This window comes from Dermochelys coriacea, chromosome 11, assembly GCF_009764565.3.
Source record: "Dermochelys coriacea isolate rDerCor1 chromosome 11, rDerCor1.pri.v4, whole genome shotgun sequence".
In the NCBI taxonomy this organism is placed as follows: domain Eukaryota; kingdom Metazoa; phylum Chordata; order Testudines; family Dermochelyidae; genus Dermochelys; species Dermochelys coriacea.
Window position 1 is genome coordinate 61,032,832 of NC_050078.2, and position 232,248 is coordinate 61,265,079.

Here is a 232,248-nt window from a genome sequence, read left to right on the forward strand (position 1 = left end):
GACCACCGCCCCCTCCAGGTGGCCAGAGCCCCCGCATCTCCTCATATCACAATTACAGCTCTGCCAAACTGGTCTAATTAATCCCTCCACCATTCAATACAGCTACACCTTACACTGGAAACGCAGCTTGAGTGCATGCCAACAATCCCCAATGGCGATTGCCAGCTCCTGGGGGGCTGAGTTAAAGTTGTGTTGGCAAGTACCTTAACTCTCATTTCTTATTTTTCAGATATTTGAGTTTTGCGGAACTGGACATTCTAGAAGGGCACAAGATGCTGCTGGGCAACCTGAACTCTATGTTAACGCAGTTTTTTGTCAGTGAATATGTTAGTTAGGCTTTGGCATTAAAACTGTCTTGAGATGAATGGAGGCAGAACAACTGCGTAGAGCCACTGGGCCAAATCAGTAACTTGAGGGTGTAGGTGGTGTTGTTCTGCCGTCATTTGTCCCTGAGCATATACTCCCCATTCTCTGGTCTCTAGGAAGATTATATTAGTTTTTCTTCCTACTTCAAATACCCAGTAGCCACCTCCACTATTCTGTGACAATGTTCCATCTCACTGACATCTCTTAAATATATACATATTTTTTATTTGGCCTTAATAGTGCTACATACTTTAAAACCTATTACTTGTCCTCCATAGTATGCAAATAACATTGAAAATAACATGTTATCCTCGTATTTTTCAAGTCTTTTAACCCCTAAAGCAGCAGAAATCTCCAAAGCAAACCTAAGTCCTCTTCTCGGTAGGAATATACATGTAGAAGGAAGAGAGCCTGAGACATAAGCCCTTCCTACCACAACACATACAGCTGCTGACTACAGCCCCCTCACTGCATTTAAAGAGCTGTTTTCTAGCTTTACAATTACAGTACATTTATAACCAATAAGGGCCTATTCCTTGGACATTTACAACTCCCCTTGACTTCAGTGGGAGTTTTGGGTTAGCAAAAATGCAAAATGGGGTCCTATGTAATATATTACCCTTAAGTGATAGAATTATATCACACAATGGTTGTAAGTGTCACTCCAACATTTCCGGTTAGTCCAGTCTTTGTATATACACAAATGATGTGTGCCATTGCTGATATAATGATGAGACCAAGAGACGTACTACAGCTAGAACCTTGAATACAAACCTCTTCTAGTTTTGGAGATCCAGATTCAAATCCCTTAATCTAGACACATCTCTACAGTTTTGGCTGCTAGTTAGATCCAAAAATCAGAAGGGACCAATTTTCTATTCTGATTTACACAAGGCCAAAATATGGCAATATCCCGCAAGAACAGCTAAACTCACAGGATATTGATTGTTCCAGTTAGCAAAGCTCTCACAATACCAGTACTTTTTGGGGCTGAAACTCAGCAAAGGTGAAGAGATTGCAATACTGCAAATCTGACCCTACACCCAATTGAGACTATGTCTACACTACAGCCTATGTCAACAAAACTTATGTCGCTCAAGGGTGTAAATATTCTACCCCAAGTGACATTAGTTACACTGACATAAGCACTCATGTGCACAGAGCTATGTTGGCAGGAGAGCTTCTCCCACTGACACAGCTTCTGCCGCTCTCAGAGGTGGTGTGTTTACGCCAACGGGAGAGCTCTCTCCTGTAGGCATAGAGTGTCTTCACCAGATGAACTGCAGCAGCATAGTAAGTACAGACATATCCTTAGTCTCAGACTTCAAATCCTAGCCCAAATATAATCAGTATCCAAATACTGCCTTCTTGACACTTCTCTAGTAATAACCACTGCATTTCACATAAATATATTCGTGACCAGTAATGCAAGTGTTACACAAGAGTGTCATAAGAACAAAAGAACGGCCACACTTGGTCAGACCAAAGGTCCATCTAGCCCATTATCCTGTGTTCTGACAGTGGCCCATGCCAAGTGCCTCAGAGGGAATGAACAGAACAAGTAATCATCAAGTGATCCATTCCTGTCCTCATTCCCAGCTTCTGGCAAACAGAGGCTACGGACACCATCCCTGTCCATCCTGGCTAAGAGCCATTGATGGATCTATCCTCCATGAATATATCTAGTTCTTTTTTGAACCCTGTTATATTCTTGGCCTTCACAACATCCTCTGGCAAGGAGTTCCAGAGGTTGATTGCGCTGTGTGAAGAAATATTTCCCATTGTTTATTTTAAACCTGCTGCCTATTAATTTCATTTGGTGACCCCTAGTTCTTGTGTTATGAAAAGGAGTGAATAACACTTCCTTATTTACTTTCTCCACACCAATCATGATTTTATAGGCCTCAACCACATCCCCCCTTAGTCGTCTCTTTTCCACACTGAAAAGTCCCAGTTTTATTAATCTCTCCTCATACAGAAGCTGTTCCATACCCCTAATCCCTTTTTTTTTTTTTTCCCTTTTCTGAACCTTTTCCAATTCCAACACATCTTTTTTGAGATGGGGCGATCACATCTGCATGCAGTATTCACGATGTGGGCATACCATGGGTTTATATAGAAGCAATATGATATTTTCTGTCTTTTTATCTATCCCTTTCTTAATGATGTCCAATGTTCAGTTCACCTTTTTGACTGATGCTGCACATTGAGTGGATGTTTTCAGAGAATTATCCACAATGACTCCAAGATCTCTTTCTTGAGTGGTAACAACTAATTCAGACCCCATCATTTTATATGTATAGTTGGGATTATGTTTTCCAACATTACTTTGCATTTATCAACACTAAATTTCATCTGCCATTTTGTTACCTAGTCACCCAGTTTTGAGAGATCCTTTTGTAGCTCTTCGCAGTCTGCCTGAGATTTAATTATCTTGAGTAGTTTTGTATCAGTGGGTCAACCCACTGTGGTTCTACCGTGTATTAAGGAATTACAATGCATTTGCCTGGTTTGGTTTGTCTAACTGTTGAACTCCTTCAGAAGCAGCTACAATGTCCCTTTTCTGACCTGTGAAGGATCTTTCATACATTAAATCTTAGGCCCTTTCTAGTGTGGACATTCCTCCTAGAAATAAATAATTCTATAAACACATTCACATTATCTGCTGAGAGTGAGAATCTTATCAGTCTTGGAGAGAGATATAAATTGAAGCTGTTTAAAAAAGAAAAGATTCAGAATTTACTAAAAGCAGCTATGATTTCAGGCAGGAATTAATTAAGCCAGATGAAACACTTCTAATAGGATTTATGCTATCAGATCATTTAATTAGTTATGGCTTTTAGTTCATAATAACAAGTTTCTGTGAGGGTGAAAAAGAAATAATTGTTTTTTCACATGGCAATAATTTGGGTTTCACTAATTGACTCCTATTGTGAAAGCGTTGATTCCTGCTGTTTTCGAAAATGAAGGGTGGAAAAGTTCCAGCAAGAACTCAAATTCCAGAGGCAACTCTAGGAGTCCATTTCCCACAGCCGCCTATGTCTGTGATCTCGGCTTGATTTCAGTCCTATCAGTTCTCCTCTTTTGGCTGTATGCAGCACAGTGATATACTGGAGCTTAGCCATTTTGCAGTGCCAATGGACTTATTAAGAATTCTAATGCAGAACTGATGATATTCTCTAAATAATGTTGGCGGGATTGAAATATACATTTTCTACAGCAGAGGAAAGAAGAACAGATTTGGTATTTTGAACAGGAAACTTTTAGAAAAGAAAAATTCAGAAAACCAAACAGTCTCTGGGGATGAAGGTCTGAGACATTCCAAATTGAAAAAAGAGATTCAGTTTTTTTACCTAACTAGATTTAATTCAGAAGTTCTTGCCCAAGAACAGGGATGGAAATTGATTTTGTTTTTCCATCAGGGCCACGGTCCATATATTTATTAGTAATCGGGGTGCTGGAATTAGGCATGCTGGGGGTGCAGCAGCACCCCCTGGCTTGAAATGGTTTCCATCATATACAGGGTTTACAGTTTTGTTCAAAGGCTTTCAGCACCCCCCATTATAAAAATTGTTCTAACACCACTGCCAGTGATATAAAGACATGCCAGCGCTTTTATAAGTAGGGGTGGTGACCTTTTTATATCGATTACTAATTTGTCAGGTGTGTGATGTACTAAGCACCCAATTCAGCAGAAAGGCAAAGTCTTTCCCACTGGGTAGAAGATTATACAAAGCTGAGAAAGTGCAGAAAAAATATTTTTGCAGTTTTAAACTCCATAGAAGCCAGATTATTGATTTATACCCTAAATCATTATTGGCTTGAGTCACTGCTGTCAAAACTGTCATTACATTATTTAAGACCTGATCAGACATTAATGAAATCCATGGGAATGAGAACAGACCTTTTGATTGCAAAGTCTGTGAGGCAGGGACCTTGTCTTCATACTTGTATTTAAACCTTCAGGCGGAACGTTTGATCTATATAATGTGTTCCATACGACAAACTACATTATAAAAAAATGTTAAGGTTGAAAAATGTCAAGAGTCAGGAAGTGACAAAAATTCCCATATAACCTTAACTCTGCCCCTTCTGTGTAAGTATTACAATGCCATCTTTAATTATATGATCATATGTTGTAGAATATTTCTTGGACAGGAGCCATTTACTCAGTGCACAGGATAGACAGTTGCTCAAGGAATAAGGCAGCTGTTCAATATTTCTTTTAATACAAATTGTTCAGTATGTAGCCCATGCCTCAGTTACTGCAAACCACATAAACAATGCTTAGAATAAGGGAATTTTCCTATTCTTTATGGGCTTTTCTGTAGTGCTCATCGTCAATATGAATGCCTCACAAAAATTGATACATTTATTCCCACAACACCGCTATGATGTGAGGGAGTTTTACCCTCATTTCACAGAGAGAGATTAAGTGATTTACCTAACGCCAAATAGAAAGCCTGTGGAAGAGGCAGGAAAGCACCCATTCCTAGGACTGTTCTTCCAGGAGACTTCTGCCTTTATTCATACCACACAGCTTTTTCAATGAGTTGAGCAAGGGTGCTACAGACACAAGTCTCATTCATGACATGCCATAAAACTAGTACACTGAACAAGGCTGGGTTGCTCTGGACTCTACACAACCCTGCCATGGGTGAATTCTACCTTTTGCAGAGGGCCAGCCCAAAGCGTATGCATTACTTAGATCCTACTTCCTACTTCAGCCTTCAAAACAGGGCATAAGTGGGACTTAAGCAGTGCTTTTGCTGGTTTTCTGAATTTCATCCCTGAAAGAAGCAGAGGATTCAGCAGATAAACGTACACATTTGATCAAGTAATTAAAGGATTTGTGTGTATGCTCTGTGATTAAAAGGGAGCAGAGTTAAGGTTACACAGGCTTTTGTGAGGGCTTTTGAGTGCTTCATTTTGTAACTATAAAGTTCTCTTAATGTAGCTTTTTTGTTTAGAATTTCCTACTTTTTAAACAAAGAAATTCCACTATATTTAACTACATATTACACAGCACTAGAATGCTCTGTACTGCACATTATTGGCAACCAGTGAGGCAAGAACCCTTGCTTCAAGCCATACATATCTTTCTATATCACATGGAAGTAGGCCTCAGATTTTTCAGAGCCCTGCCTCCCTCCATATACATCCCCAGCTATTGTGTAGGAAGGAGGTAGGATTCCATATGTATCTTCAGCTATTTTGTCCATACACACTTTCATAGACCATTTGCACATTGCACTTTGTTAAGCACACATCCGCACATTCAACAGAACCTTAAGACAATCTCTCCAGTGGAAATTTTCACTCATTTTTAGGACCCTACCAAATTAACGTTCCATTTTGGTCAATTTCATGGTGATAGGATTTTAAAATAATAAATTTCACAATTTCAGATATTTAAATTTGAAATTTCATGGTGTTGTAACTGTAGGGGTCCTGACCCAAAAGGGAGTTGGGAGGAGGATTACAAGGTTATTGTAGGGGAGTCTCGGTATTGCCACCCTTACTTCTGTGCCGCAGCTGGCGGCGGCTCTGCCTCCAGAGCTGGTCAGACGGAGAGCAGTGGCGGCTGGCCAGGAGCCCAGCTCTGAACAACAGCAACAGTGCAGAAGTAAGGATGGCATGGGATGGTATTACTACCCTTCCTTCTATCCTGCTTTCTTCAGAGCTGAGCCCTCAGCCAGCAGGTGCGACTCTTTGGCCACCCAGCTCTGAAGGCAGCAGCACAGAAGTAAGTGTGGCATGGTATGAATTGCCACCTTTCCGCACTGCTCCTGGCGGAGCGCTGCCTTCAGAGTTGGGTGCCTGGCCAGCAGCCACTGCTCTCCGGCCACCCAGCTCTGAAAGCAGCACAGAAGTAAGGGTGGCAATATCATGACCCTCTTACAATAACTTTGCAACCCCCCTCACAACCTCTTTTTGGACCAGGATTCCCAGTTTGAGAAATGCTGGTCTCCCCCGTGAAATCTGTATAGTTTAGGGTAAAAGTACACAAAAGATCAGATTTCATGGTCCGTTGTGCATTTTTCATGGCCATGAATTTGGTAGGGCACTACTCATTTTCTATATGCATAGGCTCTCCCAACATTCCATAATCCAGTGTGCAAATATAAAGTATGTTTTCTGAACTCTTATAAAACTTAGGCAAATCAAATCTGATTTTCACTGGATCAATGAAAGGCACATCTACAACCCAGGGAATAGGACCCTTGCTGAATTCTGAGTTGTCATCACTTTCCCCTGCGGCCCTAGAGCTCATCAAAAAAGATCAATATTTTTTTCTCAGAAGAAAACCTGTATTCCTCTCCCTATACACACGCTCCTTCCATGCTTGAAAATGGTTCAAACGTTGTGATGAAACTTTCAGAAAAGAATAGCTCACTACCTCAAAAGCAAGTGCACCAAATTTAAAAAAACGTTATGGTCAAAACAGGTTAGTTTTTAAACTTCCAATACTTGCCATGAGCTCATCTCTCAGGGAGGACACACATCTTCAATATGTATGAAGAAATTTGGTTCACAAAGTTAGAAGTGACTAAAAACAACATACTTGTCACATGAATAACTTAATTCATTGCTGCTACTGCCAATTGTTTATAGCTTTTGAATTTCTTCCTCTAAAATATATTTTAAAATACATACAGGCTTTTCTGTGGCTCTCGGCACTGTAGTATCTAAACCGCTCTCATATATTAATGAGTTTATCCTCACAACTTGCCTGAGAGTTCAGGGAGCATTATCCTCATTTTATAGATTCATTATAATTATTATTACTACTATACTTAATGGTCTGTATTCCCACGTATCTAGAAGCCCCAATCACGGAATTGGACCCCATTGTCTTCAGCACTGTCCCCACATTGAACAAAAAGATAGTCCCTGCCCAAAGATTTTACAATCTAACTAAAGAGGGAATTGAGGCCACAGAGATTAAGTGGCTTCCTCAAAATCACATAGAATGTCTGTGGTTGAGCAGGGACTTGAACCCAGATTCCCAAGCCCCAGTTCAGTAATTTAGTCACAAGACGGTTCTTACTTTTTTCTTTCTTTCTAAGGTACCTATTGCCTTAGCATCTCAGAGCCAGAGAGCAATAATGAATACAAAGCATAACTTGTCCCAGAAGGGGTTTTCCTCCCTTCTTTCCGCATATTCAATGGAACATGTAGATTCATTTTATCTTTTAAGTGGGTGATGTTCCTAGGGAAAGGTTGTATGGAGAGGGTGGGGTTTATATTTAGCTCCAATCAAAACAGGTTTAGTTTCAGTCTTCTCTCCTCTGGCAGGGAGTTTCACAACAGGGGTCCCAATGCTGAAAATGCTTCGCCCTTTCACAGCCTGGGTTTTAAGTTTGATACCAGGTGTCTCCAGATGCATCATATCTGTGGAGTGCAACTGTCTCTGACAGTTGTGGAGGATGACACAGTCTCCAAGGCTGTGGACTAAGGCCTAGGAAAATAAGGGAAATATCCCATTTAAACTTCTAGTTAATTAGGCCGAAATAATTCTTCCCAGGGAAGCCTGGTGAAGGGAGTGTTAATTGCCATGATTATTAATCAGGGCTCCAGTATGAACCCCAAACACTAGAAAGTATAGAGAGTATGTCTGTGCCTCCAATAGAGGCTTTTTCAACTTCTATGCAACCTGTGAATCCCATTACATGAAGCCCTTGAAGTGGCTTAATGTGAACTTTTTATTCCCATTGTTCCCCAGTTCACATGTTGCGAAATTTCATCTTCCTGCTTCCTTTTTGTCAGGGGACAAGACTTTGACAATATGGATTTTATTGTGCACTCCCCTGCATCCCACTACTGCCCCTTGTCAATAGCAGAGAGGCCTGACACCACACAAGCTAAAAACAGGAAATGACTATTCACTAAACACAAAGGCTTATAGATTTGTGCCTAACAGATTATTTCTAAGGGGACTCTTTAGGTGCTGCCCTATATCTCTTACAGTAGAAAACCAGATACCTTCCAGTGTGCCCCATACAAATCAGTACATGCACTGTCTGGGGCAGGTGTATTATATAAAGATAGCCTCTTAATCTTCTCACATTCACAAGCACTATTTTTCATACCAGCTGCCTCTTAAACTCTCAGTTAAGATGGTGATTAGTGGTGGTGGTGGGGTGTCACAGTGGGAGCTTTCTTAAGAAGAAAAGGCTTTGATTGAGCCAATGAAAGCTGTTGCCAAGGAACCAGATGCTATGAACACACCACTCCAGCAGTGTAAGAATACAAACCATGTGAGTGCTGGACTGAGTGCATTTGGTGGTTGAGGCCTGAAAGATATCGTTAACTCTTTCAGTACCTGGCAGAGCTCACACAATGGATCAGGAAGGTGGTAGTCTGTTAGAAAAATGTGTGAAGTGCCCAAGCATTTGCCAGTATCTCCCTATTAGACCATACTGAGCCAAAAGAACAAAAAGGGAAAAACTTAACACCTCCAGTATCTGACTGACAGTGTTTAAAAAACAAAAATAAACCATACATGATTAGGCAACTTCTCTTCAAAACAACATTTAATTTTAAACAGATATAAATAGTAGAGGGAACAATCAAATAAATCTAGCGATAGCCCTATCCCATTTATAACCTTGTTTATGTAAAAGGTGTTCCACATTAGCTCTGATATTACAGTGTGTTCACAACTCAGTTCCCCTGCAAGAGGAATAGAATAGCTTGGAGTCAGCTTTTCCTAGATCTGGCTTGGTTTCCAACACAAATGTTACCAATCTGAATTTTTATCTGATCAGTTGCCAGTTTGTTTCTAAATTGGCTTTCCACTCTGATTACTAGACAATCCTGTACGATATTGATTGTATATTTTTCTTAATGTAAATTCCACAGTGCTCTGCTGCCTGCACAGTAAAACACAGCTGAAGGCTTTAATTAAAAATCATGCCTACCATATGTCAAACCATAAGTACTAATACTAAACTAACACGATGGTTCGGAAACCAAAGCTTTTTCAAACACAGGAGCCTTACTGCCCCATTTGGAAGCCGTTACATTTTGAAGACTGGATAGTTCGGAGTGTGGCAATGATTGGACACAGACATTTTCAAAGGGCACGGGCTTGATTGCATTATTGTCTCATCCTATTTCTTCAGCAGCACCAAAGGGCAGCAAAGATTCTGGACATCAGGAGCCACAGGAGAACTCCTTTGGTGCAGGGAGATCCTCAACCACAAAAAGGCAGCAGCTCTACTCAGTCCCCAGCATAAGGTGCCTGTGGCTTGGGGAAGAGGGGCATAAGCTATAGCCACATTATGCTCCCATCTGCTGGAAAGCCCCCCTCATGACCCTAGCCATCTGGATGTAAGTTAGAGTAGCCCTTGGACCACACTAACTTACTCCAGGGTTTCAGCATGACCTTGGTTGGCCCAAGAAAAAGGGCGCAAAACGAAAGTGGTTTAAAGTTCACTCCCATTCCTGCACCTAGCAGAGTTGGCAGGAACAGAGAATCAAGCCCTACACATTCACAACAGAAAACTCACCACTAGTAACTGACACTAAGCATCCCTCTTATTGGCAGTCTCATCAGAGAGACCAAGGAGTGCATGGGTATAATAATTTTGTTACCGTCTCACCCCTAGAAATTGGTGGGGAAACTTTCCCTGTGGTTGCCTGGGCTATTACCTATGTATGCAGTGTTGTTGTAGCCTTGTTGGTCCCAGGATATTAGAGAGACAAGGTGGGTGAAGTAATATCTTTTACTGGACCAACTTCTGTTGGTGGGAAAGACAAACTTTTGAGCTTATACAGAGCTCTTCTTTAGGTCTTCAGCGTATGCTTCGAGGAGAAAGTCTGGGATACACACCTTAACACACTGAAAAACCACCTTCACGAAACAAGAACACTCCACCAGAGAGGTAGATCATATTGTGCATTGGGCTACCCAAATACTCTGAGAGAACCTGCTTCATATACAAGGGGTAGGGGGGAAACAACAACTCTGCATGCACACCCCTAATTGTCATCTACCACCCCACACAGGAACCCCTACAGGGTATCCTTTAACAATTGCAACCCATACACAGCATGGGGACCACATCCTGAAAAAAATCTTTTTTGATCCCCATCTTCTGGCCTTCAAATAACTCCCCAACCTTGCCAAGCTCATCATCAGAAGCAAGATCCCCCAAAACCAGGACCTACCAACTCAAAGCAGCATCAAGCAGATATCTCTCCACTGATATGATGATCAATACCTCCCACAACACACCTTTCAAGATATATGGGTCCTACACATGCCTATGACATCATGTGGTATATCTCATCTAGTGTACTAAATGCTCCAGTAAAAATCTATGTGGGTGAAATGAGACAATCACTACACTGTCAAATGACCTCACACAGAAAAATGATAAAACACCATATCACCTGTGGATGAACACTTTCCACAAAACAATTACTCCCTATCTAATCTCTCAGTCCTCATTCTCTAAGGAAACCTGCACACCACCTTCAAAAGACGAGCCTGGCAACTTAAATTCATAACTGTGCTAGACACCAAAAATTATGGACTTAATAAAGACAAGGAGTACTTGTGGCACCTTAGAGACTAACAAATTTATTTGAGCATAAGCTTTTGTGAGCTACAGCTCACTTCATCGGATGCATACGGCTGCTACTCTGAAACCTGTTAATAAAGACACTGGATTTATGACTCATCACAACAATCTGTAACTCACTAATCCTCCTTTCTCCCACAACAGGCAGAGGTTTTAACTGACCACTTCACCTTGCATGGTTTCTTGAAACATGGTCTCCTTATCTGTTCCATCTTGCTGTTTGGCTGAGACACCTTTCCCAGACCTGAAGAAGAGCTCTTACTGTGCAAGCACGAAAACTTATTTCTTTCACCAACAAAATATTATTACCTCAACCACCTTGTCTTCCTAATATATCCTGGGACTAACACAGCTACAATAACACTGCAGCTTGCAATTCACTTGAAAGAAATAAAACTTGTTTAAAGAAACTAAAAGGTGGCTAACTCTGCAATAACCACAGTCTAGAGGGGAAAAATTGCACATAATTTGGGCAAAGAAAGAAATACATGGCATCATCCATTTTGTTGCTACAAGCCCTTCAAGACTAGAAATCCCACTCTCACTGGACTAAGAACAGAAGAACCCACAGGATTCAAGAAACTACACACATTGGTTCTGATTCTTTACTGCCTTACACTTTGTGAATGTGTGGTAATTTACACTAGTGTAAATGGGGGTAAAACACTACTCGATCAGCATGGTAGCATTTCACCCGTTTTGCATTGACTTTGTACAAGTCTAAATGTCTAAGTGAAGCATCAGGCCTATTCTCTTGAAGGTACTGAACATTAAACACAGAGGTCCAAAAACATCCCTGGTTTCACTCCCTTGAAGATGACTGAATTAGACTTGGGATGAATTTGGCCTCAACATCTTACACTCAAGCCATAAACCAAGAGGCAGTCAGTGTAGTGAATGAAGCAATAGTTTGTTATGCAAGAGGAGGGACCACAAAAAGGCATGTGTGGTTTCAAGAGTAGTAAATACTTCATCAGGGATAGCTAAACACACAAGAGTCAGCATTGCTTGTGAGTTTAGTGAGGCCTACAATATTAACTCTTAAAAAAAAGCGCGAGGAGTACTTGTGGAACCTTAGAGACTAACAAATTTATTTGGGCATAAGCTTTCGTGGGCTAAATCCACTTCATCAGTTGCATGCAGTATAAAATACAGTAGGAAGATATATATATACACAGAGATCATGAAAAAATGGGGGTTGCCATACCAACTCTAACAAGAATAATCAATTAAGGTGGGCTATTATCAGCAGGAGAAAAAACTTTTGTAGTGATAATCAGAATGGCCCATTTCAAACAGTTGACAAGGTGTCAGTAACAGTAGGGGAAAAATTAGCATGGGGAAATAGTTTCTAGTTTGTGCAATGACTTATCCACTCCCAGTCTTTATTCAAGCCTAATTTAATGGTGTCCAGTTTTCAAATTAATTCCAGTTCTACAGTTTCTCATTGGAGTCTGGTTTTGAAGTTTTTATTTTTAAGAATTGCGACTTTTAGGTCTGTAATTGAGTGTCCAGGGAGGTTGAAGTGTTATCCGACTGGTTTTTGAATGTTATAATTCTTGACGTCTGATTTGTGTCCATTTATTCTTTTGTGTAGAGACTGTCCGGTTTGGCCAATGTACATGGCAGAGGGGCATTGCTGGCACATGATGGCATATATCACATTGGTAGATGTGCAGGTGAACGAGGCCCTTATGGTGTGGCTGATGTGATTAGGTCCTATGATGATGTCCCTTGACTAGATATGTGGACAGAATTGGCAACGGGCTTTATGGCAAGGATAGGTTCCTGGGTTAGTGTTTTGTTGTGTGGTGTGTGGTTGCTGGTGAGTATTTGCTTCAGGTTTTCTGTAAGCAAGGACTGGCCTGTCTCCCAAGATCTGTGAGAGTGAGGGATCATCCGTCAGGATAGGTTGTAGATCCTTGATGATGCACTGGAGAGGTTTTAGTTGAGGGCTGAAGGTGACGGCTAGTGGCGTTCTGTTACTTTCTTTGTTAACATTCATCACACAGGGAAGCAGAATTCCCTTCACTTCCTATTAATAACTATTGCATGACCACATTGTACGTCTGTTGCAGGGATAGACCAGCCTTTTAAGCAGCGGTATATATAAAGCATATTGCAGTACTAAAAAGTACACTTTGCATTTATTTAGCACTTTTACATCCCAAAGGATTCCCAAGTGCTTTACTAGCTATAGGCCGAACCCTGAGGTCCTAATTCAGTTGCTCTTCTGTCCTGATTTTAAAAAGGTCCCTGTTGTAGTCAGTGGGAGTCACCTGGGTATGGTCTAACTAAATAGTGAGTAAAGACCTCAAGATTTGAGATATTATATGTATAAACACACACACATACATGTACAAGGATCGCTGCACCCATCCCTACTTCACATCATCTATATGGTGGAATATAACTGTTTTACAGTGTTTAAAATAGCTATGTAATCCTTGTTTTTAAATAAAGTGTTTAAAAAATAACAGTGAACAGCAACAGTGCACAACGTTTAGGTTAGGAAGTGAAGAATACCATATCTACTTGAATTTCAATCGGCAGAATATAATTATCCAAGTGAGAATTTGGCAGCATGTCTGAGCTAAGAACCGTCTCATAAAAAATCCATATGATCGTCAGTGATTACACGTGGTCCATATGTCATCCCAAAGTGAGCACAGTGACCCAGGAAGCCCTTTTCGCGCACTAGTTTAGCAGGGACTTGGAAGGAAAGTGGTGCCAATTACTGCATCAACACCACCATTTCTGGTAGTAGATCTCCAAAGGAGGCTTATATTTCATCAAGGGTATTTAGCTGCTGCTTTGTTTGTGAGCTCTGACAGAATCACAGGACAAGATGATATGGTTGCAGGCCACTAATCCAGCCTCAGGGCAGGTCTGCACCTAAAAAGCTGCAGCAGGAGACAGGAGAGATTCTCCTGTGGGCATTGTTAATCCACTGATTTGAGAGGCAGTAGCTATGTTGACCGAGGGTTAGGGCAGTATTGCTTGGGGGAAGGAGGAAATTTTCACATCCCCTAGCGTCGTAGTTATACCAAAGTAAGTTTGTAATGTGGAACTTGGCCCTAGGGTCACAAAGACATTAGAGATGCATTATGGTTATCAGGTCAGAGAGTGAGATGAAAGATTGAACATGGCTATCAACCTTCCACAATATTCTAATCTGCCCCAGGTCAAAGACTACAGACATATCACCCCAAATTACATATAATCACACATCAAAAATTATGTTAAAAGAGCATTAAGTTAGGAAAGTCAAGCTCTCAAAAGTTACCAAATGTCAGCATTAAGGTTCCTTGTGCAATCTTAATACGGCCGCCTTCTGGGTATGCAATGCCACAGGATGGAACTGCTCTGGGGATGAATCAAGGTTGTGCGGCAAAGGAGACTTATCTGCAGGACCTCTGCTTCGTTTGTTGCAGAAGTTGGAAAGTGTGTAGAGAATAAGGCAGGGATTGCAGGACAAGAAAGAATGGTCTCATGGATAAGGCAGTTGAATGCTGCCTTGGTGAATTGGATTCTATCCCTGCTTCTGCCATGGCATTCCTATGTGAAGCTAGGCAAGTCACTTACCGCATACTTTTCACAGGTTTCAGAGTAGCAGCCATGTTAGTCTGTATTCGCAAAAAGAAAAGGAGTACTTGTGGCACCTTAGAGACTAACAAATTTATTAGAGCATAAGCTTTCGTGAGCTACAGCTCACTTCATCGGATGCATTTGGTGGAAAATGCACCAAATGCATCCGATGAAGTGAGCTGTAGCTCACGAAAGCTTACACCAAATGCATCCGATGAAGTGAGCTGTAGCTCACGAAAGCTTATGCTCTAATAAATTTGTTAGTCTCTAAGGTGCCACAAGTACTCCTTTTCTTTATACTTTTCACAGATGGTCAGTAACTGTGTGTGTTTCTGAGTGCCTGACTTGAGGCCATAGGGGGCTGATTTGCAGAAGTGCTGAGCAATCACTGCTGCAAGTGAAGTCAAGAGCAGCTGTGATTTGAACATCAAAAGTGCTATATAATGCTAACTACTTTGAAAAATCAGGTCTTACGAGTCTCAAACTGGGCACCCAAAATCAGTGAATGCTTTTGACCTTAATCTCTGTGTGCCCCAGTTCCTCCTCTGTAAAATGGTGATAATGCTACCCCCTCATCTCACAGGGGTGTTGTGAAGCACTCACACACTATAGTGATGAGCCCCATAGAAAAGACCATGAGAACAATAAAAATTCTGCCTTCAGATCAGGGTTCCACAGTGTTCAGTAAATAAGGCCTGAGACCTCACACTGAGCAATAAGAAAACAAAATATTGCATAGCTTCTCATTAAGTGCGCACCATCCATTCTCTGAATTGTATAAGCCAGTGGTCCTGTGAAAAAAACAGCACGAGATCATGTAATTAAAAGACTGTATCATAACATATACATGCAAGGGGTTGGAATTAACATTGTACAGGCAACCTTAATTTTGTCATTTCTCAACTTTCGAGTGCTTGACTTTGCAACTTGAATAATGTTCTTTTCCTGTTCTTTTCAATGTTCTTTTTGCATACAATTTCCTAGGCTTGTAAAAAGGCAAACTGAAAAAAACAAAAATTCCATCATGTGGCATCATATTGACATCCACATGGGTAATCAGCAGAGTTGGAATCTTTAAATCCACTGCCCAGACCTCTGCCACTACAGTTAACAGGGTAACTGATAGCAGTAGTAGTTTGTCATCCTCTGTGGGGGCTGGTTAGAGGAAGCGACACTTTGCCAGTGGATATCACAGATATTTGCTGACAGCAGAGGAATTGTGAGACTCAGGAAGCTTGAGCTCCATTCCAGGCTCTGGAGGGGACTGTTCATTAGTGAGCACAGACACATATGCCCATTCCATGCAAGCTTCTGCCTCAACTATGGTGACCAGATAGCAAGTGTGAAAAATTGGGGCCCTTTTTTGTGTGTGTGGGTGTATATTAGACAAAGTGTCTAATATCGAGACCGTCCCAATAATATTGGGACGTCCGGTCACGCTAGCCTCAATCCATCCATTCTGTCCCTGTTCCAGTCCTGTCTCTTTCTCACCCTTGGCTCTCAGTTCCAGTCCTGTTCCCCTCACCTAATCAATTCCTCTCTCCAGTCCTCAGGCTTCTCATCCCATTCACCTCTCTTTGCTCACTTAGTTAGTCCCTCCCCTGCCCCCGCCGGCTTTTCATTCAGTCTGTCTCTCTCCCCCACCCTAGCCCACCTGTAGCCTCTCCCCCCAGCCACATTCACTATCCCCATGGACTTCCAATTCCAATCTCCCTCCTCGGTCTCCTCGTCCAGCCTCAGCGTCCTCTGCTGACTCCTTGTCCCACTCTCTCAATCCTCTCTCCACATCTGGCTCCTCATCTAATCTTTCTCCCCTCACTCACTGGCTCCTTCCCCCTGCCCCACAGGTTCTCAGTCCCAGACTCCTTCCCCTTCTAGTCCCAGTCTGCCCCTAGGCTCCTCACCTGATCTCAACTACAATTTTTCAAAGGCTACATTGGGCAGATTTTCACAAGAATTGCAAAAGGCACATCCCTGACACAAATGCCACTTTTCTGTCAAATTTGAAGTAACCATTCCAAAGCAACAGGCTCTAGAGACTCTCAAAGAACATTTTTCACTAGCCTCATTCTCTGAAACAGCTCAACTGTTTTGGCCGAAATTATAATGAATAAATAAATAAACAATCCAGCCAGGGGCAGAAATCCAGAGGGCAAACTTTCAGCCCAAATGGTTAGTTTGTGAAAGTTATAAGCAATGAAAACAGTCTCTTATAATGGAAAGTGGTGACCAACCTTCATAGGCAGCGCTATCAGGCCATGCGTCCTTTTTGAAAGATGCAACTTCATCCAGTTGGAATCAAGTGTGTCATTCTAAGTATAAAGAAAAGGAATACTTGTGGCACCTTAGAGACTAACAAATTTATTAGAGCATAAGCTTTCGTGAGCTACAGCTCACTTCATCGGATGCCTTGAGTACTGCAGATACATTAGCTTCAATGAAGGACAGGATAGTTGTTTTTTCCAAGCAAATCTCTTGGGAAAGTCATTATCTCAGTGAGATAGAGATACTCTGTTGTAAATTGAAAAGATACTCAGAGCTCTGTAGAGCTACAGATTGTGAATCTGCTACACCATTGCATTACTCTGAATTTCTATTGCTGTAACTTAATAGAGTTTAAATAAATGGAGTTACACTGGCATAAAACCGGTATAACACATTGGAAAATCCCATCTGTAATTTAAAAAAAATATTCCTTTAAGATTAAAGTGATCATCAATGTCTATTAGAAAAATTCTAAACACAAACACAAAGACTTTTGATACCAGAGGTTAGGTAAATATAGACCCCTCTTACTTCACTAATTGAATGTTATAAAGCACTTGGGAGAGCCATGGATGAAAACTGCTATAGAAGGACAAAGCAGGAAATTAATCACAAGGTTTGGATCTGAATTCACATACAGATTCTGATCCAAATCTGAATTTTCCCAACATATTTTGTGTCCTGAAGTATGGAACCACATCTGGATCTAGGACCAAAATTATCCCAAGTTTGGGAAGATTTGCATCTGGTGTTCCAGTGCAGACTTGTGTCTATTACCATTCTGCCATGGAATGGTCCACTTCTGCCTGTTCAGGAAAGCTGATCTTCTGTTTGAAGGCTTATTTGATTTTTACACTTTCTATTGCTGTTTGTATACTGTAAAGCTCTTTGAGCACATGTTGCATGAAAGGCACTATATAAAATGAAGGTGAAAGTAGAAGGGCAGTAGCCAGCTGTAAATCTATCTACATGGCAGTAGGGGGCACTTGTACAAGATTGATGCTGAAGTGCAGTTGACACAAAATACTGGTTTCAGGATGGATTGGATTATCCAGAGTACATGTCCCATTAGTACAAGCAGAAAATGTTTTTATCAAATGGTTACTCCCTTCCCTCTTGTTCTTCCTGAAAGCTCAAGGCAAATTAGGTAGTTTAGCAAGCAAGTTAAAGAAACAGAAACTTGCATCTGTATGAAAGATAAAGAAGTTAAGGGTTTGCGTGCGCACACACAAAGCATACAAATCACAAAGCAGGGAAAATGTCATCTCAGTTTTGATCGAAAGATTGGATTCTCAACCTGGGACCATGAACAGATCTGGGAGGCACACAACTCTTCTCTGTTTATGGCTAGTTGGGAGGTTGATCCTGAAAGCTTTTTCTGTTGTAATACGGGATCACTGTATGGAAAAGCTTGAGAACCAGAGATGTAGAGTCATCAGAGCCCTGCACAGATACAAGTATGGGGGTAATGAGCATTACACTAACCCAGGTATTGGTCTCTTTCAGCTCTAACAATTCTGTGTCTCTATTAACACCAGAGTTACAAATAATGGAGGTTTTGGGGTTGCTGGGAAGAAAAAATAAAGCAGCTGTTGGAAGGATAATGTCATTCCTTCAGCTAGGGGTGATTATTGCACGGCAGCACATCCTTGAAATCTGAGCCTGGCCCTTTGAATATCTCTGCTCTTTCACACTCTCTTGCTGGTTTAAGGAACTTAATTTCCTTTTGCTGCCATAGCGACAGACAAACAACCTCTGATCACAATAAAAAGGATGGTTGTGTTTCACAAATCCCTAGATGTACCAAAGCAACCAGAACAGAAGGAACAAGTGCACAGAACAGGCAGGAGAAAAGTAACTTGACTCCACTTAGAACTGTGAAGGAGACTGAGGACTCCGGAAACCCAGAGAGGCTTTTCTGCTATTCGGAGCTGCGCATTAAGGAAGAGCTGATCTATAAACTACCATATTTCATATCAAAGATCTTGTTTACAAAGCTCTCTTGCAGACTACTCTGACAATAAGTTTACAGTTTTAGAGGCAAGATGAAAGGTCACTAAGGAAAAATGCCCAATCTCTCCCTATTAAGCCGTGGCACTGGACAGGTGGTCAAAAAAAACCAGGAGAAATTGGAGGTGCACTTTGAACCAGAGGTGAGTCCTGGTTACAAAAGTGCAGCAAACAAACCATTATGGATTGTTCGGTAATTTTCTGTTCTGTGATTTTAACTAATATTGAAATAACTGTTATGGAGACAGAATTTTTTTCAATGATGTCTTATTTGTTATTGAAATTAAAATGCCTTAGTAACCTAAGAAGTATGCCTGCCTGCCTGCTGTAATTCAAACTGGAGAATCTTGAACCAGAATGCGTGGCAAGCAAGTTAAAGAAATAGACACTTGCACCTAGAGGTCCAGAGGCAAGAACCTAAATATAAAGAAATAGATTCTTCAGGGGACACCCTTATTGTTTGTTTTTGGTTTTTGTTGAATATTAGACCAATCGGTTACGAGGCACACACATCATTCCTGGGATCTGCACGGAGTTGTTGTTGTGCATCAGAATCACAGAGCTGAAGTTTACGGTGCTGCTTTTAAATAATATTTTGTTTATCTTATAGAAATTGCACAGTCCAGAGCAATTTTACAGCAGTTAAACTCATAGATTCACTTAGCTAAAAATATATACATAAGAGTCATAGTTAAACCAGTGAATTCTTATCACCGATCTTATGCCATAAATCATTTTATAGAATGGCATTTAGACTTAGAATTACCTTAGTGTGACCAACTACAAATCAGAGATATATTTTTTTAAGAAGTGCGGGTCAATCTAATCTATTCTCAGTTACACTGGGATAATTCCACTGAAAGCAGTTGAGTTACTCAAGGTTTACAACAGTGTAATGGAAATCAAAATCTGTCCCATATTCTCATCTCATTTACAACAGCACAATTCCATTGACATCAGTAGATTTGGGAGAATTGGCCTTGTTTGTATATTAAATCATCTTACTAGCATGGAGTAGCTGGGGCCTGCTATTTAAATTCTCAACACACACCATGGGAACCAAGGATAGTTATTAGTGAGAGTAATTATCATCATATCATGATATTTTATGTAGTTGAGAAGCAAACAATGGTACTGTAGCTTTAAGTCAAGAAGATCATGTGAATGCATTTATTAATAGAACAATTTGGAAACTTCTGGCTAATTTGAGATTGTCTAATGAATCTCACCCACCAGGTCAGTGTTTGTCCTAGGGAGACTGTTACATGGCTAAAAGAAAAGGAGTACTTGTGGCACCTTAGAGACTAACAAATTTATTAGAGCATAAGCTTTCGTGAGCTACAGCTCACTTCATCGGAAATGCATCCGATGAAGTGAGCTGTAGCTCACGAAAGCTTATGCTCTAATAAATTTGTTAGTCTCTAAGGTGCCACAAGTACTCCTTTTCTTTTTGCGAATACAGACTAACACGGCTGCTACTCTGAAACCTGTTACATGGCTATGTTCCATGTCTTTCTTCATGGTCCATGACCACCAATACATCAGAGCCCACTCTAAGTACCTCATTCAAAGAAATACCAAGTCTGTCTACCTTACTTACCTATGCTATTGCTAAGACACCCATCACAGTAGTATTTGAGTGCAGTGAACAGTATCTCAGGGTAAAAAGAGTAGGGTCTGAAGATTCCTCCAGAGTAGATTATCATACTCTTTATTATAAAATGTTCTGCATTGCCATCCAGCACACTGTAAAGACACAAAAAGTATTTGAGACAGAGCCCATTCTTGAAGAAAGCCTTGTCAGACCACCTTATAGTTACGGTGCACAGTACCACTCTGCTTTACAAACTGATCAATAAAGGCTTCTAAGAGTAACAGAAGATTAAAGGTTTCAGAGTAGCAGCCGTGTTAGTCTGTATTCGCAAAAAGAAAAGGAGTACTTGTGGCACCTTAGAGACTAACAAATTTATTAGAGCATAAGCTTTCCTGAGCTACAGCTCACTTCATCGGATGCATTTAAATGCATAATAATAATAATTATAATTATTATAATTATTATCTAATAAATTTGTTAGTCTCTAAGGTGCCACAAGAAGATTAAAGAGAGATTTTAAAAAAGAGGAAGCTGTTTGGGGTAGGAACAAGGTCTTCAGATCTGTTCACAGAGCACCCAACACAGTGGGGCCCTGATCCTGATTTGGGCCTCTGATGTTAGGCAATATTAATAATTATTATTATTTCTATTATGATAGCAATAATAGGCCCTAATCTGGGATCAGAACCCCATTGTGCTAGACATTAAGAATGCTAGACACACAAAATGCTAAAACAGTCCATGCCACAAAGAAATTATGTTATTATTTTAATGATAATACAGAAAGAGAAGGCATTAAGAACATAAATAGACAATGAATTGCAATTGTTTTTAATTATTAAAGAAATCTGGTAAATTAGTTTTTACATTTGAAAACCATTAATTTACTACTGGAAAAAAACTGATTTGGCATAACGAACTGCCCTCTCATCCTAATGGATTTGGAGGTCTGATCTAGTAAAATTAACATAGTTCACAATATGGTTTTAATCCAGACCCGCATTTTGGATAGTCTTTAAAAAATTGGATGGTATGTTATATTAAGGATCAATGTGAACACTGACTTTAGAATTTAAGATTAACAACTGACACCCATCATTTTTCTTAGCACAATAAGTACTCTGATATAAATTTCACTATTTAAGGTTTGTAAATATGCTAAGAAAAACTTTTTGTGCTGAATCATAGAAGTTAGAGATGAAAAAAAGAGTAGTTCATCCAGCCCACGCACCTTGTCAATACAGGATAGTCCCCTATAGTACATTTGATAGTGTTTGTGTCTAATCTGGTATGAAATATCTGAAGCAATGGATTACCATTGCTTGAGTCCATTCTACAGCCCAACAAATCTGTTGGTCATAAGAACATAGGAAAGGCCATACTGGGTCAGACCAAAGGTCCACCTAGGCCAGGATCCCGTCTTCCGACTGTGGCCAATGCCAGGTGCCTCAGAGGGAATGAACAGAACAGGTAATCATCAAGTGATCCATCCCCCGTTGCCCATTCCCAGCTTTTGGCAAACAAAGGCTAGGGAGTCCATCCCTGCCCAACCTGGTTAATAGCCATTGATGGACCTATCACCCATGAATTTATCTAGTTCTTTTTTGTTATAATCTGTTATAGTCTTGGCCTTCACAACATCCTCTGGAAAGAAGTTCCACAGGTTGACTGTGCGTTGAGTGAAGAAATACTTCCTTTTGTTTGTTTTAAACCTGCTGCCTATTAATTTCATTTGGTGACCCCTAGTTCTTGTGTTATGAGAAGGAGTAAATAACACTTCCTTATTTACTTTCTCCATGATTTTATAGACCTCTATCAAATCCCTTCTTAGTTGTCTCTTTTCCAAGCTGAAAAGTCCCAATCTTATTAAACTCTCTTCATACGGAAGCTGTTCCATACCCCTAATCATTTTTGTTGAGCTTTTCTGAACCTTTTCCAATTCCAATATATCTTTTTTGAGATGGGACAGCCACATTTGCACAAAGTATTCAAGATGTGGGCATACCATGGATTTATATAGAGGCAATATTATATTTTCTGTCTTATTATCTATTCCTTTCTTAATGATTCCCAACATTCTGTTAGGTTTTTTGATTGCCACTGCACATTGGGTGGATGTTTTCAGAGAACTATCCAAGATCGCTCTCTTGAGTGGTAAAAGCTAATTTAGACCCCATCATTTCATATGTATAGTTGGGATTATGTTTTCCAACATGCATTATCAACACTGAATTTCATCTGCCATTTTGTTGCCCAGTCACCCAGTTTTGAGAGATCCCTTTATAGCTCTTTGCAGTCTGCTTTGGAATTAATTATCTCAGTAGTTTTGTATCATCTGCAAATTTTGCCACCTCACTGTTTACCCCTTCTTCCAGATCATTTATGAATATGTTGAATAGTACTGATCCCAGTACAGACCCCTGGGGGACACCACTATTTACCTCTCTCCATTCTGAAAACTGACCATTTATTTCTACCTTTTGTTCCCTATCTTTTAACCAGTTACCAATCCATGAGAGGACTTTTCCTCTTATCTCATGACAGCTTACTTTGCTTAAAAGCCTTTGGTGAGGGACCTTGTCAAAGGGTTTCTGAAAATCTGAGTGCACTATATCTACTGGATCCCCCTTGTCCACATGTTTGTTGACCCCTCAAAGAATTCTAGTAGATTGGTGAGGCATGATTTCCCTTTACAAAAAACATGTTGACTCTTCCCCAACAAATTATGTTAACCTGTGTGTCTGACAATTCTGTTCTTTACCATAGTTTCAACCAGTTTGCCTGGTACTGAAGTCAGGCTTACTGGCTTGTAATTGCCAGGGTCTCCTCTAGAGGAGCCCTTTTAAAAAATTGGTGTCACATTAGCTATTCTCCAGTCATTTGGTACAAAAACTGATTTAAATAATAGGTTACAGATCACAATTAGTAGTTCTGCAATTTCACATTTGAATTATTTCAGAACTCTTGGGTGAATACCATCTGGTCCTGGTGACTTACTGTTTGATTTATCAATTTGTTCCAAAACCTCCTCTAATGACACCTCAATCTGGGACAGTTTCTCAGATCTGTCACCTAAATATTTGTCCTAAGATAAGTGTTATAAAATGTTCCCACACATTTCTAAATGGAAATTTCTATTAACTTTTCATCTACAAAAGACTGGGCTTTTGTCCTCGAATCCTCATACAGGCAGTGAGAAGTCAATGAAAGTGCTCACTAATGTCAGTGATAGTCCTGCCCCAGTAAAGCCTTGCCTATGCTTGTAGCAGTGTGTAGAGCATGTGTAGCTACACACGGCAGGAAAAGGCTCCAGCAGCAGGGTGATAGCAGACACTATCAGCGGACACTACGCTGCTACAAATAATGTGTAGATGTGGGAGGCTCTGCTTGGGCATGTAGAGAGCTGTGTAGGGTATATGTCCTGGGGGTTCAGGCACTCTATTCTACTCTACTTGTCTAAGCTATGACTCACTGTCTGCACTGCTATTTATACCCAAACTAGCTGGACGTGCAGTGTCTGTACGCTACACACCACCATAAGTGTATAGGTACCTTAAGAATAGAGTAAAGCCTTAGCAAACAATTCAGTGTTCACATTGGGTCAAATCCTAAATTCACTAAGTAAGGCCAGAGTGGTGTAAGCATATAAGCAAAGAATAATTTCCTGTGTATCTGGTAAGCCACATACTCTCAACCCCAGGCTGAGAAAGGTTACTCCCCCCCAAAGTCTATCCTATCTTTCGATTTTTTCTATGCTAGGATTATCTGAACTGGAAGTCTCATGAAGGTCATTGCCATGTCAACAGATTACTGAATGAGAAGCAGTTTATGAAGGGCTGCTGGGGTTTGTATCTTCCTAAAACCTACAGCACAAAAACTGGTGCGCTGGTTCTCTACTCTGAAGATTTAGCAGAGCCATCATGGAAACAAAGAGGAGGGAGGAGTGGCCAGCAAGGCCTCAGACACAGAAGGAATAAGCTACAGATTGAACTGCACACACTCCAAGATTTGACAAGAGCCATTTTGGCATATGGAGGCAGACAGGTAAGAGCACACAGGATGGTTCTTTCCCTTAAAATGCTAATCCTGCTCTTCTAGATTAACACCCTGGGATTCCGGGAGTCCTGATAATGTATTTTTTTACAGAAGAAAGCAAGCTCCTAATAGAATAAAACTGGATTCTGTATTCAAGCAAACACACAAGCAACATCTTGTTCTTCTCCTCTTCCCTTTAAGCACTCTCTGGTATATTTACATATGGGTTGCAATTTTACATGCTCCAGTTTTAGGGGCTTAAAAGGAGTTTAAGTGATCACTAGGCCTTGTGTGGGCCCTCTATACAGGGTGGATCTCACCCTTCTGTAACTCAATATGGAAGGCAGCGGTAGCCTTTTCCCTGCAGCCAACTTGGGGTGAAATCCTGGCTCCATTAAAGTCAACTGGAGTTTTGCCATTGGACTTCAATGGAGACAGGATTTCACTCCTGGGGTTGGTCCCAAACAGCCTTGGTCAGGGTCAAGTCTCCCCTGTTTACATAGAATTGGGAAAATTTTCATGCTAAAATGACATTTTTCATCTTTGACCTCAAAAAGAAAGTGTTGCTCATCTGTCAGCCAACCATTCTCATGCCATATGATCATAATAACATAAATTCTTATGTTTCCCAAGCTCTGGTATACAGCTCAAACTATTACATGGTATTATTTTTACTCTACTTGTGAACATCACTAAGCTCCACCCATACCAATAATATGATTCTTTCTATGTTGTAGTAACTAAAACCCTACTTCAAAGGGGAAAACATGGAGTGAGATTTTTAAGAAGACAAAGACATAGTATCTAACCACAACAAAACACATGATGGTGCGAGATACCATATAGTTGTTACTGCCACTTGTCTGGGAAGACTTGCATAACTTTATCTTGGCTCCACTGCTCATGAAGTAATTAGCTCATCCCAGATTTGTAGCAATTTTTTTTACAACATCCCTCATCACCACATATTCCATATATATATATTATATATACACATAATGATCTGTATGTGGAGAGATGTCTGTGTATGACAGTAGGTCCTCAAATTTAATTCACATCTGATGTATTACTTTGCTGATGACACAGCTTCCTAGTAAGTGAAAGTGAATATAAAATATCAGGGATCTTCACCCAACATCATGTAGTCTCAACTCGCTGTCAAATACATAAATATCATTTAATCATCATTATAAGAAGAGTCAGAGCTGACTAAATGTTTCAAGAGACAAGCCCATGCAGTGGTTGTTGCTGTCATATATTCTGCTATAAAGATCAGTGCCAGAGACTCAAAGTTTCATACATGGGGTTGGATTGTGCCCATGGGCACCCAAGGCATGGATAGTGAAGGCAAAAAGAGCCTGTCCTCCACAGCTGTGCCCTGGGTCAGGGACCGTCACTATCCTGGTCAGTGCACTCCTGGCATGAGACATGAATTATGACTCTATTACATGGTAGCCCACTTTATACATGCTGGGCCGGATCCTCAGCTGTGCCACAGCATCTGGTGTAGCTGTGAGGGTTCTGTGAAAATATGACTTTGTGCCACCTTTGTGGTTCCCTGATCCTGGGGTCACCAGAGGACTGCTCAGGCCCAGCATAACTTAATGCAGGTTGGGACTGCTGCAAGTTGCACTTGGCTGCCTATGGCCCCAAGGGGCCATTCTAGCAGCTGAAAACTGTTGGAGTGAAGGGGCACTCTAGCCATGGCCTCTTTTCCCTACCCATTCCCATTAAACCCTAGTCTGGCTCTATACCATCAGGGCCTTCCCCTCTAGTGAGAATCCTCAGGAGGCCTATTAAACTGGCTTTGCAGTCCCTTTCTGCTACTGGGTGCAAACGGGCTAGAGTGGGGCCAGAGATCTGGTTCACAGTGTCTTGATAGTTCACAATTCGTTTAATAAAGTGCAAGCAAGCTGCAGACGTGCATTTTTAAGGAGAGAGGAATGATGTTTGGTGGAGGCTTGTTGAATAGATTTTGGAAGGGTGCCCTGAGTGTCAGGGATGGTGGGGAGGAAGAAGAAGAGACAGCACCTTGCAGAGCCAGTTCTATACATTCTGACTACCATCAGTAATAACAGCACAGAATCCAGCCTTCACAATAGCTAGCACAAAGTTAGGCCTGATGTTAAGAAGTGTTGAGCGCTCATTTCTCCCTCGAAAGTCAATGGGAGCTGCAGGTATTCAGCACTTCTGAAAAATCAGGCTCTGATTAGAAAATATTTCCTGTGAAACCGCAGCAGAAGGCAGCATTTAATCCTTAGTTGGGAAATGAAATATTTATAAGAACTACTTCTCCATGAAGACTATGTCTCTGCATTTCCCTAATCAGTGTGTCAGACCCGGTCTCCTCAAGTTCTTCTTCTGATCCCTTTTCTCCATGATTTTCAGTCTACCCATAGATGTATTTAGTTTTGTTTTACAATAACTTGTACCTTTTAATAACATGAACATAGTGCTAATGGAAAGGTGGCAACTGGACAGCACTGAAAAACGTCATTCTCTGTAAAAAGAAAAGGAGTACTTGTGGCACCTTAGAGACTAACAAATTTATTTGAGCATAAACTTCATCCAATGAAGTAAGCTGTAGCTCACAAAAGCTTATGCTCAAATAAATTTGTTTGTCTCTAAGATGCCACAAGTACTCCTTTTCTTTTTGCGGATATAGACTAACATGGCTGCTACTCTGAAACCTGTTATTCTCTGTGTATCGACAAATCAAGCATATGTTGGTCAGTGGAGAAAGCTTCTTCACATGACTCCATTGCCACGAATATCCCTCAACATTGTTGTCAAGCAACCAACAGTAGGAGAAAGAGGGTTAAGGACAGGAGTCCTTGGAGCACTCACAAATCGAGAAACTCATTTTAAAATGAACATGAGTACTTGTGGCACCTTAGAGACTAACAAATTTATTTGAGCATAAGCTTTCGTGGGCTACAGCTCACTTCATCGGATGCATAGAATGGAACATATAGTAAGATACATATATATACATAGAGAGAAGGTGGAAGTTGCCATACAAACTATAAGAGGCTGATTAATTAAGATGAGCTATTATCAGCAGGAGAAAAAAACTTTTGTAGTGATAATTAAGATGGCCCATTTAGACAGTTGACAAGAAGGTGTCAGGATACGTAACTTAAGGAAATAGATTCAATATGGGTAATGACCCAGCCACTCCCAGGCTCTATTCAAACCCAAGTTAATGGTATCTAGTTTGCATATTAATTCAAGCTCAGCAGTTTCTCGTTGGAGTCTGTTTTTGAAGCTTTTCTGTTGCAAAATTGCCACCCTTAAGTCTTTTACTGAGTGTCCAAAGAGGTTAAAGTGTTCTCCTACCAGTTTTTGAATGTTATGATTCCTGATGTCAGATTTGTGTCCATTTATTCTTTTGCATAGAGACTGTCCGGTTTGGCTAATCTACATGGCAGAGGGGCATTACTGGCACATGATGGCATATATCACATTGGTAGATGTGCAGGTGAACGAGCCCCCTGATAGCATGGCTAATGTGATTAGGTCCTTTGATGGTGTCACTTGAATAAATATGTTCTGTAGTGACCTAGAATCCTACTTTCGACATCTCCGACTCAAAAAATATTTCCAACACACCTCTGAACAACATAATAACCCACAGAATCCTTCCTACCTACTCTAAAAAAGAAGGATTCTCCGTGGACTCCTCCTGAAGGTCAAAACAACAGGCTGGACTTCTACATAGATTGCTTCAATCGACATGCACAGGCTGAAATTGTGGAAAAGCAGCATCACTTGCCCCATAACCTCAGCCGTGCTGAACACAACACCATCAACAGCCTCAGGAACAACTTGGACATCATAATCAAAAAGGCTGATAAAGGAAGTGCTGTTGTCATCATGGATAAGTTGGAATATGAACAAGAGGCTGCTAGGCAGCTCTCTAACTCCACATTCTACAGGCCATTAGCCTCTGATCCCACTGAGGATTACCAAAAGAAACTACACCATCTCCTCAAGAAACTCCCTGAAAAAGCACAGGAACAGATCTGTGCAGACACATGCCTAGAACCCCAACCAGGGGTATTCTGTTTGCTACCCAAGATCCATAAACCTGGAAATCCTGGATGCCCCATCATCTCAGGCATCTGCACCCTAACAGCAGGATTGTCTGGCTATGTAGACTCTCTCCTCAGGCCCTATGCTACCAGCACTCCCAGCTATCTTCAAGACACCACTGACTTTCTGAGGAAACTACAATCCTTTGATGATCTTCCGGAAAATACCATCCTGGCCATTATGGATGTAGAAGCCCTCTACACCAACATTCCACACAAAGTTGGACAACAAGCCATCAGGAACAGTATCCCCGATAATGTCCCGGCAAACCTGGTGGCTGACCTTTGTGACTTTGTCCTCAACCCACAACTATTTCACATTTGGGGACAATATATACCTTCAAGTCAGTGGCACTGCTATGGATACCCGCATGGCCCCACAGTATGCCAACATTTTTATGGCTGACTTAGAACAATGCTTCCTTAGCTCTTGTCCCCTAATGCCCCTGCTCTACTTGCGCTACACTGATGACATCTTCATCATCTGGACCCATGGAAAAGAAGCCCTTGAGGAATTCCACCATGATTACAACAATTTCCATCCCACCATCAACCTCAGCCTTGACCAATCCACACAAGCAGTCCATTTCCTGGACACTACGGTGCTAATAAGCGATGGTCACATAAACACCACCCTGTACCGGAAACCTGCTGACCACTATACTTACCTACATGCCTCCAGCTTCCATCCAGGACACACCACACGATCCATTGTCTATAGCCAAGCTAAGATACAACCGCATTTGCTCCAATCCCTCAGACAGAGACAAACCCTACAAGATCTCTATCAAGCATTCTTACAACTACAATATCCACCTGCTGAAGTGAAGAAACAGATTGACAGAGCCAGAAGAGTACCCAGAAGTCACCTACTACAGGACCGGCCCAACAAAGAAAATAACAGAATACCACTAGCTGTCACCTTCAGCCCCCAACTAAAACCTCTCCAGCACATCATCAAAGATTTACAACCTATCCTGAAAAATGATCCCTCACTCTCACAGATCTTGGGAGACAGACCAATCCTCGCTTATAGACAGCCCCCCAACCTGAAGCAAATACTCTCCAGCAACCACACACCACCCAACAAAAACACTAACCCAGGAACCTATCCTTGCAACAAAGCCCGATGCCAACTCTGTCAACATATTTATTCAAGTGACACCATCATAAGACCTAATAACATTAACCACGCCATCAGGGGGCTCGTTCACCTGCACATCTACCAATATGATATATGCCATCATGTGCCAGTAATGCCCCTCTGCCACGTACATTGACCAAACCGGACAGTCTCTATGCAAAAGAATAAATGGACACAAATCTGACATCAGGAATCATAACATTCAAAAACCGGTAGGAGAACACTTTAACCTCTTTGGACACTCAGTAAAAGACTTAAGGGTGGCAATTTTGCAACAGAAAAGCTTCAAAAACAGACTCCAACGAGAAACTGCTGAGCTTGAATTAATATGCAAACTAGATACCATTAACTTGGGTTTGAATAGAGACTGGGAGTGGCTGGGTCATTACCCATATTGAATCTATTTCCTTAAGTTACGTATCCTGACACCTTTCTGTCAACTGTCTAAATGGGCCATCTTAATTATCACTACAAAAGTTTTCTTCTTCTGCTGATAATAGCTCATTTTAATTAATTATCCTCTTACAGTTTGTATGGCAACTTCCACCTTCTCTGTATGTATATATATATCTTCTTACTATATGTTCCATTCTATGCAGCCGATGAAGTAGGCTGTAACCCATGAAAGCTTATCCTCTAATAAATTGTTAGTCTCTAAGGTGCCACAAGTACTCCTGTTCTTTTTGCGGCTACTCTGAAACCTGCCATTTTAAAATGAGTGTGTATAGGCCATGCATGAGGGGCCAGAGCCTTGTCTTCAGCCTTTCTGTGCCTGCAGCCTACCCTCACCACTGATTATTGTTTGTATTAGGTAGCACCTAGAAGCCCCAACCAAAATCAGGGCCAGCTCTGCCAGGCGCTGTACAAACACAGACTGAGACAGTCTCTGCCCCCAAAAGCTTACAGTCTAAACAGTCAAGACAGAGAGAAAGGAAGTGTCATTGTCATTTTATACAGATGAGGAACAGATGGCCCAGAAAGGCCAAGTGGCTTGCCCAAGTTCACACAGGGAGTCAGTGGCAGAGCTGGGCATTAAACCCAGACCTCCTGAGTCCCAATTCAGTGTCTTAAGCACAAATCCAATCTTTCCTATCAGTGTGTAGCCAGAGTCACACCAGCAGTTCAGGAGAAAGCAGGAGGGAACTCACAGAAGTTCTAGTATCATTTGTGGCAACTCAGGTGCCTCTATTCCCAACAAAAACCAACCCAGGAATTCTCCCAAAATTCTGGGGAACCCATGGCCACTGGCTTTGTAGACCCCAACAAGCACCTCATGGCAGTTGTGGTGAGGACAGTCATGAACAGGAAAGATCACTGCCATTAACCTTCCAGCCAAGAGATGTTCAGGGTTAGAACAGCTAGAAACTTCTCTGTTGCAAAATTAAATCTGCAATTATTAGCCTTTCCATTTAAAGGATCTCCTGCTCCTGCTCCCCATCCTCTTCCACAAAAAAGTCATCGCCGTGGCTTGCAGGCTAGCTCTGGAGAGAGTAGTGTTTAGTGTTCACTCTTATTCCAAGCTTGAGCTCTCTGCTGCGTCTGTCAACAATTATGCAAATGATCTACTGTACACTAGGAACCGGACCAAGAACATTAATTCATTTCACACCCATAACTGAATAGCCATCAGTTAGTAGCAACTTTCAGTCACTATCTTTCTGATCCAGATTCAAACCAGCACCCTACATGTGGGGAGATCCAGATCCCATTTACCAGTATCATGACTACCATCCAGTCCCTATTACACTCCATTTTAAATATGGAGCTACCATAAATATACAACAAATGTGTGCAGCCATTCCAATGTTAATATAATTGTAATGTACAAATAAAGAAAGAAGTGAAGACTCCAAATTATTAATCACATTTTGCAAAAAATATTTAGTTGCTTCAATAGTTGCCTCATGGACATCTAGAGGGTTGTTTTTTTTTTTGACAAATCTTGCTTTATTAATTATCTGAATTGCAGTAGCATTTAGAGACCGTATTCCCATTGTAAAGGAATTGTACAAACACATGATAAAAAGACAGTCTCTGCCCCAACAAAGACTGTATGCTCTTATAATCTCATTTTATATAACATGTATTTACGAAATTGTTATTTTCATTATATGCAAGACATATACACATAGTCTCTAAAAAGCCAAATGCCAAAGCTTAATAACTTAAGTAAGTAAAACTTTAGGAGACACCTCAAATACTTCAGCTCTACTGCAGTAGCAAAGTGTAAACAATAAGAACAATTATTTAAACAATTTGTCTGATTTAAAATATTAAAATGATCTCAGAAACAAAGAATTCTGTACAAAATATGTTCAGAACCTGGGAAATAATCCCAAGTAATGACCCTCCCAACCCCAAATTTACAGTTAAAATATTAATCCAATTTCTCTGTTTATGATATGAGAATTTAATGTTAGATATAAGAGTGCATACTGATGACCCCAATTAAATATTTGGAAAAGTCCCAGGAAATTCAACCCATGCATATTCAGGAATGAACATTTTGCACACTCCTAATTATGGGACTGTTGTTTTTTTTTTTTAAATTACTTCAGTAGCAGCATTTTTGTCAGAAGAGCAGGCCTATCTTAGCTCCATCACATCAGAGTGAAGATATCCTTTAGCAAAAAGAAAAGGAGTACTTGTGGCACCTTAGAGACTAACAAATTTATTAGAGCATAAGCTTTCGTGAGCTACAGCTCACTTCATCGGATGTGAGCTGTAGCTCACGAAAGCTTATGCTCTAATAAATTTGTTAGTCTCTAAGGTGCCACAAGTACTCCTTTTCTTTTTGCGAATACAGACTAACACGGCTGCTACTCTGAAAGATATCCTTTAGGGATCAAAAGTGGCTCTTTAAAAGAGACAGCCTTCAATACATCTTCTGAACCAGCATCTGAACTAATGAGGAAGACCTCAGTCCAATCAAGGTAGCTCTTGCGTAATGCATCCAGCATTTTGGAATAGATTAAACTGGTTGTAATAGTCTGTGATATAGCTTTCCCTTTAAAAACCCTGGGATACCATTAATAAATATTGGCCGTCCCACAAGGAATCCACACTTCTGGAGTCAAGGCAAAACATCTTAAATGAAATCACTGCCTACTGTGTCATCATGATCTACATCAGTGAAACCAGGCATGACATTCAAAGATTAAAAGAAGAGAAAACGAATACTGCTGTGACCAAACACATGAAATCATGTGCTGACTGCTGCAAACAATTAGAACTGAGCAGAGATATTTTCAGGCGTTTGCAAATCATGTGGCCACAGGAGGTCCAAGGGTTGGGATCAACCCATCATGCTATCCTCAGCCATAACAAGGCACTAGTATTGAAACAGAGTTATGAACCATCCTAGTAGTGAAAATTGCTCATTTTCATAACCACCCTTGAGACAGATTTAATTTTTTTCTGTTGTAAATTAAGGAGCCAGCCAGCATCTTGTGGTTAATGCTTTGCTTTGTAATAGGGGAGACCTGAGTAAAAGCTCTCCATCACCAAACCTACAGGAGATAAGAACGGCATGCAGGCCACATGTTCAGTCCCTTTGAGGAAGGGGGCAGCTCATGTCAGTCTGCCACAACCCTTCTGGACAATATAGATATGGTGTTGAAGGAGACAGCACTATTGGACTCCAAAGGAAGGCCCATCCTACCCTCTTTATTCAGAAGGTAGATTACTAAAAAAGTAGAGTTTGGGAGCAGTGTTTTTGGGTGATGGGTGGTTAATAGTGGTCCTCAGAGCTCTAGGAGCACATGGAGAATTCCTGTGCAAACTGAATCAGGCAGAGCAGGGATTTAAACCTGAATCTCCCACATCCCAGGTGAGTGCCCTCAAGCATCACGTTACTGGCTATTTGGGGGTCTCCCAACTCACACATTTTCACACGTTTTGGTTTTGATGAACTGGCATTTTCCAACAAAAAACATTTAATCAAGACATTCTCAACCAACACTAACTATAACTAGGACCCTACCAAATTCACGGCCATGAAAAACAGGTCAGAGACCGTGAAATCTGGTCTCCCCTCTGTGAAACCTGGTCTTTTGTTTGCTTTTACCCTGTATTATACAGATTTCATGGAGGAGACCAGCATATCTCAAATTGGGGGTCCTGACCCAAAAGGGAATTACAGGGGGGCCACAAGGTTATTTTGGGGATTGCGGTATTGCCACCCTCCCTTCTGCGCTGCCTTCAGAGCTGGATGGCCAGAGAGTGGCAATACCATACCATGCCATCCTTACTTCTGCACTGCTGCTGGCGGCAGCTCTGCCTTCAGAGCTGGGCTCCTGGCCAGCAGCCACCGCTCTCAGTAGCAGTACAGAAGTAAGAGTAGCAATAGCACAACTTCCCCTACAATAATCTTGTGACCCCCCCCCATAACACACAACTCCTTTTTGGGTCAGGACCCCTATAATTACAACACTGTGAAATTTCAAAATGCTACAAATGAGGTTCTAGCCTGCAAATGCATGTAGTTTATTTACTCTGGAGGTAGAGATGTGCAGAGGAGCAGTTTCCAAAGGGGACTGTTAGACTTGTTTTTCTCTCTCTTTAATTGGAAACTTTTCCTGTGTTCAGTAACAGCTAAGGTTCACATTTTCAACAATTCATACACGCAGGTTCCTCAGTTTCCAGATGCCCAACACAGGACCTGATTTCAACTGGAGTTGTGGGTGAAGGTCAGACTCTAAGCATATCAAGAAGGGCCTTCAATCTGAGACACTCAAAATGAGTGGACACTTGAAAATTTATGCTTAAATATTTTATTAAGCGAGGCAACAGGGCGCTGTGTGAGTCTTCAATACAAAACAAGTCCTATTTGGAAAAAAAACTCTGGGTAGAAGAAATTTACTGAAGCCAGAAATGCCTACCCAAGTAGTCGATGAGAAAAGTGTAAACGGGGACCTCAGAGCAGAGTGATTACATACAGTAACTGGCTGTAGCACCAAAGAAAATGGACAAGTTTCAACATGCCTGCTGCTATTATGTGAAGCATGGTGGCAATTTTCATTAACAGGTCACTCTGTACATGCTAATAATTCAGCTCAATGGAATCTAAGTCCACTAGAAACTGAAGCTAACTGGCAAATTTTGCTATAGCACTATTAGATGTCAATTCTTCTGAATTAGAACCTAACCCTGCCTCCCTGAAGTTAATGAGAGTTTTAACATAACCTTTAAATGGGGGCAGGATCAAGGTTCTAGTTGTATCTCCCCTTTCTAGGCTCCTGCCACAGTTTTACAGTCTTCCAGGTCTAACAGACTGGTTCCTTGCAATTTAGGATTGTCAGGGGACACAAAGCTCTCGGGAGACATACAAACTTGTCATATCTCATCCTTCCAACACACAAAAATATTCCACATCTGTGGTGATGCTTTAGAGGAAGCGGAAGATTCCTGTATCCCATAGTTTGGGATAGTTACATTACATCTGCCACACCCATGAATAGCAGCAGCCTATTGTATTTTAATCCGTCCAAGTATCACCCTATATCCTGCGCTCTTACACTGCAGCTGTGGGCCCCCTCAGTCATTTCCCTCTCATGCTGTCCTTCCCCTCTCACCCTGCTCCCAACATTGCACTTGCCCTTTGTGGAATTATTATATTTTCTGTATTTACTTGCTTATTTTACTTTCCATTTCTTTCTTCCAATAGCAACAATGATTTTCTTATAAAATCCAAATACTCTATCTTCCCAATGGCTTAACGGGAAAGATACGTATCTGAGTATTTTTAATTTGCCCACCCTAGTGGCATCTGAATGGTAGATTTGTTAAAGCTTTAAAATAAGATTAGAAAACTGTGATTTAGATTACCTGAATGTAGATGATAAATCCATTAAATAATTATATTCTAAAATATATAAACGTGAGTGGAATCTAGCTTTATTTAAAGTCAATGGGAGTCTTGCCATTGACTTCAACGGGGCCAGGATTTCATCCTTAATGTTACTGAGATTAATACGTACAGTAGAACCTCAGAGTTACGAGCAGCTCAGGAATGGAGGTTGTTCATAACTCTGAAATGTTCGTAACTCTGAACAAGATGTTATGGTGGTTCTTTCAAAAGTTTAGAGCTGAACATTGACTTAATACAGCTTTGAAAATTTATTATGTAGAAGAAAAATGCTGCTTTCCCCCTTTTTTTTTAGGTTTCAGAGTAGCAGCCGTGTTAGTCTGTATTTGCAAAAAGAAAAGGAGTACTTGTGGCACCTTAGAGACTAACAAATTTATTAGAGCATAAGCTTTCGTGAGCTACAGCTCACTTCATCGGATGCATAGTAGTTTACATTTAACACAGTACTGTACTGTAATTGCTTTCTTTATTTTATTTGTCTCTGCTGCTGCCTGATTGCACACTTCTGCTTCCAAATGCGGTGTGTGGTTGACTGGTCAGTTCTTAACTCTGGTGTTCATAACTCCGAGGTTCTACCGTATCTATTATAGAACTGCTTTTCTCTCCCAAGTGTGTCACTGAGTTGCTCCTCTTTTTTCAGCACTTTCACTTGCACTCCTGCTGGCTGTGATGTGCAGGATTCAAGTCTTTCTAGCTGAAGAAGAGTGACAGGTCTCCCTTTGGTGGAATGTCTCAATGCTACTCCTAACTAGTCAGAAAAGTTTCTGTAGGGCAGTATGAAGAGCTCCTTCCCTGCCTAATCAGGGACTAAGTGTGAGGCCCCCTAGGGATTCTGTAGGCCTGCTATTCACAGTATCATGCCTGCAAGGCACAAAAAGTTCTCAGAATCATTTCCAGGGCATGTCAAGCATCACATTGCAGTGTGGTATCAAAACACCACAACACAATGTCATGATGTTTGAAAGCAACATAGCTACACTGAGCCATAGCACAAGGACACCAAGTCCCAGCATAACTTTACAAACATTATGAGAGTGGAGTTTATCCCATCTGACTAGTCTAGATAGGTGCACAACCTAACAAAAGAGAAATAAAAGAGAAAATTTAACCTGGGTTTCCCACATGGCAGCACATAGTACAGGTTGGTCTCTGGCCTAAACCCATCAAGACACTTTTAAACAGTCAGTATCTAATTCTATTAAACAGTGTGGTCTCATTTAAATTTAAACTAAGTCTACATTTTGGGACTTTAACAAAGGTATTTGTTTCAAACACTCTTACACTTTGATTTAACTAGATTTGATTGGAAAATAGTTCTTGAAGCCCAGTGAGATGGTTGCATTAATGATATGTAAACCCTGGCTAAATGTGCTCTTTCCTGCAAGTTTTGTACTATGGTGGGAGGACAAATTACCTGAAAAATTGCCTTAAAAAGAATATTGGCTGTGACTGTGCATTCAGCTGCTATGGGAATCAGAATAAAACTGAACTTAAATAAGCTAGAATAGCTTTGTATATGCATTTAAGTTTTTCATAGCTGTATTTGTTTTATTTTATTTTGCACTCAGGAAGCCAATTGTGGAACTGAAATTACCCCCAGAGCTACTCTCCTCTTGGTATTTTCATCAGCCAGCAACTGAAATACCATGAGAAGACCAGATCTCTCATTAATTCAGTTCCATAAATGGCTCTTTGCAACATTAACAAAGACCACAAAAAACACAAATAAATAGACATTAGGTTGGAAATGACATTTTAGGTATTTTCTAGTTTTGTGTAGATTGCAAATGTAGAAGAATAGCTTTTCTTGCAATATATTGGTATATGGCACTTGCACTTCCAGTCTCTAGTGAAACCAAGAAGTAGACAGCAGAGCTGGTTGGGAATTTGACAAAGCTTTCTCAAGTTCAGAATGAAATTTCTTGGAGAGGATAAGTAGAGAGAAAGAGGAAGACCTTTCCCCACGCCACATTAGCTGCTAGCCCAGTGGTTAGGTCACTCATCTGGGATGTCAGAGACCCAGGTTCCCTCCTCTGCCAGATTTGGAGCAGGGACTTGATCCTAGGTATTCCACATACCAAGCATGTGCCTTAACCACACCAGGGGATACAGTCAGTTTCTCTCTGACCCAATGAATAGTTAATTATTTTTTCAAAGTGGAACAGCAGCAACAGACAAGACTGAGGCCAGGTCTACACTACCCACTGGATTGGCGGGTAGCGATCGATCTATTGGGGGTTGATTTATCACATCTAGTCTAGACGCGATAAATCGATCCCTGAGTGCTCTCCCATCGACTCCTGTACTCCACCACCGCGAGAGGTACAAGCGAAGTCAACGGAGGAGCGGCAGCAGTCAACTCACCGCCGTGAAGATGCCACGGGAAGTAGATCTAAGTATGTCAACTTCAGCTACGCGATTCATGTAGCTGAAGTTGCGTATCTTAGATCAATCTCCACCACACACCCCTAGCATAAACCAGGCCTGAGAGAGAGAAAGACTGACTCTATGGGCTTGTCTCCATAACGGGGAGATCGATGCTGCTGCAATCAATATAGCAGGGGTTGATTTAACCGGTCTGGTGAAGACCCGCTAAATCGATGACAGAGTGCTTTCCAGTTGACCCCGGTACTCCACCTGTCTGAGAAGAATAAGGGAAGTCGATTGGAGAGTGTCTCCCATCGACGCAGCACAGTGAAGACACTGGGATAAGTCAACCTAAGCTACGTCAACTCCAGCTACGTTATTCATGTAACTGGAGTAGCATAACTTATGTCGACTTACCCTGGTAGTGAAGACAAGCCCTAATGCTCAGTGGTTAGGACACTTACCTGGTTCTTCCACATTTCACGTGAGTGTCATTTCTCCCACATTTCACGTGAGTGTCATTCACAGGAACAGAAACAGATTTCAAAACCTCAATAACTTTCATGAAACAAGTCTTATTTTCTGGCCCACTCTTGTAGAGAGCTCTGATAAAATTAGAAAGCATCAGAAAGCTAACTAAACTTTTTCAAGCTTCAGCATCCTGTCAGGGTTTGGATTTGGTTGGGAATTTCAGTTAAGGTCTAGATCAATTTTTATTTAATCCGCTCTCATTTTCCACATGGGTAGAGAGATTAAAAAAATAAATAAAAATCCATGGCCTGATCCTGCTCTCGATAAAATCAGTTGGAGCATAGCCATGAACATCAAAAGAATAAGATTAATTTCCTGATGTCGAGAGTATAACATTTATTTTCTTGACAGTTTATCTTTAGCCTTCACTGGTATTTAATTTAAACTGAAGATCTGAATTGTTCCCTTGGGTTTTTTTGGGGTAATTTTCAGACTTGCACTCCCAACCTGTTTGCTTTAAACTCACCATCATGTGATTTCCCCATCATAGTCTACTGTCTTGAGATGCCTTTTCTATTATGCCTGCAGGCAACTTCAGGGTTTTTTCCCCTGAGTTATTGATTAGAATCTGTTAACATCAATTCACTAGCTGCAAGGAGAAACAAAATTTAAAGCAACTGAAGTCTTGCCATGCATATTATTGCTGCAGAAGGATCAGAAAGGGACAGCTTGGCACCCACACCTCCATTTCCTGAAAAAGCCGGATAACCAGATTGACCGACAGATTCGCCCAGGCTATTCAGCCAAGAGGTACCTCTTCAGACTCTCTCAGACCTGGGATCCTAGCATTATATACAGGCTCCAGTGTGCAGGTCAGTAGAACCTGAAGTTAAGCAAGGTTAGTGCAAATATTTCTAAGATAACATTTGGGGGCCTGAATAAATTAAATTCATTGTGTGTTACAAGTAGAATTAAAAGACCAAGCTATTTCTTGCTGATAAACAGAAAGAATAGACTTCATCTCTAGATGCTGTGATGGGGCAAGGTCAGATGGCTATAGAAAAGTAGTGGGAGATAGATATATTACCTCCAGGCTAAACAAATCCCTGGTACCTGGATAAGTGAAATGGCAGCTGCTCCAGGTCAATTAAGACACCTGGGGCCAATTAAGAACTTTCCAGAAGGCAGGGAGAAGGCTAGGTTGATTGAGACACCTGAAGCCAATCAGGGGCTGGCAGAAACTAGTTAAAAGCCTCCCAGATAGTCAGGTGGATGTGCATGTCAGGAGCTGTGGGAGGAAGTTGCGCGGTTGGAGAGACAGAGTAGTACACACCATATCAGGCACAAGGAACGAGGCCCTGAGGTAAGGGTAAATTGGAGCTTGAAGAAGTGAGGGCTGCTGTGGGGGAAGTAGCCCAGGGAATTGTACATGTCATGTTTCTAAAAGGTCAGCTACCATAGCTGATACTATTAGGGTCCCTGGGCTGGAGCCTGGAGTAGAGGGTGGACCCGGGTTCCCCCCTCCCTTTTGCCCCCTGATTAATCACTGAGACTGGGAGACAACAGAGACTGTGCAAGGAAGGATAACTTCTCCTCACCTCCCTCGCTGGCTTATGATGAAAATGGCTCAGTAGACTGTGACCCTTGTCTCTAGAGAGAGAAGGGTTACGTGGAGGGTCACAGTGAGCCTCTGAGGCTAGCGAAATCCACCAGGAAACGCAGGACCCAGGGAGGCAAGGACAGAGCTTTGTCACAACTGGTGTCAGGAGTGGGACTTCGTTCACAGCGTGGCGGAAGAAAAAGGTTTTTTTTAAAAAAAAAGTGCACTGGGGTTTTGGATTTTTTTTTGGTTTGGTTTGTTTGTTTGCTTTGTACCACAACGGAGGAGGTGCTAAGAGCTCTGGTACAAGCCACGGCAGCCCAGCAGGAGGCCACCGGGGTTCAGGCAATGGCACAACAGGAGTCTATGTTGCTACAGCAGGAAACCAATCAATTATTAATGAGTCAGGTGACCCAAGATCGTGCCCTCTTGAGAGAGGTGGTGGACCAGCTGAAGAACCTCACCACCCAGGCCCAGGGGTCCAACAGGACGCGAACCATGAGGGCCACTGGTTGTCTGCCAGAGATGACATCAGGAGATGACATAGAGGCATATCTCCTCTCATTCGAAAGGACTGCTCAGCCTGAGGCGTGGCCCCAGGAGCAGTGGGCCAGCATTCTCGCCCCTTTTTTGTGTGGAGAGACCCAAAAGGCCTACTTTGACTTGTCTGCCACGGATGCCACTGACTATACCCGTCTGAAGGCAGAGATCCTAGCACGATCAGGGGTAACAGCAGCGGTAAGGGCCCAGAGGTTCCATGTGTGGAAATACCAGGAGAACAAACCCCCGAGGTTCCAGCTATTCAACCTTATACACCTCACGCAGAAGTGATTACAGCCTGAGGTGTGCAGGCCGGAGGAGATTTTGGAGACCCTGGTCATAGACCATTACATGCAGGGACTGCTGCCAGATCTCCGCAAATGGGTAGGCCAGAACAATCTATCCATGTACAATGAGATGATCATGCTGGTAGAAAGACAGATGACAGCCAGGGAACTGACCTGACTACCCAAGCAAGCACCTGACTCCAACTCTGGAAGGTTGGGCAGCCAAACCCCCAGGGAGTCCTAGGTGGAAGAAGGAGGAGGCCGAAAACCAGCAGGGACCCCAGAAGGAAGGGATTGGCCTGAGTGGGAGGAACCCCAGGGCTAAACTCCCTAACCCCCAGGATAGGGGAGTGATTAAAAGCAATTTTCGATATTATGCATTTGGGGAGTGGGGACACATAGCAGCACAGTGTCCCAGCACCGAGGAGCCTATGCAATGCAACTTGGGGAATTGGGAGGTCCCATGCTCCCTTATCCACCTTGTGGGGGACGCATTAGCCCCGCATGATTACACCAGGTCAGGGAGGATAAATGGAGCAGAGACTACAACGATTGTGGACTCTAGGAGTGCTATCATCCTCATATCAGATAAGCTGGTAAAAAGTAGTCAGCTGCTACAAGCCAAACGCAGCAGTGACGTGTGTGTATGGGGCCATGAGCCATTACCCACCATCCCAGTGGAGATAGAGGTTCAGGGAAACCCCATTGTGGTGACCATGGGTGTAGTTCCTAAACTCCCATATCCTATAGTCATTGGGAGGGACTATCCAGGGTTTGATAATTTACTCCTCCCGGAGAGGCTGGAGGGAGGTGAGGACCCTGAGGACAGCGACTTGTCACCGAGGGAATGTCAACCCCCAATGTTTGCTGAGATTTCTCAGGATCTGTTCTCAGCCCCCCAAAAGAAAAAAAAAAGAGAGGAAGGCCGCAAAGGCCTTAGGAATCCGGATCCTGACCCAGGACCAGAAGACCTCCCTAGTAGGCAGATGGACACGAGCAGCCAACAGAGAAACTTCCACCACAGAGGGTGAGCCAGAAGCTGCCCCCAGCCATGAGGGTGGTGAGCCGTTGAAAGAAGCAGAAGCCAGCCCCTGGGAGCTTGGAAAGGTTAGTCCTGGGAGAGAGACTTTTGGGCGGGACCAGGCAGAGGACCCCAGATATGATAACGCCAGGAAAGAGGTGGCCGAGATTGATGGGATACCCGTGGATGGGAAGGTCCAGGGTCCCAGACCTTACTTTATAGTGAGGAAAGATCTCCTGTACCATATAGTGCAAATGCAGGAGCAAGAGATACAACAACTTCTGGTGCCACGAAAACATCAAAAAGCCATATTGAGTTTCGCCCACATATTGAGTCACCTGTTTGGAGGACACCTGGGGTAGAGAAAACCCAGGCACAGATCCTGCAGAGGTTCTTCTGGCCAGGAGTACATGAAGATGTTCAGCGATACTGTACCTCTTGTCTGGAGTGTCAGTTACATAGCCCTTGCCCACACTTGGGCTCCTTTGATACCTCTTCCAATAATAGAGGTTCCTTTTGAACTGATAGCCATGGATCTTGTAGGGCCCCTAGAGAAGACAGCTCGGGGCCAGCAACATGTGGTTGTGTACTGGACTATGCAACCTGGTACCCAGAAGCTGTTCCCCTACGCAACACAGCTTCCAAGACAATAGCTAAGGAGCTAGTACAGATCTTTGCCTGCATTGGGCTACCCAAGGAGATATTGACTGATCAAGGGACACCTTTCGTGTCCAAGTTGATGAAAGATCTCTGTTCATTGCTCCATGTACAAGCCCTACGGACCTCTGTATACCACCCGCAAACAAATGGCCTGGTGGAAAGGTTCAATAGGACCCTCAAGGCCATGATTGGGAAACTGGTGAGGCGGGATTGGAAAGATTGGGATACCCTATTGCCTTACCTCATGTTTGCCATCTGGGAGGTTCCGCAAGCCTCCACAGGTTTCTCTCCATTCGAATTACTATATGGGCGCCACCCTCGGGGTATATTGGATATAGCCAGAGAAGCCTGGGAAGAGGAGCCAAATCCCGGAAGGAACATAGTTGAGCATGTACTGCAGATGAGAGATCGGATAGCCCGAGTTACACCCATTGTACGAGAACACTTGGAGAGAGCACAGGAGACCCAACAAACCCATTATAACCACCAAGCGAAGCTTCAACAGTTCCAACCAGGGGATCGGGTGATGGTACTGGTGCCCACAGCAGAAAGTAAACTGTTGGCCCAGTGGCAGGAACCCTACAAAGTAATCGAAGCCGTGGGAGAGGTGAACTATAAGGTGTGGGAGCCAGGCCGCTGGAAATCAGAGCAAATTTACCACATCAATCTTCTAAAATCTTGGCACAATCGAGAGGCATGCTTAGTCATGCAGGAGACCCTTCCCCAGGAGGATAACTTAAACGAGCAAGTGAGGATATCATCCGACTTGACGCTGATCCAAAAGATCGAGGCAGCCGACAGGATTAATCGCAACCGAGATGTGTTCTCTACAAAACCAGGGTGGACGACTGAAACCTATCACCATATCCACACGATCCCCAGAGCCAAAGTAACATTGAGACCCTACCGAATCCCAGCAGCCAAAAGAGAATAAATCAAGGCCGAAGTAAAGAAAATGTTAGAATTAGGGGTTATTAAAGAATCTTACAGTCCAGTCCAATTGTTCTAGTGCCTAAACCTGACGGTACCATGAGATTCTGCAATGACTTTCGCTGACTGAATGAAATATCCCAGTTTGATGCATATCCCATACCACGCATCGATGAACTGGGCCTTTTGGGCTACATGGGGTCCCAGCCACATTCCAGTACCTCATGGATAAGCTGCTGCGCCCCCATACTAGTTATGCAGCTGCATACCTAGATGATGTCATCATCCATACGCCAGACTGGGGAACTCACTTGGAGAAAGTTGAGGCAGTATTGCGCACCTTAAGGCGGGCTGGCCTCACTGCTAATCCCGCTAAATGCGCCATAGGGCTAGCAGACTAGGTACCTGGGATATATGATGGGAAGGGGCATGGTGAAGCCCCAAACGAATAAGCTAGAGGCAATTCAAAACTGGCCCCAGCCGACCCGAAAGAAGCAGGTCCACGCGTTCCTAGGCATGGTAGGCTACTACCGACGTTTTATTCCCCACTCCGCCACTAGGGCAAGTCCCCTAATGGACCTGGTGAAGGCCCGAGGTCCAGACATGGTAAAGTGGACCAATGCAGCAGAGGGGGCATTCATAGACCTTTGGATGGCCCTCTGTAATGACCCCGTACTCATAGCCCCGGACTTTAACAGGGAATTTATTTTACAAACAGACGCTTCCGAGGTGAGGTTTGGGGCAGTTCTGTCACAAATGGTGGGAGAAGAGGAACACCAGATCCTCTACCTAAGCAGAAAGCTTCTCCCAAGAGAACAGAAATACACAGTAGTTGAGAGAGAATGCTTTGCTGTCAAATGGGCTATGGAGACACTGCGTTATTACCTCTTAGGCTGGCGATTTACTCTTGTGATGGACCATGCATCCCTCCAGTGGATGCAGCGGAATAAGGAAAAAAATGCCAGGGTCACCAGGTGTTTCTTATCCCTCCAACCATTCCAGTTCCGGATACGGCACAGGACTGGATGCCACCATGGCAACGCTGATGGTCTGTCACGAGCATACTGCCTGGCATCCCAAGTTGCCCAACTCTATGGTGTTGAGCGGGGGAGGGGGGGATATGTGATGGGGCAAGGCCAGATGGCTATAGAAAAGTAGTGGGAGATGAATGCATCCGATGAAGTGAGCTGTAGCTCACGAAAGCTTATGCTCAAATAAATTTGTTAGTCTCTAAGGTGCCACAAGTACTCCTTTTCTTTTAGTGGGAGATAGATATATTAGCTCCGGGCTAAACAAATCCCTGGTACCAGGATAAGTGAAATGGCAGCTGCTCCAGGTCAATTAAGACACCTGGGGCCAATTAAGAACTTTCCAGAAGGCAGGGAGAAGGCTAGGTTGATTGGGACACCTGAAGCCAATCAGGGGCTGGCTGAAACTAGTTAAAAGCCTCCCAGTTAGTCAGGTGGGTGTGCATGTCAGGAGCTGTGGGAGGAAGTTGTGCTGTTGGAGAGGCTGAGTAGTACACACCATATCAGGCACAAGGAAGGAGGTCCTGAGGTAAGGGTGAAGTGGAGCTTGAGGAAGTGAGGGCTGCTGTGGGGGAAGTAGCCCAGGGAATTGTACGTGTCATGTTTCTAAAAGGTCAGCTACCATAGCTGATACTATTAGGGTCCCTGGGCTGGAGTCCAGAGTAGAGGGTGGGCCCGGGCTCACCCCCTCCCCTTTGCCCCCTGATTAATCACTGAGACTGGGAGACAACAGAGACTGTGCAAGGAAGGATAACTTCTCCTCACCTCCCTCGCTGGCTTATGATGAAAATGGCTCAGTAGACTGTGACCCTTGTCTCTAGAGAGAGAAGGGTTACGTGGAGGGTCACAGTGAGCCTCTGAGGCTAGCGAAATCCACCAGGAAACGTGGGACCCATGGAGGCAAGGACAGCGCTTTGTCACAATGCCTAATCCAATTTCCTTTGAAATCAATAGAAAGATGCATAGATTTCAACAAGAGTTGCACTGGATTCCCTTGTTATGTTTACTTAATGTTTATGAAAGCTACAGTACTGAATACTAGAATCTGATATGCTCATAATTTAAATACAAGTGAGATGTAACATGGAAAAGATCCATGTTCTGTACTTACTGATTTGGCGAGTTTGAGAAGGGAAACTCTGTCAAAACAGAGGTGGGCCCAAGCTGCAAGATCTGTATCTTGAGCCAGACCTAAACTTTCCCCAAATTTGGGGGTGTTGATTTAGTCCACTATAGCAACAGAGGACAATCACAAAGTTTGGATTTGGATCCAAATGTTACCAGACTTCAGGGGAGTTCAGCTCTGAGGTTTTGGTTTGGGTCAATCTCTAACCTTCAGCATCTTCCATAGATGAAGGTTTATTCATGGTCCATATGTATTTTTAATTCTTCAATCTGTACACAATTGAATAACCTGCAAACTACAGGTATAGTTTACAGTCTGAGCCAATATACTGTACTAGACACATTCCTGTCAATATCAGAACTGGTTGAAAAAAATTGTTTGAAAAATGGAAATAAAAACATGGCCTTATTTAACAAAATTGAAAATGAAAACGAGAAGGTGGGGGAGGGAAAGGAAAGCCAAATTGAAAACTGAAAAAATTAGAAGTTTCACAACCAAAATTGTTGAATAGACAGAAACTCATCCTTTTCAAAACCTGTGGAATAAAAATGGCTTCAAAATTTTTCAGTATTTCCCCTTCCCTCCATTTTTCAATTAGCCAATAGCCAATACATGTAACATTATCTCCTGTTCTATCCCAAGTAACATCTCTTTGCTTTGCAATATATGCTTTCCAGGATATATCAGGGACCCTTTATTACTTCAGGAGAATTCCCTAAACATACCAAATCACAGAATAGGACAACAGGACCTGTCAGCTGTACCCAAAAAATATCACCTCCTGCCTGTGTTCCCATCTTTCTGGGCTGAGCTAAGCCAACACATCCATCCAGGTATAGTAGCAGGTAATTATTTTTTAATAGAAAAAAATCCACCCTGGGTAAGATTAAATATTTGATTCAGTGTTTATGCCTGTAAGCAGATCATGTGCATAATAAAGTCTTCTTTGAAGGGATGTATTATTACTAAGTTATCATCTTATGAGATAGCTCTGAACAAGGAAAAATTTCATAGAAAAGGCGTACTTCAAAAATTAGTAAGGGAATGTTTGGGATTAGAACAAAACCTATTGAATCTTTCAGTGAGATCTCCAGATAAGATAAAAGAGTGAGTAAGCAGTGCAGCTAAGGGCAAGGAACAAGGACCTACATGTACAATCCTCTGTTAAAGTTAAAGGAGTTCTGCACTAATAGTTTACTTCCTTAGGTTTCTACTCTGTGCCATTATTCCTGCATCACATCCACAAACTTTGCAAACACAAGAACCCAACATTTCTCTACTTAGCACTTCCTTCATTTTACAGTACAAGTAGAAAAGCGCCGTGGTATTGCTCTTTCTTCCATAACAATGTCTCCAAGGTTATCTGTGATGCTGCTGGCACCACTCTGAGACATGACCAATGCCTCCAAAACTCATGTAGGTCTGATCCCAAGAGGCACTATAGTGCCCTCAACTCCCATTGCAGGCAATGGGGGCTGAGAACCTTAGCATATCACGGGAGGTGCTGAGAACATTTCAAGGGTAGCCCTGGACTCTGCCTCTCATGTACTGGCCCAGCCATTCCCTGGTTTGTGCACAATGGTCACGCTCAGTTCTGGAGCCCGGGCTGACAATTCCATAAATGTAAACATCTTTTTGTAAAAAGCGGATTTTTGAAGGGAATGTGGTGCTTCAAAAGGGTGCATGCACCAAGAACAGAGTGCTGCCTTTATCCACAGCAACAGCGTGAGCAGCAGCAGAGCAAGCTTCCACAAACCTGGCAGGGACATTTGGTTGTGTGGCTACTTGTCCACTGGGAACTGGACTACCAAGTCATTTTACATAGGTGACTGGACAGCCCTCAGACAGTAAGGACTCATCACTGAACGGTCCGGATTCAAACCCAGTGACCTAGGTGAAGAGCTCTGTATCCCATTGCCAGCCTTCCCAGCTCTCTGTGATTCATTGCTGCCTCTCCTTTGCCATGGCAGTTCCTGCTACTCCAGTACACATGCTCATACATCTATTTCCAAGTGGTGTCACCAGCCAAAAGCGTCTTTTCTCATGCACACTTGGGAAAGCAGCTGTGATCATTTCTCTGTGATGTGGACCGTGCCTCAGTTACCCACTGCCTTTGCAATAATCCCATCTGGAGGTCACAATCGGTGTGTTTACACTGCAGCTCAGGTAGACAGAGTAACCCTCCCAGCTCAGGTAGACAGATTCACACTAGCAGGGCTTGAGCTAGCACGCTAAAAATGGAGACATGGCTGCACCAGTGGAGGCTCAGGGCTAGGTACCCGAGCTAGACCCACGAGGTTGAACAGATCTGAGCTCGGGTGGCTAGCCCAAGCCTCTGCTGGTGCAGCAACACCCACACAGCTATTTGGAGCGTGCTAGCTCGACCCCTGCTAGCACAAGTCTGTCTACCAGGATGGGAGACATGCTCCCTGCTGCAGTGTAGACATACTGTACCTACTGACCTCTACATGGGGCTATCCATGAAGATCACTCAAGAACCACACAGCTGGTTCCAAATACAGCTAGCTGCCTGCCTCCCTGCCTGGGGAGGTTAGCTGCAGTGAGCGTATTATACCAAGAGCCATGCCCTGGCCTCTGCTCCAGAAATACAAAACATCTACATAGCTGCTGGTCCTGTACCATCTCTCTACCTAGTCCCCAGAACAGGAGGTATAAATGGGGCATCAATATACCTTGGTGATTCCTGATCGTCAAAGTGAACCCTTGGGGCTGTGGGCAGCTGGGCACAAGTTTGATACATCCCAGGATCTAGGCCCAGTTCTCCAATGACTGCACTGATTTCCTGTGTGTTTCCACTACAAAAGAAGGTCACTGTCAGAAGCCCCTATAGATCAATCAAATTCCCTCTCAAAAAAGTCACACAAGAGGTGGCTGGGAGAGAGTGGGAATTGTCACAGGTCCCCGTGCTGAGTTATCCTCTAATTGTTTCCCAGGGGTAGGCAGGAGTTCATTTAGCCCCCACAAACTGGGGGGATCTGCTGCAGGCCCTGTGGTTTCACTTTGCTTCCCAGTCCCCTGCTGGTTTCAGAGAAGCAGCCGTGTTAGTCTGTATTCACAAAAAGAAAAGGAGTACTTGTGGCACCTTAGAGACTAACAAATTTATTAGAGCATAAGCTTTCGTGAGCTACAGCTCACTTCATCGGATGCATTCAACTCTAGGCTTAGATAGTTACCGCTCCTGGAGCCTCCCTTTAATGAGGTGAGGTTTTCGCTACATGGTAAGAGTTCTCCTCAGAAAAGTTATACTGTACAGCCTCAGGCTGCATGAACTCTGAGTGGATTCCCCCTGGGGCTGGGGAAAGGAGAGAAATGGTGTGTTCCTTTCCCTTTCTGGTACAAGGATTTTGGAGCCATGAAGCCTGCTACATGGAAAGGGTGGGATGTACTGTTTTGACCCAGCTGCCTTCCCTTCTATGCAATAAAAGGCATATACACATGTGGATCCTTCCAGGCCAGCCTAGCCTAGAGCTTGAGCCCTGGCTATCAGAGAGATCTCCATATTCCTTATACACCAGCAGGAAAAGCAGAGACCATGAGATGCACTCTAACCGGCAGCCATTAGATTTGGACATCTAAGAAAGATTGTTCTTCAGCAGAAGGCTCTCAACCACGGATCCAGCAAAGTTAGAATAGTCATTTCAGGGCATGGTGTCAGATGCATTTTCTCTCAAGCTTTTGCTTTCAGGGGGGTGACTGTGGCATGTATACACAGTTTGTTGTGTGCGGAGTAATAATAAATAACACCACCCACCTTTCATATTGCACCAGTTCAGTTGCTTTCAGTCTGGTCAGTGCATTGTTTCAGTAATTTTGAATTTGCCCCCAAGGAGTATGTGAAGGAAGCATTAAGAATCTAAAACAAATTAAATATACTTCCAGTGCAGCCAAACTGCTTCAAGGACCTACATGAGCAAATCCAAAGCAGTGTGCACCTAGTCTGTTGGCTCCCTGAAAGCTATTACAATGTGCCAACAATTATGGAGCAACCAAAGCTACTCTGCTCTTTCTCCCCTGTGAGGCAGCAGGTGCCATTGGAGGGTGGGGGAAGGAGGGAAGGGCTACAGAGCACATGAAGAGGCAAGGAATAGTAAAGAGTCCCAGCGTTCCTGGCCACACGGCAGTTGCAGGGCAAGATGTGAGAAGACGTGAACCCCCAACTCCTCCACCGCAACAGACATGACTCAAACACATCAGTTTAAAAATTGCAGGGAGCAGCTCAGGGGACACATTTTCAATTCATAATAAAATGCACAGTTTTTTACCTAACACATTCATCCTCTGAAACCACAAGTGTCTCAGGGCACAGGTTGGCAGTGACTGCTTTAAAACGTTACTGAAAGATTTGTTAACTTTGCAGAAGACATATGTTGATGCAAACCCTGTGCTAATAAGAAAATTCCAACAGAATAAATCTACTGAACAGACCACAATGCTGCTGAAAAACTTGTTGCAAGCCAAGGGCATGCTGACCACAGAGCAGGCTTGGAGCATGCAGCTGTCAAAGTAGTAGTGGAAAGCCCATATAAAATATAGTACAGGGAAAATCCCCGTACAATGAACCTTTCCCACATCTGCCTGAGGCTTGAAAGTTAATTTCCATAGTAATTTCCTTTTCAACTTGATGTTGCTTTGCTCCTGGTTCAATGAATACCTCCCCTGTTTGGTACAGACTCTGCTAGGATACAGGATGTGAATTATTAATGCAGGTTGCATTCAAGTTACGTTTCAATCCTTTCTTCAGGATGCATAGTTTTAACTTCCAAAGCACTGGGAAACACCCTAAAGAAATCCAATCATTGAAGTGAACCCCCACTTTCTTGAATATAGTATCAATTATGAGACACATTGTGATTCACTTGTTCCCAGGTACATGGAAGAGCACACAAGGAGCTTTCTCCCCTTTTCATGCCCTGCAGAAGGGCCACTCACAATTGCTGTCCCTGAGCTCAGGTGGCCCTACCCTCCTCCATATCAGCCTGTTCCTAAAGGATAGTTCAACCTGCATTAATCACATGTCCCCAGGCCATTCAGGAAAGGAGCATGTCCCTGTGGCACAACCTGGCCCAGCTCTCCTGCTGGGGTGGTACAGCTCCCAATGTGGATCAATGGCTAAATGCCACAATTTTGCCCTAAATACGTTAGAACCTCTCTGAAGTGTAACAGTTCGCTTTGTGATCCAGTCCTGGCACACTGTCTTGCAGGCCAAAGTTACTCATTTCAGAAGGAGGCCGAGAACAGAGAAAACCTGGTGGAAGGAGACGAAGTAAAAACACATGGCCGGAGGAGAGCTCGAGTACCTGTTCGGGTTTCAGTGAGAAGACTGAGTCTAGAACTCAGACCTCCACCTGCAAAGGAGGCCACCTGGAACCAGAATGCAGCATGCGCAAGGGTCCCACAGGTACCATTTCTTCATTATCAAAGATGATCTCTGTCTTCATACAGATCAGAATCCCCTCAGTTCCCCTTGGGACTGGTGCTGGACTAGCAGGGTGGTTATTCTTACAGCAAAGTTTTGCTAGTATGAGCTCTGGCTTCATGCAACAGATACTAGTCATGTTGCTTAATGTACCACTGGAAGATACACATATACTATGGTGATGAGCCTGGTGTAAGAACCTACATACAAATGATAATACCTAAGGCCTTGTCAACACTGGCAAGTTTCTGCAAGTAAAGCAGCTTTCTGCGGTGTGATGCACACGCTGCCAAGCCACTTAGTGCACAGAAACTGCGCAGTTGCAGTGCTGGAAAAAAACCACCCCAGCAAGAGGCGCACAGCTTTCTGCGCCGGGGCTACAGCGCTGTGGTGCCAGTATAGACACCCTGGTCAATTACAACACTGCAGTTGGCCTCTGGGAGGTGTCCCACAATGCCTGTTCTCGCCTCTCTGCTCATTGGTTTGAACTCTACTGCCCTGCCCTCAGGTGACCAACTGTGAGCCCCATCCCTTAAATTCCTTAGGAATTTTGAAAGCCCCCTTCCTGTTTTCTCGGTGATGCATGCAGTGGTCTCAGCGCATCTTTCCAGGTGGCCGTGCCTGCTCCACGGACCAGTGATCCACCGCTTGGAGCAATGCTGAGTTGCTGGACCTCATCGGTATTTGGGGAGAGGAGGCTGTCCAGTCCCAGCTGCACTCCAGCCGTAGGAATTCTGATACCTATGGACAGATTTCACAATGCATGACAGAAAGAGGCCATGACCGGGACACATTGCAGTGCAGGGTCAAAGTGAAGGAGCTGTGGAACGCCTACCACAAGGCGTGGGAGGCAAACCGCTGCTCCGATGCTGTGCCCATGAGCTGCCAAATCTACAAAGAGCTGGACACGATACTCGGTGGCTACCCCACCTCCACCGTGAAAGTATCCACTTTAGATACTTCAGTGGCTCGCATGCCAGTTGGGAGTGGACCAAGCCAGGAGGAGGAAATCTTGGATGAGGATGTGGAGTGGGAGGTGGACCCAGAGGCAGGGGACGACTTGGAGGTCAGAGATGCATGCAGCCAGGAGCTCTTCTCTACCCCAGAGGAGGCTAGCCAGTCACAGCTGTCGGAGCTTGGTGAAGTGCAAACAGGAGAGGAGGCCCCTGGTAAGTGGCTTTGATTTTGGGAATTGCTGAACCGAGTTGTCGAGGGCAGAAGGGTTGCAGAAAGCAGGCTTGTGTCTATATCATGCATGTACCACCCATGCATGGTCTGAGCGGTGGAACAGGGTGTTGATTGACTCCTCACTTCACGGGAATCTGCCCCAGAGATCTCCATGAAACTCTCATGGAGATACTGGGAAATCCACTGCTGCAGCTTCCTTGGCAGTGGTGCTTTGTTTCTTGCCCCATTCTCGCGCCACTCTGCTGTCACTGGGGGGACCCATTGCTGCACACAAGTGAGCCGCATAAGGCCAGGGCACAAGCTGCAGTCTCGGAGAAGACCCTCCTTTGATTCTCTGCTCACCCTCAGCAGCGAGATATCTTCCATAATGAATGTGACCTGTAGAAAATGTGGGGACATGTGATTAAAAGCCCGCCCTGGCCACACACAGTGTTGGCTCTCCCCAAGAGCCACATGCCTATTATACAGTACAGTCGTGGAACACTGATTTCTCCTGCCTCTGCAGTTGCTCACCATTTTGGGGGTCTTGTGGCTCATATGTGCTTGCCTGGGGTCAGCCAGTTAGTGACAGGTGTGTGAGTAGTGGCTGTGTTCTAAATCACTGACTCAGTGGTCGGTGTGTTGCAAACAGTACTGCTTCGGTTGCATTTTGGCTTCACAGATATGACCTTGGGATCCCAGCCTCCCTCTTTGTTATTGCTAGCTGAACGGCTGCGCAGAATTAGAAAGCGGCCACAGAAGACTTTCTGTGTGAGGTCATGATGCACTCCATGGCCGAAAAACAAGAACTGAAGGAGGGTGGGACAGTGAGAAGAGAGACCGAAAGGAGAACGCAGCGTGCCAGAACGAAGCCACAGAGCGGCTCTTAAACATTATGGAGCGCCAAGAGGACATGCTTCCGGTGCTACTAGCACTGCAAACCAAGCAGCTGCACGCCCGCCCTCCCCTGCAGCCACTGTCGCAAAACTCTTTCCCATGCGCCCCCCCAGACACCACCAACACCCTCTTATCAACCTCCTGTCTCCAGTCCGTACCCATTGCATTCCACTCCTGCCTCGTCACAGTCCAGCCCTGCGGACACCCACTACCCACTGCACTCAACACCTGTCCCTCAGCAGTTTAGCCCTGCTGAAGTATAGTACCTGCTGCACTGTACTCCAAAGGACAAGGTTGCATATGATAGCTGGACATACACAAATCTTTAACCGTCCTGGGACCCCACCTCCTCCTGGGACCCTCCCTTCCCCCATTTCACACAGTGCTGATGTGTTTTTTTGTTTGTCTCTCTCCTCCGGTTGTTGTTTTTTAATAAAATAATTGTTTTGGTTTGAAAGCAACCTTTATTCCATTAATTGAAAGCAAACAGAGCTCTACAAAGCAACAGGCAATTTTCTTAAACTTTCACAGTGCATCATCGGCACCAATCACAATCACCTCCTAACATTACAATCACTGCACTCCTGAGCATAGCAACAAATATTAGTGGCTTTCAGCTTTAAATTCCTGCCTCAAGGCATCCCTGATCCTTATGGCCCCATGCTGCACCCCTCTAATAGTCCTGGTCTCAGGCTGTTCAAACTCAGGCTCCAGGCGCTGAGCCTCTGCGGTCCAGCCCTGAGTGAAGCTTTCACCTTTCCCTTCACAAATATTATGGAGCATACAGCACACGGCTATAAGCATAGGAATATTGTCATCGGCCAAGTCCAGCCTCCCATACAGGCAGCACCAGCAGGCCTTTAAACGGCCAAAAGCACACTCCACAGTCATTCTGCACTTGCTCAGCTTGTTGTTGAACCGTTTCTTGCTGCTGCAAGGTTCCCCATGCATGGCTTCATAAGCCACGGCATTAAGGGGTAGGCAGGATCTCCGAGGATCACAATGGGCATTTTGACTTCCCCTATGGTGATCTTCTGGACCGGGAAGAAAGTCCCTGCTTGCAGCTTCCTGAACAGGCCAGTGTTCCGAAAGATGCTTACATCATACACCTTTCCGGACCAGCCTGCGTTAATGTCCGTGAAATGCTCATGGTGATCCACAAGTGCCTGGAGAATCATAGAGAAATGTCCCTTCCGATTAACGTACTCAGTGGCTACGTGGTCTGGTGCCAGAATTGGAATATGCGTGCCATCAATCACCTCTTCCCCGCCGCAGTTAGGGAAGCCCATTTGGCACAGAGATTGCTGGGATGCGAAGCAATGCATCATGGGGCATTGGGACAGGACCCAGGATGCTCCACAACCCCTCTGCCTTCCCAGAACTTTTAGCAGCAGAAGAGGAAGAGATGCTAAAGTGCATCCCAGAGTGCAACGCTCCGAATACCACGTCAAGTGCCGCAAGTGTGAACACGCTATTGTGCAGGCAGCTGACAGTGTGAACACACAACAGCTGTTTCCTTTCAGTGCTCTGTGAGCAGCGCTGTAACTGCCAGTGATGTAACTCTGCCAGTGTAGACATACCCTTACTCTTCTATAACGCTTTTAGTCAGTAGATCTCAAAAGAGGACAGTATAATTAGCCCCAAACCATGCCTTAGCAGCACTGACTTAGCCCTTGTCTACACTAGCGGGGGGGATTGATCTAAATTATACAACTTCAGCGACGTGAATAATGTAGCTGAAGTCGACATACTTAGATCGACTTACTGTGGTGTCTTCACCACGGTGAGTAGACTGCTGCCGCTCCCCAGTTGACTCTGCCTGCACCTCTCGCGGCGATGGAGTACAGGAGTCAACGGGAGAGCGCTCGGGGGTTGATTTATCACGTCTAAACTAGATGCGATAAATCGACCCCCCACTGGATTGATTGCTGCCCGCCGATCCAGCGGGTAGTGTAGACATACCCTGAGTATACTGAACTGACCTAAAGAATAGAAGTGAAACTGTTATACTCTTAGCATTCCCTCTTTTCCTCAACACTGTATCTTTTTCAACGTCTGATTTAAGAATTGCTGAATAGACAATAAAAGATAAAATTTACGTACAAAGCAGGAGCTACCATGCAAACAGTCATAAATTAGTACATATTCAGAGAGACAGCAGAAGAGAAATACCCAGCAGCATTATATCCATTAGAAGTTCTCAATCTTTTGGGGCCCCAGTCCTGCACTGCTGAAGTCAGTGGGAATTTTGCGATTGATTTCAATTCAGGCACTCATAGTCCCTTGGACTATATGGTATATAAAAAAAACATACTAAAAGTAACGAAAAAGAAGTGGTTGTATATTTAAGCAGTTGATACCCTACATAGAATGAAACCTGTGACAACTGAGAAGAGAAAGACTTAGCATTATAAGTCAGGCTGAAATGGTATTCATGAATGTGGGCTTGTAAAAAATAGATGGTTGAAAATTTTCTGTTGAAAAATGGTTTTTGATAAAAAGTCTGCTTTCCAAAGAAAGTGTTGAGTTTTTGCATCAAAATTGAAGACATTTTTTAGTTTTCTGACAAAACTTTAAAATTTTCTGTGGAAAATTGACAAAAATGATTCCTCCCAACCCCCATTTTCATTGAAGTTACCTGCAGGGGAAAACCATTTTCTGTCCAGCTGTATTGTAAAGCCAGTCATTCTGCCATCTCCTAGGGCACAGAGGTAGAAGAGCACCAAGATGTGGAGCGTGCAATGGAGGGCCAATGGCACAGGGAAAAGCCACACCAGACAGAGAGTCAAGAGCACTGTGAAAAGCTGAACCAAACTGTCAAGAGCTCTGTTGGGAATGCCACTATTGATACTTCTCAGCTTTTGAGTGAGAGATCCTACATGACTTTCTATGGAGGCTATTTCCCCGGAAGAAAAAAGCCATACAGCAGTAAGAAATGCCCTTCCTTAACTTTATTTCTTGTCATAGTTTTGTTTGTAATGAATTTACTGGACTTCTGAAGAATGAGGGAAGTCCAATAAATTTTATGGGTACTGTTATAATAGTCACCTCTGGATTATGAGCACAACAAGAATCTCTAAGATTGCATTTTAATTAATGACTATGGTCGTGTGTTGCAGTGCTCATTGGGAAGAGGGCAAAGAGTTGTATGAAGAAACTTTCCTTCTCCTTATTACCATGGGTGCACGGACTGGTAAATTTATTCTTCCTCACGTCCTTGAATGGTTCAATGATAAAGTAAACACTGACTGATATCTGATGCCACTAATACATATTTAAATTTCATCCCCTTTTCATCTCATCTCCATTTTTCCCCCTCAGTTAAACAAGGACATCTGAATAAGCAGGATGGCAAAGAAGAAGGGCACCTTATTGAAACAGGTTTTTTCCCTCCTATTCAGTCTGCCATGGACTCAGAGCAAGGTGTGGTCAGGGTGGAACACAGAAAGGTCAGATTTTTAAAAACAAATACTGCAATTGTTATGATAACGTATGAAGTGGTCTCCTCTCAGGGTTCATAACATGAATATAGGTAATCTTGTGCACATATGAATTGCCATATTGGATCAGACGAGTAGCCCCTCTAATCCAGTATCCTGTGTCCTACAGTGCCAAGATCATTTGCTTTAGCGGAAGGTGCAAGAAACCCAGTAGTGGATAGTTATTGGCAGCCTGCCCCTGTGGAAAGTTCCTTCTTGAACACCAATAGTTAAAGATTGGCTTATGGGTTTCTATCCCCTCCAAAACACATTTATTTGTAAATGTTTATCTATTTAAGTTCCTGTCCCTTTCTGTAATTGTGAAAGTGGAGTTTTATCCATTTCAGTATATACAAAATAGTGAAAGTGAAGCTATAAAGGGAAACAAAGTGCTACTGCCCCCTTTGAACTGGAGGATGCAACAAAATGCTGGAGACGCTGAATACATGAATGTTCTTGAGGTCAGTCCTGAGGCTACTCTATACCACAGGGATAAGTGTGAAAGTAGCAGGTGATGAAACAAAAGACACTGAGGAAGTGAGGGGAAAAATACTTATGGCCACATCAGCACTACAAAGACAAGCATGGTTGTTCCTTGATGTGGTTACAACATTGTAACAGATTATATATCTAGGGTTATAGTTCTTGTTACCACATGATCAGGTACCATCCACAATACACATTTTAATCATGCTGTAACTGCATCAGGGGACAGCAACATGGCAACCAGGCCTCCTGAAACAACTATATTTATAGTGTAGTGAGATTCAAAATGGAGCAAGAGAGTGTCCAACAGGTAAAGAGGTAAGGAGCTGGGAGTCTGAAAGCCAAATGCTGGTACCCACCACAAAGCCTCAATAAATAGGACTGTGCCTGGAGAGACTGAATGCTCTTGTGTGTGTGCGCATGCATACATGCATGTGCCCCTCTGCAGGGAGGGTCTTGGGTATCCATGCATGCTACTTCTTCAGATGCCCCGGTTGGCTTTTTTAAAAATTAGATTGCTTGACATTTAAAAAAACAAAACATGGAGGCAAATCTTTCTCCCCTTAACCATGCCTGTCATCATATACTCATAAAAATGAGGCTATGTCTACACTTAAAACATGACACAGCTGCAGCTGCGCCACTGTAGTGTTTTAGTGCAGATGATTACTACAAGGATGGGAGGGGTTCTCCCATCGCTGTAAGTAATCCACCTCCCCAAGAGATGATAGCTAGATTGATGGAAGAATTATTCTGTTGACCTAGCTTTATTTGTACTGGGGGTTAGATCGGTTTAACTACATATCTGAGGGGTGTGGATTTTTTACATAGTTATGCCAGTGTAACTTTTCAATGTAGACCAGCCCTAAGTTAAAATCTGATCCAACTACCAATGGAGTCAAGAGAAAGATTTCTGTTAACTTCATTGTGTACGTGTATGTATGTTTTAGAAAAACAAGACTTTAAACAATTCAGAACCATCAAATTAAGCACCCTGGGCCTAATCCAGCTTCTTCTTCCACTGGGTTCTGGAGAAGTCCAAGGCTTTGATGCCGGTGGCCAGGACTGGGACAGAATTGGGGAGGGTCAATCAGCCCGTTCCATGGAAGATGCCCAGCAGAGCTGAGGAATGCAAGAGAATGGAAAAGTGAAACCAGCCTGGCTTTGTTGAGCTAGTAGGTTCTGCTTTAGCAAGCCTATAGAGTGAGGAATAAAAATATAAGTCAAAAATAATGGGAGTATTTGGAGTTTCTGACATTTAGGATTTATATTTTACAGCAGGCGCCAGAGACTTTGAAGTTCCCTTCAATCTCAGAAGAATTACCCAGAGCCCAAGTGCCCCACAGGAAACAATTTAAATCCAGTGATCCCCCAAAGGAGCTTCTGATCCTGCCTTTGCTTATTCAGTTACAAACCCAGCCCACGACCGAAGCAAAGAATCAAACAGGTACCATCAGCTCTAGATGAAAGATTCTCTGATCTATCTAAATTCAAGATATATGTAAGCTACACAATGATTAGATTGGGACTGCAGAAAAAGGGAACTCTCCCATCCTGGACTGCGTCATTTCCGTGTTAGTTCTCATGTTCTTGAAGATATTTAGAGCAGGGTTTATTTTAGATTCCACATGGTTTATATCCCAAAGATGAGTCAGAGCTCTGCACCTCAATATGGTGTAAAAGCAGCAAAATTTCTGCTAATATGGGCAAATTTCAGGAGATTCAGATCAGATAAAACACCCCCAAACTCAAATTGTTTTTCCAAAGCTTATTTGAAAAAGCCAAACATTTTTGGCATGAAAAAAGTGGGCTGGAGATTGATTGGTATTTTAATATCAGTTGAGGACAAGGAACATTGGATATGAAACAAAGACAGGTCACTAAATTGAGGCACAGGGAGGAATTGGCCAGGGTCCCAAATGCTGCACCTGATTTGCCCTAGATGGAGGAGATTGCAGCCTCTTTTATCTTGAACACAGAGGTGTGCCTCACGTAGACTGCAGGTCCTAACATGCAATGCACCATCTAGATTTGAGTGGCCTGTTTATCAGATCAAGATAGAGCACTGCATGCTGGGACCTGTAGTCTCTGAAGGCTACATCTCCTTATTAAAGATGAAGGTGGCCACAGGATGCATTGCAAACTTCACAGATCACATATGGCCCTTTCATGGTTTGTCTGCAGCATGACATACAGCCTGTGGGGGAAATCAAATTTGGAACCTGCACTGTACAAGCAACAAGGGCCAGGAATGCTAAAGACAGAGAACACTCTAATCTTAGGGAGTAGAGAAAGAAATTGCCTCAGATAAATACTGAAGCTCCCTTGCAAGATGCAAAGAGCAGTGCTGCTGGGTCCCAGAAATAACTGAGTCCACCATTTTCCACTGGAAAGAGTCACCACAGTGCAGACAGAGGAATGGGTAAAGTGAGGAAAGAGGACACATGGATCCTTTGATTTCTCCCTTCCAGGAAATAAAACAAGGGGCATGTAAGATCCTAAGTCTGACTTCATGTTCCATAACAGTCTTCAACTGGCAATGTCCTCTTTAAGGAAATGCCTGGAACTGTTACTCACATACTAAATAGCCCCTCTGACTTCAGTGGGACTGCTTGCAGGAGTAAGATTTCAGGACTGGTCTCTTAAAGAATTAATCTAAATATTAAATGGTCAGGATTACATTCCACCTTATATTTAGCTGTGACACTTTGAGTTAGTTTCCCAGACCTAAAGAAGAGCTCCATGTAAGCTCAAAAGCTTGTCTCTCTCACCAACGGAAGTTGGTCCAATAAAAGATATTACCTCATCCACCTTGTCTCTCTAATATCCTGGGACCAACACAGCTACAGCAACACTGCAAACAGGACGACATTGTCAGAAGCTTTGGAAAACCCGGCTTCCAATGACAAGTATTTTTTTAAAAATCAAAAAATTATAGAAATGTATGAAAAAGGTTTGTCTGAAGTTGCTAATGCGCGATAGCTATTTCTATGTTTATGTGCATTATAAATGGAAAGGAAGTTCAGCAGCTTTTCCATTTGTCATGTAAGGAAGCAGCTTTGAGCCGTGATCTTCCTCACCAAGGTGACTCTTGAACCACTGATGTCAGACTGGGCAGAATCAACAGACTTTGCAAATCCAGAACAAAGGGACAAGGGCAACACCACTTTCTGTACAGTATTATCAACCCACACTGATGTGCTACATGGATGGTTATATTTCAACATGACCAGAAACTAGAAACTGGGTGATGATATGGATTTGTTGGGGGTGGGGGGTGCTGATATTCCATCAGAGGCCTCTGCTTTCTGTAAGCAGGCAATCTGAAGACTTTCACATAAGACTATGCTGCCACTTATAACAGCAGTTATGCCTCTTTCCCAATTTTCTCCTTCTCTGGACACCTTTTCCCATTCTACTTCATTCTCTTCTTTCCCTCCCCTTTCCCCACTGTTCCATTCTCCCTCCACATTAGTGTTCTCTTCTTTTCCCCCACATTTCCCCTCCCTTCATCCTCTACCCATCTCTTTCTCTCACGTTTTTCATAATACTACTTCCATAGATTTTAGGGCCAGAAGAGATACTATGACCATCTAGACTGACCTCCTGCATAACACAAGCCATAGGATTTTGGTATCTCCCCACAGCTCCTCTTCCCCTGCCCTTTTCAGCATCATCACCCGGGGAGCACATATTTGCTCAAGCTGACGCAGCACTCTCAGAAGCAGCAATTCCTTTCTGTCTGGCTACTGATTTTATTCCCTCCACACAGAAGGAGCTTTGCTACAGCTCCAGCTCAACATGAACTAGGTGGGAAAATGGCCCATATGCTCCTGCTCTTTTACATATTTGCAAATGTTAAATAAAATGGGAAACCCAATAATCATGGTAAAAAAATTGTTGCAGTACTACACATAAAAATATTGCTACTGCAGTCAATAGATCTTCATGAAAGACCACATGGGTAAAACTAAACTGTATCCCAGAACAACTGCAGGAATGATTGGAGGTACACTATTTTATTCAAAAAAGCAGCATGCCAGTAACCATTTAGGGCCAAGTTCTGCCCTCAGATATATGCACATAACTCCCAGCAAAGTCACTGGTAGTTGCATAATTATACCAGTATCTGAGGGTAGAACAGAATGTAACATCAGTCCCACAAGTCTAGATTCTGGCTTCAGTGAGATACTCAGTACTGTGCACTAAACAGAAGTTGTTCAGAAAAGTTAAGAGAACCCATGTGTAGATCCCGGATATTGAATTCTATGAGAATATTCTCATCATGGAGGTGGACTCCACATTTCTTCAAGGCCAGGTGTTGACCAAAGAAGCTGTTACGCTCAGCTATCTAATGTGTTCCTGTTAGGAAAACTAATCTGGTTCACCCACCACTGTAGTTGCATTTCTCCCATTCCAGCATTGCACCAGTCTTTCTTGACATGAATAAGAGAGTTTAAAGATGCTGCTTGTGGCTGCTGTGTGTCCTGACTTCACCAAGTCTGATTTCACAATACAAGACAAACACAGGAAAACACAGAGGTTCAGAAACTTTTTTTCCTAATAAACTGGTGAAAGGAATGAATCTCATAGACTCATAGATATTAAGGTCAGAAGGGATCATTATGATCATCTAGTCTGACCCCCTGCACAATGCAGGCCACAGAATCTCACCCACCCACTCCTGCAATAAACCTCTCACCTATGTCTGAGCTATTGAAGTCCTCAAATCATGGTTTAAAGACTTCAAGGTGCAGAAAATCCTCCAGCAAGTGACCCATGCCCCATGCTGCAGAGAAAGGCGAAAAACCCCCAGGGCCTCTTCCAATCTGTCCTGGAGGAAAATTCCTTCCCAACCCCAAATATGGCGATCAGCTGAACCCTGAGCATGTGGGCAAGATTCACCAACCAGATACCCAGGAAAGAATTCTCTGTAGTAACTCAGATCCCACCCCATCTAACATCCCATCACAGGCCATTGGGCCTATTTACCATGAATAGTTAAAGATCAATTAATTGCCAAAATCATGTCATCCCACCATACCATCTCCTCCATAAATTTATTGAGTTTATTCTTGAAGCCAGATAGGTCTTTTGCCCCCACGGCTTCCCTTGGAAGGCTGTTCCAAAACTTCACTCCTCTGATGGTTAGAAACCTTTGTCTAATTTCAAGTCTAAACTTCCTGATGGCCATTTGTTCTTGTTTCCACATTGGTACTGAGCTTAAATAATTCCTCTCCCTCTCTGGTATTTATCCCTCTGATATATTTATAGACAGCAATCATATCTCCCCTCAGCCTTCTTTTGGTTAGGCTAAACAAGCCAAGCTCCTTGAGTCTCCTTTCATAAGACAGGTTTTCCATTCCTCGGATCATCCTAGTAGCCCTTCTCTGTACCTGTTCCAGTTTGAATTCATCCTTCTTGAACATGGGAGACCAGAACTGCACACAGTATTCCAGATGAGGTCTCAGCAGTGCCTTGTATTAACACTTCCTTATCTCTACAGGAAATACCTCGCCTGATGCCTCCCAAGACCACATTAGCTTTTTTCATGGCCATATCACATTGGCTGCTCATAGTCATCCTATGATCAACCAATACTCCAAGGTCCTTCTACTCCTCCATTACATCTAATTGATGCATCCCCATCTTATAACTAAAATTCTTGTTATTAATCCTTAAATGCATGACCCTACACTTCTCACTATTCAATTTCATCCTATTACTATTACTCCAGTTTACAAGGTCATCCAGATCCTCCTGTATGATATCCCGGTCCTTCTCTAAATTGGCAATACCTCCCAACTTTGTATCATCTGCAAACTTTATTAGCACACTCCCACTTTTTGTGCTGAGGTCAATAATAAAAAGATTAAATAAGATTGGTCCCAAAACTGATCCCTGAGGAACTCCACTGGTAATCTCCCTCCAGCCTGACAGTTCACCTTTCAGTATGACCTGCTGTAGTCTCCCCTTTAACCAATTCCTTATCCATCTTTCAATTTTCATATTGATCCACATCTTTTCCAATTTAACTAATAATTCCCCATGTGGCACCGTATCAAATGCCTTACTGAAATCTAGGTAAATTAGATCCACTGTGTTTCCTTTGTCTAAAAAATCTGTTACTTTCTCAAAGAAGGAAACCAGGTTGGTTTGGTATGACCTGTCTCTTGTAAAACATGTTGTATTTTGTCCCATTTACCATTGACCTCAATGTCCTTAATTACTTTCTCCTTCAAAAATTTTTCCAAGATCTTGCATACTACAGATGTCAAACTAACAGGCCTGCAGTTACCCAGATCACTTTTTTCCCCTTTCTTTAAAATAGGAACTATGTTAGCAATTCTCTAGTCATATAGTACAACCCCTGAGTTTACAGATTCATTAAAAATTCTTGCTAATGGGCTTGCAATTTCATGTGCCAATTCCTTTAATATTCTTGGATGAAGATTATATGGGCCCCCCGATTTAGTCCCATTAAGCTGTTCGAGTTTCGCTTCTACCTCAGATATGGTAATATCTACCTCCATATCCTCATGCCCATTTGTCACATGAGCGGTGGCTAGTATCTCCATTTCACGTTCCTCTTTCATTCCAGCAGCTCCGTGTGACAAATCCAGATCAGAGGTTGATGATGACTGTGAGAAGTTGTTGGCTCCTTCACCAAATGATCTCATTTCTGGGCCAGAGGGTACAACAGAGCAGCACCAAATGGTCATTGGCGCAAACCCAGAGATACATCAAGGTATCTTCTTCCTACCTCCAATAACCAATCGAAAGTTCACTCTGGAGGGGAGGAAGGCAGGAATAAGAGGTGTGAATGCTGGAAAGGAGGGCCACTATAAAAGAGGTCAGTCAATACAAATCAGAGATTCAGCTTTTGTCTCAGTTATAGCTAGACTAACACCGTCTCTGCTATAAAACTAATTCAGCTTCTAGCTATTCACCTACTACAGCTCATCTTTGTGGCAATATTACCCAATCACATATGGCCAATCCGATGGTCTAAAGGAATTTATTTCACATTGAATTGTGTCAGAAGTACATGCTGCATCTAAGCTTTGCATTAAGATAACACTCTTAGGGGCCTGTCATAATGGAATTTTGTTAATTCATAATAACTAGCATTTTATAACACTTGTCATCCAACGATCCCAAGATGTTTAACAAATTTTATAAACCAGTTACAAGACATATTAGGTTTTACTTCATTTGTTATTGAAATGCAGCTGCTTTTGTTTATGGAAGATATCAGACAGTCCACTACACAATAGTCCAGTTAAGAAATTAATGAACATCTATGCCAGTCGAAACTACAGGGGAATTTTAGGTAGACGGAATGCATTGATTAAACTGGGACTTAGCCTGAATACCAAAGTAATGAAAGTGGGATCTTTAATAACTACACTTCTTCATAACCTACACCTTACACATCATTTAAAAGAGAGCACCTCCAGTAGCACAGCACCACTCTAGCATCAGGACAGAGCCTGGCTCATTACTGACTGAAAGGAAAGAATGCTCCCCAGGAACTACAACCACCACCTTCCTGCAGCAGCTAGATTTTCCTTCCAGTGCTTGGAACCCAAGCACTGGCTGCAAATAATTGTACAGAACAGAAACCATTGCTGTGCACTTAATATCTTAAGGGTATTAAAGTCATGAAGGCAACAGTCATTTTCTATAAACTATAGTGATCGCCAATTAAAATTCAACATTTACGCATTACCCACAATTACCCGGTGGAATCTAAGATACAGCAGTTATTTTCTATTCCAAGTAGAGGAAAAAACTGTTGTATCTCAGATATCATTATAGAGTTACTATAGGAAAATGAGTCTTTTTTTTTAAAGGCAATTACTGTAATTCTGATATCAGATCCATCACTCTAATTCTGTTCCACAGCTCATAGTTTAATAACAACAATATGTTGATGGAACATTTCATGTTTTCTTTAGGTTGATACAATTTCTCATCAGTTTTGCGCAGCACTTTGTAGACCAAGCAACACTTTATAACATTGGCAGTGAGGATAAAGATTAATTAGATAGGAGTAGCTTAGCAGGATAGACAAACAACACACCACTAAGACACTGATTACTTGTGGCCCTTTTGTGCATTCGCTCCCTCTGCCTAGGTCTCTATTTCCCCTCCCCCCCATACATTTATTGTTTTATGCAGATCTTTAGTATTGTTCCTTACATGCTTTTTCCAAGATGGTGATTTATTCACCCAGAATGCAGTCCCAGGATTAGATCTGCTGCCCCCTATATATGGAAAGAAGAGTCTAGGGAATCACAGTAGCAAGACAAACTTCAAAACTTTCAGCAGCAGCACCTCTAAGACTCTCCCTATCGGAATCACTCGTGGCACCCTACCGGAAGAGCTGAGAGGTAACATGTTTGTACTGTGCATGGATTCTGTAATTATGTTTATCTGTTTGTACTGAACATGCTGGAGGGACACAATACTTTTTTCTTCCAGAACTTCTGGAGAAACTAACAGGCTGGTTTTGACAGCAGCACTGGGAATTCCAGGAATTGTTTACTATTCAGTGTGCATGTTTCGAGAAAAGTTAGTTTCTGATATAAGATGCTACTGAAAAAACATACCCATTATATGGATTTTTAGGACCTGAGAAGGGGAAGGGGCAATACTTCCAGCAGGAAGGAGATAGCTACCCTATGCAGCAAACAGACATGACAAAGCCAGCCCACACCACTGGCATGCACACAGGCATGCCGGTTAAATACGAAGTCAGTAATTCAGAGGGAGAAGCCAGTGATGGAACTAAACTCCAAAAGTCTACAGTAAGAAAGTATAATTCAGTTAAAGTCAATGGAATTGTGCTCATTTACACCAGGGAGTTATTTTGTTCCATGCTTATTAAACATGTGCTCTTTCAAATCCACGGTTCCGTTTCTGTGCAAGATAACATCAGCCAGCCAAAAGCAGTTATCAGTTAGTGTCAGCACCTGACGTTGCCACTGTATCAGAAAGAAAAAAAGATAATGGGTAGTTACCACCTGGAACTTCATTTGCAGATGGTGGGTGGGGAGTGGCATGAGGGGGAGATGGAAAGGAAAATGCCAAATAAAGTGTGCTTTTCATGTCATCATAGGCTCAGAAGAGTCTTGTTCAGACATATGAAAACTGTAACAAAAGTGCTGGATCTCCAGGCCCCCAAGCTTAGGAGGAATGGGGTTCAGAACTCAAAACCTGACCTGATCTGAAAGTCATACTGGACAGAACCAAAACCTCAAATAAAACACTCTGGATGGATGATTTAACTGGGACTTGGTCCTGCTTTGAGCAGGGGGTTGGACTAGATGACCTTCTGGGGTCCCTTCCAACCCTGATATTCTATGATTCTATGATTCTATGATACTCATTAGCTTTGGGGGTGGGTTTCAAAATCTGCTACTGAATTTTGTGTTCCAAGCCATCTCCTGTAATGGGCAGAGCTTTCTTAGAGTCACCCGGTTCTTAATCAGGACATGATAATGTGGATGCATGCACAGAGCTACTGAGAAGGATATTTTCATGAAACGAACATCAATGCAGTAGGTCTCCAGGAATCCTTCTTGAGGGTATGTATTAGTAACAATGTTCATCTTTATGTTTTCAAGAGTGTTATAATGGTACTTCACTAGGCAGCCTCATAATGGGCCCTGATGGAGAAATCGTCTGTCTGTCCCTCTTGGGGTCTGTCCAAGATGCAGATGTTCCTGCTCAGTTTAGCTTTGTTCCAGATAAAGGTAAGGATAATAATCTGAAGAAGTTTCCTTTCCAAGAGGAAGAAATGGCATGCATGGCTCTCAAAAGTTTCAGACAAACTAAATAAATAAAGATCAGACCCTGATCAGTGTTGCTCTTTTCAATGAGACAGTGTAACTTCTGCCGAATCAGCTACAACAGTTATGTTTGCACAGCAAGTTTACTTGTACTCTAGGATAGGTAAGATCATGGAATGGCTATTAAAAGGGATGCTGGATTGTGTAGCTGAGTTTTAAAAGGGTTTACAAAACTGCTGTGGGATTTGCCCAGTATAAACAATGTCCTTCTCTCCTTTAAAGTGAGCCTCAAAAAGAGGAGATGGCTAATTTATAATCTGCTCAGGTATTTGTGTTGTGTGCCTCAGACAGCCAGTGAGAGTCATCTTTTGACAGACACATCATGCAATCACCAAAAACTGACAGGGATATGAGCTTGTGGGAATAGAAAATGTTTTTTTCTGAGCAAGGGCCATCTCACAAGAAAAGAAGCCCAAGAGTGGTTAGTGCCAAGCAGCCAAAAGACAGTAGGATTTGTTTCCCCAAGAATAACCAAGATGTGTGCTGATGGGCAAGAGAGCTGCTGCAAGAAAGGTGTAATTCATGATAGAAGGTCATACAATTTTCATGAGGAGGTTTAAATGATAGAACCAGCTGGCTTGTACCATTAGAGAATGGCCAAGCCATTTAAAAAAAGAAGCCCACAGCACAGCAGCCTTTGATCTGCTGCTTTAATCTCTGGCTCAAAACCCAGATCTTTTCAAAGGGGAGAGATGCTACTGCTCCCCAGTGAAGACATTATCTCTCACTGAAAGTACCACAGTATTTTACAGTAATGATCTAATTCATCACTGCAACTATGGCCCCTTTGTGCCAGCTCCACTGGAGTAAAGGGGCTGGCTATTAATTGGGAATTCCCTAGACATAGGATCCCTCCCCAACTAGTTTTACACCACTGTCTGCAGAAGTCAGGGCATTCTCAGAGCACTACCGCACTCCAGCTATTCCCATGAGTGGCTATAGGCAGCTGGACACAAGCTTCCCTAAGTAGTGTCAGGAGCCAAAGCAGCCCCTGCTCAGACCAGATCAGGGAAAGAGCAAAGGTGACACAGAGCCACCTTACTCCATCCTCCACTCTCTTTGCACCATATTCCCTCCCCCACCCTGTTTGTACCATCTTGTTACTGTATCTCAGTGTTTTCTTTGTATTATCTACATAGTTTACTGGTTAAAGCAAGTGTTTGTTACTGACAGCACCCCAGAGTCAAAAGTTCTGTAAGCTTGTCAGTTTTCATTCTCTGGCATCACCACTGGTAACAGAAGTCCTGAAGGCCAAGTTAGGGGTTCAGTTACACCTGTGCTGCTCCAGTATGTTCAGAGTCTGCCCTCAGCGACACCTATGCAAATCCCATTGTCTTCAGTGACTTTGGACAGATGTAACAGATAGACCATTATGTTGATACACAAGAAGGAATAGAATCTAGCTCATTCTTCTTAGCTAGGCTGGGTCTTCCAAGAGCAAGACTGCCATATTTGGCGTCAGGAAAGAATTCCCCCCCCCCCGTCGGATTGGCAGAAACCCTGAGGATTTTTCACCTTCCTCTGTAGCATGGGGCACGGGGTCACTTGCTGGTTTGAACTAGAGTAAATGGTAGAGTCTGTGTAACCTGAAATCTTTAAATCATGATTTGAGGACTTCAGTAAAACTCAGCCAGAGGTTATGTGTCTGTTGCAGGAGTGGGTGGCTGAGGTTCTGTGACCTGAGATGTGCAGGAGGCCAGGCTAGATGATCACAAGGGTCCCTTCTGGCCTTAAAGTCTATGAGCAGCACAGACTGTCACTTAAGTAAGCTCTGGCTATACACAGGAGATAAGACTGCTGATTACAAAGATGCCTTTTTAACATAGTCTCGCTTGAGAGCACAGCTGCACTTTGAGATTTGATTCCATAACCTTGGTTGTGGCTGATGCTGTAAGAAGGAAGAACTGCACAGCTTAAGTTTCAGAGCTCAGGGTGAGCTTGCAATTAGATTGCTTTAACCTGTGAACTTTTTACATCTTACTGATGAAGGAGAGCTGTAGAACATCTAGATTTCGTCTTTCAGAAGTTAGTTTTCTTACCATTACTATCTTCAAACAAAGTTCTGCAGCCAGTGGCAGAGTCTAGGTTTTATAAGGTCACCTATTGCCATTACCTGATCAGCACCCAGGATTTATGCCTCCTAGAACTGTACATGGAAAGTGCCAATTGTGCACAGCTCTGTCCTCCCATATGCAAGGGAGACTGCCACCTCCATGGTACTCTCACACATCCCCTCTGGATCCTGTGTAGGCCACTCCACAGGGTCCTGGATCTTTGCAGAGGCAGGGCATGGGGGCTCGGCAGGCAGGTGCAATGCACATCATTACCCCTCTGATCCGACAGAGATCCCCTGAGAAGGCAGTACATCCTTCATCTGCAAACAGGAGGACATGAAGGGATCTCTGTGAGAGAACCATTGCTAATATTTCCTCCCCCAGCACCTCCTCCTGTGAGTTATTTCTATAGTCGGGGATGAACTGAACCTTCCTGACATGCGGTTTGGGTGCTCGATGTCAGACACAAAATTAACCTTAATCCATATAAACCCACAGAGATATTTTCTGATGATATCAAGGATCCCATTTAAATCCACTAGAGTAAGGGAGTTCAGAATAAAGGCTAAGACCTTGTTCGTAATCTACCTTATCATACCTACACAACAGAACTGACCAACACAATTGGGAAACATGCTTGTACCTCTGCCTGATCATAGAACCCAGCTAGCCTTCCTCCTGGCAGCATGGGATGAAAAAAATATGTTTTCATAATGGTGTTAGGGGAAAGGGTTTTAGCCTACATCAAGAGACTTAGGAGCATGGTCAACCATGTTTGAATTTGATAATTTTTGTAGAATGAATAGGGCCTTCTATAAACTATAATTTTACCTTGCTAGAAATAGCTCTGTACAGAAATGATCGTCAAGCACATCTCCAGAATTGTGTAGGCAATAGCCTTTTTTTCAGTTATCCCTGTTCATTATAGACAGGACTTTTTTAATTTTAAGAACTGTTCTATCCCAAGCAGTGCTAAAGTATCCCCCTGAAGAAGCCCTTATCATGTGTGACACATTTTATAATCGTGTTAACTATGAATGCAAACTGTGTTAACCATGCTACTCTTTTTTTTTTTTTTATAAAGCGTGTTTAAAAAAATAGCTTCAGAGATAGTTAACTCCCCTAAAGCCCCATCTGCACTGGCTTTTAAACCATGCTTCACAATGGTGGTTGTCTGAATATATGTTACTTCTTTGATAATATCCCATGCTTCGCAAGTTCACTTCACAGCCAATGGCCCTTTACACTACAGGACAATGATAGAGGCTAACAAATGAGGCTATTATTGAACTGTGCCAGATACCCTGGCACAAGCAAGCTTAGATGCCCGAGGGCCTATCAACCAAAAGTTTTGCACTCCACTTTTTTAAAGCAGAGCAATAAGCCACAATAAAATCTACATTATTAAGCTGTTGGGACATGATCCCCAGTGGAAGGACTCCTATGGACTTCAGTGGGCATTGTGTCAAGCCTGGGGCTGAGGCAGAAGTAGAATACCCTCACAGGTAGCCTGCTCATGCACACCCTGGAGTGGCTTATTGTTTATTTTTAAAAATCTTGTGTGGGGTCAGAGGGCATAGTTACTAAAGTATCCTTCTGTGAAAAATAATTCCTACTAAGAAGATCAGACAGAACAGGGAAAGTGACATTCAAAACAGCAGAAAAAAGGCATTTATGTTTATTACATATTCCCCCTCCCCCCTTTACAAGGTTCACTGGACTATTTAGACCATGCAAACAGATTTTTTTTTAAAGGCTTATAACTTAGCTTAATGTGGTGGGGGAGGGGGGAATTTCACAGGAATAGCCACAAGCACATCCCTGACACAAAAGCCATCCTCCTGCCAAATTCCAAGTCCCTGCTCCAAAGTATGTAGACACTAGAGCTTCCCGACTAACTGGTTTTAAGAATTTTGGTATTTTATTTTTATCATGGGCAAAGGACATATTTTTCTCTACCCTCATTCTTGGAGATGGCCGAACATTTCAAAGAAATTAAAACAAAAACAGAACCATACACTCAGCCTGAGGAAGAGACTCGGGGTGGAAAATTTAATCCCAAACAATTCAAGTTTGGCAAAGTTATAAGCAAGTAAAAACTAGGTTGGCTGACACCTTGCATTAAAAGGCCCTAACTGAAGGTATTACCTATACTGCCTATATAGCTACAGTATTGCTAAGGCCCTTTGTTTTCATTTATTTATTTATGCTTATTTATTATTAATTATTATAATTTTAATTTCCCAGGAATTTATTGGTGTTTATTCCAAAATTTACAAAATGGGTGAAAAATCAATAAAAAATTAAAGCCAGTGGGCTGTGGGGAGTGGAGCCTGGTACTCACAGGGTGCAGTGGGCACATGGGTTGGTATTCGTGATTAAGGCTAAGATTTTGTCATGGTTATTTCTAGTAAAAGTCATGGACAGGCCACAGGCAATAAACAAAAATTCACAGAAGCTGTGACCCTGTCTGTGACTTCTGCTGCTGCGGCTCCATGGTTTCCCCCGCCACTGTGGTGGCTGAGAGCTGTGGGGTTCCCCCTCTGCCCACGGTGGCTGGGAGCTGCAGGGTGACCATATCTCCATATTATTATTTAAAAATTTTAAAAATGTTGAAGGTAGACATCAAAACTAAATGTTTTCATTGATCTGACCAGGAATTTTTTCAGTTTATTGGTTTGTGAAAATTCAAGATTGACTCTTCATCAGGAAACACGTTGAAATCTCCAAAACTCTCACAGGACTGGAAAAACATTTCCAGCTCAGCTCTAGCTGTAAACAAGATGTAATTTAGGTGCTACAATATGCACAAATCAGCCTCTCTTTCCACCTCTAAATGAACCAGCCAATGTATATTTTCAATTTGTACACACACTGTTCACATTATAACACTGATAGGCAGCTATCAAGCTGCCTACAATGCATAGCATCTAGTCATCACTAATACTCTGTACACCACACCACACCTAGACTCCAGCATATATCATTTTAATGTTCTTGCTCCATCTGAAAGTGGTAAATAGTGAGGTTCTCCAAGGATCTGTACTTGGACCAGTGCTGTTGAGTCTATTCATAAATGATCTGGAAAAGGGAGTAAACAGTGAGGTGGCAAAGTTTGCAGATGATACAAAATTACTCAAAATTGTTAAGTCCAAAGCTGACTGCAAAGAATTACCAAGGGATCTCATTAACTGGGTGACTGGGCAACAAAATGGCAGATGAAATTCAAATGTTGCTAATGCAAAGTGATGAATATTGGAAAACATAATTGCAACTATACGATAACTAAATGATGGGTCTAAATTAGCTGTTACCACTCAAGAAAGATCTTGAAATCATTATGAATAGTTCTCTGAGAATGTCTGCTCAAAATGCAGCAGCAGTCAAAAAAGCTAACAAAGTTAGGAACCATTAGGAAGGGGATAGATATCCATGGTACACCCACACCTTGAATACTGCTTGAAGTTCTCCTTGCCCCAATTGAAAAAGAAAGATATATTAGAAAAGGAAAAGGTACAGAGAAGGGCAACAAAATTAGGAGTATGGAACAGCTTCCATACAAGGAGAGATGAAAAAGACTGGGTCTGTTCAGCTTAGAAAAGAGACAACTAAGGAGGGATATGAGAGAGGTCTATAAAGTCATGCCTGGTGTGGAGAAAGCAAATAGGAAAGTGTTATTCAACTCTTAACATAACACAAGAACAAGGGGGTCACAATTAATAGGCAGCAGATTTAAAACAAACCAAAGAAAGTACTACTTCACATAACACACAGTCAACCTGTTGAACAGGGAGCAGGGAGATGTTCATGGAGACTAGATCAATCAATAGCTATTAGCTGAGATGGTCAGGGTATCTGGGTATCTGGGTATCCATATACCTTTAACTGCCAGAAGCTGAGCCTGGATAATGAGTGATGGGTAATTGCGCTGTTCTGTTAATTTCCTCTGAAATATCTGGCTCTGGCTACCATTGGAAGACAGGATACTGGGCTAGATGGACCATTGGTCTGACCCAGTATAGCCATCCTTAAGATATTACCTCATCCATCTTGCCTTTGTATTCAGATATCAGTCATGAGGAACCGTGGTCAGGTGTTTGACACATTCTGGCAGGTAAAGTTGAAGTTGTCCCATACTGTGTTCTGCAGTAAGAGGCTATTTAAATAATAGGATCCATTGACTCATCTGCAAAAGTGATATTATTTTTCCAAGGGTGCAAACCTCCTTCAATTGGAGAAGACTTTTCTACTGGAGAGGTTCCACAGGGAGGAGGAACATCATTCCCTAAGGGAAGGCACATCAGTACACTAATTTAAGAATTAGTACACTTGGACAGGTGGCATTTTCTCACTCTAAGATCCAGCCACAGAGAGGAGTTTTTCACACAGAAAATATCTCTGAACATATCCCAGCTCTGAGAAGACTTTCATGCATGAGATGATTCCTTGACATTTTTGTTAAATATGTGGGGAAAAGGGGATAGGGAGTGGGGGAAATCAATTTTTTTTTAAATTCACATTCAGTTTAAAAGAGACGTAATGTTGTTTTTGATAAAGTAATACTTGTGTCAGTATTTCAGCATGAACAACTGAAAAAGTCACCACACATTCACCAAGGATTAGTGACAGATGGGGATGAATTGATGGCTTGTGTGCCAACTGGTCTGCAAGTTACTCAGTCTAAGTAAGAAGTCTTTTAGGTTGGAGTAGAGAGGCCTCTACACAACTTTTTAAGCATTCAGACACAGACTTCATTACATCTCACTATAGCTATTTTCCATTCTAGCCAAAGGGATTCAAGAGAATTTTGAAAAACAAGTAGGACACATGAGATCACGAAGATCAAGCTGGTCCCTTTGGGTATGTCTACACTATGAAATTAGGTCGATTTTATAGAAGTCAATTTTTAGAAATCTATTTTATACATTCGATTGCGCATGTCCCCACTAAGCGCATTAAATCAGCAGAGTGCATCATCACTACCACGGCTAGCATTGACTTATGGAGTGGTGCACTGTGGGTAGCTATCCCACAGTTCCCGCAGTCTCCACCACTCATTGGAATTCTGGGTTAAGTTCCCAATGCGTGATGGGGCAAAACATTATCACGGGTGGTTTTGGGTACAAGTCGTCAGTCGCCCCTCCCTCCGTGAAAGCAACAGCAGACAATCGTTTCGCGCCTTTTTTCTGTGCAGACGCCATACCACGGCAAGCATGGAACCCGCTCAGCTCAGCTTACCGTCATCGCTGCTGTTGTGTCCTGGGTGCTGCTGTCAGCAGACTGTGCAGTAGGATCGCTAACCGTCACCATCCACTACTTCCGCTGCAGCTCTGCTCTCCTGCTCTTGTAAATGAGCTCAGTCTCAATAGCAAATTTCTCGATGTTGTCGACATCCACTGCAGCTCTGCTCTCCTGGCGCCATGAATCCACCTCGCAGGTCCTCTCATCGTTCTGTATAAATATCTATTCTCATGGCATCCGTCGTCATCCACTGCTTCCGCTGCAACTCAGCTCTCCTGCAGACACCATGCCATGGCAAGCATGGAGCCCGCTCAACTCACCGTTGCTGTTGTGAGCATTGTAAACACCTTGCACATTATCCTGCAGTATGTGCAGAACCTGCAAAAGCAGGCGAGGAGGCGACAACAGTGCGATCACGATAGTGATGAGAACATGGACACAGACTTCTCTTACAGCGCAAGCCCTGGCAATTTGGATATCATGGTGGTAATGGGGCAGGTTCCTGCCATGGAACACCGATTCTGGGCCTGGGAAACAAGTGCAGACTGGTGGGACCGCATAGTGTTGCGGGTCTGGGATGATTCCCAGTGGCTGCAAAACTTTTGCATGCGTAAGGGCACTTTCATGGAACTTTGTGACTTGCTTTTCCCTGCCCAGAAGTGCAAGAATACCAAGATGAGAGCAGCTCTCACAGTTGAGAAGCAAGTGGCTGTAGCCCTCTGGATGATTGCAACGCCAGACAGCTACCGGTCAGTCGGGAATCAATTTGGAGTGGATAAATCTACTGTAGGGGCTACTGTGATCCAAGTAGCCAATGCAATCACTGAGCTGCTGCTATCAAGGTTAGTGACTCTGGGAAATGTGCAAGTCATAGTGGATGGCTTTGCTGCAATGGGGTTCCCTAACTGTGGTGGGACGATAGACGGAACACATATCCCTATCTTGGGATCTGACCACCTTGGCAGCTAGTACGTAAACCACAAGGGGTACTTTTCAATGGTGCTGCAAGCACCGGTGGATCACAAGGGACGTTTCACTGACATCGACATGGGATGGCCGGGAAAGGTGCATGACGCACGCATCTTCAGGAACTCTGGTCTGTTTGAACAGCTGCAGGAAGGAACTTACTTCCAGACCAGAAAATTACCGTTGGGGATGTTGAAATGCCTATAGTTATCCTTGGGGATCCAGCCTACTCCTTAATGCCATGGCACATGAAGCCATACACAGGCACCCTGGACAGTAGTAAGGAGCAGTTCAACTATAGGCTGAGCAAGAATGGTGGTAGAATGTGCATTTGAACGTTTAAAAGCTCGCTGGCACAGTTTACTGACTAGGTTAGACCTCAGCAAAACCAATACCTCCATTGTTATTGCTGCTTGCTGTGTGCTCCACAATATCTATGAGAGTAAGGGGGAGATGTTTATGGCGGGGTAGGAGGTTGAGGCAAATCGCCTGGCAGCCAATTACACACAGCCAGACACCAGGGCGATTAGAAGAACACAGCTGGGTGCCCTGCACATCAGAGAAGCTTTGAAAACCAGTTTCATGACTGGCCAGGCTATGGTGTGACAGTTCTGTTTGTTTCTCCTTGATGAAAACCCACCCCTTTGGTTGACTCTGCTTCCCTGTAAGCCAACCGACCTCACCGCTTCAATCACCGCTTTCAGAGGCAATAAAGTCATTATTGTTTCAAAATCATGCATTCCTTATTAATTCATCACACAAGTAGGGGGAAAATTCACAAGATAGCCCGAGAGGGGTGGGTGAGGAGGGAAGCATCCGGTGGGGTGGTGGATGAGGGGAGGAGGGAAGGACAAGGCCACACTACAGTTCAAAACTTATTGAATGCCAGCCTTCTGTTGCTTGGGAATCCTCTGGGGTATAATGGTGGGGTGCCCATAGCCTCCCCCCTGCGTTCTTGGGCGTCTGGGTGAGGAGGATATGGAACTTGGGGAGGAGGGTAGGTGGCTATATAGGGGCTGCAGCAGCGGTCTGTGCTCCTGCTGCCTTTCCTGCAGCTCCACCAGATGCCTGAGCATGTCAGTTTGCTCCCCCATTAGCCTCAGCATTGCATCCTGCCTCCTCTCATCGTGCTCCTCTCTCCTCTCATTGCGTTCATTTAATGCTTTCCTGGACTCTGCCATTGTCTGCCTCCATGCATTTTGCTAAGTTCTTTCAGTGCAGGAGGACTGCATCAGCTCTGAGAACATTTCATCACGAGTGTGTTTTTTTTTGCCTTCTAGTCTGCGCTAGCTTCTAGGACGGAGATGATAGGGGGAGCGTAGAAACATTTGCAGCTGTGAGAGGAAAAAAGGGAGAGTAGTATTTAAAAAGATACATTTTAGAGAACGAAGGGAAGACTATTTCACACTGAATCAAGCGATTCACATTACATAGCACATGTGCTTTTGGTACAAAGTCACATTTCGCCTCTTATATTGAGTGTCTGCCGGTTTGCTGTGAGACATCACACACACTCGGCTGGGCAACAGAATTCGGCTTCCAGGCAGCCATGGTAAGGCAAAAGGTTTCAGCTTCTTCAACCTTCATAACATGTGGGAATGATTTCAAACAGCAGCACCCTCCTTTCGCATACCAAGCAAAGACCATTGGCCATTTAAAAGGAGGGGCTGCGATTTTAGGGTGAATGTGCAGCACAACCCAACCTGCCCCCTCCCCAATTCTCTGGGATGATCGCTTCACACACACACACACACACACACACACACACACCCCTACCTGCGTGGCTAGTATCAGGGAAGATCCCTGTCAGCCAAATGTGATCAGCTCAGCATGAACGGGCCTCCCCTCATTGCGTGGCTAATAGCGGGGATGATTTCTTTTCAGCCAAAGGCAAACAGCCCAGCAGGAACCGGCACCTCTGAATGTCCCCTTAAACAAATTTCCCGTATTTCAACCAGGTGACCATGAATGATATCACTCTCCTGAGGCTAACACAGAGAGTTAAAGAATGGATGTTGCTTGAATGCCACCAAAGCCCGGGCCCATTCACTGCAATGCTTTGTGCTACTATGATTCCAGACTACTTGCTACTGGTTTGGCATGGTAAAGTGTCCTACCATGGAAGACAGAATAAGGCTGACCTCCCCAGAAACCTTCTACAAAGGCTTTTAGAGTACCTCCAGGAGAGCTTCATGGAGATGTCCCTGGAGGACTTCCGCTCCATCCCCAGACATGTTAACAGACTTGTCCAGTAGCTGTACTGGCCACGAATGTATCCCAAATCTTCAGGGCAAATTAATCATTAAACACGCTTGCATTTAACACGCCTGTATTATATTTACAAAGGTACACTCACCAGAGGTGCCTTCTCCGGCTTCATGATCTGGGAGCCTGCCTTGGGAGGTTGAGAGGGTGTTGGCTCCAGGGTGATGAACAGTTCCTGGCTGCCAGGGAGAAGGGATTCTCCGCTTGCCTGTTGTGCGCTATTCTCAACCTTCTCCTCCTCCTCATCTACAACAGCCTCATCCCTGTTGTGTGAGACTCCCCCCCGCTCGCAGGTGTCCACAGACAGTGGTGGGGCAGTGGTAGGGCCCCCCCCAGAATGGCATGCAGCTCATCATAGAAGCGGCATGTCTGGGGCTCTGACCCAGAGCGAACGTTTGCCTCCTTTGTTTTTTGGTAGGCTTGCCTGCGCTCCTTAACTTTCACACGGCACTGCTGTTGTAGTAGCCACCCTGTTGTAGCCTCTGTCAATCATGCCCTTGGAGATTTTTTCAAATATATTGGCATTTCATCTTTTGGAACAGAGTTCTGCCTGCATGGATTTGTCTCCCCATACAGCGATCAGATCCAGTACCTCCTGTTTGGTCCATGCTGGAGCTCTTTTGCGATTCTGGGACTGCATGGTCACCTGTGCTGATGAGCTCTGCATGGTCACCTGTGCTGATCAGCTTGCCATGCTGGCCAAACAGGAAATGAACTTCGAAAGTTCCTGGGTTTTTCCTGTCTACTTGGCCAGTGCATCTAAGTTGAGAGTGCTGTCCAGAGCAATCACAATGGAGTACTCTGGGATAGCTCCCAGAGGCCAATACCTTTGAATTGCATCCACACGACCCCAAATTCGACCCAGTGAGGTCGATTTTAGTGCTAAACCCCTCTCCAGGAATCTATTTTAAGAGCCCTTTAAGTCGACAAAACAGGCTTGGTCGTGTGGACGGGTGCAGGGTCAAATGGACCTAACGCTTTGCTAAATTCGACCTAAACTCATAGTGTAGACCAGGGCTGTGTTGCAAAAATCTAAACACTACTGGTCTGTAAGAACATCATAAAAGATTTTTGTCCTATAGCAAGGGGGTAAAGGCTTGAGCTTTACTGTTAGAGGACAAGATGATATAGGACCCTCTTGGATGTCTGAGCCAAAGCATGTAAGAAAGTATTTCTAGCAGTTAGTCATTCTCTTCACGGAGATTTCAAGGTAAAAAAATGTTTATAATTGGATTGGAGGGGGTCTTTTTGATATAAATGAGAAAGGAAAAAAAAATCCACAAAATGGTCCCACAAAAAGAGGTTGTGGAAAAGTAATCACCCGAAAAGACCCCAACTATATTTGATGTTATTTGAACTTAATTGGTATAAAAACCCTACAGCATTGTTTGGAAGAACAAGTAGTAGAAAGCCAGTCTACCTCTGCCTACTCCTTGAAAAGCTGCCATGCCTATGTGGAGCTATTTACTGGCAAGAAAGCAAACAGTGTGTTTCTGAGTTGTTTCTGGGATTTCACAGTGGCCCTTCAAGTTTATCACACAAGATCCCACAGATGAGGTTAAGCAAGAAGTCAAGAAGTGAGGAATTCTCAGAGAAAAGGGGAGAGGGTAGGCTCTCGACTGTGGAATGTCACATTCAGATTGGTCCTTCACATTTTTTGGTCATTTCTGCAAGAGGCCATGACTGTGACCCTGCTCTGGATGCAGCACAGTGTTTTAACTCTGGAGTCTCCTGTCTAAGCTCATTTACACAGGCACTGACGGAAGTCAGGACAAGAGACAGCTGCTTTCATTCACCTGATAACTAGGACTATAACAGGGTTTAAAAGAGAACTGGATAAATTCATGGAGGTTAAGTCCATTAATGGCTATTAGCTAGGATGGGTAAGGAATGGTGTCCCTAGCCTCTGTTTGTCAGAGGGTAGAGATGGATGGCAGGAGAGAGATCACTTGATCGTTACATGTTAGGTTAACTCCCTCTGGGGCACCTGGCATTGGCCACTATCGGTAGACAGGATACTGGGCTGGGTGGACCTTGGGTCTGACCCAGTATGGCCATTCTTATGTTGTTAACTAGATACCTTGGTTCTGCCTCCCAATTTTGACACACAGAGGACAAAAATCCTACCTTGCCATGCTGCTCAAATACACAGGACCAATGCTGGGGGAGACCCTAAGCAGAGTAAATTCCTGCTATGCAGTTTTTAATCCACCAGTGCTAAATTAGCCAATTTTCTAGTATTCAGGCATTTTGCATCATTAAATCTACCAACACAGTTGGCACCTTTACAGCACTTTTATCAGTGAAACCCAGGATTGAATGTGCATGGAGCCTATTGCATCCTCTCACCACTAAAGGGTTCAGATAGGGACATATTTGCAGGGTTTTGTGGGGAAACTTGCACTGCTTATGTTGTAACATTTCTGTAACAGAGAGACAACTTCAGTCTCCAGGGCTGTCAATCTAGAATGTTTTAGAAGAGCATTAAAATCACTCTATAAAAATATATAGAAAATGTATATATCTCCTGATCCAGATTTCTCATTTTCTTTGCAGAAGACTATGGATTACCCCTTGAAACAGGAACCAGCCTTCATATAAATCCACATGAAACCTCCCCTTTGAGTCAAAAGATGAATGACAAGGTGCGACCCATGACAATGTTTTGTAAGTTCAATACAGAGGCAAGATGGAAGTAGTGCACATAAAATATTTATGGAGAGGCCCAGTATAAGCTTGCTTTGCATCAAGTGAGGAAAGAATTAGATGTGTTTCTTTCCAGCATCCCTTGGTGATTTTCTCTACAATTTGTACAGCTATTCAGGTTAAGTATACCTATAATTTGTCTGGGGGGTTCTCTTTCTTCAGAAAAATCCCATACTGGCCATCGCTGCAGGCAGGACTAAATGGAGCAGTGATCTAATCTTGTAGAGCAACCCTTTCTTAGCTAACCTGTGGAACAGTATTTAGGAAGAGTAAATAATAGAAAGAAAGAAAGATGATCTGAAAAATTATCAACGTCATTTGAAAATAGAGGAATAAAAATTGATGACGTTGTTTAAAAGGAAACATCAAGACTGAGGGTCTCTCTGGCTTAGGCAAGTCTGAAAAGAGACTGGTCCTTTAATTTCCTGTGTGGATGACAGAGGCCCCAAAGATAGCTCCAGTGTGCTCCAGTTAGAGTTTATCTCCCAGCCTCATTTTGCATTTACTTCCCTCTCCCTCACATACTTTCAACAGAAAAGATTTTTTAACATATCAAGATTTGAAAATCAGCTGGGCTGCCTCTGTTTTACTGTAGACTTTCTAATCCATCAATCCTCTGCACTACAATGTAAAGGAGGGACATTACTAGTAGACATTTAAAAAAAGGAAGCTTTTTCATTCTCAGCTTTTAAATCACACCCTTCCCTGTTGTACCTCACTTGTCCTCTTTTTGACTGCTTAGTAAACTAAAGAATGATGTTAACAGAGGAAAGTGCATTTCGATTAGCTACCTTTTATTTTAAGTCCCAGGAAACACACAATGGGGTGAGAGTTGCAGAATTTGGATCCAGATTTTAAACACCAAAAGTTGGGTGTATTACAATCTAGGGTTTTGGTTCAGCCCCATCTCTAGCGTAAAGAGAAGCAAACCATAAATCCTTAAGGCTAGAAAGACGGCAAGACACTGATTTTAGGAACACTGATCTTTTGGCAAAGTAGAGAACTCAGGTGTATGAGGGCTGATGGCAAGTACTGTATCCAATTCAGCAAATCGCATTTTAGCTGGATGACCATCAGGAGGGGAAAAAAGCAGTTACTTGATTGGCCTCACAGCTGCTAAATTAAGTGCTAGAGCAGGGGTGGGCAAACTTTTTGGCCTGAGGGCCACATCAGGGAATAGAAATTGTATGGCGGGCCATGAATGCTCACCAAATTGGGGTTGAGGTGCGGGAGGGGATGAGGGCTCTGTTTGGGGGTGCAGGCTCTGGGGTGGGGCTGGGGATGAGGATTTTGGGATGTAGGGGGTTGCTCTTGACTAGGGGTTTGGAGGGCAGGGTTTGGAGGGCGGGAGGGGGATCAGGGCTAGGGCTGGGGCAGGGGTGCGGGAAGGGGTGTAGGTTCTGGCTGGGGGTGTGGGCTCTGGGGTGGGGCTGGGACTGAGGAGTTTGGGGTGCAGGAGGCTGCCCCAGGTTGGAATCAAGGGGTTTGGAGAGCAGGAGCGTGATCAGGGTTGAGGCAGGGGTAAAGGGTGTTGGGAGAGGCTCACGGGTGCAGGCTCCGAGTGGCACTTACCTCAAGCAGCTCCTGGAAACAGTGGCATGTCCCTTCTCCAGCTCCTACGCGGAGGCACAGCCAGGCAGCTCTGCACGATGCCCCATCCACAGGCACTATCCCTGCAGCTTCCATTGTAGTGCTGGAAGGGGCTATTGGAGTGCATAGTAGCCAGAGTGGGGCCATGCCACGTGGTGTGGCTCCCCACCCAGCGCCCCCTTCCTTAAATCGAAGAGGGCTGAATGGGACTCTGTTCTGAGACTCCGTCAATCAGCTGGAATAGTCACTAAAGTGTAACACAAGCTACACCCTTGACCCCAGGGAATGAATGCATGGACTGCAAAACACATCCAGTGCCATGAAGACCAAGATATAGAGGTCTGTCATTCTGAAATGCATTTTACTAGTCACAGAGCCCTATCAGTCCTGATATAAAGGTCTGTTTGTTTCAGGGATTCAGCTCTGCTTAAATAAGCCGATACAACAGGGCAGCCCCAGGGAGCTTTGCCCTGGAGAAAAATGGGGACAAACAGGAGAAATTCAGGAGCAGTGTTTTAATCTCATGATTAAATCTCATAATCTCATGAACAGCTCTCATATTAAAGGCCCAGCTTCTGGAATCACCTGGTTACAACATGAGAATTTCAGCTTTGATTTTTTTAAAAAAAGAAGTTGATTTCTAGCCCCTATGTTTGTAGAGAAAAGCTTGAAAGCATGACATGCCTGTGACCCAAAGGCTCAGAAAGCAGAAGGCAAATAGAAAGAACCCAACATTTAAAAAACGTTATTTTAAAGCCTTTTTTAAAGGCCTGACATGATTTTTGAACACTTTGTGTTGGCAATACTGATTTCTGTTACTCAGCACAGCCACACCTCAGGACAGGTCCACACTTAAACGGTGCAGTGGTGTAGCTGCGCTGCTGTAGTGCAGCAGTGAAGACTCTACCTACACCGAGGGGAGGGCTTCTCCCATCAGCATAGGTACTCTACCTCTGCAAGACAGTGACATCAGTGGGAGGTTGCTGGGGATTGAGGGGAGTATGGAGTCCTCAAAGTCTGTATCCTGGCCCACCCACCGTAATAAAACATGGAACACATCAACAGGAGATGAATGGAGCAATTCACATCACTTGGAGCTATTGTTTCAGCCTCTTTGCAGACACAGGCATTAGATGCTGCCTCAGTTTATACTCTGCTCAGATTTGTGGTTTTCTCCACGAACATAAGAATCTTTTTTTTTTTTAATTAAAATTTAAGACGAGATTCTAGAGCACAATTCTGTGGCGGGAGTGGGGGTGTCTGTGAATTCTGCTGCAAGCTCTGTGACAATGGATTTGCACAGTCCGCTGGGCCCAACTCTTGGGCCTTTCTCCGCTCAATCCTTACTCAGACAATTATCTCACCACCTTCAGTGCAAGTTTTGCCTGAGTGAGGACTGATTAAAAACCAAGTAAAGTCTTCTAGATTTTACCATGTGATAGAAGGAAAAGGCCTGGTGTCATGTTTTAAATTATTTGTACTTGTGGTAGGAGTGCGGCTATTCAGGCACTGTAATGAGGGGCTGGGGAAAAAGACATTAACAGACTGAACCCTTTTTATTAAAAGTATTATTTACAACATACAAATAGATCTTATTGTACCACAACTGATACTATGATTACAGCATCAGAAAATTGCCTTTGTTACAAACTAATTGGAACAGCTGACCAGGTCAAATCAAGGTTCAGAGGCTATATTGGGCATTTAGAACTCTCTGAAGACCAAATTACATACACCTTGATGGGGCCTTGTTTTCAGATGGCAGGTGCTCAGCAGTTTCTGTAAATCAGGAACCTTAACAGCATCTCAAGTTGGGCACCCTAAGTCACTAGTCACTTTTGAAGTTCTTGGCTGTAGTTTAAAGTAATCAACACCAGAGATTAAACAATTGTTACTTGGTCAGTCTCATGATATCTGATTCATCTTGTTTCATGTTATAAAAGCCAGGAAAAGGTTCCTGAAATTCTCAAGTAGGCAACACATTTCATAGCTGAGAAGTGCTTTTTTCGGAGGATGCTGGCTATATACATGCTATCAACTGCTATGCCCTTACTAGCTCTTAACAGCAGAGCAAGTGTTAAAAAGTGTTTTATGACTGGACAGAGAAAAGACAAGAGATAGACTATAAAAGATATGGGAAATAAATGCATAGTTAATGCAATCTTGCAGCTCTATTGCATGATCCAAGTAACACAATGGAAAGTTGCCAACTGGCAGATAAATTGAGCTGTGCACTCATGAAAATGAGGTACTGATACCACCAGCTAGAACTTGTATTAAACAAGCTTCCCACACATCTGTGCCAATTCAGGCTCAATCCTGACCTGCAACAACCTAGTTATTCCAATCGTGGGCCTGTTTAGAACAAAGGCTGCCAATCAATATGAATGAATTGTGCCTCGAAATTGTGTGATGGTTTTGTGATTAAGCGTTTTTAAACACTGATAAATAGTGATGATTGTTATGTGAAAGCATCAGACAGCTGGCAGCAAAATTACCTTTCTGCAAGTTACTACCTATCCGCTATTATCTGACCATAAGACTTAACAATCCTAGTGAGTGCCACTGTATTTATAGTTAATTATTTATACAGCACCATAAATGTACCCAGCATTTTATAACACACAAAATAGAGACACTACCTCTCTGCAAGTTGAAAGAGCTTACACTAGTTCAGGGCAACAGCTCAGGAATGAGTGAATGCAGATACAACAATGAGGAGGAAAACAGTGCAGGTTGACTAGGACTGAAGAAAAAGAGCACACAGTGACTAAGAAGTGGGAGGCTGGTCCAAGCATAGGGTGAAGCATAACAGAAGGCATGAAGCTTCTTCTGTGGCCTCATTGACACTAGATAAGCATACTAACCACATCCTCCAGCACTCCTGTAAAATGCTTCCAGAAGTATACCACAAGGCCTGTCAAAATTTTCCAGAATTTACTGCTTCTAGGGGCTGTGCCAGGATCAGTGTGATAACTAGTGGTGTAGTGCAGAACTAGTGTGATGAGCGACAAAACAGCAGCAGGCTGTTTTAGTTAACTATGGTCTAGTTTGGACACACCATACTATGGGCACACGGTGGTGCAATCTGATCAGTTCAATTCTCCAGCACAGACAAGCTGTGTATGTCCTCAGGGGTTAACATCTGTAACAATAATTTGTTTTTTGTAACAAATTTCATTCAGAGGTCTCAGGAACACTTTATAAACATTGCTTAAGACAACACCCTGGTAGAAAATAGAATGTACAGGAATCACTTCGCCCACCACTGAAATACGCCCACCTCTGCTCTGTAACACAGCAGCTGTTTAAAGTGTGCAACAACACTGCACAGCTATTTAGAGCAGGGAGATGTGTTAACCATAAATCAGTTTGTGCTAGTTTCAGGCTGCACTCAGGAGTTAATATTTAATATTTTCTGTTATGAAAGCTATTTCTGAAAATATTTGTGCTATTAAAAAGCATTCATTGTAAGTCAAACCTCTGCAGTTCTTGTTTATCTTCACAGAAATGCTCAGAGTCCTTGGGAGCAGCTGTCCTGAAGAAAGGAGAGCCTCAGAGTTTTATAAATAAAAAGCTGGTATGTTAAAACAGGAAAAAAATTACATAAGTACTGTATAATATGTCATTACAGCCCTTTATGCCACACGTAGGACTCAAATTTTAAAATAGGTTTTAGTTACATTGCAAAGAATATCTTCTCATTTATTTAACTTCGCAGTAACAAAATTTGGAATAGAATCCAGCAAAGGAGTCAAAGTTAAAAAAAAATGACATTTCAAAATAGCTAAACCAAGTATTTTCAGTGCACATTTAAAAACTGATTTGTAAAAGATGGCTTTGGTTTGGGGCAGTTTTACTGGTTAAAATCTAAAACCAGAAATACTAATTTTAAATCACCTTTAAATTTTATAATCCACAGACAGTCAGATGCTTAGCTGGGATGAATCAGTGTATCTCCATTGACTTTAACAGAGCTACAACACCTTACACCAGCTGAGGATTTGGACCACAACCTGCCTTTTAGTTACAAAGCTGTTGCCCTTCATTTCCTTTGCTTCTTTTAAAATAAAGTTCAAAATGCCCAGAAACTAAGCATTTTGTTTGACCCAAAACAATGTTTTTCAATTGTAGAGTCAAGTGCTTTGCATCTCAAAGTGCTTTGCAAAAGGCATCATAGTTTTTAAGGCCAACAGGGACCACTAGATTATCTAGTCCAAGCATCTGATCAGTATTCCCATTTTACAGGTGGGAAAACAGAGTCACAGAGAGGCGAGTATGATCTCTCAAGTTCCTGCACCACTTCAGAGTCCCAGTCCAGTCCTGTCCTGTCCATTGGATGTTTTGGTTGAAGTGATCAGTGTTTACATTTAAATTGGTTAATAAATAGGCTATAAAATTAACACACCACTGAGAGGAATGGGGCAGTTTACAAGTTTTGGTTTCAGGCTGTCTGCCAGATTAACAGAGACGTAACTGCATCTTGTTACACTTCATACCTGGTTCACATTGCTAAGATTTTCTTCACAATCACAAAGTCTAGAAACATTATTTTTAAATTATTACATCTGATTCTGGAGCAAAATTCTGTGGCAAAGAGGTAAATTCTGCAGCCAGGTGGCTGAAGGGGCTCTGTACATAAGCTATTGTACTCTTCTACAAGATGTTACACTTGCTGTCCTTGGAGTTTTACCATAATAAATAATGTTTCCTTTTCATTGTTTATTAAGCATTGACAGTATGCTCTGGACCCATCTTCCTGACTTGGTCCATCAAGGCTCTGCTCTTTCCTCCTATAAAACCGTCTTCTGTGAACCGTTCATAGAATATGAGGGTTGGAAGGGACCTCAGGAGGTCATCTAGTCCAACCCCCTGCTCAAAGCAGGACCAATCCCCAACTAAATCAACCCAGCCAGGGCTTTGTCAAGCCTGACCTTAAAAACTTCTAAGGAAGGAGATTCCACAAACTCCCTAGGTAACACATTCCAGTCTTTCACTACCCTCCTAATGAAAAAGTTTTTCCTAATATCCAACCTAAACCTCCCCCACTGCAACTTGAGACCATTACTCCTCGTTCTGTCATCTGCTACCACTGAGAACAGTCTAGAACTATCCTCTTTGGAACTCCCTTTCAGGTAGTTGAAAGCAGCTATCAAATCCCCCCTCATTCTTCTCTTCTGCAGACTAAACAATCCCAGTTCCCTCAGCCTCTCCTCATAAGTCATGTGTTCCAGTCCCCTAATCATTTTTGTTGTCCTCTTTCCAATTTTTCCACATCCTTCTTGTAGTGTGGGGCCCAAAACTGGACACAGTACTCCAGATGAGGCCTCACCAATGTCGAATAGAGGGGAACGATCACGTCCCTCGATCTGCTGGCAATGCCCCTACTTATACATCCCAAAATGCCATTGGCCTTCTTGGCAACAACGGCACACTGTTGACTCATATCCAGCTTCTCGTCCACTGTAACCCCTAGATCCTTTTCTGCACAGCTGCTGCCTAGCAGTTCGGTCCCTTGCTGTAGCAGTGCATGGGATTCTTCCATCCTAAGTGCAGGACTCCGCACTTGTCCTTGTTGAACCTCATCAGATTTCTTTTGGCCCAATCCTCTAATTTGTCTAGGTCCCTCTGTATCCTATCCCTCCCCTCCAGCGTATCTACCTCTCCTCCCAGTTTAGTGTCATCTGCAAACTTGCTGAGGGTGCAATCCAAACCCTGCCCTTCCCTGAAATACGCAGTACTGCACAGCCACACAGATTAAAGAAAGCTCTCAGAACCTCCATGACACACACATTACCAGCCAAAACAACCCAATGATTTTACTGCTGTGTCCCTCAGCCTCCTTTCCCCACAATCCCTTAGCATTTATAATAGCTGCTTGCCATGTAACTTTGTCAGCAGTTCTTCACTTGGGGCTCTACATGGTGCAGAGACCTGCCCATGCTGATCTGGTTTCACCATTGTGGCCTTTGCCTATAACTTCTTTGTGGCAGAATTTACCTGTCTGTGAGACACAATACATATTTGCGATGCTGTGTAAACAAACAGATGTCCCTAATCTCATATACTATATGATAGCTTTTACTTTCTTTAGTGTTTGTCCTTATTTCAGCGGTTGATATCATGAGGCCTGAAATGAATAGATATGTGAGCTATTTAAGTAGTACTAACTATAATTGTCATGCCTCTGATGGGATTTATCTTCACAGGAAGTCACCCTGCCCTTGGAAGCAGCTGCCCTGAAGAAAGGAGATTCTGGGGTTTGTACAGCTAAACGGCTGGTATGTTCAGAATAGAAATTCAGCAAATGTATTTAAATGGATGCAAGAAAACCCTTGAACAGAACACACAACCCAAGCAAATGGGCTGTACATTCAGGAAAATGCACGTAGAGCTGAGGAAAGTGGTCCTCAGCCTAAAGAAGCTCACAAGTGGCCCCCTAGCCTGAACTAGCAGCTGTGGAAAGGAACAGTGATGTAGCCTGCTGTACCCTAGTGGGGTAATCATCCTGTGGATTTTTGCTGTGTAGGAACTCCTTGGCTACACTGCAAGTCACCAAAGCTACACAATCCACCCTCCTCAGCTGCAGAACAATTCAGCTCCCTGTCATGTAGGGGGAAGAAGCAGGGTTGCAGAATCCTGCTGCACAGAACCCTGCTTTGTGGCCCTTACCCGAAAATAGTCCAAATGCTGCATTTAAGCCTTGGAGGATCCACAAATGGGGCCAAAAGACTTGGCCCACTATACATAAGGTTCAAAATTTGCCATGAAAATGAAACATTTAGAAGTTGGAGGAAGTCATTACCACCCAACTGCTGTTCAGCAGCCTGTGTCAAGTTAGATTTGTTTTCTTAGGCTCTCTCTAGAGTTTTTAACTGTGATTTGGAACCAGTTAGCAGCATGGTCACTTTACCCAGTTACAAGTAATATGGTTCAGTTTGAGCCCATCCTGCACAGAAACTCTTCCACCATCACAGCCATATTTGTATCAGTATTCTGGGCAGCAGGGGACAGAGTGTCTAAAGCACATGGCATTAGCAGCACATGGGGCAATGCATTCTGGGATGCCCTATTGCTCACAGAGCTGGGAGAAAGGAGGATTGGCCAAACCAGGTAGACAAACATGGTTAGCATGTCTTGTACACTGTGGAGACAGCGTGCTGAACTGGTCACAGGCAGACACCAGGTTATAAGCTTAGGCCACTGCAGACATAAAAGCACTAAATAGCATCAATAGGAACACAAAGTTCCATACATATACAAAATCCACTCCCTTCCAAGAATATACAATAGTCAGGATATTATTGGTTCCACAGAACCTTTGCCTGTAGGTCTCCAATAAACTATATCGCAAGCTCTTGGAACAACTCCTTCTCCAGCACTGACAGAGGTAGGAGTACCTGCGTTGGCATAGTAACACAGACTCCTCTCCTTCCCAGTATGCCCTGTTAAAAGGATATTAGCAGACAGGCCTCCTCTCCCACTACTCTTTCATGGACCAAGGCTGCTCTACATTGTGCCTGAGTCTACTTCAGAGGTAGGGACAAACTTCCCAAGCCCTACTTTCCCTCCCTCCTTCCCCCTGATAAAAAAGCCGGGTAACAGTGGGGAAAACAGGAGCCCCAACAATCAGGGAGATTTATCCCAGCTTCTTAGATAGCATGGACTATCTCCCCACTGAGGCACCTTCCTTTTCTCCATGATTGCTTGCTCTGTCACATCACTGTTTAAATGTGCTTAAAGTTAATGGGTATAAAACCCCAAAATATAAAGAATTCTAGTGGCAACTTAGGATGAAGGCGGCATGTGTGTGAATTCATAAGCAAGTCAGAGGGGAGGTGAAAAGAAGTGACTCCTTCTTCCCCACTAAAGAAGTTTAAAAATAATTAAACCAGATAAAACTAAGCAAGGCTCACAAGAGGCACGTGGTACCACCCACACTTCTCTTTTGTGCACATGTATATTACACACATTTCAAAAGCACCTGGGTGTGTGACTTTTTACTAGCTTTAACCAAAACCCATGAATTTTGCCATGACAAATCTCTGATTTTCTCTCAAAATTTACCATGACACAATTAGAGCTCTATCTTGCGCAATAGTGACAACAGGGGCATGAGGACTCAGGAATTCTACCTGAGGCTAGATCTGTTCAATGACTAGTGAGGGGGAAGAAGGAAGCAAGCTAATTAACCCTATGTACCAATCAGCAGCCATCAATTGCCTGTGCCAGATAGAGCATGGTGTTGGTTATGGACAGCAACTAACTTCACAACTGAGGAAGAGCAACTGAGGTAAGAAGAGGAGCTAACAGACAGAGACAGAATCTGAAGAAAACAAATATGAGAAGATTAATAGGGCCACTGAAGTCAGTGGAGTTTACTCTAGATTTGCATGGATGTAAAGAACAGCAGATTTTGAGCTAAATTAGAAGATAAGGGCCTGATTCTGCTGTCCTGTCACAGGCAAACCTATTGAAATTAATGGGAATTTTGCCTGTCTATTGTCTGGAAAATCAGGCTCTTTGGAATTTGTTAAGCTCTCTTTGCCCAGCTATCCTAGATATGAAGGTTTCAGAGTAGGCTCAAACCTGCAAGGTGGGAGTTGAGGACACTCTGCTTCTCACTGGACTGCACTTTGTAGAAATGAGCCTCATGTGCCACAGACAATAATACATCTCATGCTGTTGTTCAGTTTATACTTTCCTGCACTGTCTCAGTTTTTGTAGTCTACAACCATCTTCACTATGTGCAGCTCCAGCAGTCAGAAGGGGATCTGCTCTTGAATAAGTGACTTATTAATAATCATTAATATGGGAGCGGTGCTACTGTTGCTCCCAGGCATTTCTGTCTTCGCTTTCCAATGTCTCTCACTGCCTTGTCTGTCACTACCTTGTTTGTTCATTTGTTTTCATAGAAGTTATTACTTGAGAGAGGACATGTGGTGCAATATGAAAATTAATTCAACTTCAATGGAGAGACCTGGTTTAGTGACTTGAGCACAGAATTGGGGGCCAGGAGCTCCTGGCACTCAGTCTGACACAGACTCCCCCCATGATTTTCTGAAAGCAAAATCTTCCTCCCTCCTTCACTAATCCCAAATAGCCAGGTTCAGCACAGGGAAGGTTCCAGGGGATAGAAGGAATCCTTCTCTCAGACTGCTCTATGAATACTATTGCAGCAACCTATTCTGCAGCTGTGGTAGCTCTGTGCAGGGAGCAATGGGGCTGCTCTTCACTAGACAGTGAGTTAGAACATGACCCTAAGCAGTAGTTAACCAACAGATTGTTGACCAGAACTTTGCACTCACCATAGACAAGGACAAGTCAAATTCCTTGTGTCAGATGGTCTTGCGTAAACCTTATTGGGACCAGGGTTTTTATGACCAGCTGCCACAATGTTGCATTTTACTTACCCCCATCTACAATGACTGTTCGTATTAAGAAGATGCTTCTCTTTTTTTAAAAAAAAAAACAGGAAATTAGAACACAACAAGGATATAGACACTGCATAGAAAATGAACATAAAGGTAAAGTTAGTTGATGCTTACTCATTCATTTTAATTTTTACTGCATCATTTGATCTGTGAGCAAACAGTATTGCTAATTCTTCCTCCAATTTGCCAGTAGGAAATGGGGGCTCTGTTCCTGAATTCAAAGAGGAGATCGAACATGGCCAATATAGTCTCTCTGGGCACCTCAGGTTGACACAGGATCAACAGACTAAGTTGTACTCTGGATCACTGATACATTCCAATGATGTAACACAGACACTTGGAGCAAAGCAGCAGGAGGACTGTAACTTTGTGAAAGGTGAGAGATCCATGATCATCTCTATTTTTCATACACGACCGGTACCTGTTTACAGAAATGTGAGAGGAGGATTTTTTTATCATCTGAAAATGCATTGGATTGGAAACCGATAATTTTGGTGACGTGACTGTTTGAGAATCATTGCTGTGCTATTTTCTTCCTAGGTAATAGTCCATATTCTAAAGCTTCTCCAATAGTCAGGTCTCTGGGGAAACACAAAGTTTACATGACAGGAACTCTTGAAAATTTTACACAGAATTCCTAAGTGCCACTAGACTCTCAATGAGATTTAGGATCCTAAGTACCATAGGGACTTTTGAAAATGGGATATAGGAGCTTTTGAAAATTTTACTCCTCTGTATTTTTTTTCCTTTTAACATGCGTGGGAACTTAGTTATCTTTTTAGCCAAGAGTGAGTTGGTACCTTATTAATCAGCAACCATCCTTTAGACTAATAGACATCTGGGAGTCTTCAGGTTTGGGTGCACAATAAATAAAAATTATATATTTGTTTATTATTGCTCTGGAACCAAGGCCTAATGTTCTAACTCAGCCCTTATTCAGATGACACTCCCAGTTAAATCAGGATTTGGACTAATATTATTAAGCACAATTTTCCTTACGTATACAAACTTTCCATGTTAGGAGATGGGGATTCTGAATCAAGCTGAGTCATTGATTTCATTTCAGAGGAGGGGTTGTATGGACTTTTATTTTGGTTTCAATCTGGATGGGTTTACACCACTTGGCCCGAAAGAGTTTCCAAGGTATAACAGCAGAATTTGGCCCCTGGCATTCCAGTTTCAAACAAGCCAAAAACTTAAAGCAAAATACACTCAAAAGGGAGGGACTACCATATGTGAATCTGAGCCAACTTAAAACAGAGCCAAGGTCCAACTCAGAAGTTTGAGAGTCTTGATGATCCTTTCAGTGAAATTTACCAAATTTTGAATTTCAAATGAAATGCCAGAACAAGAGAGTTGTATATGGTTCTGGGATTTCACTGCAAACATTTCACACAGCTCTAATCCCAAAGTTACTCTTGAACCCAGATCTCATGTATGGTAGCCAGGGGGCCAGTTCATCCCTGGTGTGACTCCTTTGAACTCAGTGAAACTACACTTGGAATAAACTTAAACCATTGTGTTAAAAGCAGAGGACCTGGTTTTGCAACTCTTATTATACTGAGCAGCACTTATGTGAATAGCCCCATTGCTACAATTCAGTGTAAAGGTTGCAGAATTGACCCCCAGCTAACAAAGTAGACTTTGATGTCATTTGCCAATTGGTTTTGTATGCCAGAAGTTGTTCAGATTCTGACTCAAAAGAATGCATTTTCCCCTTGACTAGTTTATAACCTGCACATGAAAGAAAGAATGAATCATTTGGTCCACATTGCTTTGTTTATCTTCTAGTACAGTTTTATTTTATTTTTCAAAACCTTGGATCAGTCAATGACAAAGATGTTTTCCTTCCAGACAGTTCACTCACTTCTGGTGGCATTTGTGAAAAGTTTGACAGCTTTATCTTCTTTCTGAATTACTTACACCTATGACTTCATTATTTGGAAATTGACTTGGGGTTTGGTCTGACATGAAGTGTAGATGTCAATGATTGGGACTAAATATGTCACCTGCATTTGTTTATCTTGTAATGGCCAATTTAACCATGCATAACTTCTTGTTAAGGCGTGTAGGTGAGATGGAAATGCTGAGCAGAGTTTCAGGAAATTCTTTCCTTGCTGCTAACAGACATTTAATATCTGATAGACCATATGAAATGTTCTCCTAAGGGCTTAGAATATTTGGGGTGTTCTTTTTATAGTGCAGGAGGTCATTAATGAGCAAGTGAAAGACATGTGGAAATAGCCTGACAGGTCCTGTTAAGTCAGTGACAAACTGTCACTCTGCTCCTGTGCTTTTTCTTCTTGAGCCTAGTAACACTCATGTATGTCTGAAGAGACTGACATTACAGGTCTATTTTAATACTTGAATCATTTCCCTGGTTCTTAGATCTTGGATCAAAAGGGAGTGTAGTTTATCCCCTTTACATATGACCCTTTCAAAACAGTACCTTCTAATTCTCTCTCATCTTTCCCCTCTAGAGTCCTTGAATTTCATAGACCCAACTCAAAAATTCAGACCTGGAGTAGGTAGGCACAGCTTCCCTTTATTCACTGGATTACCACACAATTACACCAGGTCTGATTTTGGTTCCAGACACCATTTACTATCTCAGGTTTTATAGACAAGCCAGAGAGAGCTGCCACATTCTCCCCATTTCTGCACTGTTGTGGACTGGATTGAAAAGACAAACCATAGGTAGGAGCCTACCAATTCCTAGAAAGATTTTTTGGTGTTACACAGAAATTAATTCCCATTTACTTTAAGGGGAGTTACTTAACTAAGGATAGGTCTACACTTAAAATACTGCACCGGTGCAGCTGTGTTCCACTGTCGTGCTTCAGTCCATGGGAGAAGCCCTCTGTAACAATGCTGGTTCTGGTGGGACTCAACTAAGAGTGCCAATTCAGGACAAACTGCTTAAAGCAGAGCAGTTACAGCCCAAGGCTGGGGTTTCTGTGCACACCAAGGCAAACCAAACCAGCCAAACAGAGAAGACTTTGGTTTTACCCCCCTGGCTAACCACAAGTCACACAAGCAATTCCCTTAGAGGCTCCAGTTTCCCAGTATCACCACCAGTGCCACTCATTATGGGGACAAATGGTTATAAAAACCAATACCCCAGTAAAAGAAAAAAGGTTCTCTCAATCCCAAAGGACTAAGCCCCAGACCCAGGTCAATATACAAATCAGATCTTACCCATAAATCATGCGGTTGCCAATCCTTTAGAATCTAAAATCTAAAGGTTTATTCATAAAAGGAAAAAGATATAGATGAGAGCTAGAATTGGTTAAATGGAATCAATTACATACAGTAATGGCACAGTTCTTGGTTCAGGCTTGCAACAGTGATAGAATAAACTTCAGGTTCAAATCAAGTCTCTGGAGTACATCCACAGCTGGGATGGGTCTTTCAGTCCTTGGTTCAAAGCTTCTATGTAGCAAAGTTCCTCCAGAGGTATGAAGCAGGATTGAAGACAAGATGGAGGAGCTGCAGCAGCTTTTTATATTCTTTTTCCATTTGGTCTTTCTTTCTTTGTTCCAAAGACAAGCTGTCCATCACACAGCATGGAAAAACCTAGAGTTCTGTCCATAGGAATGTCCCTGCATACCTTGCTGAGTCACAAGGTGTGTCTGCCTTCTCTCAATGGGTCAGTTGTGTAGCTGATGGTCCTTAATGGGCCGGCAGGCAGGGCAGAGCTGACACCAACTTGTCTGGGGTGTCACTCAGAAGCATAGCATAAGTTTGAAATACAGACAGTATCGAGCCAATATTCATAACTTTAACTACAAAAATGGTACACACATATAGACAGCATAATCATAATCAGCAAACCATAACCTTGTCTTAGACACCTCATTTGACCCCCTTTATACAAGATTTGGTGCCACTACAGTACCTTGGTTGCAACAATGTTCTATATGGTCCCAGTTCAAGTCAATAATGTCACACCCTCCCATCAATGTAGCACTGTCTACACCAGGGGTTAGGTCATTATAACTATGTCACTCAGGGATGGGGATTTTTCACACCCCGGAGCAATGTTGTTATACCATCGTAAGTTGTAGTGTAGCCCTGGCCTCAGATGCTGCCCAGTGCTTTACTCTTAATTGTTCACTGCCAGCAACCTAAGTCTCATAACTGTGCAGCCTTATAATATAAAGCCTATCTGTCATGTGACAATGGTAAAGAATTCCAAAGGAATGTAAACTGTCCTCTAACAAAGGACATTTTTTTTAGAAATAAGGAAAATGGTATTACACTTTAAGGTACTCTGTCTCTCAATATTTCAGAGGAGTGCTTCTGCCTAGAACCCTACCACTCCGGCCTGCTTGTCCTCTTGCTATATATACTCACAGATAGGACCAAAATTACCAGCATTCCACAATTTTCAGTACACGACCACAGAGTTTTTCCTTAAAAAGCATTTTCTGCTAGCAGGTCCTGATGTCCCCATTGTCAAAAATGGACTCTGATTAGGCTGAAGTCTGATTCAAAGCACCACTGGTTAACAATAAAGAATCAGTAATAAGAACTGGTCCAAGCCCCTACAGACCCATTAATTTGAGCCCACTCTGTAATTATTCCATTGAAAGGAGTGCTGAGTTAGAACAGCACGATTCAAGTGGGCATCAGTCAGGGCACGTCGTCCTGGAACAGCCGTAGGTTAGGGAGAGTAGGTTATGTCAGTGTTAGGAGAGGCCCTGTATAATAATCCACACCCCCTGAGCGACATAATTACACTGACCTAAGTGCTGGTGTAGACAGCGATCTGTCAGCAGAAGAAGCTTTTGCCGGAAGTGGAGTTATTAAGCCGACGGAGAGCTCTCTCTCGTCGGCTTAGAGTGTCTTCATCGGAAGTGGTATCTCACCAGGTTGGGAGGCAGGGTTTACAGGTTGCCATCTAGCAGCTCTTGAACATCCTTGCTGGTTGATGGAGGCTGGAGTGACCAAGCACTGGGCCACTTTCCATCACCAAAAGGCAGCCAGCAGCACAGCTTGCTCTCCTCTTTACACAGTTTGGAGGAGGAGGGAACAGCAAGCCTCCCATCAGCCATGAGAATGACTATTGCCACTGCAGTTTCTGCAGCCAGTCTGAACTGGCCCTGCCAACTGTTTCAATAAACATTAGGAAATGTTCTGTCCTGACCCTTATTAAGTTGTTATGGCTCTGTGACAGGGCCCTAGCTTTTAAACAGTCCCTTGGAGTAACTGCTTCCATGTGGCAGTCCCCCAAGTTATCTCACTCTTCCTTAAGAGTAGGCCATGCAGCCTCAGTGCCTCCAAGACTGAGCCTCCAGGCTCTAGCACTCTTGCTTCACACCGTGAGCTCTGTCCAGTGGGTCCAACTGACACACACACCTGGTCCGAGACTTTTACACTCTTCAGGGACCAAGTATTCACAGTGACACCAGGCAGCCTTTTCAAAAGAGTTGGATTTATTAGTCAACTGGAACACAGCATCGGGAAATCCTTAGGGCTTACACTACCGCTTAATTTGATCTAATTTACGTTGCTCAGCAGTGTGAAAAAGCCACCCTCTTGAGCAATGCAAGTAACAATGACTTAAGTTCTGTCCACACCGGCGCTATCTTGGCAGGAGATGCTCTCCCACTGACATAGCTTCCGCCTCTTGCAGAGATGGAGTAATTATGCCAGCGGGAGAGCTCTCTGCCATCGGCATAAAGCATCTTCACCAGATGCACTGCAGCTGCGCCGATGTAGCGCTTCTACGGTAGACTACCTGTTAGGTTAACATAGAGAAATAAAGGTGAAGACATAGTCCAGTCTGGCCAAGCCAACTCTCCCTACCCTGCCAAGCTGCCATTGAATCCACTTTTGGCCGTCTCCTGTTGTCTCTTTTTCAGTCCAAGCTGCTGAATCCCTGAAAAAGCCAACTCTTATCCCAATACCTGATACTTAAGAACGGCCATACTGGGTCAAACCAAATGTCCATCAAGCCCAGTATCCTGTCCTTTGACAGTGGCCAATGGCAGATGCCCAAAAGGGAATGAACAGACAGGTTATCATCAAGTGATCCATGCCCTGTCACCCAATCCCAATGTCACCCAATTCTGGCAAACAGAGGCTAGGGACACCATTCCTGCCCATCCTGACTTATAGCCATTGATGGACCTATCTGCCATGAATCTATCTAACTCCCTTTTGAACGCCGTTCTAGTATTGGCCTTTACAACACCCTCTGGCAAGGAGTTCCAGAGGTTGACAGTGCATTGCATGAAAAAAATACTTTCTTGTGTTTGTTTTAAACCTATTCATTTCATTTGGTGGCCCCTTGTTCTTGTAGAATGAGAAGGAGTAAATAACACTTCCTTATTTACTTTCTCTATACCACTCATGATTTTATAGATCTCTACCATATCCCCCCCTTCAGCACCTCTTTTCCAAGCTGAAAAGTCCCAGTCTTATTAATCTCTTCTCATACAGAAGCCGTTCCATACCCCTGATAACTTTTGTTGCCCTTTTCTGAACCTTTTCTAACTCCAATATATCTTTTTTGAGATGGGACCACATCTGCACGCAGTATTAAAGGTGTGGGCATACCATGGATTTATACAGAGGCAATATGATATTTTCTGTCTTATTATCAATCCCTTTCTTGATGATTCCCAACATTCTGTTCGCTTTTTGACTGCCGCTGCAAATTGAGTGGATGTTTTCAGAGAACTATCCACAATACTCCAAGATCTCTTTCTTGAGTGGTAACAGCTAATTTAGACCCCATCATTTTATATGTATAGTTGGGATTATGTTTTCCAATGTGCATTACTTTGCATTTATCAACATTAAATTTCATCTGCCGTTTTGTTGCCCAGTCACCCAGTTTTGAGAGACCCTTTTGTATCTCTTCGCAGTCTGCCTGGGACTTAACTATCTTGTTCCACTGTCTTGTTGCAGAGGCACACCGAGTTCACATTCTCCGTCTGCTGGTGTTTCCCATTGTTAGGTGTTCATTGTTCAGTCCTTGGAGTTCCCATTTTCTTTTCTGGATCCTCCACTGATATGGTCAGTTTCAGTCAGTCCTTTAATAACCTGACCCATTCATTCACCCTAGACAGTTACAACACAACACTTCATAAAGCTTGCTCTGCCCCAAGAGCAGATTTAACCTTTTTGTACCCTCTGGGTAGCAATGCAGAGTACGGAGGGAAACTGAGGCATACACAGGCATCAAAAAAAAATTACAGAAAATTCCCACTTCATCACAGGCAGCTTTATATCGCCATTTCATCCAACACAGAGGGTACTTCAAGTGTCTGTCTCTGGTAGAGATCAGGTCTTGCATGGGAACAAGTTTGTGAAAGCTCAGTCTGGATAAGAATGAGGTGACGATGGTTGGCTGGAGAAAGGAACTGGAGAATGTGGCAAACATTATATGGGCAAATCTGACTGGAGCTGTCTGTGCTTCTACTAGTTGTCATTCAAGTTCACTATGGGAGGGCAGGGGGGTTGTTAGATTGCCAGGTGCTTTTAGACGAGCACATAGCAGGAGTGAACTGAAATCTGGAAAATTCCTTCCTCACCACCCTTTTAGTGTCTCCCAGTCATGAAAACCAAGGAACTGTCAGGCACCATTATTTTTCTCTGGAACAGATCCAGGATTGTAGTATGGAACCTATCTCTAGGCACAGAGTAGAGGCATTATAGATACTCCTTGCTGGGAGGCACTTATGACTTGTCATTTGTTCACAGTTCATCAGTGGGAAGTGTGGCAAGGAAATCTGGGCCTCATTTTTCACTGGCCTCCAGCTTATGGAGCCCTTTAATCATGTGCAAAGGGAATGTAAAGAGCTACCCTTCTGATGTGGTAGTGCTTTACACACACTTGGCACAGGTTTCAATGACTACACCAGCCAGTAGAGAATTAGGGCAGGGAGAAAAAGATATCAGGGGCTTGATAGGTTAATGATAATCAGGCAAAAGATTAATAACTTGAATCAGTCTCATTCACTTAAAGTGCCAGCTGGCTCTGCATGGGTACTAGGGAATGAGAGGCCACAAGGAGCAGTCCCACAAATACAAGGGCCAGCCGCAATCAGGATGCAGAGTGCAGGGATTGCATGAGACTGGTGTCACTGGTGACTGTAGCCTTCCCAAAAGTGGTAGGATATAACCAGAGCCAGGGCCTTATTTCTCCTTTGCATTGTCAAGCAGAGCCGAGCTGGTACCATGGGGAGCACTAAAGGTATGTCTACACTGCAATTAAACACCTGTGGCTGGCCAGGGTCAGCTGACTCAGGCTTGCTGGGCTCAGGCTGCGGGGCTGTAAAATTGGTGTGTAGATGTTCAGGCTTGGGCCCGAGCTCTGAGACTCCACAAGGGTCCCAAATGTCTACACAGTAATTTTTAGTCCTGCAGCCTAGCTCTGAAAGCCTGAGTCAGCTGACCTGGGCCAGCCATAACCATGCCGGGGGTCTTTTATTGTAGTGTAGACATATCAATAGTGCCACTGTAACACATCAGTAGAGCACCTGCTTTCCCTGAGCCTTTGGAAGAATTCTGGCAGTCAGAGAAGTTTCTCCCAGTGACCTGCATTGTGGTATGATTCTTTCTCAGCCCCTACAATCAGGCTAGTAGCTAAAACCCATGAGCTGGCCCCAAGTAACTTAAATCACATTTTCATACCTGAAAGCCTCAAATTGGGCCCCTAAATCTATATTTAGGCACATAAGTGTCCTGCTTTTCACAGGTGTTCAGCAGCTGCAGCTCCCATTTACTGTGACCACCTGTGTTGGAAAGTTACAGGATATCATCTTGTACTTAGTAGGTCACATTGCAAGCAAAGACATTGGGAAGCGCTATTCACTGTTTCATTCCTTCAGGCCCTAAGCCAGAAAAGGCTGGGAGTGCTACAAAAGGTAGTGAGTTCAACACCTGGAGGGAACGGATGCTTGATGTGTTACTTTATAGCAATTCCTCCAACCAAATAGTATCCTGTGGGTGTCTTGCCCAGTCCTTCAAAGACAGAAAGATAGTGATTGCAATATTGGGTCTGAAGTCTGAGTGGAATAAAAGCAGAGGGAAATGGAGAAGATCCTTAGGACTCCATCAGGGATATGGAATACTCCTGGAGAAAAGTGAACAGGTTTAGGAGGAGGAGAAATGAATTGACATTGATTTTCTTTCCTGTATTTTACAGATACAAGACTTCCATACATATATCAGACTATAACCACTACTACTGAGTAATCTCACTTCTCTCCTGCTGTCTATAACATTAAAGAAAACAGGGCAGTGCATAAGCAGGGGAGTTTCATTCTCTTATCTGTGATTCTCCAGCATTTGTTAGCTAAACCTCTTAACTCCCCAGCTATCCATTACTCACACCAGGGAAGTTCTTAAATCACACCTTTTCACACAGCATGAGTTTTATCTCTTAGTTGATTTCGCCTTCTGAACTCCACACACATGGAATTTCTTGTTAGTAAGCCCATAACAGCTATACAATTCCACTTCTGAAGGCTCCCTCTAGAGCTGTATCCAAAGAACTCATTTTTTAGGTTAGTTTCTTTTCTCCTCCAGACAACAAGCCACCAAAAATCCCTAGCTCTTTTACTGCATAGTGGTGCTTCCTACAGCGTGGATGCAAAGACAAGAAGCTGAATTTGCTGGAGGTTTTAAATCTCAAATCAATATGGTCATACAGGAGAGTCTAGGTGAAATCATTTTCAAAGGCCACTGAGAGGGGAGGGGAAGAGGGGAGAAGATGTGGCTATATCTCAGGTCTTAGGTACTGTAGTATGTCACAAGCTTCCTGTGATTAAATGAAGGTGTGTCATTGGGGGTTTGGGGTTTTTTTTTCTTCCAAATATCCCTGTATTTTTGCCTGGTTCGTTATGACCCATTGTCTTACCTTGGGGGAAGTTCCCATCATAATACCATTGGTGCTAGTCCACCATTGTTAGCTACAACAAAAGCACTAGCGTAGACTGGCTGCCAAGTTTTTACCAGAACGTTCTAAGCCACTGGTTCTCGGGGGCCACAAGCAGGTTTCAAGGGGTCCGCAAGGACTGGGCTTCAGTCCAGGGTGGCAGGGCTCGGGCTCAGTTTTCGGCCCCTGGCGGTGGGGCAGGGAGAGGGAGTGTCACCTCCATCCTCTGACTCACCTCAGCAGGCTACGCAACCTGTTTGGGTTCAGGGGGAACCAAAAATGGCAGTGTCACTGCAGAAGAGAGATCTCCCCGTCATCAGAAGGGTTGCCTCACAGCCATTGATTCCATGAGCAGGCAGCAGCTAGCCATGGAGACACACCACTGCTCTGCCCTGCTACATCAGCATTTCATGGAGCAGGGCCAAATGGAAGGCAGAAATCTGAGGGTCACATGACCCTGCCTGTGACCCCCCATATGGGTCACCTCTGGTTGGGAGTCCACAGATTTGTCTATTTTAGTTTAGGGGTCTCTGGGTAAAAAAAAGGTTGAGAACCGCTGCTCTAAGCAGGGCTAGATGACCAAGTATTAAGGATGCTGGTCTCTTCTCTGCACTAGCGCTCTTGCTGTTACTGTCACTGAATTGCAATGGTGGGAGACTTCCCCAGCAAGGTTCAGTGTAGATTACAACTACAGTGTATTCCCCACTACCCTTAATATAGCCTTAGCATTGCCAGCACCCCCAGCACTCCTCAAGTACCATCCCCAGGATTGTCCCACAGTACTGCGTGTGATCTGCACACCACACATGTGCTGCAGAGAGCGATGTGTACAGATCAGGTGGCACAGACCCAGTGGTGGAAGCTGCTAAGACAACATTACCAGCAAGGTTAGTTTGGGAGGAGAATGCCAACTGACCTTAAATATCAATTACAAGTTAATTAGGTTCTCATTTTAAATAAAGCTATCACAGGCCTTTTAAAAAAATTGTATTGTTTGGTAAGGGAGAGAAACGGAACAGGCAAAGTGGGAAGAAGCAGCAGCTAAGACAAGAGCCATGTAGCACTCTAGCGGTTAGACCAGGGGAGTGGAGTATCAGGACTTCTTGGTTTTATTCATGTGGCTCTGTAACTAATTTGCAGTAATTTATATTAAATCACTTAACCTCTCTGTGTCTCAAACTATCAAATGGGGATGCCTGCCTACTGCACAGAGGTGATGTGAGAATTTCTTAAAGTTTGTAAAGTGTTTTGAGATCCTCTGAAGGATGGTCTTATAGAAATGCAAAGTATTGAACATTATTGAGAGACTTGGTCTTTTTAATGTTCTGGGACTTCTGTCAGAATTTTGGGAAAAAACAGAAGTGCTCTGGATGAGTTAGTGCCAATAGACATGTGACACCCCTCTCTTCTGAACTCCCCCCACCCTGCAAGTCAAGTGGTTCAGGCTTTCCTGCTACTCCCAGATGCCTCACTTGCATCTTCTGAAATCAGCACTTAGTTATTATTTGATAAGCAGGATGGTGTTTGGCCGGGTGGATTTCTCTCACTCTGTTTTCCTCTCACTCTTTACCTGGATTTTTTGTTTGAAACTTTGATAATGAAAGATGTGACTGTTGTCAGTAAAGATGTGCTTTTCATGCTGGCATCATGTCTCCTCAGGGCTGTTCCTAGGTTTTGCTGGGTATTACACAAGTATCACATACAGATGGGGTGCTATGCGGCTCACTCCTCACCTGTGACTAAGGGCATGTCTAAACAGCAAAAGCCATGCACAGGCTAGCCTACCTAAGTTAACTTGAATCCAGCTAGTGCAACGCAGATCACAATAGCTGTGTGCAGACAGCACAGCATGGACTGGGTGAGCCAAGTATGTAGCCAGAGTCCGTGCTGGCCTTGTATTACCTGCGCTGTCTTCGCTGCTACTGTTACCTGTGCTATCTCGATTCAAGCCAGCTTGGGTAGGCTAGCCTATGCAGTTTTTGCTGTGTAGACCTACCCTAAATCAATACATCAGCCAAAGATGAGGGAGCTGTGCAGCTGTTGCCTTTCCTTACAGGCAGAAAGACAATGGGAGTTTACCTCTCGAAGGCAGGAAACAAGCTGTGTGAAATGCGTATGATGAAATCTAAACCTGTGCAAATCTTATTTGGTTTCACATTTCATCACCAAGCTAACTGAAAGGTTAGCTAAGGTGAGAGAGAACCGGGCCCAGGTGATGGTTTTGTATCAGTCATGCGCAGGGCCAGATTAACCTTTTGTGGGCCCGGCCCCAAACATATTTATGGGTCCCCATGGAGGCAGTGGAGCATGGCGCAGGGAAGTCAGTCCCCAGAGCAAGGGGTCAGCCAGGGGCAATGGGGCATGGCATGGCAGGGGCAGTCCTGCTCTGCACAACCCAGTGCAAGGGCACTATTTACAAACTGGCAGTTGCCAGACGCACAGAGGCCTGCCTGACCCTGTCTACCAGCATGCCCCTTCCCCTTGGGGGTGAGCCCAGGCCACACCACACAGCCCCCCCACCCAATACCCCATAGGCTCCGACTCCATGGGTGCTAAAAATAGTGTGTGTTGAGCACTCACCAGCAGCCCTGCCATTCAGCTCCTCCCACTCTGCCCCAGCGCCTCCCCCATGCCACTGATCAGCAGTGGACAGGAGGTGCTGGGTGGGGAGGAGCAGGGGCTGGAAGAGTGAGGGCAGGGGGTGCTCGGGGGAGGGTGTGGAATGGGGCAGGAAGAGGAGAGGTGAGGTGGGGTGGGGCCTTTGGGAAAAGGGTGGAATGGGGGTGGGGCCTGGGGGAGAGTGGGGGATCAAGCACCCCTGGGGAAATCAGAAAGTCGGCACCTCTGCCATGCTCCCTCAACTCCCTATGGCCAGAGACCCCAAAGATCAGCTATACCCAGCACCCTCTCTGACCTCCCCCCAATGCACAGTGACCTGCCCAACACCACCTCTGCCCAGCGCCCCCCTGCCCACAACCCCACCACAACTGCCCAGCACCCCACATAGAACTCCCATTCCCTAGTGCCCCAACACACACAGATCTTCCCAGCCCCCTCACAGCCCAGCACCCCCCAGAGACCCACTCCCTGCCTCCTGGCCATACTCACTGGCCCTGCTGAAAGGTGACTGTCTGCTGGGCTGAGCCAGCAGAGCAGCCAGGGCTAGTCCTGGGGTGGAGAATTGCTCCAGCCCCTTGGGAGTAGTGCGATCAGCCAGGCCAGGGCCTGCCCTGGCTGGGCTCCCTCAGGACTGGAGGGTCCCAGCCAAGCCCCCCACACTGTCTCCCACCCCCAACTGGCCAAGACTGGCCAAGCTTTTGCACCAGTCCCAGACAGTTCAGCTCCGGGGAGACAGGCAGGGCCCCACAGATAGTGGGAAGCAGAGACTGCCCGCAACCAGTGGTGCACTGGGGTCCAGCCAGGGGTCAGGGAGGAGCCCTCGGCAGACCGGCGGCCCAGCGGAGAGGAGCAAGTGATAGGCGGTGGGGGAGCTAGTGGGCAGGTGGGGTCTAGGGATGCAGTGCAAGTGGAGCAGGCCAGGGCCCCTTCTGAACAGGGGCCCTGCTCCATGGCGCCATTGTAAACCCAGTACTGGTCATGTGACATTCATGGTTTGGAAGTTTTCGAGGTAAAGTGAGAGGAGACTCAGGTTTGGCTGAGTTCTGGTTTGGGATTTTTAGTTCATTCAAGCTCACAAAACCAAATCAGAGAAATGACACCCCAGATCCCAGCAATATGAAACCATCACAGTTTTCATAGTCCTAGAGATGGCCACAAGGTACAGGAGAGCTGGGAACTTCACTCTTTCATCTTCAGCAGACTCAAGGGCAAATTTAGCCAAATGCAGCATAGTGTAAGCAGTGCAACTCCCATGCAAGTTTCTGTGCCACAAACTCCATTCTTTCTGTCACTCCTGTAAGTTACACTTGGAGTGTAAACTGATCATAAGACTCATGTAAATGCCAAAGCATAACTTGCTCCCATTTGGCATTTAGTGGGTTGGGTGTGCAAAATGAGTGTAACTTACATGCTGAAACAGTTGAAGAGGGAGGAGTAACAAGAAGATATAAATTAAACCAGGCCAGATTTTCTACTTTAGTTTAGACTCAATGGCACCATCCCCAGCACTCCTGGGGACACAGAGAGCTTGGCACAAGTGGGTTAAGTTCAGTGGGCACTGCACCTACTGACACTAAGGCTGAATTTGCTTCCCACCGATTTTGATGCAAGTTACACAAGTCACACTCTTACTGAATGTCAGGTTGATAAAAGTTTTAGCAACTTAGCCATTTACAATCTTTTTATACCCCATATAGCATTTATGCCATCATTTGTGACATGTGAGATTGGCCCACTGGACTATTTTGAGACTTGCTGTGTACTGTCCACCCGCCCAGATGCTGTCTATGTAAAAAAAGATACGTTACTTAAAGGCCACATGTTGCAAAAACAAGTGTAGAAAAGCAAAGGCACAGAGCTACAGAAATCATACTGATAGGTTTCAGAGTAGCAGCCGTGTTAGTCTGTATCCGTAAAAAGAAAAGGAGTACTTGTGGCACCTTAGAGACTAACAAATTTATTAGAGCATAAGCTTTCGTGAGCTACAGCTCACTTCATCAGAAACCATACCAGCTTCCTTGGCTCCTCATGTGACTTTGTCCAGATATTTCTGTACAAAGTACCAGGGAAGGGTCCTTCCATAAAAGAATTTATTTAATTTTAAAACAAGTGAGTTTTTGCAATAACACAGCCTCTTAGAATGGTATAGATCACTGAAAGCAGTCAACACTGTCTGACTTTTTATGCATGCTTGGAACAAGGGCTCTCTCTACTGGTGCCTTAACATCCTGTACCACGGGCCAACTCTACAGAGAAAAGTAGTCATCTGACATGACAGCTTATTCCTTTAAGAGTAAATCTTACACCCTCCTCTGCAGATTCAGAGAGCCCTCCTGCAGTGAATGCTTCCCAACACTATCCTGTTTATGGGCCTCAACCCCAACGTGGAGGGCCCACATTTAGGCACAAGAGATTACTTTAATTTCTATGTCCCATTCAGTCCTTGGGCTTTCTGCTGAGATACCATCAAACTGCCAAAAGAAGTGGTAGTTTTTGGCAGCGGGAGAAGATCCTAGTGCTGTGAAGTCCCTTCATGTTTATTTTTATAAACATTCTGGATTTCATTAGAACTGGCCTCAGAATTCACAATGTGGTCCAGTGCTTTGGGTTCAGCCTGTTAGAGAGCAACAGGAGTCAGCCACAAAATTCATATCTATTTTTGAAAACAATACCCACCTCAAAGATTGGGGCTGATCCCATATTACTGGCCTCTAGATTTCATGAAACTTTTTGGAGTTTCAAGACTCAAAAATGTTTAATAAAATCTAGAGATGGGTCTGATCCAAACCCCTCGTATCCAAACTGCCCTTTCCCTACCCCAAGTTTGGGGGAATTCAAAATTTTAATATGAATTTTGCTTCTGGCCAAGACAAAAACCCTCAGCTCCAAACCAAAGTCAGTGGAGTTACTTTCGATTTATACTGCTGTCTGTGAACAAGAGCAAAATGTAACCCTCACTTTCTAATTAAATGGAATGTGTAATTTACACAATAATGGTTTTCATCTGAACTACATTCTTGGCCTGTTTCTAGAATGGACAGGGAATAACATCTGAGAAAACAGGCAGCAACCTTGAATGAAATGGAACCTCAGCCTCCAAAACTGAGTTCTGTTCAAGCTCTATTCTAAATCTAGATTGCAGGATATTTAAGTGGATTCTAAATCTGGCAAAAATTATTTCTCCCACATCTTGTCTTTGGACACTTGTCCACAGGGAATGGTCACATTCCACCAATGCTATTCACTTTAAACTATGTTAAGCATGGCTTTAAAACAAAAGCACAGATACACGTATAGTAGTGATCCTGAGTAGTTTCACCAGTTATAACCCTGACTTGGAGAATAAGAATAATGTTTTTACTTTTACAGATCCAGGTAAGCAAATGAATGGAGCACCTGGATCCCATAGTAATTCACACCTGGGATCCTATGGGGGCCATACAGTGAGCCTTACTGAAGAAATGTGAGTAGTAGGTGTTTTTTTTCTTTTAAATAAAAAGTTTCCTTTTTTGCATCCTACCTTGGTTTTCAATTACATTTCATTTTTATTGGAGAATAGAAATGCAGGAAGCTGAAATTGATCTGTAGCCAGGGGCTTTGAATCTTGATTAAATTACTTTCTAGTGAGCACTGAAACATCAGGGTAGAATTTCTCTCTGATTATGACTTACTTAAGCATATTAGGTAGTGAGAAATACATTCTGAAAGGATAGAGGGCACCCACACTCTCTTGTTATACAGAGTCAGAAATAGAGTTCTTCTCAGACGAGGGGATATGATTGTAGAAGGAGCTATGAGGATGGGTCTTGCATCATGCTCCAGAGTCTAATCATCTTTAAGAAAAGGAGTACTTGTGGCACCTTAGAGACTAACAAATTTATTAGAGCATAAGCTTTCGTGAGCTACAGCTCACTTCATCGGATGCATCGATGAAGTGAGCTGTAGCTCACGAAAGCTTATGCTCTAATAAATTTGTTAGTCTCTAAGGTGCCACAAGTACTCCTTTTCTTTTTGAGAATACAGACTAACACGGCTGCTACTCTGAAACCTGTAATCATCTTTAGGGTATGATGCAAGACCCTCCTATAACCAGGGTTGGGAGAAGAGGAGGAGACTCTGTGATGTCTGCTAAGGACTTCCCTGTGAAGATCTAATTTAACTCAGAAGTGCTTAGATGGTACAGTATTGGGCACAAGAGGAAACCCAAAACAGCCAGATAGTAGTAGTGTTTAGGCACTTTGATACCAAAGTGATAAGAGTTTTTGAAAAACCTCAGATGGAATTACATGTCTCTCCTACTTATCTTACCCCTTGCCCCTGTGACACACTAATGGATGTAAAATTAATGTAAAACTAATGGATATCCAAGGTTACATCACACTGGTGCAAACTCCCTTGCTTTCATGAATTTAAAATAAATGCTTCTCCTCCTCACACACACAGTGCTAGAGCTTCAAATCGAGCACTCTGTGTCCCAGAAAGCAAGGAGCAAACTGATCTGTTGATAATAAGCACACTTTGGAAATATGTCTTTGAGGCACTCTAACTCTCTTAAGCAGCTCAGTCAAAGAATAACAGATCTTTCTGGACAAAAATATTGTTTCCTACTGTAAATTAAATTACAGGCCAGGAAATGGACTACTGTAGCCTCCTTCCTCTCTGGTCTCTGCATTTCTCATCTTTCCCCGCTCCAGACCAGTCACTTTTGCCTAGAGGCATCAATTAACTTGAGTTAAAACAGAACCACAGACTCTTGTCTAGACAAACCCCAAAGTAAGAAGGAAAACAAACAGTGGTAGATTACGCAGAAAATTCGTTACTGAAAACTTACTAAGAAGTTTGGATAACACTGAGCTAAATTCTTCAGTATGTTCTGTCCGCTTTGCACTGCTCTGGTGAAGCAAAGCAGCTGGTGACACACAGCAGCCGGCCATTTAAGCCAAATTTGTGGTTGTTTTGCATCAGTGAAGTGGTGCAAAGCACCTGGAACCTACTAGAGAATCTGCTCCAAAAGGAAAAGGTAAAGATAAGATCTTAGACACACAGAGGTATAGAGAAGTCACAGTGTCTAGCTGAAGGAACAGACCTCAATGAGATTGCGTTGGGTGTACGTCAAGGCAGAATTTGTCCTTGTCATTAAACATTTTTTTCTGTTAGTACTGTAGTTTATCATCAGATAAATTACAGCCCCTCACTTTTTTAAACTGATTTGTTATATGGAAGTTTCAGCTTGAGCTAGAACTGCTATACCACCTGCTAGGAATTATCATTATTTATTTCTTTGAGTATAATGTGGTATGTCCCTTAGCTCTGATATTGCTTTGACTGCTAGAAGAGCAGTAACTTGCATTAAATGAAGGTGTTTCATTTAAAGCATGGATTGAGGTCACGCCTTTTGGATTCTATTCCCAGCTCGGCTGCTGACTCACTGTGAGACTTTCAGCAAAATTCTCATTCTCTGTCCCTCAATTATTATAATCAGTTATTTTATTAATTTGTATACAGCATTACCTACCTGAATGGCAGATAGATAAATTGAATACAATACGGTTTCATACTCAAAAAGATGTACAATACCTGCTTCACAGAGTTGGTGTGAGATTACGTCACCTGAGCACTTGTAGTTCCCATTAACTTCAGTGGAAGCTGTGAGTACTAAGCACTTCTAAGATCCAGGACATTGAAGTTTATAACATTTTTTAGATCTTAAGATGACAAGTGTTACAGGACTGAAAAGTATTTTAATATGTATGATTTTGTTATTAAATGGCCAAGGCACCCACCAATCAGTCTTTGGATCTTTTTTATAGCACAAAAGAGAATGTTATTTGCTTTCCTCAGTAATGAGGAGACAAGAGACCTCCAAGCAGAAAAAGCAGCTACCTGCTGGGGCCATTACAATTACATAAATTGTTCACTGTATGGTATTGACAGGTTACTCCAAAGGCTTTCAAGACTTGCAAGGGAAAAAAGAAAACACATCACCTTTCCCTACTCCTTCATAAGGAGAGACTCTGGAGCTCTAAGACTTTGCCAAAATCTTTGTCTAGTTATTTGTATTGCTTTAATTTTAAAGGGGTCAAGACTCTGAATCTGGTAACTATCTCATGGGACCTTCCAGTCACAAGGTGATGCTACAAGAGAATGTTGGAGTAGCCATGAGTCATTCTGAAAAGCAGCATGGGACAGAGGGAGAAAAGACCACTCTGCTAAAGGAGCTCTGCAAGCAAACTACTGCCAGCATCAGTGCTGTAAGTATCACAGGACACATCTCCAGTAGCAAATGCCTATTGCGTCCTCCTCCTGAAAGGGGTTTGAGAAGAAAGTTAACTTTATTCATACTGGTTATTTACATTAGAACGAAACAGACACTGACTTCATCACTTACAGCCTTACAGAACACAGTGCAATAAGGAAGTAGCCTCTGGTTCATGTTACCAAGTCAGATTCAGTTCTATACCAAAAGGATAGAATTAGGAAAGCACAGAATAAGTCTAGTGCTACCAAAGGCCAAATAATAAATATTGTACAGGACTGACACCAAGTGGACATGATAGAATGGTACTCCACCACTAATCCCCCAGGTGCGCTGACTCTTTGGGGCCAGCAGCCTTGGTGGACATACCAGCAACAGAGAAGAGGAATGCTATAAACCAATGTTTCCAAGGACAATCCCGTCCTTCCCTGCTGTCTGTTTTTGGTCCAGAAACCTGTCGATTGATTCAGGGTGAGGTGGAGCAGAGGGAAGGGAATGATGGATGGTACATTATGGGTGATTGTCCACTATCGGGAATAAAGCTGCCCTCCATTTTGTTGTGCAACTTTGATACCTGAGTAATAAACATAAGCTTTTATTCTAGCATGGGTACGAAACATCTTATAGAGGAAAGCTATTTCCCTCTATATGCCAGAAAGTCACTTGTCAGTGGTCCTGAGAATATGGGTAATTCCAAAGTGCCAAGGCAATTTCTAGACTGATTCCAAAGTGTGATTTTCAGAAGCGATACCATAGGAAAGCCTTTAATGTGGGATGCTCCAAAAACAATACATGTTATTGCTGCAGGTGTGGTGAAGTTCCACTGTGCCTATGAAAAAAAGATACTCTTCTGTATCATTTCATTCTGAACAGTGTTTGAGGTAACTAGTGTGGGCTGCTTGGTACAAAAAAAGTATATTCTTGTTTTTAACTAAATAAATATAACTTATCAGTATGTTTCGGATAAACACTATTACTGTCAATTCTAGTTCCAGGACACAGAAGTTGCAAAGAACAAAATCATGAAAAAGCAGAGAAATGAATTGACCAAGATGGACCCAGTATCCAAAGCACAGAAAAAGAGCAGTAACAAAGACAAACAACACAGCAGAGAAGAATTTGTTGTAGGTAAGAACACACATGTAAAGAAAAAGTCTCAGCTCCAGTATCCTACTTTTTTTACACATGTGCACACACAGACAAATAAAAGATCTGGAAGAAATATCACCAGGAGCAGAATATTAGAACCAAGATCTGCCATGCAGAACTGAAAAGATAATATTTTTATGGTGCTTTTGTTTTGCTCACTGCTCTGTTAGCTCAAAAGGTCCAAGGGAGATTCCATCATTTAGTTCTTATTTTTAGATGTGTGATCAGTTTTTATTAAGATTAATTCCCTTGCTATTTATCATTGAATCAGCTAAGCCGAGCTGTCACTGCTGCAGAAAACAGCTGTGTTGTAACCATGCATACCTAGAAGGAAATATCTTCTGTTTTGCCAGAAGCAAATAATTGTATGCAGTTTTGCAAATAGATATGGTTTGTAGCTAGGTTTTTCCTCCAAGGGTGATTGCAGTATAGCAAAAAAGAAACATGCATACTAAGAGGTGCACATTTATAGTAACTGCTCTTCCTTTTTCATGTTATTTCTACATTATTGCTTATTTGTATTTCAGTAGCTCCTAGGGACGGAGGTTCCCTTTTGCTATTCAGTGTACACAGATTAGCCTCCTGCCTTAAAGGTCTTACACTGCAAACAGACAAAGGAGTGGGGGCGGGACAGAAAGAGGAAGTGACTTGTCCAAGGTTATATAGCAGGTCAGTGGCAGAGCAAGGAAGAGAACCCAGGTCTACTGGATCCCAGTCCAGTGCTCCATCCATTAGATCACACTGTCTTTTGACATTTTTAGGTGTGTTCTCTCTTGTTGTGAACAAATGCTAACATCAGCATTTCATAATAATTTTTGTCAGAGATAAGACCTCAAGCAACACCTTAGGAAGAGAAAAATACAACTAATGTAGTTATGATTGTTGTTTGATATAAGAATAATAATTAGATAGAAAATTACAGTTGGCTGTCTCAAAAAAAAAATCTAATAAATAATTTCTGGATAATTGTTCTGATATTAATCTCTAAACATTGACAGAGCTATCTTCCTTATTTTTAATTTCATCATTGTAGTAATAAAAGATATAATGTTTTGGCTCTTTAAATTGACCTAAGCTGGGCAGGAAACATAACAAAACCAGAAAAACAAGAGCACCAAATTCTTCTTTTCAAAATCACTAAGTTCTGTGCAAGAGGGAAATGTTCATGTCTAAAATGAGTGTTTAGAAAAAAGTTGTGTATCATACCTAATATTTACACTGCCTCCCAATAAACTAACACCAGTTCACTATAATAAAAATATGGAATAGATTTGCCTATAGATTTATGTACTTGTAATATAGATGAGCACAAAGACAACTAACTGCAATATTGGTAAAAAAAAGAGGAGTCCTTGTGGCACCTTACAGACTGACAAATTTATTTGGGCACAAGCTTTCATGGACTAGAACCCACTTCATCAGATGTATGAAGTAAAAGATACAGGAGCAGGTATAAATACATGAAAGGATGTGGGTTGCTTTACCTAGTGTTAGGTCAGTCTAACAAGATAAATCAATTAAACAGTAGGATACCAAGGAAGGAGAAATAACTTTTGAAGTGGTAAGAGAGTGGCCCATTACAGACAGTTGATAAGAAGGTGTGAGTAACACTAGGGAGAAATTAGTATTGGGGAAATTAAGTTTAGGTTTTGTAATGACCCAATCACTCCCAGTCTTTATTCAGGCCTAATCGGATGGTATCTAGTTTGCAAATTAATTCCAGTTCTGCAGTTTCATGTTGGAGTCTGTTTTTGAAGTTTTTTTGTTGAAGAATTGCCACTTTGAGGTCTGTTATTGAGTGACCAGAGAGATGGAAGTGTTCTCCTACTGGTTTTTGAATGTTAGGATTCCTGATATCAGATTTGTGTCCATTTATTCTTTTGCATAGAGACTGTCCGGTTTGGCCAATGTACATGGCAGAGGGGCACTGCTGGCACACGATGGCATATATCACATCGGTAGATGTGCAGGTGAACGAGCCCTGGATGGTGTGGCTGATGTGGTTAGGTCCTTTGATGGTGTCACTTGAATAGATATGTGGACAGAGTTGGCACCGGGGTTTGTAGCAGGGAGTGGTCCCTGGGTCGGTGTTTTTTGTTGTGTGGTGTGTAGTTGCTGGTGAGTATTTGCTTCAGGTTGAGGGGCTGTCTGTAAGTGAGGACTGGCCTGTATCCCAAGATCTGTGATAGTGAGGGGTTGTCCTTCAGGATAGGTTGTAGATCCTTGATGATGTGCTGGAGAGGTTTTAGTTGGGGGCTGTAGGTAACAGCTAGTGGAATTCTGGGGAGCACAAGAGGTCCACTCTCTAGACACCACAGTGCTAATAAGCGATGGTCACATAAACATCCCCTTATACCAGAAACCTACTGACCGCTATACTTACCTACATGCCTCCAGCTTTCATCCAGACCACATCACACGATCCATTGTCTACAGCCAAGCTCTAAGATACAACCGCATTTGCTCCGATCCCTCAGACAGAGACAAACACCTACAGAATCTCTATCAAGCGTTCTTAAAACTGCAATACCCACCAGGTGAAATTAAGAAACAGATTGACAGAGCCAGAAGGGTACCGAGAAGTCACCTACTACAAGACAGGCCCAACAAAGAAAGTAACAGAATGCCACTAGCTGTCATCTACCGCCCCCAACTAAAACCTCTCCAGCGCATCATCAAGGATCTACAACTTATCCTGAAGCACAACCTCTTACTCTCAGGCCAGGCCTCACTTACAGACAGCCCCCCAACCTGAAGCAAATACTCACTAGCAACTACACACCACACAACAAAAAACACCAACCCAGGAACCACACCCTGCTACAAACCCCGGTGCCAACTTTGTCCACATATCTATTCAGGTGACACCATCATAGGACCTAACCACATCGGCCACACCATCCGGGGCTCGTTCACCTGCACATCTACCAATGTGATATATGCCATCGTGTGCCAGCAATGCCTCTCTGCCATGTACATTGGCCAAACCGGACAGTCTCTATGCAAAAGAATAAATGGACACAAATCTGACATCAGGAATCCTAACATTCAAAAACCAGTAGGAGAACACTTCAATCTCTCTGGTCACTCAATAACGGACCTCAAAGTGGCAATTCTTCAACAAAAAAACTTCAAAAACAGACTCCAACATGAAACTGCAGAACTGGAATTAATTTGCAAACTAGATACCATCCGATTAGGCCTAAATAAAGACTGGGAGTGGTTGGGTCATTACAAAACCTAAACTTAAATTTCCCCAGTACTAATTTCTCCCTACTGTTACTCACACCTTCTTGTCAACTGTCTGTAATGGACCACTCTCTTACCACTTCAAAAATTCTCTCTCCTCCTTTGGTATCCTGCTGTTAATTGATTTATCTCGTTAGACTGACCTAACACTAGGTAAAGCAACCCACATCCTTTCATGTATTTATACCTGCTCCTGTATCTTTTACTTCATACATTTGATGAAGTGGGTTCTAGCCCACAAAAGCATATACCCAAATAAATTTGTTAGTCTGTAAGGTGCCACAAGGACTCCTCGGTTTTTTTGCTGATACAGACTAACACGGCTACCATTGAAACCTGCAATATTGGTGACATCTGGAAAAAACATTCTGCAACTTGATTAGAGATCAGGTTACAGTGGGTTGGCTGTATCAGCTGATACCATGGGACATGTGCAGGAATAAAAATTTGACCGCTTTTGGAGGGGCACATTCTGTGCCTCTGCCACGGCCCCAGGGCTGGAGGAGTTCTGTGTCCCTGCTTGCCCCCCCTTGTGCACACCCTTGGCTGACACAAATCAAGATTTGGAATTAATTGTGTTCTTACAGGAAAACCAAAACAGAAAAAGGCTGATGAGAAAAGAACTTCCTCTCTCAAGAAAAAGACTACTAGAGTCAAAAGACAAGGGACCATCCAAGAATCAAAGCATAAGGAAGGAAGGCAGAAAGCAGAAGAAGCTGATCAGAGCAGTGCAGCTGCTGAAGATGAGGAGTTATGTGATGACAGGAGCCCTTCTCCCTCCAGCTCTCCTATTAAGGACCATTTGCTCTCTCCTGAGAGCCCTCGGTTTTGTTTTGAGGATTATGGCAATCCTTCTGGGTCTAGTCCAGTTTCCGTTCACAAAAAATTTACTCAGACTCACCCAATAATCACCACAGTTAGTGGCACTGAATTGGATGCAGGCATAAGCAATGAGGTTTCAGAGGTAAGAACTGGGGTTTTCCCTTATGGTCAGAGATAGAAAGAATGATTCATTGAACTGCCTTTTACATTCTAGGATTGCAATAGGGACCTACCTGCTCAGGGCCCACTTTAGATTCCTTCATCTTCCTTGGTTCTCTCACTCTCAACACGGTTTGGCTACTGAGGTGACTTAGCCCTCTGGCAGATCACAACAAGCCCACCCCTTCCTGTGTATCAAGTCCAGACACAAAACAAAAATCTTCTGCCCCAGTCTCAGGGTGGGCCCAGCCTTGCCTTATAGAACACCTGTCTTCTCTTTCACCATTGCTCTTCCATTCCAACTCTGCCATTCTCCTGAGCTCAGCTCCAGCCCTCTGGGGCTCCGCTCAGTCCCTCCAGCGTCTCCCTGATCACAGTGTCACATCACTAGATGGCAGTGCAGACTGTTCCTTAGTCCTCTGTAGCAGTTGAGGGAACCCACGCTCACACCCATTCTCTTCTACAGGCTCCCAGGCCTGGGAACCCAAAACAACTGGGCTTACTGCCCGTCCATCACTTCAGCTACTCTGATTCTCCTTCCAAAGGCTTATTTCTGACTTCCAACCCTCCTGCCCACCTACCAGCCCATCCGCTCCTGATAGAGTACTGATTCCCAAGGCTGCTTTCCCTGTTTGGCTCCCCATTTGACTAAACGGCCAGCTGCTCATTTTCCTGCAGGCCTGCTCTTAGCCACAGGATGCCCCATCATGTGACTTTGCTTATTCCTCTACTTGGAGAGGCAAGCTCTCTAGCACTCTCCTGCTCAGCCCAAACCCCTTAAAGGATCAGATCTTTTGGTTATTGCAGGTCAGTAGGTTATTCACCTCCATAGTAGTCCCTGTCTATTACAGGAACAAGCAATCACTTGGTGAGATTTACGGCTGGTGAACTTAGAACAAACAAAAGGAAATATAGCAGTGTAGTTAGCTTATGGGCTTCACTGCCACCAGAACATTAAATACTGTAGCTAAGGAATTTAAAAGGCTGCATAATATTATGACCAATAACAACATGTGTGATTATGTTTGCTGCAGTAAATATAACAAATTCTTTACCTTCCTGCTATGGGAAAGAGACCACTGCCCTTCAAAAACAGTCGTCCCCAGGCTGGTATGAGAAGCCTGGGGAACATGGAAGGATATGAAGTCAATTAATCCTCTCGTTCTGGGTCAAGCAGGCTCAGTTGTCCTTTCCCCAGTGTCAGTTGTGATCTACCCCCTTGACGAGAGTTCTACCTTCTCTGGAAGCCCTAGCATGATCAACACCAAGCCTTGAGCCCAGCCCCAGACTGTATTGTCCGAGGCTCTCTCCTTCTCTTGTTTCACCCCTTCCAGGTTCTTCTATTTTCTGTTTCTTGATGGGCCTTTCCCACAGCCCCCTAGACTCTCTTAGTGGAAAACCCTGCACCAGGTTTCAGGTCAGATATCTATCAATCAACCTCGCTCACTCACACGTCTGAGTGTTGCTTATGTTCCTTGGCACTCCTTCCCACTTCCCAGCATGCTTTGTAGTAGCCTACAGTCCTGTAACCCTAGAGAGACTACAGTTTTCAGAATGCCACTCTTTCAAGGGCCAGAACTCAGAGCAGGGATGAGCAGGCCCAGGCCTGTCCTTAAAGGGATAGTAGATCACATGACTGAATCTTGTGCTTCAACAGATGCAGACAAAACATTTTATTTGGAGAGGCTAGAGTTAAAAAATAATAGCTGCTGTCTATCACTTCAATGAGCAGTTCTGTAGCATAACTAAATTGGTCCACTTTTAATAGAGAGATGAACAAGCTTCTGTTCCAAATTCAGTGTTTCCTTCATTTATTAATGCAATCCCTAATTTTTCTGCGGAGGCAAAGCCTCACTGAGCCCTCAGTTGTCTACACCAGGGTGGGCAAATGAGCCCATGAGCCACACCATGCAGCTCAGCCCCGCTCTGGTGCCTGGGCGGGATGCTGGATCAGGGGCCGCAGCACACAGCTTGGCTCCACTCCAGCTGGTGCTGGGTCGAGGGCCGCACCACATAGCTTGGCTTCGCTCCAGCCGGGGTGCTGGGCGCAGGGGCAGGGGCTGCACCACACAGCTCCCGGAAGCCGTGGCATAGCCCCGCTCTGGCTCCTACATGCTCCAACGGGAGCTGCAAGGATGGTGCCTGCACATGGGGCAGCATGCAGAGCCGCCTGGCCACACACCCCTCATAGGAGCAGAAGAGACATGTCACTGCTTCCGGGAGCAACTTGAGGTAAGTGCCGCTCGGAGACTGCAGCCCCTGAGCCTCTCCCCATGTCCCAACCCTGATCTCCCTCCTGCTCTCCAAACCCCTCAATCCCAACCTGGAGCATCCTCCTGTACCCCAAACCTCTCATCCCCATCGCCACCCCCAGCTGGAACCAGCCGAAGAGAGAGGAGGTGGTATCAGAAATCTGAACTTGAGCCAAGCTTCATAGAATTTGGTTTACAATAGTGAAAAATCAGGGGAATGTAAACTATGGGGGAGCTTTGTGAAAGTTATCAGATGTCATAATGCAAGGCACCCGCTTGGAGTCACCTATGGAATGAGAGGTATATTTACTGTACAGAGTAAATGGCGCAGGTAAAGTCGATCACATTAACAATGAGTGTCTCAGGTAAGGCAAATGTACTCTAGGATATGTAAATCTCATATAAAGTGCATCCATTTCAGGGACTGTGAATCCCATTGTTAACAATTGAACAAATGAACCAATCAGCAATTAGAGTGCAAACTTTATTTAGTAGGTGTCTTTTCCTTCTATCCATTCAGGATCGCCCTGGAAAGCAGCAAGAGGAGAAATTATCACGGGACAGAATGCGAGCGGAGAAGGCAGAGAGAAGACGGCTAGAAGTAGAGAGGAAAAGAAGGGAACAGGAGGAACAGAAATGGAAAAAGCAAGAGCAGCAGGAGCGTATGGAAAAAATAAAAGAAGAACTGGAACAAGAACAGAAGAGAAGGGTAGAGGAGATGAGGTTAGTGGGGAATAAGGTTCCAGATGGGAAAGGAAATATTTGGGTCGAATGGCAACATAAAAAGCATGATTGTTCTTTGCCATTTAAGGAACACATCAAGCACTTAAACCCCCAAACTCCATCTACCCATACATGAGGAAATACACCTCTCCAAATATCCCACTTCTCACACCAGGAACGTACTAAGACATCTCAAGGTTGGACGTCCTCTTATATCAATACTCCCTGATTGATAAGACCAAACAGTAGAACAAGGCAGCACAGATATATAAAAAAAAATAAAAGAAGGTTCCAGAATATCATAAGTAGGGTTGTCAAGTGATTAAAAAAATTTAATCACATGATTAGTCGTGTGATTAAAGAAATTAATTGCAATTAATTGCACTGTTAAACAATAATAGAATACCACTTATTTAAATATTTGTGGATGTTTTCTACATTTTTAAATATATTCAGTTCAATTAAAAAATATTTTCATTTTTTATTACAAGTATTTGTACTGTAAAAAAACCACACTAGTATTTTTCAGTTCACCTAATACATGTACTGTAGTGCAATCTCTTTAACGTGAAAGTTGAACTTACAAATGTAGAATTATGTACAAAAACACTGCACTCAAAAATAAAACAATGTAAAATTTTAGAGCCTGCAAGTCCACTCAATCCTACTTCTTGTTCAGCCAATCGCTCAGACAAACAAGTTTGTTTACATTTGAAGGAGATAATGCTGCCTGCTTCTGATTTACAGTGTCACCTGAAAGTGAGAACAGGCATTCTCATGGCATTGTTGTAGCCAGCGTTGCAAGATATTTATGTGCCAGATGTGCAAAAGATTCATACCGCCCTTCATGCTTCAACCATCGTTCCAGGGGACATGCGTCCATGCTGATGATGTGTTCTGCTCGATAACAATCCAAAGCAGTGCGGACCAGTGCATGTACATTTTCATTATCTGAGTCAAATGCTACCAGCAGAAGGTTGATTTTCTTTTTTGGTAGTTTGGGTTCTGAAGTTTCCGCATCAGAGTATTGCTCTTTTAAGACTTCTGAAAGCATGCGCCACACCTCGTCCCTCTCAGATTTTGGAAGGCACTTCAGATTCTTAAACCTTGGGTCGAGTGCTGTAGGTATCTTTAGAAATCTCACATTGGTACCTTCTTTGCGTTTTGTCAAATCTGCAGTGAATGTTCTTAAAATGAACATGTGCTAGGTCATCATCTGATACTGCTATAACATGAAATATATGGCAGAATGTGGATAAAACACAAAGCAGGAGACATACAATTCTCCCTCAAGAAATTCAGTCACAAATTTAATTAACGCTTTTTTTTTTTTTAAACAATCATCATCAGTATGGAAGCATATCCTTTGGAATGGTGGCCAAAGCATGAAGGAACATACGAATGTTTAGCATATCTGGTACGTAAATACCTTTTTAATGCCAGCTACAAAAGTGCCTGATAACGCCTGTTCTCACTTTCTGGTGACATTGTAAATAAGAAGAGGGCAGCATTATCTCCTGTAAATGTAAACAAACTTGTTTGTCTGAGCGATTGGTTGAACAAGAAGTAGGGCTGAGTGGACTTGTACACTCTAAAGTTTTACATAGTTGTATTTTTGAGTGCAGTTATGTAACAAAAAAAAATCTACATTTTAAGGAAGATTAAATTTGTGGAACCAAGCTGACATCACTAATCAGCCACTTTGTCCTGTTTTAACCATCCCTTCTCTTACATTGTATTCATTTGTAGATCTTTGGGCCAGGAACATGCTCTTTTTACCATCTATGAAGAGTGCTCAGCAGGCCCTCAGTACCCCAACAATTAATAATTTGTGTTTCAGTTTACGGAAACAGGAGCTAGAGGAACAGCACCGGCGCCAGGAGGAAGAAGCAGCGAGGAAGTTACAACACGAGAAAGCAGCACAGGAACGTATCCGACAGCAGCAGGAGGAATATCGAAGAAAACTTCTGGCGCTGCAGAAGAAGAGACAACAGGAGGAACGAGAACGTGCAGGTGCTCTAAAGAAGGGCTAAAACTTACTGTATCAGCAGATAACTCACCCAGAAGGGTGGTTTTCCGGTCAAGGCACTGGACTCAGACTCAGGAGCTCCTGGCTCTGCCTGGAATTCCTGACACCTCTTTGGCAAGTCTCTTAATCTCTTTATTCCTCATCATCTGTACAATGGTGATAAATAATAATACTCCCCTTCTTCAGGGAGTGTTGAAAAAGTGAATTATTTAATGTCTGTAAGGCACCCAGGTATTACAATGAATGGGGCCATCTATGGAAGTACCATATCTATGGTAGTAGATAGGAGCTTCTTCATTAAAATTCCTCCATGGCTCTAGTAATAAGGGATCCAGAGAAATTCGTCACAGGTGGCCTAGTGTCTAACAAGGCAGCAGACAGGTTTCTCAAGCAGTCAGTCCTCTTTGATCACAATACAGGAGAACCTGCTTATAGTGAAGTGAAAATCCCAAATTGCATCAGCACAGTTGGAGTGAATTTCACGCCCCCAGTAGTGGGGTCCATTGTTCCGATTCCTCTAGGAATATTTCATTCCAAGGACACTCTTACCATCCCCCATCTCTGTTCTGACTGAAAAGAAGCTGCCACTACTGTATGGGTGGGTGAGAGGCAAAGGAATTCTTACCGTCTGCGTTGGCTGCAGCTGCTGTCACTGGAAGCGAAGACATGGTTTTTGAGAGGCACTCGTGTAGCTGCTAGTGGCCCCTGTGGCAGGGGGGTGGATGGAAGAAAGACCCCCAGCTGCAGCTGAAAAGGGGAGCTTTGCCATATTGGCCCTCTCTGTTTATTGTGAAATTCAGCTTATAATAAAGTTTTTTGGAAACATCATATCTTGTTTAAACAAAACAAAATCAACTGTGATGCACTCCAGTCCCTTTGCTTGATATTCGCACTACCGTGAGACAGAGTGGTTAGTTTCTGGGTTCTATTCCCAACTTTGCCAGTGATTTGCCCCATAACCTTATGCAAGTCACCTAACCTGTATTTTACAGATGGGGGACATTAGTACTTCACTACTCACAGAAGTCTTGTGGCGATTAATATGTTAAAGTTTGTAAAGCACTGTGAGATGCTTTGAAGAAAGGCCCTGTAAAAATACAAAGGCTGATTTGATACCCAGGTCACAGGCAAGAGCAGAGAATGAAAAAACTAGAGCTGTCAAGCGATTAAAAAAATTAATCGTGAAATTTTAAAAGTTATTCGTGATTAATTGCTGTTTTCATCACACAGTTAAACAATATTAGAATACTATTTATTTAAATATTTTTGGGGGTTTTCTATATATAGGGTCAGGGCTGGGGGTTCTGGGCTTCAATCCTGCTCACAGCTTCAGACGCTCTTAGGGCATGGGGCTTCATCCCCACTCGAGGTGCAATGCAGGGCTCTGGGTTTCAGCCTGGCGCAGGGTGGGCCTCAGGGCTCCAGCCCCCCCGCTGCCCGGGAAGCTGCAGGCTAGGGCTACTTCAGCCCTGCCACCACCACCGATGCCTCCGGGCTGCCCACGCTTCCTGGAGCCATATAACTACATGAGAATTGCCTTAAAAATGTAAGTAATTGTTTAGCACTAATAGCTGAAAACAAATACTTGCAAATGTGCTGAATGAAAAGTTGGATTTTTTAAATCTCAGTTTTAGGGACCTGGGGTTTTTAAAACACTTGGGGTTGACAATACTGCAATAGCAATATCATTTTGTGTTTTCAATACAGTTAAACAACCATTTCCTAAATAGAAAATCTTGGCAGCTACTAATTATCTGGTCATCCACCCCCTAGAGGCAGAAAAACACAAACAGAAAGAAAGGGAAATGTGGCTAGAGATGGAACGACAACGGCTAGCAGAGATGGCAGAAGAAGAACGCCTGGAGTATGAGAGAAGGAAACTGGAAGAGGAGGAACAGGCAAGGCGTGAGGCCGAGGAAACGAGGAAGAAAGCAGAAGCAGCAACTAGATTAGCTTTGGAGGAAGCAAAGACACAAGCACAACTTCTAGCCAGGTAAACAGCCTTATTCAGAAAAGGAAATTATTCCTGCTGAATAGTAACACATCAGTAGTTAACATCAGTCACTTGGGGGCACTCTAAACAAAAACACTACTAGGGCTGGAACTATGTCATGAAAATATCTTCACTGGTTCACACTGGAATTTCAGTAACGAGTCTCAAATTCTAACGTTTGGTCCTGTGTACTCTAGAACTCCAAATTACAAAATGATTCTTTGTGGTGTAGACAAAACTCAACCATGTTTTCAGTACATCCCCAAACTGTGTGCTAAAGCTTTACATGGATCCCAAGTTTTTGAATAGTTCAGCGACACAGCTAGTATCCCATCTATACTACAAAATGGTGCACAGTGCCCAGGTTTCCCCCTACACCTGAAATAGTATAGCTGAAGTAAAAAGTTACACCAGCATGAATTTAAATTGCTGAGTTTATAATTATTAAGGAAAAAGATATTGACCTAGCCCACTCCTAATAAATGAAAGGAAGGCAGCTAGTGTTCCTTGATTCATCTCTAAATATTTTAATTAGCATTGTTTGTTTGCAGGCAAAGAGAAGCTCTGAAGCAGCACCTGCAATTCCAGCGGGAGTTGCTAGTGGAAGCCAGTGGACTGGAACATACACAGCAAATTTCACGGCCATGGGTTTATTCTTATTTTCAGCTGCTCCAAATGCTAGGCCCAGAGACAGCAAAAGAAAACAAATAAATGCAAGGATACTGAGAGGACAGGGGTTATTGCAGTGGACTCTTCCAATTCATTGAATCCAATTAAGAATTCCTTTGAACTTGTCTGACCCAATGGGAAGTACAAAACATGGCTTAAGACTTCCCTATTGCTTCTTGGGGAGACATTTTCTCTTCTAAATCCACTTCCCCAATAGATAAGTACACTTTATATGTTCATCCAATAGGTGGGAAATCAAGCATTCAAGATGCTATAGTCAACCAATAGACGACCTAATTAACAGCCTGAGTTAGCCCTACAGTCTTTCGTGGCCCTTGTAAGAGCAGACTTCTCCTACCCTGTTGCCCCCTCCCAGATTCTCAGGACCATTCTGTAGAAGCAGGGCAGTAGCTTTCACAATCTTGTGGAGCATATGAGGGCCTCTCTGACTTGCAGAAGGATCCTGAGGCCAACTGACTTACCTATGCTCATTAGATCCAGATACCGCTAGATTTTATGCATATTAGCATCATGCAATCCCAAGAAGCCAACAAAGACGTCAAATAAAGACTGCTACCCCCAAGAGAACAATTCTTGTTTCTCAAAATCAGGTTAATCATGTTTTCTTCTGCATTGTTTTTTTATAGCATGTAACAGAGTTAAATTTATATGTGCAAACCACACTGCACATTTTCAATAGATTTGGAACAATATCAGAAATATTTGTATGCTCTTGCTGAATTGGAGCTGGACTTCAGTTGAATTAAATGTGCATTAACTACTAGTGCTAGAAGAAAAAGTTTATTTACAGTACTTTTACAGTACAGAGCTTTCCTGTAAAAAAAAAAAAAAAAAGGTAGTGAGTGGAATCTTAATGTATGTAGCTCCTTTAACCCTCCGTATATATTGCTTGTGGCTGATCTTTAATAAGCATGTCTGGCTGTGCACCAGAAATACAGAGTTTGCACTTGCTGGACATAAACACAGATTTTCAAAAAAAAAAAAAAAAAAAAAAAACACCACACTCCATATACAAAAATAACTTTCCCTTTCTACATTCTTATTATGAAACAGTATCCACCTGCAAGTTTTTTCATCATATCTGTACATTAGAAGACCTCTTAATGAATATACCCTTATTTTACATAGATGCAGTGTGTGTTATAGGCTTTTAAAAACAATGTATTACATTTTGTGCATCGTATACAATATCAAGAGATTCTGAGTGAAAGGGACAGAATTTAGGTGACGGCTTTTCACTTTGATTCCCTCTTCCTAGCAACATGCAAGCACAAAGCCCAGTCCACCTCTGGGTAAGAGAGACCTGGATGCAGCTCGCGTAAGAACTTATGAATTCTGTTCCTACAGAACTCCCTTTTCTGCCAGAAATGCTCCTTCCACTTAACTCCTTCCAGGGAACAATGGAAAAACATGTCAAAACCACAAAAACAGGTATCTAGCACGTGATTACGTGGGAGAGGTAAGATGGGTGATTATCTTTTTGGGATCAACTTCTGTTGGTGAGAAGGACAAATGTTTGAGCTTACAGAGAGCTCTGTGAAACGTACTCAGTGTCACAGCTAAATCCAGGGTATAACAGATGGTTTAGCACAGATGAACCTGGGAGCTTTAATTTGTAACTTTGCTAGATACTAAAAATCATAGAGTAGAGTAGAGAGACACTGGAACATTATCTAATATCTTCCTACATGAAGCCAGGGTTGAGTTTCCAAGATGTGTCTTGGGGAGGAGGGGGAGAAAGATGATAGCGTACACTCCCCTAAATCTTCCCAACAGTGCAGCAAGACTGATGGTCACAATGGGAGAGGAGTATTAACTATAGGTTATCTAACTGCTCACAGCAAGTCCAGATAAAACATGGTTGCCTAACAGCATCATATGTATGCAGCTGAAGGAAGAGCAAACTCCCAGTGGGAAATTTTAGGGGAAAAAAGTTTTGTATAGAAAAGACCTCACCATTTCATCTTCACTGGAGTGAGCAAGAGAAGGCCATGTTCAGCAAGCTCTCCACCAAACTAAGACTCTCTAGTAGTCTCAAAAGAGGGTTTTATGCAGTCCCTCCTCACCTGAGAAGTTAATGTAAATCAGCATATAAAATGTAGATTGGGAGGAAAAAGGTCCAGTGGTTAGGATGCTAGTCTAGAAGTCAATTGATCTGGATACAATTCCCAGCTGTGCTACAGTCTCTCTCTGCCTCAGTTAATCCTCTGTGAAGCAGGAATAGTGGTAATTTCCTACCACATAGAGATGTTGTGAGGATGCATTTATTAGAAAGATGGAGAGGTGCTCAGATACTGCTGTTACAGAGGCACAGAAGTACCTAAGATATAGCTAAAGCACATAGAGAACATCTCAAGGAAACAGTATTTTGCTTCACCATATATTATATTGGTGATTTGTTCTTTTGAAGGTCATTCTTCTTCTAGAAATCATTTGGTTAAACATAACACTTAAAAAATTCCATATTCTCTGACTTTTTTAAAGCAAAATTTTAATATTTTAAAAGAATTGTTTAGTGCAGCTAGGAGTACAAAAGAAGTGTACTACTAGATGGGAAAAGGGACATAAACCACAAGCATGAAAGGAAATACATTTATAACTGTACAGTGAGCTCCATAAAAAACCCTCAAAACCCATCTGTGAAAGTATAAAACATATTTTAGCAAATGGCAATGTGAATTGAGTTTTCATGAAAAGTGCTTATGTAAAAACCTGCAAACTCAAGTCCTGTTTATTTGCATGTCACATGGAGCAGAGGAAAAGCAATGCATTTTTCTACACCATCCTGCCAATCCACCTCTACCTGAGCTGTAAGACCCATTTAAGTGTGACCCATTCATAATTGCATGATGCACTGTTGAGATGGCCCAGGCAAGTACCCACAATGGTGGTACCTCTTGAGATGTGGATACCTGGTTAGGAATTGCAATGAGCCCATAACTCATTTTAGATAGGACACCATTCACCCATCAGATGGTAATTACTTTGGGGCACTACTGACCTGGATCATTTGTGATGCAGTGATCTAGAGGGAAAAGATTAACTTTTTGGGGTTTGGGTTTGTTTTTGTTTTTTTTTTTTTAAAGTTATTTCCTTCCAACTCTCCCTTCCAAGTTACAGGTTTCAATCTAACCTCTAGTTTTAGAATGCAAACTGAAGCTCCAAGTACATATTTTCATCATCCAACAGGTACCGGAAACAGTTAATAGCTTCAATAGAAAGGAATGCACATTACTATTAACAAAACAAAAAAATCATTGAGTATTCAATACTTGGAGTAAGACGGGAACAACAGAATTCTAGTTTACAGTGTATATTTTAAGAGTAATATTTGCTGGCTCTGATCAATATTTACTAAATAAGCACATCTCTTGCTCTTTCATCTCCAAATATTTGAAAAGAAAATACAAATTGTTAATGTTTATAAAATTGTTTTTCTTGTTTATTTTAATGAAGCTGGTACAGACAATGTCCATTCAAAACCCATGTCCCAGGCCAAAAGGTACAAACAAGAATGTCAGAATACTACAAGTGTCTGCTGTGTACGTTCTTGCAGGAATATCTGTGTATTAATTGCTATATGAAAGAACTTTTCTGGGCTCTTCTGCCAAAATTTAAGAATAGACAGGGTTTTCAATTTTAGGTCTTCTGTGAAGCCATCTCTGGAAGAAAGTACAGATCTTTTTCATTTTCAACTGGACAGTCTTCTTTCCCAGGCCCCCAGCACAATTTAAGGAAAACAGCTCTCAATTATGGACACACAATTTCTCCATTGTTTAGTTCTCTGAAAAACTTCATCTCCCACTGAAAGTTATAGTCCAGGAGTGAAACAGTCACCACATCAAAACTTCAGGGCTGATTTGGAAGTCATTAGGAACACTCGCCCACCTGGCGGATCTTACAACCTTCGTGCCTCAAAGGCACGATCCTAGCGAACATACAAATGCATGTGTGTACATGTAATTTTAAAAGGGGAGGGGGGAAAAGGAACAGGGCTGCAGCTGGATCACAAGAGTTCAGCACAATGAAAACAGAAATTATAGTGAATAATGAGCACGAGAATTCAAAATACCAGATGTTTGAAAATAAGTTCCAAAGATGGGGTGCCAGTTTCAGTTCAGTGTTGAATGCCACATTACAAAAGAACTATTATTTAAAAATAAAAAAGGATTAAGGGGAAAGAAAAAACAAACAGAAGGATCTAAACTGTCGAGTTACCCCCTGTCTGTTCCTGATAAACTTCAATCACATCTTCCTCCTCCATCCCCAGCTGTGAGAACAGGGAAGAAAAAAAAACAAAACAAAAACAAAAACAAAAAAACACACAAAATTGTTACAAATCAGATGTTTTGAATGCACAGCAGCTCCTGGACAAGCAAGAGAGCTAAAGGTTTTCTTCCTCTCCCCAGCCATATTTCCTCAAAAGGACAAAGTGGTGGAAAAATAATCCTCTGTCACTGCCTTATTAGCCAACACTAATAACTTTATTTAGTCTACTCCCCCACCCCCCAAGTCACTTGTATCATCTTTGCAGCACATCTACTTCAGAACTGGCAATATTCTGTGGGGAGTCCAAATCCTTTTCCAGATCTCAAAAAAAAATCATTGATTTTTTTTTAAAGTCTCTAACTTTATTCTTGTGCAACTGTTGCATGATTGTCATGCTATTGTGTACTAATGGCATAATGACTGCAAATTATAGATCATATAGCTTACTTGGTTATAACAAAGGACTTTCACTTCAGAAACTACAACTGATATCTAAAGTTTTCAAGTTTGTTTTCCATTCTCTAAACAGCTGAAAGTTTAAGACCAAAAGATGATTACATCAACACTGCATAATTCACATCCTGAGCCCAAAAAGTCAGTCTTGATAACTTCTGCAATACCAGGAATAAATTTATGCAACAATTAAGTATAATCCTGATATGGATGGTAAACAGAAAACAAGCTACTCGTGTTTTCCCACCTCTCTCTGGTAAAGATGAGTACATATACTTGTATTAAAAAACTTTTCAAGCAAATAATGGAAGTTTTGTCTGAACAGTGAAATCCCTAACACGCAAAGCACAGTCTATTTCTTTAGTTGTCCCAGGGTGCATTGTTTAAGCTGCTACTCGCCTTCTATTAAGGAAAGAAACTCACCTCTTTGGGGGTATGATTATCAGTAATTCTCTGACCCTCGAAGAGGAACCTGAGTGAATTCATTGGAACTCCCTAAAAACAAGCCACAGAAATGTTTAGTAAAGCACATGTAAGCTTTTAAAAATTGATACACAAATAATATTAGTTTTCAAATTCTTTCTTTATATTGAAAAGTGAAGATTGGGTACTAGCCGCTGATGTGCAAGCATCTAAGCTGTGTGTATTTTATTACGCATCTAGTGCACTAAAATAGTTAAGCGAATGTTAACATTAAAGTACAATTTTATTCTGAAAGTAGACTATAGTTGTGGATTTGTTGTCAACCACCACCACATGAAGTCTGTCCAGTTTACAAGAAAAGAGGTTTTTTTGACTCCTCTCCACCCTGCAAACTCTACCTAGTATTAAAAGTCAAGCTGGGTTCTTTCTGATCTGCAAATCAATAGTAATAAGGTTTTTGTTCTCAGAAATTGGGTAGTGTTTCTGTCAGTGATATGTATTCCAGCACCCCCTTTCCCAACACTCCCTGATCCAGCATCACCACGAACTGACCAGACTCCTTCCCCCACTATCCTTTCTGCACAAGTTGGAGGGGCAGGGGAATCACTCACGTCTGGAAAAAGGGGTGCTGGAAGGCTGGCATCTCTAAGGGGGATGAGAAAATAGTGATGCTTTGTCTGTGGTGTAATGGTGGTTGGGCTAGTAGTTAGGTATGTGTCTGAGGGGAGAAAGAAGGTATGAACAGTTAGACACCTTAACTTTTCTTTTCCTGGTTTTGTGGATTTGGGTTAGGTATGTGCGTGGACCAGCTTTAACTGAAACACAACACAGTGGTTTTGTATATTAATTTCCTAGGGGTTTTTTCAGATTAAAAAAGCATCTCTGACACAGCAATGGCTGACTTAATTAAGAAAAGGATTTTTGTGAAAGAGTCCAGCTGGCTCAGGAGTTTTGCCAAAGGCTTTCACAGAAGACCTATCCAGCCATGCTTCACAAAAGATGTATTTCATAGCCACTGCTTTGCCAAAGGTCTTCATCTACTACACAACACAAATGCTGCTTGTACTAGAAAAACCTGCTCCTCTTCCATTCGGACTATTTTGGGACATAAGTGGGGGCAAGTGACAATAGGCAATGTACTGCTCCCCTAAAGTAGGGCTGGTCAAAACTATATTTTCCTTTTCAACAGACCTTTCAGCTTTTCATCAGCTAGCCATTGCTCAAAAGCATTCAGTAATGACAAAGAATACTAAAAGCCTAAGAAGAGATCTCCAATACAACAGCTCCACGCACAAAGACCTTGATATGTCAGAAGCCGTTGATTTGTCAAAGGTGCTATATTCTTTGTGAAACTATTCCACTGGTTCAAGAAGACCACTCCTGAACCAACTGAATTTTCTCAGACCAGGATCTCCATGAATTGTTCCACCAGTTCAGAGGGAGAACTTCTAACCCAGCTGACTGGGTTCAAAAAGAACAGACTCCTCAACACTCACTGATTTGTTGAAGATCCTGTTTTTCATTAAACTGTTCAACTTCACTCCTGAACCAACTGAACAGCTTCACCAAGATCCAGTCTTCAACAAAGTGACCATGTGCTTTGTCAAAGATCTTCTCTGACTCCCCAAACACTCTCTTGGATTAGCAAAATTCATTCCCCATGCTAGCCACAATTATGGATGCAAGGAAGTTACTGGAGGCATACATTAGAAAGCGGTGTTGTATTCTTTCCTGAACCATTCAAAAAGGCTTTTGCACCCCATGTTGAAGAATGGAAGTAACTGACATAAATCATGTTATTCACCTGCTAACTGCAGCAAACATGGAATCAGTTATGGCGAATAATACTAATACTTAAAGAAGAAGAAAAAAGAAAAAAAGAATTACATGACTCCAAAGAGACCTCAAAACACTCACAATGTATGTATTTGACATTCTATAGTTCAGAGTTAAACTAGAAAAGGTTAAAAACCAAAAACACACAACAACCAAGAGACAGAATAAGAACTTTTAAATGCCAATTTAAAGTGATTAAAATTCAGTCTAACAAACAGATATATTTGATAATCTGCTCAAAAATTTGGGCCAGATGTACTGTATCTTTCATACAATACAGATTCAACTGCCACTTCAAGTGCAAAATAAGACCCAATCTTAATTGTGCAGTTAATACTGCTGCTCTCTAAATATGCCAGTATAGCAACACCAGATAACCAAACCCATACTCATCTTGTTTTATGCCATCAGCAAAAGGTAAGTAGTTCCAGGTTATTAAATGCATATTAAATTGTCTGCATACACAGCTATTGTCACTTACAGTAAACTCTTCTAAACTAAATAACTTGCAACGTCATTTTTAAGATGTGTTATTCTGAAGCACCCAAAGTCTGTAGTGTATTGTACCTCAAAGACAAATGGCTTGCAAGTTAACCAGGCAGGCAAATTAATAGGAAAGGAAGACCTTCTTGTACTGTCCTCTAGTAATCCCTCTTACAGTTGGGAAGCATTTTTATGGTCCTGGAAGAAGCTACCTTAAGACCCCTCTCCCAGAAGATGATTAATGTGACAGAAGCATCTGCCTTTGAGCACACTTGTATAAAGAAACCTAAAATATCTCCATGGTTACTTTGTTCACCAAGTTATAGCCCAGGTAAGAAGAAAAAAAAAAAAAACTTCATTCTATAGTATACACATACTACAGTGATATCCATTCAAACTGCTATAGAATGAGCTTTTGTTATTTAGATATACAGAGTAACCTATAGATGTATGTATGACTGACCCACACAAAACATGTGAAAAGTTTCACAGCATCAGGCCCTAAGATTTTAAGCTCATCATGGCAGTGTTCTCTCATTCATCTGAAAAAGACCCAGCATACATTCAATGCGATGTAAGCAATAAATATTAAGAATACTCTTTCTTCCTGTACATAGCAGCAAATCACACAATGACAAGGATACAGAAAAACGAAGACATTGTATGACCAAAGAATGAAGCTTCACTACAAAGCTATTTGTTGACAAGTTTAGTTTGTCTCTATTAACACAAAAATGTTAGCCATCATTGCTTATGGTCACAGTTGATAGGGTGAACCGGAAGAACACTGCTGAAAAAAGGACCACATAAAAGGCCACTGCTGATCCAATAGCTAAACACAGAATAGGCAAACAAGAGAAGTGTTAATTGGTAGTTTTAAGAGAAACTGATGTGGAAGATAAATTTGATCCCTTGCATCAGCAGTTAGTATTTAGAGCACAAAAAATGGCCATATTGGGCAGACCAATGGTCCATCTTGCCCAGTATCCTGTCTCCCAACAGTGGCCAATGCAAGATGCTACAGAGGGAGTGAATAGAGCAGGGCAATTATTGAGCGATCCATCTGCAGTTGTCCAGTCCTAGCATGTTGAAGTCAGAGGCTTAGGGACACCCAGAGCATGGGGTTGAATCCATGACCATGTTCACTAACAGCCACTGATGGACCTATCCTCCATGAACTTATCCAATTCATATTTTAAACTTCGCAACATCCTCCAGGCAACAAGTTCCACCCGTTGACTGTGTATCATGTGAAGAAGTACCTCCTTTTGTTCGTTGTAAAGCTGCTGCGCATTAACTTCATCAACCTTGTTCTTGTGTTATGTGAAGGGGTAGAACGCTTTCTCTCCACACCATTCATGATTTTATAGACTTCTCTCATATCCCCATTTAGTCACCTCTTTTCCAAGCTGAACAGTGCCAGTCTTTTTAATCTCTCCTCAGCTGGAAACTGTTCCATATCCTTAATCACTTTTGTTGCCCTTTGTGGTACCTATTCCATTTCTAATAGATCTTTTATGAGATGAGATGACCAGAAATGCATGCAGTATTCAAGGTGTTCTTTCCTAATAGTATCTAACATTGTTAGCTTTTTTGACTGCCACTGCACATTGAGTGGATGTTTTCAGAAAATCATCCACAATGACTCCAAGATCTCTTTCTTGAATGGTAAAAGCTAATTTAGACCCCAACATTTTGTATGCAACACTGTGACTACATTTTCCAATGTGTATTACTTTGCATTTATCAACACTGAATTTCATCTGCCATTTTCTTGCCCAGTCACCCAGTTTTGTGAGATCTCTTTGCAGTCTGCTTTGGACTTAACTATCTTGAGTAATTTTGTATCATTTCCAACTTTGCCATCTCACTGTTTACCCCGTCTACCAAAGTGTTAAAGCAATGAATTTAATAGTCACATATTGTCAATTTATTACAATATTAACAATATTGGCAGTTGTAAGTCTGCTCCCATACAACAGTGAAAGTATTGCACAATTTTAAGTGCATTTCACTTTGAGCGGTAAGAGGTAAAGCATCTTTACAGTACCCATAAGAACATTCATGAGAATATTAAAAAAGGGAGCATTTGCTTTTAACAGATACCTTGTAATTTCAACCAATAATTTGAACACATTATAATAGGACAGGGTCCACACCATGCTGTTCAGCATAAATGCTAATGACCGTCAAACTTAATTAGGAGGTCCATTGTACTTGTTCTGTGGTTGTTGGGTCTATCCCTCTGGTGAACAGAGATTTGACATGAGTTCACCTGTCCAAGCAGATCCCTTTAATTGGGGAAGGGAGGAAGAAGAAGTTAAAGTGCTTTTTCAATAGGATAGTGCCACTGTTTCACAAACCTGTCTTTGACAGTATGATTCTTTGAGTTTCTTGAGATGTGTCGTCATTTTCACCTTGAAGTGAATTTCACTGCTGTCCTAAGAACAGAACAGGAAGAAGTTACCCCTCTTTGTAATAGCTATTTGCTTTGTTTGAAGCAGGTTTTAATTTTTACACGTTATTATTACAAAATGTATCCAACACCAGCTTTACTGGACGGCTGGACCATCAATCGACGTGCGTACAGTAATGCTTGTAAGTTATCCTACTAGAGATTTGTATTACAACACATTAATCAGAATTCACCATTCATTTCCATGGGGAGTTCTTCTTAAAAATAGATGGTATGATATGGTTTGTGGTTTGCTAAAGACATTTTGAATTTAAAAAAAAAAAAATAATAGTCCGTGTCACCATCTTTATCCTCCGATCTGCCTAATAAAAACATCATCATACACAGCAGATCTCTGGTCTCAAGTTCCAGAAGAGGCAAGTTAAGCTCGCACTTCAAAATTCATAATAAAACCCTGCTCATTTAGAGAGTATCTACCACTGTAGACTTGCTGTCTCAACAATACAATAGTAAGTTAATGAGCTGTCCTTGTCCTACAAAAAGATACATTACTGTAAGAAGTGACAAAATGATTACAAATGCAAGTGTTTGAAATATCTTCTGTGTCACTGGGCCACATTCAGCCCTTATCTAAGGGTAGGTCTACACTACCCGCCGGATCGGCGGGTAGCAATCGATATATCGGAGTCAATTTATCGCATCTAGTCTAGATGTGATAAATTGATCCCAGAGCACTCTCCCGTCAACTCCAGAACTCCAGCGCCAGGAGAGGCACAAGTGGAGTCGATGGGGGAGTGGCGGCAGTCAACTCACCACCAAGACGACGTTGTGGTAAGTCGATCTAGGTAGGTCGACTTCAGCTACGCTATTCTCGTAGCTGAAGTTGCATACTTTACATCGACTCCCCCTGTAGTGTAGACCAGGGCTAAGTGATTACAATTTCTACTGAAGCTAATTGGAGTTGCATCATCTTATGCCTAGACTGAATTTGGTCCCCAGATTCCAACCAGCACCAAATTGCCAGGCTAATAAAGTCTTAAAATTCCTAATATTAAGAGAGTTCAAGTGAACCAGTAGCTCCTGCAGTACTCTGTGGTTCTACTCAGAATTACTTCAGTTCATGAAGGCCTTGAAGTTCTTATTTCCTCCACTACTGAAAATTATAGCCTTTACCTCTAAAGAAAAGTTGCTGGCTACAGTCTGAATTGGCCTCCCCTCCCACAAATGGTTAAGTAAACAACCAATGGCACCTTCACCCCATTCCTGTCCAGGAGGAAAGATGGTCTTTTGCTTAATGCTGTACAGGGACTCAGGCTATCTAAAACCAGCTGCTACAGACTTCCTGTATGACCTCAGGCAAATCATTTAATCTCTCTGTTCATCAATCCCTCATCTGTAACACAGGGATACTACTACTCCCTTCACTCACAAAGGAGTTGCAAGGATAAATTAATTAATGTTTGCGACACCTAGAGCTATACTGAGAACCACCATTGGCAACTGGTAAGTAGGAGGGTAATTTTGGGGGAAAACTCCAAATCAGAGAATTGTAGGGTACCAGAATTCAACTGTTCATGTGTGTAATTAAGAGAGATGATCCATCTACAGGCTATACATATGGACAACTATGAAATATCCACCAGTAACTGATTATGTAAAAGAACTCACCTGCCCAATGACTTTGAGTTTAATGTATTCTCCCTCTTTCTTATCTCCCAAGTCCTCAGCTGAAGGTTTTGCTTCCTGAAAGAAAAACATTCCACAGGGATATTGATAAATCCCACTTATTAACTACTTTCATTAGACAGTATGCTAACTTCTCCCTTCTTACAATGAATCAGCACAACACCAGTGATTAACAGTAGCAGCTTAGAAAGAGGAACAGAGAAGAGAATGGATGAATTAGAAGACATTAAAACAAAGAATGCAATTTTACACCAGTTTAACTCCATTGAAATAAGCTCAAAAAGAGAAACATGGAGAAAGCAGTAATAGATCCTTCTCTGTCTCATATGCTAAAACAGAGGCAGAAGTAAATAGATTTTGTTGCATGTATAGCATCAGTATGTAAAGATGCATCACAAGTCACTACCACTTTCAAAGAATGAGCAGAGACCTCACTCCCATGTGTAAACAGCATCCCCAATTAATAGCTTGTGTCATGGTATGTTTGTTATAAATAAGGCTGTGAGTTTGTCACGGATGCCACAGATTCTGTGACTTTTAGTGACCTCCACAACTTCTGCAGCGGCCAGTGCGCCTGGTTCAAGGGCAGCTGTGGGCAGAGGCAGCCCGCAGAGCTGCTTGGCCATTGCTGGGGCAGTCCCTGGGCCCCCAGGCCTCCCTACTGCAGCAGCAGAGTTTGGGTGTGGGAGGGGGTAGGGGGACTGGACAGGGTGGCGCTTTATCTGGGGGTCTCCCTGGAAGTGGCGACATCCCCCTCACTCAGTTGCTAGGTGGAGGCATGGCCAGGCAGCTCTGCAGGCTGCCTGTGCCCACAGCACTGACTTTGCAGCTCTCATTGGGTGAAGCTGCAGGGGGAGTGCCTGCAGGCAGAGGCATCCCACAGAGCTGCCTGGCCACGCCTCTGCCTAGCAGCTGAGCAAGGGGCATGTCGCCGCTTCCGGGGAGCCACACAGGTAAGCACCACCCAGAGCCCACCTCACCCCGTCTCATGCCCCAACCCCCTGCACCCTCCAACACCCAAACTCTGCTGCTGCTTGAGGGGGAGGCGTGGAGCCAGATAGGGAGACTACTGGCCCTGCCAACCCCCTGCACCCCTCCAGCACCAGCAGGGGTCCCTGGCTGCACAACACTGCTCCTCACCCCAAGCAACCGGGCTGCCCTTCCCCAGCACTCGCAGGGCCCTGGGCAGGCCCCCCAAGTTTTATTCACGGTATTTTTAGTAAAAGTCATGGACAGGTCACGAGCTGTGAATTTTTGTTTACTGCCTGTGACTAGTTCATGTCTTTTACTAAAAATACCTGTGACTAAAACGAAGCCTTAATTATAAACCATTTTATAAAACACTGTAGGACTAAGTATCTAAGTAACTTTTCTAATTTTAAAAATCATTATATAAATATGTTATGGTTAAGAACTGTATTGTCTATCTTAACTAGAACAAGATACATTTTATAGGCAAGTTTGATGTATGAACACTTGCCTAATTAAGTTCTTCTACAGGAGTGAAATACGTTGAATAATACATGAACTGACTGCATTAAACAGAAGAGTTTTCATATTATTACTGACAGATTAGACAAAAGTCAAAGACTTGGTTACATCTAGCCCCATCCTACCTGTCATTGCATATTTTGGTTTAGACTGAACAGTTTTGTACATTTTGATAGATGTGGTGTATTATGGCACTGAACAAGGTTACACCTACACCTTTAGTCACTGCATAAATTCAAGTAGGTGCTGGATAGAGAAATCTTTAAAAAAAAAAAAAAAAAAAGTCTTCAGAAAGGAGGATCTCACCAAACTACAGGTCATGTTTCAATCACCTTTCTTCAGCATGCTGTTGCCCAGCAAGATGGACAAGATCATCAAAGCTTTTATAGCTCCCCAGTGCCAGAATTCCTTCTTGGCAATAAAGACTTCCAACCTGCCTGCCATTTTCCCCCCTTGCTCCCGTCCCCTTCCCCCTCCACTATCCTGCCATATTAACAGGCCTCAACCCAAATCTCAAGGGACCACTTGTAAGAGTGAGAGGACGCTCTCGGCTAGAAAAGGACCAAAAGACAGACATTTTCTGGAGACCTAGATCATGGACCTTTTTCACCTAATGGCTGATGGCTCTCCTGTAATTATAGAAAGGGTTTGCGGAAAGAACATTTTTAGCATTTGCACGCTGGATAGAATAATTCTCCAAAAGAGGAGAGAGACTAATCTCTACACACCCACTGAAGTATAACATAACTTCATGCTAATTAGTCATTTGCTTTGCTAACACATGAGAAACCCATCACTACAAAGGGTATTTAAATTCTAAGTGTATGTAGTCACCATCTCTTCACTATGCAAAAGAACCAATATGCAAGCCAGCCTGCTGTCATAATAAGAGAGGACTTCACTACCATGCAGAGGATTCATATTAACTCTTTTCAGAGTAGCAGCCGTGTTAGTCTGTATTCGCAAAAAGAAAAGGAGTACTTGTGGCACCTTAGAGACTAACAAATTTATTAGAGCATAAGCTTCCGTGAGCTGAAAAAGCTCATGAAAGCTTATGCTCTAATAAATGTTAGTCTCTAAGGTGCCATATTAACTCGTCGCTGTTCTATCTATCTAGCTCTCCTCACCAGAGTTTCTGAGCTCTTGTGTGGGGTATCACACTCATACTCTTGAGTCTAAAGCAGAGCATCACTACCATGACAGCCCTCCTTGGTTGATATGAGTGGAAAGCAATGATCCACAGGGGGCTTGATTCCGGTCCTCAGCTCCAGGAAACTGAGGCAGTGCACGCCAAATGCAAGGAGAAAGGGAGACAGTAGGAAGACAAAAAGGGAATTAGTGGGATTAAAATATCAGTATGTCACAAAGATGGAAGATTAAAGCCTCAGGTAACACCACTATACACCAAACTGGAGCAAAAGCAGAGATGGAATTTTTTTTTTGGGGGGGGGGGGGGGGGGAGAAGGGGAGAAGAGGGACTGAAATGGGTTAGAGTCAAGAATGGCATTGCCAACAACTGAAGTTTAAAAAGTAAAATCCCAGTAATCTGGAGCAAAACAAGGGCAGGCAAAACTGAAAGAGCATTTTTTCCCCCTACTGCAGGTTTAAGGGGGAAAAATGGGTGGATGGGAAAGCCACCAGAAGAAATTAAAGAACAAATGCACAGAGTTAGGTAGATTTGATGGCAACTAATTTACAATCACTCATTTGTAAATTAAACATTTCACAAACAGTTTGTGTGCAAGTCCCTACCACTTAACATGCAGTTAAAAGACTGGTATTCACTATCGTACTAGGAAAAGAAAGTTTTTTACTTAGAGGTCAAAATAAAAATGTTAAATAAAACCACTTCTGAATCAGATTCTGACTTTTCATTAGGGCCATAAAAAGTTCCTAAAGCCACTGTTTTACAGAAAGAGTTCCTAAGCAGCATAAAAAATGTGCTCTAATACCTACCTCACACTTATGTCATGAGATTTAATTAATTAGTGCTTGTAAAACACTTTCAAGTCCTTGGACGAAAGGTGCTGAGAGGGCCAAGTATTTATTATTGCAACTAACGGAACCACAAAACAAATCACTCCAAATGCTGCATTGTAATTTGCTTAAACAATAAATTAAATTAGTTACCTTTTTTACAGATTTGGAGCTTCAATTTTCAAGAACATTATATGCAATAAGATTTTAGAATCATAATTATATGATTAGTACACATACCACCAGTGCTGACATTTAGCAAACAAGAGGTGTTAATTTATGTATTCTGCCTATACTTCTAACAGTTTGCAATATTTTAGCTACAAGAAATGCTACATGAAGCCAATATTATGCTGATTCATTCTTCTATATTTAATTAGAAGTTAAATTTGCTTTATTAAATTCTACAATTTCCCTCTTTATTAAACCAATCTACACACCTACCCCTCCTGTGACTTTGTCTGTTCCCCATATTCTGGGATTGTTACCTAGGACCCACAAGCTTTTTTGTATCCCCCACCCCATTTTGTTCCCCTCTTTATTATCAGTAAGATGATCTTTTATCTCATCCTAATGAAAACTAAACTGATTATATCTCACTTTGGGAATGGGTGACAGGGGATGGATCAACTGATAATTACCTGTTCTGTTCATTCCCTCTGGGGCACCTGGCATTTGCCATTGTCCGAAGACAGGATACTGGACTAGATGGACCTTTGGTCTGACCCAGTATGGCTATTCTTATGTTCGCTGTTTAAATTAAAACAGCTATAATTGCCATTATTAACAAATGATTACATCCCTAGAGGACAATATCCTCTGAAACAACTATTTCCAGCACAAGATAGGAGAAAAAGAATCTGTAGTTTTTCCATGCAACATGGCTAACTCCAAGAAAATTTATTTGCATGGAAATATGAGCACTAATATCACCATAGAGCCCATTCCCCCTATCATTTATGCATGTTTAACTCTAGTCAACTATGCATTGACTTCAATGGAACTAACTGTGGAAGTAAAAGTTAAGCGCGTTTACATGTTTGTCCCACTGTAAGGCTGTCATCTTCAAGAGTTTACATGCATGCTACACTTTATGGGTCGCAAGAGCTCCCACTCAAGTCAACAAGACTACTCAAAGTACATGAAGTTAAGCATATGCATAAATCTTTGCAGATTTGAGGCATAACAAAGGATTATTTATTGAAGGCTGCTTTTTGTAAGAGACTTGTGGCTTAATTCAACATAAGAATGGCCATAATGGGTTAGACCAATGGTCCATCTAGCACAGTATCCTATCTTCCGACAGTGGCCAATGCCAGATGCTACAGACGGAATGAACAAAATAGAGCAATCATTGAGCAATTCATCCCATTGTATCCCCATCTGGCAGTCAGAAGGTTAGGGACACCCACACCATTGAGTTGCATCCTGACCATCTTGGCCAATACCCAGTGATGGACCTATCCTCCATGAATTTATCTAATTGTTTTTTGAACCCAGTTATACTTCTGGCCTTTGCTACATCCCCTGGCCACAAGTTCCACAAGGTTGACTGTGCATTGTGTGTTGTTCGTTTTAAACCTGCTGCCTATTAATATCATTGGGTGACCCCTGGTTCTTGTGTTATGGGAAGGGGTAAATAATGCTTCGCTATTCCTTTTCTCCACTCCATTCATGATTTTATAGACCTCTGTCATACTCCTCCTTAGTCATCTCTGTTCCAAGATGAACAATCCCCAGTCTTTTTAATCTTTCCTGATATGGAAGCTGTTCCACATCCGCAGTTATTTTTGTTACCCTTCTTGGTATCTTTTCCAGTTCTAATGTATCTTCTTTGAGATGAGGGTGACCGGAACTGCACGCAGTATTCACAGTGTAGGTGTATCATGGATTTATATTGTGGGATTATGACATTTACTGTTTTATTATCTATGCTTTCCTAATGGTTCCTAACATTCTGTTAGCTTTTTTGATTGCTGCTATGCATTCAACCGATGTTTTCAGAGAACTATTCACAATGAATTCAAGATCTCTTTCTTGAGTGGTAACAGTTAATTTAGACCTCATCATTTTATAGGTATTGTTGGGATTATATTTTTCAATGTGCATTACTTTGCATTTATCAACACTGAATTGTGTGTGTCATTTTCTTGCCCAATCACCCAGTTTCATGAAATCCCTTTGTAACTCGTCAGTCTGCTTTGAACTGAACTATCATGAGTAATTTTAGATCATCTGCAAACTTTGCCATTGCAGTGTTAACCCCTTTCCCCAGATCATTTATGAATATGTTGAACGGCACTGGTATCAGAACAGATCCTTGGACAACCATGCTATTTACTTCTCTCCATTCTGAAAACAGACCATTTATTCCTACCATTTGTTTCCTGTCTTACAACAAGTCACTGATCCATGAGAGGATATTCCCTCTTATCCCATCCCATGACTGCCATTCTGAACAGATTTAGTTGGAATCTGATTATTTGATGGAATCCTGTCACCTCATTGAACAACTTCTCCTTATCTCTATTACTAGCATCACATTAGATTCAAATGGAAAGAGTTCTTAGAAAAAGGGCTTTATACTGCAAACTTTAATAGTTCTTACCCAGGCAAGTAGTTCCATTTATGACAACAGCACTACTTACATCAATAAGGGCAATTATGTGAGCAAAAGTCTGCAGGATCTGGTCCAAAGTTTCCTCTCCCCCTCCTCTGTTTATGCTGCTAGTTTACTTTCTGCATTTTACTTAAGCCTTGTCTACTTGTTGTGGGCCTTATTCTGATGACAGCCATCAGTTGTCAGACGCCTACAGAGCTCCACTAGTGTAAACCCTTAGCAGCAACAGGCAATGCCATTATTTGCATTAGTTAAGTCTACTTCTGCTTGAACTTAGGGTAAAGTCCACCAGTGTAAATAGTGATTTTTCTTGTGCACACTAGGGATTTCTTACACGTTACCTAAATTAACAGCTGAAATGGGGTTCATACTGGGGATGTGTCATGGCCTAAATTGCACTTTCCCTTCTGGCCAGTTTTGCTTACCGATTCTCACATACCAACAGTGCTTGATTTTCCAACACTGTAGAAGCATTTTAGAGCATTTCCAATTTTTATTTTTATTTTTTAAAATACCACACATTGCTACTCAAATTAGGTTTCAAAAGACTTACGAAAAATCCACATTTTCCACGCCAATACTAGTTGGGAGCGTCATCGAAAGACAGACTACATATACACACGAACCACACACACTACAACTTAATGAACATCATTAATAGTTCCTGAACAAATCTTGGGAATGAAATAACGTAGCCAGGACACGATTTGAATTAGGAGCACGAAACACAAATCACAACAACTCCCCAGCATGAGGACAGGCCTAACAGGAAAGAAGCTTAAATCCTGGCTGCAGCTCTCAGCCCTCCTCCCCTGCTGTCAGATCCGAGCCAGGTTGCAAACCCTGGGGCTGCCTCTCCCTCCTCCGGCCCCGAGCAGGGGGGGGCCTGGGGCAGGCCAGCACCAGCGAGTGACCCCCGTAATGCAGGCCAAGGAAGGCTTCCATTGTATGACCTGGGCCTAGGCAGGGTGGGAGGCCGGGTCAAGCAGCCACGGGAGGGGACCCCCCAGCCCCGCCTGGAGAGGGAGCAGGAGAGTAGGGGGGGCGTCGCGAAGTGGGGGGGGAAGGGGAGCCGCTCTCCGGGCCCTTCTCCCGGGGGGTGCCAGGCGGAGCCCCGCTGAGGAGGCGCGGGGGGGGGCCTGCTCCCGGGCACTAGACGGGGCCAACCCCCCGCCGCTCAAGGGCCTGCAGGGCCCCCTCCCCCGGCGCCTCTCGCCCCCTCCCTCCAGTCTCCATTGCGGGCTATGGAGAAGCGGCGGGGAGGCCGCCGGGCTGGCTCCGGAGCCCCCGCCGCGGGCCCCTCAGCCCGGCCAGCCAGCCGCGGGGGCCCTTACCTGGTCAGACATGGCTTTGCCCGTGGTCTCCGGCGCCAGCCCCGCTCGGTCGCTAGGCTCCTTTCTCTGCCCCTCGGCAGCACAACACAGGCCAGGCGGGCGGGATTTCCTGTGGGCTGAGCTCACTTCCCGCCCGCCCGGCGCGTCAGCCTCCCTCCCTCCGTCCGCCCTTCCCGGGGCAGCTCCCGGGGGCGGCGGGGCGCTGCTGTGCTCTGCCCCCAGCCGGGCGGGCAGCCGTTTCCGCCCAGAGCCAAGTTCCCCCGCGTCGGGAGACTAAACCCACAGCCCCGCGGCCGGGCCTTGGAGCGCGGCTTCAAACACCGGGGGGGTACCGCACACATCTCCCCGCTAGCCTCTGTAGCGCCGGCTCCAAGGTGGAGCACAGGCTCCAAAATCGCACCCCAGTCACCACAGGGCCATCAAAGGCCCTGGGCCCACACAGAGGCAGGTCAGGCCTACGCTACAAAGTTGGGTCAAAAGTTGCCTTAGGTCAACCCGTACCTGCCGCTGTGTGCACGCAAGTTGGTCTCTTGCCGAGCTGTGGCCCCTGTTACAGCAAGGCAGCAACACCACCCCCTGAAGGATTTAGAACCAGGCATAGCTGTACTCAGGGGAGCAGCAGCCCCATCTTGGCATAAATAGGTACAGGATGAAGGCCTAAAGCCCTATAGCTACATCCTATCAAGGCACCGGGGGCAGAAGAGCCCTACCCAGATCAAAAATGGGTATCCACAGCTGATTCACAAGCATAGTCAGCGGATATAAAGAAGATACCTGCAGATTTGCAGGGTTCTAGGGCGCAGCCCAAAGTGCTCCGCTACACTCACTAGCTCACATCAAACTGCTTGCAGGACATCATTTCCAGGCTGTGTTTCTCAAAATGACTTGATTTATAATAAATGTGGCACACTGTATATAAAGATATATTTAAAAAAAAAAAAAAAAAAAACCACCTCTTGCTGCTTATTTCCCACTAGAATGTGTTGTTCATCGGTTTTACATGACAATTGAGCTCTATGAAATTGTCACTAACATGATTAATTTAACCAAAGAAAAGAACAGCAGGAACAGAAGAACTCGAACACCAAGATCAGGACAGACAAGACAGTTGTCTCTAAATAGGTTGTTTTTCATAGCTCCTCAATAATTAACATAGGAATTGCCATAACAGTTGACAGGAGGTCCATCTAGTCCTGTACTCTGTCTCCCACAGCAGCCAATGCCAGCTGCTTCAGAACAGTGCAAGTAGTAAGCAACAGCTGAATAAAGCATCCAAAGGAAAAGTTTCATTCTGACCCCCACTAACTAGAGGTTGGCTTATGACCTAAACCATGAGGGTTTACAAAGCAGTTAGTTGTACAGTTGTCCCAACCACTAGACTGAAGATCACATGACTCTGCTGTTTAAAAAAAACATTTTATTGAATATTCTTTCTTGCTTGCTAAAATTTTAGCATATATATTTGGCAATGGGCTTTTAAAAACTTTTTTCAGGTAACAGTAGGTTTGGTATACAAGTGTAGAAAAAAAAAAGATACAATGCTATGTAAATAACAGAACTGGTCTACATTGCACCAGTGTACACCTCGGATGTAGACATGTTGAGCCACTGCAGTGCAAGCCCTGGTTTGCATCAGTGCAGCACAGCCAGGTAGAGGTATGCATCAGTAGCGACAGTGGTGAAAATTCTTCTAATGTAGACTGACCTACAGTATTGGTGGGTTGGACTGCTTATTTACTAGTATTCTTTTATGCCAGATATTTTAAAAAAAATGAAAGTAGTACTCCTGTTCCATTTTGTCTTCTGAACATGCTCACTGTGGAGAAGACTATATGTAAATATATATTTTGCTTTAAGTTCTAACTACATGTAAAAATACATGTAATAAAAGCTGACTGGCAAGTAGAAAAGGAGTACTTGTGGCACCTTAGAGACTAACAAATTTATTTGAGCATAAGCTTTCGTGAGCTACAGCTCACTTCAGTGGAAGTACTTCTTCAGATAAATTGGATACAATCACTGGAATTTGGTCTCACTGAAAGACGAGAATCCTACTTGAACTCCCTTACCTAGCCAGGCTTTTAACTTGATTGAAACATCTATCCATTGAACAGGGAAATCACACTTCCCAGAGACATCCGTTCTGATAACAAGGGGCTGGATTCATCCTGCCCCTTCTATAGTCCTTTATCCTCATGCAAAACCCTACCAACTCTGAGTGGTAGTCTTTTACACTCACTTTGCACAAGTACAAATGAACAGACAAGGTGAAGAACAACAGAGAATCTGACTCTAAATCTGCATTGCTGTATTTCATAATCAACTGAGTTCTACTTGAAATAACACTGCATCAAGGAGCAGACTTGCATCAACCAATTGGGGGGGTGCATTACTACAATTCTGATAAACTGTTTATATGACAATTCGTGGAATGAAATCAATGGAGAAGGAATTAATATTTAGTTGTGACATTAAAAGACTAGAAGAGTCTGAAAGAAACAAAAAGTTCAACATGGCCCCATGTAGCCAACTACAAAAATGCATTTTCTTCCTTATTAGGAAAGCTTTCTTGGACTGCAAAGCCAAAAGCAGCAATCCAACATCATGAGAGCTAAAGGTAAAAACTCATAATGAACAGAAGAGATTCTTAAGAATCTAGAATCCACAAACAAAAATTGAACTATATGGATACTTTAAACTAACCCAGATAACACTAATAGAAAATAGCAGACAAGAGCTGCTCATATTCCAAGTTCTATTACAACAGTAATACAGTATTCGCGGTGATTCTAAGTAACAGATTATTTTGTGACTATGGGAATTGATTGGGATTTAGATGTGTGTTCAATTTTCAGCTCTACCATAACAAGTCCCCACACTTAAAATGGCAATAATAATAATAAATAATAATAATAATACATCTTTTTGCCCACTATCTTGTTTACAAAGAAGTTCTTTACAGCAGAAACAATTTCTTACTATGTGTTTGTACCGGGTCTAGCACAATGGGATCTTGATATCAGGTGAGCCTCTAAGAACAATAATAATAATACATCAGGCAAATTATACAATGTACACCTCAGCTAGAGCTCAAGCACCTTCAACACATACTTCATTTAAAACTAAAATATAACAAAGTACCCTGTATTTTAAGGTCCAAATATACACACCAACAGTTTCTCTCAGCCACGTCCACAGTAAATCTTGCTGACACAATCACAACCAACGCCTCACCTCTTCTGTAAACTCACTTTTGCCCTCTTTTAGTGCATTCCCAGGTGCTATGTATAATCTTTCCTTCTTATTCTTATCCCTCTGCATCTTTTAGGGAAATCAACTGCCTGATGCCAATAAGATTAATCACCATTCATGCAATGAGCAAGTAACCTATCCTTATTTACAGAATTCAGAGGCTGACTGTTTGGGAAAGGCTTTTAACTACTTCCCTGCCTGTCGGCCCCTTTACTCCATCACACAGATCATCTCAGATCTTTAGTATAGGACCCACTAGAAAGCTCACAATACCAACCTGTAAAGCTGGAAGGTGCTTAGAAACTAATATAGTGGTGGGCGTCCATACAAAACCAGACATAGAGAGGATAAGTAATATTCAATGCTGAACAGTCAAAACCTTTTGAACCAGAAAGCCTAGAAACTGGTGTTTTATACCAGTGGAATGCTCTTCTCAGTGGAATGAAACATCTTTTTCTAGACCTAGATGACCGTCAGATACTGGATTTTAAAATCATGGCATTAATTATTTTTAGACACCGTTGTAGATAATTTTAGAGGTTTTTTTTACATATACTAGTTAATTAGTTATTTTTGCTCTCCCTCATAAATCTATATTGCTGGATTCAAAATGCTAATTAAATCTAGCTAGAGTGATTAAAAAATCCTGATCAAGAGACAAATCATGATCACTTTAATAATTAGAGAACTTGCATTACCTTCAGTAGCATTACCAGTATGAATAAAGTGAACAGATGTGGGTCAAAACTCTCAAATATTATCATATTTTTTGCTGAAAAATATCAATTAACATAATATTTTGCTCTTCTATAGCAGCTTCCATCTGTGAATCTCAAAGTGCCTTACAAACATCAATTATCTTAGCTTCACAAACACACTTGTCTATGGGCCCTGATCTTTGTAAAGGCTGAGCACCTGCCTCTCTTATTTACATAATTTGTCACCATTTCATTCAGGTAATTTTTTTTAAAGGTACTAAAATATAAAGGAAATCTGTTAATCTTGAGGAGCCAATGCCAAAGTCTTTTCACATGCAAAATTCCCATTGAACTCAATGGGAGTTCTGTTCATGGAATGACTGCAGAAGCAGACCCTTATTTATACAGAATGTGACCGGATTTCTGGCTATTGGCCGCACCATGTATTCCTTACTCAAGAAACAGGAAATAAGAATTCAAATGGTGGCTGACTCAGATCAAGTTCTGGATTACACAAACCCCCTTAAATGGAGACGTGAGTGTCTGACATTAATTTATCAGGCATAGGCATCACTTGGAACCTCTCTTTCCCCTTCTTTTTTAATTCCTACATGTTCCCATGTACCTTGAACCCAATCCTGCATTCCTTACTCAGATAATACTCTGTCTGAAGTCAATGGGAGTTTTGTCTGAGAAAAGATTGTAGGCTTGGGCCCCTTATCCCTTATTTAATTCTCAGCCTTTCAGTTATTCAAAATATACATGAAAGTAGGTCAAATGCAATCATGCAGAGTGAGGGTGCACTTTCTCAAGAAGCCAGTAGGTGACACATATGAATGTTTTAAACCAGTCACGTCTGGCAAACTTCCTTATTTTGAAACAGCATTATGATTAGGGTCCTACCAAATTCACGGCCATGAAAAACGCGTCTCGGACAGTGAAATCTGGTCTCCCCCCAGATTTCACAGGGTATACCAGCATATCTCAAATTGCGGGTCCTGACCAAAAAGGAAGCTGCAGGGGGCCACGGTATTGCCATCCTTTCTTCTGCACTGCCTTCAGAGCTAGGTGGCTAGAGAGAGGCAGATGTTGGCCGGGCACCCAGCTCTGAAGCAGCGTTCCCGTCAGCAGCAGTGCAGAAGTAAGGATGGTAATACCATATCATACCATGCCATTACTTCTGCGCTGCTACCTTCAAAGCTGGGTGGCCGGAGAGCAGCAGCTGTTGGCCGAGCACCCAGCTCTGCAGGCAGCAGTGCAGAAGTAAGGGTGACAATACCATACCATGCCATCCTTACTTCTGCGCTGTTGCTGCTGCTGACAGCCACCCTGCCTTCACAGCTGGACTCCTGGCCAGCAGCCGCCACTCTCCAGCTGCCCAGCTCTGAAGGTAGCGCCGCTACCAGCAGCAGTGCAGAAGTAAGGGTAGCAGTACTGCAACCTCCCCTACAATAACCTTGTGACACCCAACCCCCAACCCACCCCACCACAGCTCCTTTTTGGGACAGGACTCCTATAATTACAACATCATGAAATTTCAGATTTAAAGAGCTGAAATCATGAAATTTGTGATTTTTTAAATCCCATGACCATGAAATTGACCAAAATGGACCATGAATTTGGTAGGGCCCTAATTATGATTTTATAAATAATTAATAAACAATATTAATTCACACATATACATTTAACATATTTAATAAAGAATTAAGGAAAAAGCTTTTCTAGGACACATGCAATTAAGTAAATGATCTAAGAACTTAGCACTTCCTCAAACTAATTTAAATTAGAGATAGATTCAGGGGGCTGATTCTCCTGTAGTCCTTGTCTAAACATACAAAAATTATGACACTAACTATGCTAGCATCATTACGATACCCCCTTGGTATGGATGTAGTTATATCAGTTTAAAGGTATAACTATTCTCATAGGGAAGACCAATAAGCTATACCAATATAAGGCACCTTTATACCAGCATATAATTGTGTCCACACATATTGGTAGAAAAATCATGCCCTTAATCAAAATATTATAACAGTAAAACTGACAAGACAAGACAAGACAAGACTGTGTAAATCAGGAATAATTCTGCAGAAGTCTGTGGAATTACACTAGTGCAAGCAAGAGTAGACACTATCCTGATCTTTCACAGTTTGAATCTGGACTCAGATCCAAATCGCATGAAAATTTGATGATATTTGAATTCGGTGTTCTAATTAACTCATTGTAGTGATACATTCAACTCATAGACCAGGATCAGAATTCAAACTTCCTGAGTTCCAGGAACAGGGGCAGGATGCAGTGTTCCAGTACAGATGCATTTTTAAATTAATTAACACATTATATTTCTATTTTCATTTTGTTTCTTGGGAAAAAGAACAAATGTGGTATTTGATCTGTGACAACTGTAAGAAAACGCATATCCCAAAACCCAAAAGAAAAGAAAAAGCCTTCTTAAAACTTCAAGATAAAACAACAGAGCACCACAGGCTGTATACGTAATCTCTCTAAAGCAAAGCAGTTTCTTGTCCAGCTTGAAATGCAGTTAAGACACCACATGAGTGCACAAAGGCAGAGTAAATTAATTTTAATTTTCTTCCGTTAGTGAGAGGAAAGCAAATCTGTGTTCAGTAACCTACTAAGTTATGAAAAATAAACAAAGAGTTAAACTCAGGATGACATAGAAATCTGTTAGCAAATAAAACTTAACAAGACTAGTGCCGTAAAAACACATAAAGACACCATACGGTTACTACAAATGATATATTAATAAACCATAACATTCTGGATAGTGATTTGAATATTTACAAGTAGCATGTTGAGTAAGAAGTTACTCAAACATTTATAACTACTGCATTATAGAAGCAGTTGGTAGAAGATTTAAGTACTTTTCTCTGCACAGTTCAAAACAAAACAATACTGAAACTGTAACATACTTTCTGATGACAAAATTTATCTCTGAATATTATTTCTATGGATATGGGCTACAGCCATGATGATGAGCATTTTAGAAAAGCCCTGCCAACAGATATGTATGTGAGTAGACCCATTGTCTTTAATGAGAAATGTATGCGGAGGCCCTTAATTAGACAGCAAGACCCAAAAGGAAAGATATCACCAAGTCTCCTAGCTATCCAGAGAAAATAAATGCAAAGCATCTGATATAAATAAATTATTGTCCACTGGCTTTGTTCTTTACTTTTTCACTGATCAGGACACTGTTCAGTTTTTGGACTTTATGTCCTGGTCACCTGTAACAGAAAAACACAAGTATTTTTCAGGGTAATATATAAAGTTCCTCAAATTAGAGCCATCTATGGCAGTGATTTTCAAAGTATGGGTCGCGACCCAGTACTGGGGTTACGGAATGGAAGGCACTGGGTCGTGGCGGCTCTGGTCAGCACTGCAGACCGCACCGTTTAAAGTCCCGTCAGCGGTTCTGCCCAGCTAAGGCAGGGTAGTTCCTACCTGTTCTGACACCATGCTGTGCGCCGGAAGCAGCCAGCAGCAGGTCTGGCTCCTAGCCGGCGGGGGTCACAGGGTTCCACGCACTGCTCCCACCCCGAGCACTGGCTCCGCACTCCCATTGGTGGGAACCAGCCAATGGGAGCTGGGGCGGGTTGGTGCCTGCAGGTGAGAGCCGCATGGAGCTGCTTGCGCACCTCCACCTAGGAGCCGGACCTGCTGCTGGCCACTTCCGGGGCGCAGCATGGTCCGCGGTGCCAGGACGAGCAGCAAGCCTGCCTTAGCACCTCCACTGTGCCACTGACCAGGAGCCACCCGAGGTAAGCTCGTGCCCCAATTCTCTGCCCTCTCAAACCCAGAGCCCCCTCCTGCACCCCAAACCCCTTATCCCCAGCCCCACCCCAGAGCTTGCACCTCCAGCCCAGCACCACTGATCTATGGCATTCAAGGTATGCACACAACTCCCATTGATATTAACTGTAGTTTCAGTTTCATCTCCTTCCAAGACTTCTTAAACCAGAGGTGGGCAAACTACGGCCCGTGTCTGGCCCTTGAGCTCCCGGCCGGGGAGGCTAGCCCCGGCCCCTCCCCTGCTGTCCCCCTCCTCCGCAGTCACACTGCCATGCAGGCATCACAGCTTGCGCCCGCCCACCTCCCAGGCTTTCCAATAAACCAGTCCTGCCACTCTGAGGGGCATGGTAAGGGGTGGGGAGTGGGGGGGTTTGGATAAGGGGCAGGAGGTCCTGGGGGGGCACTCAGGGGACAGGGAGCAGGAGGCAATTGGATGGGGTGAAGGTTCTTTGGTGGGCAGTCAGGGGATGGGGAGCAGGGGCTGGTTTGATAGGCATGGGAGTCCCGAGGGGCCTGTCAGGGGGCGGGGGTGTGGATAGAGGTTGGGGCAGTCTGAGAAAAGGGGGAGTTGGATAGGGGGTGGGATCCCGGGGGGGCGGTTAAGGGTGGGGGGTCCTTGGAGGGCGCAGTCAGGGGACAAGGAGCAGGGGGAGTTGGATGGGTCGGGGGTTCTGACAGGGACAGTCAGGGGGTGGAAGTCGGAGGGGGCAGGGGCCAGGCTGTTTGGGGAGGCACAGCCTTCCCTACCCGGCCCTCCATATAGTTTCGCAACCCCGATGCGGCCCTCGGGCCAAAAAGTTTGCCCACCCCTGTCTTAAACTGTTATGTAATGTTGCTGTGCAATGTTAAACAGTTGCTCCACTTCAGTGCTGGGTGAAAAAAATCCTGTATATATTTTGTAAATCTATTGGTAATGTTTATATAGCAGTGTGGGATCCTTCTGCTAAATGTCATTATATGGCTGTTGGAATCATTGTTATAGATATTAGTAATATAGGATACTACCAGACATGAATGTAACCATCAATTCCTTTATTAAATCCAAAGGCCCAATGGTATTTATACACTTGCTCTGAACATGTCTAAAAGCCTAAATAATAAGCAGTTACTATACCCAAACAGTAACAAACATTCATAAGCATTTGATTAGAATACTCACAAAAGGATGAGCCCCAGAGATAACCCTCTTATCCTGGCTTGCTCCAGCATATCAGAAAGAATCTGATAAATACTCCTAGCAAGCCTGGTTCTTTTATACAGTCCAACAAACAAGTGATGTCATACTGACCTTTATAAAAAACAGGTTTTGGCCAGTTTGTGGTTGACTTCTTTCTTGGCCTTGGCTGAAACAAGATATGACTGTGAGGCCTCTTTCTTTCACATTATCTTAAATTTATGGATCTTAAAGCTTGGTTCACCTCCTTACACAAGCCCATATTTTAAGATAACGCTAGTATGTTGGAGGTTACTGAAAGTTTATCACATCACAAGACAACTTCTCTTTGTCTGTTAGAACCAGTTTGTAATAATTTCTTATAGTTGAGAGGCCCCTTTTCCAGAAACTTCCATTTTATCTTATTAGCCATATTCCAAGCTCAGCATCCTCTCCAGATCTTGTCTTGCTAGAGGCCACTTTCTTTTTAACATGTTATTCTCAAGGCCTTGTTATATTTGCTTAACCACCTACAGTCTATACAAGCTACAAAGAACATATGTTTAACTAACCCATTTATGTTAAAACCATCTTACAATGGCCTTAAGTGAAGAGCTCAGCTTGAGCCAGAATAGCCAGTATACCTACCAGCAGTTCTGCAAGTGCTAATGGCCTTTCTGTCCTCCCCAAGGAATTATTTTGCTTTCAGAATGGATTCCAGCCAGTACATGAATGGACAGAAAGGCCCTACAACTGAAAACTCACTCCAGGTGTGGGGATGGAAGAGGCCAACGTCAAACCAGTTCAGATCCAACACTTGAGACACCAGAGAGCTGAAGGCCAGTTGAGCCTGCTTAAATTCTTGTGCTGGAGAGCCATCTTCCAATCGGGCAGAAGACACTGAGGCCAGACTTGCTGGATCAAGATCCTAGAGCCCACCAGAATAGAGGTAGATGGGAAGAAGCCAACAGTCATACTCCAGAGCACAAACAGCTGCAGAGGAGATTGGTTTGGGCTAAAGAAAGAGGTGAGAGAAGGAGACAGTGAAGACTAGAAAGGGGAAAGCAGATCGGAGTGCAGAAACATTGGTTGATTGTGTTTTGGGGAAGAGAGAACTATATCAGCACTTTCTTTTCCATTAGAGCACTGTCTAAGCATCTGATACAAGTGGTCAAAATAGGGGGATTACTTAGAACAGATCCATTCCTCCATCTTTATAAAAAATGAAGGTGTCAGACTACATTTTCTGTGAACTTCAAAGCCTAGAGCCCAAGACAGGTCTACGAGCAAGAGTGAAAACGTAAAGTTGGATTGTCTCACCAACTGGAAATCCAAACAATTCAGCAACTCTGAGCTAGAGAGCTTCTATACTGATGTGAGTTGTAGGTATATCCTGCAGCTTATTAACCCCCTGGGGGGGCAGGAAGGGGCAGGGGTTCAAACAACCCTGATAAAATAGTAGTCACCTGCAGAAATGTCCACAGTGGTACCACCTACATGAGCTTCCCAACAGCTTGGGGGCTCCGGAGGAATGTAACAAGACAGCCCCATAGGCTAATACAATTAGAGAAGGGTAGAACTGGCAGGGACTTTGAGAGGTCACCTAGTCCAGTCCCCTGCACTCAAAGCAGGGCTAAATAATAACTAGTGCGTTCCTGACAGGTGTTTGTCTAACCTGTTCTTGAAAACCTCCAGTGATGGAGATTCCACAATCTTCTGAGGCAATTTTTTGTGCTTAACCACCCTGACAGGAACTTTTTCCTAAACCTCCCTTGCTGCAAGTTAAGCCCATTGCTTCTTGGCCTATCTTCAGATGTTAACCTGACCAATTCTTCACCTGCCTCCTTGTAACAACCTTTTATGTAGTTGAAAACGGTTATCGCGTCCCTTCTGCTCCAGACTAAACAAACCCTGTCTTTTGAATCTTTCCTCATAGCTCATGTTTTCTAGACCTTTCATCATTTTTCGCAAAAAAGAAAAGGAGGACTTGTGGCACCTTAGAGACTAACAAATTTATCAGAGCATAAACTTTCGTGAGCTACAGCTCACTTAATGCATCCGCTGAAGCGAGCTGGAGCTCACGAAAGCTTACGCTCAAATAAATTTGTTAGTCTCTAAGGTGCCACAAGTCCTCCTTTTCTTTTTGCGAATACAGACTAACACGGCTGCTACTCTGACACCTTTCATCATTTTTGTTGCCCTTCTCTGGACTTTCTCTAATTTGTCCACATCCTTCCTGAAATGTGATGCCCAGAACTAGACACACAATACTGCAGCTGAGGCCTAATCAGTATAATTACTTCTTGCTTACAACACTCCTGCTAAGGCTTCCCCCTTCATCCCAGGGCCAGGGCCAGCGCTGGGCTGCTAGGAGCCCTGGGATCAACAGCCGGGATTGAGCCGGGCTGTAACCCCCACTGAGCCCGCCCCCTTGCTCATAGCCTCGGCCTGCCCCCCTTTGAGCACCCTGCCGGCCCGAGCCCTCTCCTCACAGCCCAGACCCGCCCCCCGCGCGCTCTCGCCCCGCCCCGCCCCGCCCCGCCAGCCACTGAGGCCACGCCCAGCCCTCTCTCCTCCCCCGTCATCCGCTGAGTTCCGGCCCCCTGCTTGCGGCGAGGCCCGGCAGCTTCCGGTCTCCTCACTTCCGGCTCGGCGTGGGCGCTGCGTCTTGCCGCTGGGAGCCTGCGGCCCTTTTGCCGCACGTGGCCGAGTCCTGCCGTGCTTCCCCCGAGGGCGCCTGACTCTCGCTGACCCGACCCGGCCCCGCACCTCTGCCCGCCATGCTGGTGCTCTTCGAGACCGCGGCCGGATACGCCGTCTTCAAGGTGAGGCGGGGGGCCGGGGCAGGCCGCGTGCCGCCGCCGCCTCGTCTCGTCTCGCCGTTCCCCGGGCGGGCCGGGCTCGCGCGAGGGGGATGGGGCGACCCGTAGCTCTCGCGGCCCCTTCTGCGGCAGCAGCGCGGGGGAGGGGAGGCGCGCGCCGTGCCCGGGGTCCGGGTCCCACCCACGTGGCTGCGGCGAGAGGCCAGTGCTCGGGCCGGGCCCTCACGAGCTGGGCTTAGCGCCGATGCCGAGCTGGGGAGCGAGGTCGGGGAGGAGTTGGCCTGGCTCTGGTGCGGAGTCTTGTCTCTCTGGAAAAAAAAGAAAAGGAGGATTTGTGGCACCTCAGAAACTAACAAATTTATCTGACCGTAAGCTTTCGTGAGCTACAGCTCACTTCATCGGATGCATCCGATGGATGGAAACCACCGAATGTATCCGATGAAGTGAGCTGTAGCTCACGAAAGCTTATGCTCAGATAAATTGGTTAGTCTGTGTCCGCAAACAGGAAAGGAGGATTTGTGGCACCTCAGAAACTAACAGGGCTGCTACTCTGAAACTTGTCTCTCTGGCTTGCCCCAGGTGTGTAGGCGGCGGGAGCAGGTTCGCACAGGAAAGAGAGGATTTACTCTCGCTTCCTGCCCTACGAAATCGTTGTCTGCCTCGCCTGGCTCCTTGGAGGGTAGGTCTGACCCCTGCCTGGGGCCGTGGCAATTCGTGGATGCGTCTGGCGGGGTAAAAGGGACGTAACCTATCCTGCAGCGTAGTGCAGGCTTAAATGCCTTTGCTAACCCTGCAGAGGTCAGTTTCTATCCTGATGTATGAGGCTTGAGTTACAGTATTCTGTTTGACTAAGTATAATTGTAAATGTCAGTTTTCAGAGTGGTAGTCGTGTTAGTCTGTATCAGCAAAAACTTTTTTTTTTTTTGTCTAGACTGGGTTGGCCAGTGTACATGGCAGAGAGGGCATTGCTAGCACATGATGGCATATATCACATTGGAGGATGTGGAGGTGATTGAATTGGCCTCGTTAGCACTACAAAAAGTAATTTTTCCTCTGTTGATGATCACCCCTTCTTGTCAACTGTTGAGAATAGGCCACTTCCACCTTTATTGAATTGGCTTCATTAGCACTGACCCCCCCCCACTCAGTTAGGCAACTCCCATCTTTTCATGTACTGTGTGTATATACTTGCTACTGTATTTTCCACTCCATGTATCTGATGAAGTGGGTTTTAGCCCACGAAAGCTTATGCCCAAATAAATGTGTTAGTTTCTAAGGTGCTACAAGGATGCTTCCTTGTTTTTGTAAATGTCAGTGGCCAGAAGTCTACAGCTACAGCATTTCATTATGACCTCTTGTGCTATCAAAGACTGACTTCCTGCTCACATCCAAGAGGAGCAAGCTGGTCATGTAGTTTTTAATTTTAACCAGCAGTTTTGGAACAAAACAAAAGCTTTCAGAATTCTATCAACTCTTAGCAGAAATTGTGGTGTTTACCCCTAACTAGTCCTCAGTTATTTCCCTTTAAATATGCTCACATTGCATCTATTTCTGGGACTTTTTAGCATTTGTTGTAATTGATATCATGCCTGTAGTTCCTAAGTGGAAGGACTGAGGCAAACATAATAGCAATGATACTAATATATTTTAAATACTGTATTTACAAGGTGTGTTGAATTTAAGTTGATCTGCTATTGTTTATGTAAAATGCTTGGCTTGACTGGTATACATGTGCATTTGCATTCTGGCTGAAATTAGGAGAATTCATCCGCTATACTTGAGAAGAAAAGATTCAGTTCTCACATCTCTCCTATCTTTACATAAGCAGAGATAGGCTGATGCGCCATGCTGCTGAACTGGTGTACTCTGTAACCTGTCTGCCAGGTGGAATCAGCAGCAACCAGGGCCAGGCTTAATATGTAGGGATTCCTTTTCAATAATAGAGCACAAAACCATTAACATGGGAAAATTACACACCATCCCCTGAATGCTTCTAAGAGGCAATACTTCCCCTCTTGCAAGCACAGAGTCTGAGTGTAGAAAAGAAATTGTTAATGAAAGGAGGAGAGTCACCTGGCATTAATTTTAGAAAATGCCACCAGCAGGATTCATCCAAAAATACCTATCCTAGAGTATATTAAATTATTTTATGATATTTGTATTGTGATAGTGTGCAGCGGCACAGATCGGAATTGGGACAGCGCCGTGCTAGTCTGAAGTGGAACTTCTTAGCTGATGTTACCTTTTGCTCTACTTAGCTGCAGCTTCCTTCTCTGGATGTTTCTGACTGTGCTATTGCTGCTAGAGCCACATTGTCTGCCTGTAAAACGATATAGAAATCCAAAACTCCACAGGGCCAGGGCTTCATTAAAATCAGTGGTTTTCAACCTCTGGTCCGTGGAGCCCTGGGGGTCTGCAGACATATAGATTCATAGATATTAAGGACAGAAGGGACTATTATGATCATCTAGTCCGACCTCCTGCACAACACAGGCCACAGAATCTTACCCACCCACTCCTGCAAAAAAAACCTCTCCCCTGTGTCTGAGCTATTGAAGTCCTCAAATCATGGTTTAAAGACTTCAAGGAGCAGAGAATCCTCCAGCAAGTGACCCGTGCCCCATGCTACAGAGGAAGGCAAAAAACCTCCAGGGCCTCTTCCAATCTGCCCTGGAGGAAAATTCCTTCCCGACCCCAAATATAGCGATCAGCTGAACCCTGAGCATATGGGCAAGATTCACCAGCTAGATACCCAGAAAAGAATTTTCTGTAGTAACTCAGATCCCACCCCATCTAACATCGCATCACATACTGGTTCTGACCAGGTTCAAGAGGCACCGTAGTGAAAGAATGGGCTTTTGGTAACAAGGGGCAGCCTGAACTGACTCAGGGTCCCTCATTTGATCCTTGAACTCGTATGAGACTATAACCAGGAGGTCAAAACACTGTTGGAAGCATTTGAAGGACTTTGTCTCCATGTGGTAAGCTTAGCATGAGTGTAAAATATACTGGTTTGTATTTTTTTCATGTAATGCTTCTGTCCTAAATAAATGTACTACACTCTTAAAGCTGGGTGGTCACTCTCATAGCCCCTGGGAGATAGCAGAATGGCAGGAATAAGACTACGGTCAGAATTGCTGGGATAAGCACAGTAAATTACAATAAGATTGCAAGCGTGTCCACCCCAGTCTGGAGGAATACGAGTCCCTGCCTATAGAGAACCCATGGCTGGAGGCCTGTGACCTAAGGAGGCACCCTTAAGGAGACCGTGGAGGGAGAAGAGGGGCAATTAACCACTGAACTGTGACACTTATTGGTTTAATGCAGACTTTTGTAACTCAATACTCCTGCTCTTGGAAATGATCACTAATTTCAGAAGGGGCCATTCCAACTTATTAAAAAGTGATTTTTTTTATTAGAGCCTGATGTAACTGAAGAGTTGCTAATTGCAGTTTAGTATGTTTAACTATTTCAAAACTATCATGGAAAACAGTTTGAACTAAACGTATCACAACTACTTACCAGTACAGAACTCGTCTTTCAGCCAGTCCAGCTCTTTTACCTTAACTTCACCTCCTGTACGTACACACACACACACACACACACACACACACACACACACACACACACACACACACACACACACACACACACATATCATAAAAAACCTACAGCTGATGGGCAAATTAACTGCATCCACCCTTCAGATGGTAATTTAGTGGAGATCAAGGGCCAAAAATCAGCAGTGAAGTGGTGCTGTAAGTGGAAAAATAGTTGAAAGGCGTCAACAATAGGTGACTATGAAAATGAAGTTTCATAAGAACAGCCATACTGGGTCAGACCAAAGGTCCATCTAGCCCAGTATCCTGTCTTCTGACAGTGACTAATGCCAGGTGCCCCAGGGGGAATAAATAGAACAGGTAATCATTAAGTGATCCATCCCATCACCCATTCCCAGCTTGTGGCATACAGAGGCTAGGGACACCATCCCTGTCCATCCTGGCTAATAGCCATTGATGGACCTATCCTCCATGAACTTATCTAGTTCTTTTTTGAACCCTGTTGTAGTCTTGGCCTTCACAGCATTCTCTGGCAAGGAGTTCCACAGATTGACTGTGCATTATATGAAAAAAATACTTCCTTTTGTTTGTTTTAAACCTGCTACCTATTCATTCCATTTGGTGACCCCATGTTCTTGTGTTATAAGAAGGAGTAAATAACACTTCCTTGTTTACTTTCTCCACACCAGTCATGATTTTTGTAGATCTCTATCATACCCCCCCACCTCTTAGTTGTCTCTTTTCCATGTTGAAAAGTCAGTCTTATTAATCTCTCCTTATATGGCAGCCGTTCCATACCCCTAATAATTTTTGTTGCCTTTTTCTGAACCTTTTTCAATTCCAATATATCTTTTTTGAGATGGGTCAACCACATTTGCACGCAGTATTCAAGATGTGGGCATACCATGAATTTATATAGAGACAATACGATATTTTCTGTTGTCTTATGTCTCCCTTTCTTAAGGATTCCCATTATTCAGTTTGCTTTTTTGACTGCCGCTGCACATTGAGTGGATGTTTTCAGAGAACTATCCACAATGACTCCAAGATCTTTCTTGAGTGGTAACAGCCAATTTGGACCCCATCATTTTATATTTATAGTTGTGATTATGCTTTCCAATGTGCATTACTTTGCATTTATCAACATTGAATTTCATCTGCCATTTTGTTGCTTGGTCACCTGGTTTTGAGAGAGCCTTTTGTAGCTCTTCGCAGTCTGCCTGGGACTTAGCTAGCTAGAGCAATTTTGTATCATCTGCAAATTTTGCCACCTCACTGTTTATCCCTTTTTTCTAGATCATTTTATGAATATATTGAACAGGACTGGTCCCAGAACAGACCCCTGGGGGAATGCCATTATTTACCTCTCTATTCTGAAAACTGACCATTTATTCCTATCCTTTGTTTCCTATCTTTTAACCAGTTACCAATCCATGAGAGGACCTTTCCTCTTATCCCAGGATAGTTTACTTTGCTGAAGAGCTTTTGGTGAGGGACCTTGTCAGAGGCTTTCTGAAAAATCTGAGTACACTCTATCCACTGGCTCCCCTTTGTCCACATGCTTGTTGACTCCCTTGAAGAATTCTAGTAGATTGGTGAGGCATGATTTTTCCTTTACAAAAAACATGTTGACTCTTCTTCAACAAATTAGTTTCAACTATGTGTCTAACAATTCTGTTCTTTACTATTGTTTCAACCACTTTGCCAGGTACTGAAGTCAGGTTTACTGGCCTGTAATTGCCTGGATCACCTCTGGAGTCTTTTTAAAGATTGGTGTCACATTAGCTATCCTGCTGTCATTTAATACAGAAGCTGATTTAAATGATAGGTTACAGACTACAGTTAGTAGTTCTGCAGTTTTACATTTGGGTTCCTTCAGAACGCTTGGGTGAATATCATCTGGTCCTGGTGACTTATTACTATCTAGTTTCAGTGTGTTCCAAAACCTTCTCTTGACACCTCAATCTGTGAAAGTTGCTCAGATTTGACACCTAAAAAGAATGGCTTGGGTTTGGGAATCTCCCTCACATCCTCAGCCGTGAGTACCGATGCAAAGAATTCATTTAGTTTCTCCTCAATGACCTTATCACCCTTGAGTGCTCCTTTAGCATCTTGATCGTCCAGTGGCCCCACTAGTTGTTTAGCAGGCTTCCTGCTTCTGATGTACTTAAATTTTTTTATTATTTATTTATTTGTTTGTTTATTTATTTATTTTGCTATTACTTTTTTAGTTTTTGGCTAGTTGTTCTTCAAATTCTTTTTTTGGCCTTCCTAATTATATTTTTACATTTCATTTGCCAGAGTTTATTCCTTCTTCTGTTTTCCTCATTAGGATTTAACTTCTGCTTTTTAAAGGATGCCTTTTTGCCTCTCTCTGCCTCTTTTACTTCATTGTTAAGCCATGGTGGCACTTTTTCAGATTACAGATCCCAGAAAAGGCATTCTGGTTCTCTCATCAGTCAAATGTATGTGAATGCCCCAGAAGTGCTGTTACCACCATAGAAGCGCACAGTTTAGCTCCTTTCTCATGCTATGTGCAAATGCCTTGCCGAGCACTTGCAACATTTATAGTTGAATTCTTGCTAGTCAGTTTTCAGCCTAAGACTTCTATGAGAGTGGTCCATGGACCACAGGTTGAATTTCCAAAAGGGTCTGCACCTCCATGTGACATTTTTTAGGCATCCGCAAATGAAAAGAGGTTAAAAACCACTGGTTAAAATTTCATTTCTGAATAAGGAGGAGGAATTGGAATGGGGGACTCAATAGAGAACTTCAATCTGTTGGGCATGCCTCCCTAGGAGGGCGCAGAGTACATTGCGGGAGTGGTGTAGTTGGGGCCCAGACCAGCCCCCACGGAGGATGGAGATGGAGGGAGCCACCCAGCTCCGCTCCTGGTCCTGACTGCGAGCCCCACGCTCAGGGATCCGCTCCCAGCTGTCTGCCCAGGGTCTTGGCTGCCTGCCCCATGCCCCGGGATCCTCTGCTGGATCTGTGTCTGGCTGCAGGCCTCGGCCCCTGGCAGAGGGTCCAGCTGTGGCCCCAGCCTCAGCCCCCTTATCCTTGTCTGCATCCCCCACTCCTGGCTCTGTGGGCCAGTGGAGCGCAGATGGGTAAGGGTAAAAAGTTTGGGGACCACTGCAATAGGTAGGGGAAGTTATTAGCAGGCCCAGAGGCTTTTTTTGCTTTATAGCTCTGTGGGAAATGTGTTACTGTGTTTACTTGTTTAGCTAATAGTTAAGTTTAAAAAAAAAAAATACAGTTCAAAAGAACCCTCTTGGTCTGGATTTGGAAATCTGAGAGGAAGCGAAGTAGCTCGCTCATTTGTATGATACCCAGAATGATTTCAGCATTCCTTCTATGTTAAATTGTAGTTGTGCTGTATTTGATTTGTGAGAACAAATCACAATGGTTTTTGAACATGGTACAAAGAACCACATTTATATCTTTGAAAAAGATTAGTGAAATGCTTCTTTGCATTTTAGTTAGAATTCTTGTCTACGCTACAAAATTGTTGACCTAAATTATGTCAACATACAGCCACCACATTAGTTGCTGCAGTTTTTCATATCCATGCTGCCCTCCTGTCGGTGGTGCATGTCCTTAGCCTGAGTGCTTGCCCTGATTTGAGGGGACAGGGGGAGCTGACAGGCTGTCAGCCCTGGGCTCATTGCTGGAGCCCTCCAACAGTGGGGCTTCAGCCATGAGCCCAGCGCTGTCAGTCCTGGGGTGAGAGTTGGGATGGCTCCAGCTGTGAGCCTGGCATGGGATTGACAGCCAACAGGCAATGTAAGTAATAGTTTCAACATGGACACTGCATTTCCCTAACTACATTGACCTAAGTGGTATGCCTCTCATGGAGGTGCAGTTATTAGGTCAGGGTTGTGGGCAAGTTACATTGGCAGGAGAAACACTGTAGTGTAGACCAGGCCTTAGTGCACTGCAAATTAAGTGAACGCAGAAATATGGTGGAGAAATATAACTGTGATCTCAACTCACCTCTGCCCCCTAAAGCATTTCTTTTTTGGACGTCAAGCTGAAATATCAGTGTGTTAACCAAGTGTAAGTCTTTAAAATTTACTCTTGAGGCTGTATTGGCATGGATTTATTGTACTGCAAAGAGGGTGAGCTCTATTTTAGAAGTGGCCTCATTCTTCCTCAAGTAACTTGAGGCTCTCTATAAAGGTGACTTGTTTTGTATTTTCTCATCGGTGATAGTGTCCTTGATCAGCTGGTGTGTTCACAAAGCAGTAGTAAGTTTGGTCCCAGGTCACTGGCGATGAGACACATGCTACTAAGGCTGGTTCTTAAAAAGAGAAAGAGAATGCAAATGTTCAGAAAGGGCCTGTCTTTATTGGGGGGGTGAAAAACAATACAGTAGCTGTGTTCCTGCTGAAAGTAAAATGCAGTTAATATGATCAAATATTGGTGGGGCAGAACTGGAGAGAAAATGGTAAGCAGTGGTCACAGATTGGATGGCTAAGAGCTACCCCACTGACTCAATTAACATCAGCTTTCAGGCAGGACACACGATAAAAAGTGGGGTCAGGGTTTCTTTACTGAACAATGATCCCAAACATCTTTAAACATTGGTTTAATGATTCTGTTTTTTATCCACAGGTCCTGGATGAGAAGAAGCTCCAGGAAGTTGACAGTTTATGGAGAGAATTTGAAACACCTGAAAAGGCAAATAAAATGTAAGCCGTTTGATGAGGGGCTGGCAGTCTGGCTTTGGAAGATAACTGCATGTTCAGATTAAGGAGCAAGGCCTTGCTTTGTTTTTCAGTATAATTCAGAGCTTTTAAATGTTAGAAGAGCGATCTGACCCAAGAACAAGGGGAGATCCAGTGGAATTAAAAAGTGAGAAATTCAGAACTGATAAAAGGAATTACTTTTTCCCCACAATGTGTAATTAAAATGTGAACCTCATTGCCACATGAAGTTGTTGAAGCTGAAAACTTAATGTTCTAAAAAGGATTGGACATTAAAATGGATATAAAGAGTATCCTAAGTTTGACAAACTTTTGGAAAGCATATTAAACTTCAGGGGTTAAGACAGTCGGAGTATTAGAGATCAGGGTGAAACCTAACGTGGGCGGGTGTAGTATCCTACATCTGCCTGCTGCAGGCTTTTTACACCTTCCTCTGAAATGTCTGATGCTGACCACTGTCAGACAGGATGCTAACCTAAATGGACTTTGGTCTGGTCCAGTTATGCAATTCTGATGTTTCTGAAAAGACATTGGTCTCACTCAGCCTTGCAGCAAAAGCCTTGAGCTGCTGTTGGAGATGATGCAAGTGCAATTTAGTAAGTTGAGAGGGTAGCTTTATCTGGGACCTTGCTTCTGTTAAAGATAACACAGCTTTTTCTGACACAGATTAATCAGAATTGGACTAGAGTCAGAAATCTGAGTCTGGAGATAATTGTCCTGGGTCGGGATGGCTTCTTAAGTGCAGCTCTTTAGATAACTGAGAGGAAGATTACAGAAGGAGGAGGAAGTTGGGCCTGGGGAAGTGTCACAGCTGATGTAGCTTGGAACTGTCCATAGGCTACTTGGACCTGGTAAACTGATGGGGAATAGAAAATCCTTCCATACACACATGAATGTCAGTAAGTGTTCTCATACCCCATCCCCAGAGCCAGTGATATGCATTTAGTGTGGCTGTTTTCCACCCCTTACCTTTCAGCTTCAACAGTGTATTCTTGGTGCATGCTCCCAGCATGGCTGTTCTCAGCTTCTCACCCAGAAGGGTAGGGCTTCCCCAGATGTCTGCTCATGTGGAGGGGCAGGGAGGAGTCTGACACCGCGGATTGTGGGTCACACATAGGAAGGAAAGGTGTGGGGCCACCTTGTGTTCTCACCCCATATCCTTGCCACTTGCTCTGCCACCTGTTTATTCCTGTCCCATTATCCTCTCTGCAGTCCCAGATCCCTTACCCCTTAATTCCCCATCCAAGTGAACATTTGCATGTGTAATTTATTTTCTTTTCAAAAATAGTTTGAGAGCCTTCTGAATTTTCTGCTATACTCAGATTGTTTCCTCCAAATAAAAAACAAAACAAAAAACACAGATTGTAGGTACATGCCTTTATTTCCTCCTCCACCCCCCAGTTTTCGTCAAGGCCAAATTAAAACTTACAGTGCCCGGGTGTTGCTCAGGTTTGACGGCCGTAATATGTCCCCTTGACTCATACAGGTTTTGAGAGTTGTGGCTACATAGCATGTGCTGTGTAATCCATTTGGCTTTTGCGAGTGTTAGGAATGTGCCTATCTGAAGAGCTAAACTTTTTCAAATGCTGTTTTCAATATTGCTCCTCCAAGGGGTAGTGGGTGCCATGCAAAAGCAAAACAAAACAAAAAAAAAATACAATCTGTTAACTTTAAGAAAAGTTGTTTTGGGGAGCCTGTATCTCAGGAATCCCTTGGTCAAATGAACCCAAATTTGGATGTCTACCTTCTGCCGCCATGAGAGTCAATAAATTTCAAGGAAATCCAAGTAACTGGATTGTAGAGCTCTTAGAAGAGTTAACCTGGAAACAGAAAGAGTTTTGTAACCTCAACTGTAGTAGACCTGGTGCTCTGCTACAGTAGAGGCAGCATATTCTTTGCTCTCACTAGTTAATCAAAGGAGTAGTGTTGAAATCTGAATAGTTGCTGTCTTTTTAAATATGAACTGCAAAACAAAAAGATGGCCTCACGGTTTTTTTTCAAATTTTTTGTAGATATTTTTTCATTAGAAATATTAGATTTTGATTTCTCACCTCTTTGGAGGTCTCTAGCAAGATCTTTGGGGGACTTGGGTGATGAAATAACAGCTGAAAGCTGACCTACAGTTCCAAGACTCGGACTCCCTTTCCCTTCATTTGGAGATAGGGAGATCTGAAAATCAAACTTCAGCCTCCTGTGATGTTCTAGGGAAGTAGGTATTTATGATGGGAGTTTGGGAAGTTAAGACAGATGCTGTGCATCATAAAGGAAGAGGGAAGGACAGGGATATTTTATTGTAAACTTGAGTATAAAAATACATTTTCTCTCCTCTAGAGTGAAGTTGAAACACTTTGAAAAGTTTCAGGACACAACAGAAGCACTTGCTGGTAAGTAAAGATGAGAAAGTTAACTCTGAACTTTGCAGCTGGGTTCTTTCTGAAAAGAATCAATCACATATTTTCATTATATGCCTCATACTCTCCTCTCGCCCTCTTATTATGTCTTCATTGTTTATCTTTTAGATTATAGGTGCTTCAGAACAAAACATAACTATTATAACCAGCTGCCATGCCTCTGGACACTCGATAAAAATATTGAAATCTAGTTATATGCTCCTGTGTTTATGGTCATGAACCATAAACCATTATGGCACAAATCAGTAGAGAATAGAACCCTGTTGTCAATGATGCATTGTCGTTGGTACTGAATTCTAATGATTTGATTAAACGTTTCGTCACTACCACTGAGACAACAGATAAAATGCTAGTAATAAATACGTTAGGGCTGTTTACGCTGCACTTCGTGGCGATGTATGATGGATATGTTTGTGTATTCAATAAATGCCTATTTCTCTAAGATCATGAATTCCTGAATTATTTGTAAATCACATGCAAAACCTGCCACTTGAGAGATTCTTAGGAATTAAGCACAAAAGCATTATAGGTTTTGAATAATCTGAACTGAAGTGATAGAAGAACATAGGCTAATGGTTATTTATGGGTGGCCTGATTCCTGTTCTTGAATGCAGTGTTTTTGTGTGTCCATAACGGTACAATCAGTTGATAAATGTCAAATGTAACATTTTGGCCAAACAATGAGTCTCACTACGTTAGAGTTGTTGGGATCACAAGTATAAAAAACAAAACAAGGAAAGTACAGCAAAGGAGATCACCTTTAAACATGGGATGCAGTGAAATCATAACTGAGATTAAAATTCCTGTTTTTTCCCACTTGCGTACGTGCACGCTATTTAGCGTGAGTGTGGCCTTGTTATAGCGCTGGGTATCAGGAATTCCTGGGTTCTAACTGCGCTAACTGATGCTGTGATACTGAAGCTGTGTGAGTTGGGAAAATCACCCAATTTCTCTGCCTTAGTTGAGGAATCTGTGAAATCAGGGATATTTAAACTACCTAGCTCACATGATTATTACTAGGATGGATTTGTAAATTGATTTGAAGAGAAGTGATAAATATGTAGCTAAGCATTATTTAAATATCAAATGGTTTAGGAACTATCTGTCAGATTTAAGGTTATATATTTAATGTCCCAAATAGCAAGGGTGAGAGGGTATTTATCACAGCAGTTACATTTGTTCTTCTATTTCTTTCTTTCAGGTTTTTTTAAATAATGGGTCACTTGGTTCTGCTTCACATGCTAGGCTGGAAATGTTGTACCAATCACAGAAGGTCACTGGAGCATGGAATTAATGTGTCAAGGGAGTTGCATAAGTGACCTCTTAAAATATGTCATGTGGGTTTGTGAAGCTTTTATAGATTTATTTATACTTCAAAATAAAAATTCTTTTTAAAACTCCTCAAATCCACATCACATACCTTAAAAAAGGCTGTATCTGACTTCTGCCATCCCCACAAATTGGCTTCATGCTTCAGTGGGCTTTCATGGATATTGCAACATCATCAGCGGAGAGTAACTACTGGACTATTGCCTGTGATGGCTGGTGATATATGACTTCAGGGGGTCTGAAAATGGATTGGGTAACTCAATTATATGCCAAATCTTCTTAGAGTTGCTTCTGGGGATGTTCAGTACATCTCTAAAGTTGGTGGATTGTTATCTTTAACAAAGTTGGCAGAATTAGGAGTCAAACCTGGTGATTTTCCATATATAGGGAGGAGGGAAAAATTAGAGGACAAATATTCTCAAATTAAGAACAGCAGATGTGCTAACATTTTACGACACTCATTTAAATGACTGCGGGGTTAAAAATATTCAACTGCAATTTTGGTTTGTATCGTAGCTTGCAGAGGTGTGAATGTAAGTGTACAGCCTTGTGTATCAAGTTGGACATGGTATTTTTAATACCTGTTAGATTTTAGAAAGTTTTGTTTGTTTATTTAGCCACATCTTTGTTCTCTTCTTCCCTCTACAGCATCCACAGCTCTGGTTGAGGGCAAGCTCAGCAAGAACTTGAAGAAAATTCTAAAGAAGATTGTGGCAAAAGATGCCCATGAACAGCTGGCCATAGCAGATGCCAAACTCGGAGGTGTCATAAAGGTGAAAACTGACTTTGCTTCTCTAATTTGGTTTTATTCTGCTGAGATGTTATGAATAAGGGCCTTTGTGGTCCTGTAGCCATGGAGTGTGCTGCAGATTGAGCTTTCGTTAGAAAAACGTTTCTAGTTCTTAGGTGGAAAGAGAAATTTTCAGATGTGAGCTGAATATAAGTTGATAGGATGTTGTCTGCTCTGCGAATGGACAACCTGAAACTTCACTCGGATGTGCACACTTCTTGTTTTCTCAGTGGGATATATGCTGTGAAAGCAGACAGCATAAATACAAACTGTTGCCCTACTGATCTTATTTATAGAAACATCCATTTGACGTGCTTATTCACTGTTGGTTGCTTTGGCAAGTGAGGCAGCTGCTTATTATAAGGTTTGCTGGGAGTTCACATTCCCCATAATCCCCAAATATGTGCATGTATTTTCCAGCCCTTGTCTGAAAGGGGGGGAAGTATAGAGGAGATGCATTAGGTTTATATTCTAAAATCCTTACTTGTGTCTGAGATTTCAAAACCCAAACCATCTCACGTTCCTTCCTCAGAACCAGAGCCAGCTACCAAACCCTCCGCTTCCTACTGTCTTCTGTTCGATGGCACAGTTGTGGGTGGTGGCTAGAGAAAACTGCATTAAAAATTAGTATGCAGTGTAGAACTAATCACTTACAAAATCCTGGTGTTGCCCCAGAGCTTAGGGGCAGAGTACACAGGGCCTTACTTACAAGTCTTGTTGCTCCTGATATCAGGATGTTCGAGTGCAAAATACATATGATTATTACAGTAGTGGAAATCCTGATGTTTATTACCCATGAAGGTTGTCACTTCTTCTGACTTTTTGCCTCGCATAAATGGGTAACAAGTATACCTTAGTAGTATTGAAAGAGAATTTGTAAGAGAATTTAAATAACTTGGTTAACACCTAATATTCACCTTAATTTTATAGGACAAGCTGAACTTAAGTTGTATACATAGCCCAATGGTTACTGAACTGATGAGAGGAATTCGTTCTCAAATCGAGGGGCTTATCACTGGCCTTCCATCGCGGGAAATGGCAGCTATGTGTTTAGGATTGGCACATAGGTGAGTTGCCATTGAAGCTGTAGTTCAGTACTTTCCACCAGCTTTATTCCATTCCTGCATCCTTGGACACCCAAAACTCCCTTTGATATTGGAGGGAGTCTGGGGTGTGAAATGAATACAGGATTAGGCCGAAAGTCTAAGCACGTTAATTTGGTTAAATCTTGCTCTAGAAAGAAGCAAGCTCTTGCAAGGTTCACTGTGTTTAGCACCACAGGTGCCAGTCAGACCTCTCAATATGTGCTGTAGCGTTAACCTGAGTTGAGTAGTTTTTTTCTTGTATATTATGTATGCAATTGAATAGTATCTTCTTTAAAATGCAGTCTTTGGCAATATGAAAATTAATTTTACATTAATCTATCACCACTGAGATATCTGATACCTCAGTGCTTAATGTAAATGTTGGACTCAGTGTTTCATGGAGATATGTAATTTATATTTCCATGACTGTACATATCCCAGTGATACATAATAATATAAACATTAAATAAAGACAGTGTTCTTGACTGTAGATTTAAGTAGAGCAGTAGCTCTGCACACAGAGCCATGACAAGTACACCATTAGGTGCCAGAAACTTAAGTTTCAATTCAGACTCTGAGAGGAACTCACTGCATGGCCTTGGGCAAGTTGCTGAACCTTTCTAGTTTACTCTTCTAAAATGGAGATCGTAACCTTCCTTGCTGGGGTAATTGAGAGAGTTAATGTTTGCAGCTTTTTGAAGATATAAATCCCTATGTACATGCAGAGTTTTATTTTGGCATAATCTAAATGTGTGATGCAAGATCCTAGAATGTATTTTAAAAGTATATATGTTGCGCTTGTGCTAAAATGTAGTTAGAAGGACGAGGGAAGTTTATCTTTAGTTCTTTATAATCATAGTCCTGAGTTTCACCACTTCATAGACACTGTTTCCCATGGATCAGTCCCAGCCACAGGAAAACTGGAAATACTTGCTCTGTTTTGTTTTTGTGAAGAAATTTGCAAAATGTAATGAACAGCAAATTTCCCGCCACTGTGTGCGTGTAGACTATGCAGAGGGACAGCCAGCCAATCATGCTTCTCCTTTCCGGTGCCTTGGTTCTGCCCATCATACTGGGTATGTGTGTGCTGCAGTTGTTATGGGACTGACCAGCAGCAGTGCTTCTCCAAACTTCCCATTATGTCCAGCAGAGGCCAGTCCTTGGCTTTAAATTAAACAAGTGTGAATGAGTCTACAGCTGGACTCATTCATGCAAAATAAAACAGGTGGAGAATATATGGTTTTTGCAGTGGAATGCCAGGGGTGTAGCTAATAACGATATCTTTGTTTTTAGCCTCTCCCGATACAAGCTGAAATTCAGCCCAGACAAAGTAGATACAATGATTGTCCAAGCAATCTGTGAGTATATTCAGAATTTCATCTTTAAGTATTCTGCAGGGGCAGCTAACTTTTATTATCACAATTATTAAAATGTGTCCTTTTCAAGATTTCTTCTAGTGTTTTAGTATAACAGGGCAATCTGAATCAACCCAGCATAAGTTTTAAAAACTATTGCTTATGAAAGGAGTTACTGTAATTTAAATATCAAATAATCAGAGAGGGTGATATTAAAAGGTGAAGACCTTTATTATCTAGAAAACAGCTATAGCACATACAGTGGCATTTCAAGCTTCCCATTGCTTCAATTCCCAGTGTGACTCACCCTGACTAGTGATAAGAAGTTAGTTGTTCCCCTAAGTATTTGGTCATTGGTACCTCTGCTGTGGGTGTCATTTGTGGTGGTAGCTTGTGTGAAGTGAACTGAGACCACAACCCAGTAACAGTTTTAAAGATGCGTGAAAATAACTAACAGGTAGTAGTACCATGTTCTGCATGCTGGCTTTTCTTAAGGGAAACAGACTAAACTTTCTTTGGCAAATGGAAAATAGAATATCCAGACTAATCCTTACTTTTCCTTGAAGAATGCATGTTATAATGGAGTTGCTCACTCTCAGGCAGTGGTGAATGGAACAGTTCAGTGCTGCAAATTCCATGCTCTGTTGTCAATGGAATCTTGTTGAGCTGAAAATAATGATTGAATTCACAATTTCATCACTACTGCTGAGACGGCAGATGGGAATGTCCGTATTGCATTACAAGAAAATGCTTGTAGCCTTGGGGCTTTGTAACAGTATGTTCAGTGAGTGTTCTACCCTGCTGTAATAGAAATAAGTTTATAGCTCGTATCTGCAGCACTGGAGTAGACCGCCTATTGCATTAGTTCTAGGTATGTTTATATTTTAAATAAGCTTAAAGGGTTATTACAGTTTAAAATAATTTTTCTGGGCTGAAACTAAGTCTTTTCAGTTTTTCATTATTGAATGTTGGGGGGGTTATGTGGTCTCTTCACACTTAACTCAAACACAAATTGTAACTTAGATTTCGTATGGAGGAGGGCGTTCTTCATTTACTATGCATGTGTAGTAACTTTAATATAGTGTATCACCTCTAAGCTGTTTGTATCTATATCTGGTTGTACAGTGCCTCACACAGCAAGGCCCCAATCCTGATCTGGGCCGCAGAGTGCTACTGTAATTTAAATATCAAATAATCAGACAGGGTGGCTTTTGACATCTGCATTCTGTTTAAAGAAAAAAAACTGATTAGAGGGCTAAACTTTACACCTGAGACACAATCCCACATCTGGAATGGATAACTCGGAGCTCCCAGATAGCCAAACTGCTGCTCTTTGTTTCCTATAACAACCACTGTTGCAGGAAACTGTTCATATGCAATACATTATGCAGTGTGTGACATGTGAAAGAGGCAGGTGCTTGTGATGAAACTACAGGCCTTACCATCATGTTAACTAGTGGTTTTTACATTATTGTGAAGATGATAAAAGTTTGGCTTAACGAAGAGTTTGACAAAATGAACAAAATAAAACCATTCAAAAGCAAAACTCATCCTTGTGCCCATCTTTGTGCTCATATGGGATTATTCGCTGCCCGAACACTGCAAAATCTAGGCACATTGGGATGTGTTAAGAATAGAATGTTAGTCATAACCCGAAGTTCCCTGTGTGTTGGATGTTTAAATTGAACCTTTCCTGGTTGTAGCTACCTCAGGGGAAACATGTTAGCACCAGTTAAACTTTCAGAAAGTCTATTCCAAAGTGGCTTTTTGCAGAAGATTCAGAGCATGTATGTTGCCCAATAAAATTAACAGTGAAATCATTGTGTGAGGAAAAGGTTTGAAGGATTGTCAACAAATTGTGCATTACTAAGAGGTAACTTTCAATTTCTGAGGCTTGTTTCTATGGAAGGTAAAATAGCTCCCTTTGAGAATACAGGGTTGCATCAGTATCCTTAATTCTGGCATGTCCTGACTTGAATGTTTGACTATACAACAGTAATGTTCTTTTAACATAGTGTGTAATTTGATCTATTTTATTTGCAAAGTACATTTCTTCACTGAAACAAATCCTTCAGTGATTTTAAAATGACGACCAACCTTGTCATGGTACATTGGTATTTGTATTTGTATGCAAAGAAAACATTGTGGAAAAATACCTTAATATTTCCCTTTGCAGTGTTCATTACATATGACATTAAAATGTTCCTCTTTAGACTAGACTATACTTTTTTTTTAACATGTCTGTCCTATCTGCAGCCCTTCTTGATGACCTAGATAAAGAGCTGAATAACTATATCATGCGCTGTAGGGAATGGTATGGCTGGCACTTCCCTGAACTAGGCAAAATCGTCGCAGATAACCTAACATACTGTAAATGTGTGCGGAAAGTTGGTGAGTAACAATTTTGAACATGCATGGGAGACTGTTGAGTATTAATATGAATCGCAACTTAATAGCACTTTGTGGACCAGATTTCCTGCTGTTCACTAATGTGCAAGCCATTTCACCTGTTCACAATCATGTATCATCGCAGTGACACTCTAGAAAATGCTTATATGGGAAATTGATGTTAGGAAAGTAATATAATTTGGCAATAGTTTGTTGTAATCTAGCATTTGGAAACAAGGAGAGCTAGCACTGGCCAGCTCTCCACGGACCACTAACAAGTGCTCTGTAGACCACCGTTAGTCCACAGACCGCAGTTTGGGAATTTATTGCTTAAAACTGATATAGAGAGAGAAACACTTAGTGTTTTTTGGTATTCCTTGAAACCACAGTCTGTTTAATCTTGTGGACATCTGCCTTTCTATATTTAGGCATGGTTTTTTCTATTTATTTGTACGGTGATGTGGTAGCTTTGCAGTTCAGAGAGGAACTTGGGGCTTTAAGGGAGTTTTCTATAGCATATTGGGGAGGAATAAATTAGGTCTTGATAGTGCTAAATGGCTGACTTCTCTCTCTCTCTTCCTGGAATTCTCCCTTTGTATCAGGTGGGTCCAAAACTTCTAATTTTAGCACTGCTTTAAAATGTTTAAATATATTAGGAAATCTTGAGTTCTGGCATAAATTTGTTCATGTGATTGCATTCTCCAATTATCTTATTTTTTGCCAAAAAATAATTCACCCTTGAGAAATCTGCCATCTTTTAAGGTATATGAAACTACAAAATCAGGGATTTCATTTGTCAAATTGTATTCAGAATGGGCATTTAAAACCATTTTCAAATTGAACTGGCTTAACAGATCTGTATGCTGATTTACACATTTGGAATTTAGAAAAAGAAACTCATAGAAATGTAGGAATGGAAGGGACCTTGATAAGTCATCTAGTCCTGTCCCCTATTCTGAGGCTGGACTGCGTACATCTAAACCATTCATGACAGGTGTTTAATGGTTTAGAGGTGTATTAAAAACCTCCAAGGATGAGATTCCACAACCTTCTTAAGTAATTTGTTCTAGTGCTTAACTATCCTTACAATGAGGAAGTTTTTCTACTGTCTAACTTAAATCTCTCTTGCGGCAATTTAAGCCCATTACTTCTTGTCCTGTCCTCGGTGATTAAGGAGAACAATTTATTACCATCCTCTTTATTAACAACCTTTTACAGACTGTTGTGTCCCCTCTCAATCTTCTCTGCAGACTAAACAAACTTAATTTTTTCTTGTAGGTCATGTTTTCTTTGATTTTTTTTTTTTTTTTTTTTTTTTTTTTTTTTTTTTTTTTGCTCTCTTCTGGGCTTTCTCCAGTTTGTCCACATCTGGGCATCACAATTCAGTAAAGAACTGGACAAACAGTACTCCAGTTGAGGCCTTATCAGTATTGAGCAGAGTGGAAGAATTACTTCTCGTGACTCGCTTGCAACACTCCTTCTAATACATCCGAGAATGATGCGTGCTTTTTTGCAACAGTATTTGTTGTCTCGTGTTTTGTTTGTGATCCACTAGAACCTCCTACATCCTTTTCTGCAGTACTCCTTCCTAGGCAGTCATTTCTTCTTTTGTATTTGTGCAATTGATTATTCCTCCCTAATGGGTAGGTGTTTCCATATTGATGCACTTGGCTCTTATCTCTTTATACTCCGTCTGTTTTTGTTTTATTTAAATCATCTTTCTCCTTTTTTCCCTCACCTTGTCCCACAGGAGACAGAAAAAACTTTTCTACCTCTGACCTTTCGGAAGTCCTGCCAGAGGAGATTGAGGAGGACGTGAAGGCTGCTGCGGAGATCTCCATGGGTACAGAAGTATCAGAAGAAGATATAAACAATATACTGCATCTCTGTGACCAGGTATATATACTTTAGAGCTTTAATTTAAGATGTGTAACAATGTGGGCTGCTTCTTCTGCAGACAGCTGTTTTCCTAAGGAGCAGCTTTCCTGTGGTTGCTCCAGCACGCTTTCTTAATGGCAGTGATGATTCCTGTATTGTTGCTCGCCTGATGTACAAACATGAGGGCGCACAGTCACTACCTCATCTGATGCCATCTTGGGTTGCTGTCGTGGAGAGGAGACGGAAGTTATTGGATATGATTGTGGGAGGGAGGATAACGTATATTAAATGAAAAGTGCTTGGAGATCCTTAGAAAGAAGAATACTATGTAAATTCTAATTTTTTATATAACCCCTTTCATCTCTGTTTCAAAATACTTTATAAAAGTGTGGTGCTAGCCCCATTTTGTAGATGGAAAACTGAGACTAAGAGGGTTAAGGGCCCAATCTTGCTCCCATTCTCGTAAAAGATAAAACTCCCATTTCAGTGGTGCAGAGTCAGGCTATTTGTTATTTACCCAAGCCAACACAGTCGGTGACAGCAGTAGGATGAGTAGTAGAGAGTTCCTGGCTCTTAATCGCAGACTCAGTCTGCTGTATCACTCTGACTGCCCATTGATGCGCTTTAATTTTTTGTCTAACATTTTTTGAGGTAAAGAATATCCCATCTTAAGAGAATAGTTAGAAATATTTGTGTTAAAACAGAATGTTCCAGATTTTGTATTACAGAAAATGGCGTCAGTAATTGTCTTTCACTGTACTTGGCATATGGGGATTTTACTGATAGTAACAGCATAGTGAAGAGAAATACAAATCCTATGCATTGTATTCATATGGATCTGCTGTGAAGCTGCCCATATAAAGCTTTTAGGTAAACCTCACTTTTGGCTCTGTTAGGATTTCACACCCTGTTACATTTCAATCTGCTATAACTCACGCACATTATAAATTTGAATTATACAAATAATTCAGTAATACAATTACAAATTCACTAACAGCTTCTTGCATCCGATGAAGTGAGCTGTAGCTCACAAAAGCTTATGCTCAAATAAATTTGTTAGTCTCTAAGGTGCCATGAGTACTCCTTTTCTTTTAGCCTCTTGACTGCAATCCTTGGTGCTTTCCCTTTTTGACACGCACATTAACACTTCTACAGCTGGTTGTTAGCTGTTAGATTCATTTAATCTGATCTTCCGATGTCTGTGCCAGGTGATTGAGATCTCAGAGTATCGAACGCAGCTGTATGACTATCTCAAGAACAGAATGATGGCCATTGCACCTAACCTCACTGTTATGGTCGGGGAATTAGTTGGAGCAAGGCTTATTGCTCATGCAGGTAGGTCACTTTGATCAGTATATAGCAAGTTAGATGTGAACTGGCTTCACAAGATAAGTCCATCAACAGCTTTCTCTAAGGACCTGGTCAGTTGAAAGCATTGTGCTAAGCTCTTGATGTAAAACGTTTTGATGAAAGCCAGAAGAACCTAGTGTGGTGTCAGAATATTGGCACGAGCACAGAAGTAGTCGATGATGATTCATTTTTCAGTTTGCCTGACTTCTTTTAAGAATATGAGGGCAACTTAAGTCACTACCTCTTCTGAGACGTTTTCTGAGCCTGTTGCCAACAGTTTGGTCTCATCTGAGTTAATCTGTTAGGAGGCTGACTTGAAAAGTGTTAGGTTTATCTCACCTTCTTAAAGTGTAGTGCCAGCTACATATCGTGCTGTCAGCATTCTTACTGCAGAGTGCAGTCAGCACTACCCATTAATCCAGAGGGATGTTTTGTGTCAAGTCAGTCTTCCCACCTCCTTTCCAAATGAAACCTGGAGATACAGAATTGGACTTGAGCATTGTTACTTCAGTAGTAGAGGATCAACACCACTTCCCCTCCCCCCTTCAAAACTAATATAAATCATTTTATAAATCCTCCACAACCAAAGTTGGAAACTTGTCTCCTACCTTCACTCATTTCCTAGTATCGGTCTCAGACTTGTAATGTTATGTCTACACTGCAATAAAATACCCACAGCTGGCCTGGGTCAGGCTTCAGGACTATAAAGTTGCAGTGTAGACGTTTGGGCTTGGCTGGAGCCTGGGTGCTGGGACCCACGGGGTTTCAGAGCCCAGGTTCCAGCCCAAGCCTGAACATCTGTATTACAATTTTATAGCCCAGCAGCTCAAGTTAGCTGACCCAGGCCAGCCACTGGTATTTTATTTGAGCATAGGCATACCCTTAAGCTGTTCATATTCTGATTAAATTGATAATCTGTGACTGTTTCTGCCCTAGGTTCCCTTTTGAATCTCGCTAAACACCCAGCTTCCACTGTTCAAATTTTGGGTGCTGAAAAAGCACTTTTTAGAGCCCTGAAGACTAAACGGGACACACCCAAGTTTGGCCTGATTTATCATGCTTCCCTTGTGGGACAAACTACTGCAAAAAACAAAGGAAAGGTGAGTTGCTGAAATGATTTATCTCGCTAGTTAGCTTTTTCCTATTCAGGTGAATGTCCGTGGAGATTAGATGGATAACTTTAGAGTCCTGATAGGGATTTTTCCACTGAATGCTATACTTCTCTCTCTCTCTTGTGATGGTGTGCAGAATACCACTGCACCACGGATCTTGCAATCAGCTGTCACTTTCTTCCCTACTAGAAAAAGGGAATAGAGTTATTAATGCAAAAGTCTGAGTGATAACTTGAGTGACAAAATCCTGCTGGATTATGTGATTAGCACTGGGTATCAAACTTTCTTAAGGTGTGTTAAATTTCTTTGCTGTTAGTAAAATATGCGAAGAGAACATTAGGCGTCCTCAATTTCAGAGGAGGAAACCCTTGAAATCATAGGCTCCTACTCCATGTTGGAACTAACAGCTTATATTTAAAGGACATGGGGAATTTTAAGGTGTTTTTTGAACATGACTTTGAATGTGTTCACACTGAGGAAAAAGTTCTTCAATCGTTTTTTAAAGGTAGAGTGCTTCTAGTGTATATGTCAAGTTGGCCTGATATGAGAAGGGTGGATGTAAAGTTACCATATCAAAAAAATCTTAACACTGAGTGGGATGTGCTACTTATTTTTGGGGCTAAGTGCTACTACTAAGGGTCATTTTATTCTCCTATTTCTTGACACGATTTGCAGATCTGAGTACATAGTGAATTACTACCTTGTGTCCCATCTTAGCATTTAACACTCAACTTTTTCTCCAGATCTCTCGAATGCTAGCAGCCAAAACTGCATTGACTATTCGTTATGATGCCCTTGGGGAGGACTCCAGTGCTGAAATGGGAGCTGAGAACCGATTAAAAGTAGAGACTAGACTGAGACACTTGGAAGAGAAAGGGGTGAGCCTGGGATGCAGCGTTGGAGATAATTTAAAGTTACTCAGGAGAGGGGAGACTTTTGTTTTGTGGTTTGTTTTTTTTATGTGCAGGGTGAGGGGTGTGGTTCTGAGAATACACTTCTCCCAACTCCTCTTCCCTGCATAAGATTATGGTACTTTCCCTTGCCATACTTTTCCCCTGGCCTAGACTGGGACAGAAAGTGGGGGACTTCAGGGTGAGCCCATCCCTGCATTCCTAGGCCACCCCTTGCATTAACTTTCCCTCATTCCGTATCTACATTTAGTTGTCAATGTGAAACCTCAGTTCTGATCAGGAGCGTGAGTAAGGTGCAGACCTATGTTCCACTGACATGGCTGCTCTTGGCTGCTTGATATTTTGTGGCATTTCTGTGTCTGGGAAGTAAGTTCCCTGGAGCTTTAAGGATTCTTCCCTTCTAATAATGCCCACAATACATGTAGTCCACAAGAACTCCCTCTGGAGTCAGTAAACAGAGCCATTGTCCGCTAAAGTGGATGCAGAGTGTTCCGTTCTTCTCCCATCACCATGTACTAAGCACCCTGCCTCCCCGCACCAGTGTTGCATCTGTCTACGTAATATGTTGCACTTGTGGCAGTATCATTGCCCTCTTCTGGGTGGAGTATCCACCCTGCTTCAAGTATGTGGTCCTGTTGAGCTCCAGTGGCTGCAGCCTTTAAAGCTTAGAAGTGAGCTGTAGCGCACGAAAGCTTATGCTCAAATAAATTCCTTAGTCTCTAAGGAGCCACAAGTACTCCTTTTTGCGAATACAGACTAACACGGCTGCTACTCTGAAATCTACTGCAATACTGAAGCTTGTGACATTTCTTGTAAATTACAAAGAGCAATCTGCACTTCGTGAACCTTGAATGGTTTAGAAGTACAGTGCACTTGACACCTATGTTTCTAAATCCAAATTAAAACCCCTCTCACGAGCTTGCCCCCAATAAGTAAATATTGTTTAGTTATACTTCACTGGCAGCTGAGAACATGTGGCTTTTTTGCCAGGCATTGCATGCCTGTCTTTGCAGTTTTAATTTCTTTCAAGGGCTGTGGAGTTTGTTCTAAATTGTTTTCGTTATGAGTAATTTGTTTTTCACTTCTAAATTTTTGTCCTAGATAAGAAGAATAAGTGGCACAGGAAAGGCCTTGGCCAGGGCAGACAAATATCAGCACAAGAGGTGGGTAGCTTTTTGTTCAGCTTGGCAGTGCATAACTTTATTTTTATCACCCTGGGACTTGGGTTTTGATATCTGTTGACTTGAGTTCCAGGAACATTTTTTATGCACTTAAATACTGGCAATGTGCCCACTGCTACGTGCTACCGACTTTTCTTTCATTTAACACAATTGTGGCAGAGTAAAGCCGGTGGATTAGAGTAACTGCCCTGACTTTCTGAGAATTGGGTTGGTGAGACATCCTCTGAGAGAACATTGGGTGGTATTAGTATCAGTTGTGAAACTCTGATAGCTCTGAGGATCAATGACTAGCTGTTTTATTTCATGCTAGTCAGAATTATTTAAAGTTTTAGAAATACAGGGTTTAGGTAAACTTTCCCCCCATAACATGTTTGAAAGCCACACTAGAAACTTCCTTTGACAGGTTAATTCTAAAAACGCTCAAATCATTTGTGCTGAGCAGATTTTCATCTTTCCTGTTTGGGTCCCATACAGGATCAATGTTACTGGGTCCTTAACAGTAAATGTTTTGTGTATCCTGATAATTTCTGGTACCTGCAGTGGTGCTGGAAAGTGCAGCTCAAGAAGTGAAACATCCAAGTGTTGGGAAACTGGCATAAATGGCTGATAGGTCATGACTAGTACCACGTGTGTGGCCTGAGGACAGTTAAGCTTAGTTTATTTACCCCGCTGAATCATCTGTTGCAGGTGGACTATGGGTATGTGTTCAGCAAAAGCACTGTTGAGAGGGTAGTTCTGTCAGTTATTAATCAATCAGCATTGCACACTCAATCCCATAATAGCTGCTTCAATCCTGGCTGCCAGTCACAAAACTCCCAAGAGAAATCTTCAAAAACTTTCAGTGATGTAGATTGGTTACATGATGTGATTTATGGCAGGATTTTACATATAGAAAAGCTTTGGAATGGCAGCAGGTGGAGCATCAGTGGCTTTTAGGGCGGAGAGTAGGAGGGTGGTCTGATACTTGTATATCCTCAGCCTGTTGACTTGGAGTCCTGACTTCCTGGCTGGACATGTGTGCAGAACATTTCAGCACTAACAAATGGAACTCTAGGCTTAAAAGGAGAGTGGATTAAAGATGATGATTTCCAATCTGTGTGGCTCAGTTTAGCAGTCAGGAATAGAAAAGGTGAGATGTACATTTTACCACAAACTGTAGAAATTAATATTTCTGAGTTTTCAACAAGATGGCCACTTCTGGTAGAAAAGTAGCAGTTTTTCTGATGCTGGTAATGTGGGAGACAGATTGTAAGTCAGATTCTACCCTACAGTAATACTGGTTTAACAGTAAAAATAATTCTTGGTGTTGGCTATTTCAAGTGTTAAATGTCAGTTCTCTATGACTGAAAATGTCTTGGGGACCTTCTATTACAATCTAACATGAACCACCCCTGAGTTACTGACAGTGTTGCTCATATAATTTTTGACCAAGATGGCCATCACCAGTCAGATCAGAAATACCCTTCTCACAGTCTGTACAGAGTGAGAGAAGCTTACTGCCACATGAAAGCTTACATTTACTGCGGCATGGGGTGCAGTTTCTTTTCTGAGTAATAAATGTATCAGACCGCACTTAAAATCAATTGCATGGTATTTTGTAGAGTTGGTCCAAACACCCCTTTCTCCCCCTGAAAAGCTTTGCAAGACGTTGAACTTTGCTTATCTATAATAGCTAATTGTAGCCCTTTGATCATCAATAGTATTTTAGTGATGCCCAAAGGGAGGATTACTATGGTGGTGCTCTTCTCCTGTCACCACTACGGAAGCGGTATATGCCTACCCATAAAATATTCTGGTTGTTAGTAGGATCTATATTTAAAACCCCTGTCTGCTTCAGTAGTAATGCTATTCTTAACTGATGCCAGAGACAGTGCCTTAGCAAGTAACTGTCATTGGACAGGACAAGCCTTTAACTGCCCCAGGGCCTGGAACAGATGTTGCGATATTGAAGGAACTCTGAACAGAGGAGTGAGCAGAGAACTGAGATGGGGACATGCTGATGAGGGTGGCTAGAGCTGGGAAGGTTCCAGAAGAAGCTGGAACTGAACAAAGGAGGAGTCTTGGGGTATGTCTACACTGCGTTTTTAAAGCCTGTGGTAGTGAGTCTCAGAATCTGGGTCTACAGACTTGGGCATGTGCTGTGATGTTAAAAACAGCAGTTTACACTTTGCAGCATGGGCTCTGAAACACACACTCTTCTTGCGTTTCAGTGGCTGAGCTCCAGCCTAAGCCCAAACGTCTGCACGGCTGTTTTTAGCACTATAGCATGAGCCCAAGTCTGCAGACCCAGGCTCTGAGACTCCCTGCTTTTAAAATGCAATGCAAACATACCCTAAGACACTTGAGAGCAGAATTCCCAAGACAAACATCAGAATTGGATATCTGTCTCTTGTACCTTTAAAAAAATCTGGCTTATGGACACTGTTGGAGACTTTCTGAATTGCAGGGACTATCTATACTGCATTTTAAAACTTGCAGCAGCATGTCTCGGTGCCTGGGTCTACAGGCTTAATTCACATTTGAAAACATAATCCTGGCTATACATACAAAATGATGGGGTCTAAACTAGCTGTTAACATTCAAGAAAGAGATCTTGGAGTGATTGTGGATACTTCTCTGAAAACATTTGCTCAATGTGCAGCAGCAGTCAAAAAAGGTAACAATGTTAGGAATCATTAGGAAAGGAATGGATAATAAAGTAAATATAATGCCATATATAAATCCACAATACTCCACACCTTGAATACTGCATGCAATTGGGGTAGTGTGTTGCAGGGCAAGTACACCCAGTCATCCTGGGGGTGGGGCAAGGGCATGGTAGCCCCTCAGTTAAGTCAGTTGGCTGTCTTCAGCCTCTGGGCTGCATGGCCTGATGGCCAGCATCAATGGGACTCCCCTTGTCTGCGGGGCAGCACGGCCTAATAGCTAGAGCAAGTCAGACTCCTCTGGGCTGTAGGGAAGCATGGCCTAATGGTCAGTCAGTAGGTGGAGGTTTGGTGAGCTGCCTCCCAAATAGGGCAGCTGGGGTAGGGGCACCTGGGCCCTCCCTGCTACACTGAGTTCCAGCCCAGGGCCCTGGTAATGGCGAATGGGTTTGCCACTAAGCAGGCAGGGAATCTGCCTGCAACATGCCAACTGCTGCAGAGACACTGGGTAGTCCATCCCTGGGCTACTTCCTACTGTGACTCCTGCAGTTGAAGTCAGTGTCCTCAGAGTCTCTGGGCTCCTTGGGTGGTGACCGCAATCTCCCTGGGACATCCTCAGGTACCTGGGCACCTGCCTGGGCCTTGGCATTTCCTGCTCCCGCAGTCCGGGATCCTGGCTGCTCCTCAGCTGGAGCTGGCGTGGTGCATCCTTCCTCCTTGGTGGTCAGCCCAGACTGAGCAAGGCTGCTCCGTCTTTATACTCCAGCAGTAGCTGGAGCATGCCCAGCAGGGTTGAGGGGGCGTGGCTTCTGCTAGAGTGCTGCCCCTTCCACTCTAGTGCAGGACAAGTACACCCCGCTGTATCATCCCATCTCAAAAGAGATATATTAGAATTGGAAAAGGTACAGAGAAGAGCAACAAAAATTATTACTGATATGGAAGAGCCTCCATATGAGGAGATATTAAAAAGACTGGGACTATTCATCTTAGAAAAGACAACTTTTCTAAGGGGGGGGCAGGATATGAGAGGGGTCTATAAAATCCTGAATGATGTGAAGAAAATGAATAAGAAACATTATTTACCCTCTTCACATACCACAAGACCCATGGGTCACCCAATGCAATTAGTACACAGCAGGTTTAAAACAAACAAAAGGAAGTACTAATTCACACAACACACAATCAACCTGTGAAACTCATTCCCAGAGGATTTTGTGAAGGCCAAACTATAACGGGTCAAAAAAGAATTGGCTGTTAGCCAAGATGGTCAAGGATGCAACCCCATTCTCTGGATGTCCCTAAGCATCTGATTGCTAGAAGCTGGGAGTGGACATCAGGGGATGGATCACTTGATGATTGCCCTGTTCGGTTCACTCACTCTGCAGCATCTGGCATTGGCCATTGTCGGAAGACAGGATTACTGGGCTAGGTTGACTATTGGTCTGACCTAGTATAGCCGTTCTTATGTTATGCTTGTGCAAGTGGCCACACCCTCTTGAAGGAAACAATTCTTCAGGTTCAGCTGTGGAGAGAGCAACATAATGGATGACATGGTCTCAGAATAAAATAGAACTGAAATCTTGATTACAATGACCATTATAATAAGTAAAATTCAACACATGAACTGGCTTTTCTGTGCAGATGAGACAGTTGTACTCTGTTTTCAGTGGAGTTGTAGCCTTGTTGGTGCCAGGATATCTTTTACTGGACCAACTTTTGTTGGTGAAAGACGCTTGCTTTTGAGCAACACAGAGGAAGAGCACTGTGTAGGTCAAATGCTTGTCTTTCACCAACAGAAGTTGGTCCAGTACAAGATACTACTTGTTTCTCAATTACACAGCTCCCATCTTCGTTTGTTCTCAGTAAATGGAAACCAGTCCACCAATGATCCTTCACTTTCCATTGGTTGTGCTGTCTCCCTTGAAAATCTTCCAGTGAGGAGATGTTGGTAGAGAATTGAAAGTGAGCGTTTCACCATTGTATCTTATTTACAGTGCTGTTTGTTCCCTTGCAAGTTTGCAACTTAACTTACTCAGTTTTCTTCATTCCAGTGAAGTGAAGATATATGATCCCTCTGGGGACTCTACACTACCAGCTGTTCCAAAAAAACGTAGAATTGAAGAGGTGGAAAAAGAGGAGACAGAGGTGAAAGCAAAGAAGGTCAAAACAGAAATTAAAGGTTGGTTTCTGTATTTGTGTCTAACTCATCATTTCCTGCGAGCATTGTATAAAGGGAATTAGAGTGGCCTGTCAGAATACACAACTGTTTTCCATGAGTTTGACATGTTTATTTTTTAATCTTCTTGTGGGATGAAACTGGACTGTATTTGTTTTATATACATTTCTAAAAGGCCAGTGGTGCTGTAAGCATAACATAGAAGAGGTTTAAAAAAGACAAAAACAAAAAAACAACCCAGCCTCAAATGTCTTACAGAATTACTTGCTGAGTAGATTAATCCTTTGACATTGTTTGGTATCATGAAAGGAAACGGCTCACATTTAAAAAATTGGCATTGTGCTAACTTGTTTATCCCATTTACTATGAGTATGGATAAACCCCTATTATCCAAATAGTTTGGGTCATATCCAAAATTGGGGAAAATCAGAATTTCAAGATAAATGACATTTAGAATTTCACAATCTGAATTTCAGATAATTAGGGTTTGGATAATAGGAGTTTGTATGTGTGTTAAAAATAACCATTTCATTCTGGAATGATAGACTTTGATAGGCTATGTACCAGCTCTGAGTTACCTTGTGAAAGATCTTGTATTGTAATTTCAGAATCATTAGGTTTTGTATTGAGAATTGCTTTGCAAACTGCCTAGGCAGCTATGCTAAAAAGCTACTTCTTCCTCACTTCCAAAACTTTAATATAATGACCCTGATACTTGCTCTGGTGGAGGAGCGCAGAGATGCTGCTTTTGAGTTTCCCTGAGCCAGAGTTGGCTGTGAGCTGCTCCAGGTTATGTCAGCTGCAATGATCTAAATCACAATAATTTACTCCTGGGGGAATTCTGCGCCAAAAAAATTACAAATTCTGCAACAATATTTTAAAATTCTGGAAATTTTGTGTGTCAGAATAACACTATATAACCACAGCAGTTTCAATTGTTTTGGTAATTTATTTCAAAATTCCTGTCAGCAAGTATGTCTGTAACAACACAGAGACATACAAAAATTCCCCCTGGAGTAGAGTTAAAGAAACCCCTATGACAACCCTGTTCCTGCTTCTCTGCCCCCTCCCCCCCAGAGCCCAGCTATGGGGCCCTCCCTGGCCCAGACACTCACACACACCCCCAGCGCCCAGAGACCCGCTGCAGGCCCCCCACTCACCCCAGCCCAGAAACTCGTACACCTTCTCCCAGCCACAGCCACTCCCCACCCCAGCCCAGACGTTCACACCCTCTACCCCCTAAAGGCCAGCTGGAGGGCCCTCTCGGCCCAGACATTCACATTTCCCTCCCCACCAGAGCCCAGCCATGCTCCCCTCTCCTCAGCCCAGACACCCTCACCCCCTACCCCACAGAGGCCAGCTGTGGGGCCCCCCAGCCCTCTATCTTCCAGAACCCAGGGATCCCAAGGGAGAAACCGCCTGATGCTGAGTCCCAGGCTTGCACGGAGTTTCTTGCATGCTGTCGCCTCCTTCCTTCAGGGCGTGCTGGGAACTGCAGCTGCTGGGAACCCTCCAGTTCCCTCCCCCTCACACTGGCCTTGTCTTCTATTTCCGAGCTGGGCTCTGCTGGTCCAGTGGTCCCTAGTGGCAGCCAACATCTCTGCAGCCCATTTCTGTAGAGGAAAAAGGGAAATTCTGTACGCACAACATTAATTTCTGCAAAATTCTGCATTGAGCAATGGTGCAGAATTCCCCCAGGAGTAAACAATGGCTGGCAAAGGCTGTAAGAGCAGCCAGGGCTACTACAGGGATGTCTAATCCACAACCCCCCCTCTACAGCCAGCATTCTCCATGTACCAACATTTGGACAGTGAGGGTGATTTCAGAGCAGTTGTGCTGGCTCTGCATCATCCTCAGGTCCCCTAATGCCAAGGGGGATCTTCCTGGGGGCTGGTTATGCTGGCTTTATGGCATCTTGCGCTGGTGGAGTGGCTCACAGGCTCTGTAACTTAACTGAGGATTGGGCCTACCCTCTCCCGTGGTACAGATGTATCTTTTTCTGTACTTTTGGGGAAAAAGGTCTACATTATGACTTTTGCTGTGATATTTAATACGATAAAGAGACATGGACACATCGGAGTGGTCTGTGATGATTTTAATGTTCTTTACCTAATTCCTTTTGTAGTATGTGGACATTTTAGTCACTACCTCTTCTGAGACCCTTCTGAATGTATTGTCAGCACTAAATCAACCCTTTATTATAGGCACAGAATTGTTTCCATAGACTACCTTTCCATTATAAACCTAGATGTGAAACACTTATACTTATGTCCCTACCCCAAAACTGCCCCAGAAAACATGGTGCCTTGCTGACATTTCTCTCAAGTATTCTCCTAGAACAGTGGTTCTCAAAACTTCTATACTGGTGACCCCATTCACATAGCAAGCCTCTGAGTGTGAAATTCCCCCCCCCCCCCAATTTAAAAACATTTATTTATATATTTAACATCATTATAAATGCTGGAGGCAAAGTGGGGTTTGGGGTGGAGGCTGACAGCTCACAACCCCCCATGTAATAACCTCGTGACCCCCTGAGGGGTCCCGATCCCCTGTTTGAGAACCCCTGTCCTAAAAGGAGAAAATCTGCAAGCAGTTCCATATTATTCAGGTATGGTTCTTAAAGATCAGTTTAACATTTTTTTTTACTCATGAGCATGTCTTCTAATGGGCTGTACCACAAATACCTTTGCCTACGAATCATATCTCTGATTCATTTGGCCTCACTGAGTACTGGTGCCTCTTAACACTTTGGGGATGTATAAAGCTTAGTTTTGGCAAGAGCTTGGAAAATCGGAGCCACCAATATCCTGTGTAGTGGGCAAACTTCAGCGTGGTTCAGTGGATTGGCGAAGTTATGTTGCGCATATGTTAAACTTTGTCAGATGTCCTGGTTTTGTTGGGGAGTCCAGAGCTGAGCCATGGTCCTCTCTTTCCAATAAAGAGGTGGATTGGCGAGACATGCATCTTAAAAATCTAACTAGCCGCTATGATCTGCAAACAAACTTTCTTCAATTAGAATTAAGGGTGTAAATAGCTCAGGAAAAAAAAATCATTAAAATTTACTCTAAAAAACAAAAAAAAAAACAAAAAACAAAATACCCAGAAAACACTGAAGAGCTGAAAACTCCTAAGTGAAGTTAGAAGTGAGAATTTGAAGTTATAGGAATGCCAAGCTGAGGTACCATGGACCAGCTTCATGGTGTCTTTCATCTTTCATCCTCCACCAAAATACACAGCTGTACATCTTACTTCATGGCCAGTATTAGGAACATATATGCTTTGTGCTTATGTTTACAAAATTTCCCCTTTACATTTGTGCACCCTGCCCATCCAGACCTTTTTCCAACTCTAATTCTTTTTAAGCCAGTTGCACTATGCTTATTAGTGCACAGATATCCCAGTCATGACTGAGGCGTTATTCTGCTAGGGGCTGTACACACTGAGTTAGGCAGATCTGAAGAGCTTATTTATCTCTTACCATCCATGTGCAGATGTATCCTTTGTCCTCTTATACCCTTTAAAATCACAGCCTCACAAGGTTCACACATTACAATTGTATCTACATAGTTCACAAACACTTTTCCCAGCCACCATTCCGCTCAAATCCAAACTGTTTATCCTTTGTGTACCGCTGCAAAATAGAACTTTACTTAGCGCAGCACCAGTCTACTCTTAATCCCAATGTACCTCTTACTACTGTCCACCCACATTTAATCAGCTATCCACCTTACACCCTCCCCATCCTGTGGCCTGGCCATCCACCAACCTGTGTGGTATTCTCTGAAACAGGACAGATCATGACCTCACTGTTTTCAGGTAGATGACAAAAGAGCTGGCATGTCCATCGTGTGTTGTGGCAGTGGTAGCCTGAGAAGTTTGACATAAGGAGTGCATTGGATGGCAGGCTAAGACTGTTTCTAAAGCCTTAATTCTGCATTTCTACACTTGTACACCTAAACTCCAAAAGGTTCCTTGGCTTTAACTTTTTTTTTAAACAGCAGTGCTTTAATAAGGGGTTTTCTTAACTTAGCATTACAATGTGAAAAGGACACCACCTTAAAAATCATGTTTGTCTGAAATCTTATACCTAATGTTACTGTAACAAAAATAAGAGAATTTATTTTCTGTCTCCTCTGAGCATTTGGTAGCACTTGGACGTTGCTTTTCGGTGTTTCCCTATTTGTGTGGATCTTTCACACTGAAACCAGGGGCGCGCACATGCTTTTTAAACACAAAGATTTGGAACCACTTCAAAAATTGGCAGGGAGAATATCTGAAGTCACTGAAGTTTTTTTTAAACTGTCTAGAAAATAAGTTGACACTTTCCCTTGAACACCATTATTTCAGTGGGGGTGGGAAACCTGGTATGAATTGATGGAAGTATGTTGGACAGAATGACTTGAGGTGTTAGCCTTCTAATATGACCGCTAATAGTGCTAACCAGTACCACCAGTAAAACATTCAGCTTACATTAAAGGTCATAGTGTGCAACTATGGCTTGTCACTAAAACGCCTGTACTGCAAGAAGGGGAAATATCTTTTTTAAAATAAATTAATGGTATTAACCCGGCAAGGCAGGCTCAAGTGATGGAGGCTACCTATCAGGGCACATTTTAATCATATGCTATTTGACCTGTACACTGGAAGAAGCAGGTGGAGTATATGATGTGTATACAAAGTGCTTGGTATGTAAAAATGCATTAAAGATTTTTGTATGGTAAAACGCTCATGGTGGAACCCAGGGTACTGATCCCTTCACTATATAGGTGCTGGTAGGTACACCAGTCAAGTTAAGCTGTTCTGGGTGCTCTTCAGTCTGTTTCAAAGCCTGCTGACAAAGGCTTTTGCTTCTCTTAACTACTGTATTGCAAAGAAACCCTACTGGGCTGAGTGACTTGCCAGTGCCAGGTCTGGAGGGAAAGAACAGCCTCCCTGGAGCTGTTATCCTCATTCTGTCCAGGTTCGAACATGTGAAATCTTGTGATGAGCTCTGTTGGAAACTAGCAGTTTAAGTCTTTATTAAGGCATCCTACTGCTCGCTGTGAGAAATTACAAGACCTGTGAATACAAAATACATTATTTTGTATTGAAATTTGCGACAGTTCCCTTACTTGGTGTTTCAAAGCAGATGACACAATAATAACACAGGTTATTTTTCAAAAGTAACCACGCAGCACATTGCCTGAAAATTCAGTCTTTTTTGCTCAGTATCCCAACCGAGCGAAAACTTGCAGTACAGCAAATGTGACTCAAAATAATATATGCCACATTATTTAGCAAGATAAATGTATGAGTACAATTATTTGTATGTTACTACTTCCCTTTACATATATATTATCAATTTGTGTAGGAGGTTATATTATATGCACACACGTTAGTTGCATGTTGGCCTGCATATCTGTTGTGGAATCAGTTTTTATTATTGTACACACCAGGTCTTTCATCTGGAATCCTCTTCTGATGAGGGTTTTAGCATTTTTTTAATTGGGAAACTGCATGTGTTGCTCTGTTTTGCTGTATATGTAACCAGGCATTTTGTACACTGGAGTCAATGTTGTGTCTTACGTTTTTTGCCCTTGAGGCAAATGTTAAAACGTTCTTTTGTATCGTATTACTCTTCTGCTGGTCTGAGGAGTTAATTCTGCTGCTGCATTTTTGTAAGTTTAACGGGAAGTCCAAGTCTGTTCAGTTAATTTTGTCTGAGATGTTTCCTTACTTTTTTGTGTTGTTTGATTCACCTTCTCACTTTCAATATGGAATATGTTCTGATTTTTGGAAGTGGTGTAAGAATTGTTTCCTCTTTCGAATCATGACTGTGTGCCACAAACGCTGCTGGCATCAGCATCTCAGTTATGTAGAAACTGAAGTGTTGTTGCTACATCATGAGTTTGCGCATTACAAGGCGTTGCGTGCTAAAGACCATGGTATCCCAGACTGACTCAGTTAAGCAAAGAATTTAATGAGGTGGGGCTCTAGTGGTAGTGTGACTGCTGCATAAGATGTCAGATCAGTAGTGCTTTATGCTTGATTTCTCTGTCTGGAGGTTTCTAAAGCTAAATGGGGTGGGGGTGTGAGTGTGTTTTAAATTAGTAGTAGATGATACTGTACTTGCCCATACAGTCTGGAAGACAGAACTGAAAATTAATCGTAGGGAGCTGTGTGCTCAGATCTGTTTTGAGGCAGTTTTGAATCTTAAGCAGAATTGTGAGCCCTGATACCAGCAGGCAGTTGGCATGTGAAAAAGGGAGAGATCGGGAGTGAGAGAAAAGAAAGGTGGTGTGGAGAGGTAAAACTGCATGTCGGACTCCTGAATGCACTGTAACACGGGCAGCTTCATTCTCTCGTGTAACGCATACAGTGCAGCTGTGGCTTTCTTTCTGCCTTAAATACTTTTGACAACTGACAGCCTGATTTTTTTGCTTTTCCATGATATAGAAGAGGCTGATGTAGAGGAAGGTGAACCAGTCAAAAAGAAGAAAAAGAAAAAGGAAAAAAAACGGAGAGCTGAGGAAGAGGCAGCTTTGGCTGAAGAGCCATCCACTAGCACAGCAGTGGAGGTAAGATGGGAATCATTCTAAATGATCACTTGCATTGAAATCTGCAAGGATATTTTCTTTCTGAAACAGTGAGGGGGAGAAAAGTACCCATGTCTGTATAGCTCAGTGTATGGGGGCTATTGTTTTATAGTCTCTTCAGCCCGTTTATTTTGTAGTATTCAATACTGAAGGGTACAAAATGGGTCAGGTTACAAATCAGGGTCATGGGAAATTCACGACTGTCTCCAAATACACTATTTCCTATTCTCTTACCCTCATATTTTGAAATGTGATCCCTAACTTTATACTTCTACCCTCCCAGTTCCGCTTAATGGCCACTACTCTTCTAAAGACTGGACAGGGTGTCCTTCAATCCACTCAGTGGCATTCACTCAGCAGCATCCCTTAATTGCTCAGAAAGATTTCTGTGTGACACCGGGGGTGCACCATCATGTTTCACTGCACCAGCTGGGCTGCTGCAGTGAGTCAAAAGATCTGCTAAATGGCAATATAGAGGGCTGTCACACAACTAAGCCCTGAATGAATGCCCTATTCTTTAAATGTTTTCTGTTTTGGGCCTCCAGGGGTCTGAAACCATGCTAGCTACAATTGTGAGCTACCAGCAGTGGTGACTCTCAACAGTTTCTCCTGTGAAGTTGGACAAGGATTTTTTTGAGACCTGTGCTAGCCAAACCATACTGTAAACCTGTGGAGTACAACCCAGAAATGGAGGGAATGCCAGTTGGGTTGCGCCCCTCTGGCTGAGTACTAAAAGCTGGGGTCACTAGAACACATTGGGTGCTTAAGGAGGGAGGGAGCACCTCACTCTTTGCCCCTCCCACTTCCCACCTAATTCTCAGGTCACTTCCCTGCCTGCATGGTGCTCAGCTCCAGAGGAGGAGGAGTAGCACTTCAAGGAGGCTGTAAAGCTGGCCCTGCAGCCCCTCAAAATGGAACTCTCCAATCCTTGATGTTGAGTGCCAGGGAGGGCAGGAAAAAGCATTGATAACTGCAGCTCCTTCAGGCCACATCCCTGACCACCCAGTAGCCCCAGCTGTTCCACTCTCTAGCACTCCTATAAGACCCCACCACTCAGAACCTTCCAGTCTTTTTCTCTGTGAGCCCAAACCCACAATCTTGTGGCAACAGTATGTTGGGAGGCTATGGCAAGTTAAGGGATGATTTTTCAACCTGGTTGTGGACCAAAAAGTTTGAGAAGCTCTGATGTATGCTATCTGAGGAGTAACATTTAATAGTTACCCTGTTCTGTGCTAGTGGTGGAATTAGCACTGTTTTAGAAAGAAGCGTGAACATTACCTTGATTTTTTACAAATGAACTTTGGTTCTGCTAAATGCTGAAATCTGTTGAAGAATCTCAATTGCAGACCCCTATTGCTGATGACATCTTCCCATATGGATAATAAAGGATGTCTTGCTTTGTGAAGTCCTTAGAAATTAGTCTGTTCCATGTTTGTGGGCTTCAGCTTGCCCTGCTTTGCATTGGAGGTAATTATGGGTTCCTGCAGTCCTGTGAGCATCCTTTTCTTTAAGAGACTAGGGAAGGAAATGAATGAGTTTTGCTAATGCCTAATGGCAGTTTTGTTAACATTTGTAAACCCCTTTGTGAATATGAGCAGCACTACCCAAGTCCTAAGTTATCTAGCTGTTCCTGTTGGTGTTCTGACTACCTGTTTATCATTTGTTCATAGAAATATTTCCTTTGTTTTGCAGAGTACAGAGAAAAAGAAGAAAAAGAAGAAAATCAAAGTAGAGCAAGAGGACTAGTGGGGAGAAATAAATCATTTGAATACTTCAATTCAGAATATATTCCCTAGAACACTTTCTCTTTAAATACTTGCTCAAACAGCATAACTTCTCCCAATAATGGGAGAGGGCAGGTGGAAGATGAATTTGATAAGTATCTGCTGTCTCTTCCTCAGAACAAAATATTTGTTTTTGGCTCCTTAGGTGGACCTCTGCCTTACTGCAATTTCTTTAATTGAGAAGGTCACAATAGGTCTTTATTCATATGTGGTCTATTGTGGTACTGAATAAAAATATACTTTTTGTATACATCTTGAGCCAAGTTTGTTTTGCTTCTTTCTGATTTGCTGGCACACAGTAACCAATTTCACTAACATTTCTAAGTCAGTTTAATTTTGTAAAATGTGTAACCATGAAGAGGAGTATCTGGCTTTCTTACCTTTTTTTAAACCTTAAAGGTTTTTGTTGTGATTGTTTTCTAGAAAGGCAATTCAAAAGCTGCAGTACAATTCCAGTATTTCTCATTTAGAAGACACACCCTAAAATTAATGTGAATAGCTGTGTATTCATAAGAATGTTGATTTTTACAGAAGCGAGAAGACTTGTGTGTAGAGCAGATAAGCTACATTATCAGTAGTGTTCAGTGCAGTTTTCATGAGAGACTTTGAGAGAATTTGGAAGCAAAGATTACAGGTTTTGCAAATGACTGACAAGACAGAGACTTATGTTTGTGGTAACCTGAGTGAACTTCTAAATTGTATTTTGTGCTTATCATTCAACAATTCCATTTTTCTTGCCACTCAAAAATCCAAAGGATTGAGTTCATCAGCTGTTTAGTGACAAAAGAAAAGCTTTCCTTTTCAGTTTAGTTTTCAAAATAGAAATGACTTATTTCCACTATTGTTAAATGTTTTTATTGCTTTTGGGTAGCAAACGGTATACTGCACTGCTGAACCTTCAAAAGACTTATTGGATCCTGACTATAAGAGTTTACAGTAGAAAAGCAAATTCAACTTTAATTGTATAATTGACCTTTGCCCAATGTTTAGTGCATATTACCCCACACACTCCCTTTTATTATAGTTTTTTATGAGGCATCTATTCCTCCCTAACAAAACGCAGGATTCTGTCTCTGGCTGGAAGATGTTTGATGTCTGCTTTAGGTCATGGCAGTTGATGATTTTATGTGGTAGATAATTTATTGACCAGCTCTTCACATTTTAACTGCTTGTCCATGTTGGCGTTGTGGCAGTGTAAATGGACGCGTTTTGTTGACTCGCTAATGAAAAGGTTAATCTGTTGGCTTAATTCACCCCTCTTGATGCGTAGAGAATGCAAAATGCAGCTTCCTTCTCTGCCCATGTGAATGCTTAGCCACTGCCTTCCCTGGGGTTCCAAAGGAGGGCAGCTCTAACTAGCAGAGAGAGGCTTCTCAGAAGATGCTGTGAATCAGCATATCTGGCATCTATCTCTGGCACCTCCTACTGCTTTAAACCCCCTGCTTATCCTTGACAGAGCCTGGGTTGCTGGTCCTTGTGCTATTGCAGTCACCCACAGGAGGAGCTCTGTGCAGTGGAATTCTCCAGAGGCAATCTCCAAAAATTGAGTGCATTCTGATTTTACTGGATAAGTAATAGACACATTAAATCGGAATCACGCCCAGAAAAGGGGGGAGGGTCTTTAGTGAGGTTGCTGATAACTTTGGAAGCTATTTCTAGTCCAGTTTAGGCAAACTGATTTTATATTCAAAGGTGTTTGTAATGTAATAGAATGAAACAAAAGAAACTTCTTATATATAGACAAGATGTAGAGGTGTCTCCAGCAAAAGTGTCTTTTCTGCCTGCTGGATAGCACAAAGTCTGCATCTTTTTTCACTCCTCTTGGCTAATGGATATACTCAAATAGATGCAGGTATTTGTCTGCTTTATTTTCAGCAGTCAACAGAGGAGGACTGGCTGCTCTGATCAGTAATGACCTCAACACTTTATGGTAGCACCACTTGGACTGAAGACAGGAGTGGGGAACTCCAAATAGTTTGCTGAAAACTACACATCGTTGTGAAGGCTTCATTGGTGTGTGCCAATCGCTATGCTAATTCCCCGTGAAAGAGCAGATTGTATTCATGGTCCTGAGGATGAATTCAGAGCCCTGCTTTAGGCAGCCCTTATCTCAAGAACCACTTCTTCTGATAGTGACAAGGGAATAGTCATCTACAATGGTAAAGCGTTCTAGGAAGAGCGAGCGAGCTTTTTGTTGGAAGACTTGCGACTTTAGAACTCCCACAAAACTTGTCACCAGAAATCAAACCAAAATGTAAGGCCCACCTCTTTGATAGCTTGTCTACTGGAACATGGCCATAGAAAATAGGAAGGGTAATTAAAGTGTGATAATATATATATTTTTGAGGTGCTGACAAGTGCTTATTCAAGTGTCAGAGCAATATATGTTTTGTGTGGGCCAGCAGCACCCTCTTCTCTCTTAGCCTGAGAGATTTTGCCATTTAAAATTTAAAAATATGGAGACTGGATGGTTCTGGGGCTTAGAAATTGGACACAACCTTTCCCTTGGTTCACACTTGGTCCAAGCTGGCAGCGAAAGGAAGTTACCTAGCTTAGGGTTTTGTATAGTTACATCACTGTAGTGTCTCAGGGCATGGCAATGTCCGCAGTGGACTTCTATTGAGTTTTCTACTCTGTCACACAGATTCCTAGAAGCTGGGAATTTCCCACTTCACTTCTGGTGGGGAAGCTTTAGCAAACCAGTGGGTCTTGTAGCATGTTCTCTCTACCTTCTGATGTCTATTCGGGCTGTGTTTACATGAACTTACGATCTTTCCTAATAGTACACACTGCTAGTGCTTCTGTACGTCTTGAATTAATGAATTCATTGTCTTCTAGAGGATCGTTCTGGCAACTTTCATGAGCACTAATTTTGAACAAATTCCAATCAGGTGATACCATTTTTTTAAAAATTAGAATGTAAATTTTACGAACTAAGTTGAAACTTCTCCCTATTAAGTCTTGGGGGAGATGAAAATATCTAAAATCTTAATATAGGCTTTAGTACCAGGGCATAGCTAGAGCATAACTAGTCACAAAAGTGACACCATAAAAATGGCACTACATTACTGAACATATTTGCCTTTTTTTCTGAGATTGCTGCAAACAAAATTTGATTCCTATTAGCACTGTAGATCCACTATCCTTTAGGAAAGGTGTGAGCTGGATTCTGTTCATGGGCAATTGTCCATGAAGTTCTCCTTTTTGTAACTTCTGTTACTTGATATGATGCCTGAGGGGAAAAGAACACAACGTGGCTTGATCTGGATGCTATTGAGAGAATAAATACTGGAGCTTACCCGAGGATGAAAATTCTGTTTTGCAGCAACTCTCAATGTTTAGAAATTTTATTTTTGTTTTGGATTGGAATGAAAATAAAACCTTTCCAAAGATTTCACCAAAAAAGTGCATGTGAATGTTAACCACAGGTTAGTCTGGTCGTTAGGGTGCTAGGCTGAGATGTGGAAATCCCAGACTCAAGTCCATGTTCTGCCTGATTCAGAGCAGTTGTTCATCCGAGTGCAACCTTTTGTTTAGACTTTACTCTGAGCTTGCGTAGAAAACACAATTTAGAATGGCAGGTGTGCCTTAAGTTAGAAAAATTTCCTTCTGTTTTCTCCTAAGGGAGAGAACGGGAATATTTCTTAGAATGATTTTAATTCTTCACAGATATAATTGTATCCAGCCTCATACCAAAGTTGTGCCTCATTTGTACAATGAAAAATTCCAAGACTTACCTTCCCACTACCTCCTGGATTTGGTTATCCAAGTTAAATTTGCACGTAGAGATTCTTAGTTTCAATGCAAAATAAAATAAATCTTAATATAACCAGTAGAAAATTCAATAATAGTTTTCATAATCTAGAAATTTTATTTGTGTGCTTAAGATCTTCTCTCCTTCTGTTTCTATCTGTGAGCATGTTATATAATGGACATCTTTTGGTCAGGCTATTTGTTTCTCTGCCTTTATAGTCAGTGGGATTTTTTTAAAAGCTCTTGTTGGCCTAACTGCTTCCATTGAAATAACAATAAATTGTCTTCAAGGGGAGCTGGTTCGGCCAATGCTGAGCACTTCCACCCATAATCAATTTTTTATCCACTTTTTAATTAGTCATACATTGCAAAACAACCATTTTTATGTGTAGTATCCCCTCTTGTTCTGTGGTTCTCATGATACCCACACAAGTCAATGATATCTGGTACAGTAGCTTGGGTTTACCTGACTGTCACCTGTCCCCAGTGCGCCACTGGGTGTTGTAATTTTAGTCAGTATTCCATGCATCTGTTCCTTGAGTAGATAGATCATGATCCACCCCCAGTCTATCCCATATTCATTTCAAAAGCAACTTGCATGAACAGTTGTCTTTACTGCACACAATTCTGTTGCTTCATACAGGCTTGGTTTACTAATACATACATACCCCTTTGTGTCCAAGATGGATACGTGAATTTCAAACCAGATTAACATTCTTCACCACTCCGCATAGCTTGGCTTAATTGTTAGACAATGTCATTCCTGTCCCAGCCTTAAAATAAAAAATATTCAATAATTCTGTATGTTCATTAATATTAATCTAGAGCCAATAGGATTTCTTAACAGTAACTCATCAGTTACACATAAGCTAAGGATTTTGTCAGTGGTGATAATCAAATGACAAATGGAAATAGTGATCTTGTCCGTGCAAAGATGAGTCAAAATGTAATAGAGAAACTGATTGTAACTGGAATTGAGTGATATGAAATTTGATAGATACCTCTGATGAAGGATGGTCCAGGACACAGGACTGGGAATTGGGACACTTGGACTATAGGAGTGGGCTCAAAGGGCAAAGCTTGGTTCTGGATCTAAACTGCTCCAAAGCTTTTGGGGTATTCAGATCTTGTATGCTGGATCAGGCCACTCCCCTTGGTTTTGCCAGTTTTCATCTATGCCCCCAGATACAAGTCACATTATCTTTTATTCCTCATCTTTAGAAGTGAGATTCTTCCCAACTCATAGGAGTGTACAAGACTTAATTCAGTAATATTTGTAAAGCACTCTGAGAACCTCAAATAAGAGGTGCTGTAGAAGTGTATTATGTAGGGGGAGGAGAGGAGTCTTTGAGACCACAAAGTGCAACACAGCTGTTCGTTTGAAACCAAAATGATATCTCTATTATAAAACTGCTGCAAAAGGCTCTGCCATGGTAGCCATCTCAGATTCATTCTGGCAGAAGAGGGAATTAAAACACCTACTTAGAATCTTTTAAAGTTCCATGTTTCATTGTGTGTGGCATAATAGCAATAGTATTAACAAAATGACCCAGTAATGATCTAGAACCACTTTAAAATCTCACTATTTAACTAAAAATGAATGTTCCAGCATTTATCTGCTGGAGTGCGGACTGTTGCTGAAGTCTGAGTTCTCCTTCTATCAGTGTTCTTGCTCAATTATGAGATCGCAAAGCTCAAACTGCAGCCACAAAGGATGGGAGACTGACTATTTATACAGCTGTGAATGCAACCCCATAACATTAGAGATTAAAAAAAAAAATAGTACCAATTACACAAAGTGTATTGCAACACACTGAAGCAATAACAGACAACAATGTGGCAATGGCAAGTTTGTCTCATATTTGGTGTGTCAGTACTGGGGCAGGGAAGAACATTAAAAACACTACATGGCCTTTATTACTATTCTTTGCATTTTTATTAGATTGGCGCCAGCCAGCCAAACTAACGAACAGGAAAACCTACCTTACCAGAGTGGTTTCAGAGCAGCAGCCGTGTGTTAGTCTGTATCTGCAAAAAGAACAGGAGTACTTGTGGCACCTTAGTGACTAACAAATTTATTTGAGCATAAGCTTTGGTGGGCTACAACTCACTTCATCGGATGCATGCAGTGGAAAATACAGTAGGAAGATTTTATATACACAGAGAACATGAAACAATGGGTGTTACCATACACACTGTAATGAGAGTGATCACTTAAGGTGAGCTTATTACCAGCAGGAGTGGGGGGGGAAAACCCTTTTGTAGTGATGATCAAGATGGGCCATTTCCAGTAGTTGACAAGAACATGTGAGGAACAGTGTCGGGGGGGAGGGAGGGGAGGAATAAACATGGGGAAATAGTTTTACTTTGTGTAACTGACACATCCACTCCCAGTCTTTATTCAAGCCTAATTTAATGGTGTCTAGTTTGCAAATTAATTCTAATTCAGCAGTCTCTTGTTGGAGTCTGCGTTTGAAGTTTTTTTGTTGTTGTATTATTGCAACTTTTAGGTCTGTAATCGAGTGACCAGAGAGATTGAGTTGTTCCCCAACTGGTTTTTGAATGTTATAATTCTTGACGTCTGATTTGTGTCCATTTATTCTTTGACATAGAGACTGTCCAGTTTGGCCAATGTACATGGCAGAGGGACATTATTGGCACATGATGGCATATATCACATTGGTAGATGTGCAGATGAACAAACCTCTTATGGTGTGGCTGAGTTGATTAGATCCTATGATGGTATCCCTTGAATAGATATGTGGACAGAGTTGGCACTGGGCTTTGTTGCAAGGATAGGTTCCTGGGTTACTGTTTTTGTTGTGTGCTGTGTGGTTGCTGGCGAGTATTTGCTTCAGGTTGGGGGGCTGTCTGTAAGCAAGGACTGACCTGTCTCCCAAGATCTGTGAGAGGGATGGGTCGTCCTTCAGGATAGATTGTAGATCCTCGATGATATGCTGGAGAGGTTTTGGTTGGGGGCTGAAGGTGACGGCTAGTGGCGTTCTGTTGGGCCTGTCCTAGAGTAGGTGACTTCTGGGTTCTCTTCTGGCTCTGTCAGTTTGTTTCTTCACTTCAGCAGGTGGGTACTGTAGTTGTAAGAATGCTTGATAGAGATCTTGTAGGTGTTTGTCTCTGTCTGAGAGGATGGAGCAAATGCAGTTGCATCGTAGAGCTTGGCTGTAGACAATGGATTGTGTGGTGTGGTCTGGATGAAAGCTGGAGGTATGTAGGTAAGTATAGCCATCAGTAGGTTTCCGATATAGGGTGGTGGTTATGTGACCATCGCTTATTAGCACTGTAGTGATCCACTTCCTGGATTCTTGTGTGGACTGGTCCAGGCTGAGGTTGATGGTGGGATGGAAATTGTTGAAATCATGGTGGAATTCCTCAAGGGCTTCTTTTCCATGGGTCCAGGTGATGAAGATGTCATCAATGTAGCGCAAGTAGAGTAGGGGCATTAGGGGATGAGAGCTGAGGAAGCGTTGTTCTAAGTCGGCCATAAAAATGTTGGCATATTGTGGAGCCATGTGGGTACCCGTAGCAGTGCCGCTGATTTGAAGGTATACATTGTCCCCAAATGTGAAATAGTTACAGGTGAGGACAAAGTCACAAAGTTCAGCCACCAGGTTTGCCGTGACATCATCGGGGATACTGTTCCTGATAGCTTGTAGTCCATCTTTGTGTGGAATGTTGGTGTAGAGGGCTTCTACATCCATAGTGGCCAGGATGGTGTTTTCAGGAAGATCACTGATGGATTGTAGTTTCCTCAGGAAGTCAGTGGTGTCTTGAAGATAGCTAGGAGTACTGGTAGCGTCAGGCTTGAGGAGGGAGTCCACATAGTCAGACAATCCTGCTCTGAGGGTGCCAACTCCTGAGATGATGGGGCGTCCAGGATTTCCAGGTTTATGGATCTTGGTAGCAGACAGAATACCCCTGCTTGAGGTTCTAGGGGTATGTCTGTGCGGATTTGCTCTTGTGCTTTTTCAGGGAGTTTCTTGAGCAGATGGTGTAGTTTCTTTTGGTAACCCTCAGTGGGATCAGAGGGTAATGGCTTGTAGAATGTGGTGTTGGAGAGCTGCCTAGCAGCCTCTTGTTCATATTCCGACCTATTCATGATAACACCTCCTTTGTGAGCCAGAGTGAATAGCAGTAATACTACTTCATACATATGTGCTTCTCCAAGAATATCAACAGGTATTACAAGGATCAGTTAACTCACAGCAGCTCACCTAGGGATTAGCCTAACTCTGAAGAAGGTAGGGTGAGGTTAAATACCTTGTCCAAAGTCATACAGGGTGAAATTGACCCCTTTGTAGAAACCCAGCACAAGGCCTGTGAACTGTTTAAGTCCAACTGCAGCTCTCAAAATAGAGCTGAAGCAGGCCTCAAATACTGCATATGCATTTTGATGGCCCCCTGTAGAGGGATCAGTTTTAATTACAAGGAGTCAGAGACAATGACAAATGGAACCCAGGAATCCTTGCTTCCAATCCCCTGCTATATCCACCCAGCAACAATGCTGCTGTGCAAGTAATTAATATCCAACTATTTTAACATTGATGTATAAATCAATTTACTAAGGGTATAATAAACAGAATAAATATAAAGGAGCAACATCAAATGTCAGATAAATGAGGCTGTCACTACCAGAAAGGAGATGAAAATAGAAATTCATGTTCAAATATTTGTTTTATAGCATCACTCATTTTTCACTTTGTCTAGATGTGTGTCCTACCAAAAAGCCAGAGGTTAATGTTCCCATTGTACCAAACTGGAGACTGGCTGGCTAGAGAATTGCAGTAATTAATTCTTTCCTGGAGGAAATACTTTTTGATCCCCAGTAGTTCAGGGCCCTAATTTGGAGGGAAAAAATAGTTTGGCACTCTTTCAAGCAACATGATTTTTATCTTTTAGCAGTCTCCAAAAGCCCATTGTAGTCTGATCCTGTGAGTCACAAAGGGCGACAGTCACTTTATCTCCAGCCTTGCTGGCTAGGGATTGGCTTCAGTTGGGAATCCTGTAGTATCATTTTATGGAAATGGGGTTTTCCATCAAATCTGTAGCCAAAAGATTTCATGAGATACCTTCCATGAAACTGAGGATATTATTGCCTTCCTTCTATTCACGGTTCCTCAATATTCCCTCATTGCCCATGCTCAAGCATCTCTAGGCATCCCCTAATTCCTCAGGAGTTATTTATTGGTGATGTTTGGTGTATTTGCTAACTGCTACCATCCTCCAAATGACCCTAGATTTGTTTTTTGTTTCAGGTAAACAGTCTATATTCTACCATCAATTTTTAACCAGGACCACCTCAGTGTTTTCCATGGAGAGTTCTGTTCAAGTCTAAGGGCAGGACATGGGCTAAGGGAATGCAAGGGCACACCACACCTCTCAGAGTTGAGCCATAAAGATTCTTAGTCCAGACACCACCCTACTACATTAAGTGTTCAGAACTCTGAATAATAGAGTATTCAGTTTCTGGACCCCAGATTAAATAAAATCAAATCTTTGGCTCCTCTACTACCTCCTTGGTCCTGTAGAAGGCCAGAGGATTTGTTTGGGTTTAGCCTCTTTTTCTATCAATAACCAGGCTCTGGTATAATTGATGTAAATTTTTTTTAACTGCCCAATGCCTAAGTGTTATGGTAGGATCACATCTTAAGAGTTACTACAGCTTGTTTCTCTGCTCCAAGACTAAGGGTATGGCTACACTTGCAGATGTAGAGCATTGGGAATTAAACCAGCCCTCCAAGACGGCAGCAGGGAAAGTGCTGCCGTGTGTTGACGCTGTCAGCTGCAAGCGCATTGGCGTGGCCACATTTGCAGTACTTGCAGTGGCATTGGGAACGGTGCATTATGGACAGCTATTCCACAAATCACCTCTTCCCATTCTGGTGCTGTGGCTTGTGGGAAGGGGGTGGGCGACAGAGGGGCATCCTGGGTCCTGTCCCAACGCCCCGTGATGCATCACTTCGCAACTCGGCAATCCCTGTGTTTCCATCCACATTTGGTGCCATCTTTCAATGGTTTTTGTACTGCGTGCTATCTTCCCTTTCGGTCCGCAGGAATGGATCCCGAACTTGAGGAATATGCTAATGGGTCTCAACAGCATGTCACGAATTGCAGTCGAGTTTACTCCTTAAGCTACAAAGTGACAGTGAGGAGTCCAACAATGATGTCGACACACATATCGCATACGACATGAGATTGCTTGTGGCATTCACGGATATGCTCACCACAGTGGAACGCCGCCTTTGGGCTTGGGGAAAAAAGCAGCGTGTAAACACATGGCAGCGATTTCCCTGCTGCGTTCTTCGAGGGATGGTTTAACTCCAAGCGCTCTACATCTGCAAGGGTAGCCATGCCCTTAACATCTACAGTAGGAGTAAGGCCTTTTCTGCCTGAGAAAGTTGCACTGGTTTAACAAAAAGTATTTTTAACAGATTTAGTTAAACCGGTGCAGCAGGCTGTGTGGACACTTGCTTCAGTCTAAACTCATTTATTTCCATTTATCTTAAGACCACTGGGGACTGGAAGGAGTACCAATTGTCATGCATCTCACATGCTGTGCACCTATCTGCCGCTCAGCCTGAATCTCATGCATTTGGCGGAGCTGGGGAAAGGGAGCACTGAGGTTCAGCCTTTTGGCAGCAGAGCTGCTCTGTTGCTGTTGAGCAAGCATCCAAGCTTGGTGGGGGATTCGGAGTGGGAAGCTGGGTGGGTTCGCTGCTGAGGGACTGCTCTCTTGACGCTCCCTCTGCTGGGTGCCAGACAGCCAGGAAGGAGCTCTCAGAATGAGGCAAGGGCAGCAGCAGCAGTTGGTGAGGGACCCAATACCTCTGGCGCCAGGCTCCCCACTCAGTCAGCTACACTGGACTCCTTCATCTACTTTACTAGCCTCTGCTCCTTAGCAGCCGCAGAACTCTTTCCCTCTGGAGACCCCAGAAGCCAACCCACCCATGTATCCAGTTTCCCACTCAGCCTACCCCACCAGCTGTGCCCCCAGACATCAAGTGTAATGGAATGCTAAACTGTGTTTAATGTTCAGCCACTAGGTGTTGCAGCATGTAATGTACTGTATTTAAGCATACAACAGGTATACCTGGCAATATGCTAAGGGATCTTATGGAAGACGCATCCCTAATGTATCTCTCTGAGAAGGAGGTTCTGTAGCCAGTGTATATCTGGTACAGGAGCCTGATCTGCTAGTAGCAGCCTTGCAACCTACTGTGTACATGACACTTCAAGCACCCATCCGCTACAGCTGCCAAGTTTTATACCGCTTCATGTCTTACCTACACTGTTGCTCAGGGCAGGTTGTGATGACCATAAGCCTAAATATATGATATTCAAATTAGGTAATTCAATCATTTGTGTAAAATGCCTATGATGTTGCACTCTATCTGATTTTATAAAAATATGCTAATGCATGTGAATATAATATAACTGGAATATGCTTCATGCAGAAGGTCTCTTGTAAGGTATCATTACAAATCTTATAATCTAATGAGTATGTTCATCCTATTTGTATAAATGTATCACTCTTGTATCTGAAACTAGAAATATGAAATATAACTGAAGTTGTATGGTAGTTATGCAAAGTGTGGGCCATTAATGGTGGTTTGGAATCTTAATGGCTCCCATTAACCAGGACAATTGACCTGTAGATGGTTTTGTTTTACTTCTAAGTCTTCCTGTATAGTGTGTGCTGGCAAGTAGGTAATGAAGTCTTACAGTGACATGTGATCATGTCACCTGAACTGGAATCCATCTTTAACCTGGAGCTTTTCCATTGAGAAGGAGGGGTGGGAACCCAGAGGGACAAAGGATTCCTGCCTTATGCAAAAAATATACAAGTGGGTGGAACAGAACAAATGAGGCGGCCATCATGAGAAATCCCCTAGCTACCACCTGAGCTGGAACAAGGGCTGTACCAGGGGAAGGTATTGTGCCCAGACTAGGAAGGAGTCCAGTCTGTGAAAGAAACTTATTGAAATATCTGAGGGTGAGATTTTATCTGTATTCAGTTTTATTACTGTATTAGGCTTAGACTTGTGTGTTATTTTATTTTACTTGGTAATTCACTTTGTTCTGTCTGTTACTACTTGGAACCACTTAAATCCTACTTTCTGTATTTAATAAAATCACTTTTTACTTATTTATTAACCTAGAATATGTATTAATATCTGGGGGGAGCAAACAGCTGTGCATATCTCTATCAGTGTTATAGAGAGTGAACAATATGAGTTTACCATGTATAAGCTTCATACAGGGTAAAATGGGTTTATTTGGGGTTTGGACCCCATTGGGAGTTGGGCATCTAAGTGTTAGACAGGAACACTTCTTAAGCTGCTTTCAGTTTAAGCCTACAGCTATTAGGGGACGTGGTTCAGACCTGGGTCTGGGTTTGCAGCAGACTAGTGGGTCTGGCTCAAACCAGACAGGGCACTGAAGTCTGAATCTGGGAGGGCAGGGAAAGCAGGGGCAGAAGTAGTCTTGGTACATCAGTTGGCAATCCCAAGGGGGTTTTTGTGATCCAACCTGTCACAATGTCATGTGTAGAATGGCACAAAAACAGATTTAAGCTAAACTGAAATAAGTGTCCAATAAGGATTTGCATTGATTTAACTAAATCAGCTTAAAAACCAGTTGATGTTAAAGCACTCCAATTTCTTTATGTACACAACACCCAAAAGCCTTTACTCATTCTCACTGGCTCTTGCAAGACTGACAGGATATGTGTGTGTGCACGTGTGTGTGTGTGTGTGTGTGTGTGCGCACATGCTCATACTGCTGCTAAAATTGTGTGACATATGCAGGATTTCAAAACCAATCTTGAGTGGGGAAAAAAAGGCAGAACAACAAAAAGTGAGCTCAAATAAGTATACTATCACCGTTTGTATTTAGTGACTGCTTAGTTTCACTGTAGATCTTTTTGAGAGGGAAGCCTACAAGCTACAGAGCCAATCTTTTTATTTTAACATTCCTCTTACAGATTGTGCCATTTTGGGATTTTTCCAACTAGCATTATCGAGTATTTGCTGAATCAGAAGTTCTTGCATAGTTGATGAATGCTAATGCATGTTTACAGCTTGTTTATCAGTCTACCTTTTGTATAGCTCCCATCCAGCAAAGCACTTAAGCATATACTTAACTTTAAGCGTGAGTAGTCCCACTGACCTCACTAGTATTAGTTACAAGGTTAAGTATTTTGCTGACTTGGGTCCATATTTGGTGCATCCTTCTTATTTTCCCATTCTAGGGATGAGTAGGACTGACCAACTCCCATCAGCAACATCCCTGGGCAGGGGATAGGGCAACAACCTGCAGAGATGCATGACAGTTGCAAATATTTAATATGCAGTTGCAGACCAACTGGCAACATCTCTCAGCAGGCTGTGGTGGGGTAGCTGGTGGTATGGCTACCTCTATAAAATGCCACTTACACCCTATGATGAGGGTGTCAAGGGGAATAAAGACCACCTTAATATAAGTTTTTTACAGGGCAGGTGGGGCTTGTCAACCCTGGCAGGCAGTTTATCTAGGCAGGGCTGTCCATAGGCATATCCAGCTGCATAGGACACCTGAAAATTTGGGGCACCATTTCCCTTGCTGGCTGTGGCTGGAACCCTCTCTTCTCCAGCCCCTCTCCCACGCTGGGCCAGGGGGCTTCTCTGCAACCCTGACCGCCTCTCCCTCACTCGCTCCTCAGCCGGCTGGCCTCCGGCTCTGCCATCCCAGCCCCTGGGAGGCCAGAGTGGCACAGTTGGTCATTGATGGCGCAGCGGCCTGGCCTACTGCCACCTGGAACAGAGTCCCTCCCTGGACCTTGCCTGCCTGCACTGCTCGCTCTCCAGCAAGGGCTGAGCTGGGACCAGGACAAGAGGAGCGAAACTTCATTAGTCAGCGGGGGGTGGGGGGGAGAGTGCATTCAGTGTCTCACACTTTGTGTGTGCACACGCACGCACACACACTCTGCCTCTCACAAGTCACAGTCCCCCAATATAGATTGTCATACAAACAGTGTCTCACAGTCCCCAAACACAGTCACACACAGGCTCTCTGTCTCTCGCACAAGCAGGGTGGATAAAAATCAATGACTTTTTAAATAAAAATTAGATTTTTTTGATATGCTTCTTGAAGAAAAATCCTTTTATCTAAAGATAGCTCACCCTGGAATAGGGATTATAAATTTTAATTCTATAGTATGAAAATATATTCATGTAATGTTTAAGAAAAGTTTTGCAAATGAGTTCCAATAGTTCATGGATTAGGGACATAATTTTATAGGGTTTCAGGGGCTTCTGTATAGATTATTTAGGTTAATCTTTGTATCTACACAATGAGACTCAGTACTCAGTCTAGAAGATATCCGAAATGCTTAGTTTTGCAGTTCTCAAACTGTGGATTTGTGTCTCCAGAGATAACAGCAAAAGTTTTTAAATAAAATACAGAGGTGAGAAATAACAGACCTCAACCCTATTGTCCCTCTCCAAATTTGTGTACACAGAGTTAATCCCTTACCTCTCTAAAAGGTGCAAAGTTTCAAAATCTTCTATTCATTTAACCTTGTTTGGGGTGGAATAGATCTGGACAAGGAGAAGCAGTGTTTTCCCCAGGAATTGAAGTTGGAAGGTTTTTTCCCCCAAAATTTATAGGGGAGGGTCAGGGCCAATGAGGGGTGAGACTGAGGGTGAAGGTGGGCTGTATGGCACCATAGTAAAAACAAAAATGTTTCATGACCATTTTATTTGATTTTAAAATCACACAAATTAAAGTCACACAAATCAAACCTTCTATGAAACACAACATCTACATCCTTCTTGGTTTCTTGTTATAATTTTGCATAACTGTTAATGAACTTCTTGAATGCAATGCATTCATCTTTGGTGGCTTCTCATGTGTCCGGTACTTCCATTCCTTCAGTTGATATGCTCATTTATTCATTCACATGATCAGGCAGAAGGCGACTTCTTTCAAAACACAAAATTCTATTCAATGGTGAAAAAGAATGCTCAACTGTAGCTGTTGTGACTGGGAGTAGCAAGAGATGAATTCCTACTTCTTCCAGCCAGGAAACATAGCATAAAGATTGGGTCGAGCCACTATTGATGATAAAAAAGAAGTTGAAGTCAAATCTTCATTCATTTGTTGTGTGATATTCCACTCTGTGTTCAAATTCTCTATTATGTCCTGAGCACATAGCAGCCCCATTGCAGATAGTGCCTCACTCCACTCAACTGTCGGTGTTTTATAAGACAGGGATCTGTAAAAGCTACGCAGAGGTTGAGTAGAATCTAGAAGTTGCTGTTGTAGATTTTTAAGAATCAAGTCTGTACTTTTTCAGTTGTACTAACACTTCTTGTCCTCTTCACTTAAGGATTCAATATAAATGCCTTCACTCGTCAACTTCTGGACTGAAGTCTTTGCTTTTTCCAGTACTTTTTCAATGGATAGCTCTCTGATTCATCCAAATGTAGCTTCTATTGCTGGACAAAGATCTACTACTGTTGTAGCAGATGCCTGGATGGCATTGTTTAATGACCCAAGTGGTTTCAACAGTAGACTTAGAAGAGAGAGAATGGCAATAGTCTTCACTGAACGTAGTAGCAAAAGTAATCCACCAGCTTCACTACTTGGATCCATCCCATCTTGGTAGATACTTTCCAAAGCCAGTAATAATGGCTGGAGTAATTTTAAGACAACAGCAAAGGATCACTCTTGAGAAAGCCAGATGGTTTTCCCAGGTTGAGCTAATCTTCTATATTTTCCAAGATATTCAGTCTTTTTGGACTCTTGCTGGAAAAAAAGAATATAATGAAGATATTAAATGTATAGCTTTTGTAATGTTTTTTGAAGAGTCTGCAGCTCATACTAGCGCTAGTTGGAGTAGATGGCCTCTGCAGTGTGTATAGGAGAGACTAGGGTTACACTGTTCTCTGAGCAAAGCTTGTGCTCCACTATGTCTTCCAGAGAAGTTTGCAGCTCCATCAAATGCATAAGCAGCCATCTGTTTGGGGTCCCATTGACAAGCATTTAACTCTAAGATGTGAGTTGTCAAAGATGCAACCAATCTGACTTCTTTAACTTGAACATCTAGAAATGCATTTACTGGCCTACCACTGACATCAAGATAACATACACAATGACTTAATACTTGATGTCCATTTGTATTGGTTCATTCATCAGCCATGTATGCAAATTTTTTTGAATGTGGTGAGAGAGTTCTTCACTTTTTCAATGGTTGAGTCTTTCACTGTTGCACCACGTGCTTCTAGCCAGTCAGTTGAGTTTCTTGCAGAAAGATAATGAGCATTTGCTGGTCTTGTTTAGAACCAGAGTTCAACTTCAGGATGAACAAGTGACAATGCACTTAACATTGGCCTCCAGTTTGTAGCGTGTGGTATCTCTTGCCTAAATAGAAAGAATGATGCCACAACCGTGTTTGTTCATATGAACTGTGTTGTGTCTCCAACATTCTTAACAGCCTCATTAACACTCACAAGTGTTGTCCTTGGTCAGTGGAGACTCAGAGTTCAGAGGTGCTTTCAGATGAGTTCATCTCCCAGGTCGGGGGCAAGAAGGCACCTTGCTCATTCCTCCAGCTTCTCACTATTTGCTCTGGCCACTGTTTGTTGTCACCGTTCACTCCATCGCTCTGTTGCCAACGGCCCTGCGCAGTCACCTTCTGCTGCCACCTGCCACTGTGACCTCTGCTAGTTGGTCTCTTGAGGTTCCACCCAGCTCTCAGTGATTTCAGCTGAGCTCTCAGTGGGGGAACCTCACTGCTAGAGGAGACTGGGCCATCTCTTCCACAGGAACACTGTCCCACAGCAGATCTAAGTACTCAGACCTGATTATCAGTGACTTCGGCTGTAATGGTCACTTACCACAACAAAAGACTATCTATGGAGCGTAATCAGCTCTGTCTTTAAACAGTGGAGAGGGGCAGGTCAAATAGTACTTGTGACTCAGGCAGACCATCAAGCAAAACACCTGTCCCCACCCTCTCTCTTGATGCCCTCAATCAGCAGAGGCTAAGTACAGTTCTACTGCCCTGTACTCTTACAATAAGACCACCACCAACAACATTTCTTTACCCCTCGCATTCAAGTGATTTGTAACCCAACCCCAGCCAAAAAAATCTATCACTTGGGCAACACAGCTCTATTTGCTGGATACCTAGGTAGATTAGGTGTGAATGTAAATACAAACTGGTCCTGAAGCCTTTCCCTCCAGCTCATCACTAGCTGTCAGGGAGAGCTCATTTAGACTTTGTTTACAAATCATAATTTGAAATTATTAGGTTGGCCAACATCACCCAAACGAATGCTCTGACATTGTCATAAAAAACAGCTGTATAAGGAAGCTAGTCTATGTTCATACGTGTATCTGAAAAAGTATACTAGATTTGAAAAGTATTTTATCATACACATTATATGCTCTTTTAAAAGTGTTATTAATGTTTCAATTTCAATTCAAATTTCCGAACAATCACTAAATTGGCAACACTGCATGTAACTAGTTCACAAAACTGGGGGAGGAGGGAGGGAGTGTTGGGGAAATTCAGGGGGGATAAACATTCCCATGTGGGGGTGGGGAGTGTAGGGAAATCCCTGAGAAGAAGTCTGGAAATAAATGTGAGAAGGGAGGGACAGGCAGTAGAAACAAAAGTGAAACTGTTTGAGCAGCATATTCCAGAAGTCTTGAGGTCTTTCCGAGTGTAGCCTTCATTGATTTGAGATCTACCATACCATTCTCTCACTAGAAGGGAAAACCTATAATGGCAGCAGGCTGTAAAAGAGACCCAGTTTGGGCATAAGAACCATCCAAGAAATATATGTTTGCTGATGATGTTTTAAAGAAAGTCACACCAGTGAACTGGTGGAAGTCACTTAAGCACTTGGATTCAGAGACTGCTGAAGTGATAATCTCACTTTTAACAGCAGTAGCTTCTACTGTCGGTATAGAAAGAATATTTTCTCCCTTTGGACTAATTCATTCCAAATTGAGAAATTGTTTGGGACCTGAAAAAAAATCAATTTGATTTAAATCAAATCCACCCTGCTCACACGCACCAGCTCTCTCTCTTTCTCTCACACACACACTCACGTATTATTGTTATTACTGCTTGGTACTTCCTGTCAAAATGCTCGTGGTGAGCCAGGAGTGGCTAGGGCCTCTGCCAAGATGCAACCCCCATATGACAGCGCAAAGCCTGCCTGGAGCCACTGCCACAGCGTCTGCTGCATACGAAGCTCAGGGTGTGTGTCAGCAATGGGTGTGGGGGGGCGGGGGAAAGAGGTTCTGGGGGTCTGAGGGCAAGGGTGGTGGCTGTGTCAACACCTGGGGTCAATGTGACCAGCTGGGGACCACCTTCAGTGGAGCATAGGGCCACCAGTTCAATAATACTGTGTAGGGCCCCATAAATCCTAAGGATGGCCCTGCATCTAGAAGAAGGAAACTCATATTTCAAACCAAACCTGTCAAGCTTGGACAATTGACCTGTAAATCTCCCCTCTTAGGTATGCCCATGTGAACTGATGTCTATGTCAAATGTACCCCAGAGGGCTAATGCAATGGTTCCCAAGAGGGTCATGCCATCAGCAAATGGGATCATGGCAATCCCTAGTGTGCAGAGGACGCCATTTTGCTCTGCACAGCATGCCCTCCCATGTACAGGGCATGCAAGGTCACGCTGTGTGAAGAATGCCATTTTGCTGTTCAAAATAGCGTCCATGCTGTCTGGGATCCCAGGGGAAAATTAAAAATTGGGTCATACCAGAAAAATGTTAGGAACCCCTGGGCTAAGGCATTCCCCGTATCTGCTGTACAGCAGCATTGCCTGACTCTTGTAACTGGGCAAAAGCTGCTAAAGCAGTGGTTCTCAAACATTTGTACTCGTGACCCCTTTCACATAGCAAGCCTCTGAGTGTGACCTCACCCCCTTATAAATTAAAAACACTTTAAAATATATTTAATTATTATAAATGCTGGAGGCAAAGAGGGGTTTGGGGTGGAGGCTGACAACTTATGACCATCCCCCCCCATGTAATAACCTCATGACCCCCTGAGGGGTCCCAATCCCCAGTCTGCAAACCCCTGTGCTAAAGTTAAGGAAGTGAGTAAGCGGAGATGTGCAAATTGGAATGTAGTAATGCTGGCTGGACGAAGTTTGGAGCTATGTGAGGTCTTAAATTGGAGAAGAGTCAGTGTGGCATATGTACAAGAGACCAAACAGAAAGGTTGCAAAGCCAAATTATGGTACTTTAATATTAAAATGAAAGGCTTACAGTACCGATAATCAAAGTGTTCTTAAAAGTTGCTCTCTTCAAAGATCAGATAGTTACAATATTGGGCCTAAGAGAACTTGATAAAATCCTGTTTGAATAACCACCAGAGGGTGTCTGAACAGACAGTAACAGAAATTTATGAACACTAGCAGCTATAAAAAAAAGTCCAACAATATTTTGATAAAGCTATTGGGTTTATTAATTCAGAAAAGTTAATCCTCTAGTTTGCAGCAACTTCTATATTAATACAATAATTCATTAAAATCTATGAGCCAAATTCAGGTCTAGCTCCTTTATCTTTGACAAAAACAAGGGAAAAATTAATCAGAATGAATTATTGTATTGATGTAGCCTAATCTGGCCTAGTGCAATTTGATCACTGAGATTATAATTAACAAGAACCACCATGTTCTCACTGACTTTGTTTCTCTAAAAATCCAGCACACTTTGTTGGATTTATTTTGTCTGTATCAGATCTTACTTTAAGTAGGTCTACATCAAAACATAATTCCACAATCTTAGGAACCGTTATGGAAATTTCCCATCCAGTGTAGTCTGAATAGACATGATACTAGCATTTTATTTCAAACTTAGCTTAAAATCACTAAACTGTTCCACTGAATTTTGTTTTGCCCAAAGACTTAGCAGAACCACCATTACCAAAACAGGTTTCAGAGTAGCAGCCGTGTTAGTCTGTATTTGCAAAAAGAAAAGGAGTACTTGTGGCACCTTAAAGACTAACAAATTTATTAGAGCATAAGCTTTCGTGAGCTACAGCTCACTTCATCGGATGCATTTGGTGGAAAAAACAGAGGAGAGATTTATATACACACACACAGAGAACATGAAACAATGGGTTTATCATACACACTGTAAGGAGAGTGATCACTTAAGATAAGCCATCACCAACAGCAGGGGGGGGAAGGAGGAAAACCTTTCATGGTGACAAGCAGGTAGGCTAATTCCAGCAGTTAACAAGAATATCAGAGGAACAATGGGGGGTGGGGTGGGAGGGAGAAATACCATGGGGAAATAGTTTTACTTTGTGTAATGACTCATCCATTCCCAGTCTCTATTCAAGCCTAAATTAATTGTATCCAGTTTGCAAATTAATTCCAATTCAGCAGTCTCTCGTTGGAGTCTGTTTTTGAAGCTTTTTTGTTGAAGTATAGCCACTCTTAGGTCTGTGATCGAGTGACCAGAGAGATTGAAGTGTTCTCCAACTGGTTTTTGAATGTTATAATTCTTGACGTCTGATTTGTGTCCATTCATTCTTTTACGTAGAGACTGTCCAGTTTGGCCAATGTACATGGCAGAGGAGCATTGCTGGCACATGATGGCATATATCACATTGGTAGATGCGCAGGTGAACGAGCCTCTGATAGTGTGGCTGATGTGATTAGGCCCTATGATGGTATCCCCTGAATAGATATGTGGACAGAGTTGGCAACGGGCTTTGTTGCAAGGATAGGTTCCTGGGTTAGTGGTTCTGTTGTGTGGTGTGTGGTTGCTGGTGAGTATTTGCTTCAGATTGGGGGGCTGTCTGTAAGCAAGGACTGGTCTGTCTCCCAAGATCTGAGAGAGCGATGGCTTGTCCTTCAGGATAGGTTGTAGATCCTTGATGATGCGTTGGAGAGGTTTTAGTTGGGGGCTGAAGGTGATGGCTAGTGGCGTTCTGTTGTTTTCTTTGTTGGGCCTGTCCTGTAGTAGGTGACTTCTGGGTACTCTTCTGGCTCTGTCAATCTGTTTCTTCACTTCAGCAGGTGGGTATTGTAGTTGTAGGAATGCATGATAGAGATCTTGTAGGTGTTTGTCTCTGTCTGAGGGGTTGGAGCAAATGCGGTTATATCGTAGCGCTTGGCTGTAGACAATGGATCGAGTGGTATGATCTGGATGAAAGCTAGAGGCATGTAGGTAGGAATAGCGGTCAGTAGGTTTCCGATATAGGGTGGTGTTTATGTGACCATCGCTTGGTCATCTCCACTTTATGTAATTAAGTAATTACTTTTGACCCTCTTCAGTTTCCCACAACTGTGAAAATTTAAATCAGTACAAATAAAAAAACATAACCTCCCCCTCCCCATGTACCAGGGCCAGATTCACCACCGCAGCACCTCCTGCTAGTTGGTTTGGGAATTAGCTCTTTCAGCAGTGCGCCTTCACTAGTGGTGTCTCACCCAATGTTACTCTCTCGGTCTCCACCGTCCTCACAGTCGGACCCACATCACTCCTGGACCACGGCATCCACTTCTAGACAATGCTCTCCAACTGTGCCCGCTCCACCGGCAGCTTCTGGTTCTACCACACGCTTCAGTGTCTCACTGCAGTCCTCAGTGTAGCCCCTCCTCCAAGGGCAAACTGCAGTCTGGCTTAGCCACTCTCATCACTGGCAAGTGGGGGAAAGGGGCAGGCCTGCCCGCTACCCTGGACCCCAACCAGGGACCCTCTAGCAGCAGCCACTTACTGCTCTCTTCCAACTCTCCCCTACTGCCTGCTTCCTTGGGCCACTTCCCCATAGCCCCAGCACCTTTGTATCAGGGCTCCAATCTGGCAGTCATCAGCCTAGAGCTCTCCCAGCCCCTGCTGACCCTGCCCAGCCCTGCTCAGTCTGAGGTGTGTGTGTATATATATATGCATATATATATATTTTTTTCTTCTCTCTCTCTCTCTCTCTCGTTCTTCTCCTTTTGCCCTCCAGGAACAGACTCTGCTCCTCTCTACCCTGCAGCCTTCTTATAGGGCCCAGCCTGGCCCTGATAGGCTGCTTTCAAGCCTCCACTTGATTAGTTCCCAATAACCTTTTCCATGATTGGCTGGGGCTCTGCGCAGCTTCTCTGGCTTTCTTTAACTCCTTCCACACCAGAGTGGGGTAGCTGCCCCACTATACCCCATAATTATATGCAACAGTGAAAATTTAAATCCATAAAAATTGAAAAAATGCTTAAAAACAAACATTTATATTATCTGTCAAAATTATATTTAAAAAATCTACTTCTGCTAAGCCTAGCTAAAGGTTAGCAACACTTCCAAATACAACATGACAGCATATCGGTGCAGTGTTGTGTGGACTTTGTGATACTCAAGGTAAGTATTTTAAGCCACGTTAGACAAAGCAATGTATATACACACACCTTCAGTTTAGTTATACCTGCGTAATTATAGCAAACCCAAAAACTATGAAAAAAACCCCATCTCATAGATCAGTCTTAATTCCTGTAAATCCTGTGCTTTTCTAATCAGCCTATTGCATCAGACAACAATTGGTTTGAGCAGTATACATATCTGGTCTTGGCTTTACTAAAGCCTTCATAATAATCTCTAATAGAAACCATTTCTAGAAGCAAAATATGACTGCTGTTTGGACTTAATGAGATCTGAATAGGCTTGGCTCTTTAATTGCTTCTTTTATAATTAACATAAGCTCAGTCATTGACCTTGGCACAAAAAGTGGGAGTGTGCTAATAAAGTTTGCCGATGATACAAAGCTGGGAGGTATTTCCAATTCAGAGAAGGATCGGGATATTATACAGGAGGATCTGAATGACCTTGTAAACTGGAGTAATAGTAATAGGATGAAATTTAATAGTGAGAAGTGTAAGGTTATGCATTTAGGAATTAATGACAAGAATTTTAGTTATAAGTTGGGGACGCATCAATTAGAAATAATGGAAGAGGAGAAGGACCTTGGAGTATTGGTTGATCATAGGATGACTATGAGCTGCCAATGTGATATGGCTGTGAAAAAAGCTAATGCGGTTTTGGGATGCATCAGGAGAGGCATTTCCAGTAGGGATAAGGAGGTATTAGTACCATTATACAAGGCACTGGTGAGACCTCACCTAGAATACTGTGTGCAGTTCTGGTCTCCCATGTTTAAAAAGGATGAATTCAAACTGGAGCAGGTACAGAGAAGGGCTACTAGGATGATCTGAGGAATGGAAAACTTGTCTTATGAAAGGAGACTTAAGGAGCTTGGCTTGTTTACCCTAACTAAAAGAAGGTTGAGGGGAGATATGATTGCTCTCTATAAATATATCAGAGGGATAAATACAGGAGAGGGAGAGGAATTATTTAAGGTCAGCACCAATGTGGACACAAGAACAAATGGGTATAAACTGGCCACCAGGAAGTTTAGACTTGAAATTAGACGAAGGTTTCTAACCATCAGAGGAGTGAAGTTTTGAAATAGCCTTCCAAGGGAAGCAGTGGGGGCAAAAGATCTATCTGGCTTTAAGATTCTACTCGATAAGTTTATGGAGGAGATGGTATGATGGGATAATGTGATTTTGGTAATTAATTGATCTTTAAATATTCAGGGTAAATAGGCCTAATCCCCTGAGATGGGATATTAGATGGATGGGATCTGAGTTACCCAGGAAAGAATTTTCTGTAGTATCTGGCTGGTGAATCTTGCCCATATGCTCAGGGTTTAGCTGATCGCCATATTGGGGTCGGGAAGGAATTTTCCTCCAGGACAGATTGGAGAGGCCCTGGAGGTTTTTCGCCTTCCTCTGTAGCATGGGGCACGGGTCACTTGAGGGAGGATTCTCTGCTCCTTGAAGTCTTTAAACCACGATTTGAGGACTTCAATAGCTCAGACATAGGTGAGGTTTTTCGTAGGAGTGGGTGGATGAGATTCTGTGGCCTGCGTTGTGCAGGAGGTTGGACTAGATGATCAGAATGGTCCCTTCTGACCTTAGTATCTATGAATCTATGAATCTATTAGTATTAGGTCAGGCAGGGTGAAGAGGGAGGATTTTGTAGATATGAATATGTTTGTAAGACCCTCCTGTACTTCAGCTGATTTGTACAGATATAAATTCAAGCATGGACTAACGATTAAGTTTTGAACTTCTAAACCGAAGAGAACTAGGTCTGTTATTACTGATTTTTTATTTTATTTTAAAGGAAAGTATTTTAAGCCCTGATTTATCCAAGGTTTGTCAACAAGAATCTCCAAGATACATAGAACAGCAAGTACCAGTGCTGAAATGGAGGCCATATTTGTTGAGATGTTTTTGACCAGGACGAATGGAAGTTAGAAAGGAAGAAAATTTCTAGTGTATAAGGGGGTTAGCAGTTGAAAGAGTAGTCACTTGCATTAACTACTTGTATCTGTGGAAGCTGCGAGAGAAGATAATACAGTAGCAACAGCTGCCCCTGAAATTATTTGTACACATGTTTGGTTTCAGAGATTCCAGTGAAGCTGGCTGAAGGTCATTGTGAGGGCTGATAAGGATGCAGACCAAATGCCAAAAAGAAGAGAGGACAAGGTCATAAGCCTTCCTGGTGAAAAAGCAGAGCATATTTAGCAGACAATGCTATTTTTAAAATTCGGGTAAGATATTTGATCAGAGAAGAACACAGTGGAAGTATGAATTCTAGAAGAGGGCAAAAGGTACCTGTTTAAATATGGCTTGGTCTTTGCTTCGGGGGATGTGGATATTGTCCATTTAATTTCAAAGCTGAAAACAGTGTTTTGAATTCCCACTGAAGATTATGAATACCAGTTTTGTTTAATTTAAAGATTTTTCCATACAGAGGAGTTGAGTATTAGATGGAGAGAAATTTAAAAAAAAAAAATTTTTCCACATGACCATAGTGCAGGCGAAAGGGGGTACCAACCAGACAGCCCTAGAGACTGAAATCCTTTAATTATCCACAGAACATGCAGGGCAGTGTAAGCTTCCATCCTACTGCCTTGCTAACGTGCCTCAACTCTTCCTGTCAGAAGCTGCCAGGCCAGCAGTGTCACCCAACAGCAAGAGTCAAGGGCCATGTGCCTAGCAGCTATAGTCCACAGTAGCATCGCACAAAGGCAAGAGCCATGGGCCCTTCTGCCGAGTGTCTATAATCCTGGGGACAGGGGTAGGGGAACCCAGGCCCATCCTACTTCATCAGGTTCTGACCCAAGGCCCTGAAAAGCAGACCATGTGCTTGACCTATGATCTGGTACTCCTACTCACACTCCCTGGATCACTTCCCACCCCTGTTCCCTGTACCTCCATCAGTGTCATGGCTCAGTCTTGGGATCCCTCTTGGCTTCCTCCCAGGTTCATCTCCGGAGCCCCTTCCCTTGACAACAGTGAGTCATTGCCTTCAGCACCCATGGTCGATGGGCTTCCAGCAGCTTGGCCGGGAGGCTCAGCCTTAGTGACTTGGAGTCCTGGCAGTTTCTCAGCAGGAGGCTGCTGCACCCAACCACTCTCCTCCTTGGTCAGCCCAGACTGAGCTGAGTTGCTCCCTTTTCATTGATCCTGCCGCTGGGAGCATGCCCAGCAGACGGGGGTTGGGGGGTGGCTTCCTGTGTCCAGAACAGCTCCTTAACCTTTGCCTCACCAGTGTGGGGTTGATATACCCTGTCACACTACCTAAGAGATGAAAGGGTAATTCAGTCTCTATCTTTTCAATCCTCAATCTCTCTGCAAAGAGATAACAATAATGCCCTGCCTACTGGGAATTTAATTGAGAATCACATATTTAATAGAGCCACCATTGAACAGCCATCGGATAATAGCAACTTTAATTCACTATGTGTCTGAACTAGAGTTAAACTGGGGACCTAGGAATCAGATTTTTTCTGATCAAACAGAAAGGCTCAGTAAATAGCCTTAAATTCAAAGGGCCAGATTCTCCACTGCCTTACAGCTTTTTATAGTCACCTAACCTTGTCCAAAGTGTGTGCAAAATGTCTGTAAAATGCTGCCATTCAGTAGCAGGTGCAAGGCAGTTGAGAATCAGGCCCCAAGAGACTACTTTCGCAGAAACTAGGTAAGAAAACTAATGGTCATCTTGGAATGGGGTACTCTCAACAAACCTCACACCAGCTGCTTCCCTTTCCCACAACCTCCTTTTGGACAGACCAAAGGGGATATGTATCAAAATAAAAAAGACTTGAGGGAGTTTAAGCTTTCCTTTTCCTTCACACAGGACAGTGATCAATTGCTCTGCATTTCCATCAAGGAAGAAGTAACAGCTTAGTTTGCAGCAAGGGAGATTTAGGTTAGATATTTGAAAAAACTTTCTAACTATAAGAATAGTTAAGCACTAGAGGAGGTTACCTAGGGAGGTTGTGTAATCCCTGTCACTGGAGTTTTTAAAGAACAGGTTAGACAAACATCTGTCAGAGATGGTCTAACTATACTTAATCCTACTTGGTGAGGCAGGAGGGAATGGACTAGATAACCTCTTGAGGTCCCTTCCAATCCTACATATCTGTCATTCTACACATGCATTGCATGCTATGATATAAAAAAGGAGAAAAGAAAAATGTAAACGCTGTTGATGATAATGTCACGATGTGACTTTACTATCAAATATGTGACTGTCTCAAAGTAAAAAAATGAATCCATAGGTAGGCTATGTATTATATATTATACCTAGAGTTCCTGTGAAAGGCTGAGGATCATAATCAGAACTTCTGATTACCCCAGGAGAAGAAATCAACCCAGTCCTAATCGGGAACATCTGTAGTTGAGCTGATCAAAATATTTTATTTAGAACCTTTAAAAAAAAAAGGGGATTATTTTTCAAGTCTAAGCTTTTGCTAATTTTTTTTTTAATTTCCAGTTTTGTCACAACTGAAAATTTCAGAATTTCAAATTTATAATGGTTTTCTCCCCTTTTCTGTTCCCCTGCCTTTTTTTTCTCTCTCTTTTGCCATTTAATGCAATAAAAAAAAAGATGTCTGGGTTTTATTTTTATTCACCTTTTATTTTTTTTTATTTTTTATTTTTATTCACCTTTTAGTTTTTTATTTTTCTCTGTAGCTTGTTAAAATTTCCTCAACTTTGGAAAAGTTAGAGTGGCAGTGTTACAGAGCTTCATTTTTCCTTTTGCCACTTTGTAATTTTCCAAAATTGAGGAAATATTGAAAAAGTACAGAACGGTAAAAGAAAAAAATTAAAAGTGGTGCTGGGGGAAAAAAATCTACATCTCATTCATTTTATTGCACTCGCTACAGATTAGAGCTGGTCAAAAAATGAAGGAAGAATGCTTCAAAATTTTTTGAACGTGTTTCAATTTCACAGGGTTTAAAATAGTACAAGGTTTTTTTTATTTTTAATGTTTTTTCACAAAATATTCTTTTTATTCAATCTGATTTTTTGACATGTACTTATTTATTTATTTTAAAATCTGTAGGGAGATCATGATTGCTTTCACTTTTTGAAAAGTGTTTGCTAAGGAAATCAGGGGGCATGTTTTTTGCATCTATTGCCACAATGGTTTTCAACCACGGTTCCAGGGCCCCTTGCAGGGCTGCAAGCAGGTTTCAGGGGGTCCGTCAAGCATGACTGGTGTTAGCTTTGCTAGGGCCCAGAGCAAAAAAACAAAGCCCTACTGTGCAAGATGGCAGCCCAGGGCCCAGAGCCCTGCCACCCGGGACTGAAGCTGAAGCTTGAGCAACTTAGCTTCCTGTGGGGTGCCTTGTGATATGGGGCCCTAGGCAATTGCCCTGCTGGCTATCCCCTAACCCCAGCCCCGGCTTTTGTATGCAGAAAAATAGTTGTTGTGGCACAGCTGGGACGTGGAGTTTTTATAGTATGTTGAGGGGGCCTCAGAAAGAAAAAGGTAGAGAACCCCTGTATTACCAGACTCTCCAAGATTGTGCATCTATTGCAAAGTTACCATGAATGGATCCAGTCTTGTAACTTGGTGAGTGGGAGCAATGTAAAGATGTGATGCTTTTGTTTACTTAAAAAAAATCTAGATGGGTTTTGTGCAGCCTTTTTGACTAATAACTGTGCATTTTAATTTAAAAGCTTATTTTAAATAACAAGTAGGGGAGGAGACTGCAGGGAGTCAGAGGACAGCATACTGGAAATGTCACTGGTAGATTTAAGTCCATCAGTTTTTGTCTGAAAGTGACCTTTACACACCAGCATTTCTCTTTTGTGACTCAAAGCTTATAGATCTCAGAAATTATGTAGAATGCCCTAAGGGAATGTGGGAGTAAAGGAAGTTATTGTGCCAACTAAACTGGCTGTGTGCCTGAGGGACCAACCACTAACTTCAACGGAAAATTAACTTTTCTGTCCTAATATAACTTTGTCAAAAAGGCTCGTTAAGAGGTGTTTGGTGGAAGGAAATATTTGTTTGGGGTTAAAAAATTATTTTTAAATATTTATAGAGAATCCAGACAAACCCTGGGGATATAGTGAACTTCTCTTTCTCATTAAGGTAGAGTTATTTTGCTGGGATAGGAGGCTCTGACTCAGGTAAAAAAAGAATATCTGAAAATGTTACACAATAAATTTAATGATTCAAGTAAAAATGTATGGAATAAAAATCCTACTGATACAAGGTAGTTTTATGACTCATTACACTCCTGCAACTAAATCTCAGAAGGCACTTGTAGGCTGCCTGAGCAATTTAAATTGTTAAAGAGGAACATTTTTTATAGATTCTTTGCAGTTTCCAGAGCAGAAAAACATTAAGATGTATCATTTTCCTGAAAAGTAGTAGCTAGTAGCATCTAAATATCTATTTAGGCCTTTTTTCAGAGTAGCAGCTGTGTTAGTCTGTATTCGCAAAAAGAAAAGGAGTACTTGTGGCACCTTAGAGACTAACAAATTTATTTGAGCATAAGCTTTCGTGAGCTACAGCTCACTTCATCGGATGCATACTTCACAGATGAAGTGAGCTGTAGCTCATGAAAGCTTATGCTCAAATAAATTTGTTAGTCTCTAAGGTGCCACAAGTACTCCTTTTCTGTTTAGGCCTTGAAACTCTACCACTGTCCTGGCAGTGACCTCTGGCTTAGAGAGGACAAAGACAGAATGTGTGAATTAGACATTTTATACCATCATTAAATTAAACTCCTAGTGGGAACTCAGAAAGAGCAAAAATTCAGATTTGATAATGACTTCTATATGTGCTGAGAGAGGCATGGAATTTAGGAATAATTTCATAACCGCTTCCAGGAATGGAATTTAGGAAACATATAACAGCTTCCTTCTAATCACAAAAACTCAGAGTTTTGTTCCTGTGTTATCTAGAACAGATAATCTAATTTGCTTTGTACAGTACAAAACGGAGTGTTTAACTTATGTTACTTTGATAGGTATTAGTGGCCTCAGTGTTTACTGTACCCAAGATAGAAATGCTGAGCAGGCATTGCTCAAAGCTGCATCTTTCCTTTGAAAGGGATGTCTCCAACTAAGGTTTGTCCTTCATTATAATGTTTGTGATGGCAGTGAACTCTATAGTTTAAAGACACTTTCATTCTAAACTCTCTTTTCACTTGCTCTTGCCTTTTGAAAATTTTTTGCTTTGAGACTGAATCTGCACACACCTTTTCTCAGTTCAAAGGTGAACTATTGTGAGAAGTTTGAGCAATATCTATTCACTGAAGACAGATGTTCTCTCTCTTTTTAAAAGTGATGGTCCAAATAGCAATAAGTTTTCTATATAAGGGAACACTAAAGGTTGAGAGAAAAATTGTGGCTGGACTTTCAGTGGTCATATAGTGTGGGAATAATGACACAGGTGACTGGCCACAGAAAAAGGCTCTTCACTTGAGGGAGTGCAGGGGCTGCTGCTGGATTGCTTCCCCAGGAGGTTAATTGCCAAAAAGAAGGTGGTAAGAGGTCTGGAGTAGACAGAATCATGGCTCTGCTCCTACCATCCACCAGCCATCAGGTCTGACTGGCCATACAATGGGGAGTCTACTGCACCCTTAACAAGAGTGGAGCAAATTTACTCCCAGACCAGTGTGACTGGAGAGCTGAGGCAAAATGTCTCTTAGTATTCCCTCTAAGGTAGTTTAGCACCGCACCACTCCTTTCCATGGGCTGTGCCTAACAAGCACAATTTAGCCCTTGAGAGGTCAGTTCTGTTGAACCCAGTATCTTTGAGGATCCTAGAGCACTGGTGACTGGAAAGGTTCCATTAGTGATATGTGCTTCTTTGACACATCAACAGCAAAGACTTTGAGACCTGGATTCAGGAAAATATGGTAAATACTGATTTTCCACATCAGAAGAAGAGAATCTACAACATGTGCCAGTTTACATAGGATACACCTAGGTGGGGCAGTTTTCCCACCTCAAAGCTTGGTGCCTCTTTCCTAGGAATTTAGATTCCTTTCAGTGGCTTTGAAATAAGATGGGTAGCTGAGGTCATAGAGCCTAATAATACTCAGGATATCTTGAGACATGTTTAAAGGAATTACTAGTTTAGCTTCAAAATATGTAAAGTAATAAGTCATTTAAAGTAGTAAGTAACCATTGAATTTGGTAATATTGCTAAAGAACCTGTGCTGTGACAGACTCGTGACCCCCATCCCTCCCATGGAAATAGCTTCTATAGACATGTGATTGGCACTTGGCAATCCCTGAACTCCATGTCAAGTTGAAAGCGCAACATGACTGCACATGCATGCACATTTCTTCTTACTGACCTATTTTCTCAGCCTCAAATCAAATGCAAGTCTATGAAGGTAAATAATGTGGTTGGTTTGTTCTCAAAGTGTAATTTTTTTTCTGAGCCATTCGATTAGCTTTCTTCTATAACTTGTGTGTTGATTATATCAATATTATTATGTCTAATTGTCCAAGCACAGTTACAGAACAAAAACAAAGGGTAGTTTTGGAAAATCAACATGCCTTTTCCCTGGGAACCAGCTGGTGTGGATAGTGATTTTTTAAAAAAGTAATGTAACAATAGCAGGATTCTATCAATTATACGCTTAGTTCTAGTTTCTTACAGTACCACAGCGAATGCGAAAATATGATAGTTGACAAGAATGAAAATATGAAAGTAATTGTGATAATGACATACCTCTTTTGTTCACAATGAGAAGGTGAATTCTGACATGACTCATTATATCTCTATTTCTGACAAGGTTATTGTTGGACTTAACAAGTAAGTGTTATTTCCAATAACAAACACCCTCTGGTAAATCTCCCACTTAATATTATGATGAGTAAGCCAAGCGTTTCATGCAAACACTAAGGATATGTTTACTCTGGAAAAACAGACCTGCAATATGGCCGTGGCTGGCTTAGGTCAGTTGACTCAGGCTTGCAGGGCTTGAGTTGTGGGGCTAAAAATTGCTGTGTAGGCATTCAGGGTCGGGCTGGACATCGAGATCTGGAACCTCCACCCCTTCCAGGGTCCCAGAGCTCAGGCTCCAGCGTGAGCCTGAATGTCTACACAGCAATTTTACAGCTCTGCAGCCCCAGCCCCATGAGCTCAAGTCAGCTGACCTGGGCCAGCCATGGGAGTTTAATTGCTGTGTAGATGTACCCTAAGGGACTTTTCCACAGGACTCATTGAAGATGGGAGGTGCTTCTCAGAGGTACAATGAAAGAACAAATAAAGGAAGGCATGGGCAGCAAGTGAACTGCCAGCTGGGGGAGGCTAGCCCACAGCCCCACCCCTTCTGCCTGAAGCCCCACCCCTTCCATGTCCCTTCTCCCCTCCGCTGAAGCCCAAAGTCCCCCCCAGCAATCCCCACCCCAGGCTACTGCCCCCAGCCCCAGAGCGCCCCCAGCCTTCCCCCCCAGCCCTGGAGTGGGTGGCGTGGCCTGGGCCACCCCACAGCCTGGGCCACCCCACAGCGAGAGTGTAGCCGTGCCAAGCGGAAGTGGGGGGACCAGGGGGCAAAGTGTGGGCAGGGCCACGCCTGGCTGTTTGGGGAGGCACAACCTCCCCCAGCTTATGATACATGCCACCCATGAAGAAGGGCTGAAGTTACCATGAACTAAGCTGCATACTCTCCCAGACTAGACAGTGCCTGCAATAGCCATGTTGGCAGTTTGTACATCACACATGAAGTAACACACAGCATGGAACCTGAAGATGACCATTTAAATGTCAGCATTGTTAACTATTTCACTGCTAATGATCTTAAAATCAGAAACATCCAGCTAATGTGCTTATCCCACAGTCCTCAACTTCTTCTTCCGCTTCCCTAGACAACAAAGCTGCTATTCAGCTAACATCTCCAGTTTTGACCCTAACAATCTCTAGAATGCGGTTATGCATTGTTGGTACAAAAATATTTGGCATATTGAAAATGTGGGGACAGCATAAAATAAATTGAATTTAATATCAAAATAAACAACACGGTCTACTGTAATGACTGTATAATTAATTTTCATATTGAATTAATTCAAAACCTTTTTTAATTTAAACAAAGCTGTCACAGAATTTCCAGTTTGACATAGCAGAGTGCCACAGAATCTTCCTGCTGAGTTTAGGTTCAGCTTGCTAGGGATTATATAAAGCCTTGACCCTACTTCATGGTATATATAGGAGGAGAATGATTCTGGAAACACTTATTCATTAGTAGTCGCAAAATGTCTTTTTTTAGTACCTGACACCTGATGCACTCTGATATATTTCAAAGGCAAAAAATATGCTCTTCAGAAGTATTTTGTAGAGTCCAAGGGACAAAATAGGCACAGATAATTTAACTGTACCAAGAGACAAGGTGAACTCCATCAGAGGCAGGGAAATCACCCCATGACTTCTTGATGGTAGAATTTTAAGAGTGATCATCTGGGAGTCTGGTCTCATATATCATTGCCATGAGGTTTTGTTGGCTTTGGACTTTGACAGGGTAGCCAGGATTGCTTGTGGGTGGTTCTTTTCCTTTGTGAGCTCCAGACTTATTTTATAGAGGTGCTGTGAGGATAAATTAATTAATGTGGGTGATGTCTTATATATAACAGGGATGAGTGCCATATGAAAGCCTATATAAATATCTAAAATAATTCAATAAATATGTTGTAGTGACCTCTACATGGGGCTGCTTATTTTCCTGCATTCTGCTGAAGCTTACATCTGTTTGCTCAGCAGAGTTGGCTGAATGGAGTACATTGCACTAGTATTCAGTATACTATACTGCTTCCATTTCATTCACTGGCAGCAATTCAGGAGATTAATAATGATCTGTAAAGTCCTATAAGGTACTAGGTTTGGGTCCTAGCTACCAGAGATCACTTCTCTCACAATGCAGCATCTGAGCAGTTGAGATCAGTTCACCAACAGTTCCTAGATCAGGTAGTGGTAGGGTATTTTCAGTGGAGGTCCCTGAACTCTGGAATTCACTTCGCCCACTTGATCCGATAGAGTCCAAGCTGAAGCTTCAGGTTATGTTTCACACCTCTTTATTTACTGAAGTTTTTACTGAGGGGCTCAGATGGGGAATATTTATTTTGATGAGAGATCATGTGTTCAGGTGGTCTTTATTACATTGTTTTGTATTGTTTTAACATGTTTATGTGTCAAACAACTTTGAGGGATGCATTTTTAAATAAAAAATGAATAAAATAAGACTTTGGCCTTATTATTATCCTCTTTCACCAGTATTTATGATAACATTATGAGAATACTCTGACCAAGCTGATGGGCAGCCAAGTATAATTTATAACTTACTTTAAAGTGTTGATTTATCAGCCTCACAAAAGCTCTATCATAAAGGGAGTTCTTCAAGTGCTTGCTCATGTCGATTCCATTCTAGGTGTGTGTGCTCCCACGTGCACAGTTATCGGAGATTTTTGCCTTAGCGGTATCTGTAGGGTTGGCTGTGGCGCCCTCTGGAGTGCCACACTCATGCTTCGGTATATCAGGCACTGCTGGCCTTACTCCCTCTCAGTTCCTTCGTACCACCCATGACTGTTGGCTGGAGCACCTTCCCCTTGCCTAGCAAGTGGATAGCGGTTCTTCCTGCTCTTTGTTTCTCAGTGCTCTGTAAATAGTTTATTTACATTTAGCTAATAAGTAGTTGTTAAGTAGTGTAGTTAGGGAGTTAGAGTCTTAGCGGGGACTTTGTCCCGGGTGGGGCATGCCCCAGTCTCTGGGTTTTAAGCCCTGTTATGCCTGCAACAGGTCTAAGCCTGTGAGTGACCCCCGTAGCAGCTGCCTGAAGTGCTTGGGGGAATCACACGTGAAAGACAAGTGTTGGATTTGTAAAAACTTTCGTCCGAGAACACAGAAGGAGCATGATATTCGTTTGAGGGCTCTCCTCATGGAGGCTGCGCGCTGCCCAGCACAGGACTGCAGTCTCAGCAGGACTCTCGGCCCAGCACCTCGGCCTCAGTTTGTAGTGCACCCCTGGCACCGGACTCAGTCTGGCACCGCTCCCCCTTGCCAGTTCCCAAGAAGTAGACAAAAAAGTGGGACTCCCTGGCACCAAGCAAAAAGGGTCAAGGGACATCGGACAAAGGACCTAGTTCAGGCCACCTGCCCACCCCAGAGCCGCATGGGGGTTTCTCTCCGATTGGATCCACTAGTCCCCCCAGGGATCCACCACTGACTCCCGGGAGTGGCACAAGACCCAAACTCTCTATTGGGCCACCGTCTTCCCAGGCCCTCCCGGTGACCAGGGAGCAGAGAACCCTTCCAGCACCACCACCACCGTGCATGGCATTGGATCTAGCAAAGGCTCCCTACGAGGGCAAGCCTGCCATAAGAGCCCCCCAGAGGGCTAGCAAACACCATCGGTCCCTGCACCTGAGGCAGAATTCCCCGTGTCCATGACTGAGATCTCCGTCTCTGCAGCAGAGTCTCCGGTTGGCAGACCTAGATCACCGGCACCGCGTTCATGGTCTCCGTCAATTAAACATGGGTGGCTCAGAAGGAGACATCGGTCACCATAGACCTGGCACCAGTTGTCCTCCCGTCCACCAACTTCACAGCACAGATCCTCATCTCCCAGACTCCATGAATGATCTCTGGGGTGGCACTGATCTCCACACTCCCAGCACCAAGCCCAGGAAGAAGGTCCTACACGAGGCACCACTCACCTATGGTGACAGTTAGCCATCAAACTGAGGCACTGATGGCTCTGCCATGGTCTCCGGAAGGGGATTCCTCTGAGTCAGATCAGAAGTTCAGCCCCTCACCAAGGCAGCAGAGACAGCATTGATCTCCACAATGCTGACCTGGCAGCAGGGTCGGTGGCCTGCCCAGTGCCCTTATTGGAATGCATGGGTCATGCTGGTTATGCTGATGCCCTTCTCATACCACTCTTCAGTGGACACTTCAGAAAAACAGCCTCCTGCAGCAATGGCACTGGGCTCAGTGCATGGAGTGGAATCGGACTCTGGGGTGGAGAAGCAAATACCCACCCTAAAGTCCCTTCCCCCATGGGGGATGATGTGCCAGGCCCTTCCCCAGTGGTTCAGTCATCCTCTTCGTCACCCGATGAGGCAGTGGCTGGACCATCTCACGCCAGTCTAAAGGACGATTTCAAAGAGCATCAAGCCCTGCTCCAAAGGGTGGCCACGAACTTGAGCTTGGAGGTGGAGGAGATGACAGAGCAGTCAGACACCTTGTTTAATGTGCTCTCGGCAGCACCCACCTCTTGAGTCACACCGCCAGTACATGCGGGTGTCCTAAAAATAGCTAAAGCCCTCTGGCAAACTCCTTCCTCCATCCGTCCCACCTCCAAAAAGGCCAAAAAGAAGTATTTTGTCCTGGTCAAGGGATTTGAATACTTATATACCCATCCGCCCCGAGGTTTGCTGGTTGTCTCTGCAGCCAATGAGAAGGGTAGGCAGGGCAGACCAGTTCTATCCCCAAGAATAAAGAGGCCAAGAGACTGGATCTTTTTGGGAAGAAGATGTATTCAACGGCCAGCCTTCAGTTCAGGGTGGAAAACCACCAGGTGCTAGTGGAGAGATATAACCTGAATCTGTGGGACTCCCTAAGGAAATTTAAGGACTCTCTTCCCCAGGACTTGTCCCAGGAGTTTGTAGCTGTAGTACAGGAGGGCATGACAGCAGCCAGATTTCCCTCCAGATGGCCTGGGATGCAGCTGACTCGGCAGTTAGGATGGTCGCATAGGCTGTGGTTATGAGGCGAAGTTCATGGCTTCAAACTGTGGGCCTGTCCCAGGAGATGCAGTCCTCCATCCAGGACCCCCTGTTTGATGGGAATGGACTCTTTGCAGAGCATACGGATGCGAGGGTGCATGGACTCAAAGACACATGGGCCACCCTCCATTTGCTGGGCATGCATACTCCACAATCAGTGAGGAAACAATTCAGGCTGCCCTTGCCTCCTTGGCCTTGGCCGTCTCGGCAGGACTTCACTAGGAGAAGGGACACAGGTTTCAGTCGCTGCCATCCCTCCACCTCCCACTCACCAGCTCAGCCTGGCCGGGCAAAACACCTGAGGTGCCAGAAGTGCTCATTTTGATGGTGTGCTCAAGAGCGACGCCCCCGTCACCGTGGATCCACCCCTTCTTGACCATTTATGTCCCTTGCAACCAGCCTGGTCACGAGTGACATCGGACTGCTGGGTGTTAGAAATCATATTTCTTGGCTACACCCTGCAATTCTCGGCTATACCTCCTTCCTCCTCCCTTCCCGTCCCTCTTCAGGGACCCTTCTCATGAGCCATTCCTCGTTCAGGAGGTTGAAAACCTCCTGCAGCTCGGGACAGTGGAGGAGTTCCCTCGGGAAATGAGGGGGAAAGTGCTGCTACTTTCTAATCCTGAAAGCAAAAGGGGGCCTAAGACCCATTCTGGACCTCCAGCGACTCACCACATATCTCAAGATGTTGAAATTCTTCATGGTCTCCCTGGCCTCCATCAGTCCCTCCCTGGATCCGGGAGACTGGTACGCTACTCTTGACCTCAAGGACGCTTATTTTCATATTTCCATCTGTGACATTGCACACCATATGCTTTATGAAAATATGCTTTGAATGTTAATATAATGTAACTGGAATATGTTTTAGGCAAAAGGTCTCTTGTAAGGTATCATAACAAAGCTTATAATCTACTGAGTGTGTTCATCCTATTTGTATGCATGTATCATTCTCATATATGAAGCTAGAAATATGAAGTATTACTCTGAGGTCCTATTGTAAGTATGCAAAGTGTGGGCCATTAATGGCAGTTTAGAATCTTGATGGCTCCCATTGACTAGGACAATTGATTGTAAATGGCTGTTTACTTGCAAACATTCCTGTATAGGTGTGGGCAAGGCCAGGAAGAATGGAGGCTGGGGTCTCACAGGACATGTGATCATGTCACCTGATACTGGAATACATCTTAAATCTGGTACTTTTCCATTTAGAAGGAGGGGTGGGGACCCAGAAAGACAATAGATTCCGGCTTTGTGCCAAAGATATAAAAGGGGGTGGAACAGAACAAAAGGGGCAGCCAGTCATGAGAAAACTCCAGTTTCCCCCTAAGATGTCTGCTGGAACTAACAAGAACTGTACCGGGGAAAGGATTGGGCCCAGACTAGGAAGGAGTTTAGTCTGTGAAAGAAGCTTATTGGAATATCTTTGAGGGTGAGATTTTACCTCTAATCAGTTTCTTAATGTGTTCGCCTTAGACTTGTGTGTTTTTGCTTTATTTTGCTTGGTGACTTACTTTCTCCAGAGATCCAACAATAATAAACATAATACAGCTTCAATACTAAAGAAATTATTGGAAAACAATAACGATCCTGAACATTTCTTAAAAGTGAATGAAAACTGTGTATTTAACAAAGAATATGTCTAAAATTATATTAAAATATTTTTATATATTTTATTGTTTTTTACTTTCCACTGATAGCAATATTCTCTTTGAAGCTTGAAAATGACTTTTTCCCCCTCAGATGCCTGGTAATTTTCCATTTTTCTCACCTGTGTTTTTAATGGAGTTGAAATTAACAAGGGAATGTTTAAATAACTTTAATTTTTGTACTGTCTTGTCTTATGTTAATAATATCAAGACACCTTTGTGTATGCATCAGCATCAATGACATCAGTAGATTTATGGGACATACTTTGTCCCTGATTCTTTTCAACATCTGCTCTGTGCGTGGATGTAGTGAAAGCGGCAGCCACAGGGGAGATGATTGTGCTCTCTGATTCAGAACTGCCCAGTCACAGCACAAGTTAGGGTTTCACAGGGGTAGACCGAACTTATGCCACATGCCTAGAGTCGCAAGGGTGAGGGGTCTTAAACCAGTAAAGACTGGGCATACAGGAACTTGTTCTACTATGTCACCTGCCCATGCTCTTCCCCTGGAATGCTTCTCACACATACCTCTCCATACCTATGCTGGGATTGGGTGTGCAGCTGGCGGAGGCAATGGAAACAGCTCCACTAACTTTAGATCAGTGAAGAGTTCCCCTGCACACTGGTCATCTCTGGCTGCCACTGCAAAGTGGCCTTAATAGACTAGAGAATCTAGCCCAATGTCTCATGTCACAAAAGCCCTTTTTTGGGGCACTGGGCAATAGCTACCAAAGAGTCTGTGCTTAGTGTATCAAAAGTTTCTTTGTTCTATAATATATTTATTTGTATTACCATAGTGCCCCGGAACCCTAATCATGGACCTCATTTTACTAAGTAAACTTTTCTCAGTGTAGCTCAGTACAATACTGTCAGCTTTGTGGGCATTTTTTCCCCCCGTTGGAAATCCAGAGCACTAGTTAGAAGAAAATCTTTTGCGTTTTTAGCCCTTTTCAAGTGTCTCTCTTTTTTCCACATTCTTATTTGGAGTAACATAGTAGCTTGTTATGCAACACTTTTGTGAGTTTTCATTATCCCAAGTATTTTTCTTTGGTTTTCATTTAATTGTTATTGCTGAATACTAGTATCCTGGGTTTCCTGCTTAAATTTAAAACTTATAAAACATCATCAAAGCAAAGAACTGAGAATATTTTTTTTAAATACTCTAAATACTTAGAGAGCTAGCTTACAATCTGCCTTGAGTAAGGAATGGCACAAATCTTCACTGCTCCATGAGAAGATCAGGGAACAAACTGTGATTCTGAGAGTTACAATTTGGTTCCTGTTTCCCCCTCCCTCCCCCCCTGGAAGGAATCTGCCATGATGCTTGGCCAGCAGTGTATTACTTCCCCTTTTGCTGGCTGCTACATTGGGGTGGCAGAATCCAGACTCAGCCCATTCGCTGACCTGACCTGACGTGGCCTCGCCCTGCCCACCCACTCCACATCCAGGGAAAATAAGGAAATAGCAGTTCTGCAGTTCCTGCTCTACCCTAGTGCTGTGACCAGTGATATAGGTAGGCTGTGCAGGGGAGTGAGGCATGCTGGGCAAATAACAATCTTGCCCTTAAAACTTACCCATTTTGCAAAACTGAATATTGCTTATGGAAGAGTCTTAATAATTCCGCACACCCCACACTCTCCGGGAGCTCATCTCCAGAAGAGCCTAATAAGCCCCTGGTCTTGAAATGAGCTGTATGTGGGCAGAACCCTGACTTCAGTGGGTTTCTGTGAGGATACACGATTCTGCCTGTGCACAGCTATTTTCAAGATTGAGGCCCAATTTTGTACATAATTGAAGGGAAAAATTATATCAAAAATTGTATAAAATCCTACTTTCTCTTGAAAAAAACACCCACTTTAATTTTCCTAAAAATACCCCCTTCCTCCTGATTAGTGGAAAAATAAGCATCACAACCCAGCTTGGTTGTGGGTAAGAACCCTAAGTATTAATTAATAGCCCAAACCTACACCCATTAAAGTCAATGAGATTTTTCCCATTTATGCTTCAACAGCAGCAGATTCAGGCCCTTTGTTTTCAATATACATCATATATAAAATTACTGTAATTTTCTTTTACCATCTAAGCAATAAATGTGCTGAGTAAAACATATTGTTAAATTCTTGGTTTTGGTGAACAGGGTGGAGCTATCCACTATTCTACTGATGGGCATAGCTAGTCAGAAAGCATGCTAAGTTGTGACATGCTTTTGCTAAGCCAGGAAAAAACATCATTTTTTTCATCCCCATGAAAACATTGGCTGTAATTTTTTTCTTTCTCTCTTGGAGGTAAAACTATTTTTTAGATTATTTCTTGACAGTTCCGCTTCCACAAATAAGAGGAAGGACTGTCGTGTGGTTAATATGTGGTTGTAACTCTGAAAAGTGACAGTAAAAAATGACAATCTGGGGTTCTATGTTTATTGCCTCTGACTGACTTCCATATAATATCTGCTCAGGTAAGAAGTAAAAATATTGTAACCAACATGTTTTGCTGAATGCCTGCCCTGCAAGCTCAATGAAGTCAAACTACGTTGTTTCAGACACATGCACCACCAACAATAGAGATGCTAATATTGAAACACAGTTACAAATTCTGTAGATAATACATGAGCCAGAAAAGAATCCAGACCATTCAATCTTATCTGTGCTGGCCCATGAGGCATGAGTAGTGTAAAAAAAAAATAGCTAAAAGCTTATTATTGTCATCAAAATCAGCAAATTTGACACTCAAGTCATATAGCCAGCAGATGTGTTGAATAAAAAAGCACCATTTGTACATAATATATTTTCTGATACCATTTTAAGGTATTGGACTGGGAATCTAGAGACCTGAGAGACTGATTCTTCATTCATCCATCCTGGAATTTAGGATAGGAACGGGAGGAGGACAAAGATGGCTTTAAGCCATTTTTGTATTCCCTATATTCTGGGGCCCAGCATAAGTTATAGAAGCCTTGAGGTTGGACAGGTGTAGAGCCCTTACATGGTGACCCCTTGTGTGCAGAACGTATTTTTAAGAGGCCTTTTCCATCCCATTTAAAGCTCCTTTAGAGCAATATAAAGAGGCCTTAGTGTGATACAGAATCAGGCACTAATCAGATTCTAACCCCAGTTTTACCACATACTTCTGAGGCCTGATCATCCCTTCAGTTGTGTGTGATAGAATGATCAGGCCCTTGCTGTGACCTTGGGCAAGTAATATAATCTCTCTGTCCTACATTGATTTTTGTGTGTGTGGAAATCTCCTGCTGTTTTTCTACCACCTGGGTAATTCCACTGTTGCTAGCATCAATGGATGAACTGGTGTAGATTAGAGCTAGAGCAACAATGGGAGAATTTCACAAAAATCTTGGTGTAGACATAGCCTTTGTTTCCTTATCTGTAAAATGAGAAAATCTCGCACAAGATTTGTGGCAATTTTTAGGCTAAATTTATTAATGTTTTAAAATGCTTTCAGATTCTCAGATGGAAGTCACTACATAAGTCAAAAATATTAGTAAGAGGACAAAGAAAAACAAAAAAAATGTACTTAGGTACAGCACAAGCCCTATACATTGTATTAAATGAAGATATAAACCTGATTCAGAAGTCTGAGGATATTCCCACTTGTATATATTTATTTATCATTATTACGAAAGTGGTGTCCATAATTCCCAGTCAAGATCAGAGGTCATTGGATTGGGTTCTGTACGGGCACATTAAAAGACAATACCTACCCTGAATGTTACAAATGTTTTGCAGTAGGTTAAATCTTAGATTTGAACAAC

The 232,248-nt window shown here is 42.7% G+C and overlaps 3 protein-coding genes, 1 long non-coding RNA gene and 4 other non-coding genes across 14 annotated transcripts; 6 read left to right on the forward strand and 2 right to left on the reverse strand.

Moving 5' to 3' along the window:
* Positions 1 to 18,502: 18,502 nt before the first annotated feature.
* KIAA2012 (KIAA2012 ortholog) lies at positions 18,503 to 123,788 on the forward strand. Of its 6 annotated transcripts, none has more exons than XM_038421496.2 (24): positions 18,503 to 18,964; positions 24,175 to 24,459; positions 39,102 to 39,264; positions 46,262 to 46,429; positions 50,807 to 51,003; positions 55,788 to 56,013; positions 56,407 to 56,534; positions 58,329 to 58,497; positions 63,652 to 63,903; positions 65,270 to 65,446; positions 66,683 to 66,811; positions 79,990 to 80,078; positions 85,238 to 85,309; positions 87,939 to 88,010; positions 91,205 to 91,256; positions 91,354 to 91,539; positions 107,044 to 107,137; positions 109,751 to 109,925; positions 110,920 to 111,058; positions 114,916 to 115,292; positions 118,082 to 118,284; positions 120,125 to 120,297; positions 122,087 to 122,306; positions 122,858 to 123,788. In XM_038421496.2, the coding sequence occupies exons 1-24, from the start codon at positions 18,878 to 18,880 to the stop codon at positions 123,015 to 123,017; spliced, it is 3,993 nt and encodes a 1,330-aa protein (XP_038277424.1). In that variant the 5' UTR covers positions 18,503 to 18,877; the 3' UTR covers positions 123,018 to 123,788. The 6 variants fall into 6 exon arrangements, with proteins under 6 accessions (XP_038277424.1, XP_043361536.1, XP_038277425.1 ...); XM_043505601.1 differs by having other exon boundaries at positions 109,796 to 109,925; XM_038421497.2 differs by having other exon boundaries at positions 91,357 to 91,539.
* Positions 123,789 to 126,410: 2,622 nt separating this feature from the next.
* On the reverse strand, positions 126,411 to 142,174 carry SUMO1 (small ubiquitin like modifier 1). Its single transcript, XM_038421509.1, has 5 exons — positions 141,985 to 142,174; positions 134,545 to 134,619; positions 132,824 to 132,901; positions 128,142 to 128,213; positions 126,411 to 127,266 (listed from the first exon to the last, which is right to left on the reverse strand). Exons 1-5 carry the CDS (start codon positions 141,994 to 141,996, stop codon positions 127,198 to 127,200), a joined length of 306 nt encoding a protein of 101 aa, XP_038277437.1. The 5' UTR covers positions 141,997 to 142,174; the 3' UTR covers positions 126,411 to 127,197.
* Positions 142,175 to 149,084: 6,910 nt separating this feature from the next.
* On the reverse strand, positions 149,085 to 151,665 carry LOC119863727. Its single transcript, XR_005295720.2, has 3 exons — positions 151,549 to 151,665; positions 151,036 to 151,090; positions 149,085 to 149,182 (listed from the first exon to the last, which is right to left on the reverse strand). It is a non-coding gene; the product is annotated as an uncharacterized LOC119863727 (long non-coding RNA).
* A 1,791-nt stretch (positions 151,666 to 153,456) lies between these two features.
* NOP58 (NOP58 ribonucleoprotein) lies at positions 153,457 to 191,219 on the forward strand. Of its 2 annotated transcripts, XM_038422282.2 has the most exons (15): positions 153,457 to 153,725; positions 161,900 to 161,976; positions 164,323 to 164,375; positions 166,380 to 166,504; positions 167,452 to 167,588; positions 168,900 to 168,964; positions 171,218 to 171,352; positions 173,100 to 173,245; positions 174,436 to 174,562; positions 175,514 to 175,677; positions 176,433 to 176,567; positions 177,702 to 177,763; positions 182,478 to 182,605; positions 189,038 to 189,159; positions 190,870 to 191,219. In XM_038422282.2, the coding sequence occupies exons 1-15, from the start codon at positions 153,681 to 153,683 to the stop codon at positions 190,921 to 190,923; spliced, it is 1,575 nt and encodes a 524-aa protein (XP_038278210.1). In that variant the 5' UTR covers positions 153,457 to 153,680; the 3' UTR covers positions 190,924 to 191,219. The 2 variants fall into 2 exon arrangements, with proteins under 2 accessions (XP_038278210.1, XP_043361537.1); XM_043505602.1 differs by lacking the exons at positions 189,038 to 189,159; positions 190,870 to 191,219 and having other exon boundaries at positions 153,503 to 153,725; positions 182,290 to 182,539.
* Positions 164,659 to 164,747, forward strand: LOC119840941. Its single transcript, XR_005288354.1, has one exon. It is a non-coding gene; the product is annotated as a small nucleolar RNA SNORD70 (small nucleolar RNA).
* LOC119840945 lies at positions 173,360 to 173,444 on the forward strand. The gene has a single exon (XR_005288358.1). It is a non-coding gene; the product is annotated as a small nucleolar RNA SNORD11B (small nucleolar RNA).
* On the forward strand, positions 174,747 to 174,832 carry LOC119840943. The gene has a single exon (XR_005288356.1). It is a non-coding gene; the product is annotated as a small nucleolar RNA SNORD11 (small nucleolar RNA).
* On the forward strand, positions 184,682 to 184,764 carry LOC119840944. Its single transcript, XR_005288357.1, has one exon. It is a non-coding gene; the product is annotated as a small nucleolar RNA SNORD11 (small nucleolar RNA).
* Positions 191,220 to 232,248: the final 41,029 nt, after the last annotated feature.

What these genes read in the sequence shown, in the direction of transcription:
- NOP58 (XM_038422282.2), top strand. Translation starts at nt 153,681, where the DNA reads ATGCTGGTGCTCTTCGAGACCGCGGCCGGATACGCCGTCTTCAAG. An exon ending in TGTTTAGGATTGGCACATAG is followed by an intron (nt 167,589 to 168,899) that starts GTGAGTTGCCAT and finishes CTTTGTTTTTAG; the next exon opens with CCTCTCCCGATACAAGCTGA. An exon ending in GGTCAAAACAGAAATTAAAG is followed by an intron (nt 182,606 to 189,037) that starts GTTGGTTTCTGT and finishes TCCATGATATAG; the next exon opens with AAGAGGCTGATGTAGAGGAA.
- SUMO1 (XM_038421509.1), bottom strand. An exon ending in AACTCAAAGTCATTGGGCAG is followed by an intron (nt 132,902 to 134,544) that starts GTGAGTTCTTTT and finishes TTCTGTTCTTAG; the next exon opens with GACAGCAGTGAAATTCACTT. An exon ending in ATAATCATACCCCCAAAGAG is followed by an intron (nt 127,267 to 128,141) that starts GTGAGTTTCTTT and finishes CTGTTCTCACAG; the next exon opens with CTGGGGATGGAGGAGGAAGA.
- KIAA2012 (XM_038421496.2), top strand. Translation starts at nt 18,878, where the DNA reads ATGCCCAATCTCTCCCTATTAAGCCGTGGCACTGGACAGGTGGTCAAA. An exon ending in CTACTGCCAGCATCAGTGCT is followed by an intron (nt 109,926 to 110,919) that starts GTAAGTATCACA and finishes TGTCAATTCTAG; the next exon opens with TTCCAGGACACAGAAGTTGC. An exon ending in GGAGGAACGAGAACGTGCAG is followed by an intron (nt 120,298 to 122,086) that starts GTGCTCTAAAGA and finishes TCCACCCCCTAG; the next exon opens with AGGCAGAAAAACACAAACAG.